This window comes from Neoarius graeffei, chromosome 26 (assembly GCF_027579695.1).
Source record: "Neoarius graeffei isolate fNeoGra1 chromosome 26, fNeoGra1.pri, whole genome shotgun sequence".
Taxonomy (NCBI): domain Eukaryota; kingdom Metazoa; phylum Chordata; class Actinopteri; order Siluriformes; family Ariidae; genus Neoarius; species Neoarius graeffei.
In genome coordinates this window covers 5,096,650-5,385,007 of record NC_083594.1, presented here as the reverse complement: position 1 = coordinate 5,385,007, position 288,358 = coordinate 5,096,650, and the positions used below count along the sequence as shown (strand labels likewise).

Genomic DNA, 288,358 nt, shown 5'->3' with positions numbered 1-288,358 from the left:
CTACCTGCCAGCCAGATCCCTACACTCTGCTACTACTGGTCACCTGGCCCCTCCTCCTCTCTATTCCTGCCCAGCCTGCTCAAGACCGCTGTCTGTCCTGGCTCCCTATTGGTGGAATGACCTTCCTTCCCACTGAGGTCAGAATTGCCAACTCCCTGACCACCTTCAAGTGCAGACTCATGGGTGCAAGTATAAAATTTTCAAAAACCTGAAAAGTCTGACAAAGTCAGACGTGCATGGTGCAGCCATGCAGGGGGGGTTACAAAGGGAGGTGAGCCTCCCTTAGGGCTTGAAAAAAAAATTTAAATTACAAGTTAAAATGGTTGTCTCTCATGCAGTCTCATGCAAACATCTCATCTCATTATCTCTAGCTGCTTTATCCTGTTCTACAGGGTCGCAGGCAAGCTGGAGCCTATCCCAGCTGACTATGGGCGAAAGGCAGGGTACACCCTGGACAAGTCGCCAGGTCATCACAGGGCTGACACATAGACACAGACAACCATTCACACTCACATTCACACCTACGCTCAATTTAGAGCCACCAGTTAACCTAACCTGCATGTCTTTGGACTGTGGGGGAAACTGGAGCACCAGGAGGAAACCCACGCGGACAACATGCAAACTCCGCACAGAAAGGCCCTCGCCGGCCACGGGGCTTGAACCCAGGACCTTCTTGCTGTGAGGCAACAGCGCTAACCACTACACCACCGTGCCGCTCATGCAAACATTTATAATATTAATAGTTATATGATTTGCATATTCATATCAAATGTTTAATACATTATCAATTCATCTGAAATAACAATATTTCAAGTACAAGGCTTGATATTTCAAAACATCTAGCAACTACTAATTTAAATGTTGAAACAACCATTTTTAATATGCTTTTGCTGTAATACCTTTTTTTTTTTTTTTTTACAATATATACACAGCTTGGGTTAAAATAAGGGGCCACATGTCTTGATGTCCTCAGAAACTCCTGGATTTTAGCAAATAACAAGATTCCGCTTTTTCCATATACAAAAATATCTATATTTTATAATCCATTACTGACTACAAATGAGTTTTCAACCTAACAACCACATTAGAAAAGATGATAAAAAAAGCTAACAAACTTATTTCAAGACCTACCTTACTTTTATTTAATAATTGAAAGGTAATCAAATGTAAAAAAAAAACATGTTTATAAAAGCAGATACTTGTGATGAATAATTTCAATTCTAGAAGAAAGCACATTGCATTTGCACATCACACAATATCAGATGACAATTTAAAATCACCAATAAATATTTTGAATTCACTAATTACTACATAGCACAAAAATCAGAAAAGTGATTCGTCTCATCGGCGTGACTTTTAAGTCCCTTCTTCCTGCTGGAGCCGGACTTGATAGACTTTGAACAGCAGTCACAATACGCAACTCCCGGGACGTCCGGTTTTCTCAGCCATATTCCCCATTTGTCACCATTTTTGTCACACTCGCTTAACCATTCCCATCTCCATTTATTTCTAGACGTCTTTTCTAATTCTTTTGTATTGGAGCCTTCCGATAAAAACTTAATTTTGACATATTTTGATCAGCAACCAGAGGCAAAGCACGTGGATCTGTCGCAAGGGAGGGAAGCGAAATAAGGCTTATTATAAAAGCTGAAGTTTCATTGGACGGCAGTTAACAGTGAGCCAATCAAAAGCACTGTTCTAACTTGCACCAAAAGAAACGGCAACTCATGGGAATAGCTGTGTTGATTTGGTCGAACAACGTGCTACGTGCGTGAAACATGATATCACACATGTATAACACCGTGAAACAACGGGCTAGTCAGGACCGCTCGTCGGTGAGCGGCGTATAAATTGAATGAGGTTTGTCTCGTGCAGAGACTGTACCGCAGTAACCCGGTAATACTCTGAGAGTGAGACAGTGAGAGGGCCACCCCATACCCCCCCCCCCCCCGAAAATCTCAACGGATTTACACAATTTGGAAAAATTACTTTTTCAGAGGGCGGCACGGTGGGGTAGTGGTTAGCACTGTTGCCTCACAGCAAGAAGGTCCGGGTTCGAGCCCCATGGCCGGCGAGGGCCTTTCTGTGTGGAGTTTGCATGTTCTCCCCGTGTCCGCGTGGGTTTCCTCCGGGTGCTCCGGTTTCCCCCACAGTCCAAAGACATGCAGGTTAGGTTAACTGGTGACTCTAAATTGACCGTAGGTGCGAATGTGAGTGTGAATGGTTGTCTGTGTCTATGTGTCAGCCCTGTGATGACCTGGCGACTTGTCCAGGGTGTACCCCGCCTTTCGCCCATAGTCAGCTGGGATAGGCTCCAGCTTGCCTGCGACCCTGTAGAACAGGATAAAGCGGCTACAGATAATGAGATGAGATGAGACTTTTTCAGAACCGAAAAAAACGGAGCTTCCAGCACATGCCGGAAGACTTGCCTCTTCAGGCTGCACCTCTCCCCTGCGTCCCTGCCCACTGTGTAACCGCGTATTGGTCTTGACCAACCCAGGCTGTGTACGGTCTAGCCTGGATTTAGCTGTTGGAGTTTTTTCTCTTTAGTTATACTTTGTCAGCTCATTTGTATGGTTGAATTGTTTTCCTTGGCTGTTTGCAGAGTGTTGGTACTTCAACAGAATAGTACACTAAGTATTATTCTATCACTTGTTCAGTTGGCAATAGAACTTTCTTATCTCGAAGCTCAGCACTTCTTGTACCTGACTTTTGCACTTATTCATCACTCTGGATAAGAACATCTGCTAAATGCCATGTAATGTAATAATTAAAAGAGTTTGTGAACATTATACTTAGGCAAGTATAAGCCTAGGGGCGGCACGGTGGTGTAGTGGTTAGCGCTGTCGCCTCACAGCAAGAAGGTCCAGGTTCAAGCCCTGTGGCCGACGAGGGCCTTTCTGTGCGGAGTTTGCATGTTCTCCCCGTGTCCGTGTGGGTTTCCTCCGGGTGCTCCGGTTTCCCCCACAGTCCAAAGACATGCAGGTTAGGTTAACTGGTGACTCTAAATTGAGCGTAGGTGTGAATGTGAGTGTGAATGGTTGTCTGTGTCTATGTGTCAGCCCTGTGATGACCTGGCGACTTGTCCAGGGTGTACCCCGCCTTTCGCCCGTAGTCAGCTGGGATAGGCTCCAGCTTGCCTGCGACCCTGTAGAACAGGATAAAGCGGCTAGAGATAATGAGATGAGATGAGAAGTATAAGCCTAACTGCTGTGCTGCAACCTTTTTCTTGGATCTTGGAGATAAGGTGGAGGTTTGATATTGGCCTGTAGTTAGAGATAATAAGGGTTGAAGTTTGTGGTGGTTTTTTTTTTTGAACAAAGGTTTGATATCTGCTCATTTTAAGGATTTCGGTACATCGCCAGTGTTAAGGGAGGAATTGATTATTTTAATAGAGGATTAATTGCTTCTGTTTAGTATCTGTTTGAAGAAATGTGTGTTGGGGATCTCGTACAGACGTTGGTGATTTTGAAGATGAAATGATTGAAATTAGTTCAGCCTGTTGGACGGCAGTAAAAGATTCTACTCGCTTTATCGATATGGTTATATTGTTTTCTGCATAATTAGTTATCAAATTATCTGTCTACAAATTAAGTCATACTGTTATTTTTGTGCTTCTGTTGTGGTCTTTTTCCTAATTAACTTTGCTATTGTGTTAAATAAAAATCTAGGATTATTTTCATTATCTTTTATTAGGGTGGAGAGATATGCTGATCTAACAGCATTAACAGCCTTTCTAGAGCTAAGAAGTCTATTAGCATTTGGAATACTAGTAAGTTAGTTTGACACCATTTACATTCTAACTTTCAAGAAGTCTGTTGTAATGTGAGGGTATGGTCGTTATACCAGGGTGCTAATTTTTGTTTTTTTAAGAGTGTAGTGGAGCACTGATTCTAAGCATTTAGGCCCTGTCCACACGGCAACGGATTCAGGTGAATCTGATAAAATTGTTTATCGTTTCGGCCTGGCATCCACATGGCACCGGCGTTTTGGGTGCCCCAAAACGAAATCTTTTGAGAACGGGTTCCAGAGTGAAAAAATCTGGCAATGGCGCCGTTACGAAGTCGTCTGGATGAGTAGAACGGATTTGTTTACGATGACATCACAACCACATGACTGCCAGTGCTTCACGCCGGGTAGAAGTGTAATGAACTCGATGCGAGTTGTCAACAAATCCTATAACTTGGTTCATGAAACGCGCTTACAAAATATTTTCACTGTGAATATTTATTGTGTAATGGTGCAAAGTGAGAGAGAGAGAGAGAGAGAGAGAAAGAGAGAGAGAATAGCCCTTAGGGCAGAGTCTTTAGTCCAAACACTGTGGAAGCAGTACCAAACCGCGCACCGCCTGTGCGCTTTCCAAAAACAAAAACAATCCCGCCAGCAAAAATAGGAAAAAAAAGGAGCGATCTCACCTCTTCAGATGTTGGTTTAAGTCCGACAATACATTCCTCAAAAAGGGTGTAGAAGAACAAAGTAATCCATCAACGTGTAGCATTCAATTTATTCCGGACCATTAAAGAATTCTGGAGGATATCAGAATGTTGGCGTACCGGCTTCCATCTACCCCCATTCATTCCTCTTTCCGCGTCTTTCGTTTTACGCTACTGATTAATAATCAAAACTTTATGTGGCTAATGCTACAGAAGAAGGGGTTTATGCGCATGCGTCTACTTCTTCTATTGTTCTGGTGTCTCTGATGGGACCGTCTTACAGCGCACGTAGAAGTGTGGCATGTGTATTGCATCGTTTTCAGCAAGCGTTGCGTTGCCATATGGACCTGATATTTTACTGATCCGTTGCCCATGTGGACACGATATTTAAAAAAAAAAATCTCGTTGCCGTTGTCGTGTAGATGTAGCCTTAGTTGCCTGATCAAGTTCTGTGGAATCAGATGGTGTCAACATCTCTGGGAAATTTTCAGTAAAACTAATTACAGTAGCTGACTGATTTGTACGCTTGACACGGTAGTGTGGCGACGTGCACATATTATGGCTAAGACACAGACTGGAGTAGCGTGACTATATTTTCTATATTTAATCCATGTATCAGTATTAAGTCAAGTGTGTGTCCGCCGTTAATGAGTTCCAGTCCAGTTAGCCAAGAACAGGAATCTAAGGCTGCAGTCTAATAAGTCCAAACATATTCATGATTTTTTTTGATACTTTGAATTAATATGGACCGACAAATAAAGTGACACCGCATTCGCAAGTCACACTACTTCACTCTTTAATTTTGTTGACCTTCAGATAGTGATGGTCTTAGCTGCACACACATTCTTAATTTATTCTACTGCATTTTTTTCTCCCAACAACACTGCAGCCTAATTGTCTCTGACAGCCTCGCCAACTCGAGTCTAAACAGCTTTTCCCCAGCACTGCATTTCCCCCCTCCTCTTCTGTACAATTCTAATTAGGCCCAATCAGCCCGAGTGATATTTATCGATTCCTCCATCTCTGTTTGAAGGAGACTTTACCTCTCTGCCAGCTAGGCTAACATTTACTCAAAGCCTTGTGTTACTTTTAGTATCAATAAAGTAATTAAGATTGATACAGGTATGTCTTTGTTCGTGTGAATGCAATAAGCTGATAAAAACGGATGAGAAAGTAATTCATCTGCATGAATGGAATGAGAAAGAAGTTTGAGGTATTAAATCTGTGCTGTTATAAGTGCTATTCGGAGGGGACGCAATGGAGACAAGTTTCCTCTTCTATTCCAATTCTTGGCACCCACATCACATTTTCTTGCTGTTAATGTAATGCAAATGTCTTAGCGTGGATGTCCATATAGCATTTTTTTCTGAGCACCAGCATCTTTTTTCAGTTGTTCCCAGTGAGAAGAGAGTGTACGTGGCTGCATGGAGCCACCTACAGGAAAAAACGCTGCACTCAGCATCTTTTTTCAGAGCGCACGGCCATTTTTGTGCGGCCACTCCAAGAGTTTCTGGTTGAACATCTTTGAATTTTTCTGAAAGCCACTGGTGTCATCACTTTTGCTCCTTTTCAGGCAACCAGTCATACTGTAGTTAGTGGTGATATGGTGTCAAGATATTGTGATCAGAGAAATAAAACCATCGCACAGCATGGGAGCGCTTTTTTGATGAAGTACTAGGATGAAGCGCTCCCCAGCGCCCTGGTAGTGTTTTTCAGACAGAGGAAAATGCTCTATGGATACTTCAACACTTAACAGTTATTAGCCAAAACCAGGGCTTTGAACCGGAATTTTTTTCCTATTGGTTCGTTCCGAACAGAAACGGAATTTTAACGTTTCCGGTTTTGGGTTCCACCATTAAATAGACGTTCCCGAACCGGTTAGAACAAAAAAAATTTCGTTCCCGGAACGGTTAATTACGTTCCCTGTCAGCTGTTTAACAAATGGCTATAAAATTATGTCTCTGTCTCATCCAGCTTAAGCCAAATGTAGGCTAATTCTATTACAACCTTCATTAAATAAGACAAGAAATAATTCAAAACAATTATTATTTCAAATGTTGGCGATTTGGATTCTCAGTATGTCTTCCCATCTCCACAAACAGAAAAAGTGCCAAAAATGAAAGATAATTCGTTTAGTGTGTTACCAAAGGCTAGTCAGGCCCTATAGAGGGCTACCGCATGACGTCACCGCGCCGCGAGATTTTGTTAGGCGCCATATTGGAAGACCAAGTACACATCTATGCAAGTACATACATACATAAAACAAACTACACCTGAAATGTAGCCAGGGCCGGTTCTGCCCTAATCTGGACCCGGGTGCAACATCGCGCAACCCCCCCCCCAAAAAAAAAACACCAGTCTAAATCAGGACAACCATCACATAACTATAACTATAAACATTTTAGATCAACTATTTTAACTAAATGGGCTATAATAAATAATCCTGCAGGCAGCCACGGCGGGCTGCCTCAGAAAAGTAACCATTCAATGACAACTGAAAGCCTGCAGCCACGGCGGGCTGCCTCAGAAAAGTAACCATTTGTCCTACCTTAAAACTCGTTTTGCATTTTCTGCCTCCTTTTTTGTATTTTCGACCCTCCGTTTATTTTCTTTCCTTTTCTGAAAACCCGATTTGTGTCCAGACATTTTGTTCTGCTACCAACGAACTAACTCGTCAGGTCTTGTCTCTCGAGTCCGCGATGATTCCCGTGGGAAGGGCAACAATTGATACATTTTTACAAACAGCCAATAGGGAGGTTGCATCGTTCAGGCTCTTCTTTGCTCAGACACTCAGTAATGCAATTACTCACTAGCAGTCCACCTTCCCGCTCTCTCCATTCAGTCAGCGAACGTCACACAGGAAGTGAACCCCAGCGGGTCATAGAAACTTGCACAGGAGAAGAATGACTATTTGTAGGCTACAGAAACTTTGAGGAACGAAATAAAAACCGGTATTAACCGGTTACCATTATTTTTAATAAGCGTTTCTGTTCCGGAACATAAAAAATAATAAAGTTTCTGGTTTCGTTTCTGTTCCATGTGAAATAGAAAAAGTTCCCGGTTTTCGTTTTCGTTCCTTGAACCGGTTCAAAGCCCTGGCCAAAACACATTCTTGCTTATTACACCACCTCCCAATGGTCAAATAATGCAATGAATTTAAGTCCTTCCTGAAAATGGGGTCCTAAGTCCATGCCCAAATTTTGGTGTTGATAGATCAAAGCGTGGCGGCACGGTGGTGTAGTGGTTAGCGCTGTCGCCTCACAGCAAGAAGGTCCGGGTTTGAGCCCCGTGGCCGGCGAGGGCCTTTCTGTGTGGAGCTTGCATGTTCTCCCTGTGTCCGCGTGGGTTTCCTCTGGGTGCTCCGGTTTCCCCCACAGTCCAAAGACATGCAGGTTAGGTTAACTGGTGACTCTAAATTGACCATGAGTGTGAATGGTTGTCTTTGTGTCAGCCCTGTGATGACCTGGCGACTTGTCCAGGGTGTACCCTGCCTTTTGCCCGTAGTCAGCTGGGATAGGCTCCAGCTTGCCTGCAACCCTGTAGAACAGGATAAAGTGGCTAGAGATAATGAGATCAAAGCGTTGCTGAGATATGACCTCAAATCCTTTTTGGTGGTTTGCTGCCAATTTCAGTTGGCTGTGATGAATGAACATTTTGGCAAATTGAAAAGCCAACAAATAATTTTTGTGAGGCTTGGTCCAAAGATCATCTGTGCTAAACTTGGTGAAGATTGTTCTTTGTCCATTAGCACCCCCCAACATTCGGCCAGTGTTAGCATGGTTCTGGTAACATTAGTTTAGCATGCTACTACGGTGAATTCTGTACAATACTTGTGCAGAATTTGACTGCCTTGTGGTAAAAACAAACAAACAAACAAACAAAAAACCCCAAAACCTGAGCATGCAAGTTTACTTCAAAACGTAAGTAGTGATCTGTCAGGAGAGTGTAGATCCCTGCCAATGTTATTTATGAAAGATTGTCAGAGAAAAACACTCTATGGATTCTTACCCTTAAAGTGGCTTATTTAGGACTTTTGTAGACCCGAGCATAACAGCACCACCAATGTTTGTAAGAAAAGTACATAGAAGAAGTCAGAAGTGAGACCAGGACTGATTTATTTCTAGTCCAGACTGTAGATTCCTACAGCCTATCAGTGATAGGTGTGTCAAGTGATTACACTGAATGACATGCCCCTTAGATTTGATCTCCATTCGGGAATCTTCAATAACTCTTCATCAACAGTCAGGGCATTTAATGAATATGAACAAGGTGGATTGTTTATGCTGCATTTGACTTCTCAGAAGTGGAAGTTGGAGCTCAGAAAGACATACAGTAATTTTTTACTTCTTTGTGTTCAAGGGCATAAAATCATGGACACCTCCAATTTTTGTCTTCAGTTAACCCCTTCAATGGTCTTGGACGAGTCACGTATGTCAGGAAATCTTTTACCACTGTGCCTTATGATGTATGCTAGTGGTTAGCGTGTCTGCCTCTTGATCGCAAGTTCTATTCACGGTTGGGTCATACCAAAGACCATCATAAAAACGGTACCCAGTTATTTGGAATACATGGACCCATGGTGTTTTCAAGTACTGTGTTCATGTTTATGGACAGGTTCTCATTGACGAGACCCATTGCCTTGTTTTTTTTTTCTGGATGTTTTTGAAGTTATTTTAGATTACTAAAGTTATTTTTACTCTACAACAGTGTTTTTTTTGTGTGATTTTTCTATACAAATATTAAAAATATAAAGTGCTGAACAAGTTAGAGAAAGATTATCAAAATATCCCAATTTTGACCTATTTTTGTCCTATATGCCCGGCACATTACAATTAATTATGGGTGGCAGCCAAGGGGTTAACAAAACTTTAGCCAGATAACTGTAATGAGTGATATATATTTCCTTTCTCAAAACAGTGAACTGTTTGGTCAGTGTTATAGATTTAATACATGAATATGTTTGTATGTTCATTGCAAATACAACATATACAATAGGAAGTGCTGCTTTTTAAAATACTGTTGAGCAGCCATGTTGATTTGATGTGATTTGCTGAGTTACGTGGGAAGTCATGGCCTAATGGTTAGAGAAGCAGCTTTGGGAGTAAAAGGTTGCTGGTTTGAGTCCCTGGACCAGCAGGAATGGCTGAAGTGCCCTTGAGCAAGGCACCTAACCCCCAACTGCTCCCCAGGCTGCTCCAGGCATGTTGTACATAGGTTGCTCTGGATAAGAGTGTCTGCTCAAAGCTTCTAATGTAACTAAGAGTTCAGAAGTCCATCCCATGTAGGACCTCTGATTTGAGGGGCTTTTCTTTGGAAACTACCAATGATGGATTCAGAATGATACCAAGCATTAGCATCATCAATCATTCTCCTGAATACTAAAATGATCAACCAAGTGGCACTACTGACCTGACTCACCCCCCCCCAATGCATTTCTATGATTTAAAAAAAAGAATCACATTTTGTATTTTAATGCATTTACATCTGAAATATTTTGCATTATGTATGTAAATGCATTGTCGTTTTAACTCATCCTGGATGCTGTGCTCGTTTGATACTCATAAAACTTCCTGAACCCTTCATAACTGCATCCTACAAAATATGAACCTGTTGAAATACTGCTTGATTGGCATGCCCTCTCTTTGCCCTCTGGATCTCTGGGATTTTAGACCATCAGGTTGCATGTACAGCTTGGTGTTCAGAGGAGGGTTTTCCCACTTGACTGGCAGTCCACCCTTTGATCAAAGGCACAGCCGCGAGGCAAACCGCCAGCAGCAGAGTTTATTCCGTACCCCATTTTCCTTCCTTAGCCTGAAAAAAAAATCAGTTATGTAAATAAACCTATGGTTGCCAAAGTCTTATAGTGAAGCAGTATTTGATACTACTTCTTTGCCTAGGTTTGAGTGAAGGGGTGAATTGCCTTCATCTGTAATTTTCCTATCCTTTACTTCCAAATGGAGATGGAGATTGACTCCAACCAACCTCCTCTTGGCTCAAAAAGAGAGATTGGCAGCGATAAAGACATGGAGAATCAGAGTAGCCACCACTCAGGGTCTTGTCAGTGTAAGAGGATGTCCTCTGAGATAATGACTGCTTTTTGGTGCCATTTCAGCCACCTGTGTCTGTAGGCTTGCTGCTAACCTCATCTGGACCATGGGATAGATTTTTGAATATCTCTGATAAAAAGACAAAGGGATAGCAGATGAAAGGGCTAATATGTTGGAGAGGTGGTCAGGACTGTCATGAATCATCGCTCTCAGTGCATGACACGATTCTCAGGGTTTTCAGTGAACTTTTGCTATTGTTCAGGTTTTGTTTTCTCTGCTAACATTAGATCCTTGGTTTAAATAAATAAAAACTTTATACAAAATGTCTGACAAAATCATTTCTGCTTAGAATGTGAACAAAGCGGCAAAATGATAAGAGCAATTTATGAAAAATGTTATAATAATTCTTGAAAAATAAAAAAGATACATTCTTACTATCAAATACTTTCATTCCATATTTTGTTGATTTTTTTTGTCTTCTTCTTTAGGGTTTTTTGGTAGTTGGCAAACCAACTTAAAAGTACATTACCACCACTGACTGGCCTGGAGTGTGGAACAGGCGATATTGGAGAACAAAAACTATACCCTTTAACTATTTCTGTTTCTTTTAAATACTTGATTACAATTTTTGGGGTTTTGTTTTCGAGTAGAGTTTTTATTTCGTCCTCGGTTGGTTCAGTAACACGTGCCACCATTTTGCTTTTCTCTACTCATAGTATATGAGCTGATATCCTAGTACTAGAGTAGCCAATCAGAGTGCATGATTGCTCATATCCAGTGAATGTGGATAGAATAAATATATTTGCAGACCCTGTGCTCTGACCCTAACTTCCTAACAAGGTGGGAGATGGGAAGAAAATTTCACTGCATTGTAATGTGTATGTGACAAATGAAGAGGTCTTCTTCTTCTTCTTCCTCCTCTGGGTTTTCTGGCTCCTTCCTACCGCCTAAAAAAAATGCTAGTAGGTGAACTGGATTGGTGTGAATAAGTGTGTGAATGTGTGTGCATAGTGCCCTATGATGGACAGGCATCCCATCCAAGGTGTATTCCCAACCTCTGCTGAGTATTGCCAGGTTAGGCTGTGGGGAAGCCATGGCCTAATGGTTAGAGAAGCAGCTTTGGGGCCAAAAGGTTGCTGGTTTGATTCCCTGGACCAGCAGGAATGGCTGAAGTGCCCTTGAGCGAAGCACATAACCCCCAGGCTGCTCTGGGTATGTTGCTCTGGATAAGAGCAACTGCTAAATGTAATGGAGCCAGAGCAACTCTATCCAGGATAAGGAAATGAGCGAAGTTCTTGTTTCTCACTATTCATGTAATTTTGCATGGTTATAGGATTGGATACTTAGAATTGACTGCTTCCAGGTTTTGAAGCATTACTATTGTAACTGTATACAGTATATAGTTCATTGCGTAATAAAATTAATATTCTGGAACTAGGTCAACTATTGTCAGATATACTTTTTTTTAGTAAAAAACTTTGACTCCTTTCAAGTTTAGTGCTGCGGTTTTTGTCCAGACCCGCTGTTACACCCAAGCTGAAAAAAAAGACACATGATAATATTGAATCGCAGAAAACAGCATTCTCTGGAAATATTTTTGATGCCTTCCAGCCATCAAAAACAGTTAAGCTTCAGGCACACTCTTATTGACAAAACTATGCTTCATGTTGACTTTAACAGTATACTGTTTTTCAGGTTTATTTTGCTCTCACACAAAAAACCGTACCTTGCAAAACAATTCCTTGGCTGTGAGCTGAGATCAGAAGTAATGGAACACAATGTGAGGTTCACTGTCATGTTGCAACCAAAGATGGCCAACGACAAAGTTCTGGCAGTGTGGAAAATTTTGTTTTTAAGATTTTTAGGTTTAAAGATTTTAATAGAGTGTGAGCGCTGCTACAACACTCATCTAAAAGCCACCAGGAGGATGGCTTAAGATGTACACAAAAGCAAGGAAGCCATGGCTTAATGGTTAGAGAAGCAACTTTGGTACCAAAAGGTCACTGATTCGATTCCCTGGACCAACAGGAATGGCTGAAGTGCCCTTGAGCAAGACACCTAACCCCCAGCTGTTCCCCAGGCTGCTCCGGGTATGTTGTATGTCGCTCTGGATAAGAGTGTCTGCTAAATGTCTGTAATGTAAAGTAACAAAACTCACAAGGGAGGGAAATGTAAAGCAAACATGCTCATGGACAAACAAAAATTCTTATTACCTCAAACTCCCTTTGAAGAATGTTTCTAATTATGCAAGCCCATTTTCTGCATGAGTCCAGATCACACTGCTTGATGACAAACAGATGCAGGTCAATCATATAATCTGACATGAAAAACACATTGATACACAGTCTATTATAGAATCCATCAAGATTTTATTGGGATCATGTGGAAAAAAATTGAAGAATCCCTCCAAAGCCACTCATCCAAAACACATGAACGCGCACTGCCTGATTACTTCTCATCTCATCTCATTATCTCTAGCCACTTTATCCTTCTACAGGGTCGCAGGCAAGCTGTAGCCGATCCCAGCTGACTACGGGCGAAAGGTGGGGTACACCCTGGACAAGTCGCCAGGTCATCACAGGGCTGACACATAGACACAGACAACCATTCACACCTACGCTCAATTTAGAGTCACCAGTTAACCTAACCTGCATGTCTTTGGACTGTGGGGGAAACCGGAGCACCCGGAGGAAACCCACGCGGACACGGGGAGAACATGCAAACTCCGCACAGAAAGGCCCTCACCGGCCACGGGGCTCGAACCCGGACCTTCTTGCTGTGAGGCGACAGCGCTAACCACTACACCACCGTGCCACTGCCTGATTACTTCTGGAGGACAAATTCATAATAAATGAGAGAGTCTTGGTGGGAGGAGCATTGTATGTCATTGTCATATCCAACCACTTCACATGAAAGAAAACACCTGAAATGATCATGATGAATGTAAACAATGAACGTGGATATTGTTAACACTCACAGCTGTCGACTTGCTCACTAGCTTTAGAAATATGTCTGTAGTATGTCTGCCTAGCCTTGTGGAAGTCTCCATTGAGTGCACAAGTAGAGTGTATGTACCATAGGTAGATAGGCAGGTAGGTAGGTCATCTGATCATTTCATTCGGACAGAATAATATAATTGGATGGGTGTTTAATAGCCCTGCTACAGATGATAGATTTTTTTTCTTTTTATTGTCAGAGCAGACGGCACAGTGGTGTAGTGGTTAGCGCTGTCGCATCACAGCAAGAAGGTCCGGGTTCGAGCCCCGTGGCCGGCGAAGGCCTTTCTGTGCGGAGTTTGCATGGTGTCCGCGTGGGTTTCCTCCGGGTGCTCCGGTTTCCCCCACAGTCCAAAGACATGCAGGTTAGGTTAACTGGTGACTCTAAATTGACCGTAGGTGTGAATGTGAGTGTGAATGGTTGTCTGTGTCTATGTGTCAGCCCTGTGATGACCTGGCGACTTGTCCAGGGTGTACCCCGCCTTTCGCCCGTAGTCAGCTGGGATAGGCTCCAGCTTGCCTGCGACCCTGTAGAAGGATAAAGCGGCTAGAGATAATGAGATGAGATGAGATAAGATTGTCAGAGCATTGTTTTATCTTTTGGGATGTAAAGACAATTTCAAGAAATATAACAAAAATGCTTCCAAAATAAAACTTCCTACCCTAGATTTAAAACACTTGTTGAATATTTGTATGCCAGATTCAAAATCCCACCCAGGAAAATCCCACTTTGAAACATTAATAAGTTTTTGCCTTCAAAATATTTGAGTTAATATTAAAACGATGCTTCGTTGAAGCCCCGCTGGAATACTTTTGAACTGCTTCAATATTTGTAGAAGCTTTAGTAGCTTATTAAAGATCATTATGAACTTAAAAAGCCTACAAGTAAAATCTTTTCATGGTGGTGTGTCTTTCAGGCTTGCTGAAAAAACACAAAGCTGTTATATTTTCAAAAGTTAAACTTCTTAAAGTACTTATAGTGCATATTTGATGACAAAAAAAAAAAAGCCAGGTTATGTTCCAGACACGTTTAGGGTTTCAGACTTCATCAAACAGGAAAAAACCTCTATCGACCACACCGTCCTTGCCTCCATTTACACATAAGAGCACTAGATGTTGTGATGTGGACGGGCACCTTGAAAACTCTTCATTAATTGTTGAAGGGTGGGCCGTTTTCCATGCTCTCTGCAGTAGCAGTACAATGAGGATTAGTGGTACAATTTTCACTTCAAACAATTGACCTCTGACTCAGGCTCAAACCAAGCGGGGATCTGGAGATTCTTTTTATTATGACACTGAGAAAGCTACAGTCCAAACCCACCAGAGCCCAACCATTAGCATGCCTTTGAAAACAGCACCAGTTTCTTTTTATGATCCTATGTCCATAAAAAGCTTTCAATCCTCACAAAGCTGTATAAAAAAGTTTAAATAATACATTAGAGCGGCGGCACAGTGGTTAGCGCTGTTGCCTCACAGCAAGAAGGTCCGGGTTCGAGCCCCGGGGCCGGCGAGGGCCTTTCTGTGCGGAGTTTGCATGTTCTCCCTGTGTCCGCGTGGGTTTCCTCCGGGTGCTCCGGTTTCCCCCACAGTCCAAAGACATGCAGGTTAGGTTAACTGGTGACTCTAAATTGAGCGTAGGTGTGAATGTGAGTGTGAATGGTTGTCTGTGTCTATGTGTCAGCCCTGTGATGACCTGGCGACTTGTCCAGGGTGTACCCCGCCTTTCGCCCGTAGTCAGCTGGGATAGGCTCCAGCTCACCTGCGACCCTGTAGAACAGGATAAAGCGGCTACAGATAATGAGATGAGATGAATACATTAGAGTTTTTCCCCCCCCACACACAAAGATTAAATATATAAGTCTTCAATTAAAAAAAAATTCTCATCTTATTTCATCCCACTTGCATTCAGATATCTATTAGCGTCAGTGACGCAGAAAAGTAATAGGTTAAGAGAAGATGAGGTAATTTAACTCAGATTAACTAGAAAACTATAAATTACCTCAAAATAGGTTGTTCATGCTAACAGATGCTACCTCAGATTCGCTATAAAATGGTACATTTCCTCAGACTAGGTAGCATATGCTAAGAGAAATTAGGCCTGCTTTAACATAGTGAATAAATAGTAACATAAATGACCTCTGAACAGCTCTGATTATAAAGGCATTGCATCACCTGCTAGCCTCAAATTAGCCTGCAAATAATATATAACCTCATATTAGATGGCACACGTTAATAAAAATTACCTCAGAATAGTGAGGGAATGCTATGATAAATTACCTCAGATTAGTTAAGAAATAACATACTTCATACAGTAGGAACTAAAAGAAATTACCTCAGAATAATGAATGAATGCTAAGCTAAATTACCTCAGATTAGTTAGAAAATGTTAACATACCTCAAACAATAGGAACTACCAGAAATGACCTCAGAAGAGTGAAGGAATGCTATGATAAATTGCCTCAGATTAGTTAGCAAATGTGTCAGATAACGGAATCCAGGGACACATGTCCGCCCGGGGGCATTTTGAGTTATTGACAGATTCAGAAAGTACAGTTTCTAAGCTTTCCAGTGATGCCTTCCATGTGGAGATCTGACAATATTTGAAGAATGTGTGGCCTTTTGAAAGTGTATACCTCAAAACAGAAAAGGGAGAAAATCGCCCTCAAAGTTTTCCATCTCAGCTACTCTGGGTGCAGGGCGGGCACATAATGGTGCTAATTTGCAAGACATTAAGGAAAACCCCACCCCCTACGAGCTAGCACGATACTACTTTCATGTAAACAAAGATCACCACGTCAATTTTCCTTCCATGCAAAGTATACCCAAAACAATTATGAAGTACAAAAATAAGTCCTAAAGTATACTTTAACGTTTTGTGGTTGAAAAATTACTCACACCGCAAGAAAGAAAGATAGCACGATGATGACACAACTAACACAACGCTAGTTTCATGTAAAGCCTCGGTCACAACCGGCCGTACAATACGCGCTCCTACGGCCGGTCTACACGCAAAAAACGCAAGAAACGCACGGAGGGTGCGCGTGAAATGCACGAGTGTGCGCGTGTGACGTGCTGATTTTCGAGCCGCAGACCGGCCGCAGAGGTTCTTTGTCATGTCAAACAAACTCTATGGGCGCTTACGTTTTTTTCAGGTTGCAAGACAAACTTACGGCCAACGCGCGTCTTTCTCCATGAACAAAAAAAAAAGCAGCGATTTGGGAAACGGCAAAAATCGCACGGCCAAAAAATCATATGCCCGGTTGTGACCTAGGCTTAACCAAACCACAACACTCTCCGTTACATGCAAAAATAACCACACAGCCTTAGATTAATAAACTTACCCCATCAGAAAGAGCAACGTCGCCTTGCACACACCAATGCCTCCGATGGAATAATGTAGTCCTAGAACGGTCCGTGTATCATCCGATCATTCAAGTATTCCATTCAATCTGGAAAACGAAGTTGCGTTTTTTTTTGCTAGAAATGGTTATCTCCGATGTAACTACCGTGCGTCTGTTTGCTTTGCAGTGTTTCAGCTCCTCTGCGCTCTGTTTAGCTTGCTCATTCCATAGTGAAATTACATGCCTGTATGCAGCTTAAGTAGCCACGAGCTCAGCTCGTATCATACAGCTGATTGGCAAAAAAAACCCCAAAAGACTTAAATCATCATGTGAATGGGCCATATGGTAATTTACCCACACCCCCCAGCAGGCTACAGTCCTGACAAAAACGAGACAATTTGCAACAAAAAATGTATGCTTTTCCAACAAAACAATCTATTATCTGAAATACTGATTGCATTCTTCAAGATCTCAACTTGCACATGATGGAAAAAAACAAAAATCACAAATAAAAAAAAAAATGCTTCTTTTGCGATTATCTCGGATTCGTTTCAGCCGACATCCGTCCCTGGATTCGGTGAGGGGTCACAAATGCTAACATACCTCACACAGTAGGAACATGCAAAAATGACATCAGATGAGTTAGCAAATGCTAACATACCTCAGACAATAGGAACTAACAGAATTTACCTCAGAATAGTGAATGAATGCTAAAATAAATTACCTCAGATTAGTTAGCAAATATTAACATACCTCAGACAGTAGGAACTAACAGAAATTACCCAGAATAGTGAATGAATGCTATGATAAATTACCTCAGATTAGTTAGCACATGCTAACATACCTCAGACATTAAATATGAAAAGAAATTACCTCAGAATAGTGAGCGAATGCTAAGATAAATTATGTCAGATTAGTTAGCACATGCTAACATACCGCAGACAGTAGGAACTAACAGAAATTCCCTCAGAAAATGGTAAAATACATTGACTCAGAGTCACTATAGAATACGAAATTATAAGACCTTGCTTACAGAAATTACCTCAGAACCTCTGCTCAGTTGGCTGCCATTAATGCCTCACATAGTAGGTAGGAATGGTCACATGTTACCTGCCGGTTTCTATGCCCAACCACGTCCCCTAAGCCATAAGAGAGAATGCTAAAATGCATTACTTCAGACTCGCTACAGAACATTAAATTGCCTCAGACGAGGTAGTGAAGGCTAACAGAAATTACTGCAACAGTGAATACTGAGATAAATAATCTCAGATAAGCTAGTGAATGATAAATTACCTCAGGCTCAGGGGCGCCGCTAGAAATCTTGGGCCCTATGGAATATTACAATTTAGGGCCCCCCCCGTAAAATTTTCAAGCGCAAGCAACTGAATTTGAAGTCTGTTTTTGGCTGGCACTTCTACTTTACTATCCACGTGATCAGCTGCCGAGCAAGTTTAGGTGATACAATTATTTGGTATATGAACATTTTAAATGCAGAACTGTCAGAATTAGACTGAATAGACTGTTGCCGGTTGGGCGGCACGGTGGTGTAGTGGTTAGCGCTGTCGCCTCACAGCAAGAAGGTCCTGGGTTCGAGCCCCGGGGCCGGCGAGGGCCTTTCTGTGTGGAGTTTGCATGTTCTCCCCGTGTCCGCGTGGGTTTCCTCCGGGTGCTCCGGTTTCCCTCACAGTCCAAAGACATGCAGGTTAGGTTAACTGGTGACTCTAAATTGACCGTAGGTGTGAATGTGAGTGTGAATGGTTGTCTGTGTCTATGTGTCAGCCCTGTGATGACCTGGCGACTTGTCCAGGGTGTACCCCGCCTTTCGCCCGTAGTCAGCTGGGATAGGCTCCAGCTTGCCTGCGACCCTGTAGAACAGGATAAAGCGGCTAGAGATAATGAGAGAGAGAGACTGTTGCCGGTTTAACAGCATCAATTCTTGCACTCCAGCGAGTGTCAGACAAGCTGTGGAGACAGCAGCTGGTAGTTTCTTTGTGGCCCATCGTTCTGGACTGGCACTTACAAATTTGTAAAGACAATTGATGAAGCCAAAAAAAATCTGACACTTCCTCACTTGATCCTGCAGCGTGTACCCCAGCGAGATTTAACACATGAACATTTTGATTGAATGAACTCCAATCCTAAGTTACCTAAAGGCCAATTTATGCTGACAACGCAGTCCTCACAGACAGTGTCGCAGATAGCGTCTGCGTAGCCCCCCCACCTTCGCAGACGCTCTGCGCGCACCTCCCAAAAATTGTGACCACCACAGAAGCCTCGCAGACAGCGTCGCAGACAAGAGGGCTCTGATTGGTCCACTCTACATCCGCTGTACATGCACTTCCGCTTCCCTACTTTCCCGGTTTGGTTTGTTTTCACGACCGCCATTTTTAAAAACACGAGCGAAGATGGAGCAGCACGAAGAGTGGTTGATCGAGGAAGTGAGGAAGTACGTACTGTACATCTATACGACTCCAGTTCTAGTCATTATAAGTAACCGGAGGATAAACACTCCACTAACCACACCCACCAACTACTCCTAGCGATTTCGCGACTTCGCGCCCCCTTGCGTTGTAGCGGTGAATAACATCACGCACGCCTATTACTCCCCACTCAACGATAAATTACAACTGTCTGCGAAAAGCTATCTGCGAAAGCCTTGTCGCAAGAGCATGCAGAGGCCTTAAGAATAGTTGCTCATAAAAAAAAAGAAATGTCTTTTCATTTTAATGTAAGTCTTAATAGTCTAATGCTGCTTACTGTAGCCTAGCAATTAAAATAGTTTTTAACCCTAAATCCTTTATTCATGGATTCTATTGCTCACCTTCTTCTCCTAGGATTTGGGTTGAGGGCTGGGGTCCTATTCCTGAGGCTGAATCTGTGGATGTTGAGGGCACCTCATTAGTTTTGAAACCAGTTATTAGCACCAGGATCATGTAGGCTAGCCTAATATTTTACCTCACGTATTAGCCCAGTAGGCTAGTTTACTGCACAAGTTTAGCTAGTTCTGTGCAGAACTTCTACATTACATTCATCTGATCTTCCATGGCAATAAACATGAAGTATTTAAATAAAATGACACTGCACTGCTTATTGAAAAGTGTTTTGTCTTGATATTCCAATTCGGTTAAAATGAAATCTGCTAGCCTATCATTAGCTAACATGCTGTAATGGCATCGAGTGTCAGTGAATAATAGGCTAGCTTTCTCTGGGAAAAACTGAGTCACCAATTGTCGACCCTTTTTCTCCCTTTCAGCTTTCTGCTGCTTCTCCTTCCGTTTTTGATATCTGGACTTCATAATTTATCTCACCACCATCACACCTGCTCCTGCTTAGCACCTTCTAGAATGTTCACCTCTGTTGCGCGCGGAAAGAAACTGCCAGCTGCTGTGAGCTGCGCTAATAGCGGCGCTGTGCACACACGGAGCTACACAGTTCACTGTCCCCGCCCACAATCAGACTGTACCATTACTAAAAAGGGAGGAGGGATGAAATGACAATATCATAACTAATTAAAGGAAAATGTGATAGCAAATCATAACCATGTATAATTTGCATATTTTAACAGATGAAATGAAATATTTTATTTCAAAAACTTACACAAGGCAATACTATTAAAATAATATTAATATCCCTCACAGGCCCCCCTGTCAGTGCCAGGCCCTTAGAATCGTCCTAACTTCCCCCCCTAGCGGCGCCCCTGCTCAGACTACACATGCTAGCACATGCTAATAGAGATGACCTCAGTATATAGTGAGTTAATGCTGGGACAAATTAACTTAGTCTAGGAAGCTTACCGCAGAATAGCAAGTAAATAATACTAACCTAAATTACCTTAGATGAATGAGACCCTGGGTGGCATGGTGGTGCAGTGGTTAGCGCTGTCACCCCACAGCAAGAAGGTCCGGGTTCGAGGGCCTTTCTGTGTGGAGTTTGCATGTTCTCCCTGCGTCCACGTGGGTTTCCCCCACAGTCCAAAGACATGCAGGTTAGGTTAACTGGTGACTCTAAATTGACCGTAGGTGTGAATGTGAGTGTGAATGGTTGTCTGTGTCTATGTGTCAGCCCTGTGATGACCTGGTGACTTGTCCAGGGTGTACCCCGCCTTTCGCCCGTAGTCAGCTGGGATAGGCTCCAGCTCGCCCGCGACCCTGTAGAACAGGATAAAGCGGCTAGAGATAATGAGATGAGATGAATGAGACCCTAGTGAGTGAGAAATTATTAAGAAGAAGCAGCACATGCTAACAGAAATTACCTCAAGTGAATACTGATATTACTTGCCTCAGAATAGCCATCCATCCATTATCTGCAGCCACTTATCCTGTTCTACAGGGTCGCAGGCAAGCTGGAGCCTATCCCAGCTGACTATGGGCAAGAGGCAGGGTACACCGTGGACAAGTCGCCAGGTCATCGCAGGGCTGACACAAAGACAAACAACCATTCACACCTACAGTCAATTTAAAGACACCAATTAGCCTAACCTGCATGCCTTTGGACTGTGGGGGAAACCAGAGCACCTGGAGGAAACCCACGCAGACACGGGGAGAACATGCAAACTCCATACAGAAAGGCCCTTGTCACCGCTGGGCTTGAACCCAGGACCTTCTTGCTGTGAGGTGACAGTGCTAACCACTGCACCACCACGCCGCCCTCAGAATAGCTAGAGAATGTTAAATTACCTCAGACTGGGTAGGTAGGGCATGTTAACCCCTTCAATGCCATTGGACAAGTCACGTACGTCATGAAATCTTTTACCGCTGTGCCTTATGACGTACGCTACTCGTTATAAACACCTCTTTTTATGTACCTTACATGGCACATTACTTTTACTTCACAATGGCACATATGAATTACAGTCAATGCCTAAAACATTCTTCCGTCATAAGGCACAGCGGTAAAAGATTTCATGACGTACGTGTCTCATCCAAGGGCATTGAAGGGGTTAACAGTAATAAGTCCCTCCCGCACCAGGAACTGGTTTTCCCAGGCAGTTTCCTGAGGCGCATTGGGCAGCGCTGATCTCTGTTTCTATTGCCCTCTCACCTATTATATAGCTAGGATTACAGTGGGGGACTAGTCCTCTGGTAACCACAAGAGTTTGACTCCCTACTTGCACCTGTATTACGGCAAGCCTTGCCAGATGGCAGCAGGTACCATTTTTATGATGGTCTTGGGTATGACCCAACTGCGAGTAAAACTCTTAATCTCCCATTTAAGAGGCAGACATGCTAATCACTAGGCCAGCTTTCGGTAACAGTAACAAGGCCTATGTCAAAATAGCAAATACTAGCATACAGTGGTGCTTGAAAGTTTGTGAACCCTTTAAAATTTTCTATATTTCTGCATAAATATGACCTAAAACATCATCTGATTTTCACACAAGTCCTAAAAGTAGATAAAGAGAACCCAGTTAAACAAATGAGACAAAAATATTATACTTGGTCATTTATTTATTGAGGAAAATGATCCAATATTACATATCTGTGAGTGGCAAAAGTATGTGAACCTCTAGAATTAGCAGTTAAATTGAAGGTGAAAATAGAGTCAGGTGTTTTTAATCAATGGGATGACAATCAGGTGTGAGTGGGCACCCTGTTTTATTTAAAGAACAGGGATCTATCAAAGTCTGATCTTCACAACACACGTTTGTGGAAGTGTATCATGGCATGAACAAAGGAGATTTCTGAGGACCTCAGAAAAAGTGTTGTTGATGCTCATCAGGCTGGAAAAGGTTACAAAACCATCTCTAAAGAGTTTGGACTCCACCAATCCACAGTCAGACAGATTGTGTACAAATGTAGGAAATTCAAGACCATTGTTACCCTCCCCAGGAGTGGTCAACCAACAAAGATAACTCCAAGAGCAAGGCATGTAATAGTCGGCCAGGCCATAAAGGACCCCAGGGTAACTTCTAAGCAACTGAAGGCCTCTCTCACATTGGTTAATGTTAATGTTCATGAGTCCAGCATCAGGAGAACACTGAACAACTATGGTGTGCATGGCAGAGTTGCAAGGAGAAAGCAATTGCTATCCAAAAAGAACATTGCTGCTCATTTACAGTTTGCTAAAGGTCATGTGGACAAGCCAGAAGGCTACTGGAAAAATGTTTTGTGGACGGATGAGACCAAAATAGAACTTTTTGGTTTAAATGAGAAGTGTTATGTTTGGAGAAAGGAAAACACTGCATTCCAGCATAAGAACCTTATCCCATCTGTGAAACATGGTGGTGGTAGTATCGTGGTTTGGGCCTATTTTGCGGCATCTGGGCCAGGACAGCTTGCCATCATTGATGGAACAATGAATTCTGAATTATACCAGTTAATTCTAAAGGAAAATGTCAGGACATCTGTCCATGAACTGAATCTCAAGAGAAGGTGGGTCATGCAGCAAGACAACGACCCTAAGCACACAGGTTGTTCTACCAAAGAATGGTTAAAGAAGAATAAATTTAATGTTTTGGAATGGCCAAGTCAAAGTCCTGACTTTAATCCAATCGAAATGTTGAGGAAGGACCTGAAGCGAGCAGTTCATGTGAGGAAACCCACCAACATCCCAGAGTTGAAGCTGTTCTGTACGGAGGAATGGGCTAAAATTCCTCCAAGCCGGTGTGCAGGACTGATCAACAGTTACCGGAAATGTTTAGTTGCAGTTATTGCTGCACAAGGGGGTCACACCAGATACTGAAAGCAAAGGTTCACATACTTTTGCCACTCACAGATATGTAATATTGGATCATTTTCCTCAATAAATAAATGACCAAGTATAATATTTTTGTCTCATTTGTTTAACTGGGTTCTCTTTATCTACTTTTAGGACTTGTGTGAAAATCTGATGATGTTTTAGGTCATATTTATGCAGAAATATAGAAAATTCTGAAGGGTTCACAAACTTTCAAGCACCACTGTAAATTACCCCAGATTAGTTAGCAATTGATAGATCTGGCGAGGTAGTGAAAGCAAATTCACTTCTAGCAAAGCTGACGTAAATTACCTCAGATTAAGTAGCACATGCTGCCTAAAGCCTTTTTAGGTAAATACTATCCATACATGTTGCAAGGATACATTGAAAACCAGAGCATTAGAGCCAATTCTTTTCCCACAACAATGAAACAAACAAAATATGCATCCCTTTCTGCATAGCTTTTCACACCATAGACAGTTGGTATTTATATTCTGAACTTCTGACCTTCTAGAGGACTGTACACCTTCCAGTTCCTTTTATTCTGAATTTGAAATATCATTAGTACCGGCTCTGCTTCTCCATTGCTGTGATGGTGCTGTGAACTCGTTTTAAGAAACTGCACTCCTGAATCCTTTTTTTTTTTTTTTTGGTCAGCTGCCTGTCTGCATAGTTAATGATAATGAGTGGGTGTAAAGTACTCATTCAATCAGGAGAGACAGGGATGATAGTGCGATTCCCCTGTGGAGCGTCCACAGCTGCGTGCTGGCATCCAGCTGCTTCAGGTGCTACAGCAATCCTGATTCATTCTCCTTATCACTGTAGGGTAGATCCACCCTCTCGGAGACAATCAGAATCTTCTAATTAACTCGTTAAGTTTTACATCTAAAATGGTACGTGTCAAATGCAGACGTGGAGAAGAAGTGAGTGGACTAAGAAGTGAGTGGACTAAGAAGTTCAGAGAAAGACTTGGAGGCTGAGTTTCTTACTTTTTAAAATAGCTTGTTTCCATTTTTCAGCGTGAATGCTAAGCCAGTGTGCTAGCTGGCTAATTATGGTAGAGCTGACCTTAGATTAGCAACTCAGTTGTAGCTAAAGTTAAATTTCCCTCCAGCATCAGCACTGGAGCGACAATCAAGAAGTTTTACATTATGGTAAAGTTTTCATGACACAGGACCTTTTGGTATCTCTGAAACACAACGAGCTATGTTGAAAAAAAAATCCAAAGGAAAGAAAACAAAACAAAAAATAAAAAGGAGTTCAAGAAGACACTTAAATCACAATTTCTGTATTTTTGCATAACCAGAGCTATTTATAACAACATTCCCAAATTGTCAGGACACGTTAAAAGCAGATACAAACCCATTGTTTTAGACATCTTGATTCTTAACATTAATTCATTCTGACACGTGTGCTGTTATCATTTCTCATGTCTCCGAACACTCCAAAGAGAAAATCAATTCCTTTTAAAAGCATATTTATGGAGAGAGAGAGAGAGAGAGAGAGAGAGAGTATAGTTATGAAAAGCGAGGTGAAAATATGGAGCTTTCACTCAGAAGCAGCAGTGAGTGGGAGGAATAAGGAGACATGATCTAATTACACACTCAGATGTATTTTGAAAGAAAAGGACGAGGACTAATAAGCTGTCAGCTCAGGAGTCGGTTGTTGCTTTTTCAAATAATGAGTTTCCTTAGATGCACTGGAAAAGAAACAGCAAAACAAAAACAGAGGTCATTATGTGATAGACAATGCTGTAGCCACTCTATTGACATGTCAAGGCTGTTTTTAATACATCCAGCAATGTGCTTTTGTACATTTAAATGAACAATATATTCATAAAACATTGAGAAATCAATTCCATTTCCATTTTGTTTTGAAATGAAAATGCGAAAACAAGGAAAACAAGGAAACAGCATTACAATTTTATTTTTATTTTGGGCAGAGCTTTGGAACTCGATTTGCATATGCATTCATGGAACTTTAAACTAATTTTATTTTAAAGGTTATTGTATTATGTCTCGCTGTCTGGATGTTCCAGTGGGTGCAAAAGAAGTTCCAGTTAGTCCAGAATGCAGGATTTAGAGTCCTTACTAGAAACAGAAGATATGACTACATCTCCCCTATTTTATCCATACTGCATTTATCCCCAGTAAAATTTGATCTTTTATGATCTGCCATCCCTGCTTCAATCAAAAGGTGCAGGACCTTTGTTGGTACCTGAAGTAAGAAAAAGAACTATCTTGGTTTGTGGATGTAGTACATGTACAAAAATTACATGTAACTATTAACGGGGGCATGGTGGTACAGTGGTTAGCACTGTTGCTTCACAGCAAGAAGGTTTTGGGTTCAAGCCCAGGGGCCTTTCTGTGTGGAGTTTGCATGTTCTCCCTGTATCTGTGTAGGATTCCTCTGGGTGCTCCAGTTTCCCCCACAGTCCAAAGACATGCAGTTAGGCTAATTGGCTACTCTAAATTGTCCATGACCAAAAGCAGTGAGGCACAGGATTGGCTAGCTGGCTGTACTTACTTAGCCTATAAACCCTAGGAAAGGGACCCAACCCAGAAGACACTGGAAACACGGGCGATTGCTCTGAGACAACGAGGGAGGCTCAGCCTCCTCTAAAAATGACGAACATCGTGTAGGATGAATTGCGCTAGGCTTATGTTATAGCCGACCTTATAACATTGCTATTTCAGATCCAGAATCTTGTGCTCAACCCAACTACAGTGCGAAATCATTCTGTTATAACTTTAATGTGTGTGTGAGTTTTTCCCCCTCGTGACAGCGCGATGCAGCCCAGCCTCAGTGCACTTCAGTGGCATTTGGGAGCTATGAGCTTTTCAATATCAAAATGCAAGACGATTATTGGACAAATACTGCGAAAATGCCCGCCTACGGACTCCCAGCCTCACATGGGAGGGACATGGCAGTTTCTGCGAGGAGACTGGTGATTGGTGAAAGCGGCCGGATATTTTCTTTGATTGACAGCTCGTTTCAACTATAGACAGGCAGCGGTGAATTTCAGTTCAGTCCCATGCGGATTCGCAAGTGCTGTGGTGTATTGTAAGAATCAGCTTACATTTCGATTTCATTCATTACATACAGTTTCTACCAGCTTTTTTAGTTTGTATATATTTTCATTGTAAATAAAGTGTAAATATAGTGTTGTCAAGTTTGCTATCTTAGTTCCAGAAATTTCGTTTGTTTGAGTGATTGAACTTGAACTTGAGGGGGCTAGTCAGCTAGCAAGAAAGCTGCGCACGGATGCCAAGCATTGCTGATTTAATTTTGGTGAAGCCATTTGCCAGTCTTCCTTTCGAGGAAAAAATTAAAATTAAAGAGCAGGGTAGACCAACGCCTCAAATTGACTTGGTGAAAAAGGTAGGGAATAATACTCGTTCCTTTCAGCTCTCCTGGTACGAGAAAGTGAATTGGCTAACAGCAAGTGACCCACATCAACAACAGTAAATAGGCTACTTTAGTAATATGTCATGGATGGACCAAAAATATAGAATCTATTTAAAATGTTTATGCTGAGTATATTATATTGGAATATATATTTTTCTGGATATGAATTAAACACAGCTACAATTTGGAAAACATTTTTAAACAAAAACACAGCCGAGAACATTTCACACTACAGACCTGGATTAAAAGTGAAGGGTTATCAAAATTGTCAATAAAACATTTCTCAGTCAAAATAAGTAAAATATAGGGAAAGTGTCATTGAATGAAATGTGTGGCACCCAGCACTACTGCTGAGGTTCCTGACAAAGAGCTGCTTTCAATAATGATCAATTTTTAAACAACATGCCACAATTTTAAAATATAAAATGTTAAAATATACCCCCCCAGCACCACCATCATGTACAGTTAGGTCCATAAATATTTGGACAGAGACAACATTTTTCTAATTTTGGTTCTGTACATAACCACAATGAATTTTGAACAAAACAATTCAGATGCAGTTGAAGTTCCGACTTTCAGCTTTAATTCAGTGGGTTGAACAAAATGATTGCTTAAAAATGTGAGGAACTAAAGCATTTTTTAAACACAATCCCTTCATTTCAGGGGCTCAAAAGTAATTGGACAAATTAAATAATTGTAAATAAAATGTTCATTTCTAATACGTGGTTGAAAACCCTTTGTTGGCAATGACTGCCTGAAGTCTTGAACTCATGGACATCACCAGACACTGTGTTTCCTCCTTTTTAATGCTCTGCCAGGCCTTTACTGCAGCGGTTTTCAGTTGCTGTTTGTTTGTGGGCCTTTCTGTCTGAAGTTTAGTCTTTAACAAGTGAAATGCATGCTCAATTGGGTTGAGTTCAGGTGACTGGCTTGGCCATTCAAGAATATCCCACTTCTTTGCCTTAATAAACTCCTGGGTTGCTTTGGCTTTATGTTTTGGGTCATTGTCCATCTGTATTATGAAACACCGACCAATCAGTTTGGCTGCATTTGGCTGGATTTGAGCACACAGTACGTCTCTGAATACCTCAGAATTCATCCGGCTGCTTCTGTCCTGTGTCACATCATCAATAAACACTAGTGACCCAGTGCCACTGGCAGCCATGCATGCCCAAGCCATCACACTGTCTCCACCGTGTTTTACAGATGATGTGGTATGCTTTGGATCATGAGCTATACCACGCCTTCGCCATACTTTTTTCTTTCCATCATTCTGGTAGAGGTTGATCTTGGTTTCATCTGTCCAAAGAATGTTCTTCCAGAACTGTGCTGGCTTTTTTAGATGTTTTTTAGCAAAGTCCAATCTAGCCTTTTTATTCTTGAGGCTTATGAGTGGCTTGCACCGTGCAGTGAACCCTCTGTATTTACTTTCATGCAGTCTTCTCTTTATGGTAGATTTGGATATTGATACACCTACCTCCTGGAGAGTGTTGTTCACTTGGTTGGCTGTTGTGAAGGGGTTTCTCTTCACCATGGAAATTATTCTGCGATCATCCACCACTGTTGTCTTCTGTGGGCGTCCAGGTCTTTTTGCATTGATGAGTTCACCAGTGCTTTCTTTCTTTCTCGGGATGTACCAAACTGTAGATTTTGCCACTCCTAATATTGTAGCAATTTCTCGGATGGGTTTTTTCTGTTTTCGCAGCTTAAGGATGGCTTGTTTCACCTGCATGGAGAGCTCCTTTGACCGCATGTTTTCTTCACAGCAAAATCTTCCAAATGCAAGCACCACACCTCAAATCAACTCCAGGCCTTTTATCTGCTTAATTGAGAATGACATAACGAAGGAATTGCCCACACCTGCCCATGAAATAGCCTTTGAGTCAATTGTCCAATTACTTTTGGTCCCTTTAAAAACAGGGTGGCACATGTTAAGGAGCTGAAACTCCTAAAGCCTTCATCCAATTTTAATGTGGATACCCTCAAATGAAAGCTGAAAGTCTGGACTTTATGTCCATGTCCATTATATAACTATAACTTGAATATGTTTCAGTAAACAGGTAAAAAAAGAAAATTTGTGTCAGTGTCCAAATATATATGGACCTAACTGTATATTGGACAGTAGGCTAATGGGCCAAAAGAACCTGCTATTTCACAGTTTGTGACGCTGCCAACGATCAGCCAGATCAGAGGCAAGAGTATGGGCAAAATTGATGTTTTTTCTTTTAAAATCTGGAAATATCGTAACCAACCAGCCTCCCCTGTTTGAAAGACTACCAGCCACCACTGACTGGAAATAAAAGATTAATAGGGGAAGCCATGAAAGCTAATGGTTAGAGAATCAGCTTTGGGACCAAAAGGTTGGTTCAATTCCCTGGACCAGCAGGAATGGCTGAAGTACCTTTGAGCAAGGCAACTAAACCCCAACTGCTCCCTGGGCTGCTCTGGGCATGTTGTACATCGCCTTCATAAAGTAAATGCACACAGTACAGCTGACACTGAAAAGAGAAGAGGCTTAACCAAGAAAACAGGTTAATGAGTGAAACATTTCTATCCTAATGGGTGTGGTCTCTTCCAGAATGACCCTGCCCACTGAATGGTTTGATGAGGGTGTCCTTCTTCTTCCTTGTCCAGCACTGTTGCCAGGTCAGGGTCCACCTATTGATCCACATATCAGATTAATTGGAGCATAGTTTTATGCTGGATGCCCTTCCCACCACAACCTTCCTATTTCTGGGCTTAGGAAACAACCATTCACACCTATGGACAATTTAGAATAGCCAGTTAGCCTAACTGCATGTCTTTGGACTGTGGGGGAAACCGGTGCACCCGGAGGAAACCTGCACAGACACGGGGAGAACATGCAAACTCTACACAGAAAGGCCCCTGTTGGCCACTGAGCTTGAACCCAGAACCGTCTTGCTGTGAGGCAACAGTACTAACCACTACACCACCATGCTGCCCTTTGATGAGGATGTAAATGATGTAAATCATCATCAAATGCGCTGACCTTAACACTCACCATGTCTTAACACAATAAAATGTTTAGGAATTTTCAATCCCTGTTTTAGAAAGTCATCAAAACACCAACTGAGAGAATATCTTTCAGAAGAATCCTCTTCCAGAGCTTGAAGCTGCTCTGGTGTTTTGTGATGGCCCAATACCGTACTAACAAGCTTTATGCTGTTTTTTCTTCTTCTTCTTATTTAATCCACCTGTCTGTATATATTCAATTCTTTGTGTAGCTTCTTTCATCCTCGAAATGAGAATTTCATTCACCTTTCTCATTTCATGCGCTGCACTGACAACAAAAAAACACTCATTTGAAGTCCGAGAATGAATCAAATTCTCAACTGGAGGATGCAAGAGGTTACTTTTGTCAAAAAAGAAAATCACTAGTCTACAAATACATCAATATATGGCACCAAATACATTCTGTGGCACTCTGTAGATAATTCGATGCTACAAAATGCTCATTTAAACATCTATAATCATTGTAATGGTGAAGTTTTCTGTAAATATCTTTATTTAACGTTTATGGAAGGAGTCTCTGGTGTCAGGTGTCAGTTTTTTTGTAACGGTCAAAGGTAAAGATGCAGCTTTATGTTTTGCGATGTCCTCAGGATGGAGGAGTTTCTCCTTTTTTGGTCTTATTGACTTCAGCAGAGAGAAAAAAGAGACAACAGTGAGGGAATGACTTTATCGTGGCTATAATAGAAAGAAGAAAAGGAAGTATCTTGTTTTGTGGGTGTATTACATGTACAAAAATGACCTGTAACTATTCATAGACATCAAGTGTGATGTGTCATGTTAAAAAAAGAAAAATTGTAATCATTGGCAAATCGCTGTAGTATCAGAGCAATACAACACTCCAGGATATGTTCTGATAGGAAAATAATCAACGTCAAGGTTATTAACATCCAGTGGCGAACCATTACTATTAGATCTGGGACTTGAGCTCAGCCAAAACTTAGGCAGACACTAAAATAGCAACAAGGCAAAGGATTTTGCAAGGGGTTAGCAGCAGGGTGCAAAGTCGCTCTGTTGTGTGTAACTGTTGATGTTGATTTTAAAAGTAACTCGGTAAATTACACAATATTACAAATACTTAAGTCTGTGTGAAAAATACTGTAGTGAGCATGCAGCGTGGAAGAAGAGTCTGGAGACAGAAATCTTAGTTTCTTGGTCGTTAGTCGTTAGCCTCAATAGCACTGGCTTGACCGCTTTATTAGCATTTGCTAACACTACTGATGAATGCTACACTGGCTGGAAGGTGACTTCACTGCTGCACTGATGGCGCCAACTCACAGTTAAGCTCGCGCTGGCCTTTGAGAAAGCCAAGGGCGATAAATTTTTGGTCCCTCCCACTATAAATCAAAATCTGATTGGTTAATTCATCTGTCACTTCCTACATAAACATACACTGCCATGGCGTTCTGTCCCGGCAATGAAGTCCTAACCAATGGGTAAGCGGCTCTAAACTCTTCTCAGCCTGGAGACAACAAACAAAACAAATCTCATTGGATAACTCTATTTTAATGTTTTCAGGACAGTAACCCTTTCAGTTCTGAAGCAAATTTGATAGAAAATGAGGCCGAATTAGAATTAGAAGAGAATAATTATAATGGAATTATGAAAGAAATTAGGGTGGCACGGTGGTGTAGTGGTTAGCGCTGTCGCCTCATAGCAAGAAGGTCCGGGTTTGAGCCCCATGGCCGGCGAGGGCCTTTCTGTGCGGAGTTTGCATGTTCTCCCCGTGTCCGCGTGGGTTTCCTCCGGGTGCTCCGGTTTCCCCCACAGTCCAAAGACATGCAGGTTAGGTTAACTGGTGACTCTAAATTGAGCGTAGGTGTGAATGTGAGTGTGAATGGTTGTCTGTGTCTATGTGTCAGCCCTGTGATGACCTGGCGACTTGTCCAGGGTGTACCCCGCCTTTCGCCCGTAGTCAGCTGGGATAGGCTCCAGCTTGCCTGAGACCCTGTAGAACAGGATAAAGCGGCTACAGATAATGAGTGATGAGAAATTAAATATCGCATTTGAAATGTTGATATGTTTAGGCTACTCTGAACGCCTAGAAGGCCCTGACAGTTCCCCTCTGGTTACATCTGAGTACAGTATGTCTCCAGATGTTTTATTTCTTACTTAATTCTGTGAAAACAAAGAAAGAAACTGTTTGACTCACTGAATTCTTTCTGAATAATATTCTGTGCTCATTTTGTCACTGAATTCATCTCATCTCATTATCTCAAGCCGCTTTATCCTGTTCTACAGGGTCGCAGGCAAGCTGGAGCCTATCCCAGCTGACTACGGGCGAAAGGCGGGGTACACCCTGGACAAGTCGCCAGGTCATCACAGGGCTGACACATAGACACAGACAACCATTCACACTCACATTCACACCTACGGTCAATTTAGAGTCACCAGTTAACCTAACCTGCATGTCTTTGGACTGTGGGGGAAACCGGAGCACCCGGAGGAAACCCACGCGGACAACATGCAAACTCCACACAGAAAGGCCCTCGCCGGCCCCGGGGCTCGAACCCGGACCTTCTTGCTGTGAGGCGACAGCGCTAACCACTACACCACCATGCCGCCCTTGTCACTGAATTATTTCATAAATTATTTTTTTTTTCCAAAGTGGAGCAGAATTTATGGGATCTGAAATGTATTTGGAGTGCAACGTTCACAAGTTTGGCTGTTCACCAACCCACCGATGGACAGCATGCATAAAACTAAGAACGTCCTTCAGTGCCCTAATTTGAGACGTTTATTTCAGGCCTGAGATGGCTGTCATTTTGAAAGACTGCAGCTGTCTTGTTAAATCTTGACCTGAAGTTTGGTCTGTTATTAACAAACATTAATGAGACATGACCGAATTGGACCTTTGGTGAGCAAACAAAAAGACAGTGCTTGTTCATTTGTTTCCCTCAGCCAGGTCTTTTTTTTAATTTAACCATCAAAACATTATCTTGTGTCTATTTACAGCTGCCAGGTATGAATGCCAGGATGAGGGGCGGAGGAGAACAAACACAGACGCTTCAGGAGGATTCAGAAGGCCCCGGAGCTTAAGTGTGTTGTTGATGGACAGAGCAGTAATTGTGCAGCAATCTTGCCATTCGAACATGCCATGAATACAGGACTGAAATCTTTTCCTTCCCCTCCTTTTCATGGTGCTCTCTGTTGGTCGTGCTGTGTGCCCTGGGCTTTGGTGTTTACCCTACTGCTCGTGCTTTGCTTTGCTTTACTCTGATGTGAGAGTGGAGAAAGATTGCGTGTCAAGTGCTCTCCTGGGCTGAACTATCATTTGCGAAGCGTTATCACACAGTCCTGACTCCCACGGGCCGCCTGCTTGCTTTCTTGCCTGCCGGACATGCAGAGGTATCAGAGGAGATCCAGACAGTTTAAAGACACACATCGAGCAAGGGCACATGATGCAAATATACCTCCTGAAGCATTTAAAAAAAATTGTATTTGCATAACAGGAGTGTCTAGGTATGCCGTGCTAATTTGCGTAAACATCCCAGGATCATTTGTAAGGTTTGCATTTGCTTAGTTTTAGTTTGATGAACGTCTTAAGAGTCACACCATGCTCTTCAAGGTCGCTAAAAAGTAAACACGGAAGACATCTTGAACGTCGCAGCTAATCAACTGATGATTCGGTACTTGCTCATGCTAATGCAAACTTTCACCAGAGCATCTGTGGCATCACAGCTGATAAAAATGTTAAACAGGAAGAAGGCTTTCGTTTTCTGGATGTTCAAAAAGCGCATATGGGTGTGATTAGTCAGATGTCCACAAACTTTTCACAATATAGTGTATTAATCTTTGCATATTAGTCTTTGCACTTTGAAACTATTTCTCACCCGCGATGAGGGCTTGTGTTTAAAGGCAGTGGATTAAAGATTCTGACTGCAAAGTTGAATTCTGGGCAATACGTTCTATCTCTATTGCTGTCGGAGTTTCGAGATGTTTCCCTGCTGCACACACACACACCGTGCATCCTGTGTGTAAATGTTTTGCTGAGATAAAAAGCGTTCCGCATTTTACAATTCCGGAGATTGCCAAAGCAAGTGAGCAACAATATCACATGACCACCGTGGGGCGTGTTTGACCTACTTTTAATCACAAGTCAGCGTAGGTGAACATGGCGGACTCGACTCTTCCTTCAGCGGAAAAGAAAAGGAAAGCCTGCCTAGTGAGTGCAACTGCAAGATACAGCAAGCTTAGATGACGTGTCATTTTTCTGGACAGATAACTGAATCATTCTAGCTAGCGCTTAGCTATCTTAGCCTTAGAATGCATGGGCGCTGTTAGGTTTATATAAGTATTATTCTTGACCAAGAAGGCAGTAATTTATTTGTGACAAAATTAAGGATTAATTTCGGTTCAGTTAAAATGACCTTATGTCTCGGCTGGACATTGTTTGGGAACATTTTGCTTGTTTTGATATGAAATGTGTATTGTTGATCAGAGATGTGTCTAGATGGCGACAGGGTCTGCGATGATATCACACACACTCACAATGGCCTTTGATATCACGCACAACCACAGCTGCATAGCGCAACGTGTAGCTAGGATTGTGATTTAAGAGTGTTAGAGTTAACCAGTTTCTTTAATGTTGAATCTGAAGTTGAAATGATTGAAGGTTGGATTTAATTGTTAGATCTAAGATGCATTCAATGATTTAAGTTAGTTTTATAATTACAGAATATAATTTAGGATTGTTAAGACTTTATGATTCTAATGTTAAGAACATATTCTTGATATGAGATGTTTTGCTTATGACTGTCTTTGTTTAGGTTTGTTCTTATTTTTTGTTTACTTTCTTATAACATATCTGTGTTTAAAAGGGGTGTACGTAAGCAAAGACCTTTAAAATCTGTCTGTACCTTGCTATCATGTCATATCATCAGAAATATGTCATGTTATGATTTACACACACACTGATGGAGATTATTTGACCTGCCCCAAGATCAAGCTGCTCACTTGCACGCAAGTCAAACACACACACACAAATAGACACAGATATCAAAATGATGTCACTTACTCACACCCTCCCATAGACACACACACACACACCCCTCTCTGAGGTCACATACAAACACACACACACATTCGACAGACACAATAGCCGTTTAGAGAGATTATAATTTGTTATAAAAGGTGTTTGTAATATTTCATCTTTGGCGAGAAAACTGTGAATAAACAGCAGTGAAACCGATCTCTGGTTCTCTGTTTTTTTGCGGTGTTCCGTCCCAGAATTCTGCAGGTGGTACGAGGGCGGGGGTCCCGAGAAGTAAGTTGACCGTTTCCGACTGGGTGAACCCTAACAGGCGCGACTCCACAGTAGCGAGTACGGAGTTATACACCGAATGTTTTGATCTTACAGAGAAAGAAACGATAACACAAAAGCAGTAACAGAGAAAAGACATATTCGTCTTTTCTTTCATGGATCTATTTGCGAATGTCAACCACAAATTACATCCCTGCGACTTAAAACTCTCCGAGGTCGATGCAGAGTCATGATGTTTTCTTGGTGGCATCGCCATCTTGTTGTGATGCGGTTCCGTAGTTATGCTAATTAGTTCAATAGCGTTCGGCTGTTTCTGTAGAGCCATACTGTTTACCTCAAGAGGTAGGAAAATGGTCCCAAAATGGAGAAAAACGACCCTCAGGACATCAAAATGATCACATCTTGTTTGTCCGCATGATATTGTTCTTACGAGACATAGGAAAATGCCACACACAATCAAAAAACAAAAAAATTCACATGACTTTGCAGTCAGCACCTCTAAACACTATTAAAAACACCTGTCTCACATGCTTCTACTCAAGAAATCTGGCAACCTCAGAGGTGTGAATGACATGCCAGTAACTTGCAGAATATGAACTATGGCAGATGTTTTAAGAACATTGCAGGAATGCTATTTCTGGATTGTTAGAGCTGAAACATCTCAGAACCTGTCAAATACTCGTCATGAAAGTCATGTGAGTTTACAAATAATTAATCTCTGATTGTATTGAGCGTTGATTTGAAGAATGTTGCTTAAAAAATCTACAGCTTGGTTTCATAGCATGTCCACTTCCTGTGCAAGATCCTGTCGTTGTTGCTTGCACCAAAATGAAGACAGTGAGAAATACATTAAGCTACTTATAAGCAACTCCTTATCACCTGAAGAGTCTTGCTCTTACAGTTGTTAGGAATTATAACATGCTAATCCCATTCTTAAAAAAGGTTACAAAGAGGCTAGCACCAAAATGGGTTTGGGGAATTTTTCCTAAGGGAAATTTATTTCAGACTGAGTGACCACTTTATCAGGTTCGCACACCAGCTAATGCTAATCTACTGTATTAGCGACGCTAATCTAATTGTCTGCCAGTGGACAGTCAGCAAACCAATACCGTGTGACATGGACTCAAGGGGAGTGGATTTGTTCTCTATTTAGTGGTGACCCCAATTACTACCAAACATTTCTACAGAAAGAAAGAAAGAAAGAAAGAAAGAAAGAAAGAAAGTATTAAGGGAAGTTATTTTGTTGAACACAAGTCATGACATTCACTTTTGCACTGAATTTGAATCTGAATTTTGAAACTGAATTTTGTGACATTTGATTTAAAATGAATCAAATCTGATTGGTCAGAAGATACTCAATCATCTGTTCTAGTTGTATATATATACTCCCCGGCCACTTTAACAGGAACTTGTTCTTGATTCTAAGATTCCTGTTCTTGGCTGCAAGAGTGGAACCCACTGTGTTCTTCTGCTGTTGCTGTTCTGCTGAGATGCTTTTCTGCTCACCATGGTTGTAAAGAGTGATTATATGAGTTACTGTATCTCATCTCATCTCATTATCTCTAGCCGCTTTATCCTGTTCTACAGGGTCGCAGGCGAGCTGGATCCTATCCCAGCTGACTACGGGCGAAAGGCGGGGTACACCCTGGACAAGTCGCCAGGTCATCACAGGGCTGACACATAGACACAGACAACCATTCACACTCACATTCACACCTACGCTCAATTTAGAGTCACCAGTTAACCTAACCTGCATGTCTTTGGACTGTGGGGGAAACCAGAGCACCCGGAGGAAACCCACGTGGACACGGGGAGAACATGCAAACTCCGCACAGAAATGCCCTCGCCGGCCACGGGGCTCGAACCTGGACCTTCTTGCTATGAGGCGACAGCGCTAACCACTACACCACCGTGCCGCCCAGTTACTGTATCCTTCCTGGCAAAAAATCTCGAACCAATCTGTCCATTTTCTTCTGACCTCTCTTATCGACAAGGTGTTTGCTTTTTCCACCCGCAGAACTGTCGCCCACTCACTCGATGTTTTTTTGTTTTTCGCGCCATTCTGTGTAAACTCCAGAGACCTTTGCGTGTGAAGACCGCAGGAGATTTCTCAGCAGTTTCTAAAATACTCAAACCAGCCCATTTGGCACCAAGAAAGTTACATTTTGAGATCACAATTTTCCCCATTCTGATTTTTGAACATTGTGAACATTAACTGAAGCTCGTGATTTGTATCTGCATGATTTGATGCATCGTGCTGCTGTCAGGGGATCGGCTGATTAGAGAACTGCACCAAACAGCAGGTGGATGGATGGACGGGTGTTCCTAATAAAGTGGCCACTGAGTGTACAAGGGTAAGTCAAAAAGTTCTAATACAGATGCTATAATTTCAAAAGGAATTCAAAGAAGGAAGTCTCTGATAGAAACATCACTTGCAGAAGTGTTTAGACGTAAATAAAGGATATGTACAGAAATAGCTTCGTTATTTTCATAAATAAAGAATTTTTTCATTTGTCTTAGAACTTTTTGACTTGCCCTCGTATATGTAATACATGTGTATGTTAACGCATGACAAACGTTCCACCTAAACAGATTAAAAATCATGTATAAGTTGTTGCGATGGTGAAATTTTCTGTGAGCATATTTTGGAAGGAGGGCGGCACGGTGGTGTAGTGGTTAGCGCTGTCGCCTCACAGCAAGAAGGTCCGGGTTCGAGCCCCGTGGCCGGCGAGGGCCTTTCTGTGCGGAGTTTGCATGTTCTCCCCGTGTCCGCGTGGGTTTCCTCCGGGTGCTCCGGTTTCCCCCACAGTCCAAAGACATGCAGGTTAGGTTAACTGGTGACTCTAAATTGAGCGTAGGTGTGAATGTGAGTGTGAATGGTTGTCTGTGTCTATGTGTCAGCCCTGTGATGACCTGGCGACTTGTCCAGGGTGTACCCCGCCTTTCGCCCGTAGTCAGCTGGGATAGGCTCCAGCTTGCCTGCGACCCTGTAGAAGGATAAAGCGGCTAGAGATAATGAGATGAGATGAGATATTTTGGAAGGAATGTCCAGTTTAAGTGCTTTGCAACAAATCAAAGATAAAAGCGTAACCAAGTTTTCTGACATGAGATTACGCATTTTTGACTTCTCAGCAACAACCATTAGTTGTTTAATTAAATTCGCTTATTCAAAGAGAAAAGGTTGAATCAGAATATAAGAATAAAATATTTCATCCCACCATTTTTCCTCTTATAGGAAAATCATCAACTGCCAGGTTGTGACCTTTTATTACATAACAATATGTGGACATTGCTGTGGTATAAGAGGAGTAAAACACTTCTGGACATGCTCTTATAGGAAAATAATTAACGTTAGGGTTGTAGCAGTAACTCCACTTGATCACTCCATCCCACTGTTGATCCGTAGGTGCTAAAGAAGGCAACTGGACTTGCTCGAAATCCTTGAAGACGTTTCACCTCTCATCTGAAAGGCTTCTTCAGTTTTGTTCGACTAGTTTGGAGTTCCAGGTATTTATCCTCTAGTGGACCAAAAGCAACCCTGAGGAGAGTCGTTGAGGTCACACGGGTCGTCGACCCTCTCAGCCATCCTGCAGGGTGTTAGGGTCACTGGAGGCCGGGTGTGAACGCTGTTAGCAGCCTAGAGGGTCGTTAGGGTGATCTGTGGGTTGTTGGCTCTCTCTGCAATCATGTGAGTTGTTGAAGTCAGCTGAGTCTTGGTGTGGATGTGTATTCAGTTGTCTGGGAAGTGTGCCAATGTCTACTGCATTGTAGGCAGTGTCTCAGACCACCTTCTCTGTTCAGCGATGGTCATTCCAGATTGATGAAGATGGCTTCTTTTACTCCTCTTTCAAACCACTGGTCTTCTCTGGCTAAAATGCACACACTGCAGTCCTGAAGCATCCTGCACTGACCCTAACAACCTACAGGATGACTGAGAGGGTCACCGACCCATGTGACCTCAATGACTCTCCTTAGGGTTGTTTTTGGTCCACTAGAGGATAAATACCTGGAACTCCCCACTCATCAGACAGAACTGATGAGAGGTAAAACATCTTCAAGGATTTCAAGCAAGTGCAGTTGCCTTCTTTAGCATCTACAGATTACAATGACCTGGATGACTGAGAACCTTCACAGACATATCCCACTGCTGATTATTTTCCTATAGCATGATGTCATATAGGAGTTTTTTAAAAAATCTTTTATATAACGGTAGCTGGACATTCTCATCTCATCTCATTATCTGTAGCCGCTTTATCCTTCTACAGGGTCGCAGGCAAGCTGGAGCCTATCCCAGTTGACTACGGGTGAAAGGCGGGGTACACCCTGGACAAGTCGCCAGGTCATCACAGGGCTTAGCTGGACGTTCTGTTTTTTTTTATATTAATTTTGAAGTCCAAGTGTAATGTTGGAAATGTTTCTTAAATTTGTAAATATACAGTCCTGTGCAAAAGTCTTAGGTACGGTACATGTAAAGAAATGCTGGAGACCAAAAATGGCTTAAAAATTATTAAATGAAATGTTTCGATGTTAAAAAATACTATAATCAGTAAAGCCAGTATCTCACTGGGCTGCGACAGCCCGTGACTAGTTGGAGACACAACAATTGCGATAAAATATGCGAATTAGCGACAATTTTCACTTGGAATCACACTGAATTGATATTCGCATATTTTACCGCAATTGTTGTGTCTCCAACTAGTCACAGGCTGCCGCAGCCCAGCTTTCCCTTGGCAGGCAGGGAAGTAGAGGAAGCCTCACGGAAGCTGACCTGAGAAGGGTTCGCGACGGCTTTGTGACACCAGTGACGCATTTGCGGCTATTTTGAGAGAAATTTTGTCGCACGAATTTTTTGAACATGTTCAAAATTTCAGCGACGAAGGAGCGACACTTTGCAACTCATGTGAGGAAATTGAGAAGCCCCGCGAACGTTTCAAGACACTTTTGAAACTCTCTCGCGAATGACGTTCGCAATTTGTCGCAAGCTGTCGCAGCCCAGTGAGATACTACCCTAAGCCATAATAAATGAAACAAAGTCAATATTTGGTGTGACACGACCCTTTGCTTCAAAAAAAAAAAAAGCAGTCTCAGGTCCAGTGAGTGCTAGCCTGGCAAGCCAGACTAAATGTGAATATTTAGTCTGGTCTCGGTCGTAGACATTTCCGAAGGGTGTGGGTAGGAACAACCCGTTGTCTTTCAAACTGTCTCTGTGCGTATAGGCCAACGCTCTGACCAATCAGCACAACAGTGACTGTGACGTAGTCAGAGCGACAGAAAGCAGTGGGGGAGCCAGCTGGTAGATCAGACTTTTGCCATAGCCAGTCGGCAAAACAGCGAAAACGTCCTTCTTGAAAAGGAATGAGCGGAGAGCCTCTTCCTGCTCATGTTTCAACGAAAACTCCAAGTCTAATTCTTCTAAAACTGATTCCAAAGCGGAGTCAAACGAGCGCTGTTCAATAGCCGTAGCCAGGGGCGCCACCAGAAATTTTGGGCCCCATGAAAGGTTAGAATTTTGGGCCCCCCAACTTTGCCCACCCTCGTCACAATTGCACTATTGTCATTATTTGACTTTTGATAGCTCATGGACCTTGAGTTTGTGACTTTGTTATTACATTTTATGTATTAACCTACCATTCCACACACATAACCATGTCAAACACTTGACTGGTGTCCATTATTAGCAACACTTTAATCTAGCAAACTGTATATGGCGCTCGCTCATTAAAAACTTCAATCCTAAAGCATTTATGGGTTGTATTGCTGCTTACCTCCTTCTCCAAAGGGGGGTTCAGTGGTTTGGTAGGGCGGAGGTCCCCCTGAGGCTGAATCTGTGCATATTTAGGACACCCCATTAGTTATGAAACTGGTTATTAGCACTAGTTATTAGCCCCAGCATAACGTAATATTTCATCTTGTTTATCACACAAGTCAGTTCAGTTATTAAAATGGAAAAAATGTCACTGTACAAACTGTAAAAGTGTTCTCTTGATAGGCTAATCCAACCACGTTCATACTGTTCATTTACCATTCGCTAATATTTTGAACACACATGTGAGCGATAGCTACCTTTCTTTGGGAAAAACTGAGTGACCAGTTGCCTGCCTCTCCGGTCCCTCTCAGCTTTCAGCTGCCTTTCTTTACGTTTTTGACAGCCACTCTTCATATTTAGCGATCATAGACTGTACGCACTCCACTGCTGGCTGGCTGGCTGCTGCACCGCGACACAGCAGCAAGTAGCGTTGCACTGATCAGCACACAGATTTAACGCATCGCGCTTCTACCAGAACTGGACCGTACCATTTCGCAAAAGGGGGAGGGTTAAATGACAATATGTTGAAGAACTCAAGAAATAGACAACCTTGTTCAATTAGCTCATTTTACCAGATGGAATATTGCATTGTTGTTATTTCAAAAGTCTTATTAAAATCATTAAAACATATTATCAGTCCCTTAAAGGGCCCCATGGCAGTGCTGGGCCCCTAGAATTGTTCTAACCTTTCCCCCCCGGTGGCGCCCATGGCCGTAGCCATCTTTCCTGTTGTGTTTTCTCCAGCGTCGCGCAGCCTTGTCGTCACTCCTGCAAAAGCCCGCCCAAAGAATCCAAACAAAAACCTTGCGTTGTGATTGGCGGGCACGATTTAATGCCCGGGGTGTGTTGTTGATATGGTCCGAGGCTAGACCCACTCGTAGGCAAAAATATTTTTGGCCGCTAGGTGGGTGGATCTAGTTTACTAGGCTAAATGAGTGCAGTCTGATAAGGAAATGAGCTGTAGGTTTTTACTGAGCATCTTACAGAACCAGCCGCAGTTCTTCTGGACACTTTGTCACACTCGCTTCTTCATTTTGCACCCAAAATTTTCCAGTAGCCTTCATTATGTTTTCTTTTATAATCTGAAAAGTGCTCTCTTATGGAATACGCTGCTCAGACATATTACAAACTTTTTTTTTCATGTAACATTTAATTTAGTGCTGGAAAAAAAATGTTTTTGTAATGTTTTGACTTGATAACGTAGAAGTCATCAAATAGTAATCTATAACAAAGTTTGTATGAAAAGACTTTTGCACAGGACTGTAAATCTTCATACATGAAGCCAACCTTAAAGGTCCCATGGCATGAAATTTTCACTTTCTGAGGTTTTTTAACATTAAAATGAGTTCCTCTGACCTTCTTAAGTCACCCCAGTGGCTAGAAATTTCATAATGTGTAAACCAAACTATGCCCAACATTTGAGAATGGCGCGTCAAAACGGCGCGTTGATAAACTCTTCCCTTTACTACGTCAGCAAGGGAGATGATCCCCACACCCCCCCTCTGGATTCCCACCCACTGTATGGATTGCCCCGCCCAGTTGTAGTGAGGAGACCATAGAGGACACAACATGGCATCACCTAAGCGAGCGAAACATGGAAATTGCGCTGTACATGGATTTGACAACACAGAAAGGAGTCTGTTTTTACTGCCGATGGGAGAGCCCCTGAAGACGCAGTGGCTTAATTTTATTTACTTCAGTAATACGCCGTCGAGTCTACCTAAGACGGTGTATGGTTGTCGGAAGCATTTTCCTGATGAATGTTTCCACAACTTGGGACAGTACAGGGCAGGTTTTGCACATCAACTGTCACTGAAGCCTGGGTCCGTACCAAGCATCCCTGCCGCATCAGCCACAAACAGCGAACAAGTAAGTGTATAACTGTTAAGTCGTTTTGCCGTGTTTTAAAATCGGTGCCACGTTAGCCTTGCAATGGCTACATTAGCTGTGCAGCTAACCGCTTCCTGCAGTTAGCCAGGTACTCTGCGCTACAAAACCAAAAAGCATGCAGCATGCTCTGTTATAATAGCCAATCAAAACAGTTTTTACAAAGACACCCACATTCTTTTTTTTAAGTCACTCGTTCATTTTATTTGTTTGTTTGTTCAGTAAAAACCCAAACATTTGTTGAATTTATTTTATTTCCTCGCGTCGCACCTTAATGACGTCAGCGCGCGGTATTTTTCCCTTCGCGGTTTGTTCCTTCTCTCTCGCCATAGTAAGACACCCACATCCGCTTGTTCTGACCCACTGGAGGTAGCGTCACAGTGCTGTTAGCCAATCAGAGGTAACACGTTTACATGTAATGAATATTAATGATAAGACCCACCCCCACCCTCTACCCTTCCCCGCCTCCTGCTTCTCATTAGCAAAACGACGCACTGGGAAAAGCGCTGAAATGGGGCTTTCTCCCAGGAGGCTATATCTACGTTCCGAGGGTTCATTTCGAGAAAGGCTGCGGATATAACATCCGGAAACCTCCACGAGCCCGTTTAAAGCATCAACAAACCACCATGCCATGGGTCCTTTAATGTTAACTGAGTTATCTTGGTTATTTTTGATCATCTATAACCTTGCTCAATTGTTTTTACCAACTTCAAGGCCCAATCCCAATTCTAATTTCTACCCCTCCCCCTCCCCCTTGGCCCTTCCCCTTGAAACTGAGCTACAAGGGATAGGGCTTGAAATTCAACCCCTACGTATTGGGATAGCCCTTCAACGATCGCATACGTCATCGCGTACCTCCGTCAGCGTTTACGTTAGCAAAATGCGACCAAATGCGTCATTGGCTGCGACCAGCCGCTACAGTCAGAGCCAGAAATCTCTGCTGGCAGGGTGTGATTTGTTAACTAACACCACTGAATGGGATATCTTTGGTGCTTCGTGCACCACATCCGACAGAATGAGGTGTCAGAACACTCATGTAAACAATAAAAGCGAGAATAACAGAACAAAACGTACGCAGTCAAGCAACCGAAAACAATACTCACTCCCAAAGCTTTTTAGCAGCAGCTTGGATTTCAGAAATCGCTGCTCATTCTCAGCTCGAAAGCGAATCAAGCGGCGTGTTTCCTCTGCATAACAACTTAAAACACGTAAATAATGGAGAAAATACATTTATGACAATCTTTCGCCGCGGGAACCGCCATCTTTCTGAAATCCGCATGGCATTGTGGGAAATCACTCAAACCCCTTCGTTCGGAGTCAGCTCCAGGAAAATCTCCGTTTGGAGGGGTACAGAAGCCCTACCCCTTCCCCTACCCCTCCGCGTTAACTGGGATTGGGATACCCCTACCCCTTCACGTGAACGCGCAAAATGGAGGGGAAGGGCCAAGGGGTTGGTCCAAGGGGTGAAATGGGATTCGGCCCAAGAGGAAGCAAATAAATTCACAGTAATTCCATACATGTTTGTTTTTTTTTTGGCAATTTGCAGAACCGTGTTTCCAAAAAGCTTTCTGTAAACCTCATGCAGAGTCGACGCATCATTTTTCAGGCCCATTGTGCAAAATCTCTTTTTGTAATAAGCTCCATGAAGTTGAATCCGCGGTCATGCCGCTGTGTGACTAACCAGAGCGACGAGACCCCCTGATTCAGCATGTCTCAACCCTCCACATTTGTTTTCCGTCCTCAGTAAAGGAAGAGGGCTTAATTTCTTCTCTGTCTAGTGGATCTCTCAAGGGCCTTATTAATTTGCCAAGTGGGACCTGCATGCAAATACGGATCATCAGTGACAGACTTTGCTTAATAACATCAAAGGGAAAGTGGGGAGGGGAAATAAGGAGCCCGGGAGCGTGCGGAGGATAGGAAAGAGAAGGCCGTGCATAGATACTAAGCTGATTTGCATATATGCTGATGAGAGGATGACAGAATTACCAAACAGTTGGGATTATGTTACCGGGATAAGTCATACAGTTTTGCTCTGAGGGAAGGGAAATCCTTATTCATGTTGTACCTGGGTCAGGCAGAGTGCACTTCCTTTTTTCTTTTTAAAATGTTTATTCATTTATTTATTTTTACATTATTTTCCCCCCTGCATTCCAATGTTTAACGTGAACATTAACTCAAGCTCGTGACCCGTATCTGCGTTTTCCTGTTGATTGGCTGACTGGGTTACTGAAGCCTGAGCAGGTGTTCCTAATAAACTGGACAGTGTGTGTGTGTGTGTGTATATATATATATATATATATATATATATATATATATATATATATATATATAAAGATTTATTTATTTATTTATATCTTAATCGTTTTGTCCATCCATGTCTATCTAGTTAATATTTAACACCGTATAATATGCATAATATACCCACTGTGTGTATGCACGGCCATTCCGGAGCCTCATGAATACGTAATTCATATGTGCATGTATAAAACGGTGTATTGCGCATATCAAATAAAGTTTGAGTGGCTTTTGTTTGCTGTTGCTTTATCCTCTGAATGTCGCTGCATTCGCGTGAGCTCGTTAGGTTTGCATTTGAGTATCAGCGGCAATAAAATTTGACTTGAAAAAATAAACTAATCAAACGTACTGTATGTGTTTTAAAGGAGAACTGAAGGCGAATTTTTTTATTCTCAAAATTCTGTTTATCTCATTTTATTAAATATCGGAATGCATTTTTGATCGCTATTTTGTCGCTGCTATAGCAAGTTATGAGTGTTTGAAATCTGCTCTGTAATATATCAGTCCATATGACAAAGCAATGGCTGTAAACGAGATTCGTTGAGACCTGTGCGAGACATCGTAGGACGGAAGTAAAACGTATAGCGGAAATCAAAGTGACCGACATCTGCCAACGCTGTCAAAAGACGCGCGCGGACTCTTTCGAATGCTGACGTAATCAAGCCGGAAGTTTTGTTTGTTTTGATAGCAATCAGGAAAGTTTGAAAAAAGTAGGCAGTAATCGTCATTTAAACTCGTTTTTGTGCAATATTTAGTTTGGAAAACAGTTTTCAAAATGGTGGCACCGACACCTGGCTGACACTTGACGTTTCGAAGTCTTGCGCAAGTCTCGTGAAGATCGCGCGGATAAGCGACGCCTGCCGTGGACCAAACGAACTACATTCAACACGGCTAAAAACCGAATAGGCCGATAAGTATCATATTTAATTGCAATTAGTTGCCAATACGAGTCGCGATATAAGGTTACTGAAACCGAAAATGTAATTCAATAACACGTTAATTAAGAAATAAAGCAAGTTTAAAAATGACATCAGTTCTCCTTTAATGGTGTGTTGGTCAGTTCAGTGAGGGTTTATTCAAAGCTGAATTGTTTTAAAACACAACTTCCTTCAATTGACTCAATTGTTTTTATTATTATTTAGTGTATTTAGTAGTGGATTGTCTCCCCATGGAGAAGACTTCCATCAGACCTCATTCATCTCATCTCATTATCTCTAGCTGCTTTATCAAGTTTTTGTAGGCCGTGATCTGGTTCATTTTCGGCAAACAAAGCAAACATTTAAAACTAAACGAATCCTTTCAGAAAACTGAAACATGGGTTCATGGGCCGTGGGTGCGTGCATTCTCCAGAAGAACCGTCACCTTCCATTCTGCCATCAACCTCATCTCATCTCATTATCTGTAGCCGCTTTATCCTTCTACAGGGTCGCAGGCAAGCTGGAGCCTATCCCAGCTGACTACGGGCGAAAGGCGGGGTACACCCTGGACAAGTCGCCAGGTCATCACAGGGCTGACACATAGACACAGACAACCATTCACACTCACATTCACACCTACGCTCAATTTAGAGTCACCAGTTAACCTAACCTGCATGTCTTTGGACTGTGGGGGAAACCGGAGCACCCGGAGGAAACCCACGCAGACACGGGGAGAACATGCAAACTCCGCACAGAAAGGCCCTCATCGGCCACGGGGCTCGAACCTGGACCTTCTTGCTGTGAGGCGACAGCGCTAACCACTACACCACCGTGCCGCTCCATCAGACCTTGATTGTTTAAAACTATATTTCTGAAATACCGCAGGGTTCCTACAGGTCATGACCAGGAATTTCTGGAATATCATGGAATTTTAAAAAGTCTATTCCAGATCTTTTTTTGGGCCAAGTCATGGAATATCAGGGAATTTTGTTTATAGCATGTTTAAAGTTTGGTGGCCATTTAAAATATGTTATATTATATTAATAGCAGATGCTCTTATCCAGAGCGATGTACAACACACCCAGAGCAGCAGTTGGAGATTAGGTGCCTTGCTTAAGGGCATTTCAGCCATTCCTGCTGACACAGGGAATCAAACCAGTAACCTTTTGATTCCAAAGTTGCTTCTCTAACCTTTAGGCCATAGCTTCTCCTTGAAATATGAAAATGAAATACTTTCCATGCAGTAGTTTTCTGTATCAAGTTTTTACCCAAGCTAACCGTGTTGGTGGAGGTTTTGTTTTTACCTCCATTTCTTTGTTTGTTCTCAACATTACTCAAAAAGTAGCAAACAGATTTGGATGAAATTTGGAGGAAATGTCAGGCATGGGTCAAGGAACAATTGATTCGATTTTGATGCAAATCAAGATATGTATGTGGAGCCAGGGTTTTCTTTCTTTTTTTTTTGTCTGTTCCCAACATAACTCAAAAACTAGTAAACAGATTTTGATGAAATTTGGTGGACAGCTTTAGTATCATCCCAGGTTCAAGTGATTTGATTTTGATGTTGAAAATACACCGTGTGGCTTGGCGGAGGTATGGACTCAACTGAGGCTTTTCTAGTTTTCAAATGTGTAAATTTTATTCAAATCTAATTAATATTTGAACAGTGAAATTCTGTCACAGACGCAGAGGAAATACTGTCCATTAAACCTCGTGCTTTTCGTGATAGATGGAAATGTGTATTTTAATGATATGTCTTAGAAGCTGCATGTAATCACAGTGGGAAAATAATAATAATAATAATAATAATAATAATAAATTTTGAATAACATGAAATAAAATACATCATGAACTAAAATAAAGTAAAATACATTCTAAAATAAAATAGAATTAAAAAACTCATTGTGGTACCATTAATTCAAATTTAATTGAACAGTGCGGTCCATACTACTTCAGTTTGTGGACAAGATAAAACTGAAATTTCAACAAACAAACTAACAAACAAATAAATACATAATTTAAAGAGACAATGAATATTATTACAAATTGTCTCAACTCTAATTTCGGTATATTTGTTTCATTTTAGTTTTCATATCACTTCATTTTGATTTACAGCGCAGTAAAGTTAGCACGTTAAATTAACAGGGACACAAAACAATGTACAGCTACGCAACTTGGTTACAAATTGTTCATCAGCTAACAATAATTAAACAGGTCTTACCTTTAGGAAAATGGCAGTCCATGAAATGCTGAAGTGTGTGGCGGACGTTGATGGGTGTGGTGCAAATTGCCTTAACCGGAAGTATAAGGTGATTAAAAGTAAATACCTCTCAGTGAGTCAAATTCATCGATTTCCTGTTGACTTTCACACTAAAATGCAATTAAATTCAACTCACTTCTTCACAGCTGATTTTATTCAAACAAAAACTGAGTAAAATGTAATTATTAACCTTCAAGCGACCAAGTTATTTTAGCGACTAATATGACTGTGTGAGGTCATTTATGACCCCGCTATATTCAGTACATGAATCTGGATACCTTGCTATTTTCTCTCGGTTTTACATACATATACCACTTCCTGTGTTCAAGACAGATAGTATAAAAATATATAAATATCGATAGGTATGGTTTACAACAAATTTTAATGCAGAAAGAAGGTAAAGAGACACAGCATAAGAAGAATATAATGTCATCCAAACAGTCTTTGTTATGTCTTACTGGAGCATTTATTTAATTCAACAACACTGACTGAAAATGTATCATGAAAAGTATGAGCAAAAACATCCATTGCGGTATTAGCAGTATTAGCTAGTATTAGCAGATTAGTTAGTCACTAGTTTTGATGTTACAAAGATCCCATCAACCAAGCTATTTGGTTGACTCTTACAGTAATGCTTTTATGGCTGAGGACTGCAGTTGACTTGCTAACTTTAGGACTGCGGTTGTCATGAACAGTTTTGCACTCAAGTTTCCATCAATGAAGAGTTTATAACATCAATGAAGCTGACTTCATGTTAAAACTGTTAATATTATAGTCAGGCTGGCTGTTGTTGCCCAAATGAGGATCGGTTCCCTTTTGAGTCTGGTTCCTCTCGAGGTTTCTTCCTCATGTCGTCTGAGGGAGTTTTTCCTTGCCACCGTCGCCACAGGCTTCATCATTGGGGATAGATTAGGGATAAAATTAGCTCATGTTTTAAGTCGTTCAAATTCTGTAAAGCTGCTTTGCGACAATGTTTATTGTTAAAAGTGCTATATATACTGTATAAACTTGACTTGACTTGACCTTGTTTCTGCATTAAAATTTGTTGTAACCCATACCTATCAACATTTATATGTTAGGACTGGGACTGTTTTGGCCTCTAGAGGCCGCTGTTATTTCCTGTTTTTTTGTCTATGTTTGTTTTGGCCTCTAGAGGTCGCCACTGTGTCCTGTGTTTTGGGTTGGTGTTGATTGCCTGTTTTCATTAGTGTCACCTGTTTCCAATTTATTTTGTGTATTTATACCCCCTGAGTTCAGTCCTCTTGTCACGGAGTCTTTGTGCCGTTATGTTTAAGCTCCAGTTACCTCTGTTCCGATTTCCTCGTCCATGTCCTTGTGTTCTTTGTATTTTTGCTTTCTTTTGGACTTTGTGGATTTTGTTTTTTGACTTTGTGAATCTTCTGAGCGTTTGGTATTTTTGCCTTTTCTTTTCTAGTTTTTTTGGCTTTTGTATTGACTTTGAACTTTTGGATTTTTTATTTTTTCCCTTAAGATCTTCTGAGCATTTTGGATTATACTTTTTGGATTTTTTGTAAATATTGTAAATAAACCTTTTGATCCTTTTTTTACTTCCGCCTCACGCCTCTGCATTTGTGTCATCCCCGTGGTGGCCTAGTGGGGGTTTGCTGGATTATCACACCAGCGAACCCCTAACATTATATATTTTTATAGTATCTGTCTTGAACACAGGAAGTAGTATATGTATGTAAAACCAAGAGAAAATAACTAGATGTACAGAGCGGGGTCATAAATGACCCCACCCAGTCATATTAGTCACTAAAATAGCTTGGTTGATGGGATCTTTGTAACATCAAAACTAATGACTGACTAATATGCTAATACTAGCTCACATGCTATTTCTTGCGGATATGGTAACACTAAAATTAATCATCTCCATCAACTGAGCTATTTTCATCATCACTTTGAGCCTCAAGTATCTGTCTCGATCCTTCTGCAGCTGTAAATCCAGCTATTCTTGGTCTACTTGTCATGGTTCACTGCAACAAAAGTACAACATACCTGTACAGATTTGGTAAAAGCAAAATTTAATAAGGAATTACTGCAAGAAATCCTATGCTTCTTTCCGGAGTCATAAATGACCCTGCACAATTTTTCATTACTCTTGCCACGCCATTCGGCCGATCCCTGCAAAAACCTATGAACAGTTGCAGGATGAATTAACTGACAAATTTATTGTAGGAAAATTTTTTTGGATCAAATGTATAAAAACTGCACACACAATTATATTCCTGGGGTCATAAATGACCCCACTCGGTTGCTTGAGGGTTAAATCATTCAAATTTGTTGAATCTGCTCAATATGATTCCAAACTGCATAAAGTCTTTTTTTATTATTATTTACAGGTTACTATTATTTATTTACTTAATATTAATGAACCCAAATCACAGTTTTTACAGTGTATAGGAACGTATTAAGTCTAGTGTTTGAATGGTATGTTTTAAAAGCAGTGAATAATCATAGTGGGATTATAATCAATGAGATTTAACAATTATTTGCCAAAAGTTAAGTGAATATTGGTGAATAATAACCGGGATTTTGATGCAAATCTGAAAATCTGAATATGTGGCTTGGTGGAGGTATACAGTCCACCGAGTGCCCTGAAGCAAACGAAAACTATACGCCTTTTACCGAAAATGTATGTGAACTAGTAAATAAAGATTGTAAATTAATGGGATTAAAATACGGTGGGTTCTTTTTGTCTGCTCAGCACAAAAGAGCCATTTTTTATGTATTATAGATCATAGAAATTCAGGTGTTTCATCAGTGAAAGTCAGAGAAAAGTCAAGGAATTTGACATTTGAGTTCAAGTGGAAACTCCGATACTCATATATTTTGCTATTTATTTACTGACTTTTGCATGTTGACAAAAAAAAATCCAACTTTTTTTTTCTTTAATCTTAAACTTTATTTGATTCCCAACATGATAATGGATTATAATTGTGTTACTTTATGGAAAAGTCACCTATACATTTCACCTGTCTGAATTTCTGTGATTATGTGATAAAACATCAAACTGGATTTCAAGTACGATGAATTATGATTGAATGAATATGAAATTTCATTAACATCCTGATGAATTGTGTGTACAAAAATCACATGCGAGGGATGCATGAATCATATGAACATAAACGAGTCATCTGTAAAAATCTTTCGTGAGGAAAATTAATAGCTTCAAAGAATCACACGGGAAAATAAATGAGTCGTGTCAAACAAACCTCGCAAAAATACATAAAAAAACAGGAAAGTAAACATCATGTAATAATATGTGAAAAATAAATCAGTCGTATGAAAGAATCAAAAGTGAAAATAAGTGACTCGGGTGTAAAAAAAAAACGAAATCATGCATATAATTAAATATATTAAAACTGAATCATGTGAAAAATGAATAATGTTTAAAATATCACATGAAAATAGACAAATAATGTGACAAATAAATAATGAAGTAAAATTAAAATCTGCAAAAATCACACTTGGAATATAAACAAACACATGCACCAACTATTAAAAAAACTGTGTGAAACACAAGATATAAATATGTAAATTGGGTGTGAGGTTGTTTTTTTTTTTTAAGGGATTGTTTAATTGTCCTCCTACACGTCCACTCACAACTAACACATTAATCCAGATCTTTCCCTTTTCAGTGTGCACGTGTCTCTAGTTTACAAGTCTGGCTCTTACAGTTCTGCCAGTTCTCCTGGTTCTCCCAGTTCTGCTGGTTCTGCTTGTTCTCCAATTCTGCTGGTTCTGTTTGATCTGCTAATTTTGCTGGTTCTCCCAGTCCTCCCAGTTCTGCTGGTTCTTTCAGTTTTGCTGGTTCTGTTTGATCTGCTAATTCTGCTGCTTTTCCCAGTTGTCCCAGTGTTGCTGGTTCTGCTGGTTCTCCCAGTTCTGCTAGTTCTCCCAGTTTTGCTGGTTCTGCTGATTCTGATGATTCTTCCAGTTCTGCTGGTTCTGTTTGATCAGCTAATTCTGTTGGTTCTCCCACTTCTGCTGATTCTGTTTGTTCTGCTAATTTGGCTGGTTCTCCCAGTTCTGCTGGTTCTGTTTGATCTGATAATTCTGCTGGTTCTGCTTGTTCTCTTAGTTCTGCCAGTTCTGCTGGTTCTTCCAGTTTTGCTGGTTCTCCCAGTTCTGCCAGTTCTGCTTGTGCTGCTGAGTATTCTGGCCCTCCCAGTTCCACCACTATTGCTGATTCTACTGGTTCTCCCAGTTTTGCCAGTTCTGCTGGTTCTTCCAGTTTTACTGGTTCTTCCAGTTCTCCCAGTTCTGCTGATTCTCTCAGTTCTCCCAGTTCTGCTGGTTCTGCTTGTTCTCCCAGTTCAGCAGGTTCTGTCAGTTCTGCCACTTCTGCCAGTTATGCTTGTTCTCCCAGTTTTATTGGTTCTCCCAGTTCTGCTGGTTCTGTTTGTTCTGATAATTTGGCTGGTTTTACTGGTTTTCCCAGTCTTCCCAATTTTGCTGGTTCTCCCAGTCCTCCCAGTTCTGCTGGTTCTGCCAGTTCTGTTGGTTCTTTCAGTTTTGCTGGTTCTGTTTGATCTGCTAATTCTGCTGCTTTTCCCAGTTGTCCCAGTGTTGCTGGTTCTGCTGGTTCTCCCAGTTCTGCTTGTTCTGCTGATTCTGATGATTCTTCCAGTTCTGCTGGTTCTATTTGATCAGCTAATTCTGTTGGTTCTCCTAGTTCTGCTGATTCTGTTTGTTCTGCTAATTTGACTGGTTCTCCCAGTTCTGCTGGTTCTGTTTGATCTGATAATTCTGCTGGTTCTGCTTGTTCTCTTAGTTCTGCCAGTTCTGCTGGTTCTTCCAGTTTTGCTGGTTCTCCCAGTTCTGCCAGTTCTGCTTGTGCTGCTGAGTATTCTGGCCCTCCCAGTTCCACCACTATTGCTGATTCTACTGGTTCTCCCAGTTTTGCCAGTTCTGCTGGTTCTTCCAGTTTTACTGGTTCTTCCAGTTCTCCCAGTTCTGCTGGTTCTGCTTGTTCTCCCAGTTCAGCAGGTTCTGTCAGTTCTGCCACTTCTGCCAGTTATGCTTGTTCTCCCAGTTTTACTGGTTCTCCTAGTTCTGCTTGTTCTCCCAGTTCAGCAGGTTCTGTCAGTTCTGCCACTTCTGCCAGTTATGCTTGTTCTCCCAGTTTTACTGGTTCTCCCAGTTCTGCTGGTTCTGTTTGTTCTGCTAATTTGGCTGGTTTTGCTGGTTTTCCCAGTCTTCCCAATTTTGCTGGTTCTCCCAGTTCTGCTGATTCTCTCAGTTCTCCCAGTTCTGCTGGTTCTGCTTGTTCTCCCAGTTCAGCAGGTTCTGTCAGTTTTGCCACTTCTGCCAGTTATGCTGGTTCTCCCAGTTTTGCTGGTTCTGCAACTGAAGTAATTAGTTGCTGTGTTTCCTGCTTCATGCCCAGGTTAATCGTGACACACAGACGTTTGCAGACAGATGATGATATCATGGCCCAGTCTGGCCTCAGGGAGAAACACAGACTGCTGAAAATTGGAAGAGGGACACCGTGGATGCCGGCAGCATCTTCCTGTGCTGCATTCTCATCGTGGTGACATGGATGATGGTCGTGATGATGATGATGATACACACAGATCCATAAAGTCACTGTGACACCACTGATGGCAGTGTTTGAACTTTATTTGCACTCACTGGTGCATACAGGAGAGTATTGCTCATTGAAAAAGTACAGAAAGAACATTTTTATATTGATTTTTTTAATCCTTATGTACACGAGAATGATTCACAAGAACCCATCAATCCCCTTCTGTTATACAGATGATGTCCAGTTTAACACTTTATTGCAACAACCCTGATGATACACATGGAAATACCCTGCATTCGATCCGTTCAAGATGTCACTGAATTATTAAAATACAATTAATAAATCTTTATAAACCTGTGAATATGCCATTCTTTGCAATTTCACCACTCATTTTTTTAATAAAATCAAATAATGCCTCTTAAACCTCCAATAAAGTACTATATTATATTTAATGAATAAAACACTCCATGTCATGCTGTTATAGGAAAATAATCGGTATGGTAACATTAACTTCACCCAGTCTTTGATTATTTTCCTGTAACAGCATGACCACACGTTTTATTCCTTAAATTTGATTTAAATATATTATTTTCATTTCTTCAATAAAAGTAGAGCACAGTGTAATTGAATGGTCGATTCTGATTGGTCAGGAGGTGCTCATTATTCATGTATAACACCAACAGCACAGCTTGGACAGACGTTCCAGCTGTAACATGAATAGTAGGATTATTATAACGAGCTCGTTCTGAGACATTGTTATCTCATGTTATCTCATTCTGCATAATCTGAGACTAATAGTTAAAGCATTAAAGCATTAAAAAAAAACATGTTGTTTAAGAAGGTGAAACATACTATATAATTATCAATGTGGTGACATTTCACAACATTAAATCTAACTATAAACCATTAAAATTTGCGATGTATCAGTTATATACCGTAACAGTCAAAAGTTTGTACACCCCTAGTCTACTCATTCATAGGTTTTTCTGTATTTTGATGATTTTCTACAATACTGAAGACATCAAAACTATGAAATAACATCAGGGACATATATGGAATTATGTCTAAACAAAAAAAATGTTAAAAAAGTTTGATATTTTAGATTCTTCAAAGTATCCAGTGTTTACCTTGAGGACACTTTGTACACTACTAGCATTATCTTAACCAGCTTCATGAGGTCGTCACCTGGAACGCTTTTCAATTAACAGGTGTGCCTCGCCAAAAGTTAATTAGTGGACGAGTGTCTTGCCTTCTTAATGCGTTTGAAATCATCAAACAGTAAATAGTAAATAATAAAAATACAAATAATAAAATAGCCCAGTAGTGATCCAACAGTAGTGATCCATACTGTATTATACCAAGAACCGAGCAACTAAGCGTAGAGAAACGACGTCCATCGTTACTTTAAGCCATGAAGTGTCTTTTAATTCAAAAAATAATTAAAAAAAACACTGAATTTGAAGGTGTTCAAACTTGTATTGTATATTACTGTATTCTTACTTATACATTCCTTATTATTCTATCCACATTCACTGGATATGAGCAATCATGCGCTCTGATTGGTTACTTTACTACAAGGATATCAGCTCATATTGCTGGGTTTCAGGTGACGTCACATCCGCCTCATTAGTTATTCAAAACTTTAGCTGGTGGCCTACCAAAGCTCAGTTAACAAAGCGTTTGTACGGAGAAGGTGCATTACTCGCATGAAAAACGCCTTACGCTTGCATTGTTCGAATCGATCAAACCATGAAACTGATAAAAGTTTCTTCAGGGTTCCCTGGGAACTAATAAAAAAGGGTGAACGAACACAGGATTTCACAAAAAGACGTGGAGAAAGGTGGCTTTCGAACCTCAGTGAAATCGAAGGGAGCCGAGTCGACGCATGCTCGAGTTTGCAGTGATCACTTGGTGAAAGGTTTGTATTTCCCTCTCAGCTCTGTCCTTAGTGTTTTCCAAGTACTTTTCTTGCTATGTGTCGTTATTTTACGTTACTTTTTTTAGTCACGAAACGCTAAAGTCCCCAGCTGTTTCTTTGTTTACGCCTCACAAAGTCCATATGCATGAAGGTCGTGACAAAATTCTGACCCAGCCGTACAGTTACAGTGCGCCGTGATCACTTCTTCTCCGTCTTGTTTAACTAAGATCCAGGTCTTTAATAGCCTGGGAAATCCCATGCTGCTTTGCACAATCGTTCCGATCTGAAAAGACAGCATGGAAACTATGGTCTAAAGGCTCGCCTGAGTTAGGGAGCCAATCAGAGAGTGGGGAGGGGTGGAAAGACGGTGACGCGTACTACTCGACAAACGGAAGCTTGTAGTTTATTTGGGACTGTTTACGGATCACATTTAACATGGTGGCGAGCGATACGAACCAAACTTTCGATCAAGCTTTAGACACTGTTCTGAATAGTTTAGAGCGAAAGTTTGTTTTAAAAAAAGAACAGCGTTTGGCGTTACAGTCTTTCTTTGTCGCTCTAACTACGTCACAGGGTACAACTGCCATGATTGGCCATGATACGCCAAATGATAGACATTTGCAACGTCCAATAAACGGCTGTTGACAATCGTAAACCACACCTCCCCTACGAGAAATTCAATAGGCGGATTCCAGACCATATTTCACTTGTAATATGGTCTGGTGTTAACCAGACTAGGTCTTTAAAAGGGTTTCTGATGATCTTTGTGAATGATTTAGCTGAGAGATAAGAGCCAACACAAGTGAGAATCAAGCCAACTGTTGTTTGTTTACACTTCAACTTGCAGCGCTTCGTTGTAAAGACGCAAAAAAAAGCTTAAAAAATCAGACTTACACGGGCAAAAACAATACAGGATTCATTGGCCAGCGACTTGATCCCGAGGTCCTTTACCCAGCTACATACTCTTCCACACTTTCATCTGTTTTGCGGTGTAGAAGGACGTCTGCAACACCAGATAGTTCGAGATGTCGGAACTCGACTGAAGGGTCGTTTTCAAGATCGTATGACAAATCCTTCTTTCCCAGACTGTAGGGGTCGATTCCATTGCACACAGCAATCTTCTGAATATATCTAAAGCCAGCAGTGGCTTAGAGATTTCGAGCGTACTCTGATAAGTTATCACTAGTTGTTTGCTCTACGGCAGCCGTTTAGACCGCCAGCTATTTCACTTCCGGTAAAAACGCTAAGAAAAGTCATGTGACTGAAACCCAGCAATACAGTGAGTAGAGAAAAATAAAATGGTGGCGCGTGTTGCTGAACCAACCGAGGACAAAATAAAAACTCTACTCGAAAAGCAAGAAAAAGCAACAAAATATGGAATGTAAGTATTTCATAGTAAGAACGTATCTTTTTTTTTACTTTTCAATAATTATTACTATTATCGCATTTTTCACAAATTGCTCTTGTCATTTCGCCAATTTGTTTACATTCTAAGCGGAAATGAGTTTGCTGGACGTTTTGTATAAAGTTTATCTCATCTCATCTCTAGCCGCTTTATCCTGTTCTACAGGGTCGCAGGCGAGCTGGAGCCTATCCCAGCTGACTACGGGCGAAAGGCGGGGTACACCCTGGACAAGTCGCCAGGTCATCACAGAGCTGACACATAGACACAGACAACCATTCACACTCACATTCACACCTACGCTCAATTTAGAGTCACCAGTTAACCTAACCTGCATGTCTTTGGACTGTGGGGGAAACCGGAGCACCCGGAGGAAACCCACGCGGACACAGGGAGAACATGCAAACTCTGCACAGAAAGGCCCTCGCCGGCCACGGGGCTCGAACCCAGGACCTTCTTGCTGTGAGGCGACAGCGCTAACCACTACACCACCGTGCCGCCCTGTATAAAGTTTATATCTATCAAATTTGCAAAATATAAAAATAAAAATGCTCTGTTTCTCAAAATCCAGTGAATGTGGACAGAATAAAACAGTTATTCCACTCAATCTCGGTGCTACGCGCCTCGTCAGCTATCAGCTCATGTACGACTCGATTTCATGGAATAACTGTTCATTATTATACCTGCGGGTGTGCTGTTAGAGTAAATTGTTACTAATAAACGATGCAATGGTGTGATGAAGTGAAGTTTATTTCTGTTATACCACAGCAATTTGCCAGTTTTTATTTATTAAACAATGACACGTCATACTTTTTATCTGTTTATAGTTACATTTAATGTTGCAGCAAGGTAGTCACCAGTTTGAGGGATGCGAGGTGAAAAGTTCACTTAAAAGTTCTTAAATGTTTTTTTTTTTTACAGTAACAGTATAAAATTAATTCATTTCACTTAATATATCATATAATTTTATAATAAGTGTGGATTTAAATATTCCCTGTTTATACTGTACTAGAAAAATAAATTCTATTACAAGTATATCACAAGCAATGCGTTTTAAACCGAATAATTTTTAATAAATCTATGTATGTTTATATATTTCTTTTATTTTTACACTTTACTGACTGCCATTTAGTGAAAATGTTCATGCTGTTGCAAATTAGTTAGTTAATTCTAGTACTTTATTGGAGTTTAATGGGCATTATTAGGGTTTATATGCAAATGCTTACGCATTACAACTGAAATCACACCACATTATCAGCACATAATTGACCATACCATATTATTACTTCACTTAAGAGCAGATTATAAGTTAAATATGGACTCTTGTTTAACACTGTAGCCTGAATCGTAGTTGAATAGGTGAAATATCGCGGCACAAATCGATGAGCTTCACAGTTCTCTTCTGAGGAACGCTCGAGTCTCCTATTATTTCGAATCAGCAGAAAGAAACTGAAGCTCATTCAGCGGACTCAATGACAGGCTGAAAAAAAAGTCACAAATGACCTTTAAGTGGCTGATATGCACTTAATTAATGAGTCCATTAAAAGCCAAAGAGGGAAGCAGAATATAATTTTTTATATTATATGGACACAAGTGCTTTACTGGAAAATACGCCACTTGTATTTTTCATCCGAGCTCCGAGAACCAAAACCGGGACATAAATCTCTATATGTCACTCGTGATGAATTGTTTTGATAAATTTGGGCACTTTTTTTATTTGTGAATGTGTCGATATAATAAAAAGAAAATCACACTTTGGCTTGAAGATATGAAGTTTATCTTCTCACGTTGAAAAACTCATATTTTTCATACAAATTACATCACGGATCTGAGTGACATATTTAAATAATATTGTTTGGTGTTGAGTGGTATATCAGATTTATTCCATTCAGCTAGCATGATACTGAATGAGTCGAAGACGAGTAGCTGAATGGAATATATCTGATATACTATGAAAAAAAAGCCATTATTATTATTATTATTATTATTATTATACATACACACTCTCTTCAGATCAGCATTCTTGAAGGCCAACGCTAGCTTACCCGTGACTCGGTGCTGTTAGCACAGCAGTCTGGTTACCTTCCAGCCAGTGTAGTGTTAGTGAAGGCCAACACTAACACAGTCAAGCCAAATATCATTATTATTATTTTCCCTGTGTAATTTACTGAGTTACATTTTAAAATAAACATCAGCAGCTACACACAACGGAACGAACTGGCAGCCAAAATTCTCTCAAAATCTTCCGGATTTAACGAAGCAAACCTGACGGCCATATTTGCTTACAAATTGTCCCAGTCGCTCACTTGCTAGCACGGAAGTTTTACATCTCCGACGCGTCACGTCATGTTGTCTTGACACCCATGCAATATCGTAAACCATATTCAACGCTCATTCTCCATTGTGACGTAATACACGTACGATAAGCGATATGCTAACAATATTGCATGCTGTCGAACCAAATGAATGAAACCCGCTAGAAGGGAATAGAACACGTTTTTATTCCAGCAAAAAAGTGTCCTGGATGTATCATAATTCCCGATATTTTACTCTGATGATGTCACTCGCAGTGTTTGACAAGTCGCTGACTTGTCAAAATGGCAATCCGGTTCAAAATTTAAATTATTTTGATTAACTTGCGTATTTTTTTTTAATGGATGTGTCCATATAATATAAAGAACATTATTACATGGTGGTGCGAAGATATGAAGTTTATCTTGACGTGTTGAAAAATAAATATATTCACCACTCGAAGATAAACTGCATATCTTTGTGCAACTGTGTAATATCCCCTATGTATGGTTTATAACGTACTACAAAACAAGCAAACAAACAAACAAACGAAAAACCCTGTAATCCCCCCCCCCGCCTTCTACTGGTATCAGCAAGTTTTATTGATTTATTTAAATTTTTTGGACATTAATCACAAATCATATCACTTTCCTTTGTGATGCAAATTGGGACTAACTTTGTGACTAATTCCTTCATCATTTTCAATTCTTTCTTTCTTTCTTTCTTTCTTTCTTTCTTTCTTAAAATTGTCAACATTTCATAACACTCACTGTATCAGTCATTCTCTTCAGGTTGTGAAGTTCCCCCGTTCTCACCCATACATCCAAAACATTCATCATATCTTCCTTTATATACATGAATATTTAAATTATCCATGGTCTTAAAGGCAGACCATCCATTTACTGAAAGAAGAAACAAACAAAAAATTAAAGAAGAGATTATTGGAGAAAGAATGCAGGGATTTTCCTGTAAAAAAAAAAAAAATCCAGTGTCGCCGAGGAAACCGTTGGAGTTTAGAGTCCTCCTGAAGTTCTCTTTCTGGAGGAGAGTCTTTAAGCGTTCGTAACACATGACCCGAAAACACACGTCAGATGATAATGTATTTATATCGCCACAGCAGGTGATTATACGTGCACCGACGGCACGCTCTGGTTTAACACCTGCGCTCGCATCACCTGGACGCTGGTCATGATCTTCCTCTGATGACCCATCAGCGTAACCCCCAGCTTCTGGATGTCACTGTGAGGAGACATGAGAGAGAATCCAAATGAGCACAATGTTCAGGACTGGCGTTTTCAATTCGTATTATCATTATCGGATTAACTAATGTGAATGCGGGCGGCACAGCGATGTAGTGGTTAGCGCTGTCGCCTCACAGTAAGAAGGTCCGGGTTCGAGCCCCGTGGCCGGCGAGGGCCTTTCTGTGTGGAGTTTGCATGTTCTCCCCGTGTCCGCGTGGGTTTCCTCCGGGTGCTCCGGTTTCCCCCACAGTCCAAAGACATGCAGGTTAGGTTAACTGGTGACTCTAAATTGACCGTATGTCAATTTAGACATATGTCTATGTCATTTAGTCTATGTGTTTGCCCTGTGATGACCTGGCGACTTGTCCAGGGTGTACCCCGCCTTTCGCCCGTAGTCAGCTGGGATAGGCTCCAGCTTGCCTGCGACCCTGTAGAACAGGATAAGCAGCTACAGATAATGGATGGATGGATGGATAATGTGAATGCGAGAGCGCTATATTGCATTAGTATAAACACAGAGGTGATTATAGAAAAGCATGCGCTCTGATTGGTCGAGAAATTTGGACTATTTCTCTATAATCAGCTCGAGCAACTCGACAAAATGGCGGCCGATCGCTTCGTGACCGTAAGTGAGGAAGAATTACAAATGATGAACGAAAATGCTGTTCCTAAAATAAAAGCACTAAAGATGCTCCGAAGTTTGGTCTAAAACTATTCAAAGGTAAGGTGGAGTTGTGATTTATTTTATCGATTTCAAAACAAAGGATTTTATATGACTCGGCGTAGATAAGTGACACAAGTCTGCGCCACGCCGTTATTACATTTGCATCCCGCTTCTGAAGTTTGAAATAAATTATTCTTTAAATATGATTTTAAAAAAAAATCATCTGTGTATTTACATTAAAACAATTCTCCGCCTCAGGTTCAGTGAACATCCTCAGCTCACTTCACCTTCGGCGAATAACAATTACTTATTAACTGAGCGCGAGGTCTTTACGGGAAAATATCAGATCAAGGTCATTGTGATGTATGTTTATTTCTGTAATATCTCACAAAATATCAGGCCATTCTGTGGCTGGGAAGTTATTTAATTTGACAGGATTAAAGCAAATAATGTGCATGAAATCGCTTGCTTGGCGCAGTCAAGCAGACAGAGGAAGTCCGTGTGCGCATGCGCAGGTTTACCTTCTTCTTCTTCTTCTTCTTCTTTTGGGTTTTACAGCAGCTGGCATCCACAGTGTTGTGTTACTGCCATCTACAGGTTTCCCTTTGCGAGTGCACTGACAGTTCCATCATTCTGTCGCTAAACGAACAGCTGATCACACCGAGGTGCTCGCTGAGCGCCCATATTTATTAGTTTGGTCCTGCGTTTCCTTTCCTTTCGTATATAACATAACGTCTTTTCTTCTCGCTTTCTTTCCGTTACTGTAGTCGACCTTTCACGTTTCATTCACACACTCACGTCGTCCATTTTTCTCTCCTGTTTCAGATTTGTATCCCACAATGCCTTGCGTGAACGGGAAAAGCCCAACATGTGATGATGCATGACGTAGTATCTTGTATTGCGTCATGGTGAAGCAGGAAAAAATAGCGGATATATAAATTAACATTAATATTAATTTTTTGATTACATTCATTATGTCTTATATTGAATATTGTTAGTTTTTTCTTTTTTATCAGACATCTAATTTTTAGGTTTGTTTACTTGAAAAAGTAAAGAGGGGATACACTCAACAACTTACCGACCATCTCAATACTATAGACAATACCGGCAATATAAAATTCACACATGAAGAGGAAACGGAGCAGTCAATAGCATTTTTGGACTTGAAAATACATCACACAGAAGAGGGGGACATCAAAATAAAAGTACACAGGAAACCCACACACACCGACCAATATTTAAACTGGACTTCCGAACACCCCATAATGCACAAAATATCAGTAGTCAGAACATTACATGAACGTGCAGCAATAATTACAGATGCACAGGACAAAGAACAGGAGAAACAACATATACAACACGCACTGAAGGCATGTCAATATCCACAATGGGCAATATCCAAAGGGGCGGAACAGGTCAAAAACAATAAAACACAGAAGAAAGAGAAAAAACAAACCAACAAACAAGAACACAGGGGAGTAGTGACATTACCATACATTAGGGGAATAACTGAACGCATTCAAAGAGCAATGAGGAAACACAACATTAACACACCTGTCAAACCATACACAACACTCCATCAGATCCTGGTTCATCCCAAAGACAGAATACATCCGGACAACAGATGCAACACCATATATGAGATTCCATCCCAATTATGCAATAAAACTTACATCGGGGAGACAGGAAGGAGTTTCAACACAAGAAAAAATGAACATAAGAAAGAGTGCGAAAAGGAGACAGCTACAAGACAAACCCGAACAATAAAAGAAACGGCACAACAGGAAAATTATAAGTCAGCCATAACAGATCACTGCAAAAGGGAAAATCATGTTATGGACTGGGGGAATGCCAGAGTCATCCGCACAGAAGATAACAAACATCAGCGCTGGATCAGGGAGGCCATAGAGATCCATAAGCGAAGCTCAAGGACCATCAACCGAGATGAGGGAGCGTACATGCTCTCCCATACCTGGAGTGACATCTTGCAGGGGACGAACTGACAGTAGAAGGCGTGACCGACCTGTCAAACCAGACAGGAAGGCCACGCCTTCGGAAACATCAGCTGATAAAAGATGCATCACCAACAACATCCGGTGATACTCTGAGGAAGACGACAGTCGCACGTCCAAACATGTCAGGTAAATGAACCTAAAAACTAGATGTCTGATGAAAAAGAAAAAAAACTAACTATATTAATATTAATTGTTCTATTAAAAAAATAATAATGATAAAATTTGAAGTCTGTGATTCGAATTCAGTAGCTTTCAGTCCACTAAACAAAAATAATTGTCAGGGAAAATTCTTTTTATGACCTACACTTGAAAAATCTGAAAGGCAGTCAGCTTTAATAGTAGGATAATTCAAACATGATGTGCGAAGCTAATATTACATCCACTGTAACTGTCATCCAGCGAGCTAACAGGCTAAACAGTCACGATGAATAGACAATATTTCCCCTTTAATGGCCTCAAAATGGAGTAAAATGTTGGTTGTTTTCCCACAAGAGCACATCCAGAAGTGTTTTATTCTTCTTAGATTCTTCAAAGCCAACAATTTGGCATCAATTGCAATGTTTCATTGATTAAACATCTACTTTTTATACATTTATAGTCACCACCTGCCCCCCCCCCCCATTTATTTTCTCCCTCTTTAAATTAATCAGACTAATAAGTCATAAGTAAAAAAGCTCGTTACAGAGAACTATAAAAAGCAAACTCCTCCATCCTGAAGACTTGGTGGAAAAACTAAAGTTACAAATCGTCCCAGTTATTGCTTGTTAAAAGTATTTTTAGAATCTTCACAATTATATTCTTGTCATTAACATGCAAATGTTTCCAGTTATTATTATTTTTTCCCCTTCCAACAATAAACCAAGCTGGATGAAACTCCATGAGAACGTTTCAACACTTTTTTTTTTTTAATGCTTGACCTTCTTGTGAACTCGTGAAGAAATCATAAATAAATTCTTTCTGATCTTTCAGCCCGTAGTGGAGCTGCGATTTGGAGCACTGGGAAATTTCTCTGATGCTGAATCGAGGTTAAAAATAAATCTTTGTTGCCACGATGGCTTACATCACGTGCTATTTTTGTTTTTGTTAAATTTACAAGATTTAATTTATTTATTCGTGTAATAATCCACTCTAATTCAAAAGAATTCCTTTCTATGAAGGTTGTATGCATAATGAACCTATGAACGCATTCGTAACATTTTATAATGCATTTGTACAGCGTCATACACATTGGTTAAATATTTATGAAAAAGGCGGTACACTGTAAACCCGAATAAGTTGAGTTTACTTAAAAAAATTGAGGAAAGTGGTTGCCTTAAAAAAAATAAGTAATTATTAATGATTGAATTGAGTACCTTAAACTTACCAGAAGACTGTAAGTTTAAGGTACTCAATTCAATCATTAATAATTACTTATTTTTTTAAGGCAACCACTTTCCTCAATTTTTTTAAGTAAACTCAACTTATTCGGGTTTACAGTGTACAGTTTATACTCAGAGAATGGTTATTATGGTTATAGTTCTGGTTATAATGTGCTGTATTTTAAAATTGTTAACAGAATATATTATTGTTTTGTTTATAATGCATTATAACAACAAAGAAATTCAGTTTGCATGATGCATGATATTCAGCCATTGATACAACAACACATTTTATAATGTTATACACTTTCTATGAAGGTCAAATATAAACTCACATGTAAACATGGTCATTTCCTGTTATAATGCATTCATAAGGCGCTATTCACAATGTTATAATTATTTTCAAAAATGCTTTACAGTTGATATTCAATGTTTATATTGCATTTCTAAGTTGTTATTAGAATACATTATAAGCACTCTTTATAACACATTATATCAAAACTAAAAACTGCTTGGTTTCCTTGGTAAAAGTGTTATAATGTATTATAAGCACTACTTATAATTTATGATGTGAACAATTCATAATGCGTAATAAATATTCCTATAAAGTGCAATGCATTTTTGTAAATGATTATCGAAGATGTGTATAATACCTTATGTGTGCTCGTAACAGACTGGAGACAGAAATAAAACAAAGTGCAAATATAAATCTGTTTAAAAAAAGGTACAAAAATAATTTTAAACAAGCATATAGAAGAGGAAGTATGTCAACGGAGGAGGATGGGGGATAAATAGAATAGGGTTGATTGTTATATTAGAACTAACTTAGTATATGGTATATATGGTATATATTTATTTATGGGGATAGTTTATATCTTCATATTTACAGGGATAGGTATGTAGTAGATATTTATTTTTGTAATTATATATTTATATAGATATTTATGAAGTGTATATATGGTATGTAGTATATATATATATATTTTTTGTAATTATATATTTATATAGATATTTATGAAGTGTATATATGGAATGTAGTATATATTTATTTTTGTAATTAAATATTTATATAGATATTTATGAAGTGTGTGTATATATATGGTATGTAGTATATATTTATTTTTGTAATTATATATTTATATAGATATTTATGAAGTGTATATATGGTATATATTTTTATAGGTGTATTAATGTAGTTTGGATTTCGGGGTAGTTAAAAAGGGGTGGGAAATTAAAAAGTATTGTACTTCTTCCCACTCCTTTTTCAAACAATGTGCGGTGTATTGTAATGTCTTAGCTCTTTATGTTATTTCATTTATTAATTTTTTGTCACTTTCTCGTTTTCTTTCTTTTGTATGTACAAATAGTTACATACATTTTTTATACATGTTCAAAATAAAATAAATACATAAATAAATAAATAAATTCATTCATTCATTCATAATAAACTATGAATATTATGTTCATATCATGTTATAATGCATTCATAAAGTATGACAATGCAGTGCTATAATTTGTAATGAAAATCTATTACTGCATTACTCTTTATGGCATAATAGTGTTATAATGCACTATATTACTTTTATATCTTCTCATGATGTGCTGTGCCAAGTTGGGTTTGTGGATATAATACTTATAATGCATCATGTTGACAACACAGTGTAATGTTCTTTATATTATAAGGAGACACACACACACACACACACACACACACAAAATAATAATAATGCACAAGTTAATCCAAAGAATGTTAATTTTGAACCGGTTCGCCATTTTGACAAGTCAGTGGGAAAACACTGGGAGTGACGTCATTGGAGTGAAATATCGGTGATTATTATCCAAACAGGACACTTTTTCGATGGAATAAAAACACGTATTCTATTCCCTTCTTGTGGGTTTCATTCATTTGGTTCGATAGCATGCAATATTGTTCACATATCGCTTATCCTACGTCTATTACGTCACTCTTCCCAATAGAGAATGAGCGTTGAATATGGTTTATGATACTGCATGGTTGTCAAGACAACATGACATCACACATCGGAGACGTAAAACTTCCGTGCTAGCGAGTGAGTGCCTGGGATAATTTGTAAACAAACATGGCTGCCAGGTTTGCTTCGTGAAATAAATACGGAAGATTTTGAGAGAATTTTGAAAGAGAAAGATGCGTTGAACACCCAAAAGGAATGTGTATAATAATAATAATAATAATAATAATAATAATAATAATAATAATATTGGCTGGATTTTTTTTGTGGTCTATCAGATATATTCCATTCAGCTACTTATCTTTGACTCGTTCAGTATCATGCTAGCTGAATGGAATATATCTGATATATCACGAAAAAAAGCCAGCTAATATTATTTAAATCTGTCACTCAGATCCGTGATGTATTTCATATGAAAAATGCGAGTTTTTCAACACGAGAAGATAAACTTCACATTTTCAAACCAACATGTGATTCTCTTTTTATTATATCGACACATTCGCAAACAAAAAGTGCCCAAATTTATCAAAACAATTAATCACAAGTGACATATAGACTACGTTCAGACTGCACCCTGAAACGACCCATATCCGATTTTTTTGCCCATATGCGACCTGTATCCGATTTGTTATTGACAATCTGAACGACACAGATCCGATTTTTTCACATGCGACCCAGGCCGCTTGGATATGTGGTCCTAATTCCGATGCATATCCAATATTTTCACAAAAACATTTGTACAGTTTTCAGAATTTAAATAGACTTTTATAGAATTGATCAAGCTAATGGTGGATTTGGTAGGGACCTGGATGTTGATCTGTTAGCCTGATTAAATAAAACAGTTTCTATAACTGATTTATAACTTAAACCATCCTGTTCTGGAAATTTCCAGTAATTTGACACCTTCGGTCTCATTAGTCTGCTGCCCACATTAATCAGATTATTGTGTGAGTTCCGCCGCCGCCACAAAAACCACATCGCCAGGTCTCGCCTCATCTCCATCGCAAACTGCACTGGTGTTTCTGCACCTTGAGCCAGCGCTGAGAGAAGTTGCAGAATTCAGCTGGCTATAAACAATCTAAATAAATATTTATAAAAATGTAGAAAAAGTTTATTAATATGACGAAATAAATATGTGCAAATGATTAAGCCTGAATTAAGAGTTTGGTAATACAGCGGCCGTATCCCAAACGACTGCCTACTGAAGCTCGAGTGCACTATAGAGAGTTTAAAAATCCATTACTTCCTAGTAGCATGTAGTGCACTTATATAGAAATTAGAGAGACATTTAGGAGTCAACCCTCGTTACCAGGCTACACGTTTTCATTTCAGTTCAGAAACAAAAACACACACGAGACCTCACACTTTAACACTAACCAGATAATTAAACAAACAAACAAACAAACAAAAAAGAAATCATTAAACTTGAAGAGTGCGCTTTTTTTTGTTTACGTATTACGTAGATGTGCTTATTACGTGTCAATTTGCGCATGCGGGACACTTTTGGGTCGTTTTCCGTTCATATTGGAGATCGCATACAAGTCTCATATAATTGGTAATGTGAACGGCCTAACAAAAAAATCAGATTTCACAACAAATCAGATATGGGTCGTTTCAGGTTGCAGTCTGAACGTAGTGATAGAGATTTATATCACAGTTTTGGTCCCAGATGGAGTTCGGATGAAAAATATGAGTGGCGTATTTCCCAGTAAAACCCTCGTGTGTATATAATATAATGCATTATGTATGCATCCTAACATATGAACGTTTCACACATATATATATATATATATATATATATATATATATATATATATATATATAAATCCATTTATAATGTGATGTATAGAGGACATATATGTGTCGTGGATTACTCTTATTACTTCTTCCATTTTATTTCCATCTGCTTAAGCATATATAAACATAACAACTTAACATGCTCGTATATGAACCGTGATAACATACTGTTGATTCATGCTCATCACGTGGCCGAGTGTGTGATAACCTCCTGCCGCAAAGTGGTTCTTGTAGCGGCTCATCTTGATGGTGTCCAACCAGTCGTTCACTGATCTGCAGGTTGTGAAATCAGGAATGCTTCTGTTCATCAATGGGCTGTTCAGTCTGAGAGAGAGAGAGAGAGAGAGGGAGAGAGAGAGTGGGGGAGGCTTTGAAATGCAACCAGCTCAGGCAGAAAATCAATACAAGATGAAATGATGGAGAAATGCAGGAGGTAAGACCTGATTGTGAAAAAAAGGGCTGGTTTTGGGGTAGATTAATGTAGGGACGCGATCCTCCTGCGTCGTCACTTTGCTCCCCATCATGATATGCATCACTGACCCTTTCACGCACAAGCAATTTATATAAGTCCAATTGTAGGATGCTCGGCTCTAACTCCAACCCTCTATGAGTCTTTTGATTTGGTGCGGATCAATGCCAATATAGAGCAGAGCCCCTTTTATTTAACACAGAACACATCTATTTGAGACGGGCTTATTGGAAAATGTACACTCTCTGTCTCAGACCCTCTTCTTAAGACAAGTCGGGTTATTCCCAGGCTTTGAGCAGAAAACTTTCTCACCACAACTTTGTGTGCCTTCAATAAGGGATCATATCTGTCACAAACAGAGCACATTTGTTGAGCAAATCCCTTGGAAAAAAAAAAGGCTGTGTATTGATTTCCGCCTCTCTACCTGCACAATGTGTCCATTGACTTGAGGTTCTCTGGGTTGCGGATAAGCTTGTCCAGGACCGTGACGATCTGGCAGAACCTGGGCCGTTCGCTGCGTTCCTTCTGCCAGCAGTCCAGCATAAGTGTGTGGAGAGCCGCGGGGCAACCCATAGGCGCTGGAAGCCTGTAGCCTTCTTCTACTGACTTTATTACCTGCGCACACAAACACCAACACGCTGGCACCCTTATGTTCGCAGATTATAGCCTTCAAAAGCCGTTCATAGACACCGAATGCTCTTTAATTCATAAATAATCTGACCTGACACCAACGTGAGTACTGTACTTAACCCTTTGATGCAAAACACCCCTTCTAATGCACAACATGGGTCAAAATTCATTTTCCAGGTTATTTCATGCTGACTGAGTTTTTCTTTGCTCTATCTTTTGAAATCAATTTATTTTATGATTGAATATTCCAAGTGTTCTTTAAATATCTTGTTTTTAATTACCACAAATCATTAATTTAATTTTTTCTTTCCTACTTTATGAACAAAAATACTTTTTATATATTACTACACATAGGTAATCCAAGTGTGATTTAAAATTAAATGTCTTAATACTATAATAATAATTTGTTTCAAGTAATTACTTTAGCAGTGAATGGGGCCAGTTATTTATTTATTAACTATGTCGTTAGCTAAGCCAACTACAATAAAATTAGCTAACTAAAGTAGAATATGTCAACAGCTCGGTAGCTAATAGTAATTACTCGTAACTTTCTGACAAGTAATCTACTCACTCTCAAGGTAACCGAAACATCATCAATTTTTTTCTAAGGTAATGTTCAAACAATTGAAAAACATTACTTGCATGTATTAGATGGGCAAAGGGCGCTGTGCTGAGCTGTGAAATGTCTGACACAAGCACGATTCACAGTTCCCACCAAACGCTGGAGTAAATGCATGCGGGTCGGTTCTGACCCATGTGTGTAAACTTGATGTAGAATTACAAAAGCTGTGCTTGTTCATAACTTAAGAAAGGAAAGATAAAAATGATGATTTGTGCGAAACAAAACCAAGATATTTACTGCATATTTGGAAAAGTAAATGACAAAATGAATTTATTTCAAAAGTAGATCATAGAAACACTCAGCCGTACATGAAATAACCTGGAAAATGAACGCAGGTCGTTTTTGACCCATGTTGTGCATTAGAAGGGTAGTGATACAAAAAGGGTTTTTATTCAAAAAGTAAGAAAGGAAAAAATAAAATAAGGATGTACAACCCCGATTCCAAAAAAGTTGGGACAAAGTACAAATTGTAAATAAAAATGGAATGCAATGATGTGGAAGTTTCAAAATTCCATATTTTATTCAGAATAGAACATAGATGACATATCAAATGTTTAAACTGAGAAAATGTATCATTTAAAGAGAAAAATTAGGTGATTTTAAATTTCATGACAACAACACATCTCAAAAAAGTTGGGACAAGGCCATGTTTCCCACTGTGAGACATCCCCTTTTCTCTTTACAACAGTCTGTAAACGTCTGGGGACTGAGGAGACAAGTTGCTCAAGTTTAGGGATAGGAATGTTAACCCATTCTTGTCTAATGTAGGATTCTAGTTGCTCAACTGTCTTAGGTTTTTTTTTGTCGTATGATGTGCCAAATGTTTTCTATGGGTGAAAGATCTGGACTGCAGGCTGGCCAGTTCAGTACCCGGACCCTTCTTCTACGCAGCCATGATGCTGTAATTGATGCAGTATGTGGTTTGGCATTGTCATGTTGGAAAATGCAAAGTCTTCCCTGAAAGAGACGTCGTCTGGATGGGAGCATATGTTGCTCTAGAACCTGGATATACCTTTCAGCATTGATGGTGTCTTTCCAGATGTGTAAGCTGCCCATGCCACACGCACTAATGCAACCCCATACCATCAGAGATGCAGGCTTCTGAACTGAGCACTGATAACAACTTGGGTCGTCCTTCTCCTCTTTAGTCCGAATGACACGGCGTCCCTGATTTCCATAAAGAACTTCAAATTTTGATTCGTCTGACCACAGAACAGTTTTCCACTTTGCCACAGTCCATTTTAAATGAGCCTTGGCCCAGAGAAGACGTCTGCGCTTCTGGATCATGTTTAGATACGGCTTCTTCTTTGAACTATAGAGTTTTAGCTGGCAACGGCGGATGGCACGGTGAATTGTGTTCACAGATAATGTTCTCTGGAAATATTCCTGAGCCCATTTTGTGATTTCCAATACAGAAGCATGCCTGTATGTGATGCAGTGCCGTCTAAGGGCCCGAAGATCACGGGCACCCAGTATGGTTTTCCGGCCTTGACCCTTACGCACAGAGATTCTTCCAGATTCTCTGAATCTTTTGATGATATTATGCACTGTAGATGATGATATGTTCAAACTCTTTGCAATTTTACACTGTCGAACTCCTTTCTGATATTGCTCCACTATTTGTCGGCGCAGAATTAGGGGGATTGGTGATCCTCTTCCCATCTTTACTTCTGAGAGCCGCTGCCACTCCAAGATGCTCTTTTTATACCCAGTCATGTTAATGACCTATTGCCAATTGACCTAATGAGTTGCAATTTGGTCCTCCAGCTGTTCCTTTTTTGTACCTTTAACTTTTCCAGCCTCTTATTGCCCCTGTCCCAACTTTTTTGAGATGTGTTGCTGTCATGAAATTTCAAATGAGCCAATATTTGGCATGAAATTTCAAAATGTCTCACTTTCGACATTTGATATGTTGTCTATGTTCTATTGTGAATACAATATCAGTTTTTGAGATTTGTAAATTATTGCATTCCGTTTTTATTTACAATTTGTACTTTGTCCCAACTTTTTTGGAATCGGGGTTGTATGATGATCAAAAACAAGTTAATTGAGGAATACCTTGAATACTGAATGATGGAATTAATTTATTGCAAAGATATAGAAGATAAAAACTCAGCCGGGTCACTTTTGACCCATGTTTTGCATCAAAGGGTTAAGTACACTTTTTGAGTATCTGTAATTTACTTGAGTATTATTTTTTGGAAACTTATGACTTTAATTTCAATACATTTGAAAGGCAAATATCGTACTTTTCATTCCACTACATTTCTATCAAGGTCCTCGTTACTCGTTACTATGAAGCAGCTTTGAAAGTGGATGTTTTTTTCTTTTCTTTTCTAAAACATGATGATTTTTTCACAGGTGACACTGAAACAGTCTCTCAGTAATCACTAGGGTCACGTCACGTCCATGGACTGGATAAAATCAAGATCATTGATTTCTCAGCAGCATTATTTAACACGATCGGTTGATGGCAGAAAGGCGGCACGGTGGTGTAGTGGTTAGCGCTGTCGCCTCACAGCAAGAAGGTCCGGGTTCGAGCCCCGTGGCCGGCGAGGGCCTTTCTGTGCGGAGTTTGCATGTTCTCCCCGTGTCCGTGTGGGTTTCCTCCGGGTGCTCCGGTTTCCCCCACAGTCTAAAGACATGCAGGTTAGGTTAACTGGTGACTCTAAATTGAGCGTAGGTGTGAATGTGAGTGTGAATGGTTGTCTGTGTCTATGTGTCAGCCCTGTGATGACCTGGCGACTTGTCCAGGGTGTACCCCGCCTTTCGCCCGTAGTCAGCTGGGATAGGCTCCAGCTTGTCTGCGACCCTGTAGAAGGATAAAGCGGCTAGAGATAATGAGATGAGATGAGGTTGATGGCAGAATGGAAGGTGGCGGTTCTTCTGGAGAATGCACGCACCCACGGCCCATGAACCCATGTTTCAGTTTTCTGAAAGGATTCGTTTAGTTTTAAATGTTTGCTTTGTTTGCCGAAAATGAACCACATCACGGCCTACAAAAACTTGCTGTCCAACCTGCAGAAGCATATTGAGGTATATAAACGTTTTATTGCAAGAGAAAACTTGCAACGAAGTTGTCTGTGCTTTTACAGCTAGCGATAACGTTGCAATAGCGATGCAGTCTGGTTAGTCAAATGAATTTCTATGGATTTGCCCGCCAAGTTGCCGTAGCCTTGTCCACGGCTAACGTTAACACATAGCTAGTTAACTTGGACACCGTTAGTTAGCATGTAAACATGGAGTTACGCTAACATGAATAACGCTAACTTATCTGAAGTCCTTTCAGAAATATGTTTTAGCGTAATTATTTTCTGAGGAAGCTGCATTTACAGCTATTCCACTGTCTTCATGATTAACGTACATATACATGTGTGCACACACCGCGAGAGCTGGGTCAAAGCACTACCATGCTGCTTTGTAGGGGTGGGGAGGAGTGTTAAAAAAAAAACATGAAAGTGACAGTGGCTCTTTGTCAATTCAGTTGTGTTTCATTTTGTAACGTTCTACCAGGCGTTTATTCTACAGGTTCTACAAGTTAGTCAGTAAATCCAGTCGGTTGCTTCAGAGGCATTCAGTATTATAAGTGTTGTGGCAATAATACAACGATGCGTTGACAGAAAATGTACTTTTAATACTTTAACTGAAGAAAAAATTTGACTGGACAACTTTCACTTGCATCGGAGTCACATTTGACCAGTGGGATCTGTACTTTGACTTGAGTAATGAAGTTGGGTACTTTGTCCACCTCTGGCATTTATAAACCACACCCAAGCCTGGTAACATTTATAACACCAGGTACCCACATCTCTGTTGGTGAGGTTCCAATATGGCCGCTCTCCATACGACATCACCTCCCACATCACCACTCCGTAACTCCACACGTCGCTCGATGAGGAGAACTTGCGGTACGCGATAGCTTCGGGGGCCGTCCAGCGGATCGGGATCTTTCCACCCTGGCATGCAAAACAGCCACTGTTTCATAAAGTGTGTGTCATTTCACAGAAATGGAATAATAATCAGTTTTAGGTCATATTTATAATAAACTATAAGCACTTTTTTAAAATCAAATTCTAATGCATTTATAAAGCTTTGGACATTATAATTAGTATAGGTAATCGTATGGGGCCGAGTAAAATTAAGGATTAATTTCACGAATGATTTCGAAGTTTTTCTCGACGAGGGCAATTTCAAAACTTTGAAATCACGAATGAAATTGATCCTTAATTTTACGAGGAACCATACGATTACTTGGTTATAATATACAGGGCCAAATTCATACTTCGGAAGCCATTCAAGTTCACAACATTTGTCATTCACGTTTTCTGAACCAGTCAGGGCGCGAGACTATCTTGCACGTTTGAATCAGTTTCTAAAGCGTCTTTCATCGTGACACGGCGACACGACACGAGGATTTTGAAAGTGGTTTACAAAATTTTATTGGAACTTCTTTACAAAAGCCATTTTGTTGACAAAATTTGCTAATTTTTGTAACCATAACCAAGCAACGAACTAGCCAATAGCATTTCAGAAATACGGTCCCGTGTTAAGGAAAAAAACCCTCCTTGATTGACCAATCAGAACTGAGTAATTTGGCCCTGTGTATTATAATTTATGAAAACACATCACACATTATATTCATTATAGCTATTTTTAAGTCAGTCAAGTAAGTCTTGTTTGTAACACATTATAACACCAGTATCAAAAAAAAGAGCTGATCTTTGTATCATAAGCATCATAAGATCTGATTTTTTTTCTTGAATAAGTGAATGGTGTCTTTGGTATTGGTGATATAATGTGTTATAACCTTAATTATTCTATCCACATTCACTGGATATGAGTAATTGCGCGCTCTGATTGGCTACTCTACTACTAGGATATCAGCTCATATACTGTGAGGAGAGAAAAACTAAAGAATGGAGCGTATTGCTGAACCAACCGAGGATGACATAAAAACTACTCAAAAACAAAATAAAAAATAAATAAATAAATAAATAAATAAATAAATAAAGGAACAAAATATGGAATGAAAGTATTTGATGGTAAACGTATCTTTTTAAAAAAAAAATTCAAGAATTATTATTATTTTTACATTTTTCACAAATTGCTCCTGTCATTTTGGCGGTTTGTTTACATTCTTCATTTTTAAGCATTAAAATTCGTTGAGTTTTTTTTAGACTGGTTCAGAAAGTCAAAGAAGTTTGAAAATTACAAAACTGAAATGTCCAAGGAAGAATTAAATAAATTCTAAATTCTATACCTCAACAGCAAGATGGCACTTTCTACAAAAAAATACAACACTAACATCAATTTGTGCAGCCGTCGATAGGTTTTTAAGAAGTCCGACGAAGAGGAAATGATTTTGTCGGACATTTTGTGTAAAGTTTTTATTTATCGAATTTGCAAAAAATACAAATAACAATGCTCTGTTTCTCAAAATCCAGTGACTGTGGATAGAATAAAACAGTTATTCCACTCAATCTTGTCGTATCTGACTTATAAGCTCATGTTTAGCTCGATTTCGTGGATTTTGTGGATTTCATGGTTGTGTAACTGTTAAAGGAGAACTGAAGGCAAATTTTTTATTATCAAAATTCTATTTCTCATTTTATTAAATATAGGAATGCATTTTTGATAACTATTCTGTCACTGCTATAGCAAGTTATGCGTGTATGAAATACGCTATGTAATATATCAGTCCATGTGTCAAAGCAATGGCCGTAAACGATATTCGTTGAGACCTGTGCGTGACATCGTAGGACGGAAGTAAAACATACAGCGGAAATCAAAGTGACCGACATCTGCCAACGTTGTCAAAAGACGCACGCGCTCTCTTTCGAATGCTGATGTAATCAAGCCGGAAGTTTTGTTTGTTTTGATAGCAATCAGGAAAGTTTGAAAAAAGTAGGCAGTAATCGTTATTTAAACTCATTTTTGTGCAATACTTCGTTTGGAAAACGGTTTTCAAAATGGCGGCACGGACACCTGGCTGACACGTCACGTTTCGAAGCCTCGCACAAGTCTCGTGAAGATCGCACGGATAAGCGACGCCTGCCGTGGACCAAACGAACTACATTCAACACGGCTAAAAACCGAATAGGCCGATAAGTATAACTTTAATTGCAATTAGTTGCCAATACGAATCGCGATATCAGGTTACTAAAACCGAAAATGTAATTCAATAACACGTTAATTAAGAAATAAAGCAAGTTTAAAATTGACTTCAATTCTCCTTTAAATGTAAAGTACACTTAAATTGACTGTTTAAAATCCGTTTATAAACTCATTATAAACATTGTGATAATCTGTAATGCCTTTTCTTGTTAAATAATTATAAAAATGTCTATAATGCTTTATGAATGTGCTCACAGGCCATTGTACATACAATATAATGTACAATAATAGAAAGTGTGACCATAATAATAATAATAATAATAATAATAATATCTGATTTAACCTGGTTATTGTCTTTTATTCCTGTATTATAATGTGTCATGCATGTAAATATAAGCTATTACCAGTGGTACTTATAACGTTGCATGACACACTGATTATCCCACGCTATAAATATCCTCGTCTTCATTCTGATGTAACTCACGGTGGTTGTGTACGCTGCATCTGGGTCGTCCTCCAGCACCCGCGACAGGCCAAAGTCTGAAACCTTGCAGACCAGATTGCTGTTGACCAGGATGTTCCTCGCAGCCAGGTCCCGGTGGATGTAACCGAGATCCGACAGATACGTCATGCCGGCCGCGATGCCTCGGAGGATTCCGACCAGCTGAATGATGGTGAACTGACCGTCGTGTCTCTGTTAGGACAGATATATCAAGGTGTCATGGAAACACCACTCCTGGTCCTATTTCCTCACCTTCCTCACCTTGTGTGTGTAATTATTAGTCCTGTCATGTTGCACCATCTTCCGCACCATGTCGCTTGTGTGTCCTGGATTTTCTGGATTCCCAGTTTCCGAGTTTTTCCAGCATCTCAGCGTGTGTTCTAGTGTTTGGAAATGCTTATCATGTTTATCAGGATCCTGTCGGTATCCTGACCCATGCTGTGGAATGCTGCAGGCATCAAATTCAAACTTCGCTTATATTTCCAAAAAGCAATTCAGTTGGTCAGTAAAACTAATGAAAATCTTTTCTTTGTACTGTTCTCAGTTAAATAAACGTTCATGTGAACGAACAGATCACGGATTTTTTTTGGAAGAATATCCCAACTTTTCTGGAAACGAGGTTCTTATTAAACTCAGTAAATAGAATTGTCTACATTTACAAATTTAATTTATGGTAATAACATGGACATTACATCAATATGTAACAGTTATACAAGGCCATAATCACAGCGTCTAGTATCGTTTTGGTGAAATATACAGTACTGTACAAAAGTCTTGGCACCCTATTTTTTTTCATACAAACTTTGTTATAGATTTCTATTTGATGACTTGTACATTATCGAGTCAAAACACTACAGAAACATTTTAGAGTTCGAAATGTTTTTTTTTTTTCCAGCATGAAAGTAATGTTACAGGGAAAAAAAGTTTGTAATATATCTGAGCAGCGTATTCCATAAGAGAACACTTTTCAGATTATAAAAGAAAACATAATGAAGGCTACTGGAAAATTTTTGGTGTAAAATGAAGTGTGACAAAGTGTCCAGAAGAACTGGGGCTGGTTCTGTAAGATGCTCAGTAAAACCTACAGCTCATTTCCGCACAAAACTGCACTCACTGGACCTGAGACTACTATTTTTTTTTTTAAAGCAAAGGGTCGTCTCACACCAAATACTGACTTTGTTTCATTCATTATGGCTGACTGATTACTGTTTAAAGTATATTTTTAATTATGGAAACATTTCATTTCATTATTTTTAAGCCATTTTTGGTCGACAGCATTTCTTTACATGTGTCTAAGACTTCTGTACAGCAGTGTATACTTCTGTTTTCTTAATGTAGGCATATCAGGCGAAAATTCAAATTCAATCCAAACTGCTCTCATTGAATTCAGAACTGAATGCAGAACAACAGACTTTTACAGAATTAAAATATGTTTATCCGTTCTTGAGATATTACAAATCAAAGATTGAAAAAACAGCTTAATTTGTAGAAAACTGCTGTAATATTCTGTATGAGGATCACATGGTCCAAAATGGGCCTCATTAACCAATGAGATCAAATGTTTTTTCTTAATAACTTTTTTATTTTTCAAGATATTTACATGGAAATTGGCAGGCACATAGATGGTTGTATACTGAATACAAAATTTGAAAAATTAGTTAAAACCAATTTTGCAAAGTAGTATTTAATTAGTATTAATTATGCTAATTAGGTAAAAAAAGTTAAATCTGTAAACTCAATAAAAAAGTAATAAAATATTATTTCTAATCCCCTCTTTGTGCTCTGTAAGCCTTTGTATTTCTCAGTCAGGCCTACTAGTGTTTATATGAAATATATATATGTGTGTGTTATTTCCCAGCTGGGATGTCCGTATGGTGAAATACCGTGACCGAGGTCTTGAAAGTACTGAGCGAGGCCCTCTGGGCCGAGGTCAGTATTCAGGGCCGAGGTCACTGTATTTCACCATACGGACCGACCTTAAGCTGGTAAATAATATATTTATTTTTTTCTTTACCAAATTCTAACAGAAAACGAGAGCGCCCGAAAGGGAAAACCGAGCTGAACTGCCATTTTGAATCCTCATTCACGGCTGTAATGCAAATGGCTTCCTCCTCGGTATACAAGTGCACTTCCATGGCAGGAAAAAAACTACATTTTGCCGCCTATGTAGTCCCCTATTTATACAAATAGGAGTCATTCAGGATTCAGCCGTGTTTTTGCTTGGCGTTAGGAACAGTTACAGGTTTTTAGCCTTCTCCTGAAATGTTTTATTTTATTTCTTGTTCCTCAGGGTAGTAAAACTCACTTTTGCTGTGAACACTGTCGTCATCACATGCTGTAAAATTAATGCTATTTTCCTGAGAAATGCTGGCAAAAATGTATAAGATTTTTGATAAAAATCTTATAAATAAATCTTATTAAAAAAAGATAAATGTTGACAAAAATTGCTACTCTGTTTGTTGTTGTTGTGAACGAGTGAGTCACCAGAGGTCCGTAACCGGGGTCCGTAACCAGGGTCCGTAACCGGGGTCCGTACCATAGGATACTGACCCGCTCGCCAGCCAATCCGAGCGCAGGATTTGGACCGCGAAAAAAATAAAAATGATTATTTCGAGTAATATTCACAGCTTTCAAGGCGAACCTCGAAAAAACTGTGATCCACATCCAATAAACAATTCACATTAACTGAACTGAAATTGACACTTGCGTTTCTGACTTCTGTATTTTTTTTAAATCTCATTCCGACCACTAAGATCTCAATATTTTTCATCAAAACAACTAGTTATATTCTAAAATGGTTATTTATTTCCATGAATCAGTTCAATTTGAAAAAATAAGTAGGCAAAGCTATGAAAACTCACTTCAAATTCTCCCGTGAATCATAACATCAAAACTAGCAGAGGGAAATTTTTTCTGAATCCTTCATCAGAAACAGTGAAAGCGAGAGAACATCCCTATAAAAGTGATTTGATTGATACTAATGAGTAATCCAGTCAGAAACTGATCAGAAGAGAGAGAGAGAGAGAGAGAGAGAGAGAGAGAGAGAGAGAGACTGACCACTTTCCCATGACACAAAAAGAAAAGCACCGGCAGTTTCCTGACATTCTGCGAGCAGAGTTTTGACTCTGTTGTACTGACTTCAACCTGCCGTTCCTCCCAAAGTACTGAACAGATCGTAATGAGATACATTTCTTTGGAAATCAGAGTTTATAAGCTTTTTAATGATCATATTCACGATAGAAAATATTCAGGAGTTAAGCAATGACTGATTTGGAAACTTAGATGAGCATCTGCATGGGGAATTTTCACAGCACAGCCAGTGAGAGTCTGATATTCCTACATTAAAGTAGGGACATTAAAGTTTACGCACCTTTAAGAATGAATCCAGAGAGCCGTTCTCCATGTATTCGGTAATGATCATGACAGGTTTACCTGGGAAGGATAGATAGATAGATAGATAGATAGATAGATAGATAGATAGATAGATAGATAGATAGACAGATAGATAGATAGATAGATAGATATTGTTGTTCATTTATTTTTTATTGAGAAATTTGATAATATTTGCACTTTGAATGTGTTTACTTTCCATATCTAGCCTCATTTACAGGCTGTGTATGTTCATAAGTTTACGTTAAACCTACATAAGCTCTTCCTCAGGCTCTTAAACACTCCTGTTATCCACTGTGAGGTGAACCTGAACTGACACCTCAATCAGGTGATTTACATACGAACGTCATCGTTATGACTGACACGTCATGACTCCAACGCCAAGAAAATGACTGATTAAGCTATAAGAGCTTATATACTTAGACAGTGCAGGGTTTATGTAGCCTTATGAACACAGATCTTAGTTATAACCAGATTGGTTTTGTCTTAAAGACTCTTTTCTACCCATCTGAATGGACAATAGTCGGAGTTTGCTGTGTGTGATTCCATAATTAAGATGCTGTAAAAGTTGTACAGTTGAGTGATAAAATGTCCTGAAGATTATAACACAAGTCAAGTTAAAAGTTCTTTTGTTTTTTTTAAATGACTCGCATGTCTTGTGAGAAAGCTTACTTCGTGTCACCACTCCTTCCAGATGGATGACATTGGGATGGTCGAACTGGGCCATGATGCTGGCTTCGCTCAGGAAATCGCGCCTCTGTTTCTCAGTGTAGCCGACCTTCAGAGTCTTCAGGGCCACGGGGACGTCCCGCTTCCCAGGCAGCCTCATACGGCCGTAACACACTTCCCCAAACTCTCCTGTAGCACGCAGAGTTACACTGCTCTACTTTCATTCCAGACATTTATAACATTACAGGATATAATGTGGATATATATATATATATCTATATATATATCACAGGTGGCTTCTCCAGTGAGGAGAGGGAGGAAGATCCTCCTTAAAAATTCTAAGAATAAAAAGTTGAAATTGTCTTGACCAATTTAATGAATTGCTGTCCTTGAATATTACTATTTTACTGCCAAATACGACATGTACATTATATTCGTTTCTCTGGGTGAAATTACATTAGCACCCCCTATCGCTCGCTATTAGAAATTACTGCACGGAGGATCTTCCTCCCTTCGGCTCCCATTCACTCCGATTCAAACAGTCTCCGGCACTGGCGGCTCGTGGTTAACATAGACTTCAATGAGAGAGAGGAGGAAAATCCTCCTCTAAGAGGGTGGGACTAGCTAAGAGATCTGACAAGTGCTACAAAATATCAACCAATAGGCTGCAGCCCTAGTTGCGCAATGAACCAATAAGTAGAGGCCTTAGCTGCCTGGGGGGAGGGGTTATCTTATCAAACTTAACTTCTAGATCCGGTGACTCGGGCACTTCGGCAGTCAGAGTGAGAACGGCGAGGTGGAAGTGGATTGACTATGTTATAGATATTCTACGAATAAAGTAATGGAAACAGAGGACGTGGTGAATGTTTTGCTTGCAAAACCCTTCCATGGGCTGAGCTACAAACATGGCCGCCAGGTTTGCTTCATTAAATACGGAAGATTTTGAGAGAATTTTGAAAGAGAAAGATGTGTTGAACACCTGAAAGTAATGTGTACAGCAGCTATAAAAAGTGTACACACCCCGTTAAAATGATAGGTTTTTCAACTATTATCAACTCAACCCGTGCGTGTAACTATAGCCGGTCCAGCAGGTGCGGTCGCATTGGGGCCCGTGACCTTCAACCAAGCATTCCTTCCTCCCTCACTTTTACAAAAGCCAGCCGCTACTGATATATATATATATATATATATATATATATATATATATATATATATATATATATATATATAGTCCCTGCATAAAAGTGGAGCTCCTGATGAGTTAATGAGCAAAATATTTCCAAGGGCACAAAGTCAGCCTGAATAGAATAATAATATTACAGCAGACGCCAGAAACAGCAGGGTCCAAAACTCAGGATCGTTCTCAAGAGATAAACTAAAGAGTTTATTTCATTAATTATGAATATCTAATAAATTTTATTAAGTTATTGTGGTTATATTTTTGTTAGTAAAAATAAAAAGACCTTTAGAGTTTACTTATTTATTTATTTATTTATTTATTTATTTATCTTCCTTTCAGTACTGTCACGTCTGCACAGTTTTTATATTCATTCATCTCAATTCTTGTTTTTAGTCCAATTAATGCACATTCACCTGGACAAAGCACACACACACACACACACACACACACACACACACACACACATTTTATTGTTATATTTTTACCTTTATATTCGGTTTGTTCTTGAATATATTTTTCATTCTACTTTATGCTGTACAGTGGGGTTTTTCCCACATGTCTGATAACCTGCTGCTGTAACATAACAATTTCCCACCTTGGGCTGAATAAAGTAACTCTATCTATCTATCTATCTATCTATCTATCTATCTATCTATCTATCTATCTATCTATCTATCTATCTATCTATCTATCTGTCTGTCTATCTGTCTGTCTGTCTGTCTGTCTGTCTGTCTATCTATCTAAAAAACAGTAGTGAAAACAGTAGTGACAGTCGTGTATAATGGGTGCCGAAGTGGCACAACGAAAAGTGAAGAAAAAAAACAGAAAAAGAAAGAAATTCTATTGAACGGATAACAATATGAAAAAAGAAAACAGTGGAAAATGTAAAAAAAATCATCCCGTTTAGAAAGAGAGATGTAAACAGATATAACTATACTTCTTTCATTATTAATATCTTAAACTATTTGAGCATTTTTAAGATCTTTTAATAATAAGATAACACTGGTGAAAGCTAAAACACCAAATAAATAAATAAATAAATAAACACACAGACAGACAGAGATAGATAGATAGATAGATAGATAGATAGATAGATAGATAGATAGATAGATAGATAGATGTCTCATAATCATAAATGCATTTATTTATTTATTTATTTTATTTTGCCCCAAGGGTATGTAAAATTTTGCATTATGCCATGGAAAAGGAAATTAATTTCCATATTTTTTAATTTAATACTTCAGGGACTTCTCAAACAGCTCAAATGTCACTATTTGTCTGTATTTTAAATAAAATACAATTAAATAAGAAATTTTAACTGAGTAAAAGTATTCGTTTTTGCTCAAAGATTTTTGGACCTTTCGGACCCGTACTTCCTGTCCGCCTGAACGTACTGAACCCTGTCACAGGGAACAGGGTTATTAGGAGCGAAACATCTTTGAAGAGTCCATATGATCTGTTTCGTAATGTCTCTGATTAGCACATTAACATTCACCTCACACTCAGTCGACTGAAAAAAACAAAACAAAACAGTAATCCAAATGTCTTAAATCTCAGTATGCATTTCCTGTCACAAGGCTGCACAATCCAAACATACCTGAACCAATAATCTTCTCAATTTTGATCCGGGAAGCTTCAATTTCTCTGGCGAACTCATGGACAGCCTGGCATGGGTCCTCGTATGTGTGGGGATCAATATAAAATCTGGCTTCTGGAAATGATACTAGAATAAACAGAATTAGCATTTGGTCACATATTGCAGGATGAAAGAGGTTTTCAATCACAGTAATAATCACTGGAGCACCCAGGGAGCAGCCGGGGCTGGATATTGGCTTCACAGCCAAAATTTACTGAAATCTTATTTATTTATTTACCATGGCCATTCTGGTAATGCATCTTTTCCTCGTCTGAATCCTGGAAAGCCTTGCTGTAGCCACAGTGTCTGGAGAAAAAGTGAAGAAGACATTTGAGAATACAGGACATGGGCATAAATTCTTATAACGTGAAAAGATACCCTTACATATCCTCGACCACACCCTCCTGTCTGTCATTCTGTCATGTGTTTCACACTGTGATACGTTTATGTCATATGGAAATGAAATATCTTTACCCACTCTTGCGTTAGTTTGCATTATTTGGCCTATAAACTGATCGTTAGATGTACTTTAAGTCCATGTGAACTCAATAGCATGAGAGCAAAGTCTGGCAAAATCTGGAAAACAGCATATGGAATAAGAATTATCATTATTACTACGTCTAAACTATTTATCATTAAGTTAATATTCAATAAATTGTCTTAGTCGAAGATTGTTGGGACAAAATAACAAGATATTAACTCGAAGTTATTATCTCATTATTAAGTTGAGACAATAATGAGATATTAAGTAGAATAGAAATAGCAACATAATGAATTGAAATGCTGAGATAAGATCTCGAAATAAGGCACAATTTCTTCAAAAAAAAAAAGATGGTGTTATATCTCGAAACAATGAGATAAGAAATATCTTAATCATCTTAAATATCTTATGAAATAATGAGAATGAGATAATAAGAAGATATTAAAGGTGCTGACTGCAAAGTCATCTGAAATTTTAAATTTTTTTTTATCCTTGACGTGCAAGTGACGTCAAAGCAAAATAGAAACCCGGATGTCGGCCATGTTGGTGGAGATAAATACAAATGCAGGGTCAAGCGACATTCCATACAAAGCATAGTCACACGTGTCCAACTCTCTTTGTTTTTCCACTGCTTTAAGTGTTCTTTTAGCTCTGCCATATCTTTGTGCCGTATATGGTTGTGGTCACAACAGTACTCGTGACCGTGGCACGTTCCGATTTTTTATAATTCCGTCCGTGATTCGGAAAGAGGGTGAGGAAACTCTGAGGCTCAGTACGGAGAGGAGACGAGCACGGCTGAACAACATCGGCAGGGCTGATCTAACAGAGGCTCAAACCAAAACAGCTCGTGTTTGCAGTGATCATTTTATCTCAGGTGAGATTCAAAAGCTTTCTTGATAATATCATGGAACAATTTTATTTCGTGTTGCTAGAATTTTGGTATAGAATGAGCGTTCTCTTGTCGCGCTTCACTCGGTCGTTGTTATAATTTTAACGTGTATTACCATTTCGCTTCTAGGAGTGCCAGCAACATTATATGATAGAAATAATCCAGACTGGGCGCCCACTCAGAAAATGGGCTGTGTTTCGGCCAAGGTCAGACTTGATTATTCGGCAGCCGAACAACACCAAAGAGCTCAAAGGAGGAGGAAGGCAACTGAATTTGTGGAAGCTGCATGCAGTAGCTCGCCCATGGAGTTCCAAGACATCCAAGACACCATGGTTGAAGCTGAGAAATTAATACCAGGTCAGTTAATTTTGACTGAAACAAAGTAATATTATTTCAAAACTTCCATAAATTTAAGATTTCCAAATTGATCTGGGTACTCAATGGTCAGTAGAAGCATCTTATCCTCAGAAAAATCCAACTTTTTAAAATAATATGGGTCAAAACCACACATATCTATCTTCTCTTTGTATCGAATCTTCGCTCAACCATTCAAATTGTGGTAATACTGAGAAAATTCAGCATTGTTTACAGACACGCTTTCAGTGGCTGCCATCCTGGTTGCTTTGTATATCCACCATCATGGCGGATGCTCATGACGTAGCACATTTTGATCACGTGGTTGCAAGTCATCCGTTGTGCACGGCATTTTCCTCTGTCTCACAAGAATGAGGTGTGATCATTTTGATGTCCTGAGAGTCGCTTTTCTACATTTTGGGATTGTTTTCCTCCCTCTTTGACCATGAGTTGGCCTAGTGGTTAGCGTGTCCACCTCTTGATCGGGAGATCGCGAGTTCTACTCACAGTCGGGTCATACCAAAGCCCATCATTAAAATGGTACCTACTGCTGTCTGGCAAGGCACGCTGCAATACAGATGCGAGTGGGGAGTCAAACTCTTGGAGTTACCAGAGGACACGCCCCCCACTGTAACCCTAGCTATGTAATAGACAAAAGGCCAAGGACTATGGAAACAAAGATCAGCGTCACGCTATGTGCCACATGGCATGGGAAGGACTTTGATTTGATTCCTCCCTCTTGAGGTAAACAGTATGGCGCTGTGGAAACAGCTGGACGCTATGTCACTAATTAGCATAAGTATGGAACCGCGTCACACCAAGAAAACATCGTGACTCTGCATCGACCTCGGAGAGTTTTGAGTCGCAGGGATGTAACTTGTGGTTGACATTCGCGAATAGATCCGTGAAACAAAAGACGAATATTTATATCTGACGAGTCATGGAATCCACGGACACGTGTCGGCCGAAACAAATCCGAGAAAATCGCAAAAGAAGCTTTTTTTTTTTTGAAAAAAATGCTTCTTTTGTGATTTTCTCGGATTCGTTTTGGCCAACATGTGTCCGTGGATTCCATGACTCGTCACATATCTTTTCTTCATTACTGCTTTTGTGTACTCGTTTCTTTCTCTGTAAGATCAAAACATTTGGTGTAGAACTCCTTACTCGCTACTGTGGAGTCGAGCCCATGGGTTCTAAGGCTAAGATAGCTAAGCGCTAGCTAGAATGATTTAGTTATCTGTCCAGAAAAATAACACGTCATCTAAGCTTGCTGTATCTTGCAGTTGCACTCACTAGGCAGGATTTCCTTTTCTTTTCTGTTGGCGGGAGAGTGGAGCCCACCATGTTCATCTATGCTGACTTGTTTTGGTTAAAAGTAGATCAAACACGCTCCATGGTGGTCATGTTTTTTTAGATTGTTGCTCGCTTGCTTTAGCGATCTTCAGAATCGTAAAATGTGGGACGCTTTTTATCTCAGCAAAACATGTACACACAGGATACACAGTGTGTGTGTGGAGCAAGGAAACATCTCGAAACTCCAACAGCAATAGAAATTGAACATTTTACCAACTTTGCAATCAGAATCTTTAACTAAAAATTGTGAGTAATGAAGTAGGAATAATAAAGTAACATGTCTCGACATGCTGAGAATATGAAGGAGGAATAATTACATAATATAATGAAATAACAAGAAAAAAATGCAGCAATAAAGCTTCTTCCCCCAAGCCATCAGACTCCTGAACTTTAAATAATCCCCTACTATACCATTCCCTCTGGACAAGAACCTCACTATGCGGACGATGTGCAATATCCTACGTGCGGCTATAAATCCTTTATTGTGCAATATATTTAATAAATGTAGCATAGTTAGTTTATTCTATTCTATAGAATATAATTTTATTTAAGTATTTTTTAGTATCTAATTGTAAATTATAACTATTGCATGGATTATGTGCAATAGTTATATAGTGGTGCTTGAAAGTTTGTGAACCCTTTAGAATTGTCTATATTTCTGCATAAATATGACCTAAAACATCATCAGATTTTCACACAAGTCCTAAAAGTAGATTAAGAGAACCCAGTTAAACAAATAAGACAGAAATATTATACTGGGTCATTTATTTATTGAGGAAAATGATCCAATATTACATATCTGTGAGTGGCAAAAGTATGTGAACCTTTGCTTTCAGTATCTGGTGTGACCCCCTTGTGCAGCAATAACTGCAACTAAACGTTTGCGGTAACTGTTGATCAGTCCTGCACACCGGCTTGGAGGAATTTTAGCCCATTCCTCCGTACAGAACAGCTTCAACTCTGGGATGTTGGTGGGTTTCCTCACATGAACTGCTCGCTTCAGGTCTTTCCACAACATTTCCATTGGATTAAGGTCAGGACTTTGACTTGGCCATTCCAAAACATTAACTTTATTCTTCTTTAACCATTCTTTGGTAGAACGACTTGTGTGCTTAGGGTCGTTGTCTTGCTGCATGACCCACCTTCTCTTGAGATTCAGTTCATGGACAGATGTCCTGACATTTTCCTTTAGAATTTGCTGGTATAATTCAGAATTCATTGTTCCATCAATGATGGCAAGCCGTCCTGGCCCAGATGCAGCAAAACAGACCCAAACCATGATACTACCACCACCATGTTTCACAGATGGGATAAGGTTCTTATGCTGGAATGCAGTGTTTTCCTTTCTCCAAACATAATGCTTCTCATTTAAACCAAAAAGTTCTATTTTCGTCTCATCCGTCCACAAAACATTTTTCCAATAGCCTTCTGGCTTGTCCACATGATCTTTAGCAAACTGCAGACAAGCAGCAATGTTCTTTTTGGAGAGCAGTGGCTTTCTCCTTGCAACCCTGCCATGCACAACATTGTTGTTCAGTGTTCTCCTGATGGTGGACTCATGAACATTAACATTAGCCAATGTGAGAGAGGTCTTCAGTTGCTTAGAAGTTACCCTGGGGTCCTTTGTGACCTTGCCGACTATTACACGCCTTGCTCTTGGAGTGATCTTTGTTGGTCGACCACTCCTGGGGAGGGTAACAATGGTCTTGAATTTCCTCCATTTGTACACAATCTGTCTGACTGTGGATTGGTGGAGTCCAAACTCTTTAGAGATGGTTTTGTAACCTTTTCCAGCCTGATGAGCATCAGCAACGCTTTTTCTGAGGTTCTTAGAAATCTCCTTTGTTTGTGCCATGATACACTTCCACAAACATGTGTTGTGAAGATCAGACTTTGATAGATCCCTGTTCTTTAAATAAAACAGGGTGCCCACTCACACCTGATTGTCATCCCATTGATTGAAAACACATGACTCTAATTTCACCTTCAAATTAACTGCTAATCCTAGAGGTTCGCATACTTTTGCCACTCACTGATATGTAATATTGGATCATTTTCCTCAATAAATAAATGAACAGGTATAATATTTTTGTCTCATTTGTTTAACTGGGTTCTCTTTATCTACTTTTAGGACTTGTGTGAAAATCTGATGATGTTTTAGGTCATATCTATGCAGAAACATAGAAAATTCTAAAGGGTTCACAAACTTTCAAGCACCACTGTATGTGGCAGTTATATTAAAGTAAGCCAGTGGAAAGAAATTTCGTTCAAATGTGCATTCTAAATGTACAGGTAAATGACAATAAATCTATCTATCTATCTATCTATCTATCTATCTATCTATCTATCTATCTATCTATCTATCTATCTATCTATCTATCTATCTATCTATCTATCTATCTATCTATCTATCACAAAATACCTGAAAAATAAAAAAGAACTTTCAAAATATCTTGAAATAATTGAAGAGTTTGGTTCCAAAATGCGATAAACGCCAAATTTGAAAAATTGAAATTACCACCACCAAACCATCAGCAATTATGATATCTTACTCGTACCATATTCAGTTTTCGCCAAAACGTGATATCTACCATTGATTTACACACTGCATTATGGCCTTTCATTCCAAAACACAACAAGCGGCATCACTGATTTTTCTTAAAACCAGACATATCCATTTGGCCAATCAGAGGACGCTGTTGGCGTGAAGATGGCTGCGCCCATGAAGTAGGAAATCGCTTTGGCACTTCTCGCATTTATTGGACAATTTCATGCTGAATTATGAATAATTTTGATGGAACGGAGGAGGCCGTGATGGTTTCACCAGTGGGGAAGAAACGTAGGCCGTCAAAAGCAAATCATAATCGAGAACACATTAAGAAAATGTGGCATTCAGGAGCCGGGAAAATACCAGACGTTGTGTGCACGCATAAAGCATGTACATGTGTGTTTTGCCATGCTGATAAACTCACACCGGCTGACATTGGCCATTTTTCAGGATGCTAAAGTACATTATATATCCAATTTCAGATATATCTGTCATGAAAGAACACAGTTAAATGCACTTTAAATAGAAAGGGATATGTAGTATTTTTTGGGAAAATGCCATGGCATGGATATGTAGGGACTTGAGAAAAAAAATTACTTGGTTCAGTTAAAAGTTAGTTCTGGATTTCAGTTTTGAAGTTTATTATCATTAAGGAGTTAGTCAATACATTTTAAAACAGGATACAGTGGTTTTCCTTTTATCACTTCCCGTAATCAGGAAAAGTGATTTTTCTCGAAATAATGGAATTGGATGTATAGCATTTGGGAACCAAACTCTTCATTTATTAGTTATTGATGGTTATTATAATGACAATATTTTGAAATTTCAGGATATCAACTAAAATTTATATGATGTTCAGTCAGAATAATGATTTGGATGGAAATTAATCAGGGCTTTGAACCGGAATTTTTTTCCTGTTGGTTCGTTCCGAACAGAAACGGAATTTTAACGTTTCCGGTTTTGGGTTCCACCATTAAATAGACGTTCCCGAACCGGTTAGAACAAAAAAATTTCGTTCCCGGAACGGTTAATTACGTTCCCTGTCAGCTGTTTAACAAATGGCTATAAAATTATGTCTCTGTCTCATCCAGCTTAAGCCAAATGTAGGCTAATTCTATTACAACCTTCATTAAATAAGACAAGAAATAATTCAAAACAATTATTATTATTTCAAATGTTGGCGATTTGGATTCTCAGTATGTCTTCCCATCTACACAAACAGAAAAAGTGCCAAAAATGAAAGATAATTCGTTTAGTGTGTTACCAAAGGCTAGTCAGGCCCTATAGAGGGCTACCGCATGACGTCACCGTGCCGCGAGATTTTGTTAAGCGCCATATTGGAAGACCAAGTACACATCTATGCAAGTACATACATTCATAAAACAAACTACACCTGAAATGTAGCCAGGGCCGGTTCTGCCCTAATCTGGACCCGGGTGCAACATCGCGCAACCCCCCCCCAAAAAAACCCACCAGTCTAAATCAGGACAACCATCACATAACTATAACTATAAACATTTTATATCAACTATTTTAACTAAATGGACTATAATCAATAAGCCTGCAGGCAGCCACGGCGGGCTGCCTCAGAAAAGTAACCATTCAATGACAACTGAAAGCCTGCAGCCACGGCGGGCTGCCTCAGAAAAGTAACCATTTGTCCTACCTTAAAACTCATTTTGCATTTTCTGCCTCCTTTTTTGTATTTTCGACCCTCCGTTTATTTTCTTTCCTTTTCTGAAAACCCGATTTGTGTCCAGACATTTTGTTCTGCTATCAACGAACTAACTCGTCAGGTCTCGTGTCTCGAGCCCGCGATGATTCCCGTGGGAAGAGCAACAACTGATATATTTTTACAAACAGCCAATAGGGAGGTTGCATCGTTCAGGCTCTTCTTTGCTCAGACACTCAGTAATGCAATTACTCACTAGCAGTCCACCTTCCCGCGCTCTCCATTCAGTCAGCGAACGTCACACAGGAAGTGAACCCCAGCGGGTCATAGAAACTTGCGCAGGAGAAGAATGACTATTTGTAGGCTACAGAAACTTTGAGGAACGAAATAAAAACCGGTATTAACCGGTTACCATTATTTTTAATAAGCGTTTCTGTTCCGGAACATAAAAAAATAATAAAGTTTCTGGTTTCGTTTCTGTTCCATGTGAAATAGAAAAAGTTCCCGGTTTTCGTTTTCGTTCCTTGAACCGGTTCAAAGCCCTGAAATTAATGAGATATTTCATTTAGAATAATGAAACAAAACGGTATTACATTGAAATAATGAGACAATAATGAGATGTTAGCAAGAAATTAAGTTATCAACTCTAAGTAATGAGATATTAACTAGAAATAATGTGTTATGTGAAATAATGAGATCACTCAGCATAACGACTGAGTTATTATTCCAAAATAATGAGATATTTACAACCCCAATTCCAAAAAAGTTGGGACAAAGTACAAATTGTAAATAAAAACGGAATGCAATAATTTACAAATCTCAAAAACTGATATTGTATTCACAGTAGAACACAGACAACATATCAAATGTCGAAAGTGAGACATTTTGAAATTTCATGCCAAATACTGGCTCATTTGAAATTTCATGACAGCAACACATCTCAAAAAAGTTGGGACAGGGGCAATAAGAGGCTGGAAAAGTTAAAGGTACAAAAAAGGAACAGCTGGAGGAGCAAATTGCAACTCATTAGGTCAATTGGCAATAGGTCATTAACATGACTGGGTATAAAAAGAGCATCTTGGAGTGGCAGCGGCTCTCAGAAGTAAAGATGGGAAGAGGATCACCAATCTCCCTAATTCTGCACCGACAAATAGTGGAACAATATCAGAAAGGAGTTCGACAGTGTAAAACTGCCAAGAGTTTGAACATATCATCATCTACAGTGCATAATATCATCAAAAGATTCAGAGAATCTGGAAGAATCTCTGTGCGTAAGGGTCAAGGCTGGAAAACCATACTGGGTGCCCGTGATCTTCGGGCCCTTAGACGGCACTGCATCACATACAGGCATGCTTCTGTATTGGAAATCACAAAACGGGCTCAGGAATATTTCCAGAGAACATTATCTGTGAACACAATTCACCGTGCCATCCGCCGTTGCCAGCTAAAACTCTATAGTTCAAAGAAGAAGCCGTATCTAAACACGATCCAGAAGCGCAGACGTCTTCTCTGGGCCAAGGCTCATTTAAAATGGACTGTGGCAAAGTGGAAAACTGTTCTGCGGTCAGATGAATCAAAATTTGAAGTTCTTTATGGAAATCAGGGACGCCGTGTCATTCGGACTAAAGAGGAGAAGGACGACCCAAGTTGTTATCAGCGCTCAGTTCAGAAGCCTGCATCTCTGATGGTATGGGGTTGCATTAGTGCGTGTGGCATGGGCAGCTTACACATCTGGAAAGACACCATCAGTGCTGAAAGGTATATCCAGGTTCTAGAGCAACATATGCTCCCATCCAGACGACGTCTCTTTCAGGGAAGACCTTGCATTTTCCAACATGACAATGCCAAACCACATACTGCATCAATTACAGCATCATGGCTGCGTAGAAGAAGGGTCCGGGTACTGAACTGGCCAGCCTGCAGTCCAGATCTTTCACCCATAGAAAACATTTGGCGCATCATAAAACGGAAGATACGACAAAAAAGACCTAAGACAGTTGAGCAACTAGAATCCTACATTAGACAAGAATGGGTTAACATTCCTATCCCTAAACTTGAGCAACTTGTCTCCTCAGTCCCCAGACGTTTACAGACTGTTGTAAGGAGAAAAGGGGATGTCTCACAGTGGGAAACATGGCCTTGTCCCAACTTTTTTGAGATGTGTTGTTGTCATGAAATTTAAAATCACCTAATTTTTCTCTTTAAATGATACATTTTCTCAGTTTAAACATTTGATATGTCATCTATGTTCTATTCTGAATAAAATATGGAATTTTGAAACTTCCACATCATTGCATTCCGTTTTTATTTACAATTTGGACTTTGTCCCAACTTTTTTGGAATCGGGGTTGTAGTTTATTATAATAATAATAATAATAATAATAATAATGTCATACTCGCTTGAAATAGTGAGTTGTTAAGTCTAAATAAGAAAATTGCACTCCAACACTTCATGACTATAGATGGAATCATGCTATTAAACAAATCAACAGATATTCATTTCCTATATCATGTGCTAGTTTAAAAGAAAAACAAACAGAAAAAAGAAAAGGCAGACAATCAAAAGTACTCCTCTTGCCGTTTTCTGCAGATGATAAGAGCCAAAAACGTGATGAGCCCCGAGATCAGCGCCATGGAGATCCAGATAATCGTCACAGTGTTGTAACGTAAGGGGGCTGGAAGATGACGGAAAGGTCATGCAAGTACAGGGATAGAAAAGGAAAGATAAATTCTTATCAGATATACATATATATATGATATGATATGACATGTAAATTATTAGCATATCATTTTTTAAATCAAGTCAACCTCAAACCGTTGTGTGATATTTATCTGTCAATCACTCTTTATCTCACAGTGATGAAACCAGCAACCTCCCGAGAACATAAAACTGAATCAGTGAATCAGATTTGAATGCTGATAATTCTGGATGTTACTCGAATACTGTAATAATATTTGTGATATAATATATACCGGGGCGGCACGGTGGTGTAGTGGTTAGTGCTGTCGCCTCACAGCAAGAAGGTCCGGGTTCGAGCCCCGTGGCCGGCGAGGGCCTTTCTGTGTGGAGTTTGCATGTTCTCCCCGTGTCCGCGTGGGTTTCCTCCGGGTGCTCCGGTTTCCCCCACAGTCCAAAGACATGCAGGTTAGGTTAACTGGTGACTCTAAATTGAGCGTAGGTGTGAATGTGAGTGTGAATGGTTGTCTGTGTCTATGTGTCAGCCCTGTGATGACCTGGCGACTTGTCCAGGGTGTACCCCGCCTTTCGCCCGTAGTCAGCTGGGATAGGCTCCAGCTCGCCTGCGACCCTGTAGAACAGGATAAAGTGGCTAGAGATAATGAGATGAGATGAGATAATATATACCGTACTGTGCAAAAGTCTTAGCCCCCTATTTTTTTCATACAAACTTTGTTATAGATTTCTATCATATGACTTCTATATAATCCATAATCGAGTCAAAACATTACAAAAACATTTTAGCGTATGAAATGTTCTTTTTTTTCCCAGCACAAAATTAAATGTTATAGGGAAAAAAAGGTTTGTAATATGTCTGAGCAGCATATTCCATAAGAGAGCACTTTGCAGATTAATAAAGAAAACATAATGAAGGCTACTGGAAAATTTTTGGTGCAAAATGAAGAAGCGAGTGTGACAAAGTGTCCAGAAGAACTGTGGCTGGTTCTGTAAGATGCTCAGTAAAAACCTACAGCTCATTTCTGCATAAAACTGACCTCACTGGACCTGAGACTACTATTTTTTTTTAAAGGAAAGGGTCGTCTCACACCAAATATTGACTTTGTTTCATTTATTATGGCTCACTGATTACTGCAAAGCAACAACTTTGCAAAACATTCTGGGATCTCTCTTTCCTCCCCGGACTTCCATCGAGCCGACATGAGTATGCACTTTAGTTGAATTTAATAATCTCATCTCATCTCATTATCTCTAGCCGCTTTATCCTTCTACAGGGTCGCAGGCGAGCTGGAGCCTATCCCAGCTGACTACGGGCGAAAGGCGGGGTACACCCTGGACAAGTTGCCAGGTCATCACAGGGCTGACACATAGACACAGACAACCATTCACACTCACATTCACACCTACGCTCAATTTAGAGTCACCAGTTAACCTAACCTGCATGTCTTTGGACTGTGGGGGAAACCGGAGCACCCGGAGGAAACCCACGCGGACACGGGGAGAACATGCAAACTCCGCACAGAAAGGCCCTCGCCGGCCACGGGGCTCGAACCCGGACCTTCTTGCTGTGAGGCAACAGCGCTATCCACTACATCACCGTGCGGCCCATACGATCCTTACCCGCTTTTCCAGTCTGGATCTCTACGTACGGGCTGAAGCGGCCACACCCAGCCGAGGTCCTGGCCCTGATCTGAAAGATGTAGCTGGTGTCAGGTTTAAGCCCAGACACTTTAGCGCTTGTTGTCTTTGACTTCAGGGTGGAATAGCTCTGCTGCTCCTTGTCCTATGGGAAAATTCCAGACAGACTCTTTGAACTTTTCCAGCCTGAACAAGTGACTCATGATGTATGCTGTGATAATTCAGCCTGATCAAACTTATATTGTACTAGTTAAAGGTTTTTAAAGCATGACCCATGATGCTAATGAAGATCCTAGTTAAGACAGGTAGACATCTTTGGTGTACCAAACTCTTCTCACAAGAGCTTTCTTATTTTATAATTTTCCATCTGAGACAACTGTTTATGAATCAGGTCTTTACCTTGAAAAGCACTTCAACCTCATAAGCAATTGCATGTAAATCTCATTTGCTCTCAATGTGGTGCCGATCACTGTTTCCTAATTCCCCCACACAGCTGAGATCCCTCTTGGCCCATTAGGCGGTAAAGCTCCCAACTCGCTCTGCAATTAACGGCTCCCTAGTGCTTGGCATGGCTCATGCTGTTTGCCGTTCATTGTCACTTTTAATAATCAGACTAAATCGTGACAAACCACCACTGGTTAGTAATTTCCATTCAATTAAACAGAGCTGCCATCGAGCCATGGGATTGAATTGCACAATCTGCAGCCAACCTAACCCGTAAACAAACGTGACCCTTCTCTAATGATTCACGCTGGTCATTTGTTTTTTGTGAAGCATTTTTTTGAGCCACATTGTCTTGTTTACATTGCATCTAAAATAACATGAATATCCCTGCTGTCATATTTGTTTAGAAATTAAATACAATACTTGATGCTCTCAATTAATCTCACAACACTAAACACATTTCACGTAAAGGTAAGTTGTCCCACCTTTTCATAATATTTAATATCATACTCCAGGATTACTCCATTGGGCTGCTCAGGTTCATGCCACATGAGGGTGATGCTATTTGTGCTAGCATTCTCTTGACGGATTGCCACCACCTGAGACGGAGCTGGAAACAAAGTCATGATCAAATTTCTTGTCTTTAGAATGTTATTACATGACTGGAATACTTGTGGATAACATTTAATAATCAGTTCACCAAAGTAGCTTTAAGTTCTTTAAGTTAAGGGTTTTTAGCTTTCAAAAGGGTTCTACTGGGAGCACTGTCTGGTAGAGAAACATTGTCATCAGCTTGACAGTAAACCAAGAAGACAACCAGAACTTGCTGACCATTTTCTCAAGACTGTACTTGCTAGTTCAAGCAAGTTCTTCCCAAACCCAAAACTCGAGAGAAACCAAGCTTTGTCGGCTACTCAACATGTAATAAAAGTCTCCTACCTGCCTGATTTGTCGTGATGTTGACTGTGGCATAAGGCATCGGTTCCTTGCTCAAGTGCGTCACCCCGTTCATCACCAGGATGCGGAAGGTGTAGTTAGTGTGGGCCACCAGGTTGACCACATTCACCCATGGCTCGGTCAGTCCCTTCTGCTGGGGGATGAACCTGATTGAGATGACTCCTGTCCGTGACACCACTCCACTTCCACCTAAACCTCCTCCACTCCCAGTTGTTCCTCCACCAGTACTTCCTTGGGCTCCAACAGCAGCTCCTAATATTCCACTGACAGAGGTTCCTCCAATGTTGCAGTTCTCGCATTGCCCTCCATGCTTTACACATTTCTGGCACTGTATGTCATAGGTGATATCCGCACGGCCGCCTGTGTCCAGAGGGGAACCCCATTCCAGATTAACGGTGGTCCCGTTTACAGATGAAATCACATTTACTGGGGCCGAGGGAGGTCCTGTAGGGACACAAGAGTCAGATAGCACTTAATTATGGGTTAACTGCAAGAGGATCAAGGTGGTTGAAGTTATCAGACTTGCAGATCAAAGTGTAATTTTTTTTTAGAATTAGTCTTTTTCCCCCCAAGAAAAGGCCTCGTCTCTTAGCTTTGCTAAGGGATCTAGCTATGCTATATTTTTTTTACTCTTGTGAAGTCTTGGACATTTGGACATAATGTTCCCATTTAAGTCAAATAAACTCAAACAGATTATATTGCAGCATACTTGTGCAAGGGGCACCAGGAGGGTCAGAAGATGCCCGAAAGTAGTTGACATCACAAGGGCAAGTGAGAGCTGCTCTGGTCTCTGAGTGGCTGTGGAGAGGACATTTTCCACAAAGCTGGTCTCCAGCCAAAGGTTTGTAGAAGCCCACTTCACAGGCTGGAAGAACATGAAAAAAGATGAGAAAGGTCAATTTACATCAAGTGAAACATGTGTACACATTCAATCAAGCAAGGGTGATGTGGTTGGATTTACAACTCCACATCCCTGGTTCAATCCTGAGCTTTGGGTTACTGGCTGGTTGGAAGTTTTGTATGTTCTCCTCATGTCTCTGAGGGTTTCCTCTGGGTTCTCTAGTTTCCTCCCTACTCCCAAAACCATATGGGCGAGCCTAGATTGCCCCTTGGTGTAGATAGGTGTGTACGTGATGCCTTACAATAGACTGGTGTCCAATCCAGTATGCATTCCTGCCTCGTTCCCAGTGTTTCCAGGATGTGCTCTGCATTCACCACAGTCTTGACCAGGATAGAGCTTACTAAGCATAAATGACTGAGTGAAAATATAATGAATATATGTAACCCTGTTCCTCAATGAGCCTACACTCTTAAGGGTTCCTTAAGGGTTCTTTTGCATATCTAAAGATTCTAGTTTTCTACATCAGCTCTCCTTGAAATATTTTGCAAAATGAAAACCACTTAAGGAGTTAACCCGGAGGGTGAAACAAACAAACAAAAAAATCTTTAGGGTGCTAGGTGGACCCGTTTGAGATTCCTCATTCTTCTAATTATGCACATTTTTAAATTAGTTTCATGAAAGTTACTGAAAAATCCATGCTAATTACTGAATATAATGTTCAAGATAAGTAACTGTATAAATCTCACAATGTATGATGTGTTAATCCTGAAACTTCTCACATAAAGAAGAAATTATAAATGTGAGACCATGCTGGTTTTGCTCACAGATCATACTGATGTTTGGCTTCAAACTAAAATATTATTGTTGTTTGTTGACCAGGAAGTAAAGAAACTGACCAAAGAATACTTTCAGATATATTCTGCATATAAGCATCACGGCACTGTAGTCAACTCTGAAGTCGAGTGTTTAATGAGAGTGTAGCTGTCGACGGACCAAGCATACTGATAAGAGGAAAGAAGATACATGACTGGAGATACATGAATTAGCAATTTAAGCAATTTCAGGGTCTTTTCTTTCCCCCTCTGGAACAATCCTCTCCCCAGGGAACCTGAAAGAATTCCTGATTGCGATATTTATCCTTGTCTGTTTGCTTCACACATATCATCCCATTAATCCGCACACTATGATGTTTTTCTTCTGTTCTTTTTTTTCCTTGAGTGGGAAAGCAGGCCACGATAAGCATCAAGACTACATGCTCATCAAGTGTGGACCCTTCTCATGGCTTTGAAGTTCTGAAAGATTACCCGTAACTATGCAATCAGCAACACGTATCAACTGGAACACTTGCAAACAGCAATACACTCCTAAACAACCACCATGCAGTGGGTACAGTGTTAGATTCCATCCATCCATCCATCCATCCATTTTCTACACCACTTATCCAGCTGAAGCCAATCCCAGCTGACTTTGGGTGAGAGGCAGAGTTCACCCTGGGCAGGTCTCCAATCTATTGCTGGGTTTCAGTCACATGACTTTTCTTAGCAGTTTTACCGGAAGTGGTGGTCTCAACGGCTGCTGTAGTGCAAACAACTAGTGATAACTTATCAGAGTACGCTCGTAATCTCGAAGCCACTGCTGGCTTTAGATATTCATCTCATTATCTCTAGCCGCTTTATCCTTCTACAGGGTTGCAGGCAAGCTGGAGCCTATCCCAGCTGACTACGGGCGAAAGGCGGGGTACACCCTGGACAAGTCGCCAGGTCATCACAGGGCTGACACATAGACACAGACAACCATTCACACTCACATTCACACCTACGCTCAATTTAGAGTCACCAGTTAACCTAACCTGCATGTCTTTGGACTGTGGGGGAAACCGGAGCACCCGGAGGAAACCCACGCGGACACGGGGAGAACATGCAAACTCCACACAGAAAGGCCCTCGCCGGCCCCGGGGCTCGAACCCAGGACCTTCTTGCTGTGAGGCGACAGCGCTAACCACTACACCACCGTGCCGCCCGGCTTTAGATATATTCAGAAGATTGCTATGTGCAATGGAATCGACCCCTACAGTCTGCATAAGAAAGATTTGTCATACGATCTTGAAAACTACCTTTCAATCGAGTTCCCTGACATCTCAAACTATCTGGTGTTGCAGACGTCCTTCTACACCGCAAAACAGATGAAAGTGTGGAAGAGTATGTAGCTGGGTAAAGGATCTCGCTATCAAGTCGCTGCCCAATGAATCCTGTATTGTTTTTGCCCGTGTAAGTCTGTTTTTTTAAGCTTTTCCTTCACGTCTTTACAATGAAGCGCTGCAAGTTGAAGTGTAAGCAAACAACAGTTGGCTTGATTCTCACTTGTGTTGGCTCTTATCTCTCAGCTAAATCATTCACAAAGATCATCAGAAACCCCTTTAAAGACCTGGATCTTAGTTAAACGAGACGGAGAAGTGATCACGGCGCATTGTAACTGTACGGCTGGGGAAGAATTTTGTTACGACCTTCATGCATATGGACTTTGTGAGGAGTAAACAAAGAAACAGCTGAGGACTTTAACACTTGGTGACGAAAAAAAGTACCGTAAAATAACGACACATAGCAAGAAAAGTACTTGGAAAACACTAAGGACAGAGCTGAGAGGGAAATACAAACCTTTCACCAAGTGATCAAACTTGGTGAAACTGGCAAAGTGGCAAACTCGAGCATGCTTCGACTCGGCTCCCTTCGATTTCAATGAGAGGTTCAAAAGCCACCTTTCTCGACATCTTTTTGTGAAATCCTGTGTTCGTTCACCCTTTTTTATTAGTTCACGGGGAACCCTGAACAAACTTTTATCAGTTTCATGGTTTGATCGATTCAAACAACCTAAAACAACATAAGCGTAAGGCATTTTACATGCGAGCAATGCACCTTCTCCGTACAAACGCTTTGTCAACTGAGCTTTGGTAGACCACCAGGTAAAGTTTTGAATAACTAATGACGCGGATGTGACATCATGTGAAACCCAGCAATTGCAGGACTAAGAAAGACAGACAGCCATTTATACTCACATTTGCACCGATGAGCAATTTAGAGTAGCCACTTGACCTAATTTGTATGCCTTTGGTCTCTGGGAGGAAACCGGAGCACCTGAAGAAAACCCATGCAGACTCAGGGAAAACCTGTAACCTCAACACTGAAAGGCCCTGGCCAACCGGCAGGTTCAAACCCAGAACCTGCTTGCTGTAAGGCAACAGTAGTTATAGTTAGAGTCTGGGGGTGGCTAATCATCCTTTCTTGCAGCTGAATTGACTACTTTCACATTACCCATAATGCTTTGCGCCTTGGGGGGTAATCAGGTGCTATATTTGTTTACTAAGTCAGATAACCTCAGTCATTTCTTCAGATTCACATGGGGGAAAATGACTTTTCCTGATTTAAAGTTTTACAGAATACCTAAAGAAGCTAAGCGTCGAAAAGCGTGGTTAGACAGAATTCGCCGTTAAAATTTAATGCTGGATGGCCACTTTAATCCAGAGGTTATTAGCTCATCCAGCCATAGGTCAGGCCAGATGAGCTTATGCGATCACATGTCGTCCGTCCGTCATCTGTCCTCACCCATCTTAATCGTCAGTCCACAATTTACAAAAATCGCTACTCCTCCTACAGGATTGATGGGATTTCGATCAAACTCTCATCCAATGTTCCCCAAGTGGCTGTGCATAAAAACTGTCAAGATGGTAGTACCGTACCACCAGTCATATTTACAGTTTTATGGGTGTCTGAAATTTTTGGGTGACTCTTCACATTAAACGCTACTCTTCATAAACTGCTGGGATGTTTTCACTGAAACTCACCCAGAAGACTCTAAAGACATATTCCAACAAGAGTTGTTCACCAGGTGGTGCCACCTGCCATGGATGAGGCTACAGAGGGTTCACGTGCAATTTCACGAAAATCATTACTCCTCCTATAGGAGTGATCAGATTTCAAACTCACACACAACAATAGTGGCCGGTATGAGCTACGGCCTCATTGAGGCTATTTTACTCATTTTGTATTAGCATTAAGTCTTTTTTTTTTTAGTTGTCTCTTTTTCTCCCCCATGTTGGAATATTGTTTGGTTTGTCAGCACCTGCCAGTGGAACGTGCCCACTGCAGGGGGGATTTGCATCACTATGAATTTTAATGAATATTTACAGCCATCATGTTTTGACCTTGATATTTCTACTCTTGATATAAATGAATAAATGTGGTGGAAAAGTGTTATTTTTTTCCCCACATACTTGATGTCGACAGCATTAACTATGCATGAAATCTCTGAAAATTCTGTGTGAATGAAACTCCAAACTGCTCCTTGGGGATTTCTGAGCTTTAAAGTTTGAGAATGCTGCCCTGTTGCTCCATGTAATAATGTCACATGCAATACAGACCATGGCTTAGTCAAGCTTAGTCAAGGTTGTCTTTGCAAAAAATATAAGTTCACACTCTTGACCGAGGCATGGACCACATCCAATTTCAACAACTTGCTTCCGTTGCATGGTCTCATGCTTGGAGATTTAGAAGCATTTTGAAAAGTTAAAGTTAGAGTGAAGGACAAGGTTCAGGGTCAAATCTGAATGAAACTTAAAGAATTTCCTATAAACTTTGCTTGAGTTATTTGATACACAAACAGTTCCTTTGGGAAAAGTGTATCATTGGTTGTGAGACCATCAGTGGTACATCTTGGGCACCTTTTGGGGCTTTTCCACTACCAACGCGGCTGAGTTGGGCTGAGCCGTGCGGTGCTGAGTTGGGCTGAGTCGAGCTGAGTGGGGCTGTTGGAGTTGCATTTCGACTACAACCGCGCTGAACCGTGCTGGCTGGAAGTGGGTGGACACATTGGGTGGAGTTAGCGAAAGTGGGTGGACGTCACGTGATGTCGTTAGGCGGCGCAAACAGTGACATCAGTGATCTTTTAAGCGGTAGTCTCACGACCCGGATAGTAAACAATAAACATGGAGGACATGGAGTCGTTAGTGTTGCTGGTCTTGGCATAGATTTCCATAGAAGACTAGATTCTTCACCGCGTATTCCAGAACGTCCGCACAGGGCGGCCATCTTACCACAGACAAGGGGTATGAAGACTTACGCAAGCACAGCACAGCACAGCACTCACATTATGATTTACAGGAAATCAAAGTACTGACTTTGATGACAAGATGATGTGTGTGTCTGTGTGTGTTTTAATTGTAGATGTTTATATCAGTATGTTTAGTTTTATTTTAACTGCACATTGGAGCCTAGTCAAATGAAATTTCAATCTTCTGTGCTAACATATATTGACTTTGACATGATAATCAGCTTTGAATGTTCTTTTTGTAAATGTAAAGATATCTTTTTATCCTTGGAAGTATAACCACATGTGATTAATTAAATGCTTTTTTTGTCACGAACTACCGTGAGTCGCTGTCACTGTTTTATACTATTACTTACTCGGGCAGTGCATTTGTTATTATGCTATGATGCGAGTTTACATTTGTTATTATGCTATGCTGTAAGTGCATTAGGTTTTTGAGGTGGATTAAGTATTTCTGAAGTTTCAGAAGTGAGTAAGCTGTTTATTTAACTTCAGCTTCCCCTACGGCCCTATCACATGTAAAAATATTTTCACTAAAAATTGGAAATAAATTGTATGGTTATTTGTACTAAGGCCGCAGTTATCCATAAGTATGCAGTGTTAGGCTTCTCACAGCATAGGAATTTCAGCATGCATGCTGTCTTACAGTCTGTAGTAGACTGAAATATTTTCGCCAAGCTATGCGTATTTTTTTAAAACATAAAATGATTATTCATCATTAATATCATAAATACATACTTCCGTTTGTTTTTTTTATATAACAAACCAAACCGTTTGAATATCGATTGAAATTTGAGGAAGTTACGGTCATCTGAAAAGTACATATCGCTACCAACACAATGTAATGGGTAAGCCAGCTGTCTGAGGTAAGATGGCCGCCATGTGCGGACGTTCGACTTCGTTGACGGGCAATGGGGACGAGGCATCTAGTCTTCTATGTAAATCTATGGGTCTTGGTGCTGTGGCTTGTTGTCACCGGGTTCTTCTTCTGGGTTTACGGTGTTTACAGATCCCAGCATGCTCGCGGGGCGTGTGTGGGCATGTGAGGATACTCCTCCTCACCAATCAGTGCACAGGGGAGTGTCTCCTCATGCCCCTAGCCCCACTCTGCTCGGTTGGGCGGCCTTTTCCACTACCCTTTTTCAGCTCACTTCAGCTCACTTCAGCCCAACACGGCTCGCGTTTCGACTACCTCAGAGCAGCACGACTGAGCTCACTTCAGCCCTACTCAGCACCCAAAACTCGCACGGTTTTGGAGTGGGGCTTTTGATGTTTAGCTAGTGCCAGTTCTGTCTTGGTTCTGCTTTGGAGATACAGCCTGCATTTGGACAGGTTTGAGAACCAAATGGTCAGTAAATGCATGGAACTGGTTTGGGATTAGGCACCAGCACCACATTAATAGCCCAGGGCTATAATTGTTTTAATTAGCCTAAAGATACACTTCACTCACGTTTCCATGCAACAACAAAAAAAGAAACATACCAAAGATACACCCTTGAGGGACACCTGAGTGAAACCTGATTGTTTCTGAAAGTACACAAAACTTTTGTGATAATTGTGGAAGGAGTACAATGTAGGTCCCAAGTTTCCAACTACCAAATGCTGGTCCATTTCTGAAGTGATTCCGGAGACTGAGGCTGTGCAGCGGCTGATTGATGGCAGCAGAGCCATCAAAGTGGGAAGGGTGTGGGAGAGTGTGTCCCCCTCCTGGTGGAGATGTCTGGGGTTCTCCCCAAAATGTTTTTAATGGCATTGAAAGATGCAATTTCCAAGCATTTCAGCTTAATTTTTATGCCATTTATATTGGTATCAAAACTTGTAAGTAGATCATGTATCCACTGTCAGTTTTTAACAGCACACTTTGCGTTTGGCAGCACCAAGCAGTGTTTATTTTGATGGGGCAACAACCTTGACATTTGATAAATCACAGATTAGTCTGAGATCATTACAGACATTAGGGTATTATATGACCTAGGCCTGTTTAATAAGCTGTTAATCAGTTCAAAAACACTTATCAGCAAGTTTAAGCTTATATATGAATGTAAAATGTGTTAATAAATAATCCCATGTTCTTTTTTTTTAAAAAAAAAAAAGCAAATTAAATAAATTAAATGAAATAAGTAGGGGTGCCATGGTGGCATAGTGGTTAGCACTGTCGCCTCTCAGCAAGAAGGTCCTGGGTTTGAGCCCAGTGGCCGACGAGCCTTTCTGTGCGGAGTTTGCATGTTCTCCGTGGGTTTCCTCCGGGTGCTCCGGTTTCCCCCACAGTCCAAAGACATGCAGGTTAGGCTAATTGGTGACTCTAAATTGACTGTAGGTGTGAATGTGAGTGTGAATGGTTGTTTGTCTCTCTGTGTCAGCCTGGCAATGACCTGGCGACTTGTCCAGGGTGTACCCTGCCTCTCACCCATAGTCAGCTGGGATAGGCTCCAGCTTGCCTCCGACCCTGTATAGGATAAGCGGCTAGAGATAATGGATGGATGGATAAATAAGTGCTGGATAAAAACGCATCTATCTTACATAAATAAAGATAAAAAGTTTCATTGTTCAGTGGTCAAGTGCTTATGAGATACATTGACTTGCACTTACGACTGGGTACCATATGGTCGCAAAAGCCATCAAAAATAAAGTCGATGCATTACCATGTTCTGTTAAGTATGGCACATCGCTTCACGCGTGGGGAGCTCGGCTATAAATCCTGACAGATCTTTGACATTACTCTTTAGATTTTTCTGATGCAGGTTTTTTTCATGTCTTGGCAGATCAGCTGGTTTGGATTTCATTTTGCAGGTCTGACCCACCAGATCCAGGTCACTTGGGAGGTCTGGTACAGATGTGTTATATTTTGCGTCATCCAGAAATCATAGTCAGAGTCTTCAACATTGGTCAAAACACAGGCTTGTTTGAAACCTTGACACAGGACAACCCACAAACTAAAACAGGTGAGCATCAGAACCAGAAAAAAAGAGAACTCCAAAAACAATGCTTAGACTAAATAGGATTAAGGAAAAAAAAGTAATAAAAATAATAAAACTTTGCACCAAGGCACAGAAGCAACAGGGCATACATAAGTAAACTAATGATGCATGTGCACATCTCATCTCATCTCATCTCATCTCATCTCATCTCATCTCATCTCATCTCATCTCATCTCATCTCATTATCTCTAGCTGCTTTATCCTGTTCTACAGGGTTGCAGGCAAGCTGGAGCCTATCCCAGCTGACTACGGGCGAAAGGCGGGGTACACCCTGGACAAGTCGCCAGGTCATCACAGGGCTGACACATAGACACAGACAACCATTCACACTCACATTCACACCTACGCTCAATTTAGAGTCACCAGTTAACCTAACCTGCATGTCTTTGGACTGTGGGGGAAACCGGAGCACCCGGAGGAAACCCATGCGGACACGGGGAGAACATGCAAACTCCTCACAGAAAGGCCCTCGCCGGCCACGGGACTCGAACCCGGACCTTCTTGCTGTGAGGCGACAGCGCTAACCACTACACCACCGTGCCGCCCGCATGTGCACATAGCGTTTTTTATTTTTTTTATTTTTCCTGAGTGGCAGCACGGTGGTGTAGTGGTTAGCACTGTCGCCTCACAGCAAGAAGGTCCTGGGTTCGAGCCCCGTGGCCGGCGAGGGCCTTTCTGTGCGGAGTTTGCATGTTCTCCCCGTGTCCGCGTGGGTTTCCTCCGGGTGCTCCGGTTTCCCCCACAGTCCAAAGACATGCAGGTTAGGTTAACTGGTGACTCTAAATTGAGCGTAGGTGTGAGTGTGAGTGTGAATGGTTGTCTGTGTCTATGTGTCAGCCCTGTGATGACCTGGCGACTTGTCCAGGGTGTACCCCGCCTTTCGCCCGTAGTCAGCTGGGATAGGATCCAGCTCGCCTGCGACCCTGTAGAACAGGACAAAGCGGCTAGAGATAATGAGATGAGATGAGATGAGATTTTTCCTGAGCACCAGCAACATTTTTCAGTTGTCCCTCATGCACAGAGAGTGTATGCCTGGAGAAAAAGCACTGCACCCAAGCTTCTATTTTCACAGCTCTCTGCCATTTTTGTGCGGCCACTCCAAACACTTTGAGTTGAAATTCTCTGAGCTTTTTTTTTTTTCAGAAAGGAGCTGGTATCATCACTGTCATTCATTTTCAGACATCCGATCATACAACGGTTAGAGTGTTGACATGATTTAAATATTCCTGTCATGGAAACAAAACCAATGAAGCGCTGGGATGAAGTGCTCCCCTGAGCCCTGCTAGTGCTTTTCTGCAGCAACAACAACAACAACAACAACAACAATGAATGCGATATGGGCACACGCCAAAATCCTGCAATCCAGCGACATCAGAACTCCAATCCGATTTTTTTGAGGTCCACGTTCCAAAGATTTTGCTTGGAAAACTATGGCTGCCCAGAGCAAGGTCATATCTGTATTGTTGGTCTCTGAATTTGATAAACATACAGTATAAAGATTAGCTGCTTGAATTATTAGCTCATCCGGCCAACAGGTGATGAGTTTATGCCATCACATGTTGTCCGTCGTCTATCTGGTGTCATCCATATTTCACGAAAATCGTTTCTTCTGTCTCAATTCTTCACTGATTTTTATTCTTTTTGGCAGGAAGGTTGGTCTGCCTGGGGTGCATATGGCTTCCACCCAAATTTGCATAATTACAATTAATAATAAAGATATGGAGTAATTAATCAATCAATCCCTAACGAGCAGTTTCCACACAAATCGCTTCTTCTCCCTCAATTCTTCACTGATATTGATTCTTTCTGGCATGAAGGTAGTGAGACCTAGGGTGGATATAACTTCTACCCAGATTTGCTTCATTACAATTATTAATAAGTTATGAACTAATTAAGTCTTGCAGTTCAACAAAAATCGCTTCTTCTCGGTCAATTCCTCACCGTTTTGGATTCTTTCTGGTAAATAGGTCAGTATTCCTAGGGTGGATATCACTTCTATATACAGTATAGCTTGTATATAGTGTATATAGCTTGCAACATTTATTGCGCAATTGTGGTGGCCCACTTTAGATCATTCTTTCTGGACTAGACTGGGCTGGAATGAGCTACACTGTCATCAACGGTCTCATTTATAAATCATAATTAGTTCAGAGAAATTACAAATAATGAATGCCAGCTATTTCATTAATCTTCGCTCATAAAAAGGATCTCTGTCCCAAAGGTTTTTTTTTTTTAGTACAATTAGGCTGAAATCACCAGCATGACTTCACAAATCCCAAATTTAGAGTAAATAGTTTAGATTATGCAAAGCTTAGGTGAAAAACAGAACACCTTTTCACAAAAAAAACCCCAAAAGCTATCTATAAGTAAAATAAAATTTAATCGAGTTTATATACTGATGTGACAAGTAAAACTTAGGATAGATGGATTTTGTACAAGTTCCTCACCAGGATTTCTGAGCTGATTGCAGTGGCGCCACCAGGGGGTGGCCAGGGGGGGCTGTGGCCACCCCTACAAATTTACTGGCCACCCCACTGACCAGTATAGATTGTAGTAGCCTCAGTTATGCAGTTCATCCCAAATGCACAGCCAGCCAGGCAAGACGCTCTTGATCTTCGGTGAGTGAGGGAAGATCATCTTCCCTCACTCACAGCAGCCCCTCCCCTCCACCCCGCCGCTTTTGCGCGCTCCTACAGCAACGGCTCAGCGTGTGCGCGTGACCGCCGCTTGTACCTACACAGGTAAATAATGACCTCAAAAGGAGTTAAGAGAGAAGACGGAGAAGACTACCAGTAAGTAAATAAGTCAAAATATTCTTTAGTAAAAGAAGAGGGGGGAGTATGCGTCGTAACGTGTGCTTTTCAAGTGCTAAATAGTGCTGCTACAGCAGCTTTTTGACGGATTTTCGACATGTATAACTGAGTTCCGTTACAATAAACCAAAGTATATCAGTAGGCATTTCCTTAAGTCTTTCTGATAGTTTTCTACTGGCCGGTTTACTACAACAGTATAATGATATCCTGAAATTATGGCTTTTGGTTTTGGTGTGCCACCCCAAGATTTTAAGTGTCCCCATCTGGCCACCCCTATGAAATATTTCTGGAGGCGCCACTGGCTGATTGACGTTCCATTGCACAACTGGGCTTTTCCGAGTTCCGAGTACACAACTTATTACAGCATAATCAACCATGAGACGCCGATGACAGGACGGGACAATGAAAGGCCCGAAACCAAATTGAAAGCATCTGACACGAATGAAAGGTAAGTGCAATCGAGAGGCGGAATCCCTGACAATATAATTGATACAAAATGAATAATTCAGAATTATCTAAAATGAAATTAGCACGTGTTGCCCTTTGTAAATAAGACCAGAATTTCTATTTTGTCTTCCACATCAATATGCATTTACACGCAACTAAACACCCTTCAAAATCCCGACATCTCATCAGGGACCGAATAACAGCTGCTAACAAGCTGGAAGGATCGGTCAAAGTGATGAATGATTCTGTCAGAGAAATCATAGCTGGAAATGGACCACTTCATCACCGGGCTTCTGTACGCATGTCCTGGAAGTGGATACAGATTTCCTTCCAGAAGGGTTACGGTTATGACTCCAACTTGGTAGGGTTTGTATTGTCAAAAGCACACGTTGATGTGTCATGTCGGAGTCTTGCTGGTCTTGCTAAATTATTTAGCGCAAAAGGATAAAAATCCATATAATCTTGAATGATTTGGTTTTATATGAGTAAGTAAGAACTAAGACACTTGGTGTGTGTGTGTGTGTGTGTGTGTGTTGTTCATTTATGTTACCGCAGCGAGAAACACAGCTTGTCTTGTCATGTTACAAAGACTTACAGACTTACAATAAGTCACAGCTTTACCTCTGACACTGGAGACGACTTCTTTAAATGCGAAAGAAATGTCTTCTCGCAGAAACCTCTGTGCGTGTGTGTGAGCCGTGTGTATGAGCAAACCATCAGTAAAACGAGGCGTCTTTCAGCCATGACATTATTAGAGGTTAGTGACATTTGCAAGCAGCCAATCTGTCTTCAGGCTGCAGGCCACACTGCAGTGATACTGATCATGACCGGCACCATCTGGATCCTGAACGTCTCTGCTCATTATAGCAATGCTGATACCATACAGCAACCCACCTACCCGCCCCCCCCACACACACACATGCATCCCCATTGGGATGGAATCTAAAGGAGTGTGTGCGGTGAAGTGGGTAGGGGTCGAGAAAGAAATGAAAAGGGGGGAAAAAACCCAATTTGTTTATAAATAATCAGATTCACAACAGTCCTGAAATGCCAATCTGTTTAAAACGCGAGCTGAAATCTGAAGGAAAAATAAAAGCGAACGCAGCCGTGACCTTTCCATAATCATTAAATAACAAAGCCTTTGATTAGGAATAGAAATCAGTGGCATGGAGACACTGTGTGGACAGCAAGGTTTCTTTTGGGTTACATTTAACTCAAGTTGGTGCACATAGGCCTACATAACACCTGCATAAGCTCTTCATGACATGCTTCGCTGATACAACAATCAGTACGTTTACATGCACATCCAAATCGAGCTACTGTCGGTATTCGAGCTAAGGGTCCCAGCAGGGGTGCCAGAGAAAGCCAATCCTACATGCACACAAGGAAATCGAGCTATTGTGTGAGGTACATTGTGCACCCGAGCCACAGGTGGCGCTACACGCCCCACCGTGTTGGTACACTTCCGGTTGTCGTCATGAAGAAGAGCTATTCAAGAAAACAAAGTTATCAGTTCCGTGTTCAGTGTTGCCAAATACTGCTGATGTTTTCCAGCCCAAAATATGTTCAAAATCCGCCAAAATGTATTTGAAACCGCCCAGTCTGGCAACACCGTCCGTGTTCACAAGAAGAGTGTTTGTATGTACGAACAGAAGTGTTCCTAATAAAATGGCCACTAAGTTGAAGTTGATCTGTAATGGCGAACATATTAACTGTTAGCCTGCTAACATGCTAATAACTTACCAACTAATTGGAAATGGGTGCGTACATGCCCAGACACAAGTGTTCCTAATAAAGTGGCCTCTAAGGTGACGTGTCATGCCGACCGAGGCTGGTTTTTTTTTTCGACCGAGGCTGTTGTGTTTCCCGCTTGTGGTCTCGTCACTTCCAGAAGGGGCAGTGCTGAAGTAAGTAGCTCGACTACGTAGCTTGATAGGGTTACATGCACTAAGTAGCTCGGCTACAATCGCATAATCTAGGTCGCGTAGCTCGATTACGAGAAATCCAGTTCGGTTCGATTTCAGCCGAGCTAAGGTGTTTCCATGGCATTTAGAACTTCGATTTCAGTCGAGCAACAGCAGAAATTCAATTTTCTCTATGTGCATGTAAACGCACTCAGTGTCAGTGTCGCGTTGACGTAACACCCGAGTCAGATATAACTTCGAATTTTGTCGTGTCAAATCAAAGCAAAGGACAATTTGCTGTAAGTAGAGATAATAAAATGATAATGACACTTCATGACCTTTTTATGATACGTTTCAATCTGTGTTAAGAATGAATCTGAGATAGAACTTTATTATAATGCATATTAAGCTGACAACCTGCTGACATAATGATGAGATAAGGTTCTTATGCCATCTTATGCCATTTGTTGAGAAGTCATCTTATGACACTTGAAATACAGTTCTTTCGTTGTTTTTTTGCCACTTGTTTACACGGTTCTTATGTCATCTTGTGACACTTGTCAAAATGTTCCTGTGCCATCTTATGACACTTGTGGATATTAGGTTCCTATGCTATCTTATGACCATTGTTGATGTAAGGTTCACATCCTGTATTATGACCTTTGTTTAGAAGATTCTTATGTCATCTTATGCCACTTGATGACATAAAGTTCTTATGCCATCTCATGTGATTTGTGGGCAGAAAGTTTTGTCATCTTATGACACTTGTTGGCATAATGTTCTTATGTCAGCTTATGACACTTGCGGATATTAGGTCCTTATGCTATCTTATGACCGTTGTTGACATAAGATTCATTTCCCATATTATGACCTTTGTTTAGAACATTCTTATGTCATCTTATGCTGCTTTATGACATAAGGTTCTTATGGCATCTCATATGCTTTGTGGGCATAAGGTTCTTATATCATCTGATGACGTTTGCTGGCATAATGCTCTTTTGTCATCTTATGCCAATCTATGACAAAGTTCTTATGCCATCTCATGTGGTTTGTGGGCATAAGGTTTTATGCCACTTTATGACACTTGTTGGCATAATGTTCTTATGTCATGACACTTGGTGGTGTAATGTTCTTATGTCATCTTATGCTGCTTTATGACAAAGTTCTTACACCATCTCGTGATTTGTAGGCATAATGTTCTTATGTCATCTTATGCCGCTTTATGACAAAGTTCTTATGCCACCTCATGTGGTTTGTGAGCATAAGGTTTTTATGTCATCTAATGACACTTGTTGGTGTAATGTTCTTATGTCATCTTACGACACTTGCTGGCATAACATTCTTATGTCATCTTATACCACTTTATGACAAAGTTCTTATGCCACCTTATGTGATTAGTGGGCAGAAGGTTTTGTCATCTGATGACACTTATTGGCGTAACATTCTTACATGTCATCTTATGACACTTGTGGATATTAGGTTCTTAGGCCATCTTATGACCATTGATAAGATTATAAGATTCACATCCCATATTATGACCTTTGTTTAGAACATTCTTACGTCATCTTATGACACTTTTTGACTTAGTGTATAGTTCTTATGTCATTTTCTGGCACTTGCTACATTACGGTTCTTAAATAATTTCTGACACCTGTTGACATTTGGTTTTTATGACATGACGGCTATTGACTTAAGATTCTTAAGTCATCTTATAACACTTCTGGCATATGGCTCTTGGGTCATCTTATGCTACAGTATGTATTAAAATTATGTATGCATTCATTGACATAAGCTTCTTAGGTCTTATGACACTTGTTGACATAAGGTTCTGAAGTCGTGTTATGAGATTTTCCAGACTGACTTGTGTTCATTACTCATCTTGAGGGTTAGTATACTTAGGCTGCTTTCACACAAGGCCTTTTTGTCTCTAAACATTTGTGCAAATTTACATAAACCCGAATTTAATTTGAATAAATTATTGTTTGTATTTTATTATGTAAAAAAACCCAAACATATGTGACCCCTCACCAAATCCAGGGACGCATGTCGGCCGAAACGAATACGAGATAATCGCAAAAGAAGCAGTTTTTTTTTTTTAATTTGTGATTTTTGTTTTTTTCCATCATGTGCAAGTTGAGCTCTTGAAGAATGCAATCAGTATTTCAGATAATAGATTGTTTTGTTGGAAAAGCATACATTTTTTTGTTGCAAATTGTCTTGTTTTTGTCAGGACTGTAGCCTGCTGGGGGCGTGGGTAAATTACCATATGGGCCATTCACATGATGATTTAAGTCTTTTGTTTATTTTTTCCGCGAATCAGCTGTATGATACGAGCTGAGCTCGTGGCTACTTAAGCTGCATACAGGCGTGTGATTTCACTATGGAATGAGTTACTAAACAGAGCGCAGAGGAGCTGACACACCACGAAGCAAACAGACACACGGTATTTACATCGGAGATCACCATTTCTAGCAAAAAAAACCGCAACCTCGTTTTCCAGATTGAATGGAATACTTGAATGATCGGATGATACACGGACCGTTCTAGGACTACATGATTCCATCGGAGGCATTGGTGTGTGCAAGGCGCCGTTTCTCTTTCTGATGGGGTGAGTTTATTAATCTAAGGCTGTGTGGTTATTTTTGCATGTAACGGAGAGTGTTGTGGTTTGGTTAAGCCTAGGTCACAACCGGACGTACGATTTTTTGGCCGCGTGATTTTTGGCGTTTCCCAAATCGCTGCGTTTTTTTTTTTTTTTTGTTCATGGAGAAAGACGCGCGTTGGCCGTAAGTTTGTCTTGCAACCTGAAAAAAACGTAAGCGCCCGTAGAGTTTGTTTGACATGACAAAGAACCTCTGCGGCCGGTCTGCGGCTCGAAAATCAGCACGTCACACGCGCGCTCTCGTGCTTTTCACACGCACCCTCCGTGCGTTTCTTGCGTTTTTTGCGTGTAGACCGGCCGTAGGAGCGCGTACTGTACGGCCGGTTGTGACCGAGGCTTTACATGAAACTAGCGTTGTGGGGCGTCGTGGCTCAGGTGGTTAAGGCGCCATACCATGAATGCGGGCGACCTGGGTTCGATTCCGGCCCGAGGTCATTTCCCGATCCCTTCCCGTCTCTCTCTCCCGCTCATTTCCTGTCTCTACACTGTCCTATCCAATAAAGGTGCAAAAAGCCCAAAAAAATATCTTAAAAAAAAAAAAAAATGAAACTAGCGTTGTGTTAGTTGTGTCATCATCGTGCTATCTTTCTTTCTTACGGTGTGAGTAATTTTTCAACCACAAAATGTTAAAGTATACTTTAGGACTTATTTTTGTACTTCATAATTGTGTTGGGCATACTTTGCATGGAAGGAAAATTGACGTGGCGATCTTTGTTTACATGAAAGTAGTATCGTGTTACCTCGTAGGGGGTAGGGCTTTCCTTAATGTCATGCAAATGAGCACCATTATGTGCCTGCCCTGCACCCAGAGTAACTGAGATGGAAAACTTTGAGGGCGATTTTCTCCCTTTTCTGTTTTAAGAGGTATACACTTTCAAAAGGCCACACATTCTTCAAATATTGTCAGATCTCCACATGGAAGGCATCACTGGAAAGCTTAGAAACTGTACTTTCTGAATCTGTCAATAACTCAAAATGCCCCCGGGCCGACATGTGTCCCTGGATTCTGTGATCTGCCACATATACTGCATCACTGACATGTAACATTGTACGGCATGTTTATGACACCCATATTGCGTATCTACTTAATAACTAATGAAGAAATCCATGGGTGTAAATGCCATGTAATATATTATATGAGAGAAAATAACATTTTTATAAGTTACCTATTCTCCTACTCCCAGCAAGTTGTCCTAAAACCTGTGCTCTTTAACTTTGTTAGTGACAGAAGCACAAGTGAAGGAGGGGAATTGCCGATCAATTTGTGAAAGAAATGTGGCGTCTCGTTCTAACTGCTTGATAGATGGAGCCGAACCTGCCTAAATCGAGTGCGACCTTGAGGAGTCGTTAACTGTAGGAAGGGAAGCTGCTCGGCCCTTCAACTGACAGTGAGCGTTCTCGGGTTAGTGCACATGGGCGGCGTAGATGCAATGAAAAGTCATTTCAGACTGTTATGTCAACCTTTTGATGACCATTAGGACCCGGCAAAGAAGTGAAGAATTGACTGGAGATATGATTAAGCTGAAAAGTTGTGGCTCGTGGTTGTAGCAACAACATCTTTACACTATCAACTAAATCGACGGAAAAAAAGGATCCTTATGTCATCTCGTGATACTTCCTGTGTCATAACATTTGTTGACACATTTTGATGTAATGTTCTTTTCTTATCATGTTAAAATAGATCAACTTTCAACACTTAAAATACATTTCTTACATCATTTTCTGCCACATGTTCACAAGGTTCTTATGTCATCTTATGACACGTGTCAAAATGTTCCTCCGTCATCTTATGACACTTGTGGACATTATTTTTTTATGTTGTTTTACGGTATGCCACGTGTTAAAATAAGGTTAATATGTCCATTTTAAGACACTTGTTGACATAATGTTCTTATGTCAGTTTATGTCATCTTCTGAAACTTGTTCATAGTAGGTTCTTATGTCATCTTCATACTATTGATGATATAAGGTTTTTGTCATCTTATGACACTGATATAAGGTTCTTATGTTATTTTATGACACTTGTTGATGAGGTTCTTATGCCAGTTTATAACTCTTGTCGACAGCATTCTTATGTCATCTTCTGACACTTGTTGACATTATGTTCTTATGTGATCTCATGACACTTGTGCATAAGGTTCTTATGTCGATTTAAGACTTCTGACAACATTCTTATGTCATCTTCTGACACTTGTTGAAATAAGGCTCTTATGTCACCTTCTGACACTTGTTCAGAACATTCTTATGTCATCTTCTGACACATCTTGACTTAAGGTTCTTATGTCATCTTCTGAGACTTGTTGATATAAGGCTCTTATGTCGTCTTCAACACTTGTTCAGAACATTATTATGTCAACTTATGACACAACTTGTAATAAGTTTCTTATGTCATCTTCATACTCTTGTTAATATAAGGTTCTTGTCATCTTATGACATTGATATAAGGTTCTTATGCTATTTTATGGCACTTGTCGATGACGTTCTCGTGCCAGTTTATAACTCTTGTCGACAATATTCTTCTGTCATTGTCTGACATTTGTTGATATTATGTTCTTAAGTGATTTCATGACACTTGTCGACATGAGGCTCTTATGTCATCTGACACATCTTGACGTAAGGTTCTTATGTCATCTTCTGACACTTGTGCGTGAGGTTCTTATGTCAATTTAAGACTTCTGACAACATTATGTCATCTTCTGACACATCTTGACATAAGGTTCTTGTCATCTTATGACACTGATATAAGCTTCTTATGTTATTTTATGACAGTTGTTGAAGAGGTTCTCATGCCAGTTTATAACTCTTGTCGACGATATCCTTATGTCATCTTCTGACACTTGTGCATAAGATTCTTATGTCAATTTATCAATTTAAGACTCCTGACAACATTCTTATGTCATCTTCTGACACATCTTGTTATAAGGTTCTTATGTCATCTTCTGACACTTGTTCAGAATATTCTTGTCATGACACATCTTATAATAATAATAATAATAATAATAATAATAATAATAATAATAATAATAATAATATTTTTTACATCTCCGACAAATGTTGAAATTAAGGTTTTATCACACTAAGGTTTTATCTTGGCACTGATTTTTTTTTTTCATTCTAATACACTCATGTTTAGGTAAAAGTGAATATTTCAAAAGGCTCAAAGATTTCACACAAGCTGTAAAATCTGGGATTTTTTTTCAGCGGGGATGATCGCAGTCTCAGATTGCTCTCTCTCTCTCGCTCTCTCTCTCTCTCTCTCTCTGGTGTTTTGGCAGCAGGTCCAGTCTGATGCTAATGAAGAAGTTTAATCTACCTGAACGATCCCCCATGGGCGTCCCATTTTAATTATGTTATTAAATGTCTCCCGCCAGTGCTAATAGGCTGCATAGCAACACGTCATGTCTTTAAAGAGACTTGCTGCATGAAAAAAGGGACCTGACTGCACCTATTAGAGACGTCCCTGCCAATATCACTATTAGGAAAGGAAAATGTTGTAAAGTGGAGAAAATACACAGTTAGACTTTGCCCCATTGGACCCAAAGCAACTGAGTACATTTATCTCCATTTATTGGGCACTATTTAATTTTTTTTGGACCTAACTGCTCAAATTCATGGACTAAACACAGGACTATTTAATGAGTTGTAATAACATGTTTATGCATAAACAAGGTGGAATCAGTTTTATCATTTTCAGTAACCTTCACCATGAGGTGACGTTCCAGCGAGAGCGATTAAAAAAATAAAATATGAAATACGTGGCGTTACTGTTACTGCACAGGCGTACGTCTCAAAGTGTTTTACTCCTCTTCTATCACAGCAGTTTGCCAACGGTTAGCATTTTTAATTAACTATAGACCCCTTTCACTGACGTCACCCGAAACTGGAAGTAAACAAACCCTGCGCCATATTGGAAGACCAACAAACTCGTGATTAGGGGGAAATAACGGCAGCGCGCGGTATGTGAACCCATGAGGCACTTGGATCATCAAAAACCTACAATGGTAAACTTTTGTGCTGTGTAAGGGTTCTAACAAAGCTGATGGGAAAGGTGAAAAGAAGTCTTTCTACAGAATACCAGCTGTGATTGAGACACAAGGGGAGCAAACCAAGGAGCTTTCTGCCGGGAGACAGCGAGAGGATTTAGCTGCTTTATGCAGAGCGGATCTGAATACTTCAAGTCTACAACAGTACAGAATAAGTTCAGACCATTTTGTTACTGGTAACTCACTAGGCTAGAGTGTTGTAGAACATTTTTTAAAATGTTTACTGAATAAAAACATCCTTAATTTTATCACATTTATGTTATATATTTCATTTCTTTCTTTTGTTTTAATTTTCCTCCCTCCATCCCTCTTTGGATTTTAAATATAGTTTTCCCCCATGTCCAAATAATTCAAATATATATAAATAAAAAGAGATAAGTAGTAAATTAAAAATAAATTATGAAATAAAAAAATCCATAACAGCATGAATACAGATTGCAATAGTGGTCAAGTGCTATAGTTTTTTTAACATGATAGTGGAGAATTTCATTTAATCTGCACTGATTATTATATGAAATATAAATGAATAAATTCTGAACAGGTCTTTCATAGAATGGAACAACTGTTAATGTAGTAAAGAAAACACTGTTAACATGTTAATAAAATAAAATTTGCTGCTACATTTCAGGTGTAGTTTGTTTTATGTATGTATATACTTGCATAGATGTGTACTTGGTCTTCCAATATGGCGCCCTAACAAAATCTCGCGGTGCGGTGACGTCACGCGAAAGCCCTCTATAGGTTATAATACATTTTTTTTATCCATTTAAAGTTAATATTGTGGAATGTCCACAAAGTAAATCTCTTTCCTCGAGTTATTACATTTTAGAAATATTTTGCTCTTAGCTTTTATTTGTATAATTCTTATTCATACAACCCCGATTCCAAAAAAGTTGGGACAAAATACAAATTGTAAATAAAAACGGAATGCAATGATGTGGAAGTTTCAAAATTCCATATTTTATTCAGAATAGAACATAGATGACATATCAAATGTTTAAACTGAGAAAATGTATCATTTAAAGAGAAAAATTAGGTGATTTTTAAATTTCATGACAACAACACATCTCAAAAAAGTTGGGACAAGGCCATGTTTCCCACTGTGAGACATCCCCTTTTCTCTTTACAACAGTCTGTAAACGTCTGGGGACTGAGGAGACAAGTTGCTCAAGTTTAGAGATAGGAATGTTAACCCATTCTTGTCTAATGTAGGATTCTAGTTGCTCAACTGTCTTAGGTCTTTTTTGTCGTATCTTCCGTTTTATGATGCGCCAAATGTTTTCTATGGGTGAAAGATCTGGACTGCAGGCTGGCCAGTTCAGTACCCGGACCCTTCTTCTACGCAGCCATGATGCTGTAATTGATGCAGTATGTGGTTTGGCATTGTCATGTTGGAAAATGCAAGGTCTTCCCTGAAAGAGACGTCGTCTGGATGGGAGCATATGTTGCTCTAGAACCTGGATATACCTTTCAGCATTGATGGTGTCTTTCCAGATGTGTAAGCTACCCATGCCACACGCACTAATGCAACCCCATACCATCAGAGATGCAGGCTTCTGAACTGAGCGCTGATAACAACTCGGGCCGTCCTTCTCCTCTTTAGTCCGAATGACACGGCGTCCCTGATTTCCATAAAGAACTTCAAATTTTGATTCGTCTGACCACAGAACATTTTTCCACTTTGCCACAGTCCATTTTAAATGAGCCTTGGCCCAGAGAAGACGTCTGTGCTTCTGGATCATGTTTAGATACGGCTTCTTCTTTGAACTATAGAGTTTTAGCTGGCAACGGCGGATGGCACGGTGAATTGTGTTCACAGATAATGTTCTCTGGAAATATTCCTGAGCCCATTTTGTGATTTCCAATACAGAAGCATGCCTGTATGTGATGCAGTGCCGTCTAAGGGCCCGAAGATCACGGGCACCCAGTATGGTTTTCCGGCCTTGACCCTTACGCACAGAGATTCTTCCAGATTCTCTGAATCTTTTGATGATATTATGCACTGTAGATGATGATATGTTCAAACTCTTTGCAATTTTACACTGTCGAACTCCTTTCTGATATTGCTCCACTATTTGTCAGCGCAGAATTAGGGGGATTGGTGATCCTCTTCCCATCTTTACTTCTGAGAGCCGCTGCCACTCCAAGATGCTCTTTTAATACCCAGTCATGTTAATGACCTATTGCCAATTGACCTAATGAGTTGCAATTTGGTCCTCCAGCTGTTCCTTTTTTGTACCTTTAACTTTTCCAGCCTCTTATTGCCCCTGTCCCAACTTTTTTGAGATGTGTTGCTGTCATGAAATTTCAAATGAGCCAATATTTGGCATGAAATTTCCAAATGTCTCACTTTCGACATTTGATATGTTGTCTATGTTCTATTGTGAATACAATATCAGTTTTTGAGATTTGTAAATTATTGCATTCCATTTTTATTTACAATTTGTACTTTGTCCCAACTTTTTTGGAATCGGGTTTGTAGTATTTGTTTATTAGATAGATATGATTATATATGTGCAGCGCCTCTCTGAAAAACACCACGGTGATGAGAGCCTCCTGTATAAACATTGTAATCAATCAACCAATCAATCAGTGTCATTAATTAATTAATTAATGACATTAATAATTAATTAATTAAAAATTAAAAAAATCAGCTTGTCACCTGGAAAGCACAAAGTCCTCTGTCCTGAAGACTTTGAAAAACTTGAATTTACAGCTTTGCATGTGACTGCTAAAGTGCTGACACTGGAGTCTCCTCCAATTAACTGATCGATAAACAAACAAATAAATAAATAAACATTGCTGCACATTTTTTAATCCACCATAAGAATTTTGTTCTCTCAACAAAGAGACTGACGTTTTTATCCCAAAAGCTTCACATTACAGAGATAATTGTTAAACGGTTGAACGAGCATCACTTTGAACACTCTCTCTCCCAGTTTCGGTCATGACTGAAATTCTTAAAAATCCAATCTTTTCTGGCTGAGATTCAATCCTCTCTCATTCAACAGGTTAGTTTCTGAGCCAATGAATCTTTTGTCATTTCCAGGATTCTGTCTTCTCCAGCTCCTTTTACACAATCTGTTCAAGGAGGGAATGTTGTGCCTTTATTCCGCCTCGCCATTCTGTATAAGGCGTACGAGCGCTGAATGGGTGGGTGGGTGAGTGAGGTGGGGGCATTGCTGTTCCAGCAGCGAAGGTACAGTAGTCACAGAGCCAGCCGACTATGTAAAAGTGAGAGCTGGTATGGTGGAACAAGTGTGGTATTTTGCTGATGTATTATTTGTGCGACCCGCCACCTGGGGATGTAAAAATCTCCGAAGAATTAGTTCGCTGTTAACAGCGGTATAAATGTGTACGGCTAGCAAAAGCACTTCAACACTCAGTTCATTATTGTTTTGAAAGCAGTGGCAGTATTCTCGGGTTATTCGTATTTCCAAATCATATGTTACACACATGTCAAACTAGACATTGACGCGCCATTATGTTACACGTCATGCTTATGGTTCTAGAGTGATGTTAATCTATCTAAGAACAAATACTCGGGAAGCTTTATACCAGCTTTGCTTGGTTCAGTGTTGTTGGGGTCTCTGTTTAAAAGGGGCTTCTGTAGTTTTTAAATCACCTAATCTTTCAGTCATGACCAAAATTAATTTGTCTGTCATTCTTTCAGTCATGACTGATATTCTCTCCTCTCAATCATTAGTTTATGATTCAACAGGTCTATCAGTCATGACCAAAATCCAATTATCTGTCATTCTTTCAGTCATGAATGAGATTCTCTACTCTTGCATTAGATTTTGAGTCAACAGATCTTTCAGTCATGACCAAAATCCATTCCTCTGCCATTTTTTTGGTCATGACTGAGATTCTGTCCTCTCACTCTTTAGTTTATGATTCAACAGATCTTTCAGTCATGTCCAAAACCCAATCCTCTGTCATTCTTTCGGTCATGACTGAGATTCTCTCTTCTCTCCCATTAGTTTTTGACTCAACAGATCTTTCTGTCATGACTAAAATCCATTCCTCTGTCATTCTTTCAGTCATGACTGAGATTCTCTCCTCTCTCTCATTAGTTTTTGACTCAACAGGTATTTCATTCATGACCAACATCCATTCCTCTGTCATTCTTTCAGTCATGACTGAGATTGTCTCCTTTCTCTCATTACTTTTTGAGTCAACAGATCTTTCATTCATGACCAAAATCCAATCCTCTGTCATTCTTTTGGTCATGACTGAGATTCTCTCCTCTCTCTTATTAGTTTTTGAGTCAACACATCTTTCAGTCATGACCAAAATCCACTCCTCTGTCATTCTTTCAGTCATGACTGAGATTCTCTCCTCTCTCTCATTAGTTTTTGACTCAACAGGTCTTTCAGTCATGAACAAAATCCATTCCTCTCTCACGCTTTTGGTCATGACTGAGATTCTCTCCTCTTTTGCTCAGCAGTTAGTTTTTGCATAAGTGAATCTTTTAGTCATGACCGAAATTTGATCTGCTCTCATCTCTCTTTCTCATAAGTTAAATGAGTTCTGTTCAGTCTGTTTTGAACTAGATCTGAAAAATATTGCTTGTAAATATGACTATACAATCATATGACCAGATGACACAAGATAGCAATAATTATTTGCCATTTAACACACACAAGTCAAGTCAAGAAATGACTCAAATCGCTGAAAAGACTCAAAAATGTCACATCTAGCGCAGATGCTGACACTTTGTTTTGGAAAATATTGTGCAATCACACATTCATTGGGGTTAATGAGCATTAAACAGCTGTTAATTGTCTGACTGAATTGCTGTCACCTCTCCAGGCTTGGCTAATTGATCTGTGTGGAAAAAGGAGGAAGGAATCTGTCTCTCAGTGCCTGAGACAAAAAAAAAAAACAGGGAATAATCAGATATTTTTTAAAAATCAATATGATTTCTCAGTTTCAACACTTGATATGTTGCCTTTGTCTCTCATTCTCATTATCTCTAGCCGCTTTATCCTGTTCTACAGGGTCGCAGGCAAGCTGGATCCTATCCCAGCTGACTACGGGTGAAAGGCGGGGTACACCCTGGACAAGTCGCCAGGTCATCACAGGGCTGACACATAGACACAGACAACCATTCACACTCACATTCACACCTACGCTCAATTTAGAGTCACCAGTTAACCTAACCTGCATGTCTTTGGACTGTGGGGGAAACCGGAGCACCCGGAGGAAACCCACGCGGACACGGGGAGAACATGCAAACTCCGCACAGAAAGGCCCTCGCCGGCCACGGGGCTCGAACCCGGACCTTCTTGCTGTGAGGAGACAGCGCTAACCACTACACCACCGTGCCGCCATGTTGTCTTTGTACAGTACTATTTTCAATGAAATATAGAGTTTCCATGATTCACAAATAACCACATGCTGTTTTTATTTACAGTTTACACGGTGTCCCAACTTTTCTGGAAATGGGGTTGTACATTCTGACTCTGACTCAAGTAGCAATCAGACAGTATGGGGGGATAATTGTAAGTTACAGTAACATGAAAAAAAGTAAAAAAAAAAAATAAATAAATAAAAAATCAGTCCACCAACACAAACCTCTGCCACACGAGAAGACTCAGAGGAAACCTTCTTGCTTCTTTCAATTCCTCGACTCAAATCAAACAAAAGCAGCCCCATGAACCATTAAGCTTTGCAAATGTTTGTGCCAAAAAAATTAAAAAAAGCATTTTTTCTAAATTGCACATCTAATCAGCCAGTTTTGTTTGTACCACCTCATCATAATAGTCATAATGTTTTGTGTGCTTAGCCTCAGGGGGCACTAAAATGCCCAATCTCATGCCAATTAAGGGAAATTGGAACATTGTTATGTTAGAATTGAAACATCCTCTTTCTTTTGTTAAACAGAAAATTCCTCATGGTATCAAATCTGTGTGTAACACTGTCTGCTACAGCCTGCGGTAATGCTCAGAAATGCCCCCAAAATACTTGGACCCTGATGACTGCCATATCGCGATATGATGATGCTTTATTCTGGAGTATGTATTTTTTACTTTCACTTGAGTAATATTTTCAGAATCAGAATCAAAATCATGTTTATCAGCCAAGTATGTTGACACATACAAGGAATTTGGTTCAGGCAGTTGGTGTCTCTCTAGCGATACAGAAAAAATGGGGGGGGGGGGGGGGGGTGAATATATATGTTATTTACCAGCTGGGAGGTCCATATCATGAAATACCGTGACCGAGGTCTTGAAAGTACTGAGCGAGGCCCTCTGGGCCGAGGTCAGTATTCAGGGCCGAGGTCACGGTATTTCACCATACGGACCGACCTTAAGCTGGTAAATAATATATTTATTTTTTTCTTTACCAAATTCTAACAGAAAACGAGAGTGCCCGAAAGGGAAAACCGAGCCGAGCCGCCATTTTGAATCCTCATTCACGGCTGTAATGCAAATTGCTTCCTCCTCGGTATACAAGTGCACTTCCATGGCAGGAAAAAAAATACATTTTGCCGCCTATGTAGTCCCCTATTTATACAAAATTGAGTCATTCAGGATTCAGACATGTTTTTGCTCGGTGTTTTTGCTCAACCAAAGTTATACAGTATTATGACCTTTATATTGCATAAATAAAGGCATTTGGTGAAACTTTGAAGAAGAGATTGTACTGGTTTAAAGTTTTTACCTAACGTAATATTATGTATGAGGATAACATGGTCCAAAATGGCAGGGGCGCAGATAGGATTTTTGAACTGGGGGGGGACTGAGCTGTCAGCAAATGATTCCATTTTGTGTATATATGTGTGTATATATACACTACCGTTCAAAAGTTTGGGGTCACTTTGAAATGTGCTTATTTTTGAAAGAAAAGCACTGTTCTTTTCAATGAAGATCACTTTAAACTAATCAGAAATCCACTCTATACATTGCTAATGTGGTAAATGACTATTCTAGCTGCAAATGTCTGGTTTTTGGTGCAATATCTCCATAGGTGTATAGAGGCCCATTTCCAGCAACTCTCACTCCAGTGTTCTAATGGTACAATGTGTTTGCTCATTGCCTCAGAAGGCTAATGGATGATTAGAAAACCCTTGTACAATCATGTTAGCACAGCTGAAAACAGTTGAGCTCTTTAGAGAAGCTATAAAACTGACCTTCCTTTGAGCAGATTGAGTTTCTGGAGCATCACATTTGTGGGGTCGATTAAATGCTCAAAATGGCCAGAAAAATGTCTTGACTATATTTTCTATTCATTTTACAACTTATGGTGGGAAATAAAAGTGTGACTTTTCATGGAAAACACAAAATTGTCTGGGTGACCCCAAACTTTTGAACGGTAGTGTGTATACATGTTATTTCACCTCCCTCACTGCCATCACCAGGAACTACCTGCAGGCCAGGACAATGATAACATTTTAACATAGCCTATGGAAATCCAAAGTTTACACATTATCATCACGCACAGAAATTGCAAAACTGCAAAACTAGTTTTAAAACCGCTAAGTTCCAACTGTTAAACATAGCGAGAGGCTGGGCTACGTGTGTGTGTGTAAAGTGTAAACCAGTGCATCCTGACTTTCTAACTATGCCTGTGTGTTGCGTGAGCGGCAGTCAGTCAACAGCTCTTCGCAAAGTTTCCTTATGAAACAATATGCTCGCTGAAATTATGGCAGGGAACGCCAGATTAAACATTAAAACTGCCTTCTGAGCACTGTATCTACAGGCTACCACCGAAAGAAGGAGGCTACCAGACAGGCATCTCTACTCCGTACGATTTTACTTTCACTACGACATTACTTTGAACAGACTATCAAAAAATTGCAAGGTGATATGATAAAGTAAGGCACAGTTTACTTACAGTCGTTTTTTTTTTTTTTGAAAAAACGATGCAATCGTTTTCTGCCTTTTGGCACCCTTCATCATGCCGTGTTGGGGTCCTGAACTAGGAGGAGCTGTCCCCGATATGCCTGTCAAACTTGTTGTGGGTAACCATAGCAACCAAGCTCGAGCTTGCAACCTGTGCAGTCTGCGCAGTTGCAACTATGTATGTACTGCTGTGCACCTCAATAAACCGAATGGTAATTAGTCTTTTGATTTTTCCGTGAGGTTTGCCTTATGCAAAGAAAGACAGCATAGACGTTTTTTCCTCCCTATAAGTGGGGGGGACCGAACGAGGTGAATTTAAATCTGGGTGGGACGAATCCCCCCCGTCCCCCCCTCTATCTGCGCCCGTGCAAAATGGGCCTCATTAACTAATGAGATCAAACTGTTAGCAAGTTAGAGGTTTTTAGCTTTCTCCTGAAATCTCATCTCATCTCATTATCTCTAGCTGCTTTATCCTTCTACAGGGTCGCAGGCAAGCTGGATCCTATCCCAGCTGACTACGGGTGAAAGGCGGGGTACACCCTGGACAAGTCGCCAGGTCATCACAGGGCTGACACATAGACACAGACAACCATTCACACTCACATTCATACCTACGGTCAATTTAGAGTCACCAGTTAACCTAACCTGCATGTCTTTGGACTGTGGGGGAAACCGGAGCACCCGGAGGAAACCCACACGGACACGGGGAGAACATGCAAACTCCGCACAGAAAGGCCCTCGCCGGCCCCGGGGCTCGAACCCAGGACCTTCTTGCTGTGAGGCGACAGCGCTAACCACTACACCACCGTGCCGCCCCTTCTCCTGAAATGTTTTCTTTAATTTTGTCTTCCTCAGGGTAGTAAAACTCGCTTTCACTGTGAACACTGTCGTTATCGCTATCCATGCTGTAAAATTAATGCTATTTTGAATCCTCATTCACAGCTGTAATGCAAATGGCTTCCTCCTCGGTATACAAGTGCACTTCCATGGCAGGAAAACAACTACATTTTGCCGCCTATGTAGTCCCCTATTTATACAAATAGGAGTCATTCAGGATTCAGCCATGTTTTTGCTCGGCGTTAGCAACAGTTAGAGGTTTTTAGCTTTCTCCTGAAATGTTTTATTTCTTCTTCCTCAGGGTAGTAAAACTTGCTTTCGCTGTGAACACTGTCGTTATCACTATCCATGCTGTAAAATTAATGCTATTCTCCTGAGAAATGCTGGCAAAAATTTATAAGATTTTTGATAATCTTATAAATAAATCTTATAAAAAAAAGATAAATGTTGACAAAAAATGCTACTATGTTTGTTGTTGTTGTGAACAAGCGAGTCACCAGAGGTCCGTAACCGGGGTCTGTATTGTAGGATACAGACCCGCTTGCCAGCCAATCAGAGCGCAGGATTTGGATTGCGAAAAAAATAAATGTATTTATTCTATCCACATTCACTAGATATGAGCAATCGTGCACTCCAATTGGCTACTCTACTACTATGATATCAGCTTATATACCATGAGTAGAGAAAAACAAAATGGCGGAGCGTGTTGCTGAACCAACCAAGGATGAAATAAAAATAGGCACCCTATGGGTCCATGTGGCTATGCTTATAAATAAAAATGTTTCTGATCTCATGTCCATACAGTAAATACAACATATATATTTACTCTATGAGGCAGTAGCCACAAAAATGAAGCGCAATCCAAAAATGAACAATTTAAAAATCACAGAAGTAAAATATACCAAGTGTCTGTACTTTATATTATTCTACTCTTACCTTTTACAGTCTTTGAAAACAAAACCTCCGAACCGAGGCTGACATACACATGCTGTCGCCATGACCCAAACTCTTATTTCCCAGAAAAGGCCCGGCGCTAGAGCTCAGTGGTCTCAATACTCTTTTCGACTACTTCCTGTAACAACTCGGAAGTGCGTCACATCTACATCACACATGGGCCCACTGGCCGAAGAAGGTGAGGAAAGGGGGACGACCTGGAGTATATTTTAAAACAGGAACGCACTTTCCCTCTGTCATAATCATAAACATGTCTGAAAGCGATTTCTTTAGTCTAGTCCATTTATTTCGAATGGTGAACTATACTCACTGGTCATTTTAATCGGAACATGTGTATGCGCAGTGCACTATTGTTACACTCATTCTTACAACATGATAACATGGGGGCGGCACGGTGGTGTAGTGGTTAGCGCTGTTGCCTCACAGCAAGAAGGTCCGGGTTCGAGCCCCGTGGCCGGAGAGGGCCTTTCTGTGCGGAGTTTGCATGTTCTCCCCGTGTCTGCGTGGGTTTCCTCCGGGTGCTCCGGTTTCCCCCACAGTCCAAAGACATGCAGGTTAGGTTAACTGGTGACTCTAAATTGAGCGTAGGTGTGAATGTGAGTGTGAATGGTTGTCTGTGTCTATGTGTCAGCCCTGTGATGACCTGGCGACTTGTCCAGGGTGTACCCCGCCTTTCACCCGTAGTCAGCTGGGATAGGCTCCAGCTTGCCTGCGACCCTGTAGAACAGGATAAAGCGGCTACAGATAATGAGATGAGATAAGATGAGATGATAACATGGTGGCTACAGTCTCTATATGAGGCAGTAGCCTCGAAAACAAAACCCTCCAAAAAATACAAAAAAGCAACAAAATATGGAATGAAAGTATTTGATTTTAAGAACTTATCTTGTTTTTTCAAGAATTATTATTATTATTATTATTGCATTTTTCACAAATTGCTCCTGTCATTTCGCTGGTTTGTTTACATTCTAAGTGGAAATGATTTTGTCGGACGTTTTGTATCAATTTTTTATTTATCGAATTTGCAAAAAAATAAGATAAAAATGCTGTGTTTCTCAAAATCCAGCGAATGTGGAGAGAATACAACAGTTATTCCACTCAATCTCGTTGTACGTGGGTTATAGACAACTCGGTGCTACGCGCCTCGTCGGCTATCAGCTCATGTACGACTTGATTTCGTGGAATAACTGTTAAATGTAAGTTATGTATATGCAGTATAAGAAAAATGTATATCTATCTGTAATGTACAATATGGACAATATAGACATTACACAATATCACAAATATGCAATCTACAATAACTACTGTAATTATTATATACAATATGCATAATATACAATATTCCATACAAGAGTCATCAGGAGATGATGTATCCCCCCGGGGCCCACATGAAACCCCACTCCAATTCTCCAAAGTTGAATTGGTTGCCATGGATATATGGAAAAAATAAAAATCACAGAAATCCCAAAATGTCAAAAGGCACAAGTCCTCTAGTCAGTTAACATAACTGTGAGGTTTCATGAAAAAAAAAAATCCTAATAGTTTTTGATTTATGGTCCAGAAACTAAAATGTTTTACAGACAGATGGACAGAGCGATAGCTTTATCACCCGCATTACACTACCGTTCAAAAGTTTGGGGTCACCCAGACAATTTTGTGTTTTCCATGAAAAGTCACACTTTTATTTCCCACCATAAGTTGTAAAATGAATAGAAAATATAGTCAAGACATTTTTCTGGCCATTTTGAGCATTTAATCGACCCCACAAATGTGATGCTCCAGAAACTCAATCTGCTCAAAGGAAGGTCAGTTTTATAGCTTCTCTAAAGAGCTCAACTGTTTTCAGCTGTGCTAACATGATTGTACAAGGGTTTTCTAATCATCCATTAGCCTTCTGAGGCAATGAGCAAACACATTGTACCATTAGAACACTGGAGTGAGAGTTGCTGGAAATGGGCCTCTATACACCTATGGAGATATTGCACCAAAAACCACACATTTGCAGCTAGAATAGTCATTTACCACATTAGCAATGTATAGAGTGGATTTCTGATTAGTTTAAAGTGATCTTCATTGAAAAGAACAGTGCTTTTCTTTCAAAAATAAGCACATTTCAAAGTGACCCCAAACTTTTGAACAGTAGTGTACTGTATATGCCGAGGGGATAACAATATGTTTAAAAATCTGTATCATCTATAATATCTATAATATACAGTATACATTATCAGCAGGGCGGCATGGTGGTGTAGTGGTTAGTGCTGTTGCCTCACAGCAAGAAGGTCCTGGGTTCGAGCCCCGGGGCCGGCGAGGGCCTTTCTGTGTGGAATTTGCATGTTCTCCCTGTGGGTTTCCTCCGGGTGCTCCGGTTTCCCCCACAGTCCAAAGACATGCAGGTTAGGTTAACTGGTGACTCTAAATTGAGCGTAGGTGTGAATGTGAGTGTGAATGGTTGTCTGTGTCTATGTGTCAGCCCTGTGATGACCTGGCGACTTGTCCAGGGTGTACCCCGCCTTTCGCCTGTAGTCAGCTGGGATAGGCTCCAGCTTGCCTGCGACCCTGTAGAACAGGATAAAGCGGCTACAGATAATGAGATGAGACATTATCAGCATGTTTGCTATCAACAATATAAACAGTACAACATATACAGACGATACACAATATGCAAAAAATACACACGACAGTCAGTGTACAGAGAGCACAGTGAGGTCGTACAAACAGGAGGACGTTACAGGAGGTACAAGTGGAAGAACAGTTTAATGGCAAGGATGGATCAGGTCAGATATTTATGACGTTGACGGCACAGGATAAGAAGCTGTTCTTACGTCTTATGCAGTCCTTCTACTTCAGTAAGGTTTTCGGCTACTCTACGCACCTCTGAAATCCAGCGATTGACAAAATTGCCTTTCTAAACCAAGTCATCACATGTTATTATGTTGCAGTGTTTGCCTTTCTGCATCGTGAAAGAAATAGAGGGAAAAAAAAATCCCCAGACACAAGTCATAATCTAGGTGACCAGACGACAGTTGACGTCTTCGCAGTCATTTCCCTTCAGTCCAAAGCCTTTCTTCCAGCCATCACAAAACCCCACATGGGCAAACACAAGAGTCCATCGCAATAAATTATGAAACAGTAATGAAAAAGACTCCATTCTGAATGAACAACCACGGAGGAGGTTTTGTGTGTGTGTGTGTGTGTGTGTGTGTGTGTGTGTGTGTGTGCGTGTGTCTGATTTGACTGACAAGACGAAGCTCCGTCTGGTTGAGATACAATTCATTCCTTTATCAGAAAAACGACCCCCCCTTCCCATTTTCACCACTGTCATCCTCCACCTAGACTGCCAGCCAACAGATTAAACCTGAGCTTCAGTACAATAGTGAAGTCACATGACGGAGCTTTAATATTGTCCAGAAAAGCTATTGGTTTTTCTGATATAATGTGGTGGATAAAAATGTAGCACATTACAATAAGTGTGCATTATGTCATGAACGTTCCTCACTACAGTAAGAAATACAGCATTATCAAACAGCTCATTAGGAAGTCTATTAACCATGAATTAATAATTAGTCAAGATTAATTACATGAGGAATTAAAAACCCAGTGGTGTGCTGTTGTAAGTTTTAATCCGACCAAAATCCACTCCTCTTTCATTCTTTCGGTCATGACTGAGATTCTCTCCTCTGTCTTGTATTAGTTTTTGAGTCAACAGATATTTCGGTCATGACCAAAATCCAACATTCTCTCAATATTTCGGTCATGACTAAGATTCTGTTCTCTCTCTCGTTAGTTTTTGCCTTAACAGATCTTTCAGTCATCACCAAAATCCACTCCTCTTTCATTCTTTCGGTCATGACTGAGATTCTCTCCTCTGTCTTGCATTAGTTTTTGAGTCAACAGATCTTTCGGTCATGACCGAAATCCAACATTCTCTCACTCTTTCGGTCATGACTGAGATTCTATTCTCTCTCTCGTTAGTTTTTGCCTTAACAGATCTTTCAGTCATCACCAAAATCCACTCCTCTATCATTCTTTCGGTCATGACTGAGGTCCTCTCTTCTCTCTCCTTAGTTTTTGACTGAACAGATCTTTCGTTCATGACCAAAATCCATTCCTCTCTCATTCTTTTGGTCATGATTGATATTCTTTCCTCTCTCTCATTAGTTTATGACTCAGTGGATCTTTCATTCATGAAAAAAAATCAGCTCCTCTAATTCGTTCGATCATGACTGAGATTCTCTCCTCTCTCTTGTTGTTTTTGGGTCAACAGATCTTTCATTCATGACCAAAATCCACTACTCTGTCATTCTTTCGGTCATGACTGAGATTCTCTCCTCTCTCATTAGTTTTTCAGTCAACACATCTTTCAGTCATGACCAAAATCCACTTCTCTGTCATTCTTTCCATCATGACTGAAATTCTCTCCTCTCTTTCATTAGTTTTTGAGTCAACAGATTTTCAATCATAACCAAAATCCATTCCTCTCTCATTCTTTCAGTCATAACTGAGACTCTCTCCTCTCTCTCTCTCGTTAGTTTTTGAGTCAACAGGTATTTCATTCATGACCAAAATCCACTCCTCTGTTATTCATTCAGTCATGACTGAGATTCTCTCCTCTCTCTCATTAGTTTTTGAGTCAATGCATCTTTCATTCATGACCAAAATTCACTTCTCTGTCATTCTTTCCATCATGACTGAAGTTCTCTCCTCTCTCTCTCATTAGTTTTTGACTCAACATGTCTTTCAGTCATGACCAAAATCTCTTCCTCTCTCATTCTTACGGTCATGACTGAGATTCTCTCCTCTCGTGTTAGTTTTTGAGTCGACAGATCTTTCAATCATTACCAAAATCCAATCCTCTTTCATTCTTTCGGTCATGACTGAGATTCTCTCATCTCTCCCATTAGTTTTTGAGTCAACAGATCTTTCCTTCATGACCAAAATCCATTCCTCTGTCATTCCGTGTTATGTGTACTGTTATAAGTAAATCATCAACAACATTAAATGTAACTATGAATGGATAAAACGTTTTAAAGAATGTCTCGTCAGTCTGTGATAAATAAATAATATGCATGTGTTGATAATTTGCCGTGGAAGAACAGGAACAAAACATTTCATGCCATGCTGTGACGGGAAAATAATCAACAACAGGGTGGTGTGACAAAGCAGTGTTAATGTTGTCATTCTGAAGTGGATTATTTTTCTATAACAGCATATCTGAAAGTGTTTTATTTATTGCTCTTATACTGTCTCATCTCATCTCATTATCTGTAGCCACTTTATCCTGTTCTACAGGGTCGCAGGCAAGCTGGAGCCTATCCCAGCTGACTACGGGCGAAAGGCGGGGTACACCCTGGACAAGTCGCCAGGTCATCACAGGGCTGACACAGACAACCATTCACACTCACATTCACACCTACGGTCAATTTAGAGTCACCAGTTAACCTAACCTGCATGTCTTTGGACTGTGGGGGAAACCGGAGCACCCGGAGGAAACCCACGCAGACACAGGGAGAACATGCAAACTCCACACAGAAAGGCCCTCGCCGGCCCCGGGGCTCGAACCTGGCCTGCTCTTATACTGTACCACAGCAATTTAATAAATATTACCAAAAGAGCATGTTTTAATATTTCTTAATATTTATCATTGGCTGGCTAACTAATATATAAATGAATGAATGAATGAATGAATGAATGAACAAGATTTTGTCGATGGATCTGTCTGACGTGCCGATGTTGGGAGGCTATAGATGTTTATTTCCACTATAATAAGTGTTTAATCTGCATTCAAATGATTATGCAAACACACCTCAGGTGTTCTGACCCTTTTAAAACATGCATTATGCAAAACCCGCTCACATTAACGTGCCAAAAATCACAAACGCTGCAGTGAGTTTCAGTCAGAAATTACTAACCGAAAGCACAGCCATTTACCAAAGAACAATTTTATGCATTGCATTAGAATATGAATACACATATGAATACACTGTATGATTTACAGCCTGATTGAAGCCTTTCAAAACTACTTTTAAAGAAATATTTTCATAACAGACTAATTTTAGCACACTGGTATACGATACTGCAGTGTGTGAAGAATTTTGAGTAAGAAAGCAGTATTTTATTGTCAAGCGTAGGTGTGTTTTGTGTCGATCTGTCACACTGAATAAAAATTATGTCCAGATGAAACAAAGGGAAAAAAAAGGATTCAAGTTGACTGAAAGCAATATTTGGAATAAATCAATGTAATGAACGTAATTTCTTGGACTGAATCTAACGTGATATGAATATTAAACATGCACTATACAGAAACATAATTTCTAATGTCTTTAGCAATGTTTATAAAACAACCAAGCACCCACAGAGAAGCTACAACATCAGGCGACAGATCGGAGAACCCTTAAACTGACTCGAGTTTTTATTTTTAGGTTTCACTTATGTAGAATACGGTATGTTACAATAAAACTGATCATATACAGTACTGTGCAAAAGTCTTAGACACACTATGGTTTTTTTTTCATACAAACTTTGTTATAGATTTCGATTTTATGACTTCTGCATTATCAAGTCACAACATTACAAAAACATTTTAGAGTTCCAAACGTTTGTTTGTTTTCCAGCACAAAATTAAATGTTACAGAAAAAAAGTTTGTAATGTGTCTGAGCAGTAGATTGATTGATTGATTGATTGATTGATTGATTGATTGATTGAAGAACTTTATTAATCCCCAAGGGGGAAATTGAACGCCACCTGACCATACATACAACACATAACAGTAAGACAGGACAACCACATCATAAATAGAAGGAGAAATATAAATAGATAAAGATATAAAAAATAAAAACAGTTCATCATAAAACTCCCAAAGAATCACAGCAAATTTCTAAAACTGCCATTAAAAGCGCAGTTGAATACTTACAAGATTAAAAGTACTTAGCAGTTTTTGTTAAGAAGTCTTATCGCTGCAGGAATAAAAGACCTCCTAAACCGTTCAGTGGAGCAATTGGGTAGAAGGAGCCTTTGACTCCTTCCACTCCTCACAAATAGGCTGTACAGTGGGTGATCATCTTTCAACATGACACTGTTCACCTTCCTCATCACCCGCTCCTCTAGAATTTGCTCAACTGTACTCAAACATATGCCTGTGATGGACCCTGCTTTCTTAATAAGCTTATTTAATTTGTTCCTGTCCTCCAGTGTCATGTTTCCTCCCCAGCATACAACAGCATAAAATAAAACACTTGCCACAATTCCATGATAAAATGTGTTTAAGATTGGTCTCCCCAAATCAAAAGATCTCAACTTTCTAAGAAAAAATAGTCTGGACTGGGCCTTCTTAAAAATAATATTACTGTTCATCTTCCAATCCAGTTTGTTATCAAGGTGGATGCCAAATCCAGTTTGTTATCAAGGTGGATATTCCATCAGAGAGCACTTTTCAGATGAAAAAAGAAAACATAATGAAGGCTGCTGGGTTTTGGTGCAAAATGAAGAAGCGAGTGTGACAGTCAAAGTGTCCAGAAGAACTGGGGCTGGTTCTGGAAGATGCTCAGGAAAACCTACAGATCATTTCCGCATCAAACTGCACTCACTGGACCTCAGACTACTACAGTATTTTTTTTTTTAAAGCAAAGGGTCGTCTCACACCAAATATTGACTTTGTTTCATTAATTATGGCTTACTGATTACTGTTTATAGTATTTTTTTAAAAGCTAGACGGCCTTTCGATTTCATAAAATCGGTGAAATTTAGTTCTGTCTGAAATGTGGTGATTGTGATATCTGTTTATTTCCGTAATATCTCACAAAATATCAGGCCATTCTGTGGCTGGGAAGTTATTTAATTTGACAGGATTAAAGCAAATAATGTGCATGAAATCGCTCGCTTTGCGCAGTCAAGCAGACAGAGGAAGTCCGTGTGCGCATGCGCAGGTTTACCTCCTTCTTCTTCTTTTGGGTTTTACGGCAGCTGGCATCCACAGTGTTGCATTACTGCCATCTACAGGTTTCCCTTTGAGCGTGCACTGACAGTTCCGTCATTCTGTCTCTAAACGAACACCTGATCACACCGAGGTGCTCGCTGAGCGCCGATATTTATTAGTTTGATCCTGCGTTTCCTTTCCTTCATATATAACATAACGTCTTTTCTTCTCGCTTTCTTTCCGTTAATGTAGTCGGTCTTTCATGTTTCATTCGCACACTCACGCCCTCCGTTTTTCTCTCCTGTTTCAAATTTGTATCCCACAATGCCTTGCGTGAACGGCGAAAGCCCACCACGTGATGTGATGCATGATGTAGTATCTTGAGTTGGGTCAGGGTGAAACAGGAAAAATAGCGGAGAATTTAGGGCCACGTGGAGATAAATTCATTAATTGTTCTATTTAAAAAAAACTAATAAAATTGGAAGTCTGTGATTCAAATTCAGTCATTTTCGGTCCACTAAACAAAAATAATTGGGTGTCGGGGAAAATTCTTTTCATGACCTACACTTGAAAAATCTGAAAGGCAGTCTAGCTTTAATGTTGAGACATTTCATTTCTTTTCATTATTTTTAAGCCATTTTTGGTCAACAGCATTTCTTTCCATGTGCCTAAGACTTTTGTACAGCACTGTATTTCAGAAAAGCGCATTAATAATACTTTACAATGAATAACAGCACCTTCTGACCAATCAGAATCCAGAATTCAACTTGACTCACTGGTCAGGATTCTCACAACAAATTCTGTTGCTAAAAGTCTTTTTTTTTTTTTCAGCCAGTCAGCACATTTAATAACCTTAGACATCTCATACGTTTTTAACCGAGCCCTAAACAGACTGCAGAATTCTGCATTATCATTCAACTCCAAACAAATACATCCCACTTTAGCAGCTCTGCTATTGCTTAATGAACCCCTGTGAACATCATCACGGCTCGTCAAGCTCAATCTGATTGGATAAATCTCTGTTTACAAGCTTTTATGAATAAGTCAGGCCCTCGGAGGCAGACGAACATGTGTGGAGGAGTGTAAGTGGGTTAAATCAAGTCGCTAAGTGAAGTGGATTTGACAGGACTCCCCAGCACCCAATGAGCATGTACTGACTCATTCGCTTTGAAATGGATATTTCCTCCCCTGTTTTTTTTCTCTACCCATCCTGGAAAAGCAAAGTGCTGCAACATGAAGATGGCACGGATGCTCTGTTCTGTTTTGACCAGCATTTTAAAAAGCACTCGCTTAGCTCATGATGACGATGTGGCCTTATGCTCAGGACTGCGAGTAAAGCGAAATTAGTACAGAGAGCGAACGCCTGACTCTGACTCTGTCAGTCTGACTCTTAACCTGTCGCAATTCTCTCTCTCTCTCACACATACATAATTAAATAGATAGCTAGCAGTTTGCAGTACTTTGGAGGAATATTAAAAATCAAAACACCGTGTGTAATAGTTAGCTTTCTCGTGCATCCTTTTAAAGGGTGCCAATACTTTTGTTATTCACCGTACAGTATACGGAAACTCATTTTAAACTGATGTGTCTTCAAACATCTTTGCATTTGGTGAAAATAATTCAATCAGTCCACTTACCAATGCAAGCCTCTCTGTGTTCCTCAAACCCAGCACTGCACACACACCGTCCAATAGGAACAAGCCACTCCCCCTCAGCGCTGCAGTACATCTTGGGAGTGTCCTTCTCCTCAGCATGATCCACGCACTGACCTCTGACCTCCACCAGGGATGAGGAATCTGCCCCCGTCACCACGTCAGAGAATACGGCCAGATTCCTGGCCAGGCCTGTGCATTTTTTGTAGTAAACTCGTACCGAGACGATGGCGATGCAGGCGCCGATATCCTGAAAGGCCAAGTAGAAGCCATGCCTGCTTATAGGCCCCACAGCACGCACCTCTGTGTTCAGCTTAAGCCTCCTCACTCCCAGGTCCACGTTGGTGAAGCTCTCGTCAGCCGCGATGGTGTCGATCTTGGAGAACTGATTCTCTCGGAGGCTGGCTCCCACATCATGTTCTGTCTCGCAGTAGTGGAGGTTGAAGGTCTCCTTGCATGTGCCAAGGACTCCTGGCATGCTGTTGCAGTCACGAAGCGTGAACTTGATCTCTACGTAGACTCGGTGAGCGCCGCTGCGTTGGATCCATTTGGTACGGAGCCAGTTATTCTGGTTAGGGCTCATGACATTGCACACTTGGTACGTATGAATGGGGCTGAAGTATTCGTCCATTTCGTTAATTGCATCCCACTGCCAAAAAAGGAGGAGGAGGTTAGATTTGGCTGCACCACTAATGGCATGCATTTTATTGACACTACAAAGAGCTTTGAAGGTTTACCCTGGATTCATGGAACACAGACAGTTCACCGTGGGTTAAATATGTCAAATGTGTTGTGCAGTTTGTATTTTACTGCAATCCAACAGCAACTAACAATCAGCAATGAGAAGAATTCTAAAATAATTAAATCATAATAATAACAGAAAATAATAAATAAAAATAAACATGTTTTTATTAAAGGTATGTGTAATTTATGTATATATAGTTTGCAGAATTACAGTTTATTATGCATGCTGATGGCTCTTACATTGAAAATATTAATAGCAATCGAGTGTCAGGTTATGAAGTATGGTTTGATTGGACTGGTGAATGGATGAATGGATTCCAGGATGGATGGATCAATAGATGAATGGATGGATAGAATGATAGATTGATAGATGTATGGTTTGATTGAACTAGTGAATGGACAAATGGATTCTAGGATAGATAGACCAATAGATGGATGGGTGAATGGATGGATGGGTGAATGGATGGATGGATGGATGGATGGATGGATGGATGGATGGATTGGACTGGTGAATGGATAAATGGATTAAAGGACGGACGGTTGGATGGCTGGATGGCATATTGATGAATAGATGGATGGATGATTTCATGAAACTAGTGAATGGATAAATGGATTCCAGGATGGACAGATCAATAGATGGATGAATGGATGGAATGATATATTGATGAATGGATGGAAGATTTGATTGGACTGGTGAATGGATAAATGGATTCGAGGATGGGTGGATTGGTGGATGGATGGATGGATGGATGGAATGATGTAATTGATAGACAGGTGATTGGATTGGACTGGTGAAAAGATAAAGGGATTTAAGGATGGATGGATCAATCAATGGACAGACAGATGGATGGATGGATCGATAGAAGGGTGGAATGATTGACTGAAGGATGGATGATTGGATTGTACTGCTGAATAGATAAATGGATTTAAGAATGGTGGGTGGGATGGATCAATGGAATGATGGATGGAATGATAGATTGATGCCAGGATGATTGGAGAATGGATAAATGGATTTAAGGATGGATGGAATGATTGATGGATGGATGTTTGGATTGGACTGGTGAATGGATAAATGGATGAAAAGATGTGCATTCAGTCAACTGGCTACTCTAACTTGCTCACTGGTCTGAATGTGAGTGTGAACGGTTGTTCATCTCTGGTAACTTTGTAATAGATTGGCCTCTAACTTTGTAATAGATTGAGCCCCGCCTCTCACCCAAAGCCAGCTGGGATTGGTTCCAGCTTTCCCCATGACCCTGATGGATAGGATGTATAGATAAGGGATGGCTGGATGGATAGACAGTTTGTCTGCAATTGCGTAATCCAAAGTACCACATCCACAACACTTCACCACTGAACTCTCCAGTGCTAAACCAGACCCTGATACACTCTCTAACAACAGCTGTCTGGAGAAGAATGACCAAATCAGGAACTCATCGAGACTTTTATGGCCTACAGGTAATCAGCTCAGTTCTCTCAGCGAGCTCATGAAATAATAACGATGGTCAGTTGAAGGCTAGCTGCACTCTGAAAGACCTCAAGCTGGACCATATGGGACAGAGCGTCCATCAACTTGGCTTTCATCTCCAGGAGCACTCCACACACCTTGCACATTTCTCACTGGCCAGGAACAAGCTTGGAAGGGTAAATTAATCGCAGAGAGGTGTGTATGAATAAGGCAAACTGATATTAAGGGAATTTGCTTCGACTATCATGGATCAGAATGGGCAAAGATGGAAAAATATATACCGAGGTGTTGTAGGATAAGGAGCATATGTGTGTGTCAGTGTGAGAGTGAAGGAGAAAGACAGGTAATAGCAGCAAACACACTGCACACTTGCCTTGATCATTACTAATCCTAGGTGGGTAAATATCAAGTAATTAAAGTAATCATTTTTTTATTATGGCTGGGTTGATCTGCCTGAACTGAGAATCATATCATCAGTTTTTCTTTGGTTAATCAGACACAAGGTACACCACCACACTTGCCAGGGCAGTTGGGGATTAGTTGCTCAAGGTCACTTCAGCCAGTCCTGCTGGTCCAGGGAATTGAACCAGCAACTGTTTGGTCCCAAATCTCTTTCTCAAACCATTAGGCCAAGGCTTCTCCTCGAAGTAGTCTTAAACATGCAAATCATCCACTGTATGAAAAATGATCCGTGGGAGAAGTGGACAGTACTACTTTCTGTGTCAGTATCTGTTTAGTGCACCAAGTGCTCATATGTGTATCCATAGTGGGCATGGCCTATACCAGAAAGTTATATGAACCCTAACAACATGCTCCTAGCATCACTGGAAAACAACAAAACAGCGTCAGCATGTTGCGTATTCTGACAGTTCCTCGACCTCAGCTACATCACTCCGGCTCATAATTAGAGGTGTGTACAATTATAGGACTGTTTTTAAAATCATGCTCACAGTTTTTCCATCCATTATCCATAACCGCTTATCCTGTGCAGGGTCACAGGCAAGCTGGAGCCTATCCCAGCTGACTATGGGTGAGAGGCGGGGTACACCCTGGACAAGTTGCCAGATCATCGCAGGGCTGATACACAGAGACAAACAACCATTCACACTCACATTCACACCTACGGTCAATTTATACCCTGTCCACACTAGGGATTTTGTACCGATACGATACTACTTTCGTACCGCAACACCTGTCCACACTAGCAACTATACCAGTACTGTAGCGGTATAACTGTATCGGTACGAAACCCACAAATGTATGGGTTCCGTACCGGTACAGTATCGGTACTGTAGCGCTTCACTGTAGTGTGGACAGATGAAGCGGTTCTGTATCGATACAAATATAATGCGCATGCGCAAAGTCACACACCTCAATCGATGTCTTCGCTGAATAAAATAGTGAAGAACAGAGATTCGTTTTCTTTGTTTCTTTCTCAACTGGCTCATGCGTTTTATACGATTCGACTGAATAAATGACCACCAGAAATACAGACTGTACATTGACAACAAAAAGCACACACACGTTGTTTCATCCGCCATATTCTCGGAAGGAAGTTACTCGGTAACCACGGAAACATTTCGCGCACGTGCATTTCAACTACCGTGAAAGAAAACCGCAAACATTTCTCGCTAGTGTGGACAGATGCACTAAACTGTACCGGTATACTTTGTATCGATACAATTATACCACTATCGTACCGGTATACTGTATATGTGAACACAGCTTTAGAGTCACCAGTTAACCTAACCTGCATGTCTTTGGACTGTGGGGGAAACCGGAGCACCCGGAGGAAACCCACGCGGACACGGGGAGAACATGCAAACTCCACACAGAAAGGCCCTCGCCGGCCACGGGGCTCGAACCCAGGACCTTCTTGCTGTGAGGCAACAGCGCTAACCACTACACCACCATAAAAATAAAATACCTAGCTTCATCTTATATGTTTCATTTTTATTTATGATCAAAACTTGTACCATATGAACTGTATGAATACACAATCCTGGTAAAAAAAAAAGTCGTCAGTTTACCCAAAACCTGACTCGACAAATCAGCGTACATTACACCATCGAATGGAGGTGATGGCGAAGAGAAAATACAAGTTTTGGTTGATAAAATATTCAACTGTACAAACCTTACTGCAAGGTCCAGCTTTGGCTCCAAAGGAAGCCGGTTAGTCTAAGGGGTGACATCGAACTTCTAATGGAATCTAAAATCTGATTGGTTGAAATTAATTTATGGGAATACAAACTGTCCCGGGCGGCATGGTGGTGTAGTGGTTAGCGCTGTCGCCTCACAGCAAGAAGGTCCGGGTTCGAGCCCCGTGGCCGGCGAGGGCCTTTCTGTGCGGAGTTTGCATGTTGTCCGCGTGGGTTTCCTCCGGGTGCTCCGGTTTCCCCCACAGTCCAAAGACATGCAGGTTAGGTTAACTGGTGACTCTAAATTGACCGTAGGTGTGAATGTGAGTGTGAATGGTTGTCTGTGTCTATGTGTCAGCCCTGTGATGACCTGGCGACTTGTCCAGGGTGTACCCCGCCTTTCGCCCGTAGTCAGCTGGGATAGGCTCCAGCTTGCCTTCGACCCTGTAGAACAGGATAAAGCGGCTAGAGAGAATGAGATGAGACAAATGCCGCTTTTCCACTACAAACACGGCTGAGTTGGGCTGAGTCGTGCCGTGCTGAGTCGGGCTGAGCAGGGCTGTTGGAGTTGCATTTCGACTACAACCGCGCTGAACCGTGCTGGCTGGAAGTGGGTGGACACATTGGGTGGAGTTAGCGAAAGTGGGTGGACGTCAGGTGATGTCGTTAAGTAGCACAAACAGTGACATCAGTGAGCTTTTAAGCGGTAGTCTCACGACCCGAATAGTAAACAATAAACATGGAGGGCATGGAGTCGTTAGTGTTGCTGGTCTTGGTGCTGTGGCTTGTTGTCACCGACAACGCGGACAGATACTGGCAAGAGCGTATAGATGAGGCGAGGCGCATAAGGCTTCAGAAATTCTCGTAATTCGTAATTCTTCTCCTTCCGGGTTTGCGGTGTTTACAGATCCCAGCGCGCTCGCGGGGCGTGTGTGGGCATGTGAGGACACTCCTCCTCACCAATCAGTGCACAGGGGAGTGTCTCCTAACGCCCCTAGCCCCACTCGGCTCGCTTTGGCTCGCTTCAGTCCTACTCCAAAACCGTGCGAGTTTTAGGGGCTAAGCAGGGCTGAAGTGAGCTGAGTCGTGCTGGTTTTTGGTAGTCGAAACGCGAGCCGTGTCGGGCTGAAGTGAGCTGAAGTGAGCTGAAAAAGGGTAGTGGAAAAGGGCCAAAACTGTCCCATGTCTCCCCGGTCCCAAGTCTCCCCCCCCCCCATTCTCCCTTCATCTATTCAAGAGGAATTAAAATCAACCGACTCAACATTACCAACATTACAGAAAATTTTTGTCAGACTGAAAATTTTTTCAGCATCTCAGCGGGGATTAATATGTTAATATCGCTTCACAGCTGCTTTTGGAACGTCAGTGGAAGAGTTCACTGATTACTGAAATGCCTTTGTCAGATTTCACATTTAATAATTTCTTGAAATAGATTCCATTTTCATTCCTCAGTGCATTAAATCCTAAAGCGTGGGAGGAGAAGAACCATTCTGAATATGAAAACTGTCCTTTCAGATAATTCAGTGATATTTGAGAACATTTGTGTTCTGTGAGGACTCGATGAAAAGGTGTCAGGTCGAGTGATACACACAGCTATTATTACTTTACCCTGTCAACAGGTTTGATTACACCTAAGCCTTCATGATGTGATGTTTTGATCGTTTTCATTGCAGTGATATTTGACATTTGGGTGAAATCAGTGGAGTTATGCGTACGTTCTTATCAGTCATATTATGTCATACATGTCAACCTATACGGAATGTCCGTATTTTATACGGATTTGATTCAATAAACATAGTATACGGGCGTACAAATAAAGTTATACGGATTCTTTAAAAAAACTTCAATATTTATTTAGAGCTATAATCAATTCCCACAATGATAAAAGAGCGCATAACATTTACAAACGTACTGTACACCACAGACAGCCAGTAAAGAGTCTTATGAAATCACGCGTTATCTTGTGGTAGCGAGACTTCGTTCCACTTTTGATCATGCGCACACCGCATTGCAAGAATCCCGCCAACCGTGAAGTCATAGACATATAAACATAGACGCCGCTTTCTGCGTAGAATCATACGTCATCCTCGCCGCCATATTGGATGTGGCAAAGTGGAGATTCTTCAACCGTCTCTGGTATAGCGTCTAGACAGTAGCCGAGAATAAAGATGCCTCATTCATGTGCTGCGTTTAACTGTACCAACAGGTTTACCGTCCAAACGATATCACATGGGATTACCTTTCACAGGTGAGACTGGAAAAATACTTTTCATTGTATTTGGTCATTATAACATAATTTTACGAACAGATTTTCCTGACTTTGTGGCTAATATGAAGTCTCGCGCATAATAGCCACTCGGTGAAACCTGTCTCCAAACAACGAAGTATTTCCTTCGTAACTACGCTGATAACACTTTGTGTTTTTGTCAAACATTGGAGCTTTGTGTTCATTCTGAAGGTTTATTGTTATTAATATTGAATAAAAAGTAACTGGGATATATCATTGTTAATTATCATTCAAATTTTAGGTAAATTATTTTAATTTGCATCTTATACGGATTTTATAAGGGAAATACGGATTTTGGAGGTTGGTTATACAGGTTTGATTGACCAAAGGTTGACATGTATGTTATGTGTATGTCTTATTAGTTTAAAAAACAATATCTTTATTCTAAAACCACTTTTCAATTCTATTTTATAAGGGATAAAATTCCCGGGCGGCACGGTGGTGTAGTGGTTAGCGCTGTCGCCTCACAGCAAGAAGGTCCTGGGTTCGAGCCCCGTGGCCGGCGAGGGCCTTTCTGTGCGGAGTTTGCATGTTCTCCCCGTGTCCGCGTGGGTTTCCTCCGGGTGCTCCGGTTTCCCCCACAGTCCAAAGACATGCAGGTTAGGTTAACTGGTGACTCTAAATTGAGCGTAGGTGTGAATGTGAGTGTGAATGGTTGTCTGTGTCTATGTGTCAGCCCTGTGATGACCTGGTGACTTGTCCAGGGTGAACCCCGCCTTTCGCCCGTAGTCAGCTGGGATAGGCTCCAGCTCACCTGCGACCCTGTAGAACAGGATAAAGCGGCTAGAGATAATGAGATAAAATTCCCTGGATGGTGCTGTTATCGGAAAATAATCAATGCCAGTCTGGTGCGATGAAGTGGAGTTACTGATATCATTCCAAAGTTGATTCTTTTCTAATAGCAGCACAGAACAAGGTGTTTTATTCCTTTTATACTGCAGCTGTTTGACATGAACTGAAGAATGACACATTATACTTTTTTCCATTTATAGTTACATTTAATGCTACAAACAAATTTATGTCTCATTTTAGAAACAAGCTCACTTCCTGTTCTCAGTTACATTAGAGCAGCGATAAGCAGTTGATAGTTGATCTCTCAGCAGCCTGTCGATTTTCTTTCTCTTTAAGCAAACAAAACAAACAAAAAAAATATGAATAAGACACAATTCGTCATGTTACTTTGAAACCATAAAGTGTAAACTCCACCAGCGTGTTTGGAAGATATCAGAAAACATAAAGTTAAGGCTTTGCTTTAGTTCTAACTGACACTGGAGAGTCTTTCCATAAATGTTAAAGAAACATTAATGTGTTCTTACAGAAAATGTCACCCTATCAACCATTTCACAGGTTTTTAATCTGTTTAAATGGACCATCCGCTGTCAGGATAATTAATTTGCGCTAGCAGCGCTGGCACAAATTGTCACTCTTACTCAGGATCCTTCGACTTTATTATTCTTATTCTTATTCTTGTAGCGTTTTGTAGGATGCTATTTCTCCACCAAATTTCACATGAAGAATACCTCTGGGCTGAATTACATTGCAATGACTTTTGGTGCTGATCTGGATCACTAATCCAGAATGATCCATGAAAAATGGGATTCTTTTCAATCACTTAAAACTGTCAATTTTCATGATTTTTTTTCAATCAGTTTTTTTTTTATTTTGTTCAGGGCAGCAGGGCGCAACTTTTCCTAACTAAGCGTCATTCTCTATCTCTTACTGTTCCGGGTCTATAGGGTACGGTGACCAGATGTCTCGGTTTGTAAGAGCTAGAGCAAATTATTCTGACTTTAGTCACAGTCTCTATCTAGTTTCCTGTTACTATAGAAACGATAACATATTAGAATGAACACTTGATATAAACCTGTGATTTGTAGCTGCACTACAGTAGAAAATTAATCAACACCTTCTGACCAGTTCAATTTTGCTGAGGTATAAATTAAATAAAAATAATGTGATTAAGTGTATCTACTTCATCTAGGGTTGTAACAAGTACTTTGCCTGTCTGATTGCACTCTGTGTGTAGTAGTGTTGTAGTCAAGACCACCAAAACCAAGACCAAGTCATGACCAAGACCAGAGTGTCTCAAGACCGAGATAAGAACAAGACTTTAAGGGGTTGGGATCAAGTGAAAACCAAGACCAGAGTGTATCAAGAAAACAACAAGACTTTAAGGGGTTGGGATCAAGTCAAAACCAAGGCTAGAGTGTATTGAGATAAGAATAAGACTTTAAGGGGTTGGGATCAAGTCAAAACCAAGGCCAGAGTGTACTGAGACAAGAACAAGACTTTAAGGGGTTGGGATCACGTCAAAACCAAGACCAGAGTGCACTTGACTTGATCCCAACCCCTTCAAATCTTGTTCTTGTCTCGGTACACTCTGGTCTTGGTCTTGACTTGATCCCAACACCTTAAAGCCTTGGTCTTTTCTTATCTCAATACACTCTGGTCTTGGTTTTGACTTGATCCCAACCCCTTAAAGTCTTGGTCTTGTCTCACTACACTCCGGTCTTGGTTTTGACTTGATCCAAGACAAGAACAAGACTTTAAGGGATTGGGATCAAGTCAAAACCAAGACCAAGGCAGGACAAGACCGAGTCAAGACCTGGACCAGATCAGTGTGTGTGAAGGTGGCAGGGGAGGGGTGACAACCGTTAACAGGAATAAATTTTTCAAATTAGCAATGAGTCATGTTATTGGTTGCATTTGAAGCAGGAAATTTTACATCCAACCACAGTAATGATGTTCACAAATAAATCAGACAAGACACAGGAGATTTAGTGAAATCCCCACAGTTGTGTTCTTGACCGGTCTTGAAATAAAATCCTGAGTCCTCTATATCCGAGACTAAGACAAGACAGAGTAAAAATGCGTTCAATTCTGAGATGGGACCGAAACCTTTAAAAAATGGTCTTGAGACCGGATTCGAGTCCTACAACACTACTGTGTAGTCTTGTAGGGGAAGCCATGGCCAAATGGTTAGAGAAGCAGCTTTGGGACTAAAAGGTTGCTGGTTTAATTCCCTGGACCAGCAGGAATGGCTGAAGTGCCCTTGAGCAAGACACCTAACCCCCAAGTGCTCCCCAGGCAGCTCTGGGTATGTTGTACGTTGCTCTGGATAAGAGCGTCTGCTAAATGCCAGTAATGTGTATAATTCTGTGCATTTCTGTATTTTTCTTTTCCATATGTCTTCCTGTGCACACAACCACATTAACGATATATTCATACACATGATTACTCTCCAGGTGTTGAAATGTAACAGAGTTTATTTAACCTGGTTTGCCTTGAAGTCCATCCAGACTCGCCAGTTTAGGGATAATGCCTAAAAATGACCACAACCCAACTTCATTGGAATGCACAAGCAGTCTCTGTTGACCGCACATGCTTATAAAACAAGTATAAAAGAAGTCGAAAAGTCCGGCCTCGGTTCCTTGAGATCCAATTTCAGATTAAGAAGCTGGGAAGTGAAAAATCCTTTGAATCTGTTTAAACAGCAGTACAGCAGCAGGATATAATGACTGAGCATCTTTGGGTGGCATTCGCCATGACAACACGGCAACACATTAACACTCAAAATGCCCCACCTGCCTCCTCAGACAAACCAGAAAAACTCCAGGCTTACTCTTCGTCTTTAAGATAATAATAATAATAATAATAATAATAGGAACAATGTTTTCAGTAATATGCTCATATGTACAGGATATGGTTTCTTTGGTAGTGTATTTGTTTGAGTTTCACACTGCACAATATAAAAACTGAACAAAAGCAAAACTTAAACATTGTCTGAGGAGTGTGTTGGGCTGAAAATGCCTTTTTAAAACTTTATTGGTCATTAATATGGCCAAATCACCAAACTAAAGTCCATAAGGGTCATTTCTTAAAGTTATAAGCGCTATAATTGGTCTATAAAATACTGTAGATTGATTGATCAAATTAATTGGCTGGAGAAAATCCACATAGCTAAGGTAACTGCTGTGAAAATATCACGAAGAAGCCATAATCATGAAGCAATCGTATCTTCTTTCTGCTTGTTGACATTCATGAAAGGGAAAAAGTTAGCGGCTAACTAGCTATGGAAAAAAAAGGTGCCTAGACTTTTGCACAGTACTGTACCTTGTTTGGTAATCTTCAATTTTCTTTATAAATGCACCATGGAGAGGCTGAATTTATAGAGAAAATAGACGATTACAAAACAAGGTACAGTACTGTGCAAAAGTCTTGGCACCCTTTTCCATACAAACTTTGTTACAAATTTCTAGTTTATGATTTCTACATTATCGAGTCAAAACATTACAAAAACATTTTAGAGTTCCAAACGTTCGTTTTTTTTCCAACATAAAATTAAATGTTACAGAAAAAAAGTTTGTAATGTGTCTGAGCAGTATATTCCATAAGAGAGCACGTTTCAGATGAAAAAAGGAAACACAATGAAGGCCACTGGGTTTTGGTGCAAAATGAAGAAGCGAGTGTGACAGTCAAAGTGTCCAGAAGAACTGGGGCTGGTTCTGGAAGATGCTCAGGAAAACCTACAGCTCATTTCCGCATCAAACTGCACTCATTGTACCTGAGACGACTATTTTTATTTTTTTTTAAAGCAAAGGGTCATCTCACACCAAATATTGACTTTGTTTCATTTATTATGGCTTACTGATTACTGTTTGTAGTATTTTTTAATGTTGAAAGATTTAATTTCATTTTTTAAAGCCATTTTTGGTCTCCAGCATTTCTTTACATGTGCCTAAGATGTTTGCACAGAACTGTATATATGTGTATATCACGCCACATGATTTTTGTCCCAGATGTTCTGTTTACAGAATGCGTAGAAACGGTGTTGAAAAGTGTACGATATTTTGTGTCGTTTTCGCTAGCTGATCCAGTAACCATCAACAAATAATCTCCTCAATAGCTCCCCCTATGGGATACATTTACCACTTTTAATATCATCCACGACTGAGACAAATATAGATCTTCCTTCTGGTATAAAAATCACCAAATGACGTTTTGATTTGTCATGAAAATGCGTCGATCGTGCGAATGCAGTTTTTGTGCAATATTCGCTTGGCGGTGGTGCTAATAGTTCACCACGTGTTTTGACCTTCTGAGCAGCATTTTGTGCTCTGTTGCTCAACAAATCTGGGAAATTTGCCAATAATCTACAGTTGAGATTGTCTCCTGATGGATTCACAAGGTTCTGTGCCTGGAAAATGGACCGTTTTGGGTTGTGTACATATGATTTCATGTCAGATTTACAGGACGTTCCTTTGGTCCAGTTTCACTTTGGTTTGTATTTCCTACATACGGAGGCTTGGTAGTGTAATTCAGCAGGTAGAACTCAATCCATCATCTGAGCATCTGGTATGAAAATCTGGTGAACTGACACATATAATGAACTATCTACAGTGGTGCTTGAAAGTTTGTGAACCCTTTAGAATTTTCTATATTTCTGCATAAATATGATCTAAAACATCATCAGATTTTCACACAAGTCCTAAAAGTAGATAAAGAGAACCCAGTTAAACAAATGAGACAAAAATATTATACTTGGTCATTTATTTATTGAGGAAAATGATCCAATATTACATATCTGTGAGTGGCAAAAGTATGTGAACTGCTAGGATTAGCAGTTAATTTGAAGGTGAAATTAGAGTCAGGTGTTTTCAATCAATGGGATGACAATCAGGTGTGAGTGGGCACCCTGTTTTATTTAAAGAACAGGGATCTATCAAAGTCTGATCTTCACAACACATGTTTGTGGAAGTGTATCATGGCACGAACAAAGGAGATTTCTGAGGACCTCAGAAAAAGCGTTGCTGATGCTCATCAGGCTGGAAAAGGTTACAAAACCATCTCTAAAGAGTTTGGACTCCACCAATCCACAGTCAGACAGATTGTGTACAAATGGAGGAAATTCAAGACCATGCTACCCTCCCCAGGAGTGGTCGACCAACAAAGATCACTCCAAGAGCAAGGCGTGTAATAGTCGGCAAGGTCACAAAGGACCCCAGGGTAACTTCTAAGCAGCTGACAGCCTCTCTCACATTGGCTAATGTTATTGTTCATGAGTCCAGCATCAGGAGAACACTGAACAACAATGGTGTGCATGGCAGGGTTGCAAGGAGAAAGCCACTGCTCTCCAAAAAGAACATTGCTGCTCATCTGCAGTTTGCTAAAGATCATGTGGACAAGCCAGAAGGCTACTGGAAAAATGTTTTGTGGATGGATGAGACCAAAATAGAACTTTTTGGTTTAAATGAGAAGCGTTATGTTTGGAGAAAGGAAAACACTGCATTCCAGCATAAGAACCTTATCCCATCTGTGAAACATGGTGGCGGTAGTATCATGGTTTGGGCCTGTTCTGCTGCATCTGGGCCAGGACGGCTTGCCATCACTGATGGAACAATGAGTTCTGAATTATACCAGTGAATTCTAAAGGAAAATGTCAGGACATCTGTCCCTGAACTGAATCTCAAGAGAAGGTGGGTCATGCAGCAAGACAACGACCCTAAGCACACAAGTCGTTCTACCAAAGAATGGTTAAAGAAGAATAAAGTTAATGTTTTGGAATGGCCAAGTCAAAGTCCTGACCTTAATCCAATGGAAATGTTGTGGAAGGACCTGAAGCGAGCAGTTCATGTGAGGAAACCCACCAACATCCCAGAGTTGAAGCTGTTCTGTACGGAGGAACGGGCTAAAATTCCTCCAAGCCGATGTGCAGGACTGATCAACAGTTACCGCAAACGTTTAGTTGCAGTTATTGCTGCACAAGGGGGTCACACCAGATACTGAAAGCAAAGGTTCACATACTTTTGCCACTCACAGATATGTAATACTGGATCATTTTCCTCAATAAATAAATGACCAAGTATAATATTTTTGTCTCATTTGTTTAACTGGGTTCTCTTTATCTACTTTTAGGACTTGTGTGAAAATCTGATGATGTTTTAGGTCATATTTATGCAGAAATATAGAAAATTCTAAAGGGTTCACAAACTTTCAAGCACCACTGTATAGGTATCTAAGTAGACATTTAGCTGTTTAAACATATCGCTATCTAACTACAATAAATAACATAAATAACAAGACAAGACGAGTGCAAAGTGAACATTGTGCATATGTGTGCGTGCAAATGGATGAGAAATGATGAGTTTCAGTTTGGACTGTTTGGGTGTGACAGTGAGTCGAGGACTCTGATTGCCTGGAGGAAGAAGCTGTTGCAGTATCTGGAATTGACGGTTCAGTCTGGTACCTTCTGCCAGATGGCAAGAGGAAGAACAATGCATGTGATGGGTGGGACTTGTCCTGCACTATGCTGTTGGCATGGTGGATCATGTGCTTCATACTGTATAGAGCTGGGAGATGGATGGGAGAGGAACCCCAAAGGAGTCTCCTCACTATCCATCCTCACCTTACTATCCACTGCAGGGACTTTAGTCAACCTCTAAATCACGTTACTCTGGAATATAATTTACAACCCCGATTCCAAAAAAGTTGGGACAAAGTACAAATTATGAATAAAAACGGAATGCAATAATTTACAAATCTCAAAAACTGATATTGTATTCACAATAGAACATAGCCAACATATCAAATGTCGAAAGTGAGACATTTTGAAATTTCATGCCAAATATTGGCTCATTTGAAATTTCATGACAGCAACGCATCTCAAAAAAGTTGGGACGGCGCAATAAGAGGCTGGAAAAGTTAAAGGTACAAAAAAGGAACAGCTGGAGGACCAAATTGCAACTCATTAGGTCAATTGGCAATAGGTCATTAACATGACTGGGTATAAAAAGAGCATCTTGGAGTGGCAGCGGCTCTCAGAAGTAAAGATGGGAAGAGGATCACCAATCCCCCTAATTCTGCACCGACAAATAGTGGAGCAATATCAGAAAGGAGTTCGACAGTGTAAAATTGCAAAGAGTTTGAACATATCATCATCTACAGTGCATAATATCATCAAAAGATTCAGAGAATCTGGAAGAATCTCTGTGCGTAAGGGTCAAGGCCGGAAAACCATACTGGGTGCCCGTGATCTTCGGGCCCTTAGACGGCACTGCATCACATACACACAGCAAAATCCCCAGTGTTGAATTAACACCCTACTGTGTTTATATAGGTCCAATTGGACACAAATTAACTCTGAAAGTGTTAATTCAACACTGAGGAATTTGCTGTGCAGGCATGCTTCTGTATTGGAAATCACAAAATGGGCTCAGGAATATTTCCAGAGAACATTATCTGTGAACACAATTCACCGTGCCATCCGCCGTTGCCAGCTAAAACTCTATAGTTCAAAGAAGAAGCCGTATCTAAACATGATCCAGAAGTGCAGACGTCTTCTCTGGGCCAAGGCTCATTTAAAATGGACTGTGGCAAAGTGGAAAACTGTTCTGTGGTCAGACGAATCAAAATTTGAAGTTCTTTATGGAAATCAGGGACGCCGTGTCATTCGGACTAAAGAGGAGAAGGACGACCCAAGTTGTTATCAGCGCTCAGTTCAGAAGCCTGCATCTCTGATGGTATGGGGTTGCATTAGTGCGTGTGGCATGGGCAGCTTACACATCTGGAAAGACACCATCAATGCTGAAAGGTATATCCAGGTTCTAGAGCAACATATGCTCCCATCCAGACGACGTCTCTTTCAGGGAAGACCTTGCATTTTCCAACATGACAATGCCAAACCACATACTGCATCAATTACAGCATCATGGCTGCGTGAAGAAGGGTCCGGGTACTGAACTGGCCAGCCTGCAGTCCAGATCTTTCACCCATAGAAAACATTTGGCGCATCATAAAACGGAAGATACGACAAAAAAAAGACCTAAGACAGTTGAGCAACTAGAATCCTACATTAGACAAGAATGGGTTAACATTCCTATCCCTAAACTTGAGCAACTTGTCTCCTCAGTCCCCAGACGTTTACAGACTGTTGTAAAGAGAAAAGGGGATGTCTCACAGTGGGAAACATGGCCTTGTCCCAACTTTTTTGAGATGTGTTTTTGTTATGAAATTTAAAATCACCTAATTTTTCTCTTTAAATGATACATTTTTTCAGTTTAAACATTTGATATGCCATCTATGTTCTATTCTGAATAAAATATGGAATTTTGAAACTTCCACATCATTGCATTCCATTTTTATTTACAATTTGGACTTTGTCCCAACTTTTTTGGAATCGGGGTTGTATTTTACAAGTTTAGCTTTGGGGAAATTCTGTAACACTGAACATAACTCACATCTTAACCATGACCAAATTGGTCCCCTACTTGGAGCGGCTCATGTACAAATAATTATCCACTCGAATTGCAGTTTAACGAGCCCTCATCAAACAGAACAGCAGCTGATTCCTGACGCTGTGAGTGACATTCGTCGAACATCATCTCTCTTCTTCACTCCACCGCTGAAGTTACTAATCACAAATATTTACTCGAGCAGGACCAGAGTTAAGTGTTGGAGAGAAAGTGACGACCTCTGACTACTCGCTAAGACGAGGCTGTTTCAGGGAGATAAGTGCGTGCCTCGTTCCTCCAGTGCTTGCTTCGTAATTAGCCAAGGAGGAAGAAAGAAGCGGTTGTACGCAGCAGTTATCAAGGCTTAACAGATGTGGATATAAATCAGGATATGGTATATTTGCGCTCTCGGAAATAAAGGTACCAAATAGTGCTTGTCTTTGTTGCTGGTGTGGGACCAAGTGAATACTGTATATCTTTTAACTTGAAATCTTTACAACAATTTTAAGGCATGTATTTGGACTTTACGGACCTCTCGTGATGTACCATGTAGTACCTTGTATTGGGTCATGGTGAAGCAGGAAAAAACAGTGGAGAATTTAGGGCCACGTGGTGCTAAATTCGTTAATTGTTCTATTTTTAAAAATAATAAAATTGGAAGTCTGTGATTCGAATTCAGTAGCTTTCGGTCCACTAAACAAAAATAATTAGGTGTTGGGGAAAATTCTTTTCATGACCTACAGTTGAAAAATCTGAAAGGCAGTGTAGCTTTAAGGGTTCTCAGGTTTTCTCTCTGGAGGAACCCTTAAAAGTTCTCTGAACCTTACTCTCAACTAGAACACCTTTCTTAGCACATATAATTGGACCGGGTTCATTCTTGTTCTTTATCGTTGGTGGATCCACTGAGTGTGAGAGAGGATGGAATGCCAGTTCAAGATAGTGCACCGTGCACACACACATTCACATACACTCAGGGGTGATTTTTCTTCGCTAGTTCACATTGCAGCATGTTTCTGGGAAGTACGAAGTAAGTAATTGGAGAACCCAGCGGTAATCCATGCGGACACTGGGAGAACTCGGAACAGATGGTAACTCAAGTATAGAATCCATCCAAGGACCCTTGAACTGTGAGTGATTAAAAAAGCCAAACACACAACTCACACTTTTTACTCCTTTTATTGAAGTTTGATCTTCAAAGTACTTGTTACAAAAATATTGAATTATCACAGCTAACAAAAATCAATCAATCAATCAATCAATCAATCATTTATTTCTTCTGATTGGTCAGAAGATGCTTCATTTTCCATTTCCAGTCGTGCCGTTACAAATCGCAGATTTACTCCATCCATGTTAATGAGTTCATTCAAACACATTATCGTTTCTATAGTAACCGCTCATTCATAGGGATGTTCTGTACAGTATAAACTTAATATTGAAAACATTACAAAGAAACATGTATAACTGTTGATATGAAGTTTTCTGTGAGGAGATATTTTTTTAAGATTTATGGAAGGAGTCTCCAGTATCAGCACTTTGTAATAATCAGAGATAACGCTGTAATGATATACACTAGGAAAGTCATTATACTGCATTTTTATGTATTATTATTGTCTTATTAACTTCTAGTTATATATTTGAATACTATATCTGATAGAATATTATATATAATTGTTTCTCCCTTATACAGTATGGGCATTTCCTTGTTGTCGCTACTTGTTGTGTAGGATTAGTTAGGATTATCAATCTGTGTCCATTTGTGTAAACTTTTTTGAAGTAAAATTCAATAATATATAGAGAAAGGATATTACATGGTTGCACAAAGAGATGAAGTTTATCTTCGAGTGGTGGATGTATATATCATGAGTGAGTGAAGCAAACGAGTGAAAATATTTTCAACACGAGAAAAACTTCATATCTTCACACCACTGTGTAATGTTCTTTATATTATATAGACACATCCACAAAAAAAAAAAAATGCAAGTTAATCAAAAGAATTTTAATTTTGAACCAGCTCACCATTTTGACACGTCAGCGGGAAAACACTGGGAGTGACGTCATCGGAGTGAAATATCAGGAATTATTCTATCCACATTCGCTGGATATGAGCAATCGTGCACATTGATTGGCGACTATACTACTAGGCTATCATCTCATATACTGTGAGTAGAGAAAAACAAAATGGCGGCGCGTGTTGCTGAATCAACTGAGGACGAAATAAAAACTCTACTCGAAAACAAAACCACCAAAAATAAAAAAGCAACAAAATATGGAATGAAAGTATTTGATGGTAAGAACGTATCTTTTTTTTTATTTTTCAACAATTATTATTATCGCATTTTTCACAAATTGCTCCTGTCATTTCGCCGGTTTGTTTACATTCTAAGCGGAAATGATTTTGTCGGATGTTTTGTATAAAGTTTTTATTGATCGAATTTGCAAAAAATAAAAATAAAAATGCTCCGTTTCTCAAAATTCAGTGAATGTGGATAGAATAAAACAGTTATTCCACTCAATCTCGTCGTACATGGTCTCATCGGCTATCAGCTTATGTATGAATCGGTTTTGTGGAATAACTGTTAAATATATATCGAGGATATTACATGGTTGCACGAAGATATGAAGTTTATCTTTGAGTGGTGAAAGTATATATTAAATATACAGTGGGGCAAAAAAGTATTTAGTCAGTCAGTCACCAATTGTGCAAGTTCTCCCACTTAAAAAGATGAGAGAGGCCTGTAATTTTCATCATAGGTACACTTCAACTATGAGAGACAAAAAGAGAAAAAAAATCCAGAAAATCACATTGTCTGATTTTTAAAGAATTTATTTGCAAATTATGGTGGAAAATAAGTATTTGGTCAATAACAAAAGTTCATCTCAATACTTTGTTATATACCCTTTGTTGGCAATGACAGAGGTCAAACATTTTCTGTAAGTCTTCACAAGGTTTTCACACACTGTTGCTGGTATTTTGGCCCATTCCTCCATGCAGATCTCCTCTAGAGCAGTGATGTTTTGGGGCTGTCGCTGGGCAACACGGACTTTCAACTCCCTCCAAAGATTTTCTATGGGGTTGAGATCTGGAGACTGGCTAGGCTACTCCAGGACCTTGAAATGCTTCTTACGAAGCCACTCCTTCGTTGCCCGGGCAGTGTGTTTGGGATCATTGTCATGCTGAAAGACCCAGCCACGTTTCATCTTCAATGCCCTTGCTGATGGAAGGAGGTTTTCACTCAAAATCTCACGATACATGGCCCCATTCATTCTTTCCTTTACACGGATCAGTTGTCCTGGTCCCTTTGCAGAAAAACAGCCCCAAAGCATGATGTTTCCACCCCCATGCTTCACAGTAGGTATGGTGTTCTTTAGATGCAACTCAGCATTCTTTCTCCTCCAAACACGACAAGTTGAGTTTTTACCCAAAAGTTCTATTTTGGTTTCATCTGACCATATGACATCCTCTTCTGGATCATCCAAATGCTCTCTAGGAAACTTCAGATGGGCCTGGACATGTACTGGCTTAAGCAGGGGGACACGTCTGGCACTACAGGATTTGAGTCCCTGGCGGCGTAGTGTGTTATTGATGGTAGCCTTTGTTACTTTGGTCCCAGCTCTCTGCAGGTCATTCACTAGGTCCCCCGTGTGGTTCTGGGATTTTTGTTCACCGTTCTTGTAATCATTTTGACCTCACGGGGTGAGATCTTGCGTGGAGCCCCAGATCGAGGGAGATTATCAGTGGTCTTGTATGTCTTCCATTTTCTAATAATTGCTCCCACAGTTGATTTCTTCACACCAAGCTGCTTAGCTATTGCAGATTCAGTCTTCCCAGCCTGGTGCAGGTCTACAAGTTTGTTTCTGGTGTCCTTTGACAGCTCTTTGGTCTTGGCCATAGTGGAGTTTGGAGTGTGACTGTTTGAGGTTGTGGACAGGTGTCTTTTATACTGATAACGAGTTCAAACAGGTGCCATTAATACAGGTAACGAGTGGAGGACAGAGGAGCCTCTTAAAGAAGAAGTTACAGGTCTGTGAAAGCCAGAAATCTTGCTTGTTTGTAGGTGACCAAATACTTATTTTACCAAGGAATTTACCAATTAATTCATTAAAAATCCTACAATGTGATTTCCTGGATTCTTTCCCCCCATTCTGTCTCTCATAGTTGAAGTGTACCTATGATGAAAATTACAGGCCTCTCTCATCTTTTTAAGTGGGAGAACTTGCACAATTGGTGGCTGACTAAATACTTTTTTGCCCCACTGTACATGTAAATATTTTTCAACATGAGAAGATAAACTTCATATCTTCACACCACCATGTAATGTTCCTTATATTATATGGACACATCCACAAAATTAAAAAATACGCAAGTTAATCAAAAGAATTTTAATTTTGAAACAGTTCGACATTTTGACAAGTCAGCAGGAAAACACTGGGAGTGACATCATCGGAGTGAAATATTAGGAAACACAGTATTATGTCACTCAGATCCATGATGTATGAAAAATGCGAGTTTTTCAACACGAGAAGATAAACTTCATATCTTCAAGCCAACATGTGATTTTCTTTTTATTATATCGACACATTCACAAACAAAAAGTCTCCAAATTTATCAGAACAATTCATCGATTTCATCACGAGTGACAGATAGAGATTTATGCCACAGTTTTGATTCTCTATGTCCTGGATGGAGCGCGGATGAAAAACACGAGTGGCGTATTTCCCAGTAAAACACACTTGTGTCTGTGTCATAAAGTTCATTATTATACTACTGGATGCGATCCCCAACCTGGGTTCTGAGAATCAGCTTTGGACGCAAGTTACATCTTCAAGCATTACACATGATCCGAGGGGTACAAAAGGGCACGGGAAAGTCTGACAATATGACAAAATGCCATGACAAGGGATGATGACATCCATATCATCTCAGTCTTGGAGCCCATTTGTCACTGCTCCACGCGCCTGTCTTATCAGCTCTATCGATTGGCGAGAAAGGAGAAGAGCTGAAAATGAACTTGTCACGGAAAAACAGGAGGCAGATGGGAAAATAATGAAGTTGTCCACCGCGGGCTGTCAGGAGTGGCAGCTGGCAGCGAGTGGAGCTGGGCGCCCAGGGCATTGCCAAGGTGCCGGCACTCTCTCGCTCTCCAACTGGACAGAAAAGATCCTCCTCGTTGTGAGTTCATGAAGGCACATAAATAATTCAGGATGTCCAGGAGGAAAGTGAAGATCCACAACAATAGACTCACAGACACAGGTTTTTACAACCGTCGGTTTGTGTGTCCCACCATTTAGTTTTGCTGAGAATTTTATTCACGTTTATAGAGTGCCTTGCAAAAGTATTCATCCCCCCTTGGTGTTTGTCCTGTTTTGTCGCATTGCACGCTGGAATGAAAATGGATTTTTGGAGAGTTAGCACCATTTGATTTACACAGCATGCCGACCACTTTAAAGGTGCATGTTGTTTTTTATTTACTGTGACACAAACAATAATTAAGATGAAAAAACAGAAATCTGGAGTGTGCATAAGTATTCACCCCCTTTGTGATGTACAAGTGTTTTTTTTTTTCATTTTTATTATTTATTCAGTTATTTATTTCCATTGCAATATGTAAATATCCTGTGTTTGGATGTTAAGAGCATTTCTATATTTTATTGGGGTTATTTTCTGTTATTCTATGATTACTTGTGCAAGATGGACATTTCTGATAATCATTATGTTACACCCCACTCGATTTTGCTCTTGGATAAAGTTCATGAGGGAGACATTCCAGCGAGCTGCAGGTGCCACGCAGTGCCTGGCTGATGTCAATTAAAAAGTTCACGTGAACAACTTCAGGCCGAGACGTTGCGGCAGCACACTCTCGGATGCGCTTGACACAGCTGGACAGCTCTCGGTGCCCTCAGTTCAGAGACTTTTTTTTCGGATATTTTTCCCTCGCGTTGGATTATGCTTTTCGGACTTTTCCCTTCACGGATGCCTCTGGAAACACCACTGCTACTTCAGAGGACATTTAAAGGCTGTGAACAGTTCGACGGTCGGGGCAATGGGACCTGCTGACCGGCGCTTGCCTAACGCGAGGCACAAAGGGACCGTGAGATAACAAATTCTGTGTCCTTTATATTTTATGTTACGGATATTCGGTGTTGGGCTTTTTGATAACCTCTCTTGTAACACCTTTCATATGAAAGCCCTAAATAAGAGCTGGTCCAAACAATTCACTTCATAAGTCACATAATTAGTTGATTAAGATCCACCTGTGTGCAGTCAAAGTGTCACATGATCTGTCACATGATGTCTGTATAAATCAACCTGTTCTGGAAGGACCCTGACTCTGCAACACTACTAAGCAAGCAACATGAAAACCAAGGAGCCTCCAAACAGGTCAGAGACAAAGTTATGAAGAAGTATAGATCAGGGTTGGGTTATAAAAATTATCCCAAACTTTGAATATCCCACAGAGCACCATTAAATCCATTATAGCAAAATGGAAAGAATATGTCACCACTACAAACCTGACAAGAGAAGGCCTCGCCCACCAACACTCACAGACCAGGCAAGGATCAGAGATGCAACAAAGACACCAAAGATAACACTGAAGGAGCTGCAAAGATCCACAGCAGAGATGGGAGGATCTGTCCATAGGACCACTTTAAGCCATACACTCCACAGAGTGGGCGGGGCTTTATGGAAGAGTGGCCAGAAAAAAGTCATTGCTTAAAGAAAATAATAAGAAAACATGTTTGGAGTTTGCCCAATAGTATGTGGCGGACTCCCCAAACACATGGAAGAAAATTCTCTGGCCAAATGAGACTAAAATTGATCTTTTTGGCCATCATGTTGGTCCTGGGATCGAGATGCTGACCTCTTCTGCTCCTCGAACCTGCCTGATCCATCCTGGTGCCCTGTGTCTGGCTGGAGCCTCATCGCATCGCTCCTGTGGAGGACGGTCCCATGTGGACAGTTCAAAGTCACACCTGGAGGACGCTCTGGACTCTTACAGTAATGCTTTTATGGCTGAGGACTACAGTTGACTTGCTAACTTTAGGACTGCAGTTGTCATGAACAGTTTTGCACTCAAGTTTCCATCAGTGAAGAGTTTATAACATCAACGAAACTGACTTCATGTTAAAACTGTTAATGTTATAGTCATGCTGTCTGTTGTTGCCCAAATGAGGATGGGTTCCCTTTTGAGTCTGGTTCCTCTCGAGGTTTCTTCCTCATGTCATCTGAGGGAGTTTTTCCTTGCCACCGTCACCACAGGCTTGCTCATTGGGGATAGATTAGGGATAAAATTAGCTCATGTTTTAAGTCGTTCAAATTGTGTAAAGCTGCTTTGCGACGATGTTTATTGTTAAAAGCCCTATACAAATAAACTTGACTTGAATCATGGGAAATGCCATGTGTGGTGCAAGCCCAACACCCTGAGAACACCATTCCTACAGTGAAGCATGGTGGTTGCAGCATCATGCTGTGGGGATATTTTTCATCTGCAGGGACAGGAAAGCTGGTCAGGACTGAAGGAAAGATGGATGGCATGAAATACAGGGCAATTCTAGAAAAAAATCTATTTGAGACTGGGACGAAGGTTCACATTCCAGCAGGACAATGACCCTAAACATACTGTTAAAGCTACACTAGAGTGGTTTAAAGGGAGACATTTAAATGTCTTGGAATGACTTCATCAAAGCCCAGACCTCAATCCAATTGAGAATCTGTGGCATAACTTGAAGATTGCTGTACACCAACGCAACCCATCTAACTTGAAGGAGTCGGACCAGTTCATACCTGTCAACTTTGAGGTTTGAAAAAAAGGGATATTTCCCAGATTTTTAACTCAAAATAAGGGAAAATTTCGGAAAGTCATACCCTTCACCAAAAGTGGGTGTGTAGTTGAATGGGGGGCAATTTTCTATCTAGTATTTGTGATTTCCTGTACTCTGGTGCATGTTGGTGATAGCCAAGACCCAAACTCAATATGCTTATGGTTTATAGAGTGCATTTGTGAATAAACTATACATTTATTTTTATTTGCTTTCAGTGGTACCAGTTATTTCCCAAATTAAGGGCTAAAATACGTATCTTATGTTAAAATAAGAAAGGTCATTATATAACCAGTCAATAAATTCAATTCCATTGCAATTTATTATGGTTTTACCATAATCATGGCCTCGGAACACTAGATAGATAGATAGATAGATAGATAGATAGATAGATAGATAGATAGATAGATAGATAGATAGATAGATAGATAGATAGATAGATAGATAGAGTAATAAAGAGTAATATAAAATATTAAACCAAGAGTGATTTAAAATGGGTAAGTTTCAGATAGAAAATAAAATAGACAATGAGTGGATAAAACAGTTAATACACCAATTAGTTTACACTAGGCTATTTATGAGGTCTTAGCCAGGACATACTTAATGTAAACATGTGTAGTTTACCTTTGATTATTTGGGAGGCTTTCGTTTTCCCCATGGAAAATTTCTTTGCGATGGAAGAGTCTGGGAACATTCCAGCCACGCACTTGTTGAAATCATCAAAGAAAGAGAGGCTAATGTTTTTCTCAGCTATTAGCATCGCCATCTTCACCTCAGACCTAATTAGTGTTGCCAGATACTGCTGACGTTTTCCAGCCCAAAATATGTTCAAAACCCGCCAAAATGCACTTGAAACCGCCCAACTTGGGCGGGAAACCGCCCAATCTGGCAACACTGGACCTAATCACTTGTTCAGCCTTGCCTCCGGACGTAGTTATGTAATTACTGATGCCTGAGAGGGCGGGGACGTGAATTCATGGCCCGACTTCCTGCTGTAAACTCCTGTCAGAGGCGCGTCATGAATTCTGGACCTACCGACTTTTTTATATTGTGAAAATACGGGATATTTTCGGGAAAATTAAAAAACGGGAAGACAGCGGGAAATAAGTCAAAATAAGGGATTTCCCGGGAAAAACGGGAGGCAATGGGCAAAAGTCCCAGTGGCTAGATGTGCTAAGCTAATAGAGACATACCCCAAGAGACTTGCAGCTGTAATTGCAGCAAAAGGTGGCTCTACAAAGTATTGACTTTGGGGGGGGGGGGGGGGGGGATACCTATGCACACTCCAGATTTCTTTTTTTTTTTAAATCTTAATTATTGTTTATGTCACAATAAATAAACAATTTGTATCTTTAAAGTTGTAGGCATGTTGTGTAAATCAAATGGTCCTAATCCCCCCAAAATCCATTTTAATACCAGCTTCTAATGTGACAAAACAGGACAAACACCAAGGGGGATGAATACTTTTGCAAAACACTGTAAGCTTCTTAAGATAAATGACATAAACCTGACATATGCAGAATTTATTTCAGTACGTCTTATTTCAGTTATAAAAGTCACCTGAGGCAGGTGACATAGATTTCTCTTGACGGAAGGTTGTTATGACACTTCCCTGGCTGAACATACATGAAAACGTCATGTAGCCCTATGAACATTCCACTTAAAAGTACTTCAGGGCTAGTACTTAACGGCAACGCAACGTGCTCAAGTTTACTTCTTATACAATGTTTATAAAGTCCTGTGAGAGATCTGTGAGAGATTAACGACAGAGCTATTCATTTCACACATCAAGACCGTTACGTAACTCTGACCTGCTAGATGTGCACATGGACAAGTGATGACATTTTGCCTTACGTCAGCACAAGTGTTATAACAACCTTATGTCAACAAAAGTCAACAACATTAATCATGACAATGAAAAAAAAGCCTTTATGACAGCTTGATGTCTGTTTGGAGAAGGCCTTATAACCGTTTATGTAGGGTGTATGAAGGGTTAACGTAGCCTTATGAACTCTAGCCATGATTCGATTCGATAGTTACGTAGTGGAGAAATGAACAAGAGGAACACTCATGTCTTCTTCACCGTTCACTCAATCTTCTCGACCTCAAATCCACAGCACACTCTTCGATAAGCCCACTCTTACATGACAGAGCGTCCTGGATTTCACACTCAAGGTGCCATTTGAATCCAATTTTAATCCGTCTTCCGGAGCTTTCACTTTGATTTCTTCCTTTCTGCTCGTTGCTGTCAGGTGTCTGTTGTGTGTGTGTGTGTGCCATACTGCCAGCACCAGGTTGTTTATGTGTTTCTGCCATAAATGGAATGAAATCTGATCAATGTGACGGCCCGAGGAACAGGGAGGTCCAGACGCTGTGACACTAATCTCTTTGGAGGTCTCTTATCAGCTGCTTGGGGGTGGATGACAGCGTTTGCCCTCTGACAGCCCCGGCTCGTTCCTTCCTGTGCTGCTAAAACACACACTTCATGTGTCTAATACCTTAAAAGTGGTCCAAGCGGTGCTTCAGTAAATATTTCTGTAAATGAAGCTGATCACTCCAGAAATCAAGGAAAGCGAAATGATCTCTTCATTCTTTTTTTCAGAAGCATTCATTCATATTTGATCTTTACTTTTACACTCTTAGGGCACTTTTACATACTATACGCAATCTGCCTGGTTTGAACCTGGTGTGTGTGGATCGTTAGAACTTAGCAGTCACTGAGATCAGTCAGGTCTGAGGTCGTCTCAGTGAGGTGCCATGAGTCCAGATCCAAATGAGTCCAGTGTGGCTCATTTGCAGCGAGAACGTGATTCAGTCCAGAATGGACCCAAATACAGGAAGTGAACCAAACATGCCATGTGTTTTGGGCTGCAGGGTTTTTGTTTGTTTGTTTGTAGATGCAAGCTCCAAAAGTGGAGTCGCAGAACAGATCGCTGAAGTGCTGTAGACATGGTTGAGATGCAGAAAATATTTTTATACTAGTTATGTATGTATAATAATTATCAAATATATTTGAGTGAAGACTCTGTTGTCCGTGCTCAAGTTTTTTTTTTTTTTTTTTGAGGATTTTTACAAGGACTTGGTGACATGGTGGTGTAGTGGTTAACACCGTCACGTCACAGCAAGAAGGTTCTGGGTTCGAGCCCAGCGGCCGATGAGGGCCTTTCTGTGTGGAGTTTGCATGTTCTCCCCGTGTCCGCGTGGGTTTCCTCCGGGTGCTCCGGTTTCCCCCACAGTCCAAAGACATGCAGGTTAGGTTAACATGGGACGGCCTTGGGCTGAAGGTTGGGTTGAAGTGCCCTTGAGCAAGGCACCTAACCCCCTACTGCTCCCTGGGTGCTGGAGCATACCGGTAGCTGCCTACTGCTCTGGGTATGTGTGTGTGCTCATTGCTTACTTGTGTGTGCACATGTGTGTGTTCACTGCTTCAGATGGGTTAAATGCAGAGGAAACATTTCGTTGTGTGCTTAAGTCTGTGCTCGAGTGTATGTGTGATAAATAAAGGCTTCTTTTTTCAAAGGTTTTTCAAAGACATTATAAGGGTGGAGACTCCCCACTTTAAGAACCCTCAGTAGAAATCTATGGGAAAAGTCCATAAGACCAAAAATGGTGGTTGTATGCACATGCCCCGCCCCTCTCCACAAAAAGCCAATCATCTGCCGAACCAGAAAATATATTACACCAATATGTTACACAGTTGTACATGTGTAGTAGAAGTATAAAAAAAGCTTTTTACGTCCACCAGCTTTGTTGGATGAGGTTATGTTTTTGCCTCCGTTTGTCTTTTTGTTTGTTTGTTTGTTTGTTTGTTTGTTGGTTGGTTGGTTTGTGTGTTTGTACAAGTAACTCAAAAAGTAGTGAACGGATTTTGATGAAATTTGGTGGAAAGGTGAACCATGGGCCAAGGAACGATGGTTTAGAATTCGATGCAAATCCAGATATGCATGTGGATCCAGGAATTTTTTTTTCCTGTTCCCAACGCAACTCAAAAAGTAGTGAATGGATTTGGATGACACTTGGTGGACAGCTTTAATATTATGCCAGGTTCAAGTGATTTGATTTTGATGTTTATAATACAGTATGTGGCTTGTGGAGGTATACAGTCTACTGAGTGCCCTTCTAGTTTAAGGATGCTTTTAGAAATTTTTTTGATGTAAATCACCTCAGTACCAATACACCATTATTCTGGTTTTTAATAATCTCATTCTCATCTCATTATCTCTAGCCGCTTTATCCTTCTACAGGGTCGCAGGCAAGCTGGAGCCTATCCCAGCTGACTACGGGCGAAAGGCGGGGTACACCCTGGACAAGTCGCCAGGTCATCACAGGGCTGACACATAGACACAGACAACCATTCACACTCACATTCACACCTACGCTCAATTTAGAGTCACCAGTTAACCTAACCTGCATGTCTTTGGACTGTGGGGGAAACCGGAGCACCCGGAGGAAACCCACGCGGACACGGGGAGAACATGCAAACTCCGCACAGAAAGGCCCTTGCCGGCCCCGGGGCTCGAACCCAGGACCTTCTTGCTGTGAGGCGACAGCGCTAACCACTACACCACCATGCCGCCAATAATAATAATAATAATAATAATAATATAGTGCACAGGCTGCATGAATATAATATCACCTGCGCATTACAGAATTAACTATAAAACACTATTATCCATACAGAACACTTTTTCGATGGAATAAAAACGTGTTCTATTCCCTTCTAGCGGGTTTCATTCATTTGGTTTGATAGCATACAATATTGTTAGCATATCGCTTATCCTACGTGTATTACGTCACTCTACCCAATGGATGAGCGTTGAATATGGTTTACGATATTGCATGGGTGTCAAGACAACATGTCGTCACATGTCGGAGACCTAATACTTCCGTGCTAGCAAGTGAGCGACTGTGGCAATTTGTAAACGAACATAGCCGCCAGGTTTGCTTCGTTAAATAAGGAAGGTTTTGAGAGAATTTTGAAAGAGAAAGACGCGTTCAGCTACTCATCTTCGACTTGTTCAGTATCATGCTAGGTGAATGGAATATATCTGATAGATCACAAAAAAAAGCCAGCCTGATATTATTTAAATATCTACTTATTAAAAACTAAGAATGTACAATAGTGTAGAAATGAAGCTAAAACTACAATAAAATTATGATAAAGATAAAAACAAAAAAAAAACAATCAAGATCGTAATTCGATCTTAATTATAAAAGACTACATGGTCGCGGATTCCATAGTTTAGGGGCGGCAGCACAAAAAGCCCTGCCCCCTTTTATTACACCATTAAATGTTGTTCCTCCTTTTCCAACATGGCTGCCAGTTGATTAATAAACCCATCGAAAAATACGGATATGTTTTATAGAAAAGTTTTTTTAAAAAAGACTCAGTTTTTTTTTTTTTTGCCATACAGGAAAAATTCTCCCACACGGAGCGTCCCATGGAGCTTGTGTTAAATTGCATTGTGCTCCCCAGATTTGCCTCAGGTGTTGTATTTCCTTTTCCGTCCTCACGTGCTTGTGATTGATACGATCATGACACCAGTTTATCACGACACCTGCGGCACGTGCCACCCGGTCAAGGGCACCTTTACTGCCGAAGAAGCAGTAAGCATTCAAATAAATCACAAAATCAAAAATTCTGTCTTTGTGTTGCGAAGATTTCCATCAGGTAATCTCTCGCTGCTCTTTGGCTCGTCCTGCTGTCAGGAGGATTGGGAGTCGCTGCGCGGTCGGTTGTAAAATCACGCAGCATTCAGAGGGGAAATGTGAAGGTAATGGAAGTGGTGTTGGATCCGTGAAAGAGACAGCTGGATGTGGAGGAAAGTGTCCAGGTTGCAAAACCTTTTGTAACTCGAGCTCGCCGTAATGGAGGCCGTGAACAAGATGGAAGGACGCTTTAGTTTAGTACCGCCAGGGAAACAAGTGACACGGACACGGCGAAGGCTGAGACGTCTGTCTGCTTGGATAGAAAAACAAAATGGTGTTGAAAAAATTCAGTGGGCTGCTGTTCCTTCTTCCTTCCGAGTGAAAATAAATTTATATTATTTGCACTATTGATCCGGGAGCGCTGCAGCTCACTGTACATTCACACCAGTGAGCGACAGAGGGACAAGTGAGCATCATTTTCAACACACACACACACACACACACACACACACACACACACACACACACACACACACACACGACACAGAGCTGCGATTTCAGCAAGAGTTTCTTCAGAGTTTCTCAATTCCATGTAAATTCAGTGCGACGCAGTAAAGAAGCTACAAATCCAAACGATTAGCTCAAACCAGTCCTATCCGACGTTTCTTCACCTCCCCTCTCACAACTTTAATTCCGACCTGCACTTCCTGTTTACTGTACGATGCACAAAATATTATAAGTTTCATCCCATCCTGTCATACAGCTACTGTACTAACTGAGACATTACAAACTGAAATAAAATCTTATAGAGATCTGTCGTTATCTCTCTCTGTATCTGTCTGTCTCTCTCTCCCTGTCTGTCTACATCTCTCTCTGTCTCTGTCTCTCTTTCATCACTGTATTTCTCTCCCTGAATTTCTCTGTCTCTATTTTCTCTTTTTCCCCCACCTCTCTCTCTCTATCTCTGTCTTTATCACTGTTTCTCTCTGTCTGTATCTCTATCTATCTTTCTCTCTGTGTCTCTCTGGATATCTGTCTGTCTCTATCTCTGTCTGTCTATCTGTCATTCAGTCTGTCACACGGTTTGTCTGCCTGTATCTCTGCCTGCTCTCTCTCTCTCTCTGTCTCTCATGGTGTCTGTCTATCAGTTTCCTCCTGTGTGAGCTGTGAGCCGCTGAATAGCATGTCAAAGTGACAAGTGAGGCTGTGTGAGGAGGCAAAGTGTGTGTGTGTGTGTGTGTGTGTGTGTGTGAGGGAGGGGGGGGAGGGAAGAAAGAAACTTTGCTACTCAAGCAGATTCACTAATAAAGCCACGCCACTTTAAAATCAGATTCTGTATCCTGTGAACAACAAAATTATTGGCACCCTTGAAAAGAATACACCAGGGGAAAATAATTATTACACGCACTGTTTTAATTTCCCCCCAAACTACTAAAAACTACAAGAAATTTAACCCTCATCCTACCATGCTATTTTACACCTTAATCTTACCATGTGGGGTCCGTTTGGACCCCAGTACTTTTCTTTAAAATTAAAGCTTATAAAGACAAAATCACCAGATAAGTTTTGTTCAGAACATCTTGTATTAATAACAGTAATACACTAAAGGGCCCAAGGCATAAAGAACACACTTAACCTTCATCCTACCAGCCAATTTTACATACACAAACTACCAGGCGGGGTCCGTATGGACCCCAGGAGGGAATACCTTGAAATCAATGCAGTAAGAACCAATTCAATGCAGCAAACAGACATAACTTTATTGAAGAACAAAATCCACTATGGCTGAATATCAATGATGTATTATAAATGTAATCACATTGCAATAATATTGCAATAACTAGCATACATTTAGCAAATTATAGCGCCACAAAAAAAATTGGCATTATATACATGATTTTTGCAGCTCATGCAGCTGTAAAACATTCTGGATTACAACTTAGGTCTTTTCTTACAGAATTTAAAACAAAAAAGTAATTGTAAAATAATTTAGGGCTTTTGTTTTGCAGCCTGTGCTTATTGCAGCAGTGGGGTCCACACGGACCCCAAGAAGGAATGCCTTGGTAGTTTCATTATGGAACATAAAAGAAATAAAAGAAGTTAACTTTCAGTGTGCTATTCAATTATAAAATGAAAGACAGATAAACTTTACTCTGGGGTCCGGTTGGACCCCAGTAACAAATTAATTATACCTTCACAATGCAAAAAGCTGATCTTCCGGTGCTTTAGTGTTTTAATTAAAACATAAATTCTGACAAATTCATAAAACGGTGAGGCAGTATGTCATATATTTTTAAAATGGCAAACAAACATATAGGTGCGGGGTCCAGATGGACCCCACTTGGTAGGATGAAGGTTAACACTGTATATGTGAAATAGGGCGGCACGGTGGTGTAGTGGTTAGCGCTGTCGCCTCACAGCAAGAAGGTCCGGGTTCGAGCCCCGTGGCCGGCGAGGGCCTTTCTGTGCGGAGTTTGCATGTTCTCCCCGTGTCCGCGTGGGTTTCCTCCGGGTGCTCCGGTTTCCCCCACAGTCCAAAGACATGCAGGTTAGGTTAACTGGTGACTCTAAATTGAGCGTAGGTGTGAATGTGAGTGTGAATGGTTGTCTGTGTCTATGTGTCAGCCCTGTGATGACCTGGCGACTTGTCCAGGGTGTACCCCGCCTTTCGCCCGTAGTCAGCTGGGATAGGCTCCAGCTCGCCTGCGACCCTGTAGAACAGGATAAAGCGGCTAGAGATGAAGAGATGAGATGAGATATGTGAAATAAGATGTTGCTCAGTAATCATATATATCAGGCTTGTAGTACTCGAGTCCGACTCGTGCCCTAATTTTAAGGACTCGTGACTCGACTTGGACTTGAGCACTGATGACTGATGAGGATTTTTACAAGGACTTGGTGACACGGTGGTGTAGTGGTTAACACCGTCGCGTCACAGCAAGAAGGTTCTGGGTTCGAGCCCAGCGGCCAGCGAGGGCCTTTCTGTGTGGAGTTTGCATGTTGTCCATGTGGGTTTCCTCCGGGTGCTCCGGTTTAAAGCGGCTAGAGATGAAGAGATGAGATATGTGAAATAAGATGTTGCTCAGTAATCATATATATCAGGCTTGTAGTACTCGAGTCCGACTCGTGCCCTAATTTTAAGGACTCGTGACTCGACTTGGACTTGAGCACTGATGACTCGGACTCATGCATTAACTGCATTCGGCCTCGTAAATTGCAGACGAGGACTCGTATTTTTTCTTTATTGTTTGTAATATGCCATAATAATTTGGTATAAGATGCTTATATTTGTATCTACATTAATTTTTATGCTAATTTCATGCAAGAGAATGCACATTCACCTGCTCATACGTCATGTTCAGGAACAAACTAACGTTAATGGTGCTAAAATGCCTGGAGAGAACGCTGCTAGGATTGTCCGCTTTGCTTCTACAGACTTCTCGGGCAGTGGGAAAAAATGCACTGCTACAGTATGTGTTCCATATGTAGAAGAACTATTGAGGAGATGACGGGGACAACCTCGAACTTCAATCGTCATTTGGTAAGACTCCACCCAGAGAAGGAAGTGACATGCTAAGTTCATTGATCTGTTGATAGTGGGCGGGGCTTGCTTGCTGAGCGATGAACTAGCTAGTGTTAACCCTCTCTCATGTAATTTGCTCTGTTGATAGTGGGCAGGGCTTGCTGAGCGATGAAGAAGCTTTTTATTTGTAGCCGATTAACTAAAATAGGGCAGTCAAGCAGTAACGTTAGTCCAACACAGTAGCAGAGACGCTTTCACATAAAGGCAGCAACAGCCACCGTCACATGGTGAGGATGGAGTCTTGTTCTCGGACTCGACTCGGACTTGACTCGAAATTTTCTGTAATGATTCGGATTTGAACACTGGGGATTCGAGACTGAACTTGGAGTTGAGGTTTGGTGACTCAACTACAATACTGATATATATATATATATATATATCACAGGTGGCTTCTCCAGTGAGGAGAGGGAGGAAGATCCTCCTTAAAAATTCTAAGAATAAAAAGTTGAAATTGTCTTGACCAATTTAATGAATTGCTGTCCTTGAATATTACTATTTTACTGCCAAATACGACATGTACATTATATTCGTTTCTCTGGGTGAAATTACATTAGCACCCCCTATCGCTCGCTATTAGAAATTACTGCACGGAGGATCTTCCTCCCTTCGGCTCCCATTCACTCCGATTCAAACAGTCTCCGGCACTGGCGGCTCGTGGTTAACATAGACTTCAATGAGAGAGAGGAGGAAAATCCTCCTCTAAGAGGGTGGGACTAGCTAAGAGATCTGACAAGTGCTACAAAATATCAACCAATAGGCTGCAGCCCTAGTTGCGCAATGAACCAATAAGTAGAGGCCTTAGCTGCCTGGGGGGAGGGGTTATCTTATCAAACTTAACTTCTAGATCCGGTGACTCGGGCACTTCGGCAGTCAGAGTGAGAACGGCGAGGTGGAAGTGGATTGACTATGTTATAGATATTCTACGAATAAAGTAATGGAAACAGAGGACGTGGTGAATGTTTTGCTTGCAAAACCCTTCCATGGGCTGAGCTACAAACATGGCCGCCAGGTTTGCTTCATTAAATACGGAAGATTTTGAGAGAATTTTGAAAGAGAAAGATGTGTTGAACACCTGAAAGTAATGTGTACAGCAGCTATAAAAAGTGTACACACCCCGTTAAAATGATAGGTTTTTCAACTATTATCAACTCAACCCGTGCGTGTAACTATAGCCGGTCCAGCAGGTGCGGTCGCATTGGGGCCCGTGACCTTCAACCAAGCATTCCTTCCTCCCTCACTTTTACAAAAGCCAGCCGCTACTGATATATATATATATATATATATATATATATATATATATATATATCAGTGGCAGCTGGTAGTCTTTCAAACAGGGGAGGCTGGTCGGTTACGATATTTCCAGATTTAAAAAAAAAAAAGAAAAAACACATCAATTTTGCCCATACTCTTGCCTCTGATCTGGCTGATTGTTGGCAGGGTCACAAACTGTGAAATAACAGGTTCTTTTGGCCCATTAGCCTACTGTCCAATATACATGATGGTGGTGTTGGGGGGGAGGGGTATATTTTAACATTTTATATTTTAAAATTGTGGCATGTTGTTTAAAAATTGATCATTATTGAAAGCAGCTCTTTGTCAGGAACCTCAGCAGTAACAGCAGAGTGTTCTGGAATAGGCACAAGCACTGACCTTGGGGAGCCAAACATAGAGCTGGGTGCCACACATTTCATTCAATGACACTTTCCCTATATTTTACTTATTTTGACTGAGAAATGTTTTATTGACAATTTTGATAACCCTTCACTTTTAATCCAGGTCTGTAGTGTGAAATGTTCTCGGCTGCGTTTTTGTTTAAAATGTTTTCCAAATTGTAGCTGTGTTTAATTCATATCCAGAAAAATATATATTCCAATATAATATACTCAGCATAAACATTTTAAATAGATTCTATATTTTTGGTCCATCCATGACATATTACTAAAGTAGCCTATTTACTGTTGTTGATGTGGGTCACTTGCTGTTAGCCAATTCACTTTCTCGTACCAGGAGAGCTGAAAGGAACGAGTATTATTCCCTACCTTTTTCACCAAGTCAATTTGAGGCATTGGTCTACCCTGCTCTTTAATTTTAATTTTTTCCTCAAAAGGAAGACTGGCAAATGGCTTCACCAAAATTAAATCAGCAATGCTTGGCATCCGTGTGCAGCTTTCTTGCTAGCTGACTAGCCCCCTCAAGTTCAAGTTCAGTCACTCAAATAAACGAAATTTCTGGAACTAAGATAGCAAACTTGACAACACTATATTTACACTTTATTTACAATGAAAATATATACAAACTAAAAAAGCTGGTAGAAACCGTATGTAATGAATGAAATCGAAATGTAAGCTGATCTCTTACAATACACCACAGCACTTGCGAATCCGCATGGGACTGAACTGAAATTCACCACTGCCTGTCTATAGTTGAAACGAGCTGTCAATCAAAGAAAATATCCGGCCGCTTTCACCAATCACCAGTCTCCTCGCGGAAACTGCCATGTCCCTCCCACTGTGAGGCTGGGAGTCCGTGGGCGGGCGTTTTCGCAGTATTTGTCCAATAACTGTCTTGCATTTTGAGATTGAAAAGCGCAGAGCTCCCAAATGCCATTGAAGTCCACTGAGGCTGGGCTGCATCGCGCTGTCACGAGGGGGAAAAACTCACGCGCACATTAGGCGAACTGGGGAAAGTTATAATGGAATGATTTCGCACTGTAGTTGGGTTGAGCACATATATTTCTATGATTCTGGATCTGAAATAGCAATGTTATAAGGTCGGCTATAACATAAGCCTAGCGCAATTCATCCTACACGATGTTCGTCATGAGCCTCCCTCGTTGTCTTAGAGCAATCGCCCATGATATATATATATATATATATATATATATATATATATATATATATATATATATATATATATATATATATATATAATACTATTGAATGAATAAAAAAATTGCTGTCTTTTGGTCTTTGATTAAAAATTATACATTGTACATTGTAAAGAACATCCGTATATTAATCATAAGCGTGATTTAAATATCATTTATAATAATAATAATAATAATAATAATAATAATGCAGCTGTACAACATCTCTATAGGTTTAAAGTTAATATATCATTTTTGTGTTTATCTATATATCTATCTATCATTTTAATAGAGGGTGCCAATATTTCTGCAGTCTCCCATCACTGTAACCCAACAGAACAGTTATTCCTTTTAATTTTTGCCAAAATATTTGCCTGAGAATCCAAACATGAAAACCTGCCACTTCATTACAGGAAAAAACAAAAGAAAGTGAGACCTTTCTGAGCATCTCGACAGGCTGAACGTGTGTAAGTGAACGCCGTGGTCTTACCCCATGTGATGGATACGTCATCCAGCCCCAGTCTCCTGATATTGTCGAGGTGTCGAGAAGATTCACTGCAAGAAACAGGAGTACATATTTAAATATTGAAATAAATCAGGGACGAGTTCATGCACCAACTCAAAATCCATCTTGGGAATTGAACCTACACTGTGTTTATATTACAGTATGTTTGACAGCAGCGATAAATCTATCACATTGTTCATAAATTCAGTGAACTGTACTTCAAGGCACTCTGTACACTCAGGACACGATACTGACAGCAATTGATTTAATACTCGATAACTATTAATCACCCGATCGTACGTTTTCTCTCCGAGGTGATGCTGGATGACAATCTGATTAATTGCCACACGATCCATCTTAAGTGTTTTGCGGTTGAATCGATATGCCAAACGAGCCCCGATTCTCGCCTTCAGCCACACGCCTGGCATGATGAAACATTTTCAACCACCACATCGACATTTCTTCTGGGTCTTTCCCCTCTAATTTATTGATAACTAGACACCTTGTCCTGCGCTGGCCAAACTCCAAGGTCACCCTAGGATAAAGAGCGGCCCCGGAGCTTTAAACACTTTTTCCTTTATTAATTATTCAATAGTGATAGTCCTGATGGCTGTGTGATGAGGTTAAATGCTGTCCTTTTTTTTTCACAACCACATGTTCAATCACCAGAGACATAATCACAGGAGAGGAAAGGAGTCCCGTGTCACCGACAGAAAGACACTCTGTGTTAGCTATCTCATCTCATTATCTGTAGCCGCTTTATCCTTCTACAGGGTCGCAGGCAAGCTGGAGCCTATCCCAGCTGACTACGGGCGAAAGGCGGGGTACACCCTGGACAAGTCGCCAGGTCATCACAGGGCTGACACATAGACACAGACAACCATTCACACTCACATTCACACCTACGCTCAATTTAGAGTCACCAGTTAACCTAACCTGCATGTCTTTGGACTGTGGGGGAAACCAGAGCACCCGGAGGAAACCCACGCGGACACGGGGAGAACATGCAAACTCCGCACAGAAAGGCCCTTGCTGGCCACGGGGCTCGAACCCGGACCTTCTTGCTGTGAGGCGACAGCGCTAACCACTACACCACCGTGCCGCCTGTGTTAGCTATGCATAGCTATATATTTACAGAAATGAACGGATCCTTTAACTCCATTCTGGGGTGGGTTTCCCAAAAGCCTCTTAACACTAAGAGCATCTTAACTCAGAGAGAGAATGTTAATTGTGATGTTTGTTCTACTATTTAATGATGATCTTTGTGCTATGATGCTTTTGGGAAACCCACCCCTGATTGGTTGATTAATTGCTATAATGGCAACTCTGACAGTAATACAGCTATAATACCAATCTAAATAAATGCGCTCATTGTAATACATTAGCAGTCTGTACAGTCTGTCAAACAGTCTATATGCCACATCGTCCTGAGCATTACTGACAGAATATAAAGCCACGGTCACACTACAGCTCGCAATGGGTTATTGATGAAAATGAGGCATTTTGGTGGCGATGCATGGCGATGTACAGGCGAGCTAAAAGTTGCGGTCACACAGCAGGCGAACACTTGACTGTCACACCTTCGCGCACTCGAGTGGTCTCGCTCGCTCACAGAACCCAGTCATTATGGGAAACACCTGATGCTGATTTGAGTGCAATCAGCACATGCATATAAGGACACAGAGGCTTTGCGAAGTATTATCATCATCATAGTCACGTTTGTTTCTAGCCATGTTTATGACTCTGCTTTTGGTTTTGTTTGTATTTTGTTATTCTGACCTTGCCTCACGTTTTGTTTTTGTAACTAATCACGCCTGCTACTAAACACTATTCCTGCACTTACATCCTTCCACCACTGTATACCTGACAGAATACTTGCAAGGTCTCGATAAAAACGATGTCCTTTTCTGTGCATGCTGATTGCGCTCAAATCAGCATCAGGTGTTTCCCATAATGACTGGGTCCCAAGCACGTGCACAACACGCTCCGAAGGATCCCCGAATGTAAATGCACTTTTTGGCTATGCTGAGTCGCTGAGGCTCCTGTGAGCATGGGGGACATGGACTTGAGACAAATACATCTCAAAAGGCTTGGCAAAGATTCCCTGAACTTCTGGAAATATTCCCAAACCCATCTGCAAGTATTTGCTGCTTAGTTTGCTGATGAAAACATCGCCACCAAATTTCGATGCATGCATTGAAATTTTCCTTGATGTTTTTTGGCCACTCACAAGGCGGAGACACACCAAAAAACAACTCTTGAAGCTTGGAGAACATTGGCCGTACATTGCACGATTGGTGGCGATGAGACCAATTTTTCAGCACCAAGTATTCACAAACCCATCGTGAGCTGTAGGGCCCTAACAGCACTCACATCTAGTATTTAACACAAGACAAGACTTGATACTCATCTCATCTCATTATCTCTAGCCGCTTTATCCTTCTACAGGGTCGCAGGCAAGCTGGAGCCTATCCCAGCTGACTACGGGCGAAAGGCGGGGTACACCCTGGACAAGTCGCCAGGTCATCACAGGGCTGACACATAGACACAGACAACCATTCACACTCACATTCACACCTACGCTCAATTTAGAGTCACCAGTTAACCTAACCTGCATGTTTTTGGACTGTGGGGGAAACCGGAGCACCCGGAGGAAACCCACGCGGACACGGGCAGAACATGCAAACTCCACACAGAAAGGCCCTCACCAGCCACTGGGCTCAAACCCGGACCTTCTTGCTGTGAGGCGACAGCGCTAACCACTACACCACCGTGCCGCCTGTGTTAGCTATGCATAGCTATATATTTACAGAAATGAACGGATCCTTTAACTCCATTCTGACCATTCTGGGGTGGGTTTCCCAAAAGCCTCTTAACACTAAGAGCATCTTAACTCAGAGAGAGAATGTTAATTGTGATGTTTGTTCTACTATTTAACGATGATTTTGTGCTATGATGCTTTTGGGAAACCCACCCCTGATTGGTTGATTAATTGCTATAATGGCAACTCTGACAGTAATACAGCTATAATACCAATCTACATAAATGCGCTCATTGTAATACATTAGCAGTCTGTACAGTCTGTCAAACAGTCTATATGCCACATCGTCCTGAGCATTACTGACAGAATATAAAGCCACGGTCACACTACAGCTCGCAATGGGTTATTGATGAAAATGAGGCATTTTGGTGGCGATGCATGGCGATGTACAGGCGAGCTAAAAGTTGCGGTCACACAGCAGGCGAACACTTGACTGTCACACCTTCGCGCACTCGAGTGGTCTCGCTCGCTCACAGAACCCAGTCATTATGGGAAACACCTGATGCTGATTTGAGTGCAATCAGCACATGCATATAAGGACACAGAGGCTTTGCGAAGTATTATCATCATCATAGTCACGTTTGTTTCTAGCCATGTTTATGACTCTGCTTTTGGTTTTGTTTGTATTTTGTTATTCTGACCTTGCCTCACGTTTTGTTTTTGTAACTAATCACGCCTGCTACTAAACACTATTCCTGCACTTACATCCTTCCACCACTGTATACCTGACAGAATACTTGCAAGGTCTCGATAAAAACGATGTCCTTTTCTGTGCATGCTGATTGCGCTCAAATCAGCATCAGGTGTTTCCCATAATGACTGGGTCCCAAGCACGTGCACAACACGCTCCGAAGGATCCCCGAACGTAAATGCACTTTTTGGCTATGCTGAGTCGCTGAGGCTCCTGTGAGCATGGGGGACATGGACTTGAGACAAATACATCTCAAAAGGCTTGGCAAAGATTCCCTGAACTTCTGGAAATATTCCCAAACCCATCTGCAAGTATTTGCTGCTTAGTTTGCTGATGAAAACATCGCCACCAAATTTCGATGCATGCATTGAAATTTTCCTTGATGTTTTTTGGCCACTCACAAGGCGGAGACACACCAAAAAACAACTCTTGAAGCTTGGAGAACATTGGCCGTACATTGCACGATTGGTGGCGATGAGACCAATTTTTCAGCACCAAGTATTCACAAACCCATCGTGAGCTGTAGGGCCCTAACAGCACTCACATCTAGTATTTAACACAAGACAAGACTTGATACTCATCTCATCTCATTATCTCTAGCCGCTTTATCCTTCTACAGGGTCGCAGGCAAGCTGGAGCCTATCCCAGCTGACTACGGGCGAAAGGCGGGGTACACCCTGGACAAGTCGCCAGGTCATCACAGGGCTGACACATAGACACAGACAACCATTCACACTCACATTCACACCTACGCTCAATTTAGAGTCACCAGTTAACCTAACCTGCATGTCTTTGGACTGTGGGGGAAACCGGAGCACCCAGAAGAAACCCACGTGGACACGGGGAGAACATGCAAACTCCGCACAGAAAGGCCCTCGCCGGCCCCGGGGCTCTAACCCAGGACCTTCTTGCTGTGAGGCGACAGCGCTAACCACTACACCACCGTGCCGCCAGACTTGATACTAAACAAGTTAAATACAGAACTTTCATACTGGAAACCATTAAAAGTTATGGCTAGCTAGTCGAACTCTTCTGCTAGCTAACGGCTCAGCTGTATATGTTTCCGCAGGTTGGATGTCCAGTTTCCTTTGAAGCAATTCATACTGAAGATTGCTGATAAATTGTGCGAGGTAAGCTCAAACCTCTCCACCATCTCAAACATTAAGTATTCGGTGCCTGACGTCTAGATGTTTAGACATCCAGACTTTTGGCGGGAAGCTGCTTTATTTTGATTAGGGTTCTGTCTTTTCACATCACGTCATGTAAATGTTCACTCTGTCATGGTGTAGCAAAGTTGAATATTTATTTTTAAAGGACTCAAGTCGAAGTAACGTTACAGTTAACTATGCGCTCAAGCATTGTAACAAGAGTACGCCCCGCCCCTACTCATCACTCCTTGCCGAAACTTCACAATCAGGAAAACCTGAAGAACAACGATCTGAAGCGTGGAAACTACAACCTAATGATACTCAATTTATTTTTTGATTTCTTATTTATAACCAATGCCTTTTTAGAGTTTTACGTACCACTGTACAATTACGAATCATGAATTCCAGTGTTCCGTCACTGGTCTTGGATCAAATAAGCCCCGCCCCCACAGCTATTTAAAACAATAAAATCACTCATAAGAGAACTTTTGAGTAAACAGAGCTATGATCACAATACAGCTGAATTTTTGATTTGGTAATATTTTTTGTTACAATTGTAATTTATTTTCTCAGAACTGCTCTTTCATGGAAAAGCAACATTTTTAGTGCCACAGAATCTTGTCTTGAGTAATAAATGACAAGAAAAGACAAAAATCTATCTCATTTCTACTTGTTCCTTATGAACTCCCAGATTTTTAATCAACGTGACCGAGTGTACAGTGGTGCTTGAAAATTTGTGAACCCTTTAGAATTTTCTATATTTCTGCATAAATATGACCTAAAGCATCATCAGATTTTCACACAAGTCCTAAAAGTAGATAAAGAGAACCCAGTTAAACAAATGAAACAAAAATATTATACTTGGTCATTTATTTATTGAGGAAAATGATCCAATATTACATATCTGTGAGTGGCAAATGTATGTGAACCTTTGCTTTCAGTATCTGGTGTGACCCTCTTGTGCAGCAATAACTGCAACTAAACGTTTGCGGTAACTGTTGATCAGTCCTGCACACCGGCTTGGAGGAATTTTAGCCCGTTCCTCCGTACAGAACAGCTTCAACTCTGGGATGTTGGTGGGTTTCCTTACATGAACTGCTCGCTTCAGGTCCTTCCACAACATTTCGATTGGATTAAGGTCAGGACTTTGACTTGGCCATTCCAAAACATTAACTTTATTCTTCCTTAACCATTCTTTGGTAGAACGACTTGTGTGCTTCAGGTCGTTGTCTTGCTGAAAGGCCCACCTTCTCTTGAGATTCAGTTCATGCACAGATGTCCTGACATTTTCCTTTAGAATTTGCTGGTATAATTCCGAATTCATTGTTCCATCAGTGATGGCAAGCCGTCCTGGTCCAGATGCAGCAAAACAGGCCCAAACCATGATACTACTGCCACCATGTTTCACAGATGGGATAAGGTTCTTATGCTGGACTGCAGTGTTTTTCTTTCTCCAAACATAACGCTTCTCATTTAAACCAAAAAATTCTATTTTGGTCTCATCCGTCCACAAAACATTTTTCCAATACCCTTCTGGCTTGTCCACATGATCTTTAGCAAACTGCAGACGAGCAGCAAGTTTTTTGGAGAGCAGTGGCTTTCTCCTTGCAACCCTGCCATGCACACCATTGTTGTTCAGTGTTCTCCTGATGGTGGACTCATGAACATTAACATTAGCCAATGTGAGAGAGGCCTTCAGTTGCTTAGAAGTTACCCTGGGGTCCTTTGTGACCTCGCCGACTATTACCTGCCTTGCTCTTGGAGTGATCTTTGTTGGTCGACCACTCCTGGGGAGGGTAACAATGGTCTTGAATTTCCTCCATTTGTACACAATCTGTCTGACTGTGGATTGGTGGAGTCCAAACTCTTTACAGATGGTTTTGTAACCTTTTCCAGCCTGATGAGCATCAACAACGCTTTTTCTGAGGTCCTCAGAAATCTCCTTTGTTCGTGCCATGATACACTTCCACAAACATGTGTTGTGAAGATCAGACTTTGATAGATCCCTGTTCTTTAAATAAAACAGGGTGCCCACTCACACCTGATTGTCATCCCATTGATTGAAAACACCTGACTCTAATTTCACCTTCAAATTAACTGGTAATCCTAGAGGTTCACATACTTTTGCCACTCACAGATATGTAATATTGGATCATTTTCCTCAATAAATAAATGACCAAGTATAATATTTTTGTCTCATTTGTTTAACTGGGTGCTCTTTATCTACTTTTAGGACTTGTGTGAAAATCTGACAATGTTTTATGTAATATTAATGCAGAAATATAGAAAATTCTAAAGGGCTCACAAACTTTCAAGCACCACTGTACATTAACGCCTGGTTTCGACGTAGCTCTGTGCACGTATGCGAAGAAACCTGAGGTTTATTCATTCCTATGGGAAGCTCTGTGATCTCTGATGTGTTTGTGAAACTTTTTTGTTTCGGGATTTGCTTCGAGGATGTTGAAAAATTTGAACTTGTGGTGCATTTTGGAGAGATTATATGCACTGTGTGCCAGAAAGTTAGCCAGGAACAACAAATTAGCTAAGGCCCTGGTCACACTACAGCTCACGATGGGTTTGCGAATACTTGGTGATGAAAAAGTGGTCACATCGCCACCAATCGTGCGATGCAGTGTGTTCTCTAAGCTTCACGAGTTGTTTTTGGGTGTGTCTCCACCTCATGAGTGGCCAAAAACATCGCAAAACAGTTTGGTACATGCACTGCAATTTAGTGATGATGTTTTCGTCGGCAAACTAAGTAGCGAATACTGGCAGATGGGTTTGGGAAAACTTCTCAAGGCTCGAGGAACCTTCTCCAAGCCTGGTGAGATGTATTTGTCTCGATTCCATATCCCTGATGCTTGCAGTGGCTTCGGCGACACAGCGGCGAGGTATAGCCTAACCTCCGGTGCATTTAGATTTGGGGATCCTTCGCCAAGGTTCGTAATTGGTTGGGTGATATATTAGCTACAAATCTATGAAAGATTTTACAATGCAGTTTAAATGGACACTGTTCTTCTGCACTTGTGGGCAAGTCCACACAACCACTCTTCGTCCAGTTTCGCACCTCTTTCTTGCAGCTTCTAATGCCACTTCACCCAATCATCATCCAGCTCCTCCCAGACATCCGTCGCAATTAGGCAAAGGGTTCATGAACATTCGGCAAACAATTGGCGACGGTTTGACGACGCATTTATGATCGTTGCTGATTGTTTGGCGCTGATGTCATGCATTGTTGAAATCTATGGAGTGAGATGTCGGGGATCATCCTCCTGCCAGATGCTGATACGTACAAACCTCTCAAGCAGACGTCCTAGGAAAAATGCCATGTCTACGAAAAAAATCATCTAGTGTTTGCCTGTTGTGTGGCCACAACTTTTAGTTCGCCAAGCAACGCCACCAAGATGCCTCATTTTCATCGATAACCCATTGCAAAGCATCGTGAGCTGTAGTGTGACCGGAGCCTAACAGGCTATTTCCTTCAGTTCATTTGTTTGACTAACCTAGCTCGAACTTAAATAAAAGTCGGACAGTTCATGAAACATGTTTTGAAGAAAGAATGTGCACATATTCTGAACAACTGAATGGTGAAAAACAAACAAAATTCGCTTCTTACTTTTGGTTACATATGATACAGTGGCGTAAAGTAATGTATTTCCTTCCTTTGAACACTAGAGGGCGTATTGCACATATTATACGGAATTATTGACAGCAAACAAAACTGTGTCAAAGCAAAGCATAAAACTAATATTCAATGCAATAATGTTCAACAATATTTAACCGAACAAATGACTTTTTTTTTAAGGGCCACTCTCTGGATTTGTGTCCTCGTCAAGAGGTGGGCTATACAGTAGGTTTAAGGTTGAAAAAAGGGCTTAATTTCCGCCCCTGACTCAGAAACAAAGCCTAAATGAGATGCTTTAGGTCCGACTTTCTCCCTCTGTCTGGTCCTCTCTCAGGGAGCGTGTGTGGTAATCACGGTTATTAGTGTGTGCACTGATGAAGCTCCTAATTTGTGAAATCTGTTGCTGATGAGGGTCAGAAAGCAGGAACAGGTGGCTTCTCTATATCTCTCGATCCCTTCGCTCTGTCTTTCTCTCTCCCTCGGTACGCTGTTCCACTGTTTGCTCGCTAGCTGCCACTTCCTGCTGTCTTGGACTGATGAAGCTGTGGCCTTTCAGTAGCTCCAAGGTCAGACATGCATGTCACAATTACACGTCTCAGAAATCCCCCCGCTGACAGCCGGCCGTGTGATAAATCACTAAATGACGTCTGGAAACAAACAGAAAGGGATCCGACACTGCACAGTGCCTTGGGGGAAACTTTTCTCCTCTTTCCTTATGGTGCTTCTTTCATTAGTTCTCTTTTTTCACTTCCTGAAAGATTTATTTCATGAATTTCGAGTGAAAAAAACAACAATGCAACAACAGCAGCAGCAACAAAATGGACAAATGGCTTCCAGCTGAAGCCATTTTATCATTTCTTTGCTGAGAGAAAAAGTTTTTTTTTTTCTGGGCTTTAAACAATGTGCCATTCTTCATTTGAATAAATAAAAAATGTAACTGTTGGCAAATTGCCGTAAATCGATTACAGAGGAATAAAACCTGAATTGGTTTTAAATTCTTAAATCTGATGGGTCTGAAGGTGTTGATTAATTTTCTTGAACAGCATTTCTGACAATACTGCAGCTAGCTGTAAGTCACTGGTTTATATTAACACACTCGTACTAATAGGAACCACATAAATGGGTTAAGAAACATATAATCATGTACTAGGGGGGAAATTTGCTGGAAGGAGATATTTATTGAACATTTATGGAAGGAGTCTCCAGTGTCAGAGTTTTGTAACAATGATTATCTTTCTTTTTTTTGACATCTTCAGGACAGACGAGTTTTATGGTTTCTCTCTGTCGTGATAAGATGCGTTTACACAACTGCGTATTAGGGCCACTGCCGAAGGGGGTAATATTCCAAGAAAAAACTCAGAATTTCTGATATTAAAGTTGGAAATTTAGAAGAAAAAAATCAGAAATGATCTGAGATTACAAAGTCATAAATTTGTAAGAAAAAAAGCTTAAAAAATTGTTGTTATTGGGTTTCTTTTGTCAAGGAACCATATCGCATCACATTCAAAGGCTGGATCAACGTCATCACACTACAGATGCCACGGATGAGCCAAGACTTAGGCAGGCTTGTAGTACTCGAGTCCGACTCATGCCCTAATTTTAAGGACTTGTGACTTGACTTGGACTTGAGCACTGATGACTCGGACTCCGAGACAAAGACTCGGATTTTTCTTTATTTTTTGCAACATGCCATAATAATTTGGCATAAAATATTTATATCTCATCTCATCTCATTATCTGTAGCCGCTTTATCCTGTTCTACAGGGTCGCAGGCAAGCTGGAGCCTATCCCAGCTGACTACAGGCGAAAGGCGGGGTACACCCTGGACAAGTCGCCAGGTCATCACAGGGCTGACACATAGACACAGACAACCATTCACACTCACATTCACACCTACGCTCAATTTAGAGTCACCAGTTAACCTAACCTGCATGTCTTTGGACTGTGGGGGAAACCGGAGCACCCGGAAGAAACCCACGCGGACACGGGGAGAACATGCCGGCCACGAACCCGGACCTTCTTGCTGTGAGGCGACAGCGCTAACCACTACACCACCATGCCACCCCAAGATATTTGTATCTACATTAATTTTTATACTAATTTTGTCCAAGAGAATGCACATTCATCTGTTCATACGTCATGTTCAGGAACAAACTAACGTTAATGGCGCTAAAATGCCTGGAGAGAACGCTGCTAGGATTGTCCGCTTTGCTTCTACAGACTTCTCGGGCAGTGGGAAAAAATGCACTGCTACGGTATGTGTTCCATATGTAGAAGAACTATCGAGGAGATGATGGGAACAACTTTGAACTTCAATCATCATTTGGTTAGACTCCACCCACAGAAGGAATTGACATGCTATGTTCATTGCTCTGTTGATAGCGGGGCTTGCTGAGCGATGAAGAAGCTTTTTATCTGTAGCCTAATAACTAAAATGTGGCAGTCGAGCAGTAATGTTAGTCCAACACAGTAGCAGAGATGGTTTTACATAAAGGCAACAACAGCCACTGTCAAATGGTGCGGTTGGGGTCTTTTTCTCGGACTCAACTCAAAATTTTCTTTAATGACTTGGACTTGACTCAGACTTGAACACTGTAGACTCGAGACTGGACTCGGACTCGAGGTTTAGTGACTCGACTACAACACTGCTTATAGGAAATGCACTCTTTCCTCCTTAATCACTCAATATAAAAGAACAAAGCACTAAGAAATTTGAAACTGCATTTCTCAGAATGCACTGCAGCCGGGAAGCCGGAAAACATGTGACTGATTATTGTGCTTTCAGGATACAAAAGGAGATGCACATACAGTTCTGTACAAAAGTCTTAGGCACATGTAAAGAAATGCTGTCGACCAAAAATGACTTAAAAAATAATGAATTGAAATGTTTCAACATTAAAAAAAAACACTATAAACAGTAATCACTAAGCCATAATAAATGAAACAAAGTCAATATTTGGTGTGAGACGACCCTTTGCTTAAAAACAAAAGTAGTCTCAGGTCCAGTGAGTGCAGTTTTATGTGGAAATGAGCTGTAGGTTTTCCTGAGCATCTTCCAGAACCAGCCCCAGTTCTTCTGGACACTTTGACTGTCACACTCACTTCTTCATTTTGCACCAAAACCCAGCAGCCTTCATTATGTTTTCTTTTTTCATCTGAAAAGTGCTCTCTTACGGAATATGTTGCTTGGACACATTACAAACTTTTTTTTCTGTAACATTTAATTTTGTGCTGGAAAAAAACCCAACAACAGGCGGCACGGTGATGTAGTGGTTAGCGCTGTCGCCTCACAGCAAGAAGGTCCGGGTTCGAGCCCTGTGGCCGGCGAGGGCCTTTCTGTGCGGGGTTTGCATGTTCTCCCCGTGTCCGCGTGGGTTTCCTCCGGGTGCTCCGGTTTCCCCCACAGTCCAAAGACATGCAGGTTAGGTTAACTGGTGACTCTAAATTGAGCGTAGGTGTGAGTGTGAGTGTGAATGGTTGTCTGTGTCTATGTGTCAGCCCTGTGATGACCTGGCGACTTGTCCAGAGTGTACCCCGCCTTTCGCCCATAGTAGAACAGGATAAAACGGCTCGAAATAATGAGATGAGATGAAAAAAAACAACAACGAATGTTTGGAACTCTACCGGCACTAATACTGTCATACTGTCTGGCATACATACTGCCTTATGAACTTAAAATGACTTAAAAGCACCGTGTGATGTTTATTCATGAATAAAATTTGCATGTGCTGTTGCACGTGTGGCCCATTCTATAATTGCAGGTACATTTCAAGTGTTGACTCTGTTAGTCATCGTCAACTCTGTTATCCTTAAACTGGGCAATCCATAAACAGAATGGGCAATAACAAAGTTGACATTATCCGCCATTTTGTGTCTTAATTCCACACACTAACCTCAAACTAGCTACCACACGGCATGTATAAAAAGAGAATTTTATGGATTTTAAATGTATTCTTGCTTTTAAAAAAATGAGTGAGAGATTCACTTCAATATCCCAATAACAGATTTGATGAATAATTAATCTACTGCTGATGTAAAATTCTCAGCATTTTGTTCAAATTAATGAGAGAAGAAACAGAACATACCTCACTGCCTTTCTGAAGTTTCCTGCCAGAGGAAGTGACATCACTCAGTGCAGGTGTCATGCGTATTATTAAGTCTTTGTGGATTTTATTCAGTTTTATAACAGAGTCAACAGAGTTGACAAGAACATTGGGACAAAAAAAAAAAATTATTACAGAAATTTCACGTAATACAGAAAATAGACTTTCTATGCAATTGATTATGTAACAGTTAATAGAATAAGCCCCAAAAGCTGATAGACTGAATCACTTCCTGTTTATTCGAGTTGAATGGATGAATCAGGAGTCAAAAACAGCCAATAATGTCGGGGGAGGGGCAGGAGTCATTTAGTTGATGTTTTATGGATAAATTGCGTCTAAAATGTACATCGCGCATTGCCATTGGTGAAAGTTTGTCATAATTTGCATTATTGTTCAAAACTGATTCATTAAAGATTTCTCATCTCATTATCTGTAGCCGCTTTATCCTGTTCTACAGGGTTGCAGGCAAGCTGGAGCCTATCCCAGCTGACTACGGGCGAAAGGCGGGGTACACCCTGGACAAGTCACCAGGTCATCACAGGGCTGACACATAGACACAGACAACCATTCACACTCACGCTCAATTTAGAGTCACCAGTTAACCTAACCTGCATGTCTTTGGACTGTGGGGGAAACCGGAGCACCCGGAGGAAACCCACGCGGACACGGGGAGAACATGCAAACTCCGCACAGAAAGGCCCTCGCCAGCCCCGGGGCTCGAACCCAGGACCTTCTTGCTGTGAGGCAACAGCGCTAACCACTACACCACCATGCCACCCCATTAAAGATTTCTTTTGTGAAAAATAACTAAAGGTTTATCTCATAGACGCGAAATGGACTCCGAATTCAAGAATTACCCGTATATACAGGACCATTATCTCAAAGTTGCTCTATCTTTGTGGTTTAGATATAGAAAACTAATCCAACTCAAAATCCAACAAATACAGCCATGCTGCCTGGAACATCTGTCTTTGTTCACATTACAATGAGTTTGTGTTGGATAAACGTATCATTACACTACATGCCTTTACACCGGCAGGTTGAAGTCAGAATGAAAGGGTAAACATATTTTTCAAATCCAATTGAAAACCTTTAGGGATCCAAACAACCACACTTAAAAAAAGAAAAGTCTATTAAATGTAATCCTTTAGTCTCTCATCCTGGCTGACTTTCAAATCACTCCAGGCCTCCGCATCTTCTAAAGCAATTTAAAGTAAATTAACAGCGTTCTGACAGATTCAATCGCACTGAGTATTGACAGCCTTCTTTAAAGGATTGTTGATGCGCTGCCTTTTCTCTTCTTTTCTACCCTGTGCTATCCTGCAAAAATGGTGATAACCAATTTTACTATTTCCTAGAGGTCAGACCTCTAAAACGAGCACAGCTGCTTCCAGAACCTCAGGAAGCTCAATGCCGTGGACGTTGATGTCTCTTAATTTAAGTACGAGCATCAAAACACAACCAAATGCAAATATAAGTGCGTTAAAAATCTTAAATAATGCTCAAAGTTTGCCTTTTATAAATGATGATACCCTATATCGCCAATAGTTTGTGCTATCACATATGTGGTTCTTCCCCAAACTTCTGCTACAAAATTTGAGGCACATAAATATAGAGAACTGTATAGCCTTTATACACTGTAGCTTTACAATTTCCCTTCAGTGGAACCAAGAGGCCCAAACCTGTTCCATCATAACAATGCCCCTGTGCACAAATCTCTCTTTTTGACCAACATGGAATGGGTTCTGTTCTGATTTGCACACCAAATTTTGAACTGTTCGGAGCATTTCGACCAAAAATAAATTGGTTTGGAATCTGAAAAGTTGCTTCCCAACTGGAACCAAAGTATCGCTGTTTTATTCCAGCGTGAACCGTGATGACATCATGGTGTGGGAATATCATTAGTTTAGAGAGGAAGTGGAGTGCAGCAATGGAGAACGCAATGGAAAAGGATACATCTTCAGAAAAAATGGACTGAAAACAAACATCTGCAATAACAGAACAAAAGCCTGGAGGTAACCAATGCGCACCGCCATCTTGCTATGATGGATTACTCCTGTTGTGAATTGTGTAACACCCTCTGTTCATGACACATCCTTGATTACAATAGTTCCATTCAAATTTGGTGGAAACATGGGCTGGTTCACTAACTAGTACTAAGATTAAAATAATCCTGAATGGAACCTGTTCAAGAACCCATTCCCTGTTGGTCAAAAAGGCTAAGCTCCATCAAGACATGGTGTGTTACATTACATTACATGGCACTTAACAGACGTTCTTATCCAGTGCAACGTACAACAAGTGCAAAAGTCAGGTACATGAAGTGCTGAACTTCTAGACAAGAAAGTTCTATTGCCAACTGGACAAGTGACTGAATAATACTTAGTGTAATATTCTGTTGAAGTACCAACACTCAGCAAACAGCTAAGGAAAACAATTCAACCATACAAATGAGCTGACAAAGTACAACTAAATAGAGAAAAGTAAAACTCCGACAGCTAACCCCAGGCTAGACCGTACACAGCCTGGGTTGGTCAAGACCAGTATGTGGTTACCATGGGCAGGGAAGCAGGGGAGAGGTGCAGCCTGAAGAGGTGAATCTTCAGTCTGCTCTTGAAGGTGGTCAGGGAGTCAGCAGTTCTGACCTCAATGGGAAGGAAGGTCATTCCACCAACAGGGAGCCAGGACAGACAGCAATCTTGAGTGGGCTGGGCAGGAGCGGAGAGGAGGAGGGGCCAGGCAACCAGTAGTAGCAGAGCATGGGGATCTGGCTGGCATGTAGGGGCGGATCAGACTCTGGAGGTATGCTGACTCTAAAGGGCCAAGGTTAAGGTTGAAGTGGAAGAACTTGAGTGTCCTGCACAGATCCCTGACTGAACTCAACCCCACTGAACACCTTTGGGATGAACTGAAACTGGAGCCTCCTCAACATCCTAATGTCAGTACCTGACCTCTTACATCAGACACTTGTAAAAAATACATTTGTACATCTTCATATTCATCTAATAAATCTCCACTGATTTTGCAATTTATGAATAAAGACTAACGCTTAGTAAATAAACCATGGGTAAACCATGGCCTAAAGGTTAGAAAAGCAGCTTTGGTACCAAAAGGTCACCAGTTTGATTCCCTAGACCAGCAGGAATGGCTGAAGTGTCCTTGAGCAAAGCACCTAAACTCCAGGCTGCTCTCGGTATGTTATACAGTGGCGCTTGAAAGTTTGTGAACCCTTTAGAATTTTCTATATTTCTGCATAAATATGACCTAAAACATCATCAGATTTTCACACAAGTCCTAAAAGTAGATAAAGAGAACCCAGTTAAACAAATGAGATAAAAATATTATACTTGGTCATTTATTTATTGAGAAAAATGATCCAATATTACATATCTGTGAGTGGCAAAAGTATGTGAACCTCTAGGATTAGCAGTTAATTTGAAGGTGAAATTCGAGTCAGGTGTTTTCAATCAATGGGATGACAATCAGGTGTGAGTGGGCACCCTGTTTTATTTAAAGAACAGGGATCTATCAAAGTCTGATCTTCACAACACATGTTTGGGGAAGTGTATCATGGCACGAACAAAAGAGATTTCTGAGGACCTCAGAAAAAGCGTTGTTGATGCTCATCAGGCTGGAAAAGGTTACAAAACCATCTCTAAAGAGTTTGGACTCCGCCAATCCACAATCAGACAGATTGTGTACAAATGGAGGAAATTCAAGACCATTGTTACCCTCCCCAGGAGTGGTTGACCAACAAAGATCACTCCAAGAGCAAGGCGTGTAATAGTTGGCAAGGTCACAAAGGACCGCACGGTAACTTCTAAGCAACTGAAGGCCTCTCTCACATTGGCTAATGTTAATGTTCATGAGTCCACCATCAGGAGAACACTGAACAACAATGGTGTGCATAGCAGGGTTGCAAGGAGAAATCCAGTGCTCTCCAAAAAGAACATTGCTGCTCATCTGGTTTGCTAAAGATCACATGGACAAGCCAGAAGGCTATTGGAAAAATGTTTTGTGGATGGATGAGACCAAACTAGAACTTTTTGGTTTAAATGAGGAGTGTTATGTTTGGAGAAAGGAAAACACTGCATTCCAGCATAAGAACCTTATCCCATCTGTGAAACATGGTGGTGGGAGTATCATGGTTTGGGCCTGTTTTGCTGCATCTGGGCCAGGGCGGCTTACCATCATTGATGGAACAATGAATTCTGAATTATACCAGCGAATTCTAAAGGAAAATGTCAGGACATCTGTCCATGTACTGAATCTCAAGAAAAGGTGGGTCATGCAGCAAGACAATGACCCTAAGCACACAAGTCATTCTACCAAAAATGGTTAAAGAAGAATAAAGGTAATGTTTTGGAATGGCCAAGTCAAAGTCCTGACCTTAATCCAATGGAAATGTTGTGAAAGGACCTGAAGCGAGCAGTTCATGTGAGGAAACCCACCAACATCCCAGAGTTGAAGCTGTTCTGTATGGAGGAATGGGCTAAAATTCCTCCAAGCCGGTGTGCAGGACTGATCAACAGTTACCAGAAATGTGTAGTTGCAATTATTGCTGTACAAGGGGGGCACACCAGATATTGAAAGCAAAGGTTCACATACTTTTGCCACTCACAGATATGTAATATTGGATCATTTTCCTCAATAAATAAATGACCAAGTATAATATTTTTGTCTCATTTGTTTAACTGGGTTCTCTGTATCTACTTTTAGGACTTGTGTGAAAATCTGATGATGTTTTAGGTCATATTTATGCAGAAATATAGAAAATTCTAAAGGGTTCACAAACTTTCAAGCACCACTGTATGTCACTCTGGATAAGAGCGTCTGCTAAATGTCTGTAATGTAACGTAAACCTTTTGCAAGTGTCTCTTACTAATCTGCATTCCCTTGTCACTATGGTGTTGCCCTTCAGAATATATCTTTTACCTGAGAAGGTGCTTTAAAAATACACTTAGTGTTACTCGAGTCTAAAATGTACAACAGAAGTTCTTAAAATTCACTAGTGCATTTGTATTGGTGCGCTACGGTATATTCTAGTTTGCAGGTCACTGATACAGTATGTGCAAAAGCTACAAAACATGTATCTTTGACAGGGCAACAGTGGAGACAGGGAAAGCTCTGATTTAGTACATGTTTTTCTAAAACAAATGGTTTGTCAAGAAAGGGTGAGATCATGGCTCGTCACCTGGTGAACCGAGGGAGAAGTGTTTCAGTAGATCAAAACAAAAACACTTGAAAAATATTGCAGCAGAACCCATCAACGTACAAGAAAAAGCTGGCTGTAGTTCAGCGACTCCGGTTTTCAGAACTTGTGACTTCTGTAGCTGGTCCTTGAGAAAGGCAAGCATTTCCACAGACTTGAAGACATTTTTCATTTCTGCTCTCTGCTCTGGTTAGTGAAGCTTTGACATGGCTCATTTGTTAAATCGGTGACAGAAACTGAAGGTTTAATCATGACTGGATAAAGAGGAATGAGTTTATTCTCCACTGCAGGTTCAAAGTAAATGTCTCATCTATTTCAGAAGTGATAAATCGCATTTTGTTTTTTATAATGCTCATGCTTAGCATTAAAAACTAACTTGCCATCATTAAGTCATATTAGTTGCTTTGTAAGGAAGGATTTTGTTGTAACTGGGAGCTAGTTCAGAATTTCTGGTCCTTTATCGAACTTCTGGTCCTTTATGACCCGCCACACCTACTTAGATCAAAAGGTGCAGGTTATTTGTTGGTACCTCATATAGTGAAGGCTACATCAGGGGGCAAAGCCTTTTCTTAGAAAGACCCACAGTTATGGAACAGCCTTCCAAGTAGTGTTCAGGACTCAGAGACAGTCTCAATGGTTAAGTCTAGGCAGAATGTATCTTTTTAGTCAAGCCTTTTGTTAATAGTTTTTATGAGGTAAAGGAGCAGATCTGGAGGGTCCTCAGGCATACAGTGTTTTGGTAAACTGGGATGTATGGATACTGCACCCCCCCCCCCCCCCCCCCCCCCCCGCACACACACACTTGTTTACTCGGGTTTGTTTACAGTGTCATGGTTGCTGCTTTATATCCCAGGGATCGTTCATGTCTGTGTTACCTTCTGGCTCTCCCTTTTTAGTTATGCTGTCATATGCCCCTTTTCCACCAAAGCAGTTCCAGGGCTGGTTCGGGGCCAGTGCTTAGTTTGGAACCGGGTTTTCTGTTTCCACTGACAAAGAACTGGCTCTGGGGCCAGAAAAACCGGTTCCAGGCTAGCACCAACTCTCTGCTGGGCCAGAGGAAAGAACCGCTTACGTCAGCGGGGGGGCGGAGTTGTTAAGACCAACAACAATAACAAGACCGTGAAAGATCGCCATTTTTAAGCGACGAAAAGCAGCAGCTGTACAAACGCGAAGTCATCCATTATTATTATTGTTGTTGTTGCTGCTGCTGCTTCTTCCGTGTTGTTTTTGCTTCGATATTCGCGCCAAGGTTTATGCAAATGTAGCGACGTAACTGACGTATACAACGACGTAACTGGCGTATACAGCGACGTAATGATGTGGCTTCCCTTAGCACCGCGAGCTATGGAAAAGCAAACTGGTTCTCAGCTGGCTCGCAAGTTGAACGAGTTGTGAACCAGCACCAGCACTGGCCCCGAACCAGCCCTGGAACTGATTTGGTGGAAAAGGGGTAATAGTTAGTCTTGCTGGAGTCCCTGCTTGTACTCAGCACAAAATGTATGCTGTTCTTACTCTCTAGGTGACATTGGGCATACCGAACAACTTGTATGCCCACCCCCCCATTGAGTTACATGTCAATCCTGAGACGCCAATGATGCTGACCTCTTCTGCTACCCAGACCTGCCTGATCCATCCTGATGCCCTATGTCTGGCTGGAGTCTCATCACATCACTCCTGTGGAGGACGGCCCCATATGGACAGTCAAAAGACGCACTTGGAAGACGCTCTGGATACTTACAGTAATGAATTTGTGCCTGAGGACTACAGTTGACGTGCTAACTTTAGGACTGCAGTTGTTATGAACAGTTTTGTACTCAAGTTTCCATCAATGAACAGTTGATAACTTCAGCAAAACAGACTTCACGTTAAAGCTATAATGAATTTCCTGGTTTCACAGTTATACTTTGTGACTATACAGGACACTGTTATAGAAGCAAGTTATTTATAATCACATTATCTGTTATCACCCAGATGAGGATGGGTTCCTTTTTTAGTCTGGTTCCTCTCAAAGTTTCTTCCTCATGTCATCTGAGGGAGCTTTTCCTCACCACCGTCGCCACAGGCTTGCTCATCGGGGATAGATGAGGGATAAAATTAGCTCATGTTTAAAGTCTTTAATTTTCTGTATGAAGCTGCTTTGCGACAATATCTATTATTAAAAGCACTACAAATAAACTGACTTGACTAGTTCCCGCATCTCGAGCTGTATCTTGAGCTCTTACCTGACCAGAGCTACAGAATTAAACAAGACATCTCCGTTTGCTGTGTGGACAATCTCATCTTGGACTGGTGAAGGTCATGCTGCAGCTCAACTCGACCCTGGACCTGAGTAGCAGGTTTACTTTCAGGCCAGAGATTTATCCTCAAACCACCTTCTGAGCTTCAGTGCATTTTAGCAATACAATTGTTTTCTTTTGGCTTTAAAAGGTTCCTGAGATGTTCCAGATACTCATCTGTGTCATCTGGGATTCCTCCTACCGCTGCACCACCACCTGACTGAAGTGATCATACTTGGGACATGAACCGTTATGACAACCTTAAACATCTGCCCTTACATCTTTATAGCGTTATTTAATAATTCATGTTTGGATCTCTACGAGAGTAGAAATATTTTGGTAGTAATATTTCTACTCTATTAGATGGATAAGGTCTTTATGGATCATTTATAGCAACTTGAATATACAATTAAGGGTATATTAATAACAATTAAAATTGTGCTTGGATCACAAAAGTAGCGAGATTTAAGCCTACACTGGGAGCGCTGTATCCGCGGGGATACGTTCCAAGATTGGATACCATGGATAGGTGTGAAGGTTTTTTTTGTTTGTTTGTTTGTACATACAGGACACTCACTGGCCACTTTAATAGGAACTTCTTGTTGATTCTAAGATTCCTGTTCTTGGCTGCAGGACTGGAACCCACTAGCCTGGCTAACGCGACTTCAAAGCTCTCCGAGCTATTGGTCTGGCCAAGATATTAAGCCCAACCGTTTCCCAGAGCCCGTGGTTGACCCGCCTCCCTGAAATGCCTCAGTTTGCTACTGGTCGAAGCCAGAAAAGGCTGTGACGAAGCTTAACCCAATCACATCACTCTTTCCTCTGACGTATGTGATGCAACGGGGCTAACTGGTAGATTAAACTCTTACCGAAGCCGGTCGGGAGCAAGGCAAAAACGTCCTTCCTTTCAATAAATACCTCCAGGGCTGCTCTTTGCTCCGTTTTCAATGAGAACTTCCCGTTGAATGCTTTCAATACAGCATCTATGCGTAATAGATGCGGAAGCATGAATGAAGCGCTTCCGGCATAGATTCTGTAAGCAATCTATGGCTTCCGGTCGCAGTTCTACTATGTCAGTGCCTTGAACACGCCTCTACCCAGGGCCGTTGGAGATGCTCAAAGTTGATTGGTTCCCGATTTTTCGGGAGCTTGGAAGAGCTGTAGATAGCTTGCCTGGCCAGACTAAGCTCGCAACAGGCCCTCGTGTTGCGTCACGCTTAGGATGGGCGGGCCCAGGCTAGGAACCCACTGTGTTCTTCTGCTGTTGCTGTTCTGCTAAGATGCTTTTCTGCTCACCACGGTTGTAAAGAGTGATGAGTTACTATATCCTTCCTGACAAAAAAGCTCAAACTAGTCTGTCTATTTTCCTCTGACCCGCTCTTATCAACAAGGTGTTTGTTTCCACCCACAGAACTGTCACTCACTCACACACTTGATGTTTTTTGCACCATTCTGTCTGTGTAAACTCTAGAGACTGTTTTGTGTGAAAACCCCAGGAGATCAGCAGTTTCTGAAATACTCAAACCAGCAGTCCATCTGGCTCAAACCAACACCCATGCCACAGTGAAAGAAAGTCACACTTTGAGATCACAATTTTTCCCATTCTGATGTTTGAACATTGTGAACATTAACTGAAGCTCTTGACTTGTATCTGCATGATTTGATGCATTGTGCTGCTGTCAAGTGATTGGTTGATTAGAGAACTGCATCAAACTGCAGGTGGGTTTCTGGGGTGTTCCAAATAAAGTGGCCGCTCTCTCTCTCATGAATGGGATTCTGGCATTTCCACTTAATAGTTTCATCCCTCAGCAACTGAAACCACGGTTACCGAATCCGCAGATACATCGGGCCGAACCTATTCAAGTATTCAAGAGTAAAAACTAAATATTTTTAACTCATGAAAAGAGCCTGATGCACAATCCTGCATGATTAGCTCGTTTGCTAAGTGATCAGTCATAAGGAAAATTCTGCTAACTCAAATAACCTTGACAAAGCTGGACTTTGGCTAGCTCGTTAGCTAACATTTAACCATACTGTTGGACTGAATGCTCAGGCATGTTGGCAATGAAAGGGGAAAAAAAAAAACCACCCTAACTAGCGAGCTAATTTCAGATGCTAAATCTTTTTTCTTTCTTTCTTTGTTAGTTTACAAAACTCAACTAGCTTGCTAATTTAATTAGCTCATTTACAAATTTAATATAACTTAAAGTTGCATTAACATACAAATAATAGCTTTGATTGTGAACTTTGCAGGGTGATATTTAGTTTTGATATGGGCAGGAAACGAAACGTCTCATCTCATATGAATTGATAGCTCTTCTTACTATAAAAAATAGGAAAAAAGTGAAACAAAAGAAGAAGGAGTACTTTGAAGGAAATATAAAAAGTAGATTTTTTTCTCTTGAAAATTAATAACTAGATAGAGACTGTGACTAAAGTCACAGTAATTTGCGCTAGCTGACCTTTGTCAATTGAAGGTCAAGGAAAAGTTGCGCCCCACCGCCCTGAACAAAATTAAAAAAAAGATTGAAAAAATAATGAAAATTGACAATAATAATAATAATAATAATAATAATAATAATAATAATAATAATAATAATAATAATAATAATAATTTAAACTTATATAGCGCCTTTCTCACACCCAAGATCGCTTCACAATTAGAAAGAGAAAAAGAAAGTCCACCAAAAGAGGGTCAGGATGCAATTCCAGTGGCGTAGCTGCCCACAGTCCCACCAAAACGTGCATGTGATTGAAAATATACTATAAGTGATTGAAAAAAATCACGGTTCGGTGATCCGGATCACCACCAAAAGTCATAGCAATGTAATTCAGCCCAGAGGTATTCTTCTTCATGTGAAATTTGGTGATGATCGGTTGAAAACTGAGAGAGAAATAGCATCCTAAAAAACATTAGGAGAATTATAATAAGAAGAAAAAGAAGTAGAAAGATCCTGAGTGAGAGCAGCAATTTGCACCAGTGCCGCTCACGCAAATTAATAAGGTATTTTCCAAACCTGACATTTTTTAGCCATATTTCTATTCGATCCACCCTGAAATAACAGTTTGTCACTCAACTGTCTATCAGTGAGCATTACGTTTCCTCTACAACCTCCTTACAGCACTTCAATAACAGTTCGGGTCACTCTTTGGATGAAGAACGGCACAAGTGCCCTGTCGAGGGAGGATTAAAACCCATCTCATATGCTGAGAGAGATACCAAGACACATGGAGCTATTTTTAAGTTGAGGAGAAAACAAGTGTTTTGGAAAGCTGTTCGAGTTCCTGCTGTGACTCTGAAGATAGTGACGGCTATCATGACAAATCTGAGCATTAGGAAGTCTGTGTTTTTGAAGCAGAGCAGGTTCTGAAGGTCACACTGCTTTTCCTGAACACATCGACATCTTATACGAAAACTGCATCCATTTATTGGTTATTTTTAATTGATTGCAATAAATGCACACATCTCAAGGTGAATATAAACATTCTACAGGGATACAGAAGTAAAAAAAATTAAATTCCTGACATCACTACAGCTTCATTCTACAGAGAAAAAGCCTTGGATTTTACTGAAGCCAAATCGTTGATGATCAAAAAAAAAATCAATGATAAATATTCATGTGTTGGAATAAACTAGGTCATATACATGTCTCACCTCATCTCATTGTCTCTAGCCGCTTTATCCTGTTCTACAGGGTCGCAGGCAAGCTGGAGCCTATCCCAGCTGACTACGGGCGAAAGGCGGGGTACACCCTGGATAAGTCGCCAGGTCATCACAGGGCTGACACATAGACACAGACAACCATTCACACTCACATTCACACCTACGCTCAATTTAGAGTCACCAGTTAACCTAACCTGCATGTCTTTGGACTGTGGGGGAAACCGGAGCACCCGGAGGAAACCCACACGGACACGGGGAGAACATGCAAACTCCACACAGAAAGGCCCTCGCCGGCCACGGGGCTTGAACCTGGACCTTCTCGCTGTGAGGCGACAGCGCTAACCACTACACCACCGTGCCGCCCCCTACACCACCGTGCCGCCCCGTCATATACATGTATATAGTGTAATTTTATAGTAAAGAGTTGTTTTATCTCTTTACAGTGATTTCCTGTTTTAAATTAACTCTTAAAACATAATTAGCAACAGGAGTCTTAAGTAAAAATTAAACTGTTCTCACTAACGCAATGTTTACGGTGATCTTCTTAACCATTCTGCTCACAAGAAACCCCATTTTGTCCTCATTTCACACCTTCAGCTCACTGTGAGCATTACCTTTTATGGAGTTTTGTGGGCGTTGTTAAATGCAAATGAGTTGCTGTGTGTAGTGTGTGCTTTGCACTTGATGGCTGATTGTATTTAGCAACATTTACATGTAAGTATACAGAAAATAAGCTATTTTTTTGTAAAGATTTGTCAGGAAAAAAGGTTTTGTTTGATTTGATCAAAACAATCTGCACACAAATTTTAATGGAATACTTTTTTCTTTTTTTTTTCCTTTTTTAAATTTCTGCAACATTTACCATTTTCAATCAAGGTGAAATTACATGATGTTAAGTTTACATTAAAAAAAAACAATGACAAATTGTTTCTGGGGTTTTGTTAAGCAAAAAATAATAATTTTTTTCAGTGTACATTTATTGCGCAAATAATAAATTAACTTCACAGATTTCCTATCACAAGCTCATTTTAATAATAGGCCTGTAGTCAAGAGTGTCATCGTGAAGTTCAAGACCAGGGCTAGCTGAGGCAAGTCAAAACCCAAGACTTAATATTATAAGAATTATAAGTGGTTATAACACTTACAATCAGCAATTATAAAGAAATCAGTTTTACAAATGGTTTTAGTCATCGACTGGCATTTACTACATCAACCGACATCAGGTTCTTTATGATGTTCCTTCAACAGAACGAAGGAGAGACGATAATGACTTGATGGCATAGCGTGTGTGTGTGTGTGTGTGTGATCAGTATGGTGTTTGCTATTTATGTTCCGATAAGCCTTTGCCTGAGTGCACATGCTTCTGCGTCTCAAAGCCACACGCTGTCTGTGTTCTGACACTGTGACATCGTGTACCGCAATATGTTATTACGAGCCTTACAGAGAAAAAAACAACAACAAGGTGAGAGATAAAAAAAAGAAATCAAAGGATAAACAAGACAAGACGTGATGAGGGGGGGAAAGATCCCACCAATGTCTTGACATTACTGTTCAATTCATAAAAGCCTTTTTTCAGACATTCCTGATGTGCTGTTTGATTTTAGGTTGATTTAAAATGACCTTTTTTATGCATCTTGTCGTTAAGCAAACACACTTTTTTCTCTGAGTACACTCACTTCTTTCTCATTGCCCATCTCCTGATAAACAAGTGGAGGTTTTCTCGTCTGGATCAGGCCAAAGCGCTTAGCGTCTGCCATGTGCTGATGCAACAGCGTGAAACAGATATTATGAACTTTTCCCCTCGCAATTTTTTTTCCTCTATTTTTCTCTCTCTTCATAATAATCGTTATTAATTTCGCCCTCAGCACGACGGCACCTTGGAGGTTCGGAGTGATAAATACGTTAGTCACCTTTCACAGTAATGAGTATGAGTGTAATGACATATGAATAAGCATTGTTGTTTCTGATTTTTTTTTCTTTACTTTTCTTAATTACATCAAGGATGTGATTTATGTCCAAATCATAAAGTCTGAAAAATGCATTATTTCTATTTTGGATCCATCACCGTGCATCCAAATGAGTTTGTAGATCACTGTTTGAAGGAAGTACAATGTAATTACACTGTAGGGAAAATAAACACCAGTCACACCAACACACCTGACATTAAGTGCTAATAACTATTCATATGACCTTAAATATCAGATCTCACTTTATATTAAAATACACTTTAGCACTGACAACACTATATCGATAAAGTCATCCAGGTCATTTATAATACCGAACAGAGATACATTCATTGAGCTACGTAAGCCTGTCGTGACAAAGTGACATAAACCTACATAAGCATTTATTATTTCATAACTGTTGACTCAGCTGTCGTGAAGAGTGTGCTAAAACTTTCTAACTTGTCCTTTATTCATAACTTATTAAAGCTGTGCTTGGAATTGTTTCTAAATTGATCATGCTTCCTTAATAGCATTTTTATAAACTCTAATAATGCTTCATAAAGTTTGAATAATGTTATAAAGAATTCACTAGCACATTTCATTAAGCACATGTTCGTAACTTATTATAACTGTGCTTATAATTCTTTATAAGTCCATAATGATCCCGGAGCATTTTTATAAACACTGATAATGCTTAAATTGCTTATAGCACATTATTAAAGTTCTATTAAGCATTCATAAACATGTTTACAAGGAGACGAAGAACATACAAACCATTCTAAGCATCCTGATATAATGAGTTATGAATAACTCATAGGCTTCATAGAAAGAGTTAACATGAGCAAATTTGTCTTACGGCATAACGCTTATGTCAGGTGACATACAGTACTGTAAGGTTTCCAGGCTTTAGAATAGAGTCTCATTACACATCTGATATCATGGTAATGATGTGACATACGGTACAGTAGGTCACTAGTCAAGTGGCGCAAAAGTGTCCTGAACTTAGCATTTGGTGGAAACATCAAAGATGGAAAGACCTGCTTTATAACACTGTTACTAATGAAGTGTAATAACAATAACAATCACTGTAATAACTGATTAATAATGAGTTATGTAGCAGGTACTCAAGTCTGTTTTTTTAAAGTATTTTCACTTCAGCTTTTTACTTTTTTTATACTTTATTTAAACACTAGCTATACAATGCTTATGAATGTGTTATAAAGTCACTATGTACAGTCGATACCTTTCAAACATAGTATTCTCGGGGGGGGGGGGCATTTAATAGCTTCGTCTAGCTTCTTCGTTTTCTCACTACAAAAGAAAACTCTCATTTCTACTGACTATGTTTTCAAACATTTCTCTATAATCATATATTCATGAAGTCATAAGGTGAATTATTTAGCATCCGAGAGCTTCAAGGTTCTAAATTCCTCATGATTCGAAACTTTAACAGATGTGGAAGTGAGAATGAGCCCTTAATGTATACATAAGTGGTGTTTCATATTTCTTTTCTTTTTTTTAATGAAACCTAAAGTGTTTATCCAGTGCAAGTGTCGAGCGGATCTCCAGCTACGCTGAACGCTCCATCATTCCGAGCGGAGAGCTGACGTGAAGTTCGTCAGCATGGACACTGCAGCGGTCGTCTGGCTGTAGGCGTTTATTGTAACAACACTAACGCCGCCATGTAGTTCAACACCAGCATCCTTTTTATGCCTGCTGTGGGCGTAAACTCCATTAGAGCCCATACGGGAAAGTCTTTTATCTCTCTCTCTCTCTCTCTCTCTCTCTCTCTCTCTCTCTCTGCCTCTCGCTGTTCTCTCAATCGCTGTTGCTTTGTTTTGTTTTTGTTTTGCTCTCAGAACCATGAAGAATCTCTCAGTCTTTCTGTCATGCCTCAGTCCCCTTCTTTGGATTGCTGCTCCACAAAAACAAAAGTGGATGAAGAAACAACTTACAACTAGTTCGGCTTGCAATATAGCCTACTGCATGCTGGGACAAATAAACAACGAAATGAAAGAGTCTGGAAAATCGTGGCCAATCTTTAACTATCCGGTTTTGAGTCTGTGTTCACCTGAGCCTCAGATTCCTGTTCTTCTGGAACAGTTCTTGGAGCTCATCTGCCTCAGGTTTTGACATGCTCTGTGCTCTGAGATGCTTTTCTGCTCACCACGGTTGTAAAGAGTGATTATTTGAGTTAAAGTCAGCTTGAACCAATCAGCCTGCTGATCTCATTTTATCACTCAAGAACTGATGTGCACGGAATTTTTTTTTTGCTTTTCGCACCATTCTTTTCGATTTGAACATGAGCATTTTTTTCTTTTTTATTTTATTAGATTTAACATCAGTCCTAAAATTAATAAAATACGTAATAAAAAATCCTTACAAGTTAATTTCGCATCTCCGAGATAAACCTTTTGTTATTTTCCACAAAAGACATCTTTACTACATCCGTTTTGAACAATAATCCAAATTATGACAAAAACTTTCACCAATAGCGAAGGTTGATGTACATTTTAGACCCAACTTATCCATAAAGCATTAACTAAATGACTCCCACCCCTCCCCCGACATCACTGGCTGTCTTTGACTCCTGATTCATCCATTCAACTCAAATATACAGGAAATGATTCAGTCTCACAGTCTGTTTTTTTTTTTTTGGAGCTTATTTTATTAACTGTTATAAAATCAATTGTGCAGAAAGTCTATTTTCTGTATTATGTGAAATTTCAGTAATAAAAATATTTTTTTATCCACCCCATGTTCTTGTCAACTCTGTTAACTCCGTTATAAAACTGCATAAAGTCCACAAAGACTTTTAATAATTTCGCATGACCCCTGCACCGAGTGATGTCACTTCCTCTGGTGGGAAACTTCAGAAAAGCAGTGAAGGAGAGAGTGTTCTGTTTCTTCTCTCATTAATTTGAATGAAAATGTTGAGGATTTTACACCAACAGTAGATTAATTATCCGTCAACTCTGTTGTCATGATATTGGAGTGAATCTGTCACTCACTGGAAAAAAAAACAATAATATGATTCAAATATCTAAAATTCTGTTTTTGGACATGCCATGTGATTGCTAGTTTGAGGTTAGCGTGTGGAGTTAAGACACAAAATGGTGGAAAATGTCAACTCTGTTATCATCCGTTCTGATTGCCCAGTTTAATCATAACAGAGTTGACGATGACTAACAGAGTCGACACTTGAAACGTACCTGCAATTATAGAATGGGCCGTATATATGTACCGGTATATATGGCGGGGTAACCACAACAGCATGAGGCAATTACTGTTCACCCATGGTATTAAAAAAACAAACAAACTATATTATAAACAAATTAGTCTACAGACAACATAAGACAGGTCGTGCAAGACTACAGACTGAATTACATCCCAGACCGATAGATTTAAAAGTATGAGGGTTGTTACAATCATAATTATTTAAATCAGAAAAATAATAAATTCAACATGGCTGATTTAAAAGAGCTAAAATTGTCCGTGTTTAAATTCAGTTCATCAGAAAGAATGTTCCAGGTAATCATTAACATGATGGCAGACGATCTAAGACTAAAATTAAATATATTAAAATGCTAGTGAACAAAAATCAACATATAGGCATTAACATGATGAAACGTTGATAAGTTTAACACTGTAATTTAAACTTTATGGAAGGAGTCTCAGGCCATGTACACACGTAGCCGGGTATTTTTAAAACCGAACATTTCCCCCCCCTCCGTTTATAAAAATGTTTTATCCGCACCACCTCGTCTTCGAAAAAAATCCCTTCCACACATAACCGAACATCTGCGTTTTCAATCACATTCATAAGCATTCCAAACCTGTAGATGGCATTATTTCCCCAAATCCTACCCCCTAATCACATCAGAATAGCCCTCTGTTGGCGTCACTTCTGCCTAAACATAAAACATGGCGCCAAGCTCGTTCGTCTGGACAGAATTGCTTCTAAACACAATTTTGGAGTCTAAACTTCAAAAGACGCAAGAAAACGTTGATTGGGAATCTTGTCAGTAGTTGGGCTTCTAAAATTAAACATGTAAATAGCACCTGCACAATAATTAACGCTTTCAAGGCACTACTCCGATCCATTACTCTTTGTCCATGCTTAATCTGGCTTCTGCAGTAAACAAAGGTCGCACGTTTGACGTCAGGGCAGATTTGTTGTCATTTTTTTGGTGCAGATTGTGACGTTCTAAAACGCAAAACTCCGGTTATCTCTGTCTACATGAAAAGGCATACACGGAGTTTTCAAAAATCTTCACTTTGCCCGGAGTTTTTTTAAATATTCGTTTTTGATGTGTTTTCATGTGGATGACAGGCCAAAACGTAGAAAAATATCTTCGATTTAGCAGATACCCGGCTACGTGTGGACGGGGTCTCAGTCAGTATTCACGATAGACACTTTGGAGGGTTTTTTTTTTGGTAACATGACAAGCTGCATTTTTTGTCATTTTAACTTGAATAAGAAGAAAGGGTGATGAAATAACTCTGTAGCTGCAACACGGTCAATGAATTAACTTGTTCCATTTAATGTAACTATAAACGTATAAAAAAATTATGTTCTTGAATGAATACAAAAACATAACTTTTGGTTTAACCTCCTAAGACCCAAGCTGTTTGTTTTTGCTATTTGGGCTTATTAGAACCTGATTAGAATAAAAACTAAGCATCATCTTTGATAAGATGTACTTTTTGAGAAAAAGTATGTCCACATATGTGGATTCTTGTTCTGAATTTCTAAAAAGTGCTGTCCACGTATGTGACCGCTAGGCCCTAGGAGGATAAGAGGAGTAAAACACTTAAGGACATGATATTATAAGAAAATAATCAACTTTTGAGTGGTAATAGTAACTCTGCTGCATCACACCACCATTACTGGTTATTTTTCTGGAACACCACGACACAAAACATTTTATTTTGAAGATGAGTTAATTATGTAGCATGCTACGGAGGATATAGTGTGCCTTTTTAACTATTCATGATTGGCGCAGGTTCACAGTAATAACCAATAAGTCAACTTTCCTGAAGCGATCAGCATCACTGAGCTTGTTTGCTAATCGTAGCTGAGTCGTGGCAGAAGGGAACCCCAGGAGAGACGGCATCTCCTCAGGCTTACCCCCTCTGGCTTCGTCCTGTCTCCACTCAGAGGCTGTGAGCTGCCTGAATCGATTTTAAACCCGATCTGCACCCAGAGCCACGTTAACAAGAGGCTTCACTCAGCAAAACTCAGCTCAGGCAGCCAAGAAAGAAGGCAAGTGTCTAACGAGAGAGAAATGTGCTGCACTCTGACAGATGGAACGACAGATCCGGAATGAGTAATGTCTTACTGAGGGTTAACTGATTAGAAACAAACTGTTAAACGAGTCTTCTGGTGACCAATTAACTCCAGTTCTTCTGAATCAGATGAGATGTGTGAAATTTTTGGGAAAACTTTCCATATCTGTAATGAATTATGAACACAGTAATGCACTGATTGGGCTTTATAAACTTCTTAATGAAAATACATGACACATTAGAGCAATCTTGATTATATATTAAGAATTGTTAAGATTTTAAAAGTAAATAGTATTTGAGTTATTAATAAGAAATTGTACAAAAAATTGTGTGTGGGGGGTGGGGGGTGTTACAGTTGTGTGTTGCATGACAAGAAAAAAGAAAAGTACATTTTCACACCCTTTGAAAATATTAGCATTTATCTTTCATTCTTACTTGGCAAATCTTTGGCGTTGCTTTTACTTCTTAACTTATTTGATTTATTGATTAAAATGACTTAAAACAGTCACTGGTTTGTATTTATTGCTGTAACCGTGACTGCGATGTCATTTTAGACTTTATAAAAATTGTGGAAATGCTGTTCATTGAATAAACATTTTAGTCTCAGTGATACTTAGAACTCTGTCTACTACAACCCATTATAACCAGTTATAACCTGTAATAACCTATTATAACCAGTTATAACCTGGCATAACGTGTTATAACCTATTATAACCTGTTACAACCTATTTAAACCCATTGTAACATGTTATAACCTATTATAACACGTTATAACCCATTATAACCTGGCATAACACATTATAACCTATTATAACCTGTTACAACCTATTTAAACTAATTGTGACCTGTTTTTTTAATTAATTTAGTTTTTAAATTTCCGGTTTCCGGTTGAGAGCACATCGTGCACATTCTGGCTGCCGCTTCTCACCGGAGCTTTTTTATTTTATTTTCTCTCCTCTTTTTATTTTAATTTTTTTTCTTTTTTCTGTGTTTGATGTTTGTTTGAGTGTTTTTGTCTGCAGGTGGTGGTGTAGCTCCGGACCTAGTTTTGGGTGTCGGTTCCTTCCAGGCCTTCGTTCGCTGTGGGTGATGCCTGTGCTCCCAGCTATGGACTGCAGTGAGCTTGTTGCTCATTTTAACTTCGTGGTTGTCCAGCGCTCTGTGCTTTAGTGCTTGGCGTGATGTTCCGAGCGATGTTGCTCGGTGGCGTCGCAGCAGCTGTGCAGGTGGTTTGGGACACACCAGCGCTCTGCATGGCGGTGCTTCTGTGCTCGCTTTGTGGATCCATGGCGTGGTGTTCAAGCAATGTTGCTGGCGGCATCACGGCGGCTGTGCTGGAGATGTGGGACTTGTTTTCATGCGCCTTTTGGTGGGACTGTGGCTGCTACACCACTGGAATGATATCCTGAACTCTATTTGGTGGACTTTTTTTTCCTGCCTATAATTGTAAAGCGACCTTGGGTTTTAAGAAAGGCGCTATATAAATTGAACATATTATTATTATTATTATTATTATTATTATTATTATTATTATAACCCATTATAACATGTTATAACCTATTATAACCTGGCATAACATATTATGACCCATTATAACCTATTATAGCTCATTATAACCATTATACCCTGTTATAACCTATTTTAACCTGTTATAGCCCGTTATAAATTGTTATATCATATTATAACCCATTGTAACCTGTTATAACTGATTATAACCCGCTATAACCTATCATATCCTATTACATCATAATACCATGTTCATAATAATAATATATACGCTAATATAAATACAATTCAGTTACTTGTGAAATAAAATCATTGTGGCTTTGAATAAAAAATTAAGTCACTATGATACGTAGTGAAGTGTTAAGAACACAACTTATAATGCATTATGAACACTGCTATAGGTAAGTAGTTATAACATAGTTGTCATTTTATATACCAGAGAGAAATGGTAGCAATGTTCTAATTACGTACACTTACTCATTCATTAGTTCATTAATGCATTATGACACAGTATAACATGTTATAAATGTGTTCATGTGTTATTCATAGGAAGTATCACCTATATTTTGCAGAATTTTAAATTATTGTTTTAGTTTTATTATAATTAGATTAGGGCTGTCAAAGTTAACGCGATAATAACGCGTTAACGTGATCTCCATTTATCGCGATTTTAAAAAATAGTGCCGTTAACGCAAATTCTAATTTGGCCCTGTGAGTCACCCATAGTTCCTGTTGAGGCTTGTTGCGCGCTGCTTCAATAAGAGTAAGTGTGAGTGATGGAGAAAGGCATAGACATATAAACATAGATGCCGCATTCTGCGTAGAATCATACGTCATCCTCGCCGCCATATTGAATGGGGCAAAGTGGAGATTCTTCAACCGTCTCTGGTGTAGCGTCTAGACAGTAGCCGAGAATAAAGATGCCTCATTCATGTGCTGCGTTTAACTGTACCAACAGGTTTACCGTCCAAACGAGATCACATGGGATTACCTTTCACAGGTGAGACTGGAAAAATACTTTTCAGTACTGTTCCTTCAGTTTCCCAGCTCATCTCCACCAGGGAGGTGTAGAGTTATACGCAGTGAGAATTAGAGAATACACTGCCACACTATGATGAACGTTTTTGAACGTTTTCTGAATGTGAAGGAATCAGTGATGTATTTTGTTCTGGTATGACGTTAGAACCTGGCCGAACTCAGTTTGGCGGTCATTCAGCTCACTTTATTCAGCGAGAGTAGGTCTGTGTGGTGACTCAATAAATAAAACAGTACATTTTTATTTTCATTCACTATTTCCAGTTTTTCCACTATTTCTATCATTTATCATATTCAGTCTTGTAGGTTGGTTATTGTGGCCTCAGGTTTTGGTAGCTTGCTGCGGTATGCTGACTGATTAGCTTACCTGAGCTATCTATCGCGTATCTGTCGCTAGTTTGCAGTGTACAGGGTATTTCGCACACTATTTATAACCATCACATTAAAAGTTATATATGTTGTTTTGATGCCTTTTTGTTTCCCAAATATATACGTGTGTGTCTTAATGGGTGAATAAAAGGCATCGAGTTAAATATTATTGTAGAAAGGGGCTTTATGAAGTTCAGTCCATTTACTTGCATTGGTTTACGGAGAAGATTTGCCACATCCAATATGGCGGACACTCTGACGTATCCCAGCAACGGGGCCACCAGCTCAATGCGGCGTCTATTTAACATTTCACTTTAAAAGCCTTATTCATTTACATAGATTTAAAAAAAAATGCGATTAATCGCGATTAACTATATGAAATCCTGAGATTAATCGCGATTTAATTTTTTAATCGTTTGACAGCCCTAAATTAAATATAAAATAGCGAGTTAATTTTTAGATTTATTTAAACACTTGCTATAAAGGTCATATGTACATGATGATGACCATATCAATGTCATGTTATAATGCATTCATAAGGCATTATACATACTGTTATTTAAATATGCATTACATTTTATGTAGCTATCTTTATGAACGCAAAACGAATTGTTAACATGATGCATGATGCACAATGCATAAATAGTGTTCATAACACATTATAACAACAATTCCAAAGAAAACAAACACATTTATATGGTGCATGAGGAGACGTGGCTTGATCTTTCTTTCTTTCTTTCTTTCTTTCTTTCTTTCTTTCTTTCTTTCTTTCTTTCTTTCTTTCTTTCTTTCTTTTTTTCTTTCTATCTTTCTTTCTTAATTTAATGAATGAATCATGCCAGAGAGGATATCAGGAAATGTTCTAGAAAGATGTACAACTTTGATTAGAACATTGTTTGTTTGTCTCCGACTAAAGATAAGGCATTACATAAATTGGGCCTTCTGTTATAAACACTGCTTATAATGCATTTTAAAAAATTTTTGTAGAAATTGCTACAGATTTATAAACATTGCTATAAATTGTGATACCAATATAATTTTTGACAATGTGTAAAATATATTATGAATGCATTATAAGCTGTTATGAATGTCATTATATGCATTATACATTTATTACTATGATTTTCATGGTAAGTTTTACAAAAATTAATTACACAAGCAAACAGGTTTGTTTTTGGTTTTTTAAGCTCATTTATCCTCCCAGTGTTTTGCAGACAGTGAACTGTCCGTCTCAAACATCTGTTCAACACAGCCGAGTATCTTTATTTCTAAATAAAGTGTTGATTGATTGTGGTTGGCGAGAAATATGGTGATAATTCTGACTAAATGTAGTTCCTGTAACTCTGTTTTCCTGCACTGTCAGTATAGATCAGTAAACACACACCATGTTCCACTTGATCTTTTTTTTTTTCTTTCATTTTTTCCCCCATGAACCCTTGAGGACTTGAGGCCTTGCATTCTGACGACCTTGTGAGGCCTTCACTCCGTCAAAGTCACCAAAACGCAGAGGAGAGAGAGGACCGTGGGGTTTCGGGTGCCATTTGGGACGAGGCTGGAGTCAGTGCCTTTCTGGTTATAACAATGAATAACACTTGTAACCATAGTTACAAAGCTGCAGATGTATTTACACATCTTCTGTTTTGACGGCTGTCCTTGATTGGCTGATGTTGTCCACATTCATTGCTTGCTGCGGAGTTGATGGAGTGTTAAAAAAAAATGTACAAAAGTTCTGATTAATTAAAGAGTGTACTTTAAAACTTTCTACGAAGGCTTTCTGTATATAATGACCTGTGAATAGATTTATAACATGTTATGATGCATTAATAAGACACTATATGTGTAGTTCTAATTATTTATGAAAAGCCGTTTTGGTTTGTCGTCATATTTTTAATGCATTTATTAAGTCCAGCCTCAAATTGCTTGTTCCAGTTGCATTTACGTCACACTAATTATGAGAAATTCATATATATATATATATATATATATATATATATATATATATATATATATATATATATATATATATATACAGAGAGAGAGAGAGAGAGAGAGAGAGAGTTCTTTTTCATTAACTTACCAAAAGATGTAACCTATTATAACCTGGCATAATGTATTATGACCCATTATAACCTGTTATAGCCTATTTTAAGCTGTTATAACCCATTTTAACCCGTTATAAATTGTTATAACATGTTATAAATTGGGGTTTTATTATAACCTGTTATAACCTATAATAACCCACTATAACCTATTATATCTTATTAGGTCATAATACCCTATTCATGTTAATAATACATACTCAACATAAATAATATTCAGTTACTTGTTAAATAAAATCATTGTGGCTGTGAATAAAAAAAAGTCACTCTGATATGTAGTGAAGTGTTAAGTACACTACTTATAATGCATTATGAACACTGCGATAGAAATGTGTGCTTGGGTTTTCTCCAGCACTGGTGTTATAATGTGTAATAAGTATGTAATAATCACTACTTCATTTTATAATTAACTATTACATCAAACTGTCATCAATTCCTAATATATCAGAAGGTAGCTGTCTTTATGTATGCTGTAATATGTGTATAATGCTTTACGAATGCATTATAACATGCTATGAATTCGTGTTCATCGTTCATGATAAAATTATTTTAATTTGGATTATAATGATATAATTATATTATTATACATAGAATTTGTATGATTTATAGTAACATGTTCTTTAAATGTCACGTCTATGATAATCTACGAACTTATTATTGTCACGCCATCTTTATTACGTGCAATTCATTGTTCATAACACACTAATGCCAATTCCAGAGGAAAAAATGAAACCCCTTTATACTAGTGTATAGTGCATAATGTGTTATAATCACAACTTTTAATGCATTTCATGATCATCGAATATGATATCATACTGTCATAAATTCATCATGAACTATTTATAATGCATAATAAAAACAGCTATGTGAGTTATACCGCTCTATAATGTAATAAAAGTGACAGATGATTAAAAAAAACCCCAAAAACTATTATATTGAGTTGAACATCTCTGCATATATTTAAAGACCGTATATCCTTTAAACGGTCAGTTCCACTAATTCCGCGTGGTGAGTGTTAAGGCCGTGCTGAGCATGTGTGCACTGATATTATCATTAGTGTGTGTTTCCAGCTTGTTCCCACAGCGCTGCCTGTTCATCGTTATCCGCTCACCTTGGCACGCCACCTCCTCCCTCCCGTTCAGTGATATTAGCTAATCATCACTTGCCAAGTTAGTTGGCAGATAACAATCAATAACAACGTTGCTGCAGATGGAGCACTTTTTTACTGTGTTAAATTCTCCCTGTGCTCTCTACAGGGGAAACACAACATGATTATCCATGGTGCAAACTTGTTTATTAGACGCTGCTTTAGCATTCATGTAATCGTATCTACTTGTTTTTATAGATGAGGTGTTGCTTCAAAATAAAAACAGTACAGGATAAAGGAGTATACAGGGAAATTCTACAAGGATAAACTACAAAGCTGGGTATATACAGTAAACAAAAAAAACACTTCTAGGATATAAAGAGGATCTACAGGTAATAAAAGGGGGATATTATACGGTATACACACGCAAGTGTTTTACTGGGAAATATGCCACTGGTATTTTTCATACGAGCTCCATCCGGGACATGGAGAACCAAAACCGGGACATAAATCTCTATATGTCACTCGTGAGGAAATCGATGAATGAGTTGTTTTGATAAATTTGGGGACTTTTTGTTTGTGAATGTGTCGATATAATGAGAAAAATCACAGGTTGGCTTGAAGATATGAATTTTATCTTCTTGTGTTGAAAAACTCATTTTTTTTCATGAAATACAAGCTGAATGGAATATATCTGATATACCATGAAAAAAGCCATTATTATTATTATTATTATTATTATTATTATTATTATTATTATTATTATTATCCATACGCATTCCTTTTGGGTGTTCAACGCGTCTTTCTCTTTCAAAATTCTCTCAAAATCTTCCGTATCTAACAAAGCAAACCTGGCAGCCATGTTTGCTTACAAATTATCCCAGTCGCTCACTCGCTAGCGCAGAAGTTTTACGTCTCAGATGTGTGACATCATGTTGTCTTGACAACCATGCAATATCGTAAACCATATTCAATGCTCATACTCCATTGGGTAGAGTGATGTAATACACATAGGATAAGCGATATGCTAACAATATTGCATGCTATCAAACCAAATGAATGAAACCCGCTGGAAGGGACTAGAACACATGCTTTTATTCCATCGAAAAAGTGTCCCGTATGAATAATATTTCCTGATATTTCACTCCGATTACGTCACTCCCAGAATTTGCAAAAAATACAAACTAAAATGCTCTGTTTCTCAAAATCCAGTGAATGCAGATAGAATAAAACAGTTATTCCACTCAGTCTTGGTGCTATGCGCCTCGTCGGCTATCGGCTCATGTACAACCCAATTTCGTGGAATAACTATTAAATAGAAATAATAAGTAACATGATTGGGGTGTTATAATGTTTATCCAAAGGTGTCAAGAAGTATAAAGGCTCTAATCATGATAGAAAAGGGATCAGAGTACATTGTTTTTATAAACAGGCCAAGAATACATAAGTGTGTACCGTATAAGAGTGCATAAAGAGAGTATAAGTACTATAATAGGAATATAGAAGGAATAACTGGAGGTATGATTATTTTAGGGACGGCACGGTGGTGTAGTGGTTAGCGCTGTCGCCTCACAGCAAGAAGGTCCGGGTTCGAGCCCCGTGGCCATCGAGGGCCTTTCTGTGCGGAGTTTGCATGTTCTCCCCGTGTCCGCGTGGGTTTCCTCCGGGTGCTCCGGTTTCCCCCACAGTCCAAAGACATGCAGGTTAGGTTAACTGGTGACTCTAAATTGAGCGTAGGTGTGAATGTGAGTGTGAATGGTTGTCTGTGTCTATGTGTCAGCCCTGTGATGACCTGGCGACTTGTCCAGGGTGTACCCCGCCTTTCGCCCGTAGTCAGCTGGGATAGGCTCCAGCTTGCCTGCGACCCTGTAGAACAGGATAAAGTGGCTACAGATAATGAGATGATTATTTTAAAGTATAAAGAGTGTAAAATAAGAGAAGGATTTGGGGTAAATGAGGGATAAGAGATGAAGCATGTAAGGTATATAAACAGAGTATAAGAGGTTATAAATGGAATAAGAAAAAGGTTATAATGAGGATAGAGGGGTTAAAAAAAAGAAGGATATAAATGTTATAATAAGTAGGGTGTTAAGGCAGGGTAAAAAAAGTGTACAGTCAGAAGTATGTACATAATAAGGGTGTAAATGAGTGCACTAAAAGGGTATAAAGGGTGTTAGAAGGGTTATAATACTATAATGCGTAATATGAGAGTAATAAAGGAAAAGGGTTTAATTAAGATACAAAGCATGAAAGGACGATGTAAAAATGTAAGTGTGTGTGAGGCGTAATAAATATAAAAGGATCACGTATTAAAAGGGTACAGGAAGGAGAGTAAAGGTGTAAGGTGTAAAGCAGAAGCACTGAAAGGATATAAAGAGGTTATAAAATGGTGGAAAGGGTATTAAGAGGGTGTTTAGGAGAGTTTAAAAGAAGGGTATAATTGGGGTGTGAAAGGAGCCTCTCAAGTGTCTCTAAAAGGGATTAATCCAGTATACGAATGGTTTAACTCACTCTTAAAGCGAGTTTTACTTTTTTCTCCTTACGTGAACCATAAAAATGTCACCATGTAAAAATATGATTTTAAATGATGCCATGTACCTCAAGCATGTGTTCTTTGGACAACTGGCCGAGAGGAAATTTGATTGTGATGGGAAAAATCATTGTCAGCATGTAGTGGTTTATAACAGCTTATAACAGTCTATAACTGTCTATATCTTTCAGTAACAATCTATCGACTCTTTGTAACATTTTGTGATGAGTCTATAACAGTTTGTAGCAATCTATAACAGTCCATGACTGTCTGTAACAGTCTACACCACTTTGTAACAGTTTATTACAGTCTATAACTGTCTATAACACTCAGCAAATGTCTACAATATTCTGTAGCTGTCATACAAAGTCCATGACTGCTTGTAACAGTCTATATCACTTTTTAAGAGTTTATTAGAGTCTATAACTGTCTATGATAATCTATGGCTTGATAATAGTCTGAAACAGCCTATAAGAGTCTATAACTGTCTATAACAGTCAGCAACAGTTTGTAACAATCTATTGCAGTCTCTAACAATGACAATTTATATTTACTTAACAGTATATAACAGTCTATAATAGTTCATAACTGTCTATTACTGTCTGGAACTGTCTATGACAATCTATAAACTTGCAATAGTCTAAATGTCTCTAACTGTTTATAATAGACTACAACTGTTTATAGCTGTCTATAACAGTCTGTAATAGTCTATAATAGTATTTAGCAATCTATAGGTCTATAATAGTCTATAGCTGTCTATAACAGTCTGTAACGGTCTATAGCTGTCTGTAACAGTCTGTAATAATCTATAATAGTCTATAACTGTCTATAACTGTATGTAATAGTCTAATGCAGTCTATAACAGTCTATAATAGTCTAATGCAGTCTATAACTGTCTCTAACAGTCTATAATAGTTTAATGCAGTCTATAACAGTCTATAATAGTCTGTAACAGTCTATAATATACTGTTATACTATAATTTACTATAATAAATATATAATTATATTATAATAATATTATAATTTACTATAATAGTCTAGAACTGTCTATAGCAGTCTGTTACAGTTTATAACATTCTGTAACAGCCTATAATAGTCTATAGATATCTATAACAGTCTATAATAACCTATGACTGTTTAAAACAGTATGTGACAGTCTATAACAGTCTATAGCTGTCTATAACAGTCTGTGACTGCTGGTAACAGTTTTTGCCAGTCTATAATAGTCTATAACTGTATATAACACTCTGTAACAGTCTATAAGAATCTATAACTTTTTATAACAGTCTTAAACCATATATACCAGTCTATAATAGTCTATAGCTCTTTAAAACAGTCTGTGACAGTCTATAAGAGTATATAACTGTCTATAACAGTCTGTAAAAGTTAGTTAAGATTGGATGATGGGTTTAATATGATAATTATTGTATTTAAAAAAAACCAAAATATAATTACTGAGTCATTTCTTCTAAGATTCAAATTAAACAAAATTAATTTGTAAAGTTAAGACTATCTCAGCTTGGGAGAGAGAGAGAGAGAGAGAGAGAGAGAGAGAGATCCGATGCTCGTTCTACCATTTCCTGGTAATTTTTATGCTTTTTGTGAAGCGCGTCCCTCATCTCCGTGCACTTAAACCTCGATGCATCCGTTTAGCTCTGATATTTAGCTCTTTCCAGGTTCTCTAACCTTCATTACTTCACAACGTTTGCTGTTTCTAAGCTTCACGAAACCCAGCTTGTTGGAAGCATTTTTAATATCTCAGTGTTATTTGTAACTATTAGCATGCAATAAGTATGGAAATGAAGTTTCAGTCTCTGAAAGAAAAAAAAACACATCTTCATATTAGAGCTGCAGGTTAAATTTCCTTATTTCAGTTTTTTTTTACGCAGAACCTCATAAAAATATAAAATGTCAGCGAGTGTGGCTTCACAGAGCAGTCATTTTCAAGCTTTGCAAAATGAACTCAATTAATTTTTCCATATTTTGTTAAGAATTTTGAGGTCAGATGAAAAGAATCCACTTTGACCATACATTGCCTTGAAAAAGTATTCATACCCCTTGAACTTTTTCACATTTTTCCACCTTACAACCACGAACTTAAACGTTTTTTATTGAGATTTTATGTGATAGACCAACACAGAGTAGCACATAATTGTGAAGTGAAATGAAAATGATAAATGGTCTTCAAAATTTTAAACAAATAAAAATCTGAAAAATGTGGTGTGCATTAGTATTCGGCCCCCTGTACTCTGATACCTCTAAATACAATCCAGTGCAATCAATTGCCTTCAGAAGTCGGCTAATTAGTTAATAGAGTCCTACTGTGTGTAATTTACTCTCAGCATAAATACACTTGTTCTGTGAAGGCCTCAGTGGTTTGTTAGAGAACACTGAAGAACAAACAGCATCATGAAGACCAAAGAACTCACCAGACAGGTCAGGGATAAAGTTCTGGAGAAGTTTAAAGCAGGGTTAGGTTATAAAAAAAATATCCCAAGCTCTGAACATCTCAAGAAGCACTGTTCAATCCATCATTCAAAAATGGAAAAAGTATGGCACAACTGCAAACCTACCAAGACATGGCCGTCCACCTAAACTGACAGAGCGAGCAAGGAGAGCACTGGTCAGAGAAGCAGCCAAGAGGCCCATGATCACTCTGGAGGAGCTGCAGAAATCCACAGCTCAGGTGGGAGAATCTGTGTACAGGACAACTATAAGTCGTACACTCCACAAATCTGGCCTTTTTGGAAGAGTGGCAAGAAGAAAGCTATTGTTGAAAGACAGGCATAAGAAGCCATGTAGGGGACACAGCAAACATGTGGAAGAAGGTGCTTTGGTCAGATGAGACCAAAGTTGAACTTTTTGGCCTAAATGCAAAGCGTTATGTGTGGCGGAAAACTAACACTGCTCATCACCCTGCACACACCATCCCCACTGTGAAACATGGTGGTGGCAGCATCATGCTATGGGGATGCTTTTCTTCAGCAGGGACAGGGAAGCTGGTCAGAGTTGATGGGAAGATGGATGGAGCTAAATACAGGACAATCCTGGAAGAAAACCTGTTGGAGGCTGCAAAAGACTTGAGACTGGGAAGGAGATTCACCTTCCGGCAAGACAATGACCCTAAACATACAGCCAGAGCTGCAATGGAATGGTTTAGATCAAAGAATATTCATGGGTTAGAATGGCCCAGTCAAAGTCCAGACCTAAATCCCTTTGAGCATCTGTGGCAAGACTTGAAAATTGCTGTTCGCAGACGCTCTCCATCCAATCTGGCTGAGCTTGAGCTATTTTGCAAAGAAGAATGGGCAAATATTTCAGTGTCTAGATGTGCAAAGCTGGTAGAGACATACCACAAAAGACTTGCAGCTGTAATTGCAGCAAAAGGTGGCTCTACAAAGTATTGACGCAGGGGGGCCGAATACTAATGCACACCACATTTTTCAGATTTTTATTTGTTTAAAATTTTGAAGACCATTTATCATTTTCGTTTCACTTCACAATTATGTGCTACTCTGTGTTGGTCTATCACATAAAATCTCAATAAAAAACTTTTAAGTTCGTGGTTGTAAGGTGGAAAAATGTGAAAAAGTTCAAGGGGTATGAATACTTTTGCAAGGCACTGTATATCAGGTGAAATGTTATGGATTTATTTTTACATTAATGATGCTTTGGAAACCTCAAGCACTTTGCGCGGCTATAAGGTTTTATATATATATATATATATATATATATATATATATATATATATATATATATATATATATATATATATATATATTTTTTTTTTTTTACGCAATGTCAAGCCTCAAGCAAACATAAAGCTCAGTGCAAACAAAGAACGGACATCAAGAGTGTAAAAAAGGACGACCTATCTTCGTTATTGGGTCAATTAATTGAGGCGCTTTAATCATTAATTCATGAGTACCAAGCGGGGGGAAAAAAAGGTCTCGGGTGTGAACTTGTGAACTCACAAAATATTTTCCATATGCTCTGAGTGAGACATCAAACACACACACACACACACACACACACACACACACACACACAGAGTGCTGCAAGGCTTTTATTAAATATTCTTTATATCTTGCTATTTTTCTTCTCAGTTGTCATTGAGTCTTTGTTGAGACGTCTGAAAGTGGGTCAGCGCTGTTTAGTAATCACTTCTCAATTCGCTTTTCTCTACTTTTTTCCAATCCGTCCGTTCTTTTCATCTCACTGCTCACTTGACGTCCTTCCCTACATATGCGTTTATAAGAGCTCACGGAGTCATACGAGTTGTAATCTGTCATAACAATCATGCACACGTCGTGGAAACGTGTTCCTGTTATCTAGGAACTTGTGAACGAAATCATCTTTTAATTACAAACTCAATTTCTCTCGTGATGGACTCCAAAATGATGTGAGATCGAGCAACAACAAAAAAAAATGTTCTGACAAAAAGAGCTTTTGTGCAGGTTCATGCAGCGACGCGGCAAAACGTGGGAACAGAATGTGATGCATCAGAGCTCGGGATGAAACAAGCGCCAGTTATTATGTTTGTGGTTTTCAGACGTGTTTTTTTTTTCACCCCTGCCATTGTCATCGTAACTAACTTATTTCACCTGACTTTTATAAGCGTTCAAGCTTTTGCTGAAATTGAAAGACGGTTGACCTCATTTTGCCTTCGCTTTGCTGCTCTCTCTCTCTCTCTCTCTCTCTCTCTCTCTCTCTCTCTCTCATCACACTGCACTGAGTTGAACACGACGGCAGCCAGTGTGGGCAAACAGGCACGCAATGTGTAAGATCACTTAGTGTGGCCTAGTGGAAGGTTCCACGACAAGGGCTGAGGCTCTAACACACAAAGCACTCAAACTCGAGCACTAACACACACTAACGCACACACTAACACACTGGAGACTCTGGATTTGACCCAACAAACTGGCATCATATAACAAGAAGATCAGATCCATGACTGAACCCTGAGGAATTTATCATTTATCCCCTTAAACTCTGCGATCATCATTGAGTTCCGATTGGTTGATTAATTTTCTATCACAGGTTTATTATACATACCGGTATGGTACAATATTAAATCCCTCCTCCTCCTCCTCCTCCTCCTCCTTCTTCTCCTTAACGATATAGGTTCTGTAGTAATTCTCAACCATGTGCAATCATTAATACACTCTAGGTTTCTCAAAGATGTTTATTTCACTTTTCTGGAAACGGTCAGAGATAAAGCCATCGACGTCAACTTTGTTGTCCAACATGACAAACTGTGTTTTTTTTCTCATTAATTTCAAAAGAAAGAAAAAAGAGTCTGGTTCGAGAATTACTATTTGTAGCTGCTATAATGTCAGTGCTAACAGGAAGTGATGTGTTTCATGTCAACATTCTACACTGCAAAATGTAATTTTACAGTGTAGAATTACGTCATTCTTTAATAAAGACTTCTTTAATAATAGAATAAAATGTCATTCTTTAATCATTACACAAATGTAATTGTTGGCAGATGTCTGTGGTGGAAGATGAATAGAGTTGTGTTTTAGGAAAAATAATAATCTTCAGGGTGGGAAGAGTCGCGCCGTTTCATCACACGTTGTGCAAATGTAATATTTGTGATCAATAGAGATAAATTGTATTTTGTTATATTCTCAATTTTATGTCAGAGATTTACTTTTTTTTATTTTAAATTGTATTATTATTATCTTATATAAGATTTTCTTGATATAATGATATATATTTGATCTTGACCAATTGTAGTAGTTTAATGTTTGTTTTTTATATTTTTAATTGAGATCTTGTATTAGTTTGAATGTATTTGTTACAAGTTTTTGAATCATTGTGCATACTGAAGCCTTGATTGATTGATTGATTGATTGATTGATTGATTGATTGATTGATTGATTGATTGATTGATTGATTGATTATTTTCTTGCAGCTGCACAGAGTGATTTATTCTCAACCCGTCGACTTGATCTCAATAAATTTGTACAGATTTGAGTGAGCGAGGGCTACGTGGTTCAGTGAAATAGTAATCTTGTAGTTTTTGAATTTGCAAGTACCTCTCATTGGCTGCTTTAATAAAATTAATAATAATAATAACAACAACAACAACAACAACAATAATAATAATAATAATATGATGATGATGATGATGATGATGATGAATAAAAAGAAGAATACAAAAAAGAAGATGATGAAGAAGAAGAAGAAGAAGAAGAAGAATACAAAGATGATGAAAAAGAAGAATACAAAAAAGAATAATATAAGAAGAAGAAGAAGATGATGAAGAAGATGATGAAGAATACAAAGATGCTGAAAAAGAAGAATACAAAAAAGAATAATAATAATAAGAGGAAGATTACAAAGAAGAAGAAGAAGAAGAAGCAGAAGAAGAAGATGATGATGATGATGATGATGATGAATACAAAGAAGATGAAAAAGAAGAATACAAAAAAGAAGAAGATGATGAAGATGATGATGATGATGATGATGATGAAAAAGAAGAGTAAGAAGATGATGATGATGATGATGATGATGATGATGATGATGATGATGAAGAAGAAGAAGAAGAAGAAGAAGAAGAAGAAGAAGAAGAAAAATGGCTGAATAATTCTATAGTGCGTTTCTCAAACCCAAGGTCACTTTGCAAAACAAAATCCAAAAGTGATAAAATAAACACTGGTTCGGAGACTTTAAGTCGTTGAATAACCCGTTAAATAAAACCCTATTTGAAGTTGAACGTTAACACGTTTCTGCCCAGTGTTCAGTAGAAATTGACACTCACACAACCCACAGCTTACATTTACGAATACTGTATGGAATGACACAATTTTGAATTTTGAAAATTTTTTTAAAAATCAACTGTCATTCTTACAAAGTGGACAGATTTCATTGATGACAGTTTATCTAGTAAAACTGACGTTACGAAAGAGACAAACGCCGACGCCGTTTTCAACCTTCACATCGATTCATACGACATCGTACGCTGTGCCAGTTGGTACGAATCTACAAATGCGCAAAATTAAAAAATATAAACATGTCCAAGTTCTGAAGGCTGTCCTGAGACACTGCATTGAGTTCACACACATCTCCAGGAAAACTTTTACACACACACACACACACACACACACACACACACACACACACACACACACACACACATGGTATCCAGCAGTGAGTTTGGTCACTATCCACACAGTGCATTATATAAATGACTTCAAAGTGCCAATACTTTTGAGCTGTGAGATCCCAAGCCTCAGAAATGCACACATTTCACAACATGATGCACGAAAACATACCTTCATTATTAAACGTGCTTTTGGATCCCAGCACCTGCAACGATATAATCCAAAGAAGGAGAGGCAGCAGCAGCCCTGGATCTGATGCCATCGTGCAAATGTGAGGAGCGTGAGGAGAAGCGCTTCCTCTCTCTCTCCCTCTCTCTCTCTCTCTCTCTCCCTCTCTCTCTCTCTCTCACTCTCTCTCCCTCTCTCTCTCAGCAGGGAAGCAGAGCTTGAGGCTCAGAGCAGGAACTCTGAGTGCATTCAGCTGACTTAAAAACCGCCTGCCTGCACTCGGGCACACGCAACGCCGCCAGGCTCGGCTCAGGAGGGTGGGTTCGGAGCTGTCTGTCACCACTCACCAGCCAATCACAGCACAGCGTTCGAAATATGCAACATCAAACACCTCCTCGTTCGTTTGTCTGCGTGAATTTAATATTAATATTAATATTAATATGCATAGTACAAGAGTGTTTTCTATTTGGAAGTGAGGCTGAAACAGCAGGAATACAAATGCTGATGTTTAGAAGAAAATGAGGAATCGTTTTCGGTTAATTATACAGAGGAATAGAACATGGAAGCACTTTCCAGAAAAGCGACATCAAGTGTATAAAGACCTTATAAGACATTATACATGCTGTTATTATTATTATTATTATTATTATTATTATTATTATACATTGATTTTTATGGTGTTAATTAATTAAGTTATGAATAATTAAAAATAATGCACTAGTAGCTGATGTTTAAAACATATATGACACATTATGATGCTTTTTACTTTATATTTGCAAACTGCATCATTTTTAGAGTTTGTTTGTTTGTTATTAAGAAAAGAAAAAAGAAAATTGTTTGACAGAATATCGAAATGAAAATTTAAATAATCTCTGTCCAGAAAGAAATTAATTCTTTTGAGAAAATAAATGTCTTATTAAATTAACAGGGAATTAAGTCAAGAAGAAATTAAATTAATATATTAATTATTAAATTATAATATTAATAATAGAAATTAATGTTAATAAAATTAAAAAATAAAAATTAATCATGGCATTTCTTATTAGATCAACAAGAAATTAATGTACTAATAAGTTAAATTAATATAATTATTAAATTATTGAATTAATTTATATTAATAATAAATCAAAATAATAGTTAATTTATGATAATTGATCATTAATACTATAATTTCTTATTACATTAATAGAAAAGTAATTTGTGAATATAAAAATTTCAAAATTATTGAATACATTTATAACAATAATACATTCATATACTAGATTTATAATAATTAATCATTTAAAATAGTTTCTTATTAATTAACTAGGAATTAATTTCCTAATAAATGTAATGAATATAATAATTATTAAATTTAATATAATAAATTGTATTCAAGTTATATACCAATGTATTGTCAAAAATATTGAAAATATCTTAATAAAATAAAGTAAAATAAAATGTTTTTGTCTGAAAGTAAATAAAGACCAGATGAATAATGGAATAGTCTGATAGGACGGTGTGTTTGCCGTGACTGAATGAAATACATGTTACAGACGTATTCAGGCATCAACATGAAATCAATCCTCTCATCCTTTGTCCTGCAGCTGCTGTAGAGAATATAAGCGATAGAGAGATGGAGGGATAAAGAGGAAGTGCGGGGACTGAGAGGGCCGCTGCCTGCCTGCCAACGCTGTGTAGTCAGAACACAGGGGAGAGTTTGTGTTGGCCCACAATCGCTACCTCTCTTTCCCTCCGAACCCGGATTCAGACGCATCGACAGGCTCCGAGCGCCGACTGCCAAAACGTCTGACTCACAATCTCTCACTGACATCTGGATACACTGTGTACACGTTAAACATTGCGTGTTTAAAACCCGTTCACGATTTCACTTCGTCGCGGATTTCATGTTGCAGCGATGCAGTGTTTATAACACTGAGGTGAAAAGAGTGTTACAGAAATTATAACAGCATTATATCACCTTTATAACACATCACTGCTGGAGGCTCGGTTCTGATCGGTCCGGCATGTCCACGGTTTATATTAACGCATTATCTTTTTAAATTCTCATTTTACGTTCTCATTTCTATAACAACAAATTACACTTAATTGTTGACACGCTGACGTTGTTCTGTGAGGAGACGTTGAGGGAAGGAGTCTCCAGTGTCAGGGCTTTCGAACACTCAGATCTTATCTCAGCTAGAGATTTCAGGACACAGGGACGTTTCCAGGACAGGGACTTAAGGGTGGGGTTTTTTTGTTTGTTTTTGAGTTTCTTGGTAGCATGAAAAACAATATTTTTTGTCTTAAATCAAAAGAGACAGAAATGTGTCCAACTTTCTGAAAGTCCAGAATCTGAACTCGGTTTATTGTTAATTCAGAAATGAGATGAAATACAAAAGTGTCAGAGTGACAGGGAAAACTAACTGCTGACCTTTTATATTATTTACACATCAGTTTAAAAATCAGATTTTTTTTTCTCAAATCAGTTGCTCATGAATAATTAGAACAATTCCTGACTGTAACATATTATGAATGTGATCATAGATATTATACACACACACGAGTGTTTTATTGGGAAATACAACACGTGTTTTTCATCCGAGCTCCATCCTGGACATGGAGAACCAAAATAAATCTCTATCTGTCATTTGTGATGAAATCGATGAATTGTTTTCATAAATTTTGGGATTTTTTTTTGTTTGTGAATGTGTCGATATAATAAAAAGAAAATCACCCACTGGCCTGAAGATATGAAGTTTATACAAAATACATAACAGCTCTGAGTGACATATTTAAATAATATTGGCTGGATTTTTTTTCATGGTCTATCAGATATATTCCATTCAGCTAGCATGATACTGAATGAATGAGTCAAAGACGAGTAACTGAATGGAATATATCTGATATACCATGAAAAAAAAGCCCAGCCAATATTATTATTATTATTATTATTATTATTATTATTATTATTATTATTATTATTATCATCCATACACATTCCTTTCGGGTGTTCGACGCGTCTTTCTCTTTCAAAATTCTCTCAAAATCTTCCGTATTTAACAAAGCAAACCTGGCAGCCATGTTTGTTGACAAATTGTCCCAGTTGCTCACTCGCTAGCGCGGATGTCTTATGTCTCTGACGTGTGATGTCATGTTGTCTTGACACCCATGCCATATCATAAACCATATTCAACGCTCATACAGTACTCCATTGGGTAGAGTGACGTAATACACGTAGGATAAGCGATATGCTAACAATATTGCACGCTATCAAACCAAATGAATGAAACCCGCTAGAAGGGAATAGAACATGTGTTTTTATTCCATCGAAAAAGTGTTCTGTTTGGATAATAATTCCCGATATTTCACTCCGATGACGTCACTCCCAGTGTTTTCCCACTGACTTGTCAAAATGGATTGTTTTAATGCACAATACATACATAATCCTGTTATTACAGGATCATTACATAGACATAAGTATTAGGCAATAGTTAATAATGTGTATATATGTACAGTATATGTGTAAAAAAAATTTGTCTTTTCTGTATTTCCGTATTTTACTTCTTTTTATTTTTGTGCCGCCCACCCTGTTTGTGTCGCCCCTCCTTTGTGGTGCTCTTGTGCCTCGTTTAAATGTTTTATGTTCTGAGTTCCGTCTGTGTATCAGTTCTCTTCGAGTGTACTCGGGTTCTCAGTGTGTGTGTACTGGTGTGTACTGTGTACTGCTGTTCTGAGATTCTAAACTGTACAGTGTCCTTGGGTATCTTGAAAGGCATTTATAAATGAAAATTATTATTATTATTATTATTATTATTATTGTTATATAAAATCCTCTTACTATTTATTTGGTTGTCTAATTATCTACATATCAGTTTAAACATTGTCTGATTGTTCCCTTGATACATTGTGATCGTTGTCGCTCATAAATCAATGCTTCAATCCAAATCATCTGATCATCACACCGCCAGTGTGACCATTATTTATAAAACATTATATTTTAGTCTATCCACATTCACTGGATATGAGCAATTGCACTCTCTGATTGGCTATTCGACTACTAGGATATCAGCTCATATACAGTGAGGAGAGAAAAACAAAATGGCGGAGCGTGTTGCTGAAACAACCGAGGATGAAATAAAAACTCTACTGGACACCCCCCCCCCCAAAAAAAAAAGAAAGCAACAAAATATGGAATGAAAGTATTTGATGGTAAGAACACACACACACACACACACACACACACACACACACACACATATATATATATATATATATATATATATATATATATATATATATATATATATATATATATTTATTTTATTTATTTATTTTCAAGAATTATTATTATTATTGCATTTTTCACAAATTGCTCCTGTCATTTCACCGGCTTGTTTACATTCTAAGCAGAAATGATTTTATTGGACGTTTTGTATCAAGTTTTTTTATGTATCGAAATTGAAAGAAATGAAAATAAAAATGCTCTGTTTCTCAAAATCACCTCATGTAAGATTCAATTTTGTGGAATAATTGTTAGTGTTGTTTTATGCACTTATAAAGTGTGAACTCTATGCATTATAACTCGAGTTCATAACACATTATAACCCCCTAGAGATCTCATCTCATCTCATTATCTGTAGCCGCTTTATTCTGTTCTACAGGGTCGCAGGCAAGCTGGAGCCTATCCCAGCTGACTACGGGCGAAAGGCGGGGTTCACCCTGGACAAGTCGCCAGGTCATCACAGGGCTGACACATATGGCCCTTTTCCACTACCCTTTTTCAGCTCACTTCAGCTCGCTTCAGCTCACTTCAGCCCGACACGGCTCGCGTTTCGACTACCAAAAAACAGCACGACTCAGCTCGCTTCAGCCCTGCTTAGCCCCTAAAACTCGCACGGTTTTGGAGTAGGGCTGAAGCGAGCCAAAGCGAGCCGAGTGAGGCTGGGGGCGTGAGCAGACACTCCCCTGTGCACTGATTGGTGAGAAGGAGTGTCCTCACATGCCCACACACGCCCCGCGAGCACGCTGGGATCTGTAAACACCGCAAACCCGGAAGGAGAAGAATTACGAATTACGAGAATTTCTGAAGCCTTATGCGCCTCGCCTCATCTATACGCTCTTGCCAGTATCTGTCCGCGTTGTCGGTGACAACAAGCCACAGCACCAAGACCAGCAACACTAACGACTCCATGTCCTCCATGTTTATTGTTTACTATCCGGGTCGTGAGACTACCGCTTAAAAGATCACTGATGTCACTGTTTGCACCGCTTAACGACATCACGTGACGTCCACCCACTTTCGCTAACTCCACCCAATGTGTCCACCCACTTCCAGCCAGCACGGTTCAGTGCGGTTGTAGTCGAAATGCAACTCCAACAGCCCCACTCAGCTCGACTCAGCCCAACTCAGCACCGCACGGCTCAGCCGCGTTTGTCGTGGAAAAGCGGCAATAGACACAGACAACCACTCACACTCACATTCACACCTACGGTCAATTTAGAGTCACCAGTTAACCTAACCTGCATGTCTTTGGACTGTGGGGGAAACCGGAGCACCCGAAGGAAACCCACGCAAACACGGGGAGAACATGCAAACTCCGCACAGAAAGGCCCTCGCCGGCCACGAACCTGGACCTTCTTGCTGTGAGGCGACAGCACTAACCACTACACCACCGTGCCGCCCCCCCCAGTGATACTTTCCTGAATTCAGTCACTATGTTTTGTCATTAACCCACTCATGCTGACTTGCTGAGATTATTTTGTAAGTATTGTGAATTTATGTAGATTTCATGTCTAGGTATAGATTATTAATATATACAATGCCTTGCAAAAGTATTCATACCCCTTGGTCTTTGTCCTGTTTTGTTGCATTACAAGCTGGAATTAAAATTGATTTTTGGCACCATTTGATTTACACAACATGCCTACCACTTTAAAGGTGCACATTGTTTTTTTATTGTGACACAAACAATAATTAAGATTTTAAAAAAATAAATAAATCTGGAGTGTGCATAGGTATTCATCCCCCAATGTCAATACTTTGTAGAGCCACCTTTTGCTACAATTACAGCTGCAAGTCTCTTGGGGTATGTCTCTATTAGCTTAGCACATCTAGCCACTGGGATTTTTGCTCATACCTCAAGGCAAAACTGCTCCAACTCCTTCAAGTTAGATGAGTTGCGTTGGTGGACAGCAATCTTCAAGTTATGCCACAGATTCTCAATTGGATTGAGGTCTGGGCTTTGACCAAGCCATTCCAAGACATTTAAATGTTTCCCTTTAAACCACTCCAGTGTAGCTTTAGCAGTGTGTTTAGGGTCATTGTCCTGCTGGAACATGAACCTTCATCCCAGTCTAAAACCTCTGGCCGACTCAAACAGGTTTTCCTCCAGAATTGCCCTGTATTTAGTGCCATCCATCTTTCCTTCAGTCCTGACCAGCTTTCCTGTCCCTGCAGATGAAAAACATCCCCACAGCGTGATGCTGCCACCACCATGCTTCACTGTAGGGATGGTGTTCTCAGGGTGTTGGGTTTGCCCCACACATGGCGTTTCCCATGATGGCCAAAAAGATCAATTTTAGTCTCATCTGACCAGAGAATCTTCTTCCATGTGTTTGGGGACTCTGCTACATGCTGTTGGGCAAACTCCAAATGTGTTTTCTTCAGCAATGGCTTTTTTCTGGCCACTCTTCCATAAAGCCCCGCCCGCTCTGTGGAGTGTACGGCTTAAAGTGCTCCTATGGACAGATCCTCCCATCTCTGGTGTGGATCTTTGCAGCTCCTTCAGTGTTATCTTTGGTGTCTTTGTTGCATCTCTGATTAATGCCCTCCTTGCCCGGTCTGTGAGTTTTGGTGGGCGGGGCCTTCTCTTGTCAGGTTTGTAGTGGTGCCATATTCTTTCCATTTTGCTATAATGGATTTAATGGAGCTCCGTGGGATATTGAAAGTTTGGGATATTTTTTATAACCCAACCCTGATCTATACTTCTCCACAACTTTATCTCTGACCTGTTTGGAGGCTCCTTGGTTTTCACGTTGCTTGCTGAGTAGTGTTGCAGAGTCAGGGTCCTTCCAGAACAGGTTGATTTATACAGACATCATGTGACAGATCATGTGACACTTTGATTGCACACAGGTGGATCTTAATCAACTAATTATGTGACTTATGAAGTGAATTGTTTGGACCAGCTCTTATTTAGGGCTTTCATACGAAAGGGGGTGAATACTTATGTACGTACACTCCAGATTTCTGTTTTTTCATCTTAATTCTTGTTTGTGTCACAATAAAAAAAAATGCACCTTTAAAGTTGTACGCATGTTGTGTAAATCAAATGGTGATAACCCCCCAAAAATCCATTTTAATTCCAGCTTGCAATGCGAAAAAGCAGGACAAACACCAAGGGGGATAAATACTTTTGCAAGGCACTGTATGAAGTATTATAAAGTAAACATAAGCATTATATTCAAATGCCTTTGATTCAAATCTCGATGAATGTGTTTCCAATCTCACAATTTGGTGTTGATGTTATAATGAGTTATGAACACTACTTATTTAAAGTTATTCCACTCAATTGAGTCGTACATGAGCTGATAGCCGATAAGGCGCGTAGCACCGAGATTGAGTGGAATAACTGTTTTATTCTATCCACATTCACTGGATTTTGAGAAACAGAGCATTTTTATTTTTATTTTTTGCAAAACATTTCATACAAAATGTCCGACAAAATAATTTCCGCTTCAAATGTAAACAAACCGTCGAAATGACAGGGGCAATTTGTGAAAAATGCGATAATAATAATAATTCTTGGAAAATAAAACAAGATACATTCTTACCATCAAATACAACCCTGATTCCAAAAAAGTTGGGACAAAGTATAAATTGTAAATAAAAACGGAATGCAATAATTTACAAATCTCAAAAACTGATATTGTATTCACAATAGAACATAGACAACATATCAAATGTCATTTTGGTACATTTTGAAATTTCATGCCAAATATTGGTTCATTTGAAATTTCATGACAGCAACACATCTCAAAAAAGTTGGGACAGGGGCAATAAGAGGCTGGAAAAGTTAAAGGTACAAAAAAGGAACAGCTGGAGGACCAAATTGCAACTCATTAGGTCAATTGGCAATAGGTCATTAACATGACTGGGTATAAAAAGAGCATCTTGGAGTGGCAGCGGCTCTCAGAAGTAAAGATGGGAAGAGGATCACCAATCCCCCTAATTCTGCACCAACAAATAGTGGAGCAATATCAGAAAGGAGTTCGACAGTGTAAAATTGCAAAGAGTTTGAACATATCATCATCTACAGTGCATAATATCATCAAAAGATTCAGAGAATCTGGAAGAATCTCTGTGCGTAAGGGTCAAGGCCGGAAAACCATACTGGGTGCCCATGATCTTCGGGCCCTTAGACGGCACTGCATCACATACAGGCATGCTTCTGTATTGGAAATCACAAAATGGGCTGAGGAATATTTCCAGAGAACATTATCTGTGAACACAATTCACCGTGCCGTCCGCCGTTGCCAGCTAAAACTCTATAGTTCAAGGAAGAAGCCGTATCTAAACATGATCCAGAAGCGCAGACGTCTTCTCTGGGCCAAGGCTCATTTAAAATGGACTGTGGCAAAGTGGAAAACTGTTCTGTGGTCAGACGAATCAAAATTTGAAGTTTATGGAAATCCGGGACGCCGTGTCATTCGGACTAAAGAGGAGAAGGACGACCCGAGTTGTTATCGGCGCTCAGTTCAGAAGCCTGCATCTCTGATGGTATGGGGTTGCATTAGTGCGTGTGGCATGGGCAGCTTACACATCTGGAAAGACACCATCAATGCTGAAAGGTATATCCAGGTTCTAGAGCAACATATGCTCCCATCCAGACGACGTCTTTTTTGGGGAAGACCTTGCATTTTCCAACATGACAATGCCAAACCACATACTGCATCAATTACAGCATCATGGCTGCGTAGAAGAAGGGTCCGGGTACTGAACTGGCCAGCCTGCAGTCCAGATCTTTCACCCATAGAAAACATTTGGCGCATCATAAAACGGAAGATACGACAAAAAAGACCTAAGACAGTTGAGCAACTAGAATCCTACATTAGACAAGAATGGGTTAACATTCCTATCCCTAAACTTGAGCAACTTGTCTCCTCAGTCCCCAGACGTTTACAGACTGTTGTAAAGAGAAAAGGGGATGTCTCACAGTGGGAAACATGGCCTTGTCCCAACTTTTTTGAGATGTGTTGTTGTCATGAAATTTAAAATCACCTAATTTTTCTCTTTAAATGATACATTTTCTCAGTTTAAACATTTGATATGTCATCTACGTTCTATTCTGAATAAAATATGGAATTTTGAAACTTCCACATCATTGCATTCCGTTTTTATTTACAATTTGGACTTTGTCCCAACTTTTTTGGAATCGGGGTTGTACTTTCATTCCATATTTTGTTGCTTTTTTTTGTATTTTTTGTGGTTTTGTTTTCGAGTAGAGTTTTTATTCCGTCCTCGGTTGGTTTAGCAACACGGCCTGCCATTTTTTTCTCTACTCACAGTATATGAGCTAATATCCTAGTAGTCGAGTAGCCAATAATAGTTCACGATTGTTTATATCCAGTGAATGTGGATAGAATAAAACTGCATTCTACTATTGATTCATAATGCATCATAAAGATCATTACAAAGTGTCAGATATTTTCATTAATAATTATAACAGTGGGCGGCACGGTGGTGTAGTGGTTAGTGCTGTCGCCTCACAGCAAGAAGGTCCGGGTTCGAGCCCCGTGGCCGGCGAGGGCCTTTCTGTGTGGAGTTTGCATGTTCTCCCCGTGTCCGCGTGGGTTTCCTCCGGGTGCTCCGGTTTCCCCCACAGTCCAAAGACATGCAGGTTAGGTTAACTGGTGACTCTAAATTGAGCGTAGGTGTGAATGTGAGTGTGAATGGTTGTCTGTGTCTATGTGTCAGCCCTGTGATGACCTGGTGACTTGTCCAGGGTGTACCCCGCCTTTCGCCCGTAGTCAGCTGGGATAGGCTCCAGCTCGCCTGCGACCCTGTAGAACAGGATAAAGCAGCTACAGATAATGAGATGAGATGAATTATAACAGTGTGTAGGGTATAGTGCCTGATGAATGCATTATAATGTGTTATAACATGCTATGAATGTGTTCATAGCGCATTGTAAATATGACTTGGAAAAAAGTTTTTGTTTCTTTGGAAACGTGTACTCGAACATGTCATGGCAGACACAAGTCATATTTACGATGAGCTATGTGTCAGTGATACACAACGTCTTCTGATCAATCAATGGATATCGACTTATCCTTAAATACGCTTTGTGTTATCCTGCGTTTAGCTTTTATAACACTGCATGGCAACTGTTTCATCGCATGCATCTTCCAGTTTCTGCTTTGTCCATGTGTGTGTGTGTGTGTGTGTTTGAGAGACTTCTTTAGCTCCTAATCCTCTGGAGTCCTCCGTCTGAGCCGCTTAGCTGTTCCACTTTCATTAAACGTATGCAGAAAAACACAAGCAGGAAAACAATGCAGCCTTATTACCATTTCGACTTGGGCTTGTTTTTGCGTCGAGTGAAAACACCTGCCTTTTGTTTCAGCGTCAGAACAAAACAGAAAGAAACACACCCCAAAAAGACCCTGACTACACAGGTGAGTTCAGAGACAAACCTCTTGTAGTCAATATTAATGAGGGGCAAATCCCTCTTTAATGCAATCTCATTTTTATTATATTTGACTTACACAATTATTGTCCTTCCTTGTAAAGGTTAACAAAAAGGGTTTGAAAAAAAATTAAAAATCCACCTTTTGGTGAAGTTGCTTCAAGTGACACTGAAAAAACAAATCCCTCATCAAGAAATATATTTTCAACAAAAACACATCCGTGTTTAATCCTTTGTACACCCTCGTTCGCCGGCAAAACAGCCTGGAGTTTCTCCAGTAACATTTTATAAGGTTGGAGATCCAGAGCAGGGCATCTGATACCGTTCCTCTTTACACAATCTCTCCAGATCATCTCTCTGCTCTTCAGGTTTTCACTGGGGTTCAGGTCAGGGGACTGAGATGGCCAGGGCAGAAGTTTGATTCTGTACTCAGAACCATTTTAGTGTTGATTTGGATTTGTACATGTGCTCCTTCCTGCTGGAAGATCCAATGATGACCCAGTTTGAGTTTCCTCTCAGAGGAGCCAGATTCTGATTTAAAATGTCCTGGTGTTTCATGGAGTCCATGATGCCATGGACCCTAACAAGGTTTCCAGGCCTTTGGAGGAAAAACAGCCCCAAAATATCACAGAACCTCCACCATATTTTACAGTTGGTATCAGGTTCTTTTCCCTACAGCCATCCTTCTTTTTACACCAAACCCACCTTGAGTTTATTGTTTATTGCCAAAAAGCTCTATTTTTGTTCCATCAGCCCAGAGAACACGGTTCCAGTCAAAGCTGTCATAGCGTTTCACAAACTTCATGTGATTACATTTGTGGTTAACTGACAGAAAAGGCTTTTTTCTGGAACCTTCTAAATAATCTGTTGATATGGAGGTGGCATCTGATGAGGGGTTTGGAGACTCGAGACCCCAAGATTTTATTTTCTGCTTGTAATTCACCAACAATGATCCTCAGCAAGATTGTTTTTCCTCTCTTACCCTTCTCCTCACTGTAAATGGAGGCAAAATAAACTTGCATCCTCTTCCAGGTGAGTTTGTACCAGTTCCACTTGGTGTCCACTTTTTATTATTATTATTATTATTATTATTATTATTATTTTTATTATTATTATTTCGCCCATAGTCAGCTGGGATAGGCTCCAGCTTGCCTGCGACCCTGTAGAACAGGATAAAGCAGCTAGAGATAATGAGATTATTATTATTATTATTATTATTATTATTATTGTTGTTGTTGTCTTAACAAGACCTAGGAAATTGACATTTTCAGATGAGTAGCTTTTTTTTATAACCATTCTCTGACTTATGAAGGTCAACACATTTCTCCTTCATTTGGTTTGTGTGTCTCTTATCTTTCCCATGTCGCTGTTGAGGGAATTTGGCCTCTGTGTCACCTCATATTTGTTCCCCAGTTAATCAGGAAGTCATGGATTACAGCTTGAAAGTTCCTACACACGCCAATCAACTCAAACATGTACAATTTAAATGGGAAACGTGCTTCAGTGACATTGTGTCCACTAAAATTTCCATTATCAGGGGTGCCAATAATAGTGACGTGTTTTTGTTGAAAATATTCTTGATGATGGATTTGTTTTTCTCTAAATAAATTTATTTCCATTAAAGGTTGGATTTTTTTTCCATTTTTTCAGCATAAGGTGAAGCGACTTTGGCAAAAGATGGATTCTTTCTAACACTTTATATTAATCTTTACAAGGCGTGCCAATAATTGTGGAGAGCACTGTAACTGCAACATAAACATGTCATATGCAGTACTGGATTATTATCTCCATGTGATCCTACAGTATGTTGGTAGTGAGTGTATCGGAGAAGCCCAGCGCCAATGTGGATCGAGCCCCAGCCTGGACCTGCATCTGCGCCCTGTAGGAGGTCAGCAGGAGCAGTTGGCGCGCGCTCACCTTGAATTACCTGCCCGCTTTGGCATTTTGTGCGCTGTGTGATGGCAGATGGTGGGGGTCACTCTGGAAGACTCGGACATCAGGTGCCGGCTATATATAGGCCGAGCGTGACGTTCTCGTTTAGTGTAACGTTTTGTTTATTTGGAGCCTCGGTCTTTCTGTTTATAGTGTTTCAGCGTGAAGTCTGTTGTGTGACTGAAAATATCACAGGAGCAAGAAAAACTTCTGTAAAAATAAAACTATATATAAATTATAATTAACATGAGGTGCAGCTTACTGTGAACTGAATACAGCAGAGTAAAAGAAAGAAAGAAAGAAAGAAAGAAAGAAAGAAAGAAAGAAAGAAAGAAAGAAAGAAAGAAAGAAAGAAAAGAAAGAAAGAAACTGAATGAAAAGCAAAAGAAGCAAAAGAAAGAACAGAACATTTTTAGAAATATTGAAAAGAAAGATTGAAAAAGGAAGAAAGAAAGAAAAAAGAAAGAAAAGCAATAAATAAATTAGATAGAAAGAAAGAACTGAATGAAAAGAAGCAAAAGAAAGAACAAAATTTTTTTAAAAATATATTGAAAAAGATTGAAAAAGGAAGAAAGAAAGAAAGAAAGAAAGAAAGAAAGAAAGAAAGAAAGAAAGAAAGAAAGAAAGAAAGAAAGCACAAAATGTTCAAAATAACGAAAGAAAAAGAAAGAAAGAAAGAAAGAAAGAAAGAAAGAAAGAAAGAAAGACAATAAATAAACAGATAGATAGATAGATAGATAGATAGATAGATAGATAGATAGATAGATAGATAGATAGATAGATAGATAGATAGAAGGGAAAAGAAAGAAAGAAAGAAAGAAAGAAAGAAAGAAAGAAAGAAAGAAAGAAAGAAAGAAAGAAGTAAATGAAACAAAAGAAAGAACTGAAAATATAACTAGACTGCATTTCCGCAGAGAAAATGCAGTGTGCTTGCTGAGCTGTAGCAGAACAGCTATCATGCTAGCATGCTAAAAACTAGCATGCCAACATGCTAATGCCAACATGCTAACAACTAGCATGCTAACAGTTAGCATACTAACATGCTAAAAGCTAGCATGTTAACATGTTAATGTTAACATGCTAATAGATAACATGCTAATAGATAACATGCTAACAGCTAGCATTCTAACATGCTAATGATTAACATGCTATTTGTTAAAATTCTAACACTTTAAGGCTAATATGCTGACAGCTATCATGCTAACAGCTAACAGGCTAACATGCTAATGGCTAGTATGTTAACTTTCAGCATGCTAACACGCTGAGGGTGACATGCTAACAGCTGACATGCTAACAGTTAGCATGCTAACATGCTCAGGAGAACTCGCTAACAGCAACATGCGAACTCTGCATGCTACCATGCTAATCCTAACATGTTAACAGCTCTCATGATAACATGCTAATGGTGAACATGCTAACAACTCGTGAGCTAACAGCAGGCATGATATCATAATGGGTAACATGCTAACAGCTAGCATGGTAACACGTGAATGCTTATATGCTAATTGCTATCGTGTGTGCGTGTAAGTATTCCTAATAAAGTGGCCATTGAGTTGAAGTTGATTTGCTGTCAAAGTCTCAAATGAGCAGATCCTTGCCAAATGCATCATCACCTACGGGGGAAGGGAGGAATGACTCAGTCAAGCTTCCACTGATTAGCGGCAAAATGGAGAAAAAATGGACGGATGAAAGGCAAGAGAAAGCCGAGTGCGGGTCAGAACCGATATCGTGTGTGTGATGGTGATTTGGCCTGAGGTGCCGTATGAAGTTTGGTGGATGTGTGGTGAAGTGTTACTGAGCAAAACTCCATTCATTTGAAAGGGGCCAAAAATCAATGGAAGCCTATGGAGGTAAAAAGGGATGCATGAAAACCAAGGAAAAGACGAGTGCAGGTCTCAGATGAGGGGATGGATCTGTGCAGGGACTTGGCCTGAGGCATCAAGTGAAGTTTCTTGAAGTTTGGTCACTTGGTTAAAAGAATTGATGGAGAGTGAAAGTTTTTCTCCTGAAACACCATTCATTTTCAATGGGGCCAAAAATCAATGCAAGCCTATGGAGGAAAAAGGGATGAGCAAAAAGAAAGGAAAAATATGAGTGCGGGTCAGAACCGATTACATGTATGTGTCGGGGGAGTTGGCCTGAAGTATCACATGAGGTTTGGTGCATCTCCGATGGAGCGTGGCCGAGTAGGACGTTTCGATTCATGAGCCCTATTCATTCTCTATGGGAAAAAAACAAAAGAAAAATGACAAGAACAAGAGAACGGGCACGTTGATCCAAAAGCTGTATACAAGTACACTACACCACTTCGGGCCAGACGTCTCAGAGTTGGAACGGTGTCTCGATCTTGAACGCCCTAGGAGGAGTAGTGGATCCAAAAAACGTCTCGGAATAAGGCAGAATAAGTAAACTTAAGACGAACAATAGCAGCCGTTGAGCAAGCACACTAACAATATACTGAAAAGAAAGAAAGATGAGAACGAAAAGAATCAAAAGAAAGATAAAAGGATAAGAGAGTAATGTTGAGTGTGGCGGAGCACACATGCGTGTGGCCTTTCACCCCACAGCGAGTGGATCGTCGGTGTTCAGTGCGTCGGCTCTCAGTCACGTGAGGAGGAGGAGCCTTTAACACGTGGTTCTGACTGAAGTGTGTGTGTATGTGTGTGTGAGAGTCTCACAGCTGGACGGAGGGACGGGGTTTGAGTTAATGACGTCTCTGTGATCCTGCAGTTCTGCATCACCATGATGGAGAGATGCAATCAGCACCCGCGCTGAGTCAGCCGGCTAAAATTAGAGCTCTTGAAGAGACAACTTATGAGACACTAAACATAACACCACGACGTTCAAACATTTAGGAGAACAATTCAATGAGAGCATTCACTTCCTGTGGAGAAAATACATCAGATAAACTGAGTGACGTTTTTATCAAATCTCCTCAGCCTTGTGTGGTTCGTCTCGGGGCCACCAGGACTCGGTGTATTAGAGCTGAATCATTCAGAAATTCATCGACTCTTTGAAATGATTCTTTTGAGAGCTGACTCACATGTACAAAGAGTCACAGGAGTTGCTTTCTTTTTTTTTTCCTGAAAACATGGCCGTGTTCTGTGTTTAGCAGTGAAAATTCAGCAGTGTTTGGTTTTCTCAGAGCAAACACACACAAAATGTGTTCAGTGAATCAAATCAATCTGATTCATTTGGCCAAGAATAACAATTTACTAATTATAGCACATCATTTTTACGGGTTTTGTTAATGTATGTGCAAAATTATTATCTCTTGAACAGGACAGGATCATAAGTGCAGCAAATCTACTAATTTCAGCCAAACTTTTCTCACATTTGTATTTAATTTTTGTCCATTTTTGACAATTTTCCCATTTGAGTACCTTTAAATGTGTCTTGAGAGCAGCATCTGTTGAAGTAAAACCTCAAACCATGATTTATCCACAATTAATTTGTTCTCATCTCAATTTACTGGTCGTTTAACATTTCCAAACATTTCCAACAGAGGTGTAACGCCGTCCAAACAGAGTTAAACACTGGGATGTCATTCGACTTCTACATCAACAGGGTGGAAAATACTTCTGCTGTACTTTGTTTCTATATTTAAAGGTCCCATGGCATGAAATTGTCACTTTCTGAGGTTTTTTAACGTTAAAATGAGTTCCTCTGACCTTCTTAAGTCACCCCAGTGGCTAGAAATTTCATAATGTGTAAACCAAACTATGCCCAACATTTGAGAATGGCGCGTCAAAACGGCGCGTTGATAAACTCTTCCCTTGCCTACGTCAGCAAGGGAGATGATCCCCATGCCCCCCCTCTGGATTCCCACCCACTGTATGGATTGCCCACCCAACTCAAAAGTTGCTGTTTGTCCTACCAAGCCTACTGCGCATGCGCGAAGCCTACTGCGCATGCACAGAACACATGACTACATTTTGTAGTGAGGAGCCCATAGAAGACACAACATGGAAATTGCGCTGTACATGGATGTGACAACACAGAAAGGAGTCTGTTTTTACTGCCGACGGGAGAGCCCCTGAAGACGCAGTGGCTTAATTTTATTTACTCCAATAATACGCCGTTGAGTCTACCTAAGACGGTGTATGTTTGTCAGAAGCATTTTCCTGATGAATGTTTCCACAACTTGGGACAGTACAGGGCAGGTTTTGCACATCAACTGTCACTGAAGCCTGGGTCTGTGCCAAGCATCCCTGCCGCATCAGCAACAAACACCGAACAAGTAAGTGTATAACTGGTCGTTTTGCCGTGTTTTAAAATCAGTGCGTTAGCCTAGCAATGGCTACATTAGCTGTGCAGCTAACCGCTTCCTGCAGTTAGCCAGGTACATGGGCTCGAGTTGTACCATTTTTTAAGACAGGGCGGACAGACCAGGGCATTCGCCCGCATAGCCGTGCCCGACGAGGAGCGCTCTCGGCCGGCTTGGGAGGCAGACGGCAGCCCCTCCCCCTATGGCCCGCCCCCACCGTCTACCCTTCCCCACCTCCTGCTCCTCATTAGCAAAACGACGCACTGGGAAAAGCGCTGAAATGGGGCTTTCTCCCAGGAGGCTATATCTACGTACCGAGGGTTCATTTCGAGAAAGGCTGCGGATATAACATCCGGAAACCTCCACGAGCCCGTTTAAAGCATCAACAAACCACCATGCCATGGGACCTTTAAGTATTATTTTGAGGTATTTACAGTATACGTGAGTGTTATTGAAACTGAATACTTTTTATTCCTGACATTTTTATTTTGACCTTTATAGGACTCAATATAAAACTCTGCTGCTGCTCTTTTCAACTGTACATCAATCCAATGGGCTCCTGTGCATTTTGGTTTAGAGCATCCAATCGCGTTCTTCATGCAAAAAATACCATCACAAGCTTTCATACATGCTTCTGATGATTTCTTTAATCCGTTCGAAGCCGAGTCCATCAAAATGAACGCTGTTGATGGTTTTAGTGCACAGTTTTCAGTCCTTTCACTGATTAGAAAGGATGTAATTAGCATTTTTTTTCTAGCTAGCTATTTAACTAGAAGTCTTGGGAGTACAGTTATGACTCAGCAACCAGAAACTATCATTATTACACTGGATGTTTAAAAAAAATGTGCAACATTGGCAAATTTACAAATTTGAAATTTTGGCAAGCTAAAGTTCTTTAAAAAACGGTGTAAATTCTGATGTAAAAGTTTATCCAAGTTTGTTCAAGAGTTATGGTTTTGAAATTTTCATTTGCTTTAATTTGACTTAATTTAATTTGACTGGGGATGTTTAAAAAGTTTGTTTATATATATATATATATATATATATATATATATATATATATATATATATATATATATATACAACCCCGATTCCAAAAAAGTTGGGACAAAGTACAAATTGTAAATAAAAACGGAATGCAATGATGTGGAAGTTTCAAAATTCCATATTTTATTCAGAATAGAACATAGATGACATATCAAATGTTTAAACTGAAAAAATGTATCATTTAAAGAGAAAAATTAGGTGATTTTAAATTTCATGACAACAACACATCTCAAAAAAGTTGGGACAAGGCCATGTTTCCCACTGTGAGACATCCCCTTTTCTCTTTACAACAGTCTGTAAACGTCTGGGGACTGAGGAGACAAGTTGCTCAAGTTTAGGGATAGGAATGTTAACCCATTCTTGTCTAATGTAGGATTCTAGTCGCTCAAATGTCTTAGGTCTTTTTTGTCATATCTTCCGTTTTATGATGCGCCAAATGTTTTCTATGGGTGAAAGATCTGGACTGCAGGCTGGCCAGTTCAGTACCCGGACCCTTCTTCTACGCAGCCATGATGCTGTAACTGATGCAGTATGTGGTTTGGCGTTGTCATGTTGGAAAATGCAAGGTCTTCCCCAAAAAAGACGTCATCTGGATGGGAGCATATGTTGATCTAGAACCTGGATATACCTTTCAGCATTGATGGTGTCTTTCCAGATGTGTAAGCTGCCCATGCCACACGCACTAATGCAACCCCATACCATCAGAGATGCAGGCTTCTGAACTGAGCGCTGATAACAACTTGGGTTGTCCTTCTCCTCTTTAGTCCGAATGACACGGCGTCCCTGATTTCCATAAAGAACTTCAAATTTTGATTCGTCTGACCACAGAACAGTTTTCCACTTTGCCACAGTCCATTTTAAATGAGCCTTGGCCCAGAGAAGACGTCTGCGCTTCTGGATCATGTTTAGATACGGCTTCTTCCTTGAACTATAGAGTTTTAGCTGGCAACGGCGGATGGCACGGTGAATTGTGTTCACAGATAATGTTCTCTGGAAATATTCCTGAGCCCATTTTGTGATTTCCAATACAGAAGCATGCCTGTATGTGATGCAGTGCCGTCTAAGGGCCTGAAGATCACGGGCACCCAGTATTGTTTTCCGGCCTTGACCCTTACGCACAGAGATTCTTCCAGATTCTCTGAATCTTTTGATGATATTATGCACTGTAGATGATGATATGTTCAAACTCTTTGCAATTGTACACTTTCGAACTCCTTTCTGATATTGCTCCACTATTTGTCGGCGTAGAATTAGAGGGATTGGTGATCCTCTTCCCATCTTTACTTCTGAGAGCCGCTGCCACTCCAAGATGCTCTTTTTATACCCAGTCATGTTAATGACCTATTGCCAATTGACCTAATGAGTTGCAATTTGGTCCTCCAGCTGTTCCTTTTTTGTACCTTTAACTTTTCCAGCCTCTTATTGCCCCTGTCCCAACTTTTTTGAGATGTGTTACTGTCATGAAATTTCAAATGAGCCAATATTTGGCATGAAATTTCAAAATGTCTCACTTTCGACATTTGATATGTTGTCTATGTTCTATTGCGAATACAATATCAGTTTTTGAGATTTGTAAATTATCGCATTCCGTTTTTATTTCCAATTTGTACTTTGTCCCAACTTTTTTGGAATCGGAGTTGTATATATTTTTAATTAACAATTATTCACCGAAGTCGAGATTATTATTTAAATAATATTGACTGGATTTTTTACATGGTATATCAGATATATTCCATTCAGCGAGCATGATACTGAACGAATTGAAGATGAGTAACTGAATGGAATATATCTGATATACCATGTTAAAAAGTCCAGCCATTATTATTATTATTATTATTATTATTATTATTATCCATACACATTCCTTTCAGGTGTTCAATGCCTCATTCGCGTTCAAAATTCTCTCAAAATCTTCCGTATTTAACGATGCAAACCTGGCAGTCATGTTTTTTTACAAAGTGTCCCAGTCACTTGCTAGCGTGCAAGTTTTACATCTCCAGCGTGTGACGTCATGTTGTCTTGACAACCATGTAATATCATAAACCACATTCAATGCTCATTCTCCATTGGATAGAGTGACGTATTACATGTAGGATAAGCGATATGCTAACTATATTGCATGATATCGAATAAAATGAATAAAACTTGCTAGACGGGAACAGAACACATGTTTATATTCCATGGAAAAAGTGTCCTGTATGGATAATAATTCCCGATATTCACTGAGCCTGAGGTGGACACTTATTTTAGTATAAATACACAGGTGATTATTTTAAAAAATCGTGTGAAAAATCATTTATTTCAATCTTCAAAAGCAGCATGTGTAATAACTTTGCGGCGCAGACTTGTGTCACTTATCTGTGGTTGGTAGAAGAGAGCAACTGGACTTGCTTGAAGATTCTTGAAGACGTTTCGCCTCTCATCTGAAAGGCTTCCTCAGTTCTGTCTGACTAATAGGGAGTATCAGGTATTTATCCTCTCATGGATCATCATAGCATCAGAATCAGAATTCTGATGGCTGCATTGTAGGTGGCTGATAAAAGATGTCTTAGACACCCACCTCTGTTCAGGGCTTTGAACCGGTTCAAGGAATGAAAATGAAAACCAGGAACTTTTTCTATTTCACATGGAACAGAAACGAAACCAGAAACTTTATTATTTTTTATGTTCCGGAACAGAAACGCTGATTAAAAATAATGGTAACCGGTTAATACCGGTTTTTATTTCGTTCCTCAAAGTTTCCGTAGCCTACAAATAAAAAAGTCATTCTTCTCCTGCGCAAGTTTCTATGACCCGCTGGGGTTCACTTCCTGTGTGACGTTCACTAGACGTTCGCTTACTGAATGGAGAGAGCGGGAGGGTGGACTACTATCACGTCTCCACATCTTAAATAAGAGGTAAATATTGCAGTCTATCGTTATTCAAAAACGTCAATTTCAAACACGATATCAATATATTTTTCCACGTTAATGAGAGGCTCGCGAACATTAAATGACGTTAACCTCTGTTAGCCTATCAATGCATAGGGCCTGACTAGCCTTTGGTAACACACTAAATGAATTATCTTTCATTTTTGGCACTTTTTCTGTTTGTGTAGATGGGAAGACATACTGAGAATCCAAATCGCCAACATTTGAAATAATAATTGTTTTGAATTATTTCTTGTCTTATTTAATGAAGGTTGTAATAGAATTAGCCTACATTTGGCTTAAGCTGGATGAGACAGAGACATAATTTTATAGCCATTTGTTAAACAGCTGACAGGGAACGTAATTAACCGTTCCGGGAACAAAATTTTTTTGTTATAACCGGTTCGGGAACGTCTATTTAATGGTGGAACCCAAAACCGGAAACGTTAAAATTCCGTTTCTGTTCGGAACGAACCAATAGGAAAAAAATTCTGGTTCAAAGCCCTGCCTCTGTTCAGTGATGGTCGTTCCAGGTTGACAAAAATGAACGATCCTCTCTGGCTAAGATGTCTGCCAGTTTTCTGGAAGTCCTCTCATACTCCCGCACCAGTCGAAGGGAACTCATCCCAAAGTGCGTAGAAACATTGGGATGAGTTCCCTTCGACTGGTGCGGGAGTATGAGAGGACTTCCAGAAAACTGGCAGACATCTTAGCCAGAGAGGATCGTTCATTTTTGTCAACCTGGAACGACCATCACTGAACAGAGGTGGGTGTCTAAGACATCTATCAGCCACCTACAATGCAGCCATCAGCGTTCTGATTCAGATTCTATGATGATCCATGAGAGGATAAATACCTGATCCTCCCTATTAGTCAGACAGAACTGAGGAAGCCTTTCAGATGAGAGGCGAAACGTCTTCAAGAATCTTCAAGCAAGTCCAGTTGCTCTCTTCTACCAACCACAGATTACTATGTACCTGGATGACTGAGAATCTTCACACATTTGTGTCACTTATCTACGCCAAGTCACATTAAATACTTTGTTTTGAAACTGATAAAACAAATCACAATCCCACTTTACCTTTGAAAAGTTTTAGACCAAACTTTGTACAGTAGCATCTTTTGTGCTTTTATTTTAGGAACAGCATTTTCTTTCATAACTTGTAATTCTTCCTCACTTCTGGTGACGAAGCGATCGGCCGCCATTTTGCCGAGTCACTCGAGATGATTATCGAGAAACAGTCTGAATTTCTCGACCAATCAGTGCACATGACTTCCTATAATCACCTGCATATTTATACTAATTTTATTCAGTTGTACAAGTGCATACATAATTTTAGTTTGAAGAATTGACTAGTTTTAGTTTAGTTTTTATTTAGTTTTAGTGTTAGTTTTTCAGGTATAGATAGTTTTCACTGACGTCACGGCATTCCGGGGAACGCCCCCCAGCCACCATCTTGGAGGGCAAACAAAACGGACCATCGCCACTACTGGCTACATTATCTCGGACGAATTTATGAAGTTATATAGTCAGTTTTCTAAAATAAAGATCAATGTCGGCAAAATCAAGCAAACAGAAGAATATAGATACACATCTCACGGTATGCAGCCAAACTGGCCTTGATTGGGGGAATTGACCCCTACGAAGTGGACAAAGATGCATTTTCAAGTGACTATGCAGGGCTGCCAAAGCCTGAAACTGCCAAAGCCTGCTCCAAAGCCTGAAACTGACTTCATCAAACTTTAAAGGCTGTCTGATATATACAACTTTATATATTCACAGCGCGCCTTTTGGCAGATGCCGCCTGAATCGCGCAGATCCGATTTTTTTTTTTAGGGGGGGCGTTGGAGTGTCTGATTATAATTTCAAAGTAAATTCTGTATTAAAATTACTAAATAAGCAAATCCGTTACAGTCCATGAAACAGGAAGTATAAGGATGAGAAAAAAACAGTTTAAATCGGGAAGCTGCGCACATTTGACCAGTCCTGCACACCGCTCAGGACTACAGAATAGACCTAAAATGTTTTTCAAAAATGACCCTTGCGTGGGTGGAACGGTGGTGTAGTGGTTAGCACTGTCGCCTCACAGCAAGAAGGTCCGGGTTCGAGCCCCGTGGCCGGCGAGGGCCTTTCTGTGTGGAGTTTGCATGTTCTCCCCGTGTCCGCGTGGGTTTCCTCCGGGTGCTCCAGTTTCCCCCACAGTCCAAAGACATGCAGGTTAGGTTAACTGGTGACTCTAAATTGACCGTAGGTGTGAATGTGAGTGTGAATGGTTGTCTGTGTCTATGTGTCAGCCCTGTGATGACCTGGCGACTTGTCCAGGGTGTACCCCGCCTTTCGCCCGTAGTCAGCTGGGATAGGCTCCAGCTTGCCTGCGACCCTGTAGAACAGGATAAAGCGGCTACAGATAATGAGATGAGACCCTTGCGTGAGTGAAGTGACAAGTTTCAAATAGAAACGTGACAAACGAGCGATATTAAGTGTACATTACAATGTAAACGTACACTCAGCGGTTCCAGTTAGGCATTCTCCAGAGACTGTTCACATCATGTTTTGGTTTCCAAAAACAAACTTAAACACAATTGATTGTTTATTTAAACAACTTACCACTTATAAAATGATCGGAGCAGACTTTGCTGTGTTTGGAAGGCTGATAATCCTTGCGGTTGATTCTCACAAGCCATAGATTTCTCCTTTGTATGCTGAGTTTCTTTGTTTGCTCGCCTTCGTGCTCCCGTACAGTGGGAATTCCATAAAAGCTCCGCTTGACTTCATCATCTGACCTATTACGACAGCCGTGAATACAACAAGTTTGCACCATTGCTAGCTTTAAATAAATGTAAATAATATATAAATGAATGTAACTCGCGCACTACAATATGTGCTCAGTGACCCGTACGGTAAGCTAGCCCTCCAAGATGGCCGCCACCAGGGAATCCTCGACTCTGTGATGTCATGTGAAAACTATCTATTGCACGACAAGCATCATCTTCTTCTTCTTCTTCTTCTTCGGAGTTTTACAGCAGCTGGGTTCATATTACTGCCACCTACTGGAACTACTTTGAAAAAGAAAACAAAAATGAACATGAAGCTGATTTTACCGTACCTGCAAGTATATTTCATTTTAGTTCAAGTTCCATTGTTTATTGTAGTTTTTATTTCAATTTTTTTTTAAACTGTCATTTTTATTTTCATTTCATTTAGCAAAATTATTATTTTTTTCGCTGCTTATTTTAGTTTTAGTCTTAGTTCAATCTTTTTCGACTCTCAGCTGCCTATTACAGAGTTTCACCAACAATCTACTTGTTAAACCGTGACATAATAACCGTATTTCTGGGGCCAAGCCTCACCTTCTCAACATCCCGTAGCGCTGTCTGTCGATGTCTGAATGGATGAGTTAAAAAAAAACTATGCAATTGCCATGAAGGAAAACATTTACTTGCTTTTAGTACTTATTACAGGTAATATCACCAAAAAGAAAGGAGAACAAAGCAACGAGAGGGCGGGGCAACAACCGCACTGATCAGTGATTGGTCATGGGGCGGGACTTGGGTTATCAGTGATCGGCCACAAGTGTGAGTGAGTCGGCTGTGAAGTGACCTGGAGAGCCGTATCACTTCTTCAAATGTGTTGAAAAAGTCTCTAGATTTGTCACTAAGCTTTTTTTTTTAATTAAAGAAATCACAGAGTGTCTACTGGATGGCGTTTGGCCCCGGAAATGGCTACTGATGTCAGACTTAACAAATGGATTCGCTAGATCAAAGCTTATAGCATAATTCGACTGTGTTATCTTCTCAATGTCATTTAGTTATCATTATTAATGTCGTCCTTCCTCACCAAAATCCATAATCGTAAGCCGCTGCTGTGTAGATCGCTGTATAAACGTCTCCACAAGATTTCAAACACACACCTTAGTAACGAGGCTCATTTCTGATTCACAGGAGTTGCCTTGAATGAAAAAAGTGCCTTAAACTTTCTGACAAATGCCATCTACTGCCTTCGCAAATTAGCTTCGGGTTCCGCTGAAGGTGTGTATTCTTCTATCTAATGATACTCCTTTAGCCGCACAGATTTATTGACAAGATCCACATGCTATTAAGCAGTGATGCGTCTTCTCCAGCTTTCCAAAATACCCTGAAATTAGTGACTCAGTCCACGACAGAAGCTCCTTGTCAGAACAAGTCTCTAATATCCCTCATTTTTATGCTTGCAGTAAGTAGAAGGTAATTAAGGGGATAATTATCGCTTTACCACTGGCAGGAAGACGATGTTTTCCCATGATGTATGATCACTAAAAGAGAACCTAATTATGATGAATTATCTTGAAATGACTTTGAGGTTTTAGATTTTCATGTTCATCGATGCAGGACTCCTGGCCACGTTTTAATCTACTTTATGTTTTGGGGTTTTTTTCCCCCACGTTGCTGCCAGGATGAGCCATTTTGGAACAGATTCACTCAAAAATGGCTTCCACTACCAATGGCTTGCCCACCAGAATAAAAGCTATGCAAATGGAACGAAAATTATTATTTAGTGCACGCTTCATGCTCAAAGCGTTAAGTCCGTACCATTGAGGTTGACACGTCGTTCGCCTCGGTATTGATCACAGAGCTCCAAGGATCGTGAGAGGATCTTAAACCAGTGAACTTTTCAGTAACGGGTCGCTGCAATTAAGGCGTGATGTTGCTTTTGTGTCTGAAAGAAGGGGGTAATTAGCTTTGTTTCTATTTAGGGAACAGGATTGCTCCCATAGTAAGGTGGAACTAGGGGCAATTATTGATGCTTATGTAAGACTCTGATCTGGATTTCATGAAATTGATTGTGTGATTATTGTTATTATATGGATTTCTTTTGGACAGCATATTTGACTACAAAATGCACAATGCAAATAAAATTATTATTATTATTATTATTATTATTATTATTAGCAGCACGGTGGTGTAGTGGTTAGCGCTGTCGCCTCACAGTAAGAAGGTCCGGGTTCGAGCCCCGTGGCCGGCGAGGGCCTTTCTGTGCGGAGTTTGCATGTTCTCCCCGTGTCCGCGTGGGTTTCCTCCGGGTGCTCCGGTTTCCCCCACAGTCCAAAGACATGCAGGTTAGGTTAACTGGTGACTCTAAATTGAGCGTAGGTGTGAATGTGAGTGTGAATGGTTGTCTGTGTCTATGTGTCAGCCCTGTGATGACCTGGCGACTTGTCCAGGGTGTACCCCGCCTTTCGCCCGTAGTCAGCTGGGATAGGCTCCAGCTTGCCTGCGACCCTGTAGAACAGGATAAAGCAGCTAGAGATAATGAGATGAGATGAGATGAAAATCTCTTCTTACTTACTTGTGATGTACAATCAATTTGGCTTATTTACATGAAAGGTGCCAATAATTTTGCAAACTTATTTGGGTGAAATTTATCATGACTTCCTTTGTGATTAATGCATTTACTGAGCTAGCAAACACTTTGCTAATGTATTCGAGAGAACCGTGCTCAAACCATGTCACACTGACATTAATGAATTGTTCACAAACCAAATGACTCTTCGAGCTGTCTGTTCTGGGAGTCGACTCATATACATGAAAAGTCCTAATCGTTTGTATTTTTGGTGAATATTTGGCAGCATTCTGTATCTAGCAGTGAAAATTTACCAGTGTTTGTTGATTCTTTGATCACAAACAGTTCAATTGAGCCAAAAAGCATTCTGTAAATCTAATCGACACTTGAACAATTGATTAATTTGGCGTACAATGATTTTTGCGACTGTTCTAATGAGAATGATGAGATGTGTCTTGGTGTGGTTGTGACAGCATATCAGACAATGTTAAAACAAAATATAGACAAAGATCTGTGACATTTTGCAGCTTTGGAAGGGGAAAAAAAGCAGGGAGTCATTTGTGAGCCAAATGAATCGACTCTCTGAGCCGATTGTCCCGATTCACTGAAAAGAACTGGAATTCTCATTACTAATTTACATAATCCGTACTGTTTGAGTACTTAATTAAGTTTAACCATATAATTATGTCACAATGGTGTACAATTTTAATTGTGTCCAAGTTTTGTAAGTTATAAAATCCAATAAAACTGGTATAGGGAGTCGATCTTTTTAATGTTTATGTTTAGAAAGAACTTCATTAGAGAGGGATTTCTGCTGAGACACACTCTCTCTCTCGCTCTTCTTCCATCTTTCAGCTTACAACTCTCTTATCCCTCCCTCGCTTCCCTCTCCTACTCGAGACAGGCAGCAGCGAACTGAAAGGTGGGAGGACAGGAGAGAAGACAAAAAAGCTTGTCACGGTGTGCTAGCCATTTTTGTCACTTTGAGAGCAGAGCCTGTAAGCGAGCTAGCAGCCCCGGCATGGGTTTGTGGGAGGCAGGGTGAGATGGAGTTCATCTGGAACCTCTCCATCCCAAATATGCTGCAGAGACAGAGATTGTGTGCAGCCTGGCAATCCTGTAGCAGTTAGCGTGCTAAGTCCTGATGCCATATGAGTGCTAATCTAAACAGCAGCTGCAATAACACACACAAAAAAAATCAAAAACAACAATAAAAAAAAAAAATCAGCTAGATACGTTTGCATATTAGGTGATGTTTTTGCATTTTTATACACATTATTGTTTAAAAACAACAACTATGTGCTACTTTGCATGTTCACATGTTAGCATATTTGACAGCCAGGTAGTTCGCTCTATTCAAATGCGACAAAGTTGTTCGCTGAAGTTCAGCAGCACTGTGAGAACATTTCCAGGCAATTACATCTTCTTAGTGTTATGTTACTTGAGCCTTGCATCATAAGACTCACATCGCATGAGTGTCATAAATATCTCATAAACAGTCATAAGTTAATAGGTTTCCATAATAATTGATATTAGAGCGTCATGCTAATCTTCCCACCAATTATCACGCAAAATGTTTACGTTTTATGACAGATGTCGTAACTCTGTCATAACGCATCGCAAATTAGATGACATACAGTATTCTAAAATCAATAATAAGTCTTTACACTCTCAGAAAACAAGCTTATAATCTCGATTCTTTAGTTGTCCCTGAGGAGAAACCTTAAAGGTTCTATGGAGAACCCTACAACTGACTGCTTCCCTGTCTGAAAGAGTTTGACGTAGAACATGGTGATGAACCTTAAATAACCTTAAGGCCCGGTCCCACTGCACTTACGGATGCAAAGAGGATGTAAAACGTAAAAAAAATCTTTGCCATCTGTTGGAAAACGCTATGCATCCGTTGTGTACTCATTGCATACGTGCTTCATACGCTCTATCCATCGAGCATCCGTCCACTGTGATTTCATCCACGCAAAAAGTTTTGAGCTGCACAAAACTTTTAGAACGGATGAACTTTCCGCCGTGTACGATGTAAATCCGCGACATATACGAGCAACAAACGTTCTATGTCCGTTATCATCCGTTAAACGTCTGCTGTATCCTCTCTGCATCCTCTGGGCATCCTCGCAACTCACATCCGCTGCAGCTGAAAACGGAAAGAGGGAGGAAAGATAAGGTACATGAAACGTCTATTCATTGTTAGTAGCACGGAAATAGAAAGGATGTAAGCGTATGCATCTCGTATATAAAGTATTCAAAACGGACAAAGCGTTCATATCTGGGATGTATCTCGTATATTTAGGATGTCTGGAGTATGTCTAGAGTATGTAGAAGGACACCTAGCGGACAATCGATATTTTGTATAAAAAGGGGGAGAAAATCGTCTAGTAGTAGAGATGTATCGATGTAGCCGCCAGCACGCCTTTCCGCTTTATGCTGACGGCGTGCGTGCTGCATCCCTTTATATCCGCAGAGCAGACGCAATTCATACCCCCCGCATGCGCAGTGAACGGTCTGCATCCGATATACATCCACGCAACATCCCCTTTGTTTCCGTTAGGCGTACGTGATGCATCCCCTTCATCCGCTAAGCATCCGCTCTTTCTGCTATGCGTCCGCTTCTCAGTTATCACCGGTAACCCCTTCGGAGCTGTCATCCACTTCCATCCGCTTTCATCCGCTAGGCTTCCTATGAACATGCGTTTAACATCCCCGCTATATACTACCCACGTCCGTTCTTTTCCGTTCTGTTTTTCGCAAATTTTCACCAATTTTGTCCATTTCTGGAGCGGATGAAAACGGATAGCGCCACCCCCGAAATTTTGCTCGTCCGCTGTGTCCTTTTTGCATATGTTTTGTGTCCATCGGCCAGTGGGACCGGGCCTTTAAATAACCCTTCAAGATCTTGTAGAACCTGACAACTTTTCCACATAGAAGCCTTGTTTTTCAGAGCTAAGAACCCTTGACAGCCCATAGAACCAACAAACATTTATGCTAACTTGAGAACCTTTCAAAAAATCTCAATTCTTCTTTAAGGGTTTAGTACAGAACCATTCGCCATGGAAAACTGAAGATCTCTTAAAAAGTTTACGACATCTGACATACAGTTATAATGCATACTTACATCATGACAGAATATGATGGCTGCTATGACGTTTATGACACCTTCATATCAATATAATGCATGGATTCCACAGTAGTACAGCTTTCCAGCTCGTTCTAGTCTTCACAAATGACTCCAAAACAAAACTAAAAGGAAGGTTACAGGTTATATAAAAGGTTCATAAGGCTACATAAGCCCCTTACGACTACTGACATAAACCTACATTTATAAACATTTACAGTATAAAGATTCTTTCTAACAGGCATCTGCTGTCATAAAGACTGCTTTCATTGATTTTGATGTCAAGTTGACATAAGACCTGCTTTCGCTGTTCATAAGAATGTTATAACAACTGACTTTATAGTTAAATGCAGTTCTAGCTGCAACCTTTAAACTGTTTCCCCAAGATGGACAAACAAAAAACTCTTAAACAGTATAGAGCATATGGGCTAAATGAAAAGTAATGATGTATTCATAAGAATCTTAACAACAGCTGACATAAATCTACATAACCATGAATAAATTCTTTTCCAACAGGCATCATCTGTCATAAAGCTTGATTTCATTGATTTTGATGTCAAGTTGACATAAGACCTGCTTTCGCCACTCATAACATCTGTACTGTTGCGCTTGCTTATGTTACATACAGTACATTAGAATGTTGTAACAACTGACTTTATAGTTCAGTGCAGCTCTAGCTAGGACCTTTAAGGGTTTCCCAAAGACTAGAGAACTCTCAGAGTGTAGAGCCTATGTGCTAAAAGGAAGATGACATCATGAGGCTACATAAGCCATTTAAGACCACTGACATAAATCTACATTTATAAACATTTATAAAGATTCTTTCCAACAGGCATCAGTTGTCATAAAGACTGCTTTCACTGATTTTGTTGTCAAGTTGACATAAGACCTGCTTTCGCTGGTCATAAAATCTGTACTGTTGCGCTTGCTTACGTACGTTATATACAGTACATTGGAACATTATAACAACTGACTCACTTCTAGCTAGAATATTTAAAGGTTTCCCAAAGACTGGAGAACTCTCAGAGTGTAGCGCTAAAAGGATGGTGATGTATATTCATAAGGCTACATTAGCCCTTTACGACCACAGATATAAATCTACATTTATGAACATTTACAAAGATTCTTTCCAACAGGTATCATCTGTCATAAAGACTGCTTTCACTGATTTTCTTGTCAAGTTGACATAAGACCTGTTTTCGCTGTTCATAAGAATGTTATAAGAACTGACTTTGTCATTCTGTACAGTTCAAGCTAGAACCTTTAAGGTTTTCCCAAAGACTGGAGAACTCTCAGAGTGTAGAACCTATGTGCTAAAAGGAAGGTGATGTATATTCATAAGGCTACATAAGCCCTTTACGACCACTGATATAAATCTATATTTATTAACATTTATAAAGATTCTTTCCAGCAGGCATCAGCTGTCATAAAGACTGTTTTCACGTCAAGTTGACATAAGACCTACTTTCGCTGTTCATAAGAACGTTATAGCAACCGACTTTGTAGTTCAGTACAGCTCCGGCGAACCTTTAAAGGGTTTCCTCAAGATGGACAACCAAAGAACTCTTAAACGGTATAGAGCGTATGGACTAAATGAAAGGTTATGATGTGTTCATAAGACCTGTATTGTTGCACTTGCTTACGTTACATACAATGCATTAGAACATTATAACAGCTGACTTTGTAGTTAAGTGTAGTTCTAGCTAGAACCTTTAAAGTGTTTCCCCAGTATGGGCAAGCAAAATGTTTAAGGCATCTGACATACACTTTTGTGTTATGTTGTATAAGACCTGAATGGGAATAAATGCTTATAAATAAATAAAGCTGTGTTCATAATGCGACATAACAACTGAGACAAATGACATATGTGAAACATCTTTGTTTGGAAAGTTTATGATGCTTACTTAGATTTGTGGTTCAGTATAGGATATTTGACTTACTTTGTGTCATTAGGTCAGCTGGTATGACGTGTTTATGACACCATTATGGCAGTCTTATGACACACGGTTTTGATTCAAGTTAAATCCAGGAGGATCACCAAGGAATTTCTTGGGCTTGGTCCAGATGAACACACAGGGTCCATTTTCTTAACAGCTGGGAGTTCAATTAGCAGTTGATCGGGGAGCAGGAGTTGGACGCTCCGGTTTCCGATGCCTCATTAAAAGGGGGGACGGCGTGGGCCGCCTCGGCACTGCGGGCCAGAATAGAAGAGTAATGTTCCTCTACGTACAGCTGCTAACTGACAACAAAAGGCTTGTCATGATGATTAATGACTGGGGAAGCCTCTCTTTGTTACCAGTGCTGCACTGTACAACATTAAAAGCTGCTAAAGTTGGGCAAAAGTGTCGTGGGAGGGTGGCACAAAGAAGCATTTCTGTTCAGAGGGACGGTAAACACTTGTTAAAGCTCGTGCAGTATCTGAGGAAGAGAAAAAAAGACACAAACAATGCTTGAACTGGAAGAGAGATAGCCGTGTTATGTGACTGAAGTTACATAACGGTAATATAAAATTAATGACGGATAAAAGAGCGCCCGCCGATGAAAGATTTCCCACACGGATCCCTTTTGTCAGTGGTATTATGAGATCGTTTATCTTTGACGTGCACGTCAATAAGGTCAAAAGGCGTCGTGGTTTAACATTTAAGGCTTTTTTTTTCTTTCTACTTCCTGGAACAAAATTTATGGCGGTCTTTATACGACAGACCAGATGGAAAAACACTCTCATTGATTTTCTTCTCAGTGTCAGCTTCAAATTTATGGAGCATTGTTCATCTTCATCCTTGCTTCCTTGCCTTATAAATGCTCATAATGCTTCATAAAGCTCAAATAATGTGCAATAAATAATTTAGTAATGCCTATATTCCTAAATCATGATAACTCTTCTTACAATTCTTTGTAAGCTACAGTACTACTGAGTCCTTGTAAGTGTTTTTATACTAAGTCACCTTAATAATGCTTCATAAAGCTCTAATAATGTGGTATGCATAATTCAGGAACACTTTTAACTATGTATCATGGTTATCCACTTCAGCATGTGGTATAACACCGAATAGTGTTTTAACTTGTGTTAAAATGTGATAACATAAGTGGAATAAATGATCAAGGAATTGCTTATGGCACATAGAGCTTTATGAAGCATTATAAGGGTTGAGAAAATGCTGGAAGGAATTGCTAGAAACCAAGAAATGTTTATAATGAAGGTATGAACAAAATGTTATGGAATTACTTTACTCACATTATTAGAGCTCTATGCAGCATTATAAGAGTTTTGAAAAAATGTTATATTGACTTGCTACCAGCTTATTAAGAATGATAAGCACAGTTATGAGTTATGAATACATATTCATAGAAAATATTACTGAATTGCATGCAGTGTAGTGTATTATTAGAGCTTTATGAAGCATTTTAAGAGTTGAGAAAATGCTTGCAAGTAATTGTTACCAGCCAAGAAGAATTTATAATGAAGTTATGAACAAAATGTTATGAAATTATTTTGTACATTATTAGAGCTTTATGACGCATTCTAAGAGTGTAGAAAAAAAGTACATTGACTCGTTATCAGCTTATTAAGAATTATAAGCACAGTTATGAGTTATGAATACATATTCATAGGAAATGATACTGAATTGCATACAGTGTAGTGTATTATTATAGCTTAATGAAGCATTATAAGAGTTTAGAAAATGCTTGTAAGGAATTGTTAGAAACTAAGAAGTGTCTCTAATGAAGTTATGAACAAAATGTTCTGAAATTATTTCATACATTATTAGAGCTTTATGAAGCATTATAAGAGTTTAGAAAAAAATTTATATTAACTTGTTACCAGCTTATTAATAATTATAAGCACAGTTATGAGTTATGAATACACATTCATAGAAAATGATACTGAATTACATCCAGTGTAGTGGACTATTAGAGCTTTATGAAGCATTATAAGAGTTTAGAAAATTTTTATATCGACTCATTACCAGTTTATTAAGAATTATAAGCAGAGTTATGAGTTATGAATATTCATAGAAAATGTTACTGAATTACATACAGTGTAGTGTATTATTACAGCTTTGTGAAGTGTTTTAAGGGTTTAGAAAATGCTTGTGAGGAATTGTTCGAAACTTAGAAGTGTCTATAATGAAGTTATGAACAAAATGTTCTGAAATTATTTTGTACATTATTAGAGCTTTATGAAGCATTATACGAGTTTAGAAAAAATATTATATCGACTAATTGCCAGCTTATTAAGAATTATAAGCACATTTATGAGTTATGAAAACATATTCATAGAAAATGTTACTGAATTACATACAATGTAGTGTATTATTACAGCTTTATGAAGCATTATTAAAGTTTATTGAAAGTGTTACTGATTTTTTTTTAATATTGTGACCAACTTATAAAAACATTATAAGCACTGTTATAATGAGTTATGAACATGGGCTTCATAGAAAGTGTTGAAATTGAAATCGAAAGACGAATAGATTGACCAGTTTGTGGAAACTTTCTGTCAAGAAGGTTCATTAATTTATCCGAAAGTGCATAGAGTGCAATGAGCATCTGGCTTTTTAGCATTTTTATTTATCGGACACGAGTCGACACATCTGGCACAAACTGCCATCAATTCCCACGTAAACAAGCTGTTAGTGAATCTTAACTGGCTTCTGAAGTGTTGAAGAATGACACTCGGTGCTCTAACATGAGAGAAACGTTCTCTCTGAGAGGTTCTCCACACGCTCATTGTGTATTCACATGGACGCGTGTCTGCTGTCTCAGTCTGCTGTCTCACCACCATGGATTCGTTTTTTTCTTTTGTGTGACGGGACTCACCTGGGACTGCACTGTTGTGATGCTTTAAGTGAGAGAGAAATCAGACCTTTAGACACAGTGTCACACAGGTTATGAACTGTAGGATGGACTGTGCGCCTCGCTGACAAGCTCGGCATCATGGGAATATCTGAGAAAGACAGGATTGGGAAAAGAGAAGCAGGGTTTCGGTCCTGACCTCAATGAGAGATAAAAAAAACAACAACAAGTATCTTGGCTGAGGTGGAAAAGTGTGCATAGACTAAAACTTATTTCAAGCTGAGTACATAAGGCTACATAAGCCCTTCTTGACAGTTGACATACAGTAAACCTATAAATCTCCCTGACGATTTATTACAAATGAACTCAAACTGGATGTCAAATTGGATGACATACTGTAGAATCTGAGTTAAGTTGACATAAGGATGTGTTATGACACTTTTGCCTTTTGACTGTTTTGTGTAACTCCAAAATGAACTAGCAAACATCCTGAATCGAATGCACTTAGAGGAACTTCAGAGAGGATTTTCAGAGCTTGCGTTTCTTCCATTAACATGCTCTGGACTTTCTAAAAGCAGCATCGTGAAAAAAAGACAAGAAGAAAAAAAATTTCTTGGGGATTTTTTATTCCTCCTCAGCAAAAATAACATGTCTCTATCAAGCCAGAGCCCAACCCATCATGTCAGAGTTATTCTGAGAAACATGGCATGCGTCAACGTTTCTTCTCCATGTGGCACAGCAGAGACGGGAAAGAGGGGAAAAAAAACTGGAACATCCAAGCAGCATTGATATGCAAACCCAGAGCATCGTCCTGATCTCATATGAAGAGTCTGTGAGGCTCTGCTGCTTGATTTCATCGTCCGATTTCTATCATAATAATAATTTTATATATATATATATATATATCATCTCATTATCTGTAGCCACTTTATCCTGTTCTACAGGGTCGCAGGCAAGCTGGAGCCTATCCCAGCTGACTACGGGCGAAAGGCGGGGTACACCCTGGACAAGTCGCCAGGTCATCACAGGGTTGACATATAGACACAGACAACCATTCACACCTACGCTCAATTTAGAGTCACCAGTTAACCTAACCTGCATGTCTTTGGACTGTGGGGGAAACCGGAGCACCTGGAGGAAACCCACGCGGACAACATGCAAACTCCACACAGAAAGGCCCTCGCCGGCCACAGGGCTCGAACCCAGACCTTCTTGCTGTGAGGCGACAGCGCTAACCACTACACCACCGTGCCGCCATATATATATATATATATATATCAGAAGTTTGGATTCATTATCCTGTTGTAACGCCCAAGTCCCAAGTCATGTTCAAGTTTCCAATAGTTTATGCACTGTAAAAAAAGAATAGTTGAGAATACTTGAAATTTCAAGGCAACCGTCTGCATTAAGAATTTAATGTTTTGCCAACGATGTGCCCATGATAATCCAAACTATGATAACACTGTTATCTTTATTAAGAATTCTTAATTAAGTCAATTTTCAATACCTCATTCTGCCAACATAGATTTCTCTTTTTGCTGAACAGTGGCATTCACAATAGTACAAAAAGGCAATTGAGGTTATCACAATTTTTTTTTAGACTTTTTTCACCTTTATTTGGATAGGACAGTGTAGAGACAGGAAATGAGCAGGAGAGAAAGAGACGGGGAGGAATCAGGAAATTACCTCGGTCGGAATCAAACCCAGGTCCCTAGATTTATGGTATGGAGCCTTATCCACCTGAGCCACGACAACATGAACTTCAACCGGAGAGAGAACCGCATTGCCCAGCCCTTGCATTTGGGAGCGGAAACCCCGTCTCTTGCTCATTAAGAGCATGCGCTGAATAAACACCTGTGGCAATTATGTATTTTCAATTCAGATTATTCACTATTGTATATTTACACATCATTGAGGTGCACCCTATCAGTTTGATGTGGATTTTTCTGTTCGTTAATAATTATTCATATTTTCTTGTCCATTCAATTGTGAATTTTACAGTGTGCTGAAGAATTCTGAGGCAGTCCTTCTTCATTATTCCATCCACTTTGTGCAATGAACCAGTTCCACTGGCAGCAAAACAACCCCAGAGCATGATGATCCTACCACCACCACCACCAGCTAGTACAGTGTCCCTCTGTACATGGTGGTCATTGTGGCCAAACAACTCAATCTTTGTCTCATCTGACCATACAGCTTTCTTCCAGAAGGCTTTTTCTTTGTCTGTTTGGTCAGTTTCATACTTTAGTTAAGCTTGAAGGTGTCAATTTTGGAGCAGGGGGTTATTTCTTGGACAGCAGCCTCTTAGTCCATGGTGATCTGAACTGTAGACGGTGATCCATCAGCTTCCAGTTCATGGCAGGGCTGTGCCATGGTGGTTCCCAGGTTGTTCCTAACCATCCAAACCAATTTCCTTTCAGCTGAGGATAACAGTCTGGGTTTTCTTGAAGCAAAGTGGCTTGGCAAAGTGACTACATCTCACAATAACTTACATACAATTGTTTGAACTGATCTTGGAATTTGCAGTTGTTTAGAAACAGCTCCAAGAGACATTCTGGAGTTATGTATATCTGCGATCCTCTTTCTCAGATCTGCACTGAGCTCCTTGGACTTTCCCATTATATTGTGTGTTGGTCAATCCACTGAGTGCTGTAAACAAACCCTTTTTATGAAGGCACAGAGAAGCCACCAGCTGTAGTCGATCATGATCACTAACAGGAAGTTAAGAGACTTCGGCCTCGGCAAGATAAGAGACATTTTGGAAGTTTCAGCACCTCTGAATTAATAATCTAAGTGAGCATATGTAAATCTTTGACCCTGTATGTATAATTTTGACCCTGTGTTGATTTCAGAAAAGAGAATTAAAACTTGTGCACCAAATTCTAATGGGTTTTTTTTAATTAAAGTTTATGCTGTACAATCATTCTGCTACAGAAAAAGAACAGTTCAAAGAAATTACTGAAAGCCTAAATATTGCCATTACATTCATATCCAAGATGACATTCAGGTCACTGTATGTAAACTTCTGACTGCAAGTGTGTGTGTGTGTGTGTGTGTGTGTGTGTGTGTGTGTGTGATTTTTTTTAAGCATGAACTGCAATTGGGCTTCCAGAAGTTCGTAGGTGAACCTGTTTCTCTCGCCAGCTGTTGTTTGCTGTGTGGCGTGTTACTGTGATGAATATTAACAAGCCTGTGGTCTACTGAAGCACATAAAACTATTATATGACAAGTTATAGGGAGTAACTTGTTCATAAACTACGGCTGGCTTTACTGCACAGGATATAACGTGCATCTGCCAGTTGTTAACGATTGTAATTAGCGTGCTAATGTTCTTTAAAAAACGATAAGCTACATCCTTCTGCCTTCAAAACGTGCAGCGTTCATCGTGCTAAAAACAAACGCAGCATTTGCGTCGCAGGATGTGAGAAATCAATCTGAAAAAGACAGACAGTATTCCTCTCCAAAGGCAGACGCAACGCCAGACAGCAAATAGGCAAACACTCGCTGATTGTTTAGAGTGAGTTTGGAATCGAAAGGATTAAAAAAATACAGGAAAAAAAAAAAAAAACATGCCACCAGCAGCACTGCCAAAGCAAGTCCCTAAATTCCAGAGCGAGACATTTGGCCATAATTAAAACAAACTGTGATTATTAGGACCACTGACTCAAAAAAAAACTGATAAAGAGCAACCCCAGATGACTTTAATCTGGAGCCGTCGAGCTTCTCACAAACGTCAAAATTGCGACTGGGAGAGAGGGACTTTGGTGGAAGAGAAGCAGAAATGAAAGGCTTCGGGTGTTCCAAATCTTTCATACAGTGCCCAGCTCTGACTCTCTCTCTCTCTCTCTCTCCATTTTCAAGAGGCTTATCTCTCTTTCCAGCTCTAATTTAGTAGATACGAGCCTGGCAGCTTCTACGATCACTGTGGGAAGAAACTGCGCATAAACTCAGCACATGAACAGGACACGGACAGACGTTACACCATAACGCACTATAACACACCATAACGCATGACCCCTGAACACAGCAATAAACACTAATTAGTATACATAGGAAATCGTGCGCTCTGATTGATCGAGAAATTCAGACTATTTCTCAATAATCATCTCGTGACTCAGCAAAATGGCGGCCGATCGCTTCATCCCCGTAAGTGAGGAAGAATTACAAACAATGAAAGAAAATGCCATTCCTAAAATAAAAGCACTAAAGATGTTACGAAGTTTGGTCTAAAACTATTCAAAGGTTAAGTGGGATTGTGATTTATTTTACTGATTTCAAAACAAAGTATTTTATATAACTTGGTGTAGATAAGTGACAAGTCTGCGCTATGCCGTTATTACATTTGCATCCTGCTTTTGAAGTTTGAAATAAATCATTTTTTAATATGATTTTTTAAAAACAATCATGTGTGTATTAATACTAAAACAATTATCCGCCTCAGGCTCAGTGAATAAAAACCTCGACTTTGGCCAATAATTGTTAAATCACATCGACCCAAGTGGATTTTTATTTCCCGAACCTCTAATCTGATCAAAAATTATACCCAGTTTCAAAAATTGCTCAAAAATAAAGATATTTCAGTGTTTTGTTTTTTTTTTTGTGTGTGTGTGTGTGTGTGTGTGTCTTCTTTAATGTTCTGGACATCACTATATTCCTGTATCTGGGGGGAAAAGGTTGGAGATATTCTGTGTTTAATTTTATAATTCACCCTCCTGGAAAACACTGATGATCCATGATTCTTGTTAAAACTTCAAAATCAATCAACTGACTGATTCTTGGATGAAAACATCAAATCTGGCCCTGAGAAATATTTATCAAGTCAAAGTTTGGAGACGAAAATTGATTTGTTCCTGAAAGTTAAACACCCTCAAGTCTTTAAGAGTAAAATGAATATTTTGAACTGATAAAAGTACGGACTGATCCTGCATGAAGAACGAGTTCGCTAAGCCATCAATCATCCTCAAAATATTCGGCTCCTGGAGAATGTGGCCTGCTGTGTGGATCATCAGTAATGAACTGTGACTGTAATGAACACAAAGGCAAGTTAGCAATGAAAACAATTTAACAAGCTAACATACAAACCTTAGTCAGTAAATTTAACAAGCTAATATACAAATGTTTACTAGCTAACTAATTTAACAAGCCATCATATAAACCATAACTAGCGAGCTAACCTATCAAATTGTTATACAAAAATTAATGAACTAGCTAATTAACAACCTAATTTACAAAAATTACCTGGTTAGCTAATTTAAAAACAAATACGTAAAACTTAAGTAGCTGGCTCATTTAACAAGCTATCATATAAACCATAACTAGCTAGCTAATTTAACCAGCTAATTTAGAAAAAAAAAACCAAGGCAGCTAATTTAAAAACAAATATATAAAACTTAACTCACTGGCTAACTTATCAAACTGTTATACAAAAATTAACGATTTAGCTAATATAACAACCTAATTTACAAAAATTACCTAGTTAGCTAATTTAAAAACAAATATGCAAAAATTAACTAGCTAGCTAATTTAACCAGCTAATTTAGAAAAAAAAACAAGGCAGCTAATTTAAAAACAAATATATAAAACTTAACTCACTGGCTAACTTATCAAACTGTTATACAAAAATTAACGATTTAGCTAATATAACAACCTAATTTACAAAAATTACCTAGTTAGCTAATTTAAAAACAAATATGCAAAAATTAACTTGCAAGCTAATTTAACAAGCTAATTTAGAAACAAAAAATACCTACACAGCTAATTATAAAACATTTCACGAGCTAACTAGTTTAACAAGCTAATGTACAACTTAATTAGCTAGCTAATTTAGGAAACTGTTACACAAAAATTGACGATCTAACTAATTTGAGAAGGTAATATACAAATCTTAACTAGCTAGTTAATTTAACAAGCTAACAAAAAACCTTAAATATCAAGCTAATTTAACAAGCTAATTTACAAAACTTACCTAGGTAGCTAATTTAAAAACATATATAAAACACTTAACTAGCTACAGTACCTAATTAACAAATCTTAGCTAGCTAGCTAATTTAACAAACTTCCATAAAAATTGACTATCTGGCTAATTTAACAAGCTAATTTACAAATCTTAACTAGGTAGTTAATTTAACAAGCTAACATAAAGCCTTAAGTATCAAGCTAACTTAACAAGTTAATTCACAAAACTTGCCTTGGTAGCTAATTTAAAATGAAATATAAAACATTTAAATAGCTAACTAATTTAACAATCTACTTTAGAAATCTTAACTAGCTAGCTAATTTAATGAACTATTACATAAAAATTGACTATCTAGCTAATTGAAGAAGTTAATTTACAAATCTTAACTAGGTAGCTAAGTTAACAAGCTAACATAAAGCCTTAAGTATCTCGCTAACTTCTCATCTCATCTCATCTCATTATCTCTAGCCGCTTTATCCTTCTACAGGGTCGCAGGCAAGCTGGATCCTATCCCAGCTGACTACGGGCGAAAGGCGGGGTACACCCTGGACAAGTCGCCAGGTCATCACAGGGCTGACACATAGACACAGACAACCATTCACACTCACATTCACACCTACGCTCAATTTAGAGTCACCGGTTAACCTAACCTGCATGTCTTTGGACTGTGGGGGAAACCGGAGCACCCGGAGAAAACCCACGCGGACACGGGGAGAACATGCAAACTCCACACAGAAAGGCCCTCGCCGGCCCCGGGGTCTCGCTAACTTAACAAGCTAATTTATAAACTTATCTCAGTAGCTAATTAAAAAACAAATATCCAAAGTGTAACTACAAGCTAATTTAACAAGCTAATGTACAAACCTTACTAGCTAGCTAATTTAACAAACTTAAAATGAACTTAACATGCTTGTTTTTAAAATGTTCATGTGGGAGACAAATTAGACATCTCATCATGGCAACATCATGCTGAGATGAAATAAATAAACGGCTTCCCTGTGAGATTTGTAACGAGTATTTTGAATGTTAAATGATAAAAATAATAAAGGTAAGGAGTAAACGCTAAGCTGTAATGGATATTTTTCTGAATTGAGTGAACAGAGTGTTTGATTTTGAGTACAGTGAAGTCAAATCTCCTGATATCATGACAGTAAATCTCAGTGTCTCCTGCCCACCATACGCCGCCGGAAATGACTTGCATCAAGAAGCTTGGAAGTTTGGAGACAGATGTATGGAACGCAGATCCGATCCTCCGGAAGAGCACAGCTTCGCTTTCTCCTCAGTGCGACTGCAGCACAGTTCATTAGTTCAGGTTACATAACTATGCTAATGACTAAATGGCTTTATTGCACTGATCACACCATGGGGATTTAACGCTTTTCTTTTTTTAAGAAGGAATTATATAAAACCAGGACAAGCTTTTTTTCATACGTTTGATTGAAATAATGAAACGCAGTCTCTGAAGCTGATGCACCAGTGATGAACTCCATGAACGTCCTCTGCACCTTTTTTTAAATTATTTATTTATTTATTTATTTATTTTCACTTTCTTTCCTGCTCATTGCTCTGCTGGAACTGAAATTTTTGGGACTCAGTCCAAGAGGACATGCAAGGTGATGTTATTTTAAGAGCGGTTTAATGAACCGGAATGTTCCTGTACTGAAAGTCTAATTTGTCTAATTGGTGTCATCAAGTGATGTGCAGCTTATTAGTGTTATGTGTTGTGTGTTATCACTAATACGAACACGTGCATCATTAACATGAAACTCTGCTTCACTGATTCGGATTGGAACGAGCTTTGACTTTATATCGCAATGAATTAATGCAAGATTGTTGGTGAAATTTTGTAATTTAGAAATTAATTAATAGAAATGGGTGAACAGGGTTAATACAGTACCTCTATACACAGAGCTATAACCCACATAGCTTTAGCAGTATGTTTAGGGTCATTGTCCTGCTGGACCGTGAACCTTCATCCCAGTCTCAAACCTCTGGCCGACTCAAACAGGTTTTCCTCCAGAATTGCCCTGTATTTAGTGCCATCCATCTTTCCTTCAGTCCTGACCAGCTTTCCTGTCCCTGCAGATGAAAAACATCCCCACAGCATGATGCTGCCACCACCATGCTTCACTGTAGGAATGGTGTTCTCAGAGTGCTGGGTTTGCACCACACATGGTGTTTCCCATGATGGCCAAAAAGATCAATTTTTGTCTCATTTGACCAGAGAATCTTCTTCCATGTGTTTCGGGAGTCTCCAAATCTTCTTCCAGAGAATTCTTGACCATAGAATCTTCTTCTGTGTTTGGGGGAGTCTTCTTCAGTGTTATCTTTAGTGTTTTTGTTGCATCTCTGATTAATGCCCTCCTTGCCCAGTCTGTGAGTTTTGGTGGACGGGGCCTTCTCTTGTCAGGTTTGTAGTGGTGCCATGTTCTTTCCATTTTGCTAAAATGGATTTAATGGTGCTCTATGGGATATTCAAAGTTTGGGATATTTTTATAACCCAGCCCTGATCTATACGTCTCCACAACTTTGTCTCTGACCTGTTTGGAGGCTCCTTGGTTCTCACGTTGCTTGCTTAGTAGTGTTGCAGAGTCAGGGTCCTTCCAGAACAGGTTGGTTTATACAGACATCATGTGACACTTTGATTGCACACAGGTGAATCTTAATCAACTAATTATGTGACTTATGAAGTGAATTGAGGTTTTTCACCCACGTGACCAAGTCATGTGATGCATTGTTAGGCTGCCATTTTGGACGTCACGGCTCGAATCAGTTTGAATGCAAGGAAGGCGACAAACAAAAAACATAAAAGAAAAAGGAGCGGGATGCAGAAAACACCTTCACTATCCAGCGACGTAGGGCATTTACAGGGCGAGCAGAGGGAGAGGTATTTGCAAAAATTGAGGTTAGCAGGCTTAGAGAACGATGTTTACCTGCTTCCACCAGGATTGTTCACTGACGTACGGAAGTACACGAAGCCCTCGTCTTTACCTGACTTCGGCCCACATGATCTGTATACCTCATCTCGTCTCGTCTCGTCTTCTTCCACTTATCCGGGACCGGGTCACGGAGGCAGCAGTCTAAGCATGGAAGCCCAAACTTCCCTTTCCCCAGACACCTCGGCCAGCTCCTCGGGAAGAACACCGAGGCGTTCCCAGGCCAGCCGAGAGACATAGTCCCTCCAGCGTGTCCTGGGTCTTCCCCAGGGCCTCCTCCCGGGGGGACATGCCTGGAACACCTCCCCAGGGAGGCGTCCAGGAGGCATCCGAAAAGATGCCCGAGCCACCTCAGCTGGTTCCTCTCGATGTGGAGGAGCAGCGGTGCTACTCCGAGCTCCTCCCGAGTGACTGTGCTTCTCACTCTATCTCTAAGGGAGCGCCCAGCCACCCTGCGAAGGAAACTCATTTCAGCCACTTGTATCCGCGATCTTGTTCTTTCTGCCATTACCCAAAGCTCATGACCATAGGTGAGAGTCGGAACGTAGATCGACCGGTAAATTGAGAGCTTTGCCTTTTGGCTCAGCTCCTTCACCACGACGGACCGGTAAAGCGACCGCATCACTGTGGAGGCTGCACCGATCCGCCTGTCGATCTCACGCTCCATCCTTCCCTCACTCGTGAACAAGATCCTGAGATACTTAAACTCCTCCACTTGAGGCAGGACTTCTCCACCAACCTGGAGAGGGCAAGCCACCCTTTTCCGGTCGAGAACCATGGCCTCGGACTTGGAGGTGCTGATTCTCATCCCAGCCACTTCACACTCGACTGCAAACCGCCCCAGTGCATGCTGAAGGTCCTGGTTTGAAGAAGCCAACAGGACAACATCATCTGCAAAAAGCAGAGATGAAATCCTGTGGTTCCCAAACAGGATTCCTTCCGGCCCCTGGCTGCGCCTAGAAATTCTGTCCATAAAAATTATGAACAGAACTGGTGACAAAGGGCAGCCCTGCCGGAGTCCAACATGCACTGGGAACAGGTCTGACTTACTGCCGGCAATGCGAACCAGACTCCTGCTCCGTTCATACAGGGACCAGACAGCCCTTAGCAAAGAGCCCCGAACCCCATACTCCCGAAGCACCCCCCACAGAATACCACGGGGGACACGGTCGAATGCCTTCCCCAGATCCACAAAGCACATGTGGACTGGTTGGGCAAACTCCCATGAACCCTCGAGCACCCTATGAAGGGTATAGAGCTGGTCCAGTGTTCCGCGACCAGGACGAAAACCGCATTGTTCCTCCTGGATCCGAGGTTCGACTATTGGTCGAATTCTCCTCTCCAGTACCCTGGAGTAAACTTTCCCTGGGAGGCTGAGAAGTGTGATTCCCCTATAATTGGAGCACACTCTCCGGTCCCCTTTCTTAAAAAGAGGGACCACCACCCCAGTCTGCCACTCCAGAGGCACTGTCCCCGACCGCCATGCGATGTTGCAGAGGCGTGTCAACCAAGACAGCCCCACAACATCCAGAGACTTGAGATACTCAGGGCGGATCTCATCCACCCCCGGTGCCTTGCCACCGAGGAGCCTGCAAACCACCTCAGTGACTTCGGCTTGGGTAATGGACGAGTCCACCTCTGAGTCATCAGCCTTAGTCTCCTCAGTGGAAGACATGATGGTGGGATTGAGGAGATCCTCAAAGTATTCCTTCCACCGCCCGACAATGTCCCCAGTCGAGGTCAACAGCTCCCCACCCGCACTGTAAACAGTGTTGGCAGAGTACTGCTTCCCCCTCCTGAGGCGCCGGATGGTTTGCCAGAATTTCTTCGAGGCCGACTGATAGTCCTTCTCCATGGCGTCCCCGAACTCCTCCCAGTTCCAAGTTTTTGCCTCCGCAACTGCCCGAGCTGCAGCACGCCTGGCCTGCCGATACCCGTCGGCTGCCTCAGGAGTCCCAGAGGTCAACATGGCCCGATAGGACTCCTTCTTCAGCTTGACGGCATCCCTTACTTCCGGTGTCCACCACCGGGTTCAGGGATTGCCGCCACGACAGGCACCGGAGACCTTGCGGCCACAGCTCTGAACAGCTGCGTCCACAATGGAGGTAGAGAACATGGTCCACTCAGACTCAATGTCCCCCGCCTCCCTCGGAAGCTGGGAAAAGCTCTCCCGGAGGTGGGAGTTAAAGACCTCCCCAACAGAGTGCTCGGCCAGACGTTCCCAGCAAACCCTCACCATACGTTTGGGCCTGCCAGGTCTGTCCAGCTTCCTCCTCCGCCAGCGGATCCAACTCACCACCAGGTGGTGATCAGTTGACAGCTCAGCCCCTCTCTTCACCCAAGTGTCCAAGATATAGGGCCGGAGATCAGATGAAATGACTACAAAGTCGATCATCGACCTCCGACCTAAGGTGTCCTGGTGCCACGTGCACTTATGGACACCCCTATGCTCGAACATGGTGTTCGTTATGGACAAACCGTGACTAGCACAGAAGTCCAATAACAAAACACCACTCGGGTTCAGATCGGGGAGGCCATTCCTCCCAACCACGCCCCTCCAGGTGTCACTGTCGTCGCCCACGTGAGCATTGAAGTCCCCCAGTAGCACAATGGAGTCCCCAGTCTGAGCACCCCTCAGTACCTCTCCCAGGGACTCCAAGAAGGCCGGATACTCTATACTGCTATTTGGCCCGTAGGCACAAACAACAGCAAGAGCCATCTCCCCAATCCGAAGGCGCAGAGAGGCGACCCTCTTGTTCACTGGGGTAAACTCCAACACATGGCGGCTGAGCTGGGGAGCTATAAGCAAGCCCACACCAGCCCGCCACCGCTCACCACGGGCGACTCCAGAGAAGTGGAAAATCCAGACCCTCTCGAGGAGCTGGGTTCCAGAGCCCAAGCTGTGCGTGGAGGTGAGCCCGACTATCTCTAGCCGGTACCTCTCAACCTCCCGCACAAGCTCAGGCTCTTTCCCCCCCAGCAAAGTGACATTCCATGTCCCAACAGCCAGCCGCTGTGTCCGGGGATCAGGTCGTCGAGGCCCCTGCCTTCGACTGCCACCCAATCCACACTGCACCAAACCCCTACTGCTACCTCTGTGGGTGGTGAACCCACAGGAGGTCGGGCCCACATCACCTCTTCGGGCTGAGCCCGGCCGGGCCCCATGGGCAAAGGCCCGGCCACCAAGTGCTCGCATACGAGCCCCAACCCCGGGCCTGGCTCCAGGGTGGGGCCCCGGCTGCGTCATACCGGGCGACGTCACGGTCCTGGATTTTTTCTCCATAGGGGTTTTTGGTGAACTGCTCTTGGTCTGGCCTGTCACCTAGGACCTGTCTGCCTTGGGAAACCCTAACAGGGGCATAATGCCCCCGACAACATAGCTCCTAGGATCATTCAAGCACACAAACCCCTCCACCACAATAAGGTGGCAGTTCTAGGAGGGGATCTGTATACCTATGTCGTTAAAAACCCATTGCCATACACAAGTATTGATCTGAAAGCGTATAAGAGTTTGGATGCCTACAAATATTTTGTGTCAGGCTGGGTGACATGCCTACATCAGTGGGTCGTCCCTGGAGCCGGTGGTCGCCATCTTATTACAGCTAAGGTTTGTTCACATTTTCATTTACTTTCGGTCCTCAGGATAAACAAAATGTTATTAAATGTCATTGAAATAACTTCTTAGTCTGTTGAGACATGGCCCGTTATAAATTTGCTGTTACCAGGCAATGACCAAGAACTGTATTATTAGGGTCGGTGTCTGTGTTGTAGCAGTGTACTAGCAGCTAGCTGTTAGCACTAGCTAATGTCAACAACATAGTAGCTAGTATGTTACTGTAGCAATGTTTACATTCAGTCATTTGGATGACTGTTAAAACCTTTCAGTCTCAAGTTTTTCCTTTACTGTATTTACTAGTTTACTGTAATTATGATCCGGCAGCTATTTACACCGGATCCAGTGTAAATAGCTGCTGGAGCGCGCTCCGGCTTGCTCCCCCTCAAATTAAGCAGCGCGCTCCGGCTTGCTCCCGGAGTGCTCCGGCCGAGGTTCCGGAGCGCGCTCCGGCTTGCTCCCCCTCAAATTAAGCAGCGCGCTCCGGCTTGCTCCGGGAGCAAGCCGGAGCGCGCTGCTTAATTTGAGGGGGAGCAAGCCGGAGCGCGCTGCTTAATTTGAGGGGGAGCAAGCCGGAGCGCGCTGCTTAATTTGAGGGGGAGCAAGCCGGAGCGCGCTGCTTAATTTGAGGGGGAGCAAGCCGGAGCGCGCTGCTTAATTTGAGGGGGAGCAAGCCGGAGCGCGCTCCGGAACCTCGGCCGGAGCACTCCGGGAGCAAGCCGGAGCGTGCTGCTTAATTTGAGGGGGAGCAAGCCGGAGCACACTCCGGCAGCTATTTACACTGGATCCGGTGTAAATAGCTGCCGGATCATAATTACAGTAAACTAGTAAATACAGTAAAGGAAAAACTTGAGACTGAAAGGTTTTAACAGTCATCCAAATGACTGAACGTAAACATTGCTACAGTAACATACTAGCTACTATGTTGTTGACATTAGCTAGCTTGACCTTCAAAATGGCGGACACCGGGGCATCACGTGACCCTGTGACGTCAGGTGAAATACCTCAATTGGTTGGACCAGCTCTTATTTAGGGGTTTCATACAAAAGGTGAATACTTATGCACACTCCAGATTTTTTTTCATCTTAATTATTGTTTGTGTCACAAAAAAAAACAATTTACACCTTTAAAGTTGTACGCATGCTGTGTAAATCAAATGTTGCCACCCTCAAAAAATCCATTTTAATTCCAGCTTGCAATGTGAAAAAGCAGGACAAACACCAAGGGGGATGAATACTTTTGCAAGGCACTGTATACTGTTATGGAACAGCCTTCCAAGTAATGTTCGGGAATCAGGCACAGTCTCAGCATTTAAGTCTAGGCTGAAAACAAATCTGTTTAGTCAAGCCTTTTGTTAATGGTGTTTATGAGGTAAAGGAGTAGATCTGGAGGGTCCTCAGACATAGAGTGTTTTGGTAAACTGGGATGTATGGATGCTGTCAGTCCCCACTCGCTTGCTCACTCGAGTTTGTTGACGGTGTAGTGGCTGGCTGCTTTATGTCCCGGGGCTTCCTCATGCCTGTGTTACCTTCTGGCTCTCTCCTTTTAGTTATGGTGTCATAGTTAGTTGCCGGAGTCCCTGCTTGTACTCGGTGCAATATGTATACTGTTCCTACTTATTCAGGTGACAATGGGCATACCTAACCATCTGTGTTTTCTTTCCCTCCCCCCCACCCCAAATCTGTCCCTCTGAGTTACATGGAGTCAACAGGAAATCTTTTGGTGGAGACGGTGGAGACCTCGACTGGCTATCGTAGCCTGCAGGGAATTGGCCGTCAGACATTCTGTCGCATGTCCCAGACCCGGTGAAATGTAACTGAATTGCCTTGGCCAGGCCTAAGGGTCCCATCTGCATCTCATCATTGCTGAGGAGTGTGCTCCCATCACCCAATCAAGCATCCAGCCAGAGCAGGTCATGATATATTTTTTACCATATTAACATGCCATTGTGTGTTATGCCTGATGTAAAGACTCTCGTCTCTGCGAGCCTACCACACAGATTTAATACTTGTCATTTTTAGGGCATACCTAACAATGTGTTTTCTTTCTCCCCCCCCCCCCCCCCCCCATCTGTCCCTCTGAGTTACATGTTGATCCTGGGATTGAGATGCTGGCCTCTTCTGCCCCTCGGACCTGCTTGATCCTTCCTGGTGCCCTGTGTCTGGTCGGAGTTTTATCGCCCCACTCCTGTGAAGGACGGCCCCATGAGGACAGTTGAGGGTTATACCTGTTAAAACTGTTAATATTATAGTCAGGCTGTCTGTTGTTGCCCAAATGAGGATGGGTTCCCTTTTGAGTCTGGTTCCTCTTGAGGTTTCTTCCTCATGTCGTCTGAGGGAGTTTTTCCTTGCCACCGTCGCCACAGGCTTGCTCATTGGGGATAGATTAGGGATAAAATTAGCTCATGTTTTAAGTCGTTCAAATTCTGTAAAGCTGCTTTGCGACAATGTTTATTGTTAAAAGCACTGTACAAATAAACTTGATTTGATTTGATATACTTTGTGACTCTATAGGACACAGTTTTAGAAGTGAGTTATTTATAATCCACAGTGTCTGTTATCACCCAGATGAGGATGGGTTCCTTTATGAGTCTGGTTCCTCTCGAGGTTTCTTCCTCGCGTCATCTGAGGGAGTTTTTCCTCGCCACCGTCGCCACAGGCTTGCTCATCGGGGATAGATTATGGATAAAATTAGCTCATGTTTAAAGTTGTTAATTTTCTGTAAAGCTGCTTTGCGACAATGTCCGCTGTTGAAAGTGCTATGCAAATAAACTTGACTTGACTTACAACCAGTGTATTAAGTTGTCGAGGAAACCCTTTTGGGACTCTAACATCCGATCCGGAACGCTTGTTTGTGTTTTCGGATGTGCTTCCTGATACTCTCCAGGTCACTGTAGATCCTGGAGGTGGAGCTTCGTGAAGATTCAAATGCTGAACCCATCTAACTGTAAAAAAAAACAAACTAATCTTACTGAATGTATTTTTAAAAAACAAGGAATCCTGACTGGGGTCTCTTTCGGTGAGCGTGTTTCTACGTGTGCACACCACAGTCTTATCTCTACAGTGAGACTCACGGAAACGCTGACAATTTCGCTCTGTTTTTTTTGTGAACCGGAGAGAGACCCACAGGGTATGAAAGTAATTATCTGTAATGATAAAGTCATCCTGCCTCATGATTTCATATAATTGGTTTTCTCAGCTCTGATGCTGCAGAACCCATGAGACCCAGAACACACAGCAAAAGCACTTATTACCATTGCCTTTAGAACAAACGTACAATAAACTCCTCACCGCTCAAAACATTAGCAAACATTTCGTATACTGTGTGTAGGCTTTCACGTTAATTGGGATTGTTTATCCTCATTCTTGGTTCATGATTACTGAAAGTGAAGCTAAAGCTCTGGAATTGATAATACACTAAATGAGCAGGAAGTTTCTTTACATGGGTCACATGACCAGGGATATTTATTTCAGTAGACTCTTTTTCACAAAAGACATTAGCATGAATGATGACTAGCTTTGGATGTTATGGACATTGCTAATGAATTATGTTTCATATTTAACCGTTTCCATTCATGTGCATTACTCGCTAAGCAAAAATGTTAGTGTTACAGGAAATGAAAAGAAATTAAAAGAAAAATTATTACCTTTATTTCACGACATTGTTAAAAATATAAGTTACTATTTAAGTTTAAACATTTGGATCAAAACGATCAACTGACTTCAGTTCATAAGTTTTCTGTTTGCACAACTATATATTATAATCTGCAGAACCAGCTAACAAAGGATATTTTGCATAAATATTGGCACCCCAATGGCAATGTCCAGTACTGTCTGTTCAGAACACCAGAGGATTAAGAAACGTTGTTGTTGTTGTTGTTGTTCAAAAGCACAATGAGAAAGCAATATTATTCTATCCACATTCACCGGATATGAGGAATTGCGCCCTCTGATTAGTGGCTACTCTACTACAACCCCAATTCCAAAAAAGTTGGGACAAAGTACAAATTGTAAATAAAAACGGAATGCAATAATTTACAAATCTCAAAAACTGATATTGTATTCACAATAGAACATAGACAACATATCAAATGTCGAAAGTGAGACATTTTGAAATTTCATGCCAAATATTGGCTCATTTGAAATTTCATGACAGCAACACATCTCAAAAAAGTTGGGACGGGGCAATAAGAGGCTGGAAAAGTTAAAGGTACAAAAAAGGAACTGCTGGAGGACCAAATTGCAACTCATTAGGTCAACTGGCAATAGGTCATTAACATGACTGGGTATAAAAAGAGCATCTTGGAGTGGCAGCGGCTCTCAGAAGTAAAGATGGGAAGAGGATCACCAATCCCCCTAATTCTGCGCCGACAAATAGTGGAGCAATATCAGAAAGGAGTTCGACAGTGTAAAATTGCAAAGAGTTTGAACATGTCATCATCTACAGTGCATAATATCATCAAAAGATTCAGAGAATCTGGAAGAATCTCTGTGCGTAAGGGTCAAGGCCGGAAAACCATACTGGGTGCCCGTGATCTTCGGGCCCTTAGACGGCGCTGCATCACATACAGGCATGCTTCTGTATTGGAAATCACAAAATGGGCTCAGGAATATTTCCAGAGAACATTATCTGTGAACACAATTCACCGTGCCATCCGCCGTTGCCAGCTAAAACTCTATGGTTCAAAGAAGAAGCTGTATCTAAACACGATCCAGAAGTGCAGACGTCTTCTCTGGGCCAAGGCTCATTTAAAATGGACTGTGGCAAAGTGGAAAACTGTTCTGTGGTCAGATGAATCAAAATTTGAAGTTCTTTATGGAAATCAGGGACCCCATGTCATTCAGACTAAAGAGGAGAAGGACGACCCGAGTTGTTATCAGTGCTCAGTTCAGAAGCCTGCATCTCTAATGGTATGGGGTTGCATTAGTGCGTGTGGCATGGGCAGCTTACACATCTGGAAAGACACCATCAATGCTGAAAGGTATATCCAGGTTCTAGAACAACATATGCTCCCATCCAGACGACGTCTCTTTCAGGGAAGACCTTGCATTTTCCAACATGACAATGCCAAACCACATACTGCATCAATTACAGCATCATGGCTGCGTAGAAGAAGGGTCCGGGTACTGAACTGGCCAGCCTGCAGTCCAGATCTTTCACCCATAGAAAACATTTGGTGCATCATAAAATGGAAGATACAACAAAAAAGACCTAAGACAGTTGAGCAACTAGAATCCTACATTAGACAAGAATGGATTAACATTCCTATCCCTAAACTTGAGCAACTTGTCTCCTCAGTCCCCAGACGTTTACAGACTGTTGTAAAGAGAAAAGGGGATGTCTCACAGTGGGAAACATGGCCTTGTCCTAACTTTTTTGAGATGTGCTGTTGTCATGAAAGTTAAAATCACCTAATTTTTCTCTTTAAATGATACATTTTCTCAGTTTAAACATTTGATATGTCATCTATGTTCTATTCTGAATAAAATATGGAATTTTGAAACTTCCACATCATTGCATTCCGTTTTTATTTACAATTTGTACTTTGTCCCAACTTTTTTGGAATCGGGGTTGTACTAGGATATCAGCTCATATACCGTGAGAAGAGAAAAACAAAATGGCGTAGTGTGTTACTGAATCAACCGAAGATGAAAAACTCTACCAGAAAACAAAACCCCAAAAAATACAAAAAAAGCAACGAAATATGGAATGAAAGTATTTCACGGTAAGAACGTATCTTCTTTTAATTTTTCAAGAATTATTATTATTACCTCCGCCAAGGAGGTTATGTTTTCGGTAGCGTTGGTTTGTTTGTTTGTTGGTTTGTCTGTTAGCAACATTACGGAAAAAGTTATGAACAGATTGCTCTGAAATTTTTTCCAGAGGTGTGACTGGGCACAAGTATCAATCCATTAAATTTTGGCGGTGATCCGTATCACCTTCTGGATCCCGGATTTTTTTAAAGGATTCTTGGCGGAGGTCTGCGCTCCCAGAGTACTTTTCTAGTTATTATTATTATTATTATTATTATTATTATTATTATTATAGCATTTTCACAAATTGCTCCTGTCATTTCACCGGTTTGTTTACATTCTAAGCAGAAATGATTTTGTCGGACATTTTGTATAAAGTTTTTATTTATCGAATTTGCAAATAAATAAAAATGCTCTGTTTCTCAAAATCCAGCGATTGTGGACAGAATAAAACAGTTATTCCACTCAATCTCATCGTACACGGATTATAGACACCTCGGTGCTACGCGCCTCGTCAGCTCTCAGCTCATGTACGAATCAATTTCGTGGAATAACTGTTAATTATCAGATCAGGATATCATTTAACACAAATTTTTAGGAGTCTATATTGTACACTAAATACACTCTGCTCAGTTTCATATTCATTGGCAAAGAGAAAGGCGAAACATAAAAATGAAACAATTCTTTGCTTTGAACAAAATTTCATTCACATCACTGACACTCCTCCTTGTAATTGCTTGCTCATAGTTTCTAATTTATATATATATATATATATATATATATATATATATATATATATATATATATATATACAGTGGTGCTTGAAAGTTTGTGAACCCTTTAGAATTTTCTAGATTTCTGCATAAATATGACCTAAAGCATCTTTAGATTTTCACACAAGTCCTAAAAGTAGATAAAGAGAACCCAGTTAAACAAATGAGACAAAAATATTATACTTGGTCATTTATTTATTGAGGAAAATGATCCAATATTACATATCTGTGAGTGGCAAAAGTATGTGAACCTTTGCTTTCAGTATCTGGTGTGATCCCCTTGTGCAGCAATAACTGCAACTAAATGTTTCCGGTAACTGTTGATCAGTCCTGCACACCGGCTTGGAGGAATTTTAGCCCATTCCTCCGTACAGAACAGCTTCAACTCTGGGATGTTGGTGGGTTTCATCACATGACCTACTCGCTTCAGGTCCTTCCACAACATTTTGATTGGATTAAGGTCAGGACTTTGACTTGGCCATTCTAAAACATTAACTTTATTCTTCTTTAACCATTCTTTGGTAGAACGATTTGTGTGCTTAGGGTCGTTGTCTTGCTGCATGACCCACCTTCTCTTGAGATTCAGTTCATGGACAGATGTCCTGACATTTTCCTTTAGAATTTGCTGGTATAATTCAAAATTCATTGTTCCATCAATGATGGCGAGCCGTCCTGGCCCAGATGCAGCAAAACAGGCCCAAACCATGATACTACCGCCACCATGTTTCACAGATGGGATAAGGTTCTTATGCTGGAATGCGGCGTTTTCCTTTCTCCAAACATAATGCTTTTCATTTAAACCAAAAAATTCTATTTTGGTCTCATCGTCCACAAAACCTTTTTCCAATAGCCTTCTGGCTTGTCCATGTGATCTTTAGCAAACTGCAGATGAGCAGCGATATTCTTTTTGGAGAGCAGTGGCTTTCTCCTTACAACCCTGCCATGCACACCATTGTTGTTCAGTGTTCTCCTGATGATGGACTCATGAACATTAACATTAGCCAGTGTGAGAGAGGCCTTCAGTTGCTTACAATTTACGCTGGGGTCTTTTGTGACCTCGCTGACTATTACACGCCTTGCTCTTGGAGTGATCTTTGTTGGTCGACCACTCCTGGGGAGGGTAACAATGGTCTTGAATTTCCTCCATTTCTACACAATCTGTCTGACTGTGGATTGGTGGAGTCCAAACTCTTTAGAGATGGTTGTGTAACCTTTTCCAGTCTGATGAGCATCAACAACGCTTTTTCTGAGGTCCTCAGAAATCTCCTTTGTTCGTGCCATGATTCACTTCCACAAACATGTGTTGTGAAGATCAGACTTTGATAGATCCCTGTTCTTTAAATAAAACAGGGTGCCCACTCACACCTGATTGTCATCCCTTTGATTGAAAACACCTGACTCGAATTTCACCTTCAAATTAACTGGTAATCCTAGAGGTTCACATACTTTTGCCACTCACAGATATGTAATATTGGATCATTTTCCTTAATAAATAAATGACCAAGTATAATATTTTTGTCTCATTTGTTTAACTGGGTTCTCTTTATCTACTTTTAGGACTTGTGTGAAAATCTGATGATATTTTAGTTCATATTTATGCTGAAATCTAGAAAATTCTAAAGGGTTCACAAACTTTCAAGCACCACTGTACACACACACTATTGTTGATTTTGACCAAATTTGAAATTGCACACGTTTAAATTCCCTTTTGGGAATTTGTGCACATGCACAAATAAGAATTATCTGGAAAATCATGCTCAGAAATATTGCACCAAACTAAAATGATACAGAATCCTCTATATTATACACACACACACACACACACACACACACACACACACACGAGTGTTTTACTGGGAAATACACCACTGGTATTTTTCATACGCGCTCCATCTGGGACATGGAGAACCAAAACTGTGATATAAATCTCTAGATGTCACTCGTGATGAAATTGATGAATTGTATTGATAAATTTGGGGACTTTTTGTTTGTGAATGTGTCGATATAATGAAAAGAAAATCACATGTTGGCTTGAAGAGATGAAATTTATCTTCTTGTGTTGAAAAACTCGCATTATTCATCTGAAATACATCACGGGTGGGTGACATATTTAAATAATATTGGCTGGCTTTGAGTGGTCTATCAGATATATTCCATTCAGCTAGCATGATACTGAATGAGTCGAAGACGAGTAGCTGAATGGAATATATCTGATAGACCACGAAAAAAAGCCAGCCAATATTATTATTATTATTATTATTATTATTATTATTATACATTCCTTTTGGGTGTTCAATGTGTCTTTCTCTTTCAAAATTCTCTCAAAATCTTCCGTATTTAACGAAGCAAACCTGGCGGCCATGTTCGTTTACAAATTGTCACAGTCGCTTGCTTGCGTGGAAGTTTTACATCTCCGATGTGTGACGTCATGTCTTGATGTAAACCATATTCACCGCTCATTCTCCATTGAGTAGAGTGACATAATACACGTACGATAAGCGATATGCTAACAATATTGCATGATAATGAACCAAATCAATAAAACCCACTAGAAGGGAATAGAACACGTGTTTTTATTCCATGGAAAAAGTGTCCCGTATGTATAATAATTCTCAATATTTCACTCCGATGATGTCACTCCCAGTGTTTTCCCACTGACTTGTCAGAATGGTGAACTGGTTCAAAATTAAAATTCTTTTGATTAAGTTGTGTATTTTTTTGGAGTCGTGTCCATCTAATATAACATAAAGAACATTACATGGTGGTGCGAAGATATGAAGTTTATCTTCTCATGTTGAAAATCTTTTCCCTCCTTCGTTTCACTCACTTGTGAATATGTTCACCACTCGAAGATAAACTTCATATCTTCACACAACCATAAAATAACCTCTATACATGTTTTAATGCACTTCTTGTTTATTTTAGATATTCAATTTCGTCAAATGTATGAAGAGTGCTAAAACTTATAGTCTTGTCCAGATCATGTAAAGCATGTCTAAAGGAAAGATCAAATGTCATGAGCTTGGTATTGACAAGTAAAAACATCCACCATTTTGATCTCAATTGACCAGACAAGCAAGTTCTGGGGTTCACATGGCGTTGAGCGAAGTCCAGGTGCTTCCATTTGAGGCTTGATGAGAGTTTGGCAAAGGTTTCAAAGCACTCATTGGTATGGAGGTGGCGTCTCGTCATTATCAATGGAGATTAAAAATGAAGCCAGCATCTGTAATTTTCCAACTCGAATCCTTGGAGATTTTTTTTGGCTCTAGCTACAATGCACAAGAAAATCCTTTTTCCACAAAAGTTAATTCAATCTACACTTGTAAAGGTTTTAATCCCTGATTTACTAATAGACATGGATACGGTATCAGTCAAAAGTCTGGACACACCTCCGAATTCAGTGGTTTTTCTTTATTTTTTAATCAAAAGACGCTTCTTCATGTCTTAAAGTAATGATGGATGTTGTTTCTCTTTACTTACTTGTTCAGTTCTTGATATAATATGTATGGATTACTACAGTTGTGGATGGAACAGGGCTATATTATTATTTGTATTGTTATTATTCATTATTTACTGTTTGATGATTTCAAACGCATTAAGAAAGTCAGAAACTTGTCCACTAATTAACTTTTGATGAGGCACAGCTGTTACTTGAAAAGCGTTCCAGGTGACGACCTCATGAAGCTGGTTAAGATACCGCCAATAGTGTACAAAGCGTCATCAAGGGAAACGCTGGATGCTTTATTTTAGGATCTAAAATCTCATCTCATTATCTCTAGCCGCTTTATCCTGTTCTACAGGGTCGCAGGCGAGCTGGAGCCTATCCCAGCTGACTACGGGCGAAAGGCGGGGTACACCCTGGACAAGTCGCCAGGTCATCACAGGGCTGACACACAGACACAGACAACCATTCACACTCACATTCACACCTACGCTCAATTTAGAGTCACCAGTTAACCTAACCTGCATGTCTTTGGACTGTGGGGGAAACCGGAGCACCCGGACGAAACCCACGCGGACACGGGGAGAACATGCAAACTCCGCACAGAAAGGCCCTCGCCGGCCACGGGGCTCAAACCCGGACCTTCTTGCTGTGAGGCGACAGCGCTAACCACTACACCACCGTGCCGCCCCAGGATCTAAAATATCAAACATATTTTGTTTAGCATTTTTTGTTTGTTTGTTTGTTTTTGTTTAGACATAATCCCGTACATGTTCTGGATGTTATTTCATCATTGTGATGTCATCAGTATTGTTCTACAATGTAGAAAACACATAATACAGAAAAATAGCCTCAGTGAGCCTCATACCGGTGACTGTTGTTGTGTGCAAGTTTGAAATCTGATCAATTCTGTAGGAGGAGTAACGATTTTCGTGAAATTGCACATGACCCCTGTGTAACCGCAGCCATGGCAGGTGGTGCTACCTGGTGAACAATTCTTGTTGAAATATGTCTTTAGAGTCTTCTGGGTGAGTTTCAGTGAAAACGTCCTAGTAGTTTATGAACAGTAGTGTTTGGTGTAACAAGTCACTTAAAATTTTCAAACGCCCATGAAATGTTAAATATGACAGGTGGCGCCACCATCTGGACAACTTTTATACAGACCAACCTGGGGAACATTGTATGCGAGTTTGGTTAAAATCTGGTGACTCCTGTAAGACGAGTAGCGATTTTCATGAAATTGCACATGACCCCTCTGTAGCTGCATCCATGGTAGGTGGCGCCACCTGGTGAACAGTTCTTGTTTTATTGGAATATGTCTTTAGATTCTTCTGGGTGAGTTTCAGTGAAAACGTCCCAACAGTTTACAAAGAGTAGTAGTTAATGTGATGAGTCACCCAAAAATTTCAGACACCCGTAAAATCGTAAATATGACAGGTGGCGCCACCATCTGCACAACTTTTATACAGACCAACCTGGGGAACATTTCATGAGTTTGATCAAAATCTGATCACTCCTGTAGGAGGACTAGTGATTTTCGTGAAATTGCGTATGACCCCTGTGTAGCCTCATCCATGGTAGGTGGCGCCACCTGGTGAACAACTCTTGTTTTATTAGAATGTGTCTTTAGAGTCTTTTGGGTGAGTTTCAGTGAAAACATCCCAGCAGTTTACAAATAGTAGTGTTTGGTGTGATGAGTCACCCAAAAATTTCAAACACCCATAAAATTGTAAATATGACAGGTGGCACCACCATCTTGACAATTTTTGTGCACACCCACCTGGGGAACATTATATGTGAGTTTGATTGAAATGTGATTGATCCTGTAGGAGGAGTAGCGATTTTTGTAAATTGTGGACGGACGGACGCCGCATGATCACATAAACTTATGAATGAGTACAGTGGGGTGTACAAACTTTTGCAGCTGTTAACCAAATCAGGTTTTTATTGATGCAGTATGTTATTGTTTCTATAGTAACAGCTTATGCAGGAAATTTTAAAGTTTTCTCTGAGGAGACGCGTATTTAACATTTATGGACGGCGTCTCCAGTGTCAGTGCAGATGTTAGTGAGACTGATTGTCTCGTAATTATTGTATAATGATGTTCGCGTCTCATAATTATGAGACAGTACACAGGATTTTTAGTGTAAATGGAGATGCAGTGAAAACGGGCTTCTTTCTGGACATGGACAGGACGTTACCGTGTTCGAAAATTATGTTTGATTTAAAAAAAAAGTGGTTGTAGAATCCTAAGAAACTCAGATGAAGTTAAGATCGTCAAAAAATATTTCTGTCCTGCTTATAGTCATTTGTACATTCATAGTCTACAATCTGTCATATATTACATGTATTACATGTTTAATTTGTGATTTATTCATTAATAATTTGAACTTATCATGCAACATGTAAGTTCTGTTTTGTCTGCATCTTCAGTTTGTCTGTTCTCATTGGTTTTTTGTTTTTTCCTGGTGATTGCTTCATGCTTAATCTAGCACTGCGAGACATGAAAAACATGAACGAGCTGTTTCCATGCTGAGCGTTTTTCTGTTTATAGCAAATACACATTATTTTCCAGAGCCGTTTTGATTTAGCCTACATCCTAGAAGATGAGTTTTATATATTTTGGTGTGTTAATGGGTTTTTTACCGTAATTGCTTGCACCCAAAATCATGCAACTCACTTAATCTGCACAGAACAGAGCCGACGGCTGACGGTTTCCAGAGTGCACAGCGAAACTAGCAGCATGTGCAGGATAATATGACTGAATAATGCAGAATAATATTTACTTGTATTTGTTGACTTTTGAATTCAAATTATTTAAATTTGTCGGGGGAAATGGTCAGACGGATTTTTAAAAAAGAGCAGGTTAAAAAGTTATTTTGTATCTTGTGTGTTAATAATAATCATCATAATAATAATAATTTAAAAAATTATATACTTTATTATTTTTATCTAGGGCGGCACGGTGGTGTAGTGGTTAGCGCTGTCGCCTCACAGCAAGAAGGTCCTGGGTTCGAGCCCCGTGGCCGGCGAGGGCCTTTCTGTGCGGAGTTTGCATGTTCTCCCCGTGTCCGCGTGGGTTTCCTCCGGGTGCTCCGGTTTCCCCCACAGTCCAAAGACATGCAGGTTAGGTTAACTGGTGACTCTAAATTGACCGTAGGTGTGAATGTGAGTGTGAATGGTTGTCTGTGTCTATGTGTCAGCCCTGTGATGACCTGGCGACTTGTCCAGGGTGAACCCCGCCTTTCACCCGTAGTCAGCTGGGATAGGCTCCAGCTTGCCTGCGACCCTGTAGAAGGATAAAGCGGCTAGAGATAATGAGATGAGATGAGATTTTTATCTATATACACTCACCGGCCACTTTAACAGGAACTTGTTCTTGATTCTAATGTTCCTGTTCTTGGCTGCAGGAGTGGAACCCAACATGGTCTTCTTTCTGCTGTTGCTGATCTGCTGAGATGCTTTTCTGCTCGAGTGAGATGCTAATCACTCAGATTATCTGCTCGATAATCTGAGTGATTATCTGAGTTGCTATATCCTTCCTGGCAAAAAAAGCTCAAACCAATCTGTCCATTTTCTGATCTCTGACCTCTCTTATCAACAAGGTGTTTGTTTCCACCCGCAGAACTCTCACTCACTCACTCACTCACTCGATGTTTTTTGTTTTCCGCACCATTCTGTCTGTAAACTCTAGAGACTGTTTTGTGTGTGAAAACCCCAGGAGATTTCCCAGCAGTTTCTGAAATACTCAAACCAGCAGTCCGTCTGGCTCAAATGAACACCCGTGCCACAGTGAAAGAGAGTCACACAAAAATTGAGATCCTGTTCTGATGTTTGAACATCGTAAGCATTAACCAGGCTTGTAGTACTCGAGTCCAACTCGTGCCCTGATTTTAAGGACTCGTGACTCGACTTGGACTCAAGCACTGATGACTCGAACTTGGACTTGGACTCATAAATTGGAGGCGAGGACGCGGATTTTTTCTTTATTTTTTTTTGTAACATGCCATAATAATTTGCCATAAGATATTTATATCTACATTAATTTTTGTACTAATTTCATGTCAGAGTGTCACACCTGTGCGCCTTGGCACGTGCATCAGATAGACTCTCGGGTGTGTTCTGGACAGTGTGTGCGCCAAGCTGACTCTTGCATGTGTGCTGTAAACGACTCACACCTGTATAGGATTAAGGTGCAATCAGCGCTCTGATATAAAAACTGTGAAAACACACTTACTTTGCGAAGTATTGAATTGCATTTCTGACACATTACCGAGCCTTATTTCCTTGCTTGGTTTCCTGATTTCCTGTTTCTCGTCTTTGATTCTGCCGAGTCTATGATAGCCTGTTTGTTCCTCGCTCGACCTATTGCCTGTTTCTCCGTTTTATGATTTTGCCTGCCGTTCTGGATTGTTTACCGTCTCCACTTGTATTAATAAACACACCTTCTGCACTTACATCCATCTCCCAACCGTCTCTGACAGAATACTTCACACTCCCTGATAAAGAGAAGCACATTCACCTGTTCATACGGCATGTTCAGGAGCAAACTAATGTTAATTGCGCTGAAACAAACAGCCACCATCAAATGGTGCAGATGGAGTCTTGTTCTCAGACTTGACTCAGATCAACAGTGGACTCAACTCTAAATTTTTTGAATGACTTGGACTTGAGGGCGGCACGGTGGTGTAGTGGTTAGCGCTGTCGCCTCACAGCAAGAAGGTCCGGGTTCAAGCCCCGTGGCCAGCGAGGGCCTTTCTGTGCGGAGTTTGCATGTTCTCCCCGTGTCCGCGTGGGTTTCCTCCGGGTGCTCCGGTTTCCCCCACAGTCCAAAGACATGCAGGTTAGGTTAACTGGTGACTCTAAATTGAGCGTAGGTGTGAATGTGAGTGTGAATGGTTGTCTGTGTGTATGTGTCAGCCCTGTGATGACCTGGCGACTTGTCCAGGGTGTACCCCGCCTTTCGCCCGTAGTCAGCTGGGATAGGCTCCAGCTTGCCTGCGACCCTGTAGAACAGGATAAAGCGGCTACAGATAATGAGAGATAATGAGATGAGACTTGGACTTGACTCAGACTTAAACACTGGGGACTCGAGACTGGACTCGGACTCGAGGTTTAGTGACTCGATTACAACACTGACATTAACTGAAGCTCTTGATTTGTATCTGCGTGATTTGATGCATCGTGCTGCTGTCGAAGGATCGGCTGATTACAGAACTGCATCAAACCGCTGCAGGTGGATGTATAAAATACTTCAAACGTTTCTTTTTCTTTCCAAAACTTTCATTACAATGTTTTTCATTTTCTCCTTTCTGTATCACAGTCATAACTAGCAGTTATATTTTTCACTCAGATCTCAACAACACTTATTTGCTGCTCGCATCATAAGACTGACATAACCATATCATAGACATGACATTGCAGATATCAGCTTGTACTCGATTGTCTAGCCGTGCCCCGTTATCTCATTAAGACCTGTTTCACAATCAAGGTCCACAACAGTCCAAAACTCAAACCTCAGATTTTTGTGTTTCTCAGCTGAAAAAAAAGAGCTTTTGAGATGAAAATGAACTGCGCAGATTTTCAGAGCTACAGGTCGTATACTGGGTGTGTTACAGTACTTGTGGTGAGAAGATGGCGTATAGTATATTTCTAAAACCGACCACCTTTCTTATAGTCCACAAGAGTAAAGCATATGGTACAAAGTGAAAAAGTCTTGAAATGGATGTGACGTATGTTATAGGAGAACTTAAGTCATTTTTAAACTTGCTTTATTTCTTAATTATCGTGTTATTCAATTACGTTTTCGGTTTTAGTAACCTTATATCGTGACTCGTATTGACAACTAATTGTGATTAAATATTATACTTATCGGCCTATTCGGTTTTTAGCCATGTTGAATTTAGTTCGTTTGGTCCACGGCAGGCATCACGTATCCACACGATCTTCACGAGACTTGTGCGAGACTTCGAAATGCGACGTGTCAGCCAGGTGTCAGTGCCGCCATTTTGAAAACTGTTTTCCAAACAAATTATTGCGCAAAAGTGAGTTTAAATCACGGTTACTGCCTACTTTTTTCAAACTTTCCTGATTGCTATCAAAACAAACAAAACTTCCGGCTTGATTACATCAGCATTTGAAAGAGGGCGTGCGCATCTTTTTTTGCGGTCGTGCTGAAAAAAAAAACAAATTAAAAGTCTCAATTTTGATTTAATAAAAGGCAGCGGCAAAGAAGAAAGCATTCAGCCTTGATTTAAAAGAACTGTAAGCTGCAGGTACTTTGTATTGATTAATATGGGAAATGCACTCAGTATAATATGAATTTATCACAAAAACACTGTACATGCATGTATTTATTATTTTGAAACCCACCAGCCGACTGATCTGGCACGTTTTAATTGTGCGACAGTAATGACGTAAATACCAGCGCGATGGACTAGTGTCCGAAAGCGTTTTTTCATTTTACCAATGAGCTCACTATATAGTCCTCTATATAGTAATTCCCTATATAGGGAGTAGTGAACAAGTGAGCGATTTTGGACACGGAACGTTGGCAGATGTTGGTCACTTTGATTTCCACTGCACGTTTTACTTCCGTCCTACGATGTCTCGCACAGGTCTCAACGAATCTTGTTTACGGCCATTGCTTTGACATATGGACTGATATATTACAGAGCAGATTTCAAACACTCATAACTTGCTATAGCAGCGACAAAATAGCGATCAAAAATGCATTCCTATATTTAATAAAATGAGATAAATAGAATTTTGATAAAAAAAATTTGCCTTCAGTTCTCCTTTAAGTACAAATTTTCAATTCCTGTGCAGTTATGTTTGTACACGCTGGTGACTGTAATAAGAACTGACGTGCTGACCAGAATCCTTGTGGTTTTTCAGAACCTTTTGACGGTCTCACATTTCAACCACATGTGAAGCTCCGCTGCAAAAGTCTCTCACAGTTCTTTCACATCATTTTATATTGTGCAACAACAGAGTATTCTGCTTCAAAAGAGACATATTTTCTGGAAAAAAAATCATTTACAACCTCATCATGTGCTGAGTGTTTTCTGGAGAGGATATTTCTGATGGATAAAGGATCCTGTTGGAGCCATTTACAAAAAAAAATAAAAATAAAAAATAACTTCCACTTAAATATCTTTCCATTGTGAATGAAAGTACAGTATTCATCACAAAGTAAAACCTAGTTAGTGCTAAAAAAATGGAATTCTGAATTAAATCAGTAAAATCTAAGTGTAATATTTAAAGCAGAATTAAATGAAATGAGCACAAGGTCAAAACTGAGCTGCATTTGGACTCTTACATATATATTTATCAGAACTTATAAGAGTAAGAGACATTACTGCTGTAGGTCGGGCTGTAGGCGTGTATCTGTGAAATAAGGGATAAGAAACTCCAGTGCAGAGCATTTTTTAAGGATTTTCCACTAGGAGACCAACTGGTCTGGGCAATACAATCACAGGCCCCAGAGTCCATGCGGCTGCACCGCTGCGGCATATTCTGTGATGCAAAATGGTTCACCAATCACCATACAGACAAACACACTACAGTGACTACACAGCTATCAAGAGCAATTACCAAGCACAAATGTTATGTCAAAGACACTCAGTTACACAGTCATGACATCGGATTCTGACGTCAGCCATCTCAGTAACCAAATTTTAGTTTTGTTTTTCTTAACCAACATGATCTTGTGTGTATATCTTATAACATAGATCTTCGTTTTCCTTGTTAAATGTATACTTACATGGTACTTGGTTAATTAATTGCAACTGATTGAACCAAATGATAAGACATAACTTGGTTTAAAATTTGGTCTCCCAGTGAAGCTGGTTTGGCATTGACTAGGAGACCAAATCTGGCCACTGGGAGACCATTTGGTCTCCCAGTAACTATGTTAAAAAATGCTCTGCTCCAGTGTATACCGTATGTACAGGACTGGACTTAGTTGCAGGAGGTAGTTGGTTTTATTCAAAAAGACCACCATGATTGTGAAACAGCCCTTAAAGAGTATCTGCAATGATATCTGATGTTTTGAGAGTTTATATCACATTTTATTCTATCCACATTCACTGGATATGAGCAATTGCGCACTCTGATTGGCTACTCTACTACTAGGATATCAGCTCATATACCATGAGGAGAGAAAAACAAAATGGTGGAGCGTGTTGCTGAAGCAACCGAGGATGAAATAAAAATTCTACTTGAAAACAAAGCCCCAAAAATACAAAAAAATAAGCAACAAAATATGGAATGAAAGTATTTGATGGTAAGAACATATCTTCATTTATTTATTTTTCAAGAATTATTATTATTATTATTATTATTATCACATTTTTCACAAATTGCTCCTGTCATTTCGCCAGTTTGTTCACATTCTTTATCTTTAAGCATTAAAAATTGTTGAAGTTTTTTAGACTGGTTCAGAAACTCAAAGAAGTTTGAAAATTACAGAACTGAAATGTCCAAGGAAGAATTAAATAAATGTCTAAAGCTGTTCTAGACCTCGACACGACAGCAAGACGGCACTTTCTACAAAAAAACAAAACTAAAGTCAATTCGTGTAGCCATCGATAGGTTTTTAAGAAGTCCGATGAAGAGGAAATGATTTTGTCGGACGTTTTGTATGAAGATTTTATTTATCGAATTTGCAAAAAATAAAAATAAAAATGCTCTTTTTCTCAAAATCCAGTGAATATGGATAGAATAAAACAGTTATTCCACTCAATCTCGTCATACACGGCTTATAGATAACTCTGTGCTACGCACCTCATCGGCTATCGGCTCATGTACAGCTCGATTTCGTGGAATAACTTTTAAATATATCCCAACTTCAGTTGAAGAGTTTGGTTCCAAAATGCGATAAATGCCAAAATTGAAACTCCCGCCACCAAACCATCAGCAATTATCATATCTTACTCGTACCATATTCAGTTTTCGCCAAAACACGATATCTGCCATTGATTTACACACTGCATTACGGCCTTTCATTCCAAAACGCAACAAGCGCCATCACTGATTTTTCTCAAAACCAGACATATCCATTTGGCCAATCAGAGGCCGCCACTGGCGTGAAGTCTTCTAAGATGGCTGCGCCCATGAAGTAGGAAATCGCTTCGTCACTTCTCGCATTTACTGGACAATTTCATACTGAATTATGAATATTTTCGATAAAATAATCTATAAAATAAAATAATCTGTCATGAAAAAACACGGTTAAATGCACTTTAAATAGAAAGGGATGTGTAACATTTGGGGGGGAAATGCCGTGGTGTGGATATGTAGTGACTTGATAAAAAAAATAATTACTTGGTTCATTTAAAAGCTGTTAATTAGTTCTGGATTTCATTTTTGAAGTTTATCATCATTAAGGAGTTAGTCAATACATTTTAAAACAGGATACAGTGGTTTTCCTTTTATCACTTCCTGTAATCAGAAAAAGTGATTTTTCTCGAAGCAATGGAATTGGATATATAGCGTTTTAGAACCAAACTCTTCCATTGATTATATAATTTATGACATGTTGAATGTTGTAGAAGTAAGTTACGACACGTGCCATGGTGCGATTGTTGATTGTTAGTTCTGTCTCAGGAAGCGTTATTTCACTCGTAGGGGTCAAATCACTCGTTTCCTTTATTTCGTGTATGGACTGGCAACTGCTTGGCTCATTTTCTGTTGTGAAATCAGAACATATCTAAACTAAAGAGCTATTTTGGACCGAGAAGGAAATTAAATCAGGAATCAGCTCTCGTTCTGTGGCCGAGGAATAGTTTTCATAGTACATGTCAGTTATAAAGCTAAAATTAGTACCGTATGAGAAAGAAACGACACTGTTATATCACAAGCTGTCATGGCCACTGATGAACTTGTGACAGGATTATGACAAGCTGATGTCACGGGACTCAGGTGAAGTGTTATATAATATAATATATAACATAATATCGTATAATTTCAACCATCTGCTGACTTCCTGCCTACAGCAGGGCTAACCCTGAGCAGAAAACATCTTCGTCTGACTCAGACCCTCATCTGCTCAGCCAGACTCGTATCCATTTTAAAAAGCTGCCGGCTTCCAAATGGGAAAAAAAGGAAAAGCTGCGAAGGCCGACACCATCACCTGGAGCCTGGCAGAAGAGACACGAGTTGACAGCAGAGCTCTCTCTCTCTCTTTTTTTCCTCCCTTCGTCTTCTGTCTTGGCAGCATGGAAAGTCATCCACCGGTGGAACAATAAAGAGCCTGTAAGAACCCCCAGTGAGACTGCTTGTTATCTAGCGACGAGACATCTTAACTGCGGATTGAGCGGTTGGAGGAAGGGTTGGAGCTCTGCAGGGGAAACGGAGGCGCAGAGTTCTTCCAACACATTAAAATGTCTAACAGCAATTGTTCTAGGTGAGGCTGTGGTTCCCTGCTGAGGAGGAACATGAAAGTTTTGAAGGACATGAAGGACAGGGATTTTCAGGTGCTTTTGGGAAAGTCTCATATGGTTCAACATTTTGGGCTGCTGTGATTGACAGAACGCCATGTCTCCCAACAGAACATGGACGGTTTTTTGATCTTGGATTCTCAGCATCTTTGGGATTCGAACTCATGATCTTCTGATGATGAACTCTTTTCTGTCCCATGAGTCCAAGATCCTTATCCAGTATTTAAAAATAACTGCCAAACAATCAAATTTCTTCTTCTTTTTTTTTTTTAATTGACACCATTTTATACAACACTTAGTTCTTAGTTGAGTTCTCGAAACTGATTGGACAAGCAGCATTATATTGAGAGTGCTTATATTTAGTTTTATCACAACGTATCGTTTCACATTTTGCGTCAGCACAGTTGAGACATGCCAAGTGAGAGCTACATTTTTTTTTTCATGAACATATCTGACAAGCCTGTGTCTATGTGTCAGCCCTGTGATGACCTGGCGACTTGTCCAGGGTGTACCCCGCCTTTCGCCCGTAGTCAGCTGGGATAGGCTCCAGCTTGCCTGCGACCCTGTAGAAGGATAAAGCAGCTAGAGATAATGAGACGAGATATCTGACAAGCTTTTAACCATTAACAGGAATTCACATATCGTTTGGAGCCAGCTAGCTGACGGACTCCACGCTACTCAATATTCATTTCTTATTTATAAACTCGAGTATAAAAGCAATATCGTACTTACGATCGTGCTGTTATCCTGAATCTCAGCACAGCTGTGATGACTTACAGGAAATATCACTTACGTAAGGAATAAAGCACTCCATGTCATGCTGCTAGAAGAAAACGAGACCGTCAATGACGGCGTAGCTCACTCCGGCCCCGTCTAGTCCAGAAGGAACGATCTAAAGTGGGCCACCTTATGGGTGCAATAAATATTGCAAGCTACTGTATACACACTATATACAAGCTATATATAGACACGATATCCACCCTAGGAATACCGACCTATTTACCAGAAAGAATCCAAAACGGTGAGGAATTGACCGAGAAGAAGCGATTTTTTTTAACTGCTCATTAAGGCTTAATTAGTCCATAACTTAATAATTTTTCAATTATGCAAATTTGGGTAGAAGCTACAGTATCTACAGTATATGCACCCCAGGCAGACCTACCTTCCTGCCAAAAAGAATCAAAATCAGTGAAGAATTGAGAGAGAAGAAGCGATTTTTGTGAAATGTGAACGACGATGGACGGACAATGGACATGATGGCATAAACTCATCACCTGTTGGCCGGATGAGCTAATAATCGACAACAGGGTGGTGTGAAAAAGCAGAGTCACTATTACCACACCAACATTGATTTTTTTTCCTATAACAGCACATCCTGGAGAGTTTTATTCCTTTTACATCACAGCAATTTGCAAGCATTTAAAATTATTAGCTCATCCTGCTCGCAGGTGAGGAGTTTACGCCATCATGTGTTGTCCGTCTGTTGCCCATCCAGCGTCATCCACATTTCACGAAAATCACTTCTTCTCTTTCAATTCTTCACCAATTTGTATTCTTTTTGGCAGGAAGGTCAGTCTGCCTGGGGTT

At 40.2% G+C, this 288,358-nt stretch overlaps 1 protein-coding gene across 1 annotated transcript; it reads right to left on the bottom strand.

The window, feature by feature from the left end:
- Positions 1-60,645: 60,645 nt before the first annotated feature.
- Positions 60,646-173,155, bottom strand: epha8 (eph receptor A8). The gene is made up of 17 exons (XM_060910470.1): positions 173,095-173,155; positions 136,807-137,470; positions 97,537-97,692; positions 97,092-97,271; positions 96,810-96,986; positions 96,356-96,480; positions 95,409-95,571; positions 93,672-93,768; positions 84,035-84,102; positions 83,758-83,883; positions 80,984-81,169; positions 80,292-80,353; positions 76,904-77,113; positions 74,112-74,261; positions 69,478-69,668; positions 68,753-68,908; positions 60,646-60,760 (listed from the first exon to the last, which is right to left on the bottom strand). Exons 1-17 carry the CDS (start codon positions 173,113-173,115, stop codon positions 60,646-60,648), a joined length of 2,847 nt encoding a protein of 948 aa, XP_060766453.1. The 5' UTR covers positions 173,116-173,155.
- Positions 173,156-288,358: the final 115,203 nt, after the last annotated feature.

Excerpts from the sequence above, each read along its gene's own strand:
- epha8 (XM_060910470.1), bottom strand. The coding sequence starts at position 173,115 with ATGACGTATCCATCACATGGG. Across the intron at positions 81,170-83,757 it reads TGAGAAGATTATTGGTTCAG|GAGAGTTTGGGGAAGTGTGT; the intron begins GTATGTTTGGAT and ends TGCGTGCTACAG. Across the intron at positions 74,262-76,903 it reads ATGCAGCGTACACAACCACC|GGTGGAAAGATCCCGATCCG; the intron begins GTGAGTTACATC and ends TTTGCATGCCAG.